We start from the raw sequence: 278443 nt of genomic DNA, 5'->3' as shown, positions 1-278443 counted from the left end.
GATAAGATAATCCTTTAATTGTCCCACCATGGGGAAATTCAGAGCATTACAGTAGCAAGGCAGGAACAAGTACAGATGCATAAAGGCATTACATTGACAGTAGGTAGGTACATATACGGGGGGAAAAAAAAATGTAACCGGACTGTCACAACTTTTGGATCTATCATTTCACTGTTTGGGTCATTCTCCGTTTTGGACAGTGCTTGTTATACAGCCTAACTGCAGCAGGAAGGAAGGACTTTCGATAGCGCTCCTTCTCACATTTAGGATGAAGTTGCCGGTCACTGACAGTACTGCACATCTTTGTCACGGTCTCAGGCATGGGATGGGAATCATTCTGCACCATGTAGCTCACCTTCGCCAGTATCCTCCTGTCGCCTACTTCCTGAACTGGATCAAGGGGGCATCCCAGGACAGAGCTGGCCCTTCTAATCAGTTTGTCCAGCCTATTCCTATCCCTGGTTGATATGCCACTACCCCAGCACGCCACACCAAAGAAGATGACTGATGCCACAACAGAGTTTAAGAAGGATGCAAGGAGTGCCCCTCTAACTCCGAAGGCTCTCAGCCTTCTGAGCAGATAAAGCCTGCTTTGGCTCTTCCTGTACACTGCATCCAAGTGATGGTCCCAGCCAAGCTTATTATTGAGGATCACACCAAGGTACTTATAGGTGTCGACTATCTCAATGTCATTTCCCTGAATGTTCACCACTACTGGTGGATTTTTGCCCTTGCGAAAGTCCACCACCAATTCCTTGGTCTTCCCGGAATTAATCCTAAGGTGGTTCCTCTGACACCACTCCACAAAAGCTTGGTTAGTGTCTCTGTACTCTCTTTCATCACCTCCTGTGATGAGGCCTACTATTGCAGAGTCATCAGAATACTTCTGCAAGTAGCAGCTAGATGAGTTGCACCTAAAATCCGCAGTGTACAGTGTGAAGAGAAAAGGGGCAAGAACTGTACCTTGAGGTGCCCCTGTATTGCAGATCACCGTGTCTGACACACTGTCCCGAACCTTTACAAACTGAGGTCGGTTCGTGAGGTAGTTAAGGATCCAGGTGGAGAGTTGGAGGTCCACACCAACAAGGCCCAGCTTGTCTCTCAGTAGACCTGGCTGTATGGTGTTAAAAGCACTAGGGAAATCGAAGAACATTATTCTCACAGTGTTCCCAGGTTTCTCCAGGTGAGAGAGAGTCCTATCTAGAAGGTGGATAATGGCATCATCCACACCAATGCCCAGCCTGTAGGCAAACTGGAGAGGGTCCATATCCGAGCTCACTAGAGGACGGAGACGTGTGAGAACCAATCTCTCTAATACCTTCATCAGGTGTGATGTCAATGCTACAGGTCTATAGTCATTAAGGTCTTTCGGATAAGGTTTCTTCGGAACCGGTACCACACACGATAATTTCCACAGTTGTGGTACTATACCTATTCTCAGGCTCATATTGAACAGATATGTAATGATCTCACTCAGCTGGTGCCCGCAGATTTTGATTAGTCTTGCACTGATGCCGTCAGGACCTGCAGCCTTCAAAACTTTGATCTTATTTAGTTCTTTTGCAACCTGGGTACTTGTGAAGAACAGACCCTGGCTCAGTTGACAAGTTGCAGCAGGGGGTGAGGTTATTGTAGCAGAGAGGTGTGAATGGTATGCAGGGGCAGGAGCAGCCAGTGTGTGAGTAAATCTGTTAAAGAATAGATTAAGTTCATTAAGCCCCTCTTTATCTAAAACCATCCTGGAGACAGTCTGTCTATGCCCAGATATAGACTTTAGACCCTCCCAGACTTCATGGATCCTTTTCTGTGACAGTTTCAGTTCAATATTTCTCTTATAATTAGCCTTTCCCTGCCTGATTAGATTCTTCAGATCTTTCTGCACCTCTCGCAGCCTGCCTTGTCACCTGATCTGAAGGCCAACTTCTTCTCTTTGAGAAGAGCCTTTATTCCGGGGCTGATCCATGGTTTGTTGTTAGAGAAGCACCTCACTACTTTTGTGGGTACCGTGTTGTCTACACAGAAATTAATGTAGTCCGTTGTACAGTGTGTGAGACCATCCATGTCATCACCATAGGAATCTTGCAGCACTTCCCAAGTGGTTGTTTCAAAGCAGTCTCTCAGAGCATCATCACTCTCCTCAGTCCATATCCTCACTATGCGAGTGACAGCAGGTTCTCTCTGTACAAGTGGCTTGTACACAGGTTGGAGGTGCACAAGGTTGTGATCCGATCTTCCAAGGGGCGGTAGGGCTGACGAGTAGTGTTGAGCATTCCGATACCGCAAGTATCGGGTATCGGCCGATACTTGCTGTATCGGAATTCCGATACCGACTTCCGATATTTTTTCAATATCGGAAGTCGGCATCGGAATCGGAAGTTCAAAGTTGATTGACAGCCGAAATGACGTCATCATGATGCGCGGTGTGTGCGCATCATGATGCGCCGTCATTTCGGGCCTTCCGGGGGTCTCTGCCGGCCTGCCGGGGGGCTGTGTGGACTGCCCGGGGTCTGTACCGGCCTGCCGGGGGGCTGTGCCGGCCTGCCGGTGGTCTGTGCACCCTGTGGGGGTCTGTACCGGCCTGCCGGGGGGCTGTGCCGGCCTGCCGGTGGTCTGTGCACCCTGTGGGGGTCTGTACCGGCCTGCCGGGGGGCTGTGCCGGCCTGCCGGGGGGCTGTGCTGATGTCCGGGGGTCTGTGCAAGCATCGTCCGATAGGACTATAAGTCCCATCTGGCGATGCCTGCTACCATGACAGTGATTGACACATTAGCCAATGATGGGACAGTAGTAGTCCCATCATCCGGCTAATGTGTTAAATGTTAAAAAAAAAAAAAAAAAAAAAAAAACTACATACATACTACATGCATGCTACATACATACTACATGCTACATACATACTACATATATACTACATGCATGCTACTTACATACTACATGCTACATACATACTACATATATACTACATGCATGCTACATACATACTGCATGCTACATACATACTACATACATACCACATATATACTACATACATACTACATGCATGCTACATACATACTACATACATACTACATACATACTACATACATACTACATACATACTACATGCATGCTACATACATAACACATATATACTACATGCATGCTACATACATACTACATGCTACATACATACTACATATATACTACATACATACTACATACATACTACATGCATGCTACATACATACTACATGCTACATACATACCACATACATACTACATACATGCTACATACATACTACATATATACTACATGCATGCTACATACATACTGCATGCTACATGCATGCTACATACATACTACATACATACTACATGCTACATACATACCACATATATACTACATACATACTACATACAATACATTCATACAATACATACATAGACATACAGTACATATAACATAGAGTAACATACTTACCAATACTTGTCACATTGTTCCCCGAAGCCATTGTCTTTTACGGAATAAATATTAACATAACAAACCACAAAAATACTCACCCACGATCCGAAGCAGTCCACGAGTGTGTCCCACGACGATCTTGGGTAGAGAACTGCAGCATCAGCTGATGCTGCCGTTCTCTACGGGCTGCAGGAATCCAATGACAGAAGGTAGGTATCCTTCCGCACTGTATTCCTCCGCCACTTAAAAAAAAAAAAAAGTCCCTAGTCTCACTTTATGCCATTGCTGCGTGGGAAATTCCCACAGCAATGGCATAAAGTGAGACTAGGGACTTCTTTTTTTTTTAAGTGGCGGAGGAATACAGTGCAGAAGGATACCTACCTTCCGTCATTGGATTCCTGCAGCCCGTAGAGAACGGCAGCATCAGCTGATGCTGCAGTTCTCTACCCAAGATCGTCGTGGGACACACTCGTGGACTGCTTCGGATCGTGGGTGAGTATTTTTGTGGTTTGTTATGTTAATATTTATTCCGTAAAAGACAATGGCTTCGGGGAACAATGTGACAAGTATTGGTAAGTATGTTACTCTATGTTATATGTACTGTATGTCTATGTATGTATTGTATGAATGTATTGTATGTAGTATGTATGTATCATAGAATCGTAGAGTTGGAAGGGACCTCCTGGGCCATCTGGTCCAACCCCCTGCTCAAAGCAGGATTCGCTAAATCATCCCAGTCAGATGTCTGTCCAGCCTCTGTTTGAAGACTTCCATTGAAGGAGAACTCACCACTTCTCGTGGCAGCCTGTTCCACTCATTGATCACTCTAACTGTCAAAAAGTTTTTTCTAATATCTAATCTGTGTCTCTTCCCATTCAGTTTCATCCCATTGCTTCTAGTCTTTCCTTGTGCAAATGAGAATAAAGTTGATCCTTCTACAATGTGACAGCCCTTTAGATATTTGTAGACAGCTATTAAGTCTCCTCTCAGTCTTCTCTTTTGCAAACTAAACATTCCCAAATCCTGCAACCTTTCCTCATAAGACAGGGTTTGCAGACCGGTCACCATTCTGGTCGCTCTTTTCTGAACTTGCTCCAGTTTGTTGATGTCTTTTTTAAAATGTGGTGCCCAAAACTGGACACAATATTCCAGATGAGGTCTGACCAAAGAGGAGTAGAGGGAAATAATGACTTCACGTGATCTAGACTGTATGCTTCTGTTAATACATCCTAGAATTGCATTTGCCTTTTTTGCTGCTGCATCACACTGTTGACTCATATTCAGTCTGTGATCTATTAGTATACCCAAGTCTTTTTCACATGTGCTGTCACTTAGCCCTATTCCTCCCATTCTATATATGCTTTTTTCATTTTTATTGCCCAGATGTAGTACTTTGCATTTCTCCCTGTTAAAAACCATTCTGTTAGTTGCTGCCCACTTCTCCAGTTTATTTAAATCTTTTTGAATCCTCTCTCTCTCTTCTCTAGTATTAGCTATCCCTCCTAGCTTTGTGTCATCAGCAAATTTAATCAGTTTACCCTCAATTCCTTCATCTAAATCGTTGATAAAGATGTTGAACAATACAGGGCCCAGGACAGAGCCCTGTGGTACCCCACTTGAGACATTCTTCCAACTGGATGTGCAGCCATTTACGACCAGTCTTTGGGTCCGATCACTAAGCCAGTTATGAATCCACCTAACAGTTGCCTTGTCCATTCCATACTTAGTCATTTTTTCAATAAGGATTGTATGAGAGACTTTGTCAAATGCTTTGCTGAAGTCAAGATATACTATATCTACAGCATTTCCTTGATCCACCCAATCAGTGATACCGTCATAGAAGGAAATTAAGTTAGTCTGACATGACTTATTAGTTAGAAACCCATGCTGACTCTGTTTAATCACTTCATTCTTATCCAGGTATTGACATACATGTTGTTCAAAGATCTTTCCTGGTATAGAAGTCAGACTCACCGGCCTATAGTTGCCTGGGTTCACCTTCTTCCCCTTTTTGAAGATAGGAACAACATTTGCTCTTCTCCAGTCTTCTGGCACTTCTCCTGTTCTCCAAGAATTTTCAAAGATTATGGAGAGGGGTTCAAAAATTTCTTCTGCTATCTCCTTCAGTACTCTGGGGTGTAATTCATCTGGACCTGGAGACTTGAATTCATTTAGGTTAGCTAAGTGTTTCCTCACTATCTTTCTGTTTATAGATATCCTGGATTCTTCTATTCCCTTAATAGGACAGTGAATAACAGTTGATGTTGCATTTCCTTTCTGAGAGAAAACAGATGCAAAATAGGAATTTAAAAGTTCAGCCTTCTCAACATCCTGTCTTACCATTTCATCATTTTCATCCTGTATAAATCCTATAGCATCTTTGACTTTTCTTTTACTTTTGACATATCCCCAAAATCCTTTATTATTGCTTTTGACATCTCTTGCAAGCCTCAGTTCATTTTCAGCTTTAGCTAATCTGATTTGTGCCCTGCAGGTTCTGCAGACAGCATTATATTCTTCTTTAGATATGCCTCCCTCTTTCCATTTTATAAACATTTTTTTCTTTCTTTTTAGCATGTGCTTAAGTTCTGTGTTCATCCATCCTGGTTTCCTTAAATGCTTCCTATTCTTCCCTCTTTTCGGAATTGTTAACAACTGTGCTTTGAGAATTTCATTTTTCAAAATTTCCCATCCTTCCTGGACATTTTTGTCTTTAAGGATATCCAGCCATTGGATCCCTCCAATTCTCTTTCTGAATCCCTTAAAATCTGCCTTTCTGAAATCTAACCTTGACGTCTGAGTCTTCACAGGTCTTCCACCTCTAGTAATCCAAAATTCTAAAATAGCATGGTCGCTACCTCCTAGGGTCCCAGCCACTTTTACCTCCTCAACCATTTCCTCCCTGTTTATAAGGATTAGATCCAAGGTAGCAGTTCCCCTTGTTTTCTCCCTTACCTTTTGGAAGATAAAGTTGTCAGCAAGAGAGGATAAGAATTTCCTTGACCTGTTAGTTTTGCCTGAGAGAGATTCCCAACAAATGTCTGGATAGTTGAAATCTCCCATGACAACTATGTCATATTTTTTGGAGAACTTGGCCATCTGATGCATAAAGAGTTCATCTATATCTTCAGCTTGCACAGGCGGCCTGTAGTAAATGCCTACAATGGTGTCCTTTCCATTGTTCTGTCCTTGTGTTCTTACCCAAACAGTTTCCACAGAACTCCCAGTCTCTGAAGCTTCAATCTCTGTGCAGATATACGCGTTTCTAACATACAATGCGACACCCCCTCCTCGTTTATCAAGTCTGTTTCTTGCAAATAAGTTGTATCCTTCTAGTCTTGTATTCCAATCATGTGTATTGTCCCACCAAGTTTCAGTGATTCCAATTACATCATATTTCTGTTCCTGTGTTAGTAGTTCCAATTCTCCTTGTTTGTTGCCCATGCTTTGTGCATTAGTATAGAAACATTTTAGTTTGTGATTGGTTTCTCTTTCTCCAATATTTTTATTAATTAGATTCTTTCGTCTTTGTTCTTCCTTTCCACTTCTAATAGCAGAGTTCTCAATAGCATTTGTCAGGTGTATGGCTTTTTCTGGTCTTTTGCTTCCCTTCCCATGTTGTTCTAGTTTAAAGCTCTCCTTACAAGTGTAGCAAGGCGACTTCCAAATACACGTTTTCCAGTCTTCGTAAGGTGCACCCCATCTCTAGCAAGTAGTCCATCGTATAAGTAGTTCACTCCGTGATCCAGAAATCCAAATCGTTGCCGACGGCACCATCGACGTAGCCAGTTGTTCACCTGCAGAATCTTATTCCACCTCCTTGTTCCATGGCCATCCACTGGGAGGATGGAAGAGAAGACCACCTGCGCTCCCAGTTCTTTCACTTTCTTGCCTAAGTCTTCAAAGTCTCTGCAGATGATTTCCAGGTCGTTTCTTGCGGTGTCATTTGTCCCCACATGTAGTAGCAGGAATGGGTAGTCATCTGTAGGTCTGAAGAGTCCTGATATCCTGTCAGACACATCTTTAATTTTTGCACCTGGAAGACAGCACATTTCTCTTGTAGTTATATCCGGTCTGCAGATAGCGGCCTCTGTTCCTCTCAGCAGGGAATCCCCCATGACCACCACTCTCCGTTTCTTCTTCACAACATTTTTCTTTCTCCATCCAGGAGGACTCTGAAGGCGTACAAGGTTGCTGTTTGTTGGCAAAGTCTTATCCTGATGTATTTCTTCATCGTTTTCCTGCGTGAGAGCCTGGTACTGGTTTCTGAGCAGTAGGGGTGCTGACTGCCTCCTGATCCTCCTGTTTCTCTGGGTCACATGTCTCCATTCCTCTGTTTCTTCAGGTGCACTTCGAATTTCTTCTCTTTCTGTAACATGAAGAGATAATTCTGCTCTGTCCAAGAACTCTTCACCTTCCTTAATGATCTTCAACGTAGCCAACCTCTCTTCGAGATTTTGCAACTTTTCCTCCAACAGGGACACAAGCTTGCATTTGTGGCATGTGAAGTTTGGCTTTTCCACTGGTAAATCTGTGAACATGTAGCAAGAAATGCAGCTCACCAAATGGCTCCTGGCCTCTTCCATCTTGAGATTTCTTAAACACGATGAAAGATGAGCCAAATTATCGGCGCGCGGTTTTTCCAATTTCCTCTTTTCAGCTGCAACGGCCAAAACCCAGTGATCGTTGAGCTCGCGGAGACTCTTCACTTATCCCAGAAGGCACTGGGAATATGCAAATGATCTCCTCAAGACTCTTCCCCTATATGTAGTATATATGTGGTATGTATGTAGCATGTAGTATGTATGTAGTATGTATGTAGCATGCATGTAGCATGCAGTATGTATGTAGTATGTATGTGGTATGTATGTAGCATGTAGTATGTATGTAGCATGCATGTAGTATGTATGTAGTATGTATGTAGCATGCATTTAGTATATATGTAGTATGTATGTAGCATGTAGTATGTATGTAGCATGCATGTAGTATGTATGTAGTATGTATGTGGTATGTATGTAGCATGTAGTATGTATGTAGCATGCATGTAGTATATGTGTTATGTATGTAGCATGTAGCATGCATGTAGCATGCATGTAGTATGTATGTAGTATGTATGTAGCATGCAGTATGTATGTAGCATGCATGTAGTATATATGTAGTATGTATGTAGCATATATGTAGTATGTATGTAGCATGTAGTATGTATGTAGCATGCAGTATGTATGTAGCATGCATGTAGTATATATGTAGTATGTATGTGGTATGTATGTAGCATGTAGTATGTATGTAGCATGCATGTAGTATGTATGTAGTATGTATGTAGCATGCATGTAGTATATGTAGTATGTATGTAGCATGTAGTATGTATGTAGTATGTATGTAGCATGCATGTAGCATGCAGTATGTATGTAGCATGCATGTAGTATATATGTAGTATGTATGTGGTATGTATGTAGCATGTAGTATGTATGTAGCATGCATGTAGTATGTATGTAGTATGTATGTAGCATGCATGTAGTATATATGTGGTATGTATGTAGCATGTAGTATGTATGTAGTATGTATGTAGCATGCATGTAGCATGCAGTATGTATGTAGCATGCATGTAGTATATATGTAGTATGTATGTGGTATGTATGTAGCATGTAGTATGTATGTAGCATGTATGTAGTATGTATGTAGCATGCATTTAGTATATATGTAGTATGTATGTAGCATGTAGTATGTATGTAGCATGCATGTAGTATATATGTATGTATGTAGCATGTAGTATGTATGTAGCATGCATGTAGTATGTATGTAGTATGTATGTGGTATGTATGTAGCATGTAGTATGTATGTAGCATGCATGTAGTATATATGTGTTATGTATGTAGCATGTAGCATGCATGTAGCATGCATGTAGTATGTATGTAGTATGTATGTAGCATGCAGTATGTATGTAGCATGCATGTAGTATATATGTAGTATGTATGTAGCATATATGTAGTATGTATGTAGCATGTAGTATGTATGTAGCATGTAGTATGTATGTAGCATGCAGTATGTATGTAGCATGCAGTATGTATGTAGCATGCATGTAGTATATATGTAGTATGTATATAGCATATATGTAGTATGTATGTAGCATGTAGTATGTATGTAGCATGCAGTATGTATGTAGCATGCATGTAGTATATATGTAGTATGTATGTAGCATATATGTAGTATGTATGTAGCATGTAGTATATATGTAGTATGCATGTTGCATGCATGTAGTATATATGTAGTATGTATGTTGCATGTAGTATATATGTAGTATGTATGTTGCATGTAGTATATATGTAGTATGCATGTTGCATGTAGTATATAGTATGTATGTTGCATGTAGTATATATGTAGTATGCATGTTGCATGCATGTAGTATATAGTATGTATGTTGCATGTAGTATATATGTAGTATGCATGTTGCATGCATGTAGTATATATGTAGTATGTATGTTGCATGTAGTATATATGTAGTATGCATGTTGCATGCATGTAGTATATATGTAGTATGTATGTTGCATGTAGTATATATGTAGTATGAATGTAGCATGTATGTAGTATGAATGTAGCATGTATGTAGTATGCATGTTGTATGTATGTAGCATGTATGTAGCATGTAATTTTTTTTTTTTTTACATTCAACACATTAGCCGGATGATGGGACTACTACTGTCCCATCATTGGCTAATGTGTCAATCACTGTCATGGTAGCATGCATCGCCCGATGGGACTTGTAGTCCCATCGGACGATGCCTGCACAGACCCCCCGAAGCCTGCACAGACCACCGGCAGGCCGGCACAGCCCCCCGGCAGGCCGGCACAGCCCACCGGAGCCTGCACAGACCACCGGCAGGCCGGCACAGCCCCCCGGCAGGCCGGCACAGCCCACCGGAGCCTGCACAGACCACCGGCAGGCCGGCACAGCCCCCCGGCAGGCCGGCACAGCCCACCGGAGCCTGCACAGACCCCCTGGCAGGCCGGCACAGCCCCCCGAAAGGCCCGTACAGACCCCAGAGAGGCTGTACAAGGCAAAAACAGGGTTTTTCTTATTCCGATACCGGAAGTCCCATAGACTTGAATGGGACTTCCGGTATCGGAATCGGCGATACCGATACTTTTTTTTAAGATCGGCCGATCCATTCCGATCCGATACTTTGAAGTATCGGACGGTATCGCTCAACTCTACTGACGAGGCATATGCCCCTCTCACATTGGCAAAGAACAAGTCCAATGTTTTGTTGTCTCTAGTGAGGCAGGTAACATACTGTGTGCAACCGGGTAGTATGGATGCTGGAGACACATGATTGAAGTCTCCCGAAACCAGAAGGAGTGCTTGGGGGTGAAGGGACTGCATCATGCTCACTGTGGATTGTAGGACCTCAGTGGCGGCATCAGCTTTCGCAGAAGGGGGGACATATGCCGCTATCATGATTACATGCGATAGTTCCCTCGGTAAATAAAAAGGTCTCACGCCCACAGCTAATAGCTCAATGTCCTTACAGCATGTTTGCTCCTTGACCACGATATGCCTAGAGTCACACCATTTATCATTCACAAATATTGCGAACAAAATTGCGGAACTAGTTTGCCATCTGTGTAGAGTTTTATCTGCATCAATTAGATGCCAATGTTTTCTCACTGCTGCATGTATTGCTTTATCCATTGGGCTATGTTTAAAACAAAAATTAAATTTTTTTGTAGGCTTAACTACACTATTTAATTTTTTAGTCCTTTCCTTTAATAAATCCATTTGAGAAAATTTTTTTACTTGTTCATGTGCATCATTTAATATAGTCATAGGATATCCCCTGTCCAAAAAACGTTGTTCCCCTAGCATTCCTCTAACGTCCTGCATGTCCACATACCTGTTGATGGAATTCATGTGAAATAAAGACGCACAGTTTTTCAGCTCTATTGGTGAGTGCTGCATTTTCCTTCTTTTTTGTAATACTTGATTCTTTTTTTCAAGAAATTCCTTATCCATTTTTTATGCAGATGAAGGGCAAGTGCAATGGCTTGGCCCTGCACGTAAAGCTCTCCTTAAAGTCATCTTTCCCTGCCCGCCACCATCCTGACTGACGGGTCACTCTTGTCTGAGTGACTTGACTCCCCTGTCAAAATTTTGTGCAGGCACCATCATTCTCTCCCCCTCTGAGAAGATGACCGGTGTGGGGACTAATGGTTCCTATGCCGGATTTCAGACGTGGAAGGCAGGTAACTTGGACACGCCTGACCTGTCAGTCAGAGAGCTTTGGACGTCAATGGGGAAAGAGGACAGAGAGCTGCAGGTGCAGCGCTTGAAACTGAAGCAAGGATACAAAAATGGATACTGTCATGGGGTTAATGTGAAAGAGAGAAGCCAGAAGACCGCAGGGTTTGATGACTCCAATTCACTTTACCTTCTTTGTAAACTGTGTAAATTTATTTTGGCAGAACAGGGGTTAATTGGCCATGTTGGGTGCTCTGGGAGTCTGGGCTCTCAGGTGAGCACGGTTAGCCACTCCTATACCCTATATAATTTGGGTCCTGACTGACACACATCGTCAGAGCTAGCTTATGCAACATTGCTGGAAGGATAGGAGTTAATGGTTATATGAGAAGGCATTTGGTGGGTTTATCTGTGACTGTTGCTTGGGTTTGTAAGTATGATAATTCCCTTTCCTTCTCCTATATTGGTTTTTCCCCCTCCTCCAGGCCCCACTGCTTTCCTCTGATATATATGAGTGAATATTTGTATGCCTGGTATTTTCAGTTGCCATTGTTTGGTTGGTGTACTGCGGTGCACTGTTACTCCCCTCTTCCCTGGGTGGGGTAAGGGTACAGATGGAAGGCGGAAAGAGGAGCTAAAGCAAGGTATCACGGAGTGACTGACCCAGTGTGACAAGACCCAACGGTTAGTCGGTCACCAAATGACACAACTCAACGCCAATGGAATAGGGGAGAGGAAAGCCACGAGAATAGGGAATCAGGGACAGTCACCTCCTGAGCCTGTCCCTGTTCTAACCTAACAGCCTATGCAGGTTCTTCCCCCTGCTGACGTCAAAATAACTCATCTCTATTTGTCATCTAGATCTGCCCTGGCTAGTGCACTGGCTAGCAAGGAGCACTAGCCTCACCTCTACAGATAACACACAGGGGGAAGTGACAGACACCAAAGGGATAAGATAACAAAAATGCAACACTTAAGGCCCTTTTACATTTAGCGATGCACCAGCGATCCAACCAGCGATCCGACCCGGTCAGGATCGCTGGTGCATCGCTAAATGATCGCTAGTGAGCTTTCATACAGAAAGATCTCACAGCGATGCAGCAGCGACGTAGCGCACGATACTTACCATTCACACACAGCGATCCTGTGTCCTCCCGCCCGCCTCCAGCGTCGCTCGTCGTCACAGCAGGAAGTCTCAGCAGGAAGCGCCCGACGAGAAATGGAGCCGGACATTCTCGCGCGATCAGCGATGGACAGCGGGGGAGCCGGTCGTTGGTAAGTATCACACATAGCGATATCGCTAGCAATATCGCTATAACGTCACAAAACCAGTGACGTTTTAGCGATATTGCTTAGTGTAAAACCCCCTTTAGCTTTCTGCTGCAAAGCACCGAACAGCAGGATAAAGACACCAGATCAATGTATTCAGGTTAAGCACCACTACTCCCAGAGAGATCCTATCCAGCTTGGTCACTGCCAATTGCTCTAACACCAACTATCAGCTGATGCATCAGGTGACCTCTTGAAGGATGGTGGGAGTGGTCACCACCCACCTCAGCTGTCCTAACAGCAATGCAATACACCAGCAGGCCAGCGGGGAAAAACTGACATTAACCCCCGATTGCCTGAAAGGAAAAAAGTTTTAAGTTAAAGAAACCAAATCCAAAAAAGGATCGTGACACAAGGTATGTGGCCTTCTGCATCTTCACTTTCAGAAGTAACCCGGGGAATATGGCAAGCTAGTATGCACCCTAGTGTTGGTGACAGTGAAGGAACCCCTGGTCCAGGATCACCTCGACAACAGAGTTGTGACAGATACAAAAAAGAAGGTATAGATTTAATCTGAATTACAGTTACTTTACAGTCCTCTCTCGGTGGAGGTGAAGAAGTGGCTCAAAAGTGGAGAAACATATTACCAAGTTTCTAGTATTTGCTGATTTTGTCAATCTATTTAAAGTTTGTTGAAATTACTGTGACCATTTAAACAGAGAGTACCATGTGTACTCAGTCTCCACCCAGCCTGACAGCTCCTGCGCTTGTACTGAGCACTGAGAGGTCCAAGAACCAGGGAGGACTCTAAGGGTATGTCTCCACAGTCAGTAAACGCTGCGGATTGGACGCTGTGTAAAGCTGCAGCGTCCAATCTGCAGCGTCCAGATGTTACAGCATAGTGGATGGGATTTTATGAAATCGCATCTCCAATATACGTGCAGGGACACCCGTGGCTTCCCGGCGTAGACGCACATGCGGCATGTATTTCTAGACCGCAGCATGTCTATTTATCTTGCGCAGACACTCAGTCTCCACAAAACAAATATCACAGTCCAATATATAGGATGCGGTGATTCCGCATAGTTCAATGAACACTTGAGGAATCACTGTGTATACTAAAGCTGGCAGCGCTTTTGACGGAGCGGACATGTGCTGCGTCCAAAGCGCTGCCAGTTTGTGCCCATGGAGTCATACCCTAAAAAGCTGGCAATACGACTAGGTCAACAGAGATTGAGTTAAAACGTCCATAAAAAAGAAGGCAGTGTCGGGGAGAGAGTAGAGCTGGAGTGACAGAGGCTTCAGATCTACCATAGGACTTCAGCCTTATTTACATAATTCATTCACTGATTTCTCATTAATGGAGGAGGCGGACTGGCCATGTAAAAGTATTGCTGGACTTGTTTGTGAAAGAGCTATATTATCGGTATAATCTACATCTGGGGTGGGGAATCGTTTTTCTGTCAAGGTCCATTGTGATATTTATAACTTCATTTGTGGACCATACAAAGTTATCAACTTAAATGATCCTACTACATTTGGTCAAAATTTTAATGTAATGGCTGGTACTGATTTTCTTTGGTAAGGTGTGTAATTTTAGATGGTATTGATGATGTTATTACTCTCAACTGCTTTTCTAGCTTTGCATCAGTTAGGCCTGAGGGCAGTCGAGAAATTTTGTATAGCAGTTGAGAACGTCTTTCAGCTGTAAGTTCTGAACACAGTTCATATTTCAGCGCATTTATTCTAAAAGTGGTAAATTCATCACTGATCACGTAACATTTGTAAAACTCAAGTAGTGAAAGGTCTGCAGTATACATCCAGACACTGAGGCTGGGTTCACACGTAACAGAACTCTCGCGGAAATTACCTCGAGAATTCTGGAATTCCATTCCTCGGGAAAATCGCATTTTAAATTCCAGTGATTTTCCCGTGGAAAAACAAGCATTTTGCAAGCGTATTTAGCTTGCAGAATTGCTAGCGTTTTCCAAGCAATCTGGAGCATCGCTTGGAGAACTGATTGACAGGTTGGTCACACTCGTCAAACACAGTGTTTGACGAGTGTGACCAACTTTTTACTATTGAGGCCGCCTATGCGGCATCAATAGTAAAAGATAGAATGTAAAAAATAGTAATAAAAAAAAAATATTGTTATTCTCACCTTCCGACGTCCCGCACAGCCTTCCCGCCTCTCTCCACGCTCCCGGTCCCAGTAATCCTTTGCGAGAATTACCGCGATGACATCTGTTCTCGCAGGATCGCGACGTATCGCGAATGACCACGAGACTTCGCGATCCCGCGAGAACGGACATCATCGCTCGCAAAGGCTTACTGGGAACGCGAGCGTGGAGAGAGGTGGGAAGGCTGCGCGGGACGTCGGAAGGTGAGAATAACAATATTTTTTATTTTAAATTCTATTTTTTACAGGGATATGGTACCCACAGCCCGGAGGACAGTCTCCTCTCCTCCAGACCGTGGGTACCATACGCAAATGTTCTGCTTACTTTTCGCATGATGTGCACAGCCACATGCGGAAAGCAAGCAGAACAATGCATTCCTATGGGTGCGGGATCGCCGCAATTCCGCAAAATTAATGAGCATGCTGCGTTTTTTACCGCAAAGCGATTCCGCCGTGGTAAAAACCACAGCATTAACACAGCATTGTGGAATCCCATAGGAATGCATGGGATGCTTATTTTACGCGTTTTTGCGGCAAAATTGCGCGGTTAAAACCGCCGCGGAAACGCGAAAAAACGCCACGTGTGAACTCAGCCTGAGACTACAGTATATGCATCACCAAGGAGGCAGTGTGACTGCTGTGTATACGTCACATAGTATACACTGAGAATGCTTTGTATATGTTGAGACTACTGTACAGGGGCGGACATTGACAGCTGTGCCCCTGTGCAAGAAATGTCTGGGCTGGGCCCCTCTCCTTCTATGGTATGGTGACAAAGCTACTATATATATATATATATATATATATATATATATATATAGCTCAAAAAAAATAAAGGGAGCTCTAAGATACCACATCCAATGTTTTAGTGTTCCCTTTATTATTCAGTACAAATAGGGTGGGGCCTCCTTTCTACTGAGCTGTGTAGTGAATATATAGTCCCAATTAAGCTAAGTGTCCAGTTGGGACCCAGTGACTCTGCCACTATTCACACTAGGTAGGTTTTAAAGTTAGAGAGTCTAGTTACTGTCCTAAATGGGTACACCTTGTCGCGGTGGGACAGCTTTATACTTTTTTGATCAAAACAGTGTTTACTAAGTACCCTATGTTAATTATTTAATGGACTTTCTTTTTTACTTATTTATTTTCATTAGGGTATATGCACACATTGTTTTTTCCTTTGGTTTTGTTTGCATTTATTGCCAGTGTGAACATGCTTTTACATTATGCATGTCATTCAAGTCTACTTCAGTTCAGTTTTTCTGTTTTTCTCTTGTAACAATATTGCAACCCTCTCTGCCTGTAAGGCCTGTTTCACATTTCAGTTATTTGACGTCAGTCAAAATCCGCCAGGATGTGAAAAAACGGATCCGTTTCCGTTGTGGCACAAACGGATGCCACCAGATCCGTTTTTTGACGGATCCGCTGTAGAAGTGAGTGACTGAAATTTAAAGGAAAAATGAGTCTGGGGAAAAAGGAGAGAAAGAGAGAGAATTTTTCTTCCGCTAGAACTTGGGGTTAAATTTCTGGCAAGGAAATTCTTCTGGCCATGCTCAGTGTGAAAAAGCGGATCCGTTGCTGGATTCCGTCAAAAAGAGTTTGGCAGTGGATCCGCCGCCCATAGGCGACCATAATAATGAATGGCGGATAGCGGCGGATCCGTTGCTATCTGCTATTTTGACGCAGACAAAAAACGTTTCATTGTCCGTCCACTGAAGTCAGCGGACGACAAAATTTTGGCGGATCCGTCAAAAAACGGATCCAACGGATGACCATCCGTCAAAATCCTCCGCTAATGCAAGTCAATGCGAAAAAAACGGATCCGCCAAAAAAATGGCGGATCCGTTTTTATGCAAAACGGCGGATTTTGACTGACGTCAAACAACTGAAGTGTGAAACAGGCCTAAGATGGAAATGAAGCTGAGAGGAGCCATCAGATGTGCTCCCTCCTCGATCCTTCTTACTTCTCAGCGCAGCGAGTGCAATGACGTCACTACATGGTGCCCGCTGTTCTAAGGCATGCAGCGTTTCAGAATGCTTGCTGCAGAGACCAGAACAGCCGGGGAATGAGTAGAGGCAAGTATTTTTTATTTATTTTAAATCAATGAGTAAATTGAGGTGGCCATAACACTGTATAGAGGACAATGGGGAGTTCAGTATAGTGTATGAAGGGCTATGGGAAGTGTGTAAGGGAGGTCCAGGACTGTAGTCATGGCTGAGCACTCCGGTGTATCTGTGCCCTGGCCTCCTCTTACATGAAAACAGCATCCATTAACCAGTGTACCTGTGTCTTCTCTCAGTGCGCCATCAGGGATACCACTGTGGTGATGAAGCCTTTCTGCAGTGGGTTTTGCAAGAATTGAGACACAGTCCGGTTCAAATGCAACAAGTGAAACTTTACATCACATTCTTGTCAGTCACAACCTCAACAGCAGGTTCCATGCAATAGTCATTCTGTTCTCTCCCTGTACTCAGTTCCACGTCCTCCAGTACATTACGGGGTAATAGCGCCTTAGGCCAGAGGCGTATCTAGGTTTTCTGGCACCCGGGGCTAGAATTTGGTTCGGCGCCCCCCCCCCCCCAAGTACATATGCGACTTGCACACTTAGTCATGTACCCACGAGGTGCTCTCCCTAATCCTCTCAATGTTCAGTAAAAAACTGAAAGCAGGAAGAGAAGCTCGTTGTCACAAGACCATAACTATGAAAATCGCATATGAGTGAAGTATCCATGTGATGAGTACTGGAACCTGCAGAGATGAGTCCTGACATTGCAGCTTCTGAATTCTCACACCTAATGCACTGCACAAATTTAGGATGTTCCCTTGCCGATATACAGTCATGTCAGCACAAGCATGTGATTTGTATACTTCTGGCCACATTCTGACTAGACGTGTCCGGACTCGCTCCGTTCATTTTCATTGAGTGAGGCCACACATGTCTAGTCAGCATGTGACCGCATGTATGTAAATTACCGGCATGAGAGAATCCTGACAGCGTTCAGTGAGCACTGTGAGAATTCAGAAGTCTGCAGTCACATAGAATGACTGCAGACTCAGCACAACCCCTTTAATGTTTCTAACAAATAAAAACATGAGAATTAGTCAGTATCACAAATAATATTTACATCCAGGTACCTTATAGATGACGTCGTCTCTGGAGTCGTTCTCCTTCTTTTCTTCTTCTTGTCCAGACCCCATGATTAGTTTTCTCATCCACAGCCGTCTCCGGTCTTCTGCAGCAAATCTCCACGCGATGCCCTTAAAGATAGAAGTGTCATTATAATGCTCCGGAATAAAAATGTCTGCAATATACTGTTGCCTCACACTATTCCCCTCCCTCCTCATACTGTCTCCTCTAACATCCCCTCTGTTCACCATACTGTCTCCTCATATATTTACCCCCTCACTCTCTATACTGTCTGCTCACACATACCCCCGACTCCCCATACTGTGTCTGCACACATCCCATCACCCTCACTCCCCATACTGTGTCCACATACATTTACCCGTTCGCTCCCCATACTGTCTGCACCCATCCCCCTCACTCACCCCCCATACTGTGTCTGCACCCATCCCCCATACTGTTTCCTCATACATACTCTTCATTTTGTGTCCCCAAATCTCCCCACACACATCAAATCCCCCCATCCCGACTCCAAATCCCCCATCCCCATTCCCTCACACACATTAAATAACCGGAAATAACAGATAAAGCCAGCTCACCAGTAAGCAGTAGCACGGAGCTCCGTACAGACCAACGTCGGGAAAAAAGGATGTAGCTCCAGCTGCTTGAAATTCTTCTTTATTGAATGATGTAAAATTGACACATCATAAAACTCTCCATATAGCCACACCAGGACAGGACGAGATAAGGCTACACGTTTCGACCTACATGGTCTTTATCAAAGCCATGACTTCATTCAATAAAGAAGAATTTCAAGCAGTTGGAGCTACATCCTTTTTTTCCTGACATTAAATAACCCCCATCCCCACTCCAAATCCCCCCACACATTAAATAACCCCCCCGGCCCTACTCCCAAATCTGCCCACACATTATGTACCCCCCCACTCCAAATCCCCCCACACATTAACCCATCCCCACTCATTAACCCCCATCCTCACTCCAAATCCCCCCACACATTAAGTATCCCCCATCCCCACTCATTAACCCCCATCCCCACGCATTAACACGCCACACATTAACCCCCATCCCCACTCATTAACCCCCCACACACTAACCCCCATCCCCACTCATTAACCCCCCACACACACATTAACCCCCATCCCCACTCATTAACCCCCCCACTCATTAACCCCCCACACATTAACCCCCATCCCCACTCATTAACCCCCCACACATTAACCCTCATCCCCACTCATTAACCCCCCACACACATTAACCCCATCCTCACTCATTAACCCCCCCACACACATTAACCCCCCCACACACTAACCCCCATCCCCACTCATTAACCCCCCACACACTAACCCCCATCCATTAACCCCCTCAAAGACATTAACCCTCCACACATTAACCCCCATCCCCACTCATTAACCCCCCACACACATTAACCCCCCACACATTAACCCCCATCACTCATTAACCCCCCCACACATTAACCCCCATCCCCACTCATTAACCCCCTTCCCCACATTAACTCCCCAAGTCATTAACCCCCTTCCCCACATTAACACCCCCCATCCCCATCTTCGGTGTCTTCAGCTCCACAGTGGAGCACTTACCACCAGCGCTGAGCGTTCGCTCTGGGCGCCGGGGAGTGATGTCAGCAGCATGATCACATGACTTGTCATACTGCTGACGTCGCTCTGACCCGGCGGTCAGAGCTTCAACTGTACTGGCATCTGTATAGACGCCAGTACAATTGTTCCCTGGGAACCGGCACGTCCACCTTCTCTGCACCAGCTGTCAGCTGTGACAGCTGACACAGAGAACCGCCGACTCTCAGCCTGGGGGGGCGGCAGAACGAAGCCGCCAGGGAGGACACTGGACTGCTGCATTAGGCGGCCCAACTGCGCCCCCTGCCAGCTGCGCCCCGGGCAACTGCCTCGGCTGCCCCCCCTAGATACGCCCCTGCCTTAGGCGGTACCGCAGCGTTCTCCTTGTTCAGACTTCTTGTGCTTGAGGATTCTCTGGCCCGTTTTGCCCTGGTCCTGAGAGCATCGGCCCATGCAACTATCTGCCACATGTTGAACAATCTGCGCCCTGTACTTTCCCAGACCGCTTTCTTTCTCCAGCTATGAACTGCTGCAATCCTGCTGCTTGACACCATACTTCTGTCCTATAGACTCCGAATGGCTAAGCTTCTCTTCTTTAACATTATGTGACTGCTGTGGTGTCCTGGGCCTAGAGCCCATGTGGAGTATTCGGGCGCACGGCCCTTCTGACTACCGAATGGAAAGTTCTTAGCTTACCACACAGCAGCCCCTCCTATTGTTAACCCTTTCCTATCCTTTTCACTAGCTGAAAGCTCTGTACACTATAATGCCTCCATCTAGTGGCCAATCCAATAACTACACTTACCCTATACACTATACATAGCAACATTACAATAGTATAACATTATACATATATACATTCAGCAAGACAAGATAATACACATAACAGTGTAGCAGTAACATTGTATAAGAGTGGTAATACACTAAATTGTGTAGCAGTATCATCATATGTTGCAATTATACATTCACTAATAATATATGGCACCGGGATGAAAGAGAAAGGCAGAGGCATAAACAAACGTAATATATCATATCCCCTACTAGTGGAGTATACTGTATGGTGGACTTATTGTCAATACAGTGTACTGCACTCCACTGTGGGAATGAATTATACTGTATGGAGGACTAAGGAGTGCATTATACTGTATAGAAGACTATGGAGAGTGCTTTATGGAGGACTATAGGGTGTGCATTATAGTATATGGAGTACTATGGGGAGTGCATTATACTATATTGTGGACAATGGGGAGTGCATTATACTGTATGTAGAAATATGGGGCGTACATTATACTGTGTGGAGGGCTATGGGGAGTGCATTATACTATATGTAGGACTATGGTGAGTGCATTATACTATATGGAGAATTATGGGGTGCATTATACAATATGGAAGACAAGGTAGGAGATATAATATTTGGAGGACTATGTGGGAGCCTTTAGAGTCTATGGAGAGCTATGTAGTTATGCTGTATGCAAGCAATTACACAGTCTATAGGTTTCTGTGGGCTCCATAATACTGTGTGGCATGCTCTGTGGAGGTTATTATACTGATAATGGGGGCTATTTTACAATGTGGAATGGTTTGGGGGCCATCACACTATAGGCCCATTATACTGCATTGAAGGCTGTTGGGGGTTACAATTATGGATCATTCTGTATTGCGGTCACTATAGTTTGCTGGGTGTGTGAGTATCATACTGTGTTTTGGGGGCACTTGTTGGCAACATACTTTATGGGTATAATGAGATGAAAATCCAGGGCTTGAGTAGTAGGCAACTTACTTTGTAAAGGTTGCAAAGTTGTGAGATATGGCCTTCTCTGACACCACCAAATATATTTTTTTTGTTGGGTGGGGCTAGTTAGAACTTCAGCTATGGTTCCCCATGATTTCTATATACACCCCTGCTGGGAACTCCACATTCATGTAAAATAAGCTCTGGAGGCAGAGTTATCTTTCAGGCAACATCCTCCCTATAGCCTAGAAGAGGAAATTTACATAAAGTGAAAAAAGGTGATCAATTCACAACAAGGCACCTGATCTGAAGCATACTGTTATCACTTTTTTCTTCTTTCTATAACCTGCATGCCCATATTAATAGTTTAGCTACAGTTGTGTGAAAAATTGTCAGCCCCCTTCATGAATTCCTATTCCTTTGCATGTTTGTCACACTTAAATGTTACAGTTCACTAAACAAATTTAAATATTAGGCAAAGATAACACAAGTAAACGCAAAATGCAGTTTTTAAATGAAGGTTTTTATTATTAAGGGGAAAAGAAATCCAAACCTTCATTGCCCTGTGTGAAAAAGTGATCTTTCCCCCTCAATTTATGTTTTAACTGTGGTTTATTATATCTTTGGGAAGCCAAGTTCAAATTTCCTAGCCACACACAGACCTCATTACTGCCACACCTGTTCTCAATCAAGAAATCACTTAAATACGACCTGCCTGACAAAGTGACATACAACAAAAATCCTCAGAAGCTAGAAATCATGCCAAGATCCAAAGAAATTCTGGAACAAATGAGATACAAAGTAATTGTCACGGCCGCCGCTGATACTCACCTGCCGTGTCCTGTGCGCACCTCCTGGCGCGCACCCGCTCCCCGGCGCGTCCCCGCTGCTGACCTCCGGCCTCCCCGACGTCGCTCCCACGCTCCTCTGGCCGAAGCTCTGACGGCGTCATGTGACGCGGTGGCTCCGCCCCCAACATGGCGGCGCCCATCATCTATTTCTGGCAGGCGTCTCCCCAGGTAAGACGCCTGTGAATCGTTCTCGGACTGCTGTCCTTTTGGCCAGCGCCCTGCACGCTCTCAGGCCCTGCTACACTTCACCTCCTACCCCCGCTCTGTTAGGTTTCCTTGACTGTTCTCTCTCGGTTCGCTCCTCTGGCTGTTCCGTTTCCCTGTCTCCTTCCCGGTGTGCTAGCGCTCCTGTGGACTCCTTGTCCGTGCCCTCTCTTACCCGCTCTCTCTCTCTTGCAGCCTCCAGCCACTACCTGCTTTGAACCCTCCAAGTGTCTGCGTCCTTCTGTCTCCTACCACTGACCTCCCGTGCCGCTGCTCCGCTGACTCTCCACCCTAGTTCCTCTGGTGCTCACCCAGTCGCCCCTTTGGCTCCGGCTGTCACGGTTCCATCCCTTGTGGGCCTGCCCCTAACACTCCCTGTATAGGGGGTGGCTCCACCTGGTCCAGCTCGCCCACAGGGGCTCTGGGGCCGTGACCCAGAGGGTCCACTCCATGTTGCTCTCCTTGTTTTCTGCCACCCGTAACACTCCGTAACAGATTCACAGGCCATGGACCCCGCTGGAGTCACGGCTACGCAGAAGGAGTTACTTTTTTTACGCGAGAACCAAACGCGCATAATGTCCTTCATGAAATCGATGGACGCGCGTCTCTCCGCTCTCCAAACCTCCGATCCCAGTAATGCGGCCCAGCTGGCTGGCTTACAGCAAGAGTTAGCGCAGCAGCGGGACGCACAAAGTCACATCCTCAGCTACATGGCTTCAGTTGATGGCCACTTACTCGCGCTCCAGGCAGCCGCGGCTGCTCCCCCTCCAGTTACTGGTCCTCACCCCCTTCCACGGTTGGCCAAACCCCCCCGTTATAACGGTGACGCAAAACTATGCCGAGGTTTCCTGAACCAGTGTCGCCTCCATTTCGAGTTGCAGCCTCAAGCATACCCCACGGATCGCTCTAGAGTGGCCTTCATAATCTCTCACCTCGAGGGGGACGCTTTGGCATGGGTAAACCCCCTCTGGGAGCGTGATGACCCCCTGGTTACTCATTTGTCAAATTTTTTGGACACTTTTCGTCGTGTATTCGACGAGCCAGGTCGTCTCGCCTCCACCACCGAATCTCTGTTCAGTTTATGTCAGGGGTCCCTTACCGTGGGGCAGTATGCCATCCAATTCCGGACTCTGTCGTCCGATTTGGGTTGGAACAATGAGGCTTTGGTAGGAGCTTTTTGGAGGGGGCTTTCGGGTCTGATAAAGGACGAGTTGGCAGGCCGCGACACTCCCACGGTTCTTGAGGATCTAATCTCGTTGGCAACCCGAATCGATCTGCGGTTCCAGGAACGAGCTCGTGAAAAGACTCGCGCGCCCGCTGCCGTCTCCTCGCAGACCACCCAGTCCTCGGTCTAGAGCTTTTCCCTCCGCGTCTGGACCCGAACCTATGCAAGTAGATCGCTTGAAACTCTCCGAACAACGACGTAAGGAGAGAAGTTCTCACGGCTTATGTTTCTATTGCGGTAGCGGGTCTCATTTGCTCCGTGCCTGCCCGGATCATCCGGAAAACTTCTCCGCCTAGGTCAGGTAAGAGAGGCCTCCCTAGGTGTGCATGATTCCTCTCAACCCCTTTCTCTATCTGTCCTATTGCATGTGGGTGGCAAGCGGGTCTCCTTGGCAGCCTACGTGGACTCTGGCGCCGCTGGGAATTTTATTAGACTTGATGTAGTTTCCAAATTTTCGGTCCCTGTGAAGGCCCTCGAGAATCCCCAAGTCCTTGCATCCGTAGACGGCAATCCCTTGCAAGAGACCGTCAAGTTAGTTACGCACGAGGTCGAGCTTCAAATTGGCGCCTTGCACAAGGAGAGAATCTCGTTTTTTGTTTTAGCCGGTATCTCTCATCCCATTCTCCTCGGTCCCTCCCTGGTTGCGACTCCATGAACCCACTTTGGATTGGCGTAACGGCAATGTTTTTTGCTGGGGGGACTCTTGTCGGTCTCGGTGTCTGCAGCCGGTGCATCCCGTAGGTGTTCCCCGTCTCCTCCCTGGTCCCTCTAGTTTGCCGCCCGCTTATCGGATCTACGCGGATGTCTTCGACAAGAAGGAGGCTGAAGTTCTTCCACCTCACCGACCGTATGACTGCCCTATTGAGCTCATTAATGGTGCCACTCCTCCCCGCCGCAGAATTTTTCCTCTCTCTTTAGCCGAGACGCAGGCTATGTCGGAGTACATCCAAGAGAACCTAGCCAAAGGCTTCATTCGAAAATCGTCCTCGCCGGCTGGTGCAGGCTTCTTTTTTGTGAAGAAGAAAGATGGGACTCTTCGTCCGTGTATTGATTATCGGGGCCTTAACCGCATCACGGTAAAAAACAAGTACCCGCTTCCATTAATTCCTGAACTCTTCGATCGCCTGAGAGGAGCACGAGTCTTCACCAAGCTGGATCTGCGAGGAGCCTACAACCTAGTTCGTATACGATCCGGGGATGAATGGAAGACGGCATTCACCACACGGGACGGGCATTACGAGTACTTGGTGATGCCATTTGGACTCTGCAACGCTCCTGCAGTTTTCCAAGAACTCGTCAATGACGTCTTTCGAGATCTCCTCTATGTCTGTGTAGTGGTCTATCTGGACGACATCTTGATTTTCTCTCCCGACTTGTCTACCCACCGCCGAGATGTCCGTCAGGTTCTACATCGACTCAGGGAGAATTACCTGTTCGCTAAGTTGGAGAAATGCCTCTTTGAGCAGTCCTCTCTACCGTTCCTTGGCTACATCGTTTCGAGCACCGGCTTGGAGATGGATCCTGAAAAGGTCTCTGCCGTTCTCAAATGGCCGCGTCCCCAAGGAGTGAAGGCAATCCAGCGTTTTTTGGGCTTCGCCAATTTTTACAGGCAATTCATTCTGCATTTTTCCTCCCTAGTCAAGCCTATCTCTGCTCTCACTCGCAAAGGGTTTAATCCCCACTCCTGGCCGCGGGAGGCTGAAGCCGCTCTTAAAGATTTAAAGCAGGAATTCGCTAAAGCCCCAGTACTCCACCGTCCAGATGCCAGTAGGCCATTTTTTCTGGAGGTTGATGCCTCATCTGTGGGTGCAGGAGCGGTTCTTCTACAAAAAACCTCCTCTGGACACGTGGTCACATATGGGTTCTTCTGCAAGGTTTTCTCCGCCCCAGAACGTAATTACGCTATCGGAGACAGAGAACTACTGGCCATTAAACTCGCCCTTGAAGAGTTGCGCCATCTTCTTGAAGGAGCTGTCCATCCGTTTACCATATTCACGGATCATAAGAATTTGGCTTATGTTCAGACTGCCCAAAGGCTCAACCCGCGTCAAGCTAGATGGTCCTTGTTCTTCGGGCGCTTTGATTTCCAGCTCCATTTCCGGCCAGGGAATAAGAACGTCAAGGCTGACGCCCTGTCTCGGTCCTTTTCGCCTGTGGACAGTGAAGATGACCCAGCACACATCATCAATCCAGCTAAGATTATCACTGTGGCTCCCCTAAACGTACTTTCTCCACCACCCGGTAAGACCTTCGTTCCGAGCAGGGACAAGGCTAGGGTCTTACACTGGGGACACTCATCTAAATTTTCTGGACACGCTGGAATAAGGAAGACTCTCTATCTCGTCTCTCGCCATTATTGGTGGCCATCGCTTCGCCAAGACGTCCTGGACTTCATCGCTTCCTGTCCTTCGTGTGCCAGGAACAAGGTTCCTCGATCCCGACCTTATGGGCTCCTACACCCATTACCCATACCCACGATTCCTTGGACCCACATAGCTATGGACTTCATCACTGATCTGCCAGAGTCCTCGAGGTGTTCGGTTATCTTAGTGGTCGTGGATCGGTTTTCAAAAATGGCTCACTTTGTTCCCTTGTCTGGTCTGCCTTCTGCCCCCGAGTTGGCGAAGATTTTCTTGCTCCACGTCTTCCGTCTCCATGGCTTTCCCCAGCACATTGTCTCGGACAGAGGAGTCCAATTCACCTCTCGATTCTGGCGAGCTCTCTGCGGGTTGATGAAGATAACTCTGGATTTTTCATCGGCCTATCATCCCCAGTCTAACGGACAGGTGGAACGGGTCAATCAAGTCCTGACTTCGTACCTTCGGCATTTTTCTAACGCGCACCAGGATGACTGGGTTTCTCTTCTTCCATGGGCTGAATTCGCGTACAATAATCACCCTGTAATATCCACACGTTATGAAGAATTCAAGGTATTAAACTTTAGATATGTTTTATTCTTCGTCCTCCAGCACACAGCATAACAGTTGCATTCCCATGCTACACAGAAGTGAAAGTGAAACTTCCCTTCTCATCCCTCTTGTCTCCACCCCCCAAGTCCCATAAGTCTGGCTTGCTTAAAGAGACAGATCTAATTATTATACATTACATCATCCCCTTTTTTTTTTTTTTTTTTTTTTCTATAAATAACCCATATTACTGATAAATGCAACAACATGAAAACGTCCAAAGAAATCATATGTCAGTTTTGTCTTATTTGTTCAATTTCAAAATCAGAGAAACAAACAAAAAAAAAACCAAAACAAAACTGTAATTACACTTCTTCAATAAGCCTCGATGGAGCTCTTCTCTCTCGTGTAGGATAACGTCTGGGCTCATTGAGAGGATTCATTATTGATGGACCAGCTACCTCTTGTTGGTCCTCTCCACCATCGGATACCAAATCTTCCACCAAAGAGAGTTCATTGTCATCATTCTGCAGTATGACTTTAAAATATGAAGAATTTCGTGTTATGGAGTGTCCATCTCGTTCAGCTGTGATCATGCTGCCTTTCCTTTTAGTAACATGATATTTTGCAGGACCATATACAGGTGAGGTCTTGTTGGTTGGTCTTTGACGTACCACCACGACATCCCCTCTTTCGATGGCACTTGACTGTGTCCTTTGCCTTCTGTCTGCATAATGTTTCATGGCTTGTTTGTTGGAGAAATCTGTGGATCTCACTGAGGAGTCACTCGGTCGGGGATGGCTGGTCACATCAGGGAGACGTATACGCAGGGTTCTGCTGAACATTAAATGAGCTGGAGCAGCATTAGTAGTGGAGTGTGGCGTATTGCGGTAATTACACATGAATTTGTATAATGACTGTTTCAGTGGGATGTGCTCCAGACTCGCTGCCTTGATACGTTTCCCCAGAGTGCGCATAAAACGTTCCACAATTCCATTGGCTTGCGGCCAGCAAGGTGTGATTTTCCTGTGATTGAATCCCAAGTATTCAGAAAATTGTGTAAACACATGTCCATTGAATGGAGGTCCATTGTCTGTTTTGACCACTCTTGGAATACCATATGCCGAGAAAATGTCGTCCAGCTCTGGTATAACATTATTAGCAGATGTTGAAGAGATAAATGAAATGACAGGGTATCGAGAATATTCATCAATTGTTACGAGAATGTATTGGCCATTTGGCAATGGTCCATATATATCGACTGCCACTTCCTCCCAGACAGCAGTGGGTAACGGAGACATTTGTAATGGCTCTAAGGTTGATGATGGAGTGATTAATTGACAAGTAGAACAGCGTCTAATCTTTTCTTCCACCAAGTGATCCATATTTGGGAACCACACTTTTTCTCTGAGTAACTTCTTTGTGCCAACAATTCCTAAATGACCTTCAGGTGCTATCTGTATGACTAAGTTACGCAAAGTCTTAGGTACAACTAGTTTGGTACCTCGAAGAATGAGGTGTTCTTCAGTGACTGATAATTCCTCACGTAAGTTTGAGAATAGTTTTAACTCTTTCAGATCAATCTCAGAATCAGGAAATTTTTCCTTTTGAATTTCATGCCACCTTCGATTTTGGATGATTTGTATTAGGGCACAGAGTGTCTTGTCTTTTGTTGTTTCATTTATAAATTGATCAAGAGAAAGTGCTTTTGGCACGGCATGATCTGTAACAAAACGTAGGTATTCTTCAATGGAGGAATGCACAGGTATATCATCATTAGTAGGATGTCTTGAAAGATAATCAGCCGGATTGCTGTATTTTCCAGGTTTGTGAACAATTTTATAGTTGTAGTCCTGTAGACGTAGGCCCCATCGTTCAATTCGTGCAGGCATTTTAGCTCTGGGATTTCCAAAAATTGTAAGAAGTGCTTGATGATCTGTGACAATGGTGAAGGGAGCTCCATAGAGAAATAAGTGAAAGTGTTCACATCCCCAGACAACTGCCACGCTTTCTTTTTCAGGTTGAGAATATTTTCTTTCAGTGTTTGTTAAGCTCTTACTTGCATAAGAAATGATGTGAGGATTTTGATTGTTATCCTTGTACTGCGCTAGAATAGCACCCAGTCCCACGGGACTGGCGTCCACAATCAGTTCAGTTCGAAGAGCTGGATCAAAATAAGCCATAGTGGTTGTCGAGCAGAGTTCATTTTTAATTGTTTCAAAAGAGGCCTGACAGTCTTGAGACCATTGAAAAATACAACTTTGTTTTGTAAGTTCCCGTAGTGGATTGCTGATTGTTGAAAAATTCGGAATATATCTAGCACAGTAACTTGCCATTCCAAGGAAAGAACGCACTTCACTGGCATCCTGTGGAATTGAGGCTGTTCTGATAGCTTCCACTTTCTTGGGGTCTGGTTGTACTCCTTTTGCCGAGAAGATGTGACCATAGAATTCTAATGAACCCTTGTCAAACTCGCACTTCTCTTTGTTTAAAGTGAGTCCAGCAGAAAGCAGACATTCGAAGATAGCATATAGAGCACGATTATGCTCAGCTTGAGTTTTACCAAAACCAATATGTCATCACTGTAATTAAAGGCATTTGGGATGTGTTGAATGACACTCCTTATTGCATCCTGAAAAATTTCTGCTGCTGAGCAGACTCCAAAAGTCAATCTTTTGTATCTTCTGACGCCCACATGGGTGGAAAATGTGGTCAAGTATCGGGACTCTGGACTCAGTTCTAATTGATGATATCCCTTATTGAGGTCGAGCTTTGAGAAGACGGTGGCTCCATTTAATAAATGAATAATGTCATCAATCGTAGGTGAGATATGTCTTTCCCTCTGGATAGCGGTGTTGGGCAGGCGCATGTCAACACACAGTCTCACTTGATCAGGAGTCTTTGGCTTTGGAACTACCACAAGTGGAGAGACCCACGGAGTGGGACCAGTAACAGTTTCAATAACGTCCTCATCCATGAGCAATTGGAGTTCCTTTTCTATCTTCTGTCTCAGGTGAAATGGAATATGCCTGTGAGGCTGGGCTGCTGGACGAACATTGTCATCCACATGAAGGTGTACTTGAGAGTCCTTTAGTTTTCCCAAACCACTAAATAGGGAGGGAAAGCTGTTCACCATAGTTTGTACATCCATATCCGCAGGGTCAGTTATGGTATGAATAATCTGGATGAGCACTAGCTCCAAGGCAGTGTGATAGCTGAGAAGACAGCCTCCCGATCCTTGTAATGTGTGGAAAGTGGTTTTCTGCCTGTTTTCTTTATATCTAATTTCAGCATCAAATTGTCCCATTATAGCTAGAGGTGTTTTAGATCCATAAGGAAAGATTTTAGTCTGCACTTGTTGTAAGACTGGCCTTGTTTTCAATTGTTCATATGTAGTGCCATCTATGATATCCACTGAAGCTCCTGTATCTATTGTAAAGGTAATGTCAGTGTTGCAGATTGAGAGTGTAACACAGGGAGACTGTACTGAACCAGTGACAGAGGTAGTGAACACATAGTTCTCAGTCGCAGACATTTCTTCTGTGTCCTGATTTATCACTTTTACATCTGCAGATTTTGTCATAGGCAGCGGAGGCTTGTAGTGCGCTGATTTGCAAACAGCTGCAAAATGATTCCCTTTTCCACATTTACTGCAGGTTTGTCCCATAGCTGGACATTTGTTCTGGTGGTGAGGGAAATCCTGTCCACATCTATAACATTTCTTCTGTTTCTGGGCTTGTTTGTCTGGTAAACTTTTCTGTTTGAGATTATGCACATGTAATTTATCCCCATTCTCCATTACGGTAGCCTGATGATCTGCTATTTCTATAGCACGGGCCATTTTGAGCAAATCATGTAGAGAGATATCCTGCTGCAGAGCCTTACGCCTTAGGTTATTAGACGAGCAGGTGACAATTATTTGAGTTAGGATTTTATCATCTACATCTGTAAAGGCACATCCATGTGCTAACTCTTTCAGCCGTGTGACATAAGTGTCTATGGACTCTTCTGGAAGCTGCTTGGCAATCCTGAATTTATATCTTTCATATCTGATGTTCTGTTTGGGGTTGAAGTAACCAGTGAGAGCTTTAGTGCAGTTGCTGTATGTGTCTGTTTCTGCTGCAGGTAACGTACTGTATATGTCATAGACTCCTGTGCCTGCACAATGCAGGAGCAAAGCTCTCTTTCTTTTCTCCTCCTTTATGTCCATGGCTTCTAGGAAATTCTCAAATCTGTTTAGCCATTTTCTCCAGTTATGGGAGAGATTAATGACATCAGTCATATCAAACTGTGGGAATGTGTGCAAGTAGTCAGCCATGATAGAGTCTCTCAGTGGTGCTGGCGTGTGAAGCGGTAAAATATAGTCTGTACTCACAGCAGTAGGTGATTATATCCCATCCTCGTCGCCAGTTGTAATATCCACACGTTATGAAGAATTCAAGGTATTAAACTTTAGATATGTTTTATTCTTCGTCCTCCAGCACACAGCATAACAGTTGCATTCCCATGCTACACAGAAGTGAAAGTGAAACTTCCCTTCTCATCCCTCTTGTCTCCACCCCCCAAGTCCCATAAGTCTGGCTTGCTTAAAGAGACAGATCTAATTATTATACATTACACACCCCAGTGAGGCCTCTACCAAGTCCCCCTTTTTTGTGGTTTTTGGTCTACATCCCGGCATTCCCCTTCCCGTTTCCCCCACCTCGGGTGTACCGGCAGCGGATGCTGTGTCGATAGATTTCTCCCAGATTTGGAGGGACACCAGGGAGGCCCTTGAGAGAGCCAGTCGCAAAATGAAGAATTACGCCGATAAGAGACGTTTAGATGCTCCTCCGTACTCCCCTGGGGAGAAGGTCTGGCTTTCCTCACGGCATATCAGACTTAAGGTTCCGTCCTATAAGTTGGGCCCACGTTTCATCGGTCCTTTTGAGATTCTAAGGCGCGTCAATGACGTGGCCTACAAATTAAAATTGCCTGCCTCGCTAAGAATTCCCAATGTTTTTCATGTATCCCTCCTCAAGCCTGCGGTATTTAATCACTACCACTCAACCGCTTCGCAAAATTTCCAACCCAGCACTTCTGATAATACCTTTGAGGTTAAAGATATACTCGCCACTAAGACTGTTAGAGGTCGAACGTTGTTTTTGGTCGATTGGAAGGGTTTCGGCCCTGAGGAGAGGTCCTGGGAACCTCGAGAAAACATTAATGCTCCTCGGATCATGAAGCGATTTCTCGACAACCTTAGGAGAGGAGGGAGTAGAGGGAGGGGTACTGTCACGGCCGCCGCTGATACTCACCTGCCGTGTCCTGTGCGCACCTCCCGGCGCGCACCCGCTCCCCGGCGCGTCCCCGCTGCTGACCTCCGGCCTCCCCGACGTCGCTCCCACGCTCCTCTGGCCGGAGCTCTGACGGCGTCATGTGACGCGGTGGCTCCGCCCCAAACATGGCGGCGCCCATCATCTATTTCTGGCAGGCGTCTCCCCAGGTAAGACGCCTGTGAATCGTTCTCGGACTGCTGTCCTTTTGGCCAGCGCCCTGCACGCTCTCAGGCCCTGCTACACTTCACCTCCTACCCCCGCTCTGTTAGGTTTCCTTGACTGTTCTCTCTCGGTTCGCTCCTCTGGCTGTTCCGTTTCCCTGTCTCCTTCCCGGTGTGCTAGCGCTCCTGTGGACTCCTTGTCCGTGCCCTCTCTTACCCGCTCTCTCTCTCTTGCAGCCTCCAGCCACTACCTGCTTCGAACCCTCCAAGTGTCTGCGTCCTTCTGTCTCCTACCACTGACCTCCCGTGCCGCTGCTCCGCTGACTCTCCACCCTAGTTCCTCTGGTGCTCACCCAGTCGCCCCTTTGGCTCCGGCTGTCACGGTTCCATCCCTTGTGGGCCTGCCCCTAACACTCCCTGTATAGGGGGTGGCTCCACCTGGTCCAGCTCGCCCGCAGGGGCTCTGGGGCCGTGACCCAGAGGGTCCACTCCGTGTTGCTCTCCTTGTTTTCTGCCACCCGTAACACTCCGTAACAGTAATTGAGATCTATCTGTCTGGAAAAGGTTCTAAAGCCATTTCTAAAGCTTTGAGACTCCAGCAAACCACTATGAGAGTCCTTATCCACAAATAGTGAAAGCATGGAACAATGGTGAACCTTCCTCGGACTGGCTGTCTGACCAAATTTACCCCAAGAGTGCAGCACTGACTAATCCAAGAGGTCACAAAAGACCCCACAATAACATCTAAAGAACTGCAGGCCTCACTTGCCTCAGTTAAGGTCAGCGTTCATGACTCCATCATAAGAAAGAGACTGGGCAAAAATGGCTTTCATGGCAGAGTTCCAAGACTAAAACTACTGCTGAACAATAAGAACATAAAGGCTTGTCTCAGTTTTGCCAAAAAACATCTTGATGATCCACAAAACTTTTGAAAGAATACTCTGTGGACTGACGAGAAAACTTTTTAGAAGGTGTAAGGCCCTTTTGTATCTGGCGTAGAAGTAACACAGCATTTCAGAAAAGGGACATCATACCCACAGTAAAATGTGGTGGTAGTGTGATGGTGTAGGTCTGTTTTGCTGCTTCAGGACCTGGAAGACTTACTGTGGTAAATGGAACCATGAATTCTGATATCTACCAAACAATCCTTAAGGAGAATGTCTGGCCATCTGTTCGTGACCTCAAGCTGAAGAGCACTTTTGTTATGCTAGACAATGATCCAAAACACAGCAGCAAGTCCACTTCTGAATGGCTTAAAAAAATTAAGACTTTGGAGTGGCCTAGTCAATGTCTTGACCTTAATCCAATTGAGATGCTGTGGTATGATGTTAAAAAGGTGGTTCATGCGCAGAACCTGTCCAATTTGGTTGATTACCACAATGCTGCAAAGATGAGTTGGCCAAAATTCAACCAGAGCATCGTAAAAGACTCATTGCTAGTTATCACAAACGCTTGATTGCAGTTGTTGCTGCTAAGGGTGGCTCAACCAGTTATTAGGTTTAGGGCCAATCGTTTCTTCACACACGGCCCTGTAGGTTTGGATTTCTTTTTTCCTTAATAATAAAGACTTTCATCTAAAAACTGCATTTTGTGATTACTTGGGTTATCTTTGTCTAATATTTTAATTTATTTGGTGATCTGAAACATTTAAGTGTGGCAAACATGCAAAAGAATAAGAAATCAAGAAGGGGGCAGACACTTTTTCACATAACTGTAGGTCATATGTGATGTCAGATTCCATTTAAAGAAGCATAGTACACACATATGAAGCACATCATTTGGGCATGTTGAACGGAGGAACCTGGTCCAAAGTCTGCTCTGGAACACATAGGACACTAACTAAGCCACAAACTACCAGCCATATTTTCCAAGAGCAGTAATTCAAATAGCCACATGAATTCAAAGAATCTTCTATAAAATAATGGTTTAGTTTATACAGTAAGTAATACATTTATCTGCTATACATTGGGAAACATGGAAAATGGCCCCTGTGCAGAAACAGTATATAGGCCCTTCCCTGTAGAATCATTATGTCTATGCCATAAGCTGATTATTGCTTTGGAGGTGGAATTGGGCCCCTGTGAGGCTACACAGGTTGCGCCACTGATATGTCCACCGCTGCTGCTACATATGGGACTTAGAAATGTCTGTAAATTGGGGTAATTAAATGTACTGTAATAAGTTATTCTCCACCAGATGGCACTCTACATAGAAGAAAATGTAGACTAAATTTTCTCTGCGTGAAGAATTCCGTAAAGAACAATAGCACTCGGTATTTACATAATGTTTTTTCACATATATTGTATTGAAAGCCTTGATGGTGAGAAATTCTATCAGTTAATGTGTAAAAGACCACAAACAAATGGAATGTACGATATATCTAAAAGCAATCAGCGCCATGTAGTTAGATTCTGATATAACAAGAAAAATGTTAACTACAGACAGACACGCAGATGGCACATGGATAGCTATACAAATCTATTATTTACACGCTTGCCCTAAATCTGAAATCCCTGTAATCCTACTAACATGAAGAAAGCAAAATATTATTACATTGATCACAAAGTGAATGACATAAAAAAAGGAAAAGTGACATGACTCCTAAAAACATCCAGCAATATCCCCAAAGCAAAAGACCCCACTCCCTTCTGAGCCCCACATTGTGTCCAGACTGTAGATACCCCATATGTAGTCGAAAACTGCTTTTTAGGCACAGTGAAAAGTTCAGAAGGGAAGGAGCGCCATGATTAGTGCTTATTTAGTGCTGATTTAGCGGTTATGGTTTGCTATCATGGGTGTGTCACAGAATTTTTTACCATTGGGCAGTGAAGAAAAATTAAATTTTTACCATAAAAATTTAGTTTTAGCTCCTGATGTTACATTTTCATAAGGGAAAATGGGTAAAATTGGCACCAAATTTTTCCCAAAATTTCTGCTGAACTTGGAAATACCCCATATGTGGCTGTACAGTACTGCTTAGCCACACGGCGAGACTCTAGAGGTAGGGAGCGCTATTTGCCTCCTGGAGCGCAGATTTTCCTAGAATTGTTTCTATATACAGAACCCCTAATTATTAGAAGAGTAGATTACCCCCTCAAGTGACCCCCATTTTGGAAATTATACCCCTCTGGGAATTTATGGGTGTAGTGATAATTTTAACTCATGTGTGTTTTCCAGAAGCAAGCAGCAGTGGATATTACTGAGTGAAAATTTCAAATCTGCTATTGTAGTGCCCAGTAGGTTGTAGTGCCCAGTATTTTATGCGCAGCCCATGCTTCTGGAGACACGCACCCGTAAATTAGACACTAAATGTGGTTTAGGCACACTTTTTTTTTTTTACATTCGTCTTTTTAATCGCATTTTATTACACTTTTTGCTTGTCAGTATTATGAAAATGCATAGTTTTTTGCCCTGTATTTTTTTTATGGTGTTCACTGAAGGTGTTAACTAGTTTGACAGTTTTATAGGTTGGGTCATTCTGGAGGCAACAATACCAAATATGCTTATTCTTTTTTTTTTAAATACTTATTTATGGTTATATATTTTTATTTTGTAATTTTTTCTATATACATAGATTTTCTCAATTTTTTTGTAAATACTTATGTCCCCCCAAAAATTGAGAAAAATATTCAAGGAGTGATACCTTTATTGGCTAACCAGAGAAATTATATTTGTAAGCTTTCAGGGCTCAGAAGGCCCTTCATCAGGCTTGATTACAAGTGAATTACTGAGAAGAGACGGCAACATTTAAATAGGAATTACAACAGGACATGAGGTGATACAGGTCAAGGAAATCAAATTAATGTTTTTGTTACACATGCAAATGACGTGTTCTATTAAAGATCTGAAGACCTTCTTGTGGGGGTGTGAACGGTGTCCATGTAATGAGTCATGAATCCAGGTGTCAAATTCAGTCCTATTGTTACTGAAACATTTATTAATTAGAACTCCCAAATTTTTCTTTCTCTGTCACTATTAAAATGACCTTTCAATATTAGGACTTTTAGATCTGCCAAGCTGTGTCCAGGTCTAGAGAAGTGTATTCCTACAGGTGTGTCCAGCTCATTTTTTATCATATGTCTATGCAGATTCATCCTAGTTTGTAGTTTTTGTTTAGTTTCCCCGATGTATGTCCCTGCATTGCACCTCGTACACTGTATCATGTACAATACATTGGAGGATGTACATGAAAAATAGTCCATGATCTTATAGTCCTGATTTGTGTTGGGTATGGGGACTGTCAGAGACACCGCACTGAACTTGCTCACTGAGCCAGTGCGCGTGCCCTGAGTAAAGCGAACTGTGCTCAAAGCTACCTGTGGAGCGGGCAGCAACTGAATAGATGCGTATTTCAGAGCCGCAGGACCTGAAGCACGTGACTGCTAGAGGCGTGGCCTAAACTCCACAGAGCTAGGAGCTGCAAGACAATTCCTAGCAGAGTAACTGCGAGACAAAGTTACCAAGGGGCATAGACAGTGAGAATAGTCAGGACGTAGCCAATGAGTCACACACAGAGATAGCTGCAAGGTACCAGAGGGGCGAGCAGAGAGTAGTCAGGTCACAGGCAATGAGTCATACACAGATAATAACGCAGTACAAAAACAACAGGCAAACTCACAACGGGAAACAGAATCGGGTCAGAACCATATAAACAAGCTATAGCAACAAACAGGCACACGGGGGTCAGCACACTAGGCCAAAGGCAAAAGTATAACTGGCAGGGATTGAAGCTACCCAGAGGTTTATGAAGCTCTCCCAGAACCAGAAAGAGGCCACAATCATTAACCCCAAGTGTGCAGGTCAAAACCTGCACAGAGCTCCAGACATTAACCCCCGGTGTGCAGCTCAAAAACCTGCACTGGGATCATGACAGGGACTTTATCTGTTTGTGATATGTGGGTGCAGGTCTTGCATTTCTTACTGTTACAGAGGACTGTGCCTGTGATGGTGATGCGAGGGCACTTCTGACAAGGATATTCCTTAGGTTGGGAGGCTGTTTGTAGGAGAGCAATGGCAGTTCTGGGAATATTGCTTTCAGTCTGTGGTCTCTGTGGAATATGGGTTGGAGGTCAGCGCCAATTTTCCTTAAAATGTTCATGTGAGGGTTGTACGTGACCACAAGCAGCACCCTGTTATTATCCTCCTTCTGTTTGTAATCCAGGAGGCTGCTTCTTGGGATCCTTGTAGCTTTGTGGATCTGTTAATCAATTACAAGTGGATGATATCCATGGTGTAGGAATGTTTTCCTAAGTGATAGTAGTTGTAGTTTTCTATCCCAGAAAAGCCACTGCTCCTCCTACAAACAGCCTTCCAACCTAAGGAATATCCTTGTCAGAAGTACCCTCGCATCACCATCACAGGCACAGTCCCCTATAACAGTAAGAAATGCAAGACGTGCACCCACATATCACCAACAGATAAAGTCCACATACCAAACACAAATCAGGACTATAAGATCATGGATTATTTTTCATGTACATCCTACAATGTCGTGTACATGATGCAATGCACAAGGTGCAATGCAGGGACATACATAGGAGAAACTAAACAAAAACTTCAAACAAGGATGAATCTGCATAGACATACGATAAAAAATGAGCTGGACACACCTGTAGGAATACACTTCCCTAGACCTGGACACAGCTTGGCAGATCTAAAAGTCCTAATATTGAAAGGTCATTTTAATAGTGACAGAGAGAGAAAAATTTGGGAGTTCAAATTAATAAATGTTTCAGTAACAATAGGACTGAATTTGACACCTGGATTCATGACTCATTACATGGACACAGTTCACACCTCCACAAGAAGGTCTTCAGATCTTTAATAGAACACCTCATTTGCATGTGTAACAAAAACCTTAATTTGATTTCCTTGGCCTGTATCACCTCATGTCCTGCTGTAATTCCTATTTACCGTATTTTCCGCCTTGTAAGATGTACTTTTTTTCCCAAAAATTTGGCTGGGAATTAGGGGTGCGTCTTACAATGCGGATATACCGGCAACTGCTTACCTGTAAGTAGCTGCAGGCTGGGATGAGGGAGGTGTCCGCTGCCGCCGCGCTGCTGCTGACTGCCGCTGCTGCATGGGATGTCCACTGCTGCTGCCCGGGATGTCCGCGTCCGCTCCCGCCACTGCCTGTGATGCCTGCCGCTGCCAGTGATGTCCGCCACTGTGGGGGGCTCTGCCGACATTTCGTGAAAGGCCAGAGCTCCCCAGCAGTTCTGTGTTTTCCTCCTGTGTGGTGGCCTCCAGTAACATGGCCGCCGGGAGGTGGCGCAAGCGCAGACGAAAATCTCGGGAGATGAGATTTCAGTGCTGAGATCTCATCTCCCGAGATCTCCATGCTGAGAGCTCCATCTGCGCATGCGTCGGCGGCCATTTTACTGGAGTCCACAAGCACAGGCTGAAACTACGGAACTTCCAGGGGGCTCTGGTCTTTCAAGAAATGTCGACAGAGCCCCCTGCAGCGACAGACATCCTGGGCAGCGGCGGCGGGCAGCAGCAGCCGAAATTCAAGGCAGTGGAGGCCTCGGACACCCTGGGCAGCGGCGAAGGGCAGCAGCAGACACCCTGGGCAGCACCCCAGTCACCACCCCTGATAAGTAATAAGAAGATGCATGGATTATAAGAAGCACCACCATTTTATTAAAAAACTTTTTTTTTTTCTTTTTTTCTCCTCAAAATTTGGGGTGCGTCTTATAATGCGAAAAATACGGTAAATGTTGCCGTCTCTTTTCAGTAATTCACTTGTAATCTAGCCTGATAAAGGGGCCTAAGCTTGCAAATATTATTTCTCTGGTTAGCCAATAAAGGTATCACTCCTTGAATACTTTTCTCAATTTTTTGGGGGACATAAGTATTTACATCTATTTTTCTGGCTAACACGGTATCACAATATTTTTTTGTATTGTACAGCTAAATTTTTTTTATAACTTTCACTTTTTGCAGTCTGATCGCTGTCATAAAGCATTGCAGTTCTTTCTAAATTGTCAGCTCTACTGTCACACAAGCCACTTAGACCGTGCTCTGACCAAGGAAAACATTTTTTTTTTCATCGCAAATTTATAAGACATCTGTGTTGTTAAAATGCTCTTCACCCTAGCTGTATTTCTTTACTTTTGCAATTTGCAAAATGTTGTCAATTTTGCAGGATTTAGCTATGCTGGCACCTAGGTGCTCTGCCAATGATTCCTGTGAACTGTTCCAGCCAAATCTATGTTAAAAAAAACCCAAAAGGTGCTCCTTTTCAGAGTCCATCTATATGTCCAGCCACAAGTTCCCCACTTTATATTGGGTATTGCTGCATTTGGAAGAAATTGCATAACAAACTGTGGGTCAGTTTTTCGTTTTGCTCATTGTGAAATACAAATTTGTGGCTAAAGCAACATGTCAGTGGCAAAAAAGGAATTTTTCATTTTCCCGGCCCATTGTTGCTAAGTTCTGTGAAGCCCATATGGGTTCCAAACTCTCACCACGCTCTTAGATGAAATACTTGAGGGTTCCAGTTTCCAAAATGGAGTCACTTGTGAGCTTTTGGTGTTTTTGCCTCTTGATGGCTATGCAATTGCAACATGGCATACACAATCTATTCCAGCCAAGTTTGCACAACAAAAAGGGCGCACTTTCATTCTGTGCCATGCCATATGGCCAAACAGTATTTATGACCACATTTGGGGTGGCGGGTTGTTACATTTAGAAGAAATTCAGAAAATCCATTTTCTCCTATTAGCCTTTGTGAAAGTAAATAATGTGTGGCTACAGTAACATTTTAGTGGAAAAATGTGTTTTTTGATGGTCACTGTTATGAAATTTTGTCAAGCACCTGTCTGCTTGAAATGCTCACTCTGCTCCTTTAAAAGTGTAGTTTCCAAAATGTGGTTACTTGTAGGGGGTCTCTGTTGTTTTCACCCCTCCAAGGACTCTGTAAGTACAACATGGCATTTGTAAACTATTGCAGACCATTCTGTGCTCCAAGAATCAATTAGTTCTTCTTCCCTTCTAATTAAGTCCTGCCATGAGCCCTAACAGCAGTTTCCGGCCACATATGGTGTATAGCCTTGTTTGTAAGAAAAAGTTTAACAGATTGTGGTGCTAATTTACTGATATTACCTCTTGCGAGAATGACAAAGTTTGGGCTAAAGCAACAATTCAGTGAAAAAAATATAACTTTTCATTTTTTAATTCCAATTAGCATTAATTCCTGTGAAACACTTGCTTGCAGTTTTGAATACACTAACGGGTACAGGTTTAAAAATAGTATCACTTTTAAGGTTTTTCAATATACAAAATGACTTCAAATGTGACTGCGTCTTTAAAAAAAAAAATGCAAAAAAACCCCTAAGATTTGTAAATATTCTTGACAAAATGTAAAATTGATTCATAATTTTAACCCAACATTAGTTATGAGCGAACCCATGGATGTTCGGTTTTGGCCGGACTTTTGAAAATGTCCTGTTCGGGGCTCGAACTTGACCCCAAACCCCATATAAGTCAATGGGGACCCAAACTTCAGTTCTGTAAAATGGTCTGAGTAAGGGCTAGGGGGCTGCAAAAGGAAGCTAAATTGGGGTAAGAACAGGACAAACAAATGTGGATAGGAAAATTACTTAAAGGGGTTCTGTCACTATAACAATCATGGTAAAATAGGAATTGAATGAATAACATAAAAACATTTACAGTGCCCTCATAGAAACTGAGGCTTTCTACTTGCAATCCAGTTAAAAATTTCATCCACAGAGCATGGGGCACAGTACCCCCATAGAAGCTGATAACAAATTCCACCCACAGAGCATGGGGCACAGTACTCCCATGTCTGACAGGCATTCCATTCCAGTGTCAGTTGAATTCCTCCCAGAGTACACCTCATTCTTCTTAATGTGCTTCTGATTAGGTGATCACCTGATCCAAATCTTATTTAACAAAGGAAAGTAAAAAACCCTGCTGTGGTGTTCACAATCCTCTTGCAATAGGACAAGCTGGATGGCAAAACAAGCGCTAGTAATATCCCAAAAGTAATAGGAATGAAAACATAACTTTTAACCATGCCAAAGGAGTTGAAAAGAAAAGTCATGAGTGAGGAAAAGAAGGGCTCAGTTCTAGCTATACTAGCAGAGGGATACTGTGAGCGTCACGTTGCCGCCATCCTTAAAATTTCTAAGACGGCAGTCCATTACAACAAGGTCAAACAGCAGACATTGGGGACAACAAAGCTACAGACCGGCAGAAGGCAAAAACGACTCTCTACTGACCGGGGTGACTGTCATCTTATTTGCATGTCACTCAGTAACCGCAGGATGACATCAAGTGACCTACAAAAGGAATGGCAAATGGCAGCTGGGGTGAAGTGCACGGCAAGAACAGTTCGTAACAGGCTCCTAGAGGCAGGGCTCAAGTCATGTAAAGGTAGAAAAAAGTCTTTCATCAATGAGAAGCAAAGGAGAGCCAGGCTGAAGTTTGCCAAAGACCATAAGGATTGGACCATAGAGGACTGGAGTAAGGCTAGTTTCACATTTGCGCTTTTGAGCGCAGCGACGGCCTGCGCACGGCCGCCGCTAAGCCCCGCCCCCTGCCGCGCCTCCGCCGGTAGCTCCGCCTACCGGCGCATGACGCTGCATGCGTACTGCGTCCCCTATCTTTATCACTGGGGGCGCAGGCCATGCGCAGTATGCGTTTGGCGGCGCATGTGTCCTTTTCACGGTGCGCCGAGCGCAACCATACTGCAGCAGGTTGCGTTTGTCGCTGGTCAGCACACCGTGAAAAGGACGCATGCGCCGCCAAATGCATACTGCGCACAGCCTGTGCCCCCAGTGATAAAGATAGGGGACGCAGGACGCATGCAGCGTCATGCGCCGGTAGGCGGAGCTACCGGCGGAGGCGCTGCAGGGGGCGGGGCTTAGCAGCGGCCGTGCGCGGGCTGTTGCTGCGCTCAAAAGCGCTAATGTGAAACTAGCCTTAGCATTATTTGAGGTCTGCAAGCACTGCATTTTTTTGTTATTATGACCATTTCTAATTTTCTGAAAATAAATACAAAATTCAGTGCTTGGAAATTTGGAGACATGTTGTCAGAAGTTTATAGAATAAAAGAGCAATTTACATTTTACTCAAAAATATACCTATAAAGAGAAAAATCAGACAAACTGAAAATTTTGCAGTGGTCTCTTTTGCCAGAGCTGTATGGTTAGATTTCTTTGCCTATGTTGGCTGGATGGGTTGTAACTGAAATCTGGTGAGAATTTCATGTCAATAGCACCTTTAGAAATATATTTACTTAGAAAATTGGTGACATGTTCAATTCTTATATCACCCTCTTTAGATCAGTATATGGGATACACTGTGCATTATATAGATCAGATTGGTATATAGTACGCATGGTACAGTATATGGCTGAGTATATAGGACGCACTGTACAGTATATGGCTGAGTATATAGGACGCACTGTACAGTATATGGCTGAGTATATAGGACGCACTGTACAGTATAGGCTGAGTATATAGGACGCACTGTACAGTATAGGCTGAGTATATAGGACGCGCTGTACAGTATATGGCTGAGTATATAGGACGCGCTGTACAGTATAGGCTGAGTATATAGGACGCGCTGTACAGTATATGGCTGAGTATATAGGACGCGCTGTACAGTATATGGCTGAGTATATAGGACGCGCTGTACAGTATATGGCTGAGTATATAGGACGCGCTGTACAGTATATGGCTGAGTATATAGGACGTGCTGTACAGTATAGGCTGAGTATATAGGACGCGCTGTACAGTATATGGCTGAGTATATAGGACGCGCTGTACAGTATATGGCTGAGTATATAGGACGCGCTGTACAGTATATGGCTGAGTATATAGGACGCGCTGTACAGTATATGGCTGAGTATATAGGACGCGCTGTACAGTATATGGCTGAGTATATAGGACGCGCTGTACAGTATATGGCTGAGTATATAGGACGCGCTGTACAGTATATGGCTGAGTATATAGGACGCGCTGTACAGTATATGGCTGAGTATATAGGACGCGCTGTACAGTATATGGCTGAGTATATAGGACGCGCTGTACAGTATATGGCTGAGTATATAGGACGCGCTGTACAGTATATGGCTGGGTATATAGGACGCTTTGTACAGTATATGGCTGAGTATATAGGACGCGCTGTACAGTATATGGCTGAGTATATAGGACGCGCTGTACAGTATATGGCTGAGTATATAGGACGCGCTGTACAGTATATGGCTGAGTATATAGGACGCGCTGTACAGTATATGGCTGGGTATATAGGACGCTTTGTACAGTATATGGCTGAGTATATAGGACGCGCTGTACAGTATATGGCTGAGTATATAGGACGCGCTGTACAGTATATGGCTGAGTATATAGGACGCGCTGTACAGTATATGGCTGAGTATATAGGACGCGCTGTACAGTATATGGCTGGGTATATAGGACGCTTTGTACAGTATATGGCTGAGTATATAGGACGCGCTGTACAGTATATGGCTGAGTATATAGGACGCGCTGTACAGTATATGGCTGAGTATATAGGACGCGCTGTACAGTATATGGCTGAGTATATAGCACGCGCTGTACAGTATATGGCTGAGTATATAGGACGCGCTGTACAGTATATGGCTGAGTATATAGCACGCGCTGTACAGTATATGGCTGAGTATATAGGACGCGCTGTACAGTATATGGCTGAGTATATAGGACGCGCTGTACAGTATATGGCTGGGTATATAGGACGCTTTGTACAGTATATGGCTGAGTATATAGGACGCGCTGTACAGTATATGGCTGAGTATATAGGACGCGCTGTACAGTATATGGCTGAGTATATAGGACGCGCTGTACAGTATATGGCTGAGTATATAGCACGCGCTGTACAGTATATGGCTGAGTATATAGCACGCGCTGTACAGTATATGGCTGAGTATATAGGACGCGCTGTACAGTATATGGCTGAGTATATAGGACGCGCTGTACAGTATATGGCTGAGTATATAGGACGCGCTGTACAGTATATGGCTGAGTATATAGGACGCGCTGTACAGTATAGGCTGAGTATATAGGACGCGCTGTACAGTATATGGCTGAGTATATAGGACGCGCTGTACAGTATATGGCTGAGTATATAGGACGCGCTGTACAGTATATGGCTGAGTATATAGGACGCGCTGTACAGTATATGGCTGAGTATATAGGACGCGCTGTACAGTATATGGCTGAGTATATAGGACGCGCTGTACAGTATATGGCTGAGTATATAGGACGCGCTGTACAGTATATGGCTGAGTATATAGCACGCGCTGTACAGTATATGGCTGAGTATATAGGACGCGCTGTACAGTATATGGCTGAGTATATAGGACGCGCTGTACAGTATATGGCTGAGTATATAGCACGCGCTGTACAGTATATGGCTGAGTATATAGGACGCGCTGTACAGTATATGGCTGAGTATATAGGACGCGCTGTACAGTATATGGCTGAGTATATAGGACGCGCTGTACAGTATATGGCTGGGTATATAGGACGCGCTGTACAGTATATGGCTGAGTATATAGGACGCGCTGTACAGTATATGGCTGAGTATATAGGACGCGCTGTACAGTATATGGCTGAGTATATAGCACGCGCTGTACAGTATATGGCTGAGTATATAGGACGCGCTGTACAGTATATGGCTGAGTATATAGGACGCGCTGTACAGTATATGGCTGAGTATATAGGACGCGCTGTACAGTATATGGCTGAGTATATAGGACGCGCTGTACAGTATATGGCTGAGTATATAGGACGCGCTGTACAGTATATGGCTGAGTATATAGGACGCGCTGTACAGTATATGGCTGAGTATATAGGACGCACTGTACAGTATATACGGACAGTATACACCATGTATAGTGTACTCGCCAGCGCTACCATTGGGCTCTTCTCCATATGAACGACGCTGCAGTCCCCCTTCCCAGCACTAGGTGGCAGACTGGGCCGCTCCCCCGCTCCCGCAGCCGCCTGTGGATGTCAGGAAGTGTTCCCCTTGCAGTGGGATTTGGGCAGGGGAGGAGGCGTCTCCCGGAGCCGCACACCCTGTTGATTAGTCAGCGCGGGTATGGTGTATTCTAGTCCCCGCAGGAGGGAGCGACAACCAGAGCAGCAACTGGAGCCAAAGTGGCCGGTACAGGAGCGGGCACAACCGCGGGCAGGAGCATGACCCCGAGCGGCTGAGGACGGTGCACTAGATCAGCCCCCTGGAGCCCCTCGTCCTGCTGTGTCCCCCTATACGGGGCCGGGGGAAGAACATGGAGCCGGCTGGCCCCTCGCTGAAGGATGTGAAGTGGAGCTCGGCCTCGTTCCCCTTGGACTTGCTGGTGAGCAGTTACCGGCTGCCGCAGCTCGTCCGGCTGGAGAGCGGTAAGTGTCTGCACCCATGTTATACCCTGCACCCATGTTATACCCTGCACCTACACACACTGCACCCATGTTATACCCTGCACCTACACACACTGCACCCATGTTGTACCCTGCACCTACACACATTGCACCCATGTTATACCCTGCACCCATGTTATACCCTGCACCTACACACACTGCACCCATGTTGTACCCTGCACCTACACACATTGCACCCATGTTATACCCTGCACCCATGTTATACCCTGCACCCATGTTATACCCTGCACCCATGTTATACCCTGCACCTACACACACTGCACCCATGTTATACCCTGCACCTACACACATTGCACCCATGTTGTACCCTGCACCTACACACATTGCACCCATGTTATACCCTGCACCCATGTTATACCCTGCACCCATGTTATACCCTGCACCCATGTTATACCCTGCACCTACACACACTGCACCCATGTTGTACCCTGCACCTACACACATTGCACCCATGTTATACCCTGCACCCATGTTATACCCTGCACCCATGTTATACCCTGCACCCATGTTATACCCTGCACCTACACACACTGCACCCATGTTATACCCTGCACCTACACACACTGCACCCATGTTGTACCCTGCACCTACACACATTGCACCCATGTTATACCCTGCACCCATGTTATACCCTGCACCCGTGTTATACCCTGCACCCGTGTTATACCCTGCACCCGTGTTATACCCTGCACCCGTGTTATACCCTGCACCCGTGTTATACCCTGCACCCGTGTTATACCCTGCACCCGTGTTGTACCCTGCACCCGTGTTGTACCCTGCACCCGTGTTGTACCCTGCACCCGTGTTGTACCCTGCACCCGTGTTGTACCCTGCACCCGTGTTGTACCCTGCACCCGTGTTATACCCTGCACCCGTGTTATACCCTGCACCCGTGTTATACCCTGCACCCGTGTTATACCCTGCACCCGTGTTATACCCTGCACCCGTGTTATACCCTGCACCCGTGTTATACCCTGCACCCGTGTTATACCCTGCACCCGTGTTGTACCCTGCACCCGTGTTGTACCCTGCACCCGTGTTGTACCCTGCACCCGTGTTGTACCCTGCACCCGTGTTGTACCCTGCACCCACACACACTGCACACATATACCCTGCATGTACACACACACTGCATCCATGTTGTACCCTGCATGTACACACACACTACACACATATACCCTGCACACATGGACCCACTGCACACCACACATACCCTGCATATACACATAAGCTGGCGTGTGCCCCCGGTGTGTCTGCCCTGCTGGGTGCCTGCATATCACTGCCTATAGGTCATGGCAGGGGGCGCTGCTGGCACATGCACACTACAGGACACCTGGGCACACTGATCCTGACAGCGGTGCCAGTGTGGGCATAGAGCCTTGCCATGGACTCCAAGCTGCTCACACTTTCCATGGCAGCTGCCATGTTTCTGTAAGGAATGAGACCCGGGTACAGATGTGCAGTGTGCGGGCACCATCATCCAGCTGTGCCGTTGTCTCTCTCCAGACATGGGCGCTGTATACTGCTGCATGATGGTGCCAGTCTGGATGCGCTGTAGGTGCAGGATGTGGCATTGCTGGCTGTGGGTGTCTGGTAAAGTAGCCAGCGGCAGATGACTGGCATCACAGATTGTGGCTGTCGTTTGTCCGGTCATGTATCAGATGTTTGGCGCCAGTCGTTCTGGGTATTATCAAAACTATGATCCGTCCAGTCTGAAGAAAGTGGGTGTGATTGTCCTGCTGTGCCCAGACGCAGTGCACATATTATACCCTATATTCTGTTCATATGAAGGTGAGGCTAAAGCTTAGGGGGTTCACGCACCTACTACACCCCCGGCACTACAGGCAGGAGCAGCCCAGAAGGGCAGGAACATCCCTCCCTGGTGCAGGTACAACAGGGGCATCTGTGAGCTAAAAGGGTAACTTGGCGCTAAAAGCCTGCTGTGTGCCCCCTAAGATGTGCCTATGTAGGCTCTGCATGAGTGACCCCATTCACATTGATAAGGGATTGAATACTGCTGCAAATGTCAGCAAACAAGAAAAGAAATGTTCTTCAGCTCTTCTTCCCATGCAGATCCAGCGCTGTCACCCCTGCGGTCCTCCTGGCCTATGTGTACAAGGGGGGCTACACCTGACCCATGGAGCCAGTCACGGGCCTCGCTGCCCATGTACTAAAGTCCTGCTATAACCACGATGCCAGTGGTGCAGACTGCTGCTCGGCGGGCATGAAGAGACCTGGGGACCCCAGAGGGTCCGTAGGGAAAGAAAAGGGAAGAAGGGTTTTCCTTTTTTTGCAGCGTATTTTTACATTTTTTTTTTTTTTTTCAGAAAGCTGGATAATCAACTTAAAAATCCAAAATGATCCCCAGTCCATAGAATAGGGGATACCTTACTGATCGTTGGTGTTGGGACCCCCAGTGATAATAAGGACAGGGCTCTACAGATCTCTGCATGTTTGACCTCTGCTCCATTCATTGTCAAAGGAACTTCCAGAAATGGCAGGACGCTCTCCTTGGCTTTCTCCAGCAGGTCCCATAGACAATGAATGGAGCGCCGCTTGAGCGTGGTCATCTCCGCGCCATTCTAGACAAAACGCTGGTTTCCTGAGCCCTGTCCTTGGGATCCATGTGGTCTCAATTATCGGGTTCCCCTGTGATCAGTGAGTTGTTCCCTATCCCAAATAACGGGGATCACTTACTAGCATGGTAACTCCTTAAATTTTGCAGTGATCTTACTATGGAGCCACAGGGTGACGGAAGCGGCTGTGTACACCCCACATTGTGTGAATGGAGCGTTATTTTTTCCTTCATATTTTTTAACCCTTAATAACATAACTATTTTTTTTAATACTTTGCCTCTCTGTATTTCATGAAACATACGGTTTGTGTTTTCTCATTGATGTGGTTGTACTGGGCCTTTTTAATGCAGAAGAAATTGTATTTTTTGGACTTTTGTGCTGATCTCAATGAGTTACTGTCTAATAACTTCTTATCGGAATTCCGCTCGATGGTAGTAAATCTTGCGCATACATCCCCCGACATCATCCTATGCTTTACCGAGCAATGACTGGACGCATTACACTCTGCTACTGATCCTCCGGTGACTCCGTACAATTTCTCCCTTTATATCTTTCCCTAACTAGAGCGCAGAGTAGCGGCCACGCTGCATTACTGATAGAGGGCCGCCGCTGCCATCTTTGTGCCATGGTAATGACATTTTTGCTAATTTTCTGTTGGCAAAAGAAAATAAATGTCAGAGTCTGAATAGTAAATACAATAACGATCTGGTAATTTTTAGGAATTTTATCATAGTGTTCAAAATCATTCATCTTTATTTATTTGGGGGGGTGGGAGGGGGGTAGTTTGACAAACTGAAATAAAGCTTTTGGGATTTTGTTTGTTTTTACTATTTTGGGTCACAAAACATTTGTCAATTTTTTTTTATTTTTTTTTTAATCTAGGTAATTTTTAATTTTAGCGATTCAAGAACCCCGAAAGCATAGGTTCTCCTGATATTTGGGCCTTAAACTAGATGGAGGCCCGATGCTATTGTATCCGGAGGGCAGTAATGTCACGATGGGGCAGGCTTTGCAGCATTGAGAATCTCATCCCCCCCCCCCCCGTGTGCTCACCAACCTATACACTCTCTCGCACTCTCCCCATGTGCTGACTTCTGTCTGTCTGTCTGTGCTCTCTTCTTTGACCTGTCTACCCAATGTGCTATCCCCCTTGTCTGCTGTCTCTCTCCTTCCTGTGCTGTGTTCTCCCCTCATGTGCTGTCCCATTTGAACTGTCTCTCTCACCCCTGTGTCTGACCGTGTACAGAACATACCACAGCTCCTGGGCAGGGGAGGAAGCAAAAGGCAATACTGACGTTACAGCAGGAGATCACAGAGGATACAATTTAGGAGGTAAAATATTATTTAAAAACAGTGAAATATTATACCTCACAAAATGAATCCTCTGTGATCCCCTGCTGTAATGTCAGTATTGTCTTTTGCTTCCTCCCCTGCCCAGGAGATGTGGTATGCTCCGTACACGGTCAGACACAGACAATTTTTAAAATGATCTTTCATTCGTGGGAAAAACTCCTTAATGTGACCGGCTTCCTCTGCCTGTAGACCCATCGCGCATCTGCTGCCGAGATCAGCAGAATGATTCACTGCGCCTGTGCGGAATTCGCGCAGGCACAGTGCGACAGTGTTCCGCTGGTGGTACCGAGCAAAAGGCTGAGTGTGGTGCGTACGGCGTATAGAGTGTGTGTGTGGTGTGACGGTGTTCGCAATAGGTTGGGACCAGCAGCAGTTTCCATATTGAGACACCAATCATTTGGGTGTCCAAATATGGCGGTCGGTGAACTTCCTCCACTTGGAATTCTAGGATACGGTTACATCTGGACAGAACAGGAAATTAAAACATAAGGCAATTACCATATATATTCGTGTATAAGCCGACCCCCTTAATTTTGCCACAAGACACTGGGAAAACTTATTGACTCACGTATAAGGCTAGGGTGGAAAATGCAGCAGCTACTGGTAAATTTCAAGAATAAAAATAGATACCAATAAAAGTAAAATTAATTGAGACATCAGTAGGTTAAATGTTTCTGAATAGCCATATTGAATCAGGAGCCCCATATAATGCTCCATACAGTTCATTATGGCCCCATAAGATGCTCCATACAAAATATGCCCCATATAATGCTGCACAAAGGTTAATAATGGCCCCATAAGATGCTCCATTGAATAATATGCCCTGGCCCCATAAGATGCTCCATTGAATATGCTTCCATATGCTGCCCCATAAGATGCTCCATTGAATATGCTTCCATATGCTGCCTCCATAAGATGCTCCATTGAATATGCCCCCATATGCTGCACCCATAAGATGCTCCATTGAATATGCCCCCATATGCTGCACCCATAAGATGCTCCATTGAATATGCCCCCATATGCTGCACCCATAAGATTCTCCATTGAATATGCCCCCATAAGATGCTCCATTGAATATGCCCCCATATACTGCCCCCATAAGATGCTCCATTGAATATGCCTCCATATGCTGCCCCATAAGATGCTCCATTGAATATGCCTCCATATGCTGCCCCCATAAGATGCTCTATTGAATATGCCTCCATATGCTGCCCCCATAAGATGCTCTATTGACTATGCCTCCATATGCTGCCCCCATAAGATGCTCCTTTGAATATGCACCCATATGCTGCCCGCATAAGATGCTCCATTGAATATGCCCCCATATGCTGCCCCCATAAGATGCTCCATTGTATATGCCTCCATATGCTGCCCCCATAAGATGCTCCATTGAATATGCCCCCATATGCTTCCCCTATAAGATGCTCCATTGAATATGCCTCCATATGCTGCCCCCATAAGATGCTCCATTGAATATGCCCCCTTAAGATGCTCCATTGTATATGCCTCCATATGCTGCCCCCATAAGATGCTTCATTGAATATGCCCCCATATGCTGCCCCCATAAGATGCCCCATAGATTATGCCCCCATATATTGCTGCTGCCGCTACCATTCTAAAAAAAAAAAAAAAAAGACATACTCATGTCTTGTCCCTGGGGGCAAGGTGCCGGTGTGCTGAGCAGGCGGACACCGGCGCGCTATGGGGGACAGTTGTCGCCGCTGGCTTAGGACCCGGCACCTGAGATATTCACCTGTCCTCTGCTGCCTGAACGTCACTGCCAGAGGGAACTCAGCGGGCAGACAGCGGCGAGCAGCGTTTGAACCGGGACAGGTGAATATAGCATATACTTATCTCTCCCTGGCGCGGTCTCTGCAGCCCTCCTCTTCTCCCACGTCTCCCTTCCTTAAGTGGTCACGTGGTACCGCTCAAAGTCATAAATATATGCATATTCATGACTTTAATGAGTGGTACCATGTGACCGCTGTAGGAATGAAGGGAGACTGTGGGACAAGCAGGGGGGCTGCAGAGACGCGCCGGGGGGGAGGGAGTCAGTATGATATGACACCCCCGCTCCACTTCCCCCACCTATCCCCTGGCTATATGACTCGCGTATAAGAAGAGAGGGGGACTTTCAGCCCAAAAAATGGGCTGAAAATCTCGGCTTGTACGCGAGTATATACGGTATATAGATATATTCATTATTAAATGAAGTGTTTTCTTTGTTTTGTGTTTTTTTTTCTTTATATAGAACATAGTGTACTTACAGGAGACAAAGCCAACATTTTTGTAACCTTAGAAAAAAAATATTAGCGTATGGAATCTGGTGGAAACATGAGGAATACGCAGCTATGCAGGGCAGGAGCTGCGGACAGTGATGATCATGGTCCTCTTACCTATATTTATACCTTATCTGTCAAAAAACTTTGAGGTTGCCCCTCATTGCTTTAAATCATTATACCTGTATTGTGGAATTTGTTATATATTTTTCTTTTTTAACATGGTTTTATAAAGTATTTGATAAAAGTAATGTTTTGTATGGCTATGGTCCAGGGATGGGGATTTTACCTATGATTCAAATGATGACGATCAGCAGTAGAGCAAACTTCTTCTATAATGCAGCACTGCGCTGCTGAACATCAGCGAAACATGGAGCGGCGGCAACTGAAGGACACCAATATGCTCTGATAACACCTCATCCGAGCGTGTTCGCTCATCACTAATTACCTGCTATATGCATTGTTGTTATTAGTAGGGAAACCCAAAAATCTGCTGTTTCATAAAGCAGGTGCTGCACAGTGGCCATGTCTGCTTCGGTTCCGGTGGCTAGAGACAACTACTACAAGAACTCCGTATCAGCAACGTCCTGCGAATGGAGTGGCCCATCACACTTGTGTTCAACTGGTTAATAAAGATGCATATGGGCGATCTAGAAGGACCCTGCATAATGATGGGTTGCAAAGAGTGGCACTCAGTATTAAACTTCATAAGCAATTTATCGTTCTTCCGGGTAAAAGTATCCTGTTATCTATACATTGTGTGAATGGTAATGGCAGTCCGCCTATTGGGAGCCCCCACACAACTCTCCATGTAAGAGGGCTCGCTCGTGTTTTGTAATTCCCATAGAGACAGCACAAATACCTGACCGTTGCTCTTACAATCTCTTCATCACCATGGTTGGTGGGGGACACCTCATTGTAGGTATCTTAGGGGGTTCCAGTGTTGCTCCAGACAGCCAAAGGTTTATCACCTAAACTTCCTTCGCCAATAATCCTTTATGATAAAAACAGCTAAATCGTTCCCTGGAAATGTATGAATTAGACATATTTTGAAGGTGCCATAAATATGTATTTGATGATTCCGGGAGCCGTGGGTGATAATCTTCTGGCAGGAGAGGCTGTGTGCATCACTTTCTGCATTGAGCATTTTATAGTACAGGGCAACCCTGTAATAACAGGACATGATGAGCTATTCTTTGCAGCAGTTCTTGGTTCTAGCTCAGGGCTTCCCAAATTCTAAGGCACTTTTTTTTTTTTTTACTTAAAGGGGGTGTCCAGATTTTAAATGAAAGTCTGCAGTCATGTTATGTGACTGCAGACTTGTGAATCCTTCCATGTGACCTTAAGGTCATGAAATTCAGTCTTCTGGCCACATTTCGGCTAGACATGTGCGGCCTTGCTCCATTCACATGTAAAATTGTCTTCACATTGTGAAATATAAGTTGGTCATGAGACATGCCTAACCTAATAATGGGCAAAGGCTGGTATGTTGTCTGCCAGTTTCTGAGATAACTGGGAATATTAGCATTTACCCTTTCCGTTACATGCTGAGTTTTCCTTTGTGAATCGCCTATATACACTGCTCAAAAAAATAAAGGGAACATATAAACAGAATATAACTCCAAGTAAATCAAACTTCTGAGAAATCAAACTGTCCACATAGGAAGCAACACTGATTGACAATCAATTTCACATGCTGCTGTGCAAATGGAATAGACAACAGTTGGAAATTAATGGCAATTATCAAGACACCCTCAATAAATGAGTGGTTCTGCAGGTGGGGACCACAGACCACATCTCAGCACCAATGCTTTTTTGAATGTTGGTTGTGCTTTCACACTCATGGTAGCATGAGACGGACTCTATAACCCACATAAGTGGCTCAGGTAGTGCAGCTCATCCAGGATGGCACATCAATGCGAGCTGTGGCAAGGAGGTTTGCTGTTTCTGTCAGCGTAGTGTCCAGAGGCGCTGCCAGTACACCAGGAGACGTGGAGGGGGTCGTAGGAGGGCAACAACCCAGCAGTAGGAACGCTACCTCCGCCTTTGTGCAAGGAGAAGCACTGGCAGAGCCCTGTAAAATGACTTCCAGCAGGCCACAAATGTACATGTGTCTGCACAAACGGTTAGAAACAGACTCCATGAAGATGGTCTGAGTGCCCGACGTCCACAGATGAGGGTTGTGCTCACAGCCCAACACCGTGCAGGACGCTTGGCATTTGCCACCGAACATCAGGATTGGCAAATTCACCACTGGAGCCTTGTGTGTTATGATTGAGTCACCGTAGGAGGCAGACACAAAAATAGAAGCTACGTCCAGAAAACCAGAGAAGTTGGCAACTATCAGATTGCAGACCCCTGAACCTATCAACACAACTAGCAGTAGCCGTGGGGGGTTCCTACGATGCCCTAGACCCCTCGATCACAGCCGGAGCGCTAAATAGCCTAAAGACAGAAAAGGAAATCTAAACTGCCCCAGAGCAGACCCCAAAGTAAAAGGCAGCCCCCAACATATAATGGCGGTGAAGCAAGATGAAAAAACTCACAGATAGAAAGATAGGCTGAGCAAACGATGGGGCCCAAGCTAACTAAACAGAACAGGAAAGGAAGGTTGCTGTCTGCAATCTGCCAAAACCCTATCAAAGACATAAGCCAACAAGCTGATATGGAAAAAGACCCTGAAGCAGCTAGGCTTCAAAAACTAAATCAGCACTCAGGTATTTTCAGAAGACAGAGCTAAAAGAATTCAGCACACCCCAGCAGGGAATGGCAGAAATCCAGAAAAACAAAGCAAAACAAAGTCAAAGCACAAATGCAAAAAGCCGAGCAGAAAACTTAGCTTTAGAAGAGCAGGAATTCAGACTGGTCTCAAAGGATCCCACAGAGAAATCACCCGCAGGGTAGAAGGGCGTCGGCAGCCTTATATCCAGTCAGTAACTCCACTCAGCCAGTCATCATAATCAAGCTCAGGTGTTTGATAATCAGGCTCACTACCTTTCTTTACCAGAAGAGGGAGTTCCTCGGGCCTCAGTAGTGAAGGGGAAAATGAACTCACAACACTTGTGCTCTTCACAAATGAAAGCAGGTTCAAACTGAGCACATGTGACAGAGTCTAGAGATGCTGTGGAGAGCCATCTGCTGCCTGCAACATCCTTCAGCATGACCAGTTTGGCAGTGGGTCAGTAATGGTGTGGGGTGGCATTTCTTTGGAGGGCCGCACAGCCCTCCATGTGCTCGCCAGAGGTAGCCTGACTGCCATTAGGTACCGAGATGAGATCCTCAGACCCCTTGTGAGACCATATGCTGGTGCGGTTGTCCCTGGGTTCCTGTTAATGCAGGACAATGCCAGACCTCATGTGGCTGGAGTGTCAGCAGTTCCTGCAAGATGAAGGCATTGAAGCTATGGGCTGGCCCGCCTGTTCCCCAGACCTGAATCCAGTTGAGCACATCTGGGACATCATGTCTCGCTCCATCCACCAACGTCACGTTGCACCACAGACTATCCAGGAGTTGGTGGTTGCTTTAGTCCAGGTCTGGGAGGAGATCCCTCAGGAAACCATCCACCGCCTCATCAGGAGCATGCCCAGGCATTGTACAGTAGGGAGGTCATACAGGCACGTGGATGGCACACAATACTGAGAATCTTTTCCTTGTCATGAAGCATTTCCACTGAAGTTGGATCAGGGTGTAATTTGATTTTCCACTTTGATTTTGAGTATCATTCCAAATCCTGACCTCCATGGGATATTCATTTTGATTTACATTAATTATGTTTTATTGTTCTGAACACATTCTACTATGCAATGAATAAAAATTTGCAACTGGAATATTTCATTCAGAGATATCTAGGATGTGGTATTTTAGTGTTCCCTTTATTTTTTTGAGCAGTGTATATCTTTAATGCAATGAAAACACCTGCACAATGAAGTGACCTAGAAGAATCTCTGCAGTGAAGTTATTATTCAATGTCCAGCGCCAATGCTGCCTCCTGCTTGACTGATGGCTCCTTTGGCTGACGTCACACTGTTTAGAGGCTGTTAGTCAAGCAGGAGGCGGTGCTGAGTGGTGAATAGAGCTGGAGTGACAGGCTTCTTCAGCCTCATTTGCAAATAAATTCAAACGCTGTTTTCTCAGTAACGGACTTGCCTATGAAATGGCTACAATATAAATAATTTGGGGGTTGAAATCCATCTGACCTGCTGATTGATTCCCTTTAAACCACTTGACATTTTTCTGTGTCTAGCCACTGTATTTTGCGCCTTCCATTTCAGATATAAGAAGTATGTAAACTTTGAAAAGCGTTAACAAAATAAAATACTGCAAAACAATTTTGTGTGTACCTTGACTTACCTTTCCACTTACCAGCAGCCATGACAGAAGGGTCTTATAGGCGGTAAGTATACTGGAATGGGGTAGTGTGCGTATAGGGAAGGCGCCTTACAAACAAAACACAAATGTCATGTGATTCCGAGGTTACAACATCCTCTGAATTTGGCTTTGCTGCCTCTTTTGGCGGTGGAACTTTTCTTTTTGGGTACATCAGGCCATTTTATGATTGGACTGGTTTTATTTCTTTTCTATAAAGACCTGCCATGGTTAATAATTCAGTTTATTATGCAGAATAAATGGCTTTACACCGCATGTACGAAGGAAAATAGATACTGAGTGTAACTTTTGCCTACTGACATCTATTGATTTCTCTGCATATGGAAAAAGCCGTGCCAGGAAATGCACATTATGACATGTTGGTTTCCTGTCCTCTTATGATCACTTTGAAGGATCAATGTAGGGTCCCAATCTCCTCCTTGTGTACTGTTATATGATCAGTCCTTGTAATGCATTATATGATTAGTATTAATATAATGCGCCCATTTAAAATGATGGATATTGATCAATGTGATCGTAGAAGCGCATTTTCTCAAATTGTAATTTATTTATTTTGCACTGTGGCACTGGCTAATTAAAAATATGTATAGTTAGGTCCATATATATTTGGACGGAGACAACATTTTTCTAATTTTGGTTCTAGACATTACCACAATGAATTTTAAACAAAACAATTCAGATGCAGTTGAAGTTCAGACTTTCAGCTTTCATTTGAGGGTATCCACATTAAAATTGGATGAAGGGTTTAGGAGTTTCAGCTCCTTAACATGTGCCACCCTGTTTTTAAAGGGACCAAAAGTAATTGGACAGATTAAATAATTGCAAATAAAATGTTCATTTCTAGTACTTGGTTGAAAACCCTTTGTTGGCAATGACTGCCTGAAGTCTTGAACTCATGGACATCACCAGACGCTGTGTTTCCTCCTTTTTGATGCTCTGCCAGGCCTTCACTGCGGTGGTTTTCAGTTGCTGTTTGTTTGTGGGCCTTTCTGTCTGAAGTTTAGTCTTTAACAAGTGAAATGCATGCTCAATTGGGTTGAGATCAGGTGACTGACTTGGCCATTCAAGAATATTCCTCTTCTTTGCTTTAATAAACTTCTGGGTTGCTTTGGGTCATTGTCCATCTGTAGTATGAAACGACGACCAATCAGTTTGGCTGCATTTGGCTGGATCTGAGCACACAGTATGGCTCTGAATACCTCAGAGTTCATTCGGCTGCTTCTGTCCTGTGTCACATCATCAATAAACACTAGTGACCCAGTGCCAGCCATGCATGCCCAAGCCATCACACTGCCTCCGCCGTGTTTTACAGATGATGTGGTATGCTTTGGATCATGAGCTGTACCACGCCTTCGCCATACTTTTCTCTTTCCATCATTCTGGTAGAGGTTGATCTTGGTTTCATCTGTCCAAAGAATGTTCTTCCAGAACGGTGCTGGCTTTTTTAGATGTTTTTTTTTAGCAAAGTCCAGTCTAGCCTTTTTATTCTTGATGCTTATGAGTGGCTTGCACCGTGCAGTGAACCCTCTGTATTTACTTTCATGCAGTCTTCTCTTTATGGTTGATTTGGATATTGATACGCCTACCTCCTGGAGAGTGTTGTTCACTTGGTTGGCTGTTGTGAAGGGGTTTCTCTTCACCATGGAGACTATTCTGCGATCATCCACCACTGTTGTCTTCCGTGGGCGCCCAGGTCTTTTTGCATTGATGAGTTCACCAGTGCTTTTTCTTTCTTTCTCAGGATGTACCAAACTGTAGATTTTGCCACTCCTAATGTAGCAATTTCTCGGATGGGTATTTTCTGTTTTTGCAGCTTAAGGATGGCTTGTTTCACCTGCAAGGAGAGCTCCTTTGACCGCTTGTTTCCTTCACAGCAAAACCTTCCAAATGCAAGCACCACACCTCAAATCAGCTCCAGGCCTTTTATCTGCTTAATTGAGAATGACATAACGAAGGGATTGCACACACCTGTCAATGAAATAGCCTTGGAGTCAATTGTCCAATTACTTTTGGTCCCTTTAAAAACAGGGTGGCATATGTTAAGGAGCTGAAACTCCTAAACCCTTCATCCAATTTTAATGTGGATACCCTCAAATGAAAGCTGAAAGTCTGAACTTCAACTGCATCTTATTTGTTTTGTTTAAAATTCATTGTGGTAATGTCTAGAACCAAAATTAGAAAAATGTTGTCTCTGTCCAAATACATATGGACCTAACTGTACATGTTTTAGTATTGCTGTGTATTGTCCTTATGCTGCTGCTTCCGTCTGTTCCGTGTGTGTCCTGGAGACATCATGGCAGCTAATCTCCAACTCACTAGCTCAGAGAGAACTCAAAATTACTGCTTTTCAGTAAATATCTTCGTGATGAAAACAGCAATGCAATCACAGTAAAGTTTTCTAGTTAATCGGGTCATTAAAGAGTTAATACTTCCCAATCTGCTTTTTCTGCCGGTTTAATTTCCTAGCTCTCACCCCCACAGTCTATTTAATGGCAGTTTTACGCATCAAGTAATTAGGTGATAGGGTGCGCTGCGTTGAGCAATTTGGCAAAAAAACATTGAAACTTGTGTAAATGATGTGGAGAATGTGACCTTGACTGTTGGAACCAGCGAGTGACTATTGTTTCATTGTCCTAAAGTCAGAACGTGCCGGTCACGGCGGTAGAGGATCGATACGTAACCTAACTAACCACTGTACATACAGCATTGTGCTGCAGCTCATGGGTGTCTGGTTACACGGGCTCACCGCTTATTGGGGGGATATCGCAGTGTTGTGAAAAACTATTTGCCTCTGAACAATTTTTGCTTTCTATCTTGCCACTCTGTCAACTTAAACGTTTTACAAAATACAAATATTTTTAATTTGAGCTTCACCACAAAATGCAGCTTTTATTTAGTTTCATAGCTTTTAATGTTGAAGGTAAACTTAAGTCCATTGAGTTCAACCCATAGCCTACCACGGGGCAGACATTAATAATTATAAATAAAAATTCCTTCCTGACTCCATATACTGCAATCAGACTAGTTCCCAGGATCAGCGTCCCATCTCAGAAAGTAGTGCAGATAACTTGTAATATTATATTTAAAAAAAAAAAAAAGCCATCCAGGTCCTCCTTTTGAATTTTAGTAATAATTCAACCATTACCACCTCACGTGGCAGAGAGTTCCATAGTCTCACTGCTCTTACAGTAAAGAATTGCCATCTGCGATAAATGATTAAACCTTCTTTCCATTAGACCAATGATGTCAAACTCAAATATACAGAGGGCCAAAGTTAAAAGCTTGGACAAAGTCGTGGGACAACCTTGATATTTATTAAAAAAACAAAAAAAAAAAAAAAAAAGGTCTACAATTGAGGAAGTGAAGAAGTTTTTTCTTATCAAATATGACTATGAACTTTTTTCATATGGAAAAACATTCGCACTAAGTACATTTTAAGTAATAGATTTTAGAATAAAATATTGGAATAATGTTATGTAAGAGCAGTAGAAAGCATATGGCCTACCGTAACTTAAATATGTAATAACTAAAGATAAAAACAAACCTTGAATAATGCAGTTAAGTATGAAACCAACAAAAGTGCCCCTAAGCACAGTATGATGCCCCCACAGTGAATTCCTCCACAGTAGCTTCCACTCACATGGTATGATGACCCGACTTTAGTTCCCTAAATCAGTACACCCTGCAAATTATAGTGACCCCCATCACCGTATGATTCCAGAAATGTAATCCCCACACAGCCCTTCATGGCTCCACGTACTGCTCCGTACAGTGTGATGGCCCCGCTCAGCGCTCCGTATAGTGTGATGGCCCCGCTCAGCGCTCCGTATAGTGTGATGGCCCCGCTCAGCGCTCCGTACAGTGTGATGGCCCCGCTCAGCGCTCCGTACAGTGTGATGGCCCCGCTCAGCGCTCCGTACAGTGTGATGGCCCCGCTCAGCGCTCCGTACAGTGTGATGGCCCCGCTCAGCGCTCCGTACAGTGTGATGGCCCCGCTCAGCGCTCCGTACAGTGTGATGGCCCCGCTCAGCGCTCCGTACAGTGTGATGGCCCCGCTCAGCGCTCCGTACAGTGTGATGGCCCCGCTCAGCGCTCCGTACAGTGTGATGGCCCCGCTCAGCGCTCCGCACAGTGTGATGGCCCCGCTCAGCGCTCCGTACAGTGTGATGGCCCCGCTCAGCGCTCCGTACAGTGTGATGGCCCCGCTCAGCGCTCCGTACAGTGTGATGGCCCCGCTCAGCGCTCCGTACAGTGTGATGGCCCCGCTCAGCGCTCCGTACAGTGTGATGGCCCCGCTCAGCGCTCCGTACAGTGTGATGGCCCCGCTCAGCGCTCCGTACAGTGTGATGGCCCCGCTCAGCGCTCCGTACAGTGTGATGGCCCCGCTCAGCGCTCCGTACAGTGTGATGGCCCCGCTCAGCGCTCCGTACAGTGTGATGGCCCCGCTCAGCGCTCCGTACAGTGTGATGGCCCCGCTCAGCGCTCCGTACAGTGTGATGGCCCCGCTCAGCGCTCCGTACAGTGTGATGGCCCCGCTCAGCGCTCCGTACAGTGTGATGGCCCCGCTCAGCGCTCCGTACAGTGTGATGGCCCCGCTCAGCGCTCCGTACAGTGTGATGGCCCCGCTCAGCGCTCCGTACAGTGTGATGGCCCCGCTCAGCGCTCCGTACAGTGTGACGACATTTGCATAGGACTCCATGCAGTATAATTGGGCCCACAGTAAAAAAAAAAAAACTTGCCTCTCCTCATGTCCCTGCTGCCCTGGTCTCGGCAGGGAGCACCCTGTAATTCTTCACTGCTCGGCACAGCTGCCGCATTGTAATGACGTCACCTTGCCCGCAGCGCTGAGACGTCAGATGCAGAGGAAGAATGACAGTGGAGGGAGCGTCGGCTGACACTCCTTCCTCTATTATTGCTTTCAACTGCATCCAGGATGCTGATAGAGGTGAAAGTGCGATGAGGGTCTTCCCATGGAGGGGGACAGGAGGCCCGACCGGCTTCGTAGGCCAAATTTACTCTCCCTACGGGCCAGATTTTGATATACTGTATGTACTCTAGATGTAGAGGATGCCCCCATGTCCCTGTTTTTGGCTTAATTATAAAAAGATCATTAGAAAGATCTCTGTACTGTCTCTTCATATATTTGTACATTGTAATATCGCCCCCCCAAAGCCGCCTTCATTTTTCCAAACTGAATAACCCCAAGTTTGATAATCTGTCTTGGTATTGTAGTCCACCCATTCCCTTAATAACCTTGGTCGCTCTTCTCTGTACCCGCTCTACTTCAGCTATGTACTTGTACACCAGAGACCAAAATTGTACACAGTATCTACTTGTGTAGAGGCAAAACTATTTTCTCGTCCTGAGCATCTATGCCTCGTAATGCATCCCATTATTTTATTAGCCTTGGCCGCAGCTGCCTGGCATTGGTCTCTAAAATCGAATTTGCCATCAACCCATACACCAGTCTTTTTCCGTGACAGTTTTACCCACTATTTTACAATGTGGACATCTCATTTAGGGGAGATAAGATGTATTTACAATCGCTGTTACCCATGTGAAAAAGTATTGTAATTGCCCTAAATCTAATAACTGATTGTGCCACCCTTGGCAGCAATAACTACTATCACGCAATGGTGATAAATTAAAATATTCTGATTTAATCTTCTTTTAGAATTGATGTGTTTTAGCATGAATTGACCATGTAGTAGGAGTCAAGTTAGGACGATCTCCATTACTCTAAAACCTTTATTTTTGTTTCTTTTGAGCTACTCAGAGGTGATCGTTTGTGTGCTCCAGACCATTGTCTGCTGCCTATCTCAACCTCGCTTGTGCTCTGGGATGTGAGCTGACAGGCAGGCACTTTGCTTCAGTATTTTCTCATAAAGGGCAATAGTAGTTTACATTTTGCATCTCTCCCACGGATCCCATTCTGGAGTCTCAGATGGAGCAGTTGCAAAACGCTTATCGGGTATGAAATAGGTTGGTGAGACTATTTAAAGCGAACCTGTCACCAGGTTTGGCTGCTATAAGATGTGGCCACCGTCTTTCAAGGCTGATATACAGCATTCTATAATGCTGTAGATAAGCCCCTGATCCAACCTGCAAGAAAAGAAAAATAACTTATTATAGCCACCTGCGTGGCGGTCCGGTGCGAAGGGTGTCGCAGGTCCGGCGCCTCCCATCTTCTTGCGAAGCCGCCCTCCTGCTTGCTTCATCGCTCCCCGGCATTGCGCTCCTGCGCAGGCGTACTTATCTGCCCTGTTGAGGGCAGAGCAAAGTCTTCAATGCGCAGGCGCTGGGCCTACCTGACCTTTTCCAGCGCCTGCGCACTGCAGTACTTTGCTCTGCCATCAATAGGGCAGATAAGTACGTGAGCGGCGCTCATAGCCATTCAGCGGCGACAACCACAGCAGACTCCCGAGTTGTCATGCCAACACATGGCCCCCTGCGATCATGTGCTTGGGGTGTAGATGAGGGGAACTAAGACACACATCCGGTTTGCGCAAGTTAAATGGCGCTGTCAGAGATTGACAGTGGCAGTTAACTAGTTAACAGCCGCGGATGAATCGCGATTCCACCCTCGGCTGTTGGGGCACATGAAGGCTGATCAGATCAGCCGTCATGTGCCGGGAAAAGTGTGGGCTCATCGCCAGAACCCGCTTCAAAGAAGGGGAGGCGACCTATGATGGATATAAACATCATCAGGTTGTTAATGGGTGAAACGCCTATATATATTTGCTTGAGAACGGCTCCAGAAAAACAAAAATTACAATGGTGAGCCTAAGTGTCACATCTGAAATGGGACAATAATTATGCTTTGGCTTTATAGCGCTCTCATATTCCACAGCGCTTTACAGACTTCATCATCGCTGTTCTCATTGGCACTCACAATCTTAGGTCCCCTATCCGTATATCTCTGGAGTGTGGGAGGAAACATTGGGAGAACATACAAACTCCTTGTAGATAGTTTTTCCACTTTTTTGTTCTCTTTACTTTGAGTGCTGCCTGTCTACTATATAGATCGGTGTCCAAGGGCTGATAGTAGGTTTGTTTTTTGTATATATATATATATATATATATATATATATATATATATATATATATATATATATATATATATATATATATATATTATTATGCGAAAATTCACCAGCAAGTGTTAACAGATGCACACTGTTGTGACTGTGTTGTGAAAAGCAAAGAATACTGCAGCCTTTGTATGCGCTATTATGCAAATCTTTAATATGTGAAACTTAAACTGCATTACTGCTATATAAAATATACTCATAATTATGAATGGTGAAGGTACTTTGCACACAAATTGATCAATTCGTGTGTGCCCATGAGCAACAACAACAGGAGAGAGAAAAATTAGGTCCCCTGAGCCGTTCCTCCCGCTCCATCCCCAGCCCTCCATGTCCTCTTCCTGTGATCTGCTGGCCGGTATCCAGAAATAGGGAATTCTTCCTATTGGTTCCTTTTGACCACAGTGATAAAAAGCAAAACAAATAGTAAATCAAATCCCTCTTAGTTAGATAAAAATATAAAAATTATAAAATGAAACCTTTTTTTCTTTTTTCTATTCTTTGCAGTTAGGGTTAGTGGTTGGGTTTAGGGTTGGTCAGGGTTGAAGTTAGAATTGTTTTTTTTTTTTTTTCAAAAGTAGAAAACAAATGACGATATGACGGCTGGTGTTTTTTTGGGTGTCTGACAGCCGCAAAACATGCAGGACAGGGACTTGAGCATGTCAGTCAAGCACCCGTGATTTTTGGTACATACTCAAGCACACGATGCCAACTCTTGAAGAGAGCACTTGCGCTCATCACTAATGACCACGTATTTAATATAACAACCTAATGTTAACAAATTGTGTCGTACCTGTGGGTTCAAAATGCTCACTATACACCTGGATAAAATCCTTGAGTGATGTGATTTCCAAAATGGTGTCACTTGTGGGGGGTTTTCCACTGTTTACGCACATCAGAGGCTCTCCAAGCGACATGGCGTCCGCTCTTGATTCCAGCCAATGTTGAGTTCAAAAAGTCAAATGGTGCTTCTTCCGTTACGAGCTCTGCCGTGCTCCCAATCAGTAGATTTCCCTCACATATGGGGTATCGGCGTACTCAGGAGAAATTGCACAGCAATTTTGTGGTCCATTTTCTCTTGTTAGCCTTGTGAAAAACAATGTTTGGGTCTAAAGTAAATTTTTGTGAAAAAAGTTAATGTCCATCTTTTTTCTTCCACATTGCTTCAGTTCCTGGGAAGCAACTGAAGGGTTAATATAATTTTTGAATGTGGTTTTGAGGACTTTGAGGGGTGCAGTTTTCCGAATAGTGTCACTTTTGGGTACTTTCTGTTATATAGGCCCCTCAAAGTCACTTCAAATGTGAGGTGGTCCCTAAAAAGAAAATGGTTTCGTAAATTTTGTTGGAAAAATGATAAATCGCTGGTCAACTGTAACCCTTATAACTTTGTAGCAAAAAAAAAAGTTTACAAAATTGTGCTGATGTAAAGTAGACATGTGGGAAATGTCATTTATTAACTATTTTGTGTGACAGAGCCCTCTGGTTTAAGGGCATAGAAGTTAAAAGTTTGAAAATTGTGAAAAATTTTTTCAAAATTTTTGCAAAATTTCCATTTTTCCGTAAATAAACTCAAGTCATATCGAAGAAATTTTGCCACAATCACGAAGTACAATATGTCATGAAAAACAGTCTCCGAATCAGTGAGATCCGTTGAAGCGTTCCAGAGTTATAAACACATAAAGGGACAGTGGTCCGAAATGTAACACTTGCCCCGGTCATTAAGGTCAAATTTGGCTTGGTCACTAAAGATTAAATGTGACAAAATGAGAAGAATTTAGAAGGGGACAAAAACATTCTCGCATGCCTGCACATTCACTTTTCCTGGTCAATGTCAGAAGTGACATCAGACTTACTGCAAGGCCTTTAAGCTTGGGGAGAGTCGGAGTATGTCTCTTCCTTGCCTCAGGGCTTGATGTTTCCAGTATTTAGTAGTTTTGCACAAAATATCGCTAGGGCTTGGTATTTCTATCAGGGCTGTGGCGTTGTAGCCCATTTTGGTGCAGTCGGTGTCATGGAAATTGAGGAGTCGGAGGTTTGGCTTACCGACTCCACAGCCCTGACTTCTGTCTCCATTGCAGGCTTGGGACGCTCCTCTCGAATTTGTTGATCAGATACCCTATATACAGCTTGAGGAGAAGGGGTGTAAATTAAAGGCTCACAATGAATTAAAGAGAAGACTTCTAGGTTACTTCTCCATTAATTTTCTAAAATCTCGGTCTTTAAGCACAGCAACATTTGCCCTCAAACTATTGATTGAGGTTTCCTGCCCCACTCCCCAGTGATGAAATGCGCTAGGATTTATTTTATTGGGCTCACTTTAAGAACGTGGGCGCTGAGCCTCTGGTGCGTGGTGTTTGGCAGATTACTGTTTTGTTTCCTTGGAAACCCACATTTTAACTCTAAAAAAATTGGCGTTGGAGGACGTACAAAGTATACGACATAATCACTTTTCCAGTAATGCAGATATAATACCGTAATTTAAAGCAAAAAGGAACAATAGCTGCAAACTGCACGTAAAAGGGACCTTTACCCATAATGTCACTCTGCGTCCAAAAATTGCTTGTTGCAGATGTTTTGTTTTTTTTCTGGGCAATTATATTCCATGACTATTTTTTCTGCAGTACCATTTATGGGCATCTCCGCTTGATATCACTTAGAGGTAATTGGATACAAATCTGAGCCCCTGTTCACACAGCGCTGCTTTGTTTTGCACACAGGGTGACGCTCAGCTGATGGCATTCTAAAGCTATGTGCACACGCTGCGGTTTTTGCTGCAGTTCTGCTGCGGTTTTGGCCGCAATAGCATGTTATCCTATGGATTTACAATCTGCTGTGCACATGCTGCGGATTTTTAACTGCGGAAAAACTGCGGTTTTGAATCCGCAGAAAGAAATGACATGTCAATTCTTTTCTGCGGATTCTGCTGCGGTTTACCATCCCCTCCATTGTAGGGATGATAAACCGCAGGCCATTTTACCTGCGGTTCCGCAGATAAAAAATCCGCAGACCAATCCGCAGTGTGTGCACATAGCCTAACAGTATCGGATGCGAAAAGTTAGTGAAAATGTAGAATGTCGCATGTAATAACTTGATGCTACACAATGCGACAGTGGTAAGGAAACCGCACTAATTACAGCGGCGCTAAAACATTTTGCCTGTAGAAAAAATTTTAAAAAATTGTTTGCCAATGCTAACCCCTGAACATGTATACTGGATAAACAGGAGATTAAAAATAAGGTTTTTTTATACATTTAATTTTGTTTCTACGAAATAAGTGAAAAGTCACTTAAAATAGGATTTATAGACAGTTGTTTTTTTTTTTGTTTTTTTTAAGAGGTTCTAATAAAAATAAACTGCAGATGTGATAAAAAGCAATATAGGCATTAAAAAAAGACAAAATTGCAGAAAATGAGACCCTTATGATGATTTTCGGTTTATTTATCCATTTATTAATTTGTTTTAGACAATCTGTCACCAGCTTTCACAATACCAATTACATTAAATAGGTCTTAGTCCTGATGAGGCTGTTGTACTGACTTTGCCTCTTGTCAGAATGGCAGTTTTTTTCTTCTTGAAAGTTTCCTTGTTTGATATAATTAAACAGCTGTTTTGATAGAAATTTTCAAAGGAAGGCTACCAGCCTCATCAGGTCTAAAGGTCCATTTACATTGTAAGATGATCATGAACGACCGGTCCTAAAAATGCTCATTTCATGATAATCGTGCAGTCTAATTAAGCAGGCTGCCGACGACCTGATGAACGAGCCAAACGCTCCTTTGTCCATGGTGACATAATCATTGATGCAAGGTGTCACACGTTATTCCGTTCTAATAAATTCAGTTCTTCCTTTCTCGCTTGTTGTTTCTTCCAGCAGGTATCTTGTGTGGCCTTGTAGACACTTACATTGCAGGCTCCTCTGTCCAGGACAGATGGCAGTACCTCCACTGTGCCATCACTCAGAATGGTGCCACGTTTAGATCAGGGAGTAGTCTGTGCCTAGAGAACATTACCGCGTCACGTTTTGAAGGTCACGGGCAAAGTCACAGTATTGATTCTAATCCTGAAGACGCTCGGAGGAATCGGAGACTTAATTGATGAACTCGTCTGAGAAATAGGCGAGCTCTTTCTGCGGCGTTGGCTAAATCTAGGGAAGGGTAGCCATTAGTAGGAATGGATACTCCTTGTTGATGCCAGCCGTACAAAATACCACATTACCAACTCTGTTTGTTTGTTTTTTCAAAAGATAAATCTTGTTATCCATTAAAATTGAAAGGTTTTTCTGTATTGAAGCAAATGTCTGTTCCTTTATACACTGGGTGGGCTCAGACTCGACCATTCAAGTCTATGGGTGTGTAGAAAACAATGGCTCCCATGCAGAACATCTATATAACATCCCTGTTTAGCATTGAAAACTGTAAATGGTCTTGGAAATTAATAAAGAGAATGTCAGCCGGTTTTTGCTATATAATCTGAGATCACGATAATGTATGGGAATAGATCCTGATTCTAGCAAAGTGTCACTAACTAGACTGTTTTGCTGTTTCAATACAATCAGTGTCTTATCTGCAGGAGATTATCATTAGAGGGCGAGCTGCCTCATGCCACCTAGTCCAACCAAGCCCCTACCACTGATTACCAGCTCTCACAATATATAGGCAGCTTTCTGTGGGGTGGACGGGGATACACACAGCTCAACATTCAGAGCTCTGCTAGACCCGCAGCAGAGAAAACTATCATTCTATCACAGCTAAGAGATACATCGGAGTCTTGGTCCCCTACATTATGCTGCTGTCAGATTATGTAGCAGAAAACTGCTGTCAAATTCCCTTTAACTGCTGCTGTAAAAAAAAAGGATTGCACACAGATGAGAAATGGGGGGGGGGGGCATTTCTTAGGTTTCTGGATCAAATTGTCAGTTTTTTATTATAACTTCATATAAACCTGGCTTTAGGGCTCATTTAGATGTCAAATTTTCTTGCACTTGTGCTATCCTTGTTTTTCATGGATAGAACTCATACCTATGATGGTCTACGGGGTTGATCACATGTACAATTTTCTTTTCTGGGACCAAGTGCCCTGCACAAAAGTCACAGAGCCTTGTCTGATATTTATCGAAGTCTCGAGTCACACTATCCAATGAAAGTCTGCTGCTCCATGAAAAAAGCAGACGGCACTCGGATGCCATCAGTGTGCTGTACAATTTGCACAAACTGTTTGAAAAGAAAAGCTGCAGGAACTTTAAAAAATGTGTGTGGTGTTCTCTGATCAGAGACGCTGATGACACTCTGATCAGAGACGCTGATGACACTCTGATCAGAGACGCTGATGACACTCTGATCAGAGACGCTGATGAAACTCTGATCAGAGACGCTGATGAAACTCTGATCAGAGTTTCATCAGCGTCTCTGATCAGAGTTTCATCAGCGTCTCTGATCAGAGACCAATCACAAAACAAATTTAAATATTAGACAAAGATATCACAAAATGCAGTTTATAAATGAAGGTCTTTATTATTAAGGGAAAAAATAAATCCAAATTTGCACTGTAAATTGCCATTATTAACATAAGGAACTGTTTTTGGTCTTTCAAATCTTATTCACTCCTGATGTATAAAAACACATACCCTACAGATGAAAATTCGTCCATCTTTTTTTTTTTTCTGGACGAAAATGGAACTGCTCCTTAAAGAAATACTGTCCTAATAAAAGTTTAGTGCTTGTGTTAGAGGGTCTGTTTAGAGCCAGGATTTACATTTGTTAACCTGCATCCAATGATTTTTGTGTTCAGACTCCCCTTTTCTTTCCCTTATTACTAGATACTATAATGCAGCACCTTTTTGTTTTTTCCTTCGCTCTTAGAGACTCTCTTCAATGCAATAGTTGCTGGTTGAAAAGTTATAAAAAAAAAAAAAAAAGTCAAAATAAATTATACTCGCCTTACCTGTCTCCTCACTTCTTTTCCGACACTTCCCGGGTCCCTAGCCTGCCTTCGTGCTTCCCGTCAGACAGGCATGTGAGCGCTGCAGCCAATGACAGCCCACAGTGGTATCCACTAGTCCCAGCTGTGGGCAGAAGTAACTGCATTGACAAGTGTTGTAAGTGTTCCTGCTGACCGGCATATTCTCTCCCAGTGTGTTACATTTATTAACTCCATTAGGAATCCCAGTTAATGAGCGCACGTATCCTCCTGAGCCCTTATGGCATGGTGTTATGTACAGTGTCTGTTAATAACTAATCTCTTCCTGAAAGGTGATGTATAACCAATAACCGCATTAATAACACTATACATCGAATGTGACCTTTTCTATGTGTAATGCCGATCGATCCACCATGGCATTTGACATTTCGTCCCTTTCTTCTGTCCTACATGCCCTTATTGGCTTACCGACATTGTCCATGTCATCGTTAGTTGGGCTGCAGTGCAAAAAAAGGGCTTCAATGGGGCCAATAACAGGGAAACCACTAAAAGAAATAGCACTCTACTTTTTTACTTAGCTATTTTTTTTTTTCAGGGACTGTTCCAAAAATTCAACAATTTATCTTTTTTTTTTTTTTTTTTTATTTCATTTGTATGTGAACAGGGTTTTGGGGAAAACTCCCATGTATGGGTTGCAGATAGTCGTTGGATGTATGTTCATTCTTTCAGCCATTCTAAGACCTTCAGCCAATCCTAATTTCTTTCTTTCTTAGGGGATAACATTGAAGGCCTGCGGGAGAACGACCATCTCTTGGTTCACTCGTGTCGGCAGTGGACAACAATCACAGCCCACAGTTTAGAAGAAGGCCATTATGTCATCGGCCCGAAGATTGAGATTCCTGTGCACTATGGAGGTAATGCCCGCATGCTCCGGCACTGCTCTTACAGCCAGATATCATTGCGTCTTCTAGGCAGTAAATGCCAATTTCTCAAATTTCACCTCCAGTGAAGCCGTTTTACTTGTTTTCCAATATAAGACTTTCTGGTGTTGTATGTTGCATTTTGTATTGACTTCAATAATGGCCACATCAGCCCCATCACTATTTTATCACGTTCCAATTTTTTGGGGGGGCATAGAAGTGAACTGAAGTATCTGCTATTTTGCTATTCCGATGTCAAGATTTAAGGAGAGGTTAATGTCCGTTTGTAGCAGTTTATGAAACCTTGACACTAGATATTATAGAAATGTACCCCTTCTATATGTGGTGCCAAATATTTATTCTTATTTAAGGATAGGAGAAATTGTTTTTTATATAATATTTATTCCTATTCACTTCCTGCGATTTTTCAGCTTATAGGCATTTTACAAGTATTTTTATATTGACGATTTATCTTTAGAATAGGTCATCAGTATAATATGATAGGAGTCTGACACCTTCTCCGCAGTGATCAGCTAATATTACCAGGCTGGGTGCAAACCGTGTACGAAGCCGACACCGCAGCGCTGCCAGATACAGCAGATCAGCTCGCTCTTTATAGGACCACCACTGATGTTACATGGATGACGCAAGCTAAGCTGATGGTTTTCCATGTTTTATGCAAATGAAAACACCATAGTAAAGATCACACCATTTCTGCCAAGCCCTAACATAGTGAAAAATCTGAATAACGCTTCACAGTTGTGCTGTCATTTACATAAGCGCTGCAACATTTTCAGAAGCTTAAACTGAACCTGACATCGGATATGTGCTTCACAATCTGTACGATCTCAGCAAGGCATGTTTGACTCTGAAACACTGCGGCGTAGGCAGAGAAGTGTTAGTCCAGGGCAGCGGGCAGGGATATGCTGCCGGGGACCTGTCTGCCCAGTTAGTCACCGACACGGCTCGGGTCCCAGCTTGTTTTTCTCAGAGATACCGCAGTGTTTGAGTCAGGGATAGCTGGCAGTGCCGGATGCATACTGCCCACAGATTGGACAGAAGGTATCGGCAAGCAGGTTTACTTATCTGGTAAGACCAAATTGGATAGAAATGCTGTGGATTTTACCGGCAGAACTAAACAGATAAAATCCACGGAATATTACATCAGGCAAATACTTTACATTTGATGTTGAAAAATCCACCATTGTGGACCTGCCGTAACAATTCAGACAGTGGTCACTGTGATCCTGCGAGTGGTGATGTTGCACATGACGTGAGAATTGGTCTGGAGTTAATTCCCACTATATGTCCATTAGGTCCCATTTAGACAAGCCAACCGTGGCAAATAAATGAGTCGATTGGCTGTATACAAGCTAATCGGCAGACATTTAGGCTATGTGCCCACGTATGCAGAAAATTTCTGCATGAAAACCGGACTCCTTCCCAGAAAACGCGCGGTTTTTTTTTGCGCAAAAAACGTGTGTTTTTGATGCATTTTTTTACGTGCGTCCACAGACACATAGAAAATAGCTAAAAACATGGTCTTTTCCGCAAAATTAATGAGCATGCCGTGTTTTTTACGGTAAAGCGTTGTTTTTCACGGAAAAAAAACGTATCAATATTCACAAAAAGTGCAAAATGCATTAAAATGAATGGGATGCTTCTTTTGAGCGATTATTAAGTGTTTTTGCTGGTAAAAACGCGAAAAAAACGCTTACGTGGGCACACAGCCTCAATCACCTGGTTAGATAGGCAGACCAGAAATCTATGCTCCAGAATAATCGTTCATACAGTCCTTATGTGCTCTTACAATACTGTCATTATCGGTAGCATATCTCCTGTGTATACAGGGCGAAGTGCTGCCGAGAGCAATGATTGTTATGCAGGCAGGAGCGATCCAATCACCCGATGAGCGAACGCTTGGCTCGTTTGCTGTGTGACTGCTGACCTGTTCGCGTGAACCGGTAATCGACAGGCGAGGGTTCTATCGAGCGCTCAATCCCGAATACGTGCATCTAAAGTAGCCTTTACCTTACATGTGACAGATCTTGCTAAATTAAAAACAATATAATTTTTAATGTTTTTTTTAATGGAAGCATAATACATAACTGATCTCATTGTGTAACAGTCACATTTCACTGTGATTTTGTCAGCAGTCGATAATGGCTGTTGTTTTTCTCTTTGCAGTGTTTTATGTAATGTACAGTAATGACATTTCATTGCATGGACATTTGCTGCCTCCAGCAGTGGGACATGATATTGAGGCTTCTCTCCTCTGTGCCATGCTTCATTATTATCGCTATGCGAGTTCCCTGCTCTGAAAACCTAAGGAGGGAAAACAAATGAAACCATTGTGACAGCACGGTCTATATATAACTGAGCCACGAAAGCAGTGTGTATGTATGTATATATGTGTGTATGTATGTGTGTGTGTATATATATATATATATGTGTGTGTGTGTATATATATATATATATATATATATATATATATATATATATATATATATATATATATATATATATATATATATATATAATGTATGTGTGTGTATATATGTATATATACAGTGGGGAAAAAAAGTATTTAGTCAGTCAGCAATAGTGCAAGTTCCACCACTTAAAAAGATGAGAGGCGTCTGTAATTTACATCATAGGTAGACCTCAACTATGGGAGACAAACTGAGAAAAAAAAATCCAGAAAATCACTTTGTCTGTTTTTTTTTTTCATTTATTTGCATATTATGGTGGAAAATAAGTATTTGGTCAGAAACAAAATTTCATCTCAATACTTTGTGATATATCCTTTGTTGGCAATGACAGAGGTCAAACGTTTTCTGTAAGTCTTCACAAGGTTGCCACACACTGTTGTTGGTATGTTGGCCCATTCCTCCATGCAGATTTCCTCTAGAGCAGTGATGTTTTTGGCTTTTCGCTTGGCAACACGGACTTTCAACTCCCTCCAAAGGTTTTCTATAGGGTTGAGATCTGGAGACTGGCTAGGCCACTCCAGGACCTTGAAATGCTTCTTACGAAGCCACTCCTTCGTTGCCCTGGCGGTGTGCTTTGGATCATTGTCATGTTGAAAGACCCAGCCACGTTTCATCTTCAATGCCCTTGCTGATGGAAGGAGGTTTGCACTCAAAATCTCACGATATATGGCCCCATTCATTCTTTCATGTACCCGGATCAGTCGTCCTGGCCCCTTTGCAGAGAAACAACCCCAAAGCATGATGTTTCCACCACCATGCTTTACAGTAGGTATGGTGTTTGATGGATGCAACTCAGTATTCTTTTTCCTCCAAACACGACAAGTTGTGTTTCTACCAAACAGTTCCAGTTTGGTTTCATCAGACCATAGGACATTCTCCCAAAACTCCTCTGGATCATCCAAATGCTCTCTAGCAAACTTCAGACGGGCCCGGACATGTACAGGCTTAAGCAGTGGGAAACGTCTGGCACTGCAGGATCTGAGTCCATGGTGGCGTAGTGTGTTACTTATGGTAGGCCTTGTTACATTGGTCCCAGCTCTCTGCAGTTCATTCACTAGGTCCCCCTGCGTGGTTCTGGGATTTTGGCTCACCGTTCTTGTGATCATCCTGACCCCACGGGGTGGGATTTTGCGTGGAGCACCAGATCGAGGGAGATTATCAGTGGTCTTGTATTTCTTCCATTTTCTAATTATTGCTCCCACAGTTGATTTCTTCACTCCAAGCTGGTTGGCTATTGCAGATTCAGTCTTCCCAGCCTAGTGCAGGGCTACAATTTTGTTTCTGGTGTCCTTTGACAGCTCTTTGGTCTTCACCATAGTGGAGTTTGGAGTCAGACTGTTTGAGGGTGTGCACAGGTGTCTTTTTATACTGATAACAAGTTTAAACAGGTGCCATTACTACAGGTAATGAGTGGAGGAAAGAGGAGACTCTTAAAGAAGAAGTTACAGGTCTGTGAGAGCCAGAAATCTTGATTGCTTGTTTCTGACCATATACTTATTTTCCACCATAATATGCAAATAAAATAAAAAAAAACAGACAATGTGATTTTCTGGATTTTTTTTTCTCAGTTTGTCTCCCATAGTTGAGGTCTACCTATGATGTAAATTACAGACGCCTCTCATCTTTTTAAGTGGTGGAACTTGCACTATTGCTGACTGACTAAATACTTTTTTTCCCCACTGTATGTATGTATATACATACATACATACATACATACATACATACATACATACATACATACATACACACACGCACACACACAACTATATTTACTTATGTATATGGCTCATAATGCTCATGAAGAAGGCTTTGTTCACGGCGGCCTTAAGGCTTCTGTGTCTGGCAGACAAGTCTTAAATGGATCAAGATAGAAAGACTGAGTTATTGGGATCTTTTTTTTCTTTAAATTTTTTAGAATAATGTAGAAGAGCCTTACTTTTGTCAGGGGTTCCAATACGTTCTTATTAATAATTTTTAGAGCATTATTGATTCCATGCTGCTGTACATGAGAAGGCTTTATACATAAAATTCAAATATAAATTACAGTGAGCTGTAGTAATGACAGACTCGTACAGAGAGGAGATTAGTCTTCCGGATAATGGGGAAGGAGACCGTAAGTTGGGTTAATTGCCCAAAGTCTTCAGTTCTCCTGCTGCTGTGTGCCCATGATAACTTCCGCAACGTGGACTGTGTGCTACCGTCAATGGTGCAGAAAAGCTGACCTTTTTGGCTACAGCGACCGATCAGACCATCTTTCATTTCTCCAAAGCAGTTGGATATGTAGTAGATCATCCAAATGAGCGTGGTCATAGTAATTATTTTCTCCCTTCTGACAAATGGTGTTACATTTAGGTGACTCCTCTTTTACTTTTAATACTTTAACCAGGTTTTTGCTTCGTCAACGCAGAGCAGCAAGATATAGGCAAAGAGAAACTGGATCCAGCGATATATCACTTAGTTTGTTGGGTGCAGTTGTTCTGACAGTCATTTTTTAGATTTAGCAATGCAGGGAACCTGAGAAAGCTCTGTATGTATATTGTCTATAGACAATGAGCTGCTTATCACAGGAGGGGTCTGAGCCAGGCCAGCATGCACGTGCTGATGTAGTCCAGGCAATGATAATCTCCAGTTGATAAAACCTTCAGTGTAAGTAAAATGCACCACAGCCTGACGTGATACATAGCTGAAATCTGTGTTTTAACCTCTATTTCATGCTCAGATTACATAGCTAAATCCTGCTGATAGATTCCCTTTAATGGTGTATTTCCTTAATCAAAAATTAACCACAATCCATTGGCTGGGAGAGAACTTCTTGCCGGAGGTTTGACTATTGAGACCCCCAGCAATCTCAGAAACAGACATCCCAGGTAATTCATTGTTTGTGGGACTGCCATAGGAAGCAGAGTAAAGTACAATGCTCAGCAGACCCATAGGCAATGAATGAAGTGTAGGTCGAGTGTGCACATTTTCACCTGATTCAAGACTGGTGTCTCAAAGTCCAGTTCTGTATATTGCTGAGGTTTTCCACAGATGGACCCCAGCGGCTAGTGACTTACCTTTTACCCTATGGATAGAGGATAGCTTTCAATTCTGGAATACCCCTGTAAGCCACTCACTTTTCTATTGAAGCAAACTTCCAGTGCTGAGCAAAGCGTTGAAATGGTGTAGAGACCTGAAAGACAGATTTTTTGGTGGCAAATGGCACTACAATTCTGCCACCTTTAGTGTAATAGATCTTGCTTCCCATCTTTATAACTCTGACCTGCCTAACAGAGCGGGCCTGCTTATTCAGCTGCTTTTAGCAACACATTTAAGTTGGAAATTGAAGTTTTGGAATTTCAGATTTTAGTGATTAAATAATTGTATAATGTGTCTGATTAGTGGGCTTCTGTCTCACACAGCGATCATGCCACGAATGACCGTCAGCAGCTCCTTGCCGCTGTGGTCTTCCCACACTTTCTTCACTGCTGTCTTCCAGGAAAACAGCTGCTTCACCTGCAAAACCACACGGCCGATCATAATGGTTCTGCAATGTTTCAGGTGAGACAACTGTTTCCCTGCACAATAACTATCGGTGGAAATACAGCTGCGGCACAGGGCTGGTAGAGCGTGGCCTCGGCCTTACTAGGTTGTGTAGTTAGTGATATTGCTTACAGGTTATCATCATCCGTGTGAAGCTTTCACATTTTTCCTAAAATAATAATCTGTCAAGGACCCAAACTTCACGGTGATGACTCTTGGCGATAACTTACAAGTCTCCTTAATCATTATGTCATGGTTAGTTATTAACTTTGCGTCTCGTCATCAGTATGGTTAGACATTCCTTCTGGCAGTCAGATTGTGGGTCACAACTAAGCTTTTGGGGATTATTCTAGCTAAGGATTGCCTGTAATTCTTGTTGATGCCAATCGACTGACAATTATACAGTCTAAATCAGTCTAAATCAGTGAAATTAGTGATTAACCAATAAATCATAGAATCGTAGAGTTGGAAGGGACCTCCTGGGCCATCTGGTCCAACCCCCTGCTCAAAGCAGGATTCTCTAAATCATCCCAGTCAGATGTCTATAGAAAGATTAAGGTTTGCCACTTTCTGTTTTCGTACTGCTGCCCTCTTTTGTTGTCCAGTCTTGGATGTTTCTTTTCTTAACCCCCCCTAGTATTATTATATATGGTACTGTTATAAGGTATGTGCCTTATCGGTCACATTGGAAGCTTTTCTGCCTCATTCGAAAACATCTAGTCTGATCATGGATTTTTCCAGGATTCATCTAAAATGTTCTTCTCTTGAAAAAAAAAATGGAAAAGTTCTCCGGGCCTAAATGAAAAATTTTGGTTTCACGGTTGGCCATCTGTTCCAGTGGAAGATAACGTGGTCGATTCATCAGGGCTGGTGTTTCTTACCCCTGTCTTGAAGAAAAGTCCATTAGAATAAGATTTACTAAGTTCATTAAAAGGCACATGGCTCTTGTTAATTTTTGTGCATCTTTGTATGCGGTGTGCTATGATATGAAGTGTGTGTCTTCTATGAGCGGGCAACGAATTTACACCAATAACTGCGGTGAATTATAGTGACACTGTCAGGCTATTGCTGGCTCGCCTCCTTCACAAAGCCCCACTCACTTTTAGGCCGCCTTCACATTTCTGTGTTTGCAGAACGTGTGGTATCCATTTTTTTTTTTTTTTTTTTCACGAAAACCACACACACCCGTTATAACCTATACTTGCTGTGCACGTGTCCTTGTTTTTATACGGACCACGTGTCCATGCGAAACACATGGAGCTTGTGTCAGGTTTTTCTCTGCCAGTACGGAAGACAAGGGCAGCCAATACAAGTGAAAGGATCCATCAAAAATGCGCACCGCACACGGATTGTATCAGTGTGCCATCCTTGTGCTGTGTGCTGAACATGTTTAACAGCGAAAGTACAGGAGAAGCGGGGTCATTTATTTTACTTTAGCCATACTGGAAAAAAGCTGATGGCGCGCAGGCCGTGCACTGATGGCGCACTGATCCAAAACACTGACGACAAAGGTACTGTTTTTACCGGTACCAGTTTTATACGGACTTGTGAAAGGGGCAAAAATTTGTTGCATATTTTAGTAAATGTGAAAAATGTAACTTAAGATAAGAAAATTGTCAAAAAAAAATTGTAAATCTGCACAAATGCCCGAATTTTAATCCGGTCATTGTCTTTAGGACTGCTGGAGAAAGCCAAATACATCGCTCAACTATCTCCACCCCATTCGAAAAATTCTCCCCGATTTTATTTTGTTGACGTAGCGACAGCAGTGATGTCGCGACCACTGCAGCCAATCACTGGGCCCAGTGGTTCTGTGAGGTAGACCGCTGACCCATGTATCAAGTTTAGACAATCTTGCATATACCTATCAGGGTCAAGCCTTTGGAATTAAATTGTTAGATCAAATTAGTATGCAGGAAGATACTTTTCAGCATGAACTTGAATACAGCTGACCAGAGACGTATATCTTTTATTATAGTTTGGGGGGTTTAAGGCCACAGTATGATGTGACAAGTGCAAACCAAATGGATAACTTAGAGATGAGTAATTTCTGTGACTGCCTCCTGCAGTGTACCGCCCTGCGCTCCGTAAGCGCTCTGTACATTCTGTGACATGACTGTGCTGTGTGGAAAGGCTGGAACAGCTGTGACATGATCTGTGGGCAGATCTGAGTGGGTTGTTTAAAACTTGTTAAAACTAGTTTGATTAGTTGATGCATTTTATAATAGGTGTTCATTACTAGCCTGCATCCTGTTATTAGAGGGGACGGTAATACAGACGTTCGAGCGTTGATCTATCTTTCTACGGTGTTTGCTGTGCAAGTTGTTTCCAACCAAGAGGAACTTTTTATATGGAATTCCCATGATTAGAGGATCAGCCATTGTCTGCAAATTGTCACTTCCTAGGATTAGTTAAGTGAAATAATGAAGAGCCTATATCCATTAAGTGTACCTCCTGCTCCACAAAACAAGAATATTGATATCTTGAAATGGCCAATTAAATATTAATGAGTCACCTCTCCTGACCTGTTTAAAAAGGGGAAAGTGTAGTAATTCATTCAGGAAGAATAGCACAGAATAGGCGAAATGCAAAGTTTTATGAAAAGATTCTGCAAAATGATTTCTTTGGGAATGCAAGTAGTTGCCAAAACTGATCTGAAGAACTGATAGTTCCTCTTTAAATATAATGCTTGTAACTCTTAAGGGGGTTACCCATCAGTCTGATGGTGTATTCGTAGGATAAGCCATCAATATGAGATTGGCTGCTGACTGAATGTTTTCATATAAACTTTTGGAACATATATATCCCTGTATTGTAGGCAATTAAAGGGTTTGCCCCTTGATTAAGAGCATCTTGCTCGAAACGCGTAGACCAGACATCTGGACACCTATTGCCACAATTTTATTTTATTCCTCGCAGTTGGATGAACACCCTTTCCTCTTACATTTATGGGGTTGTTCTGTGAAAACAAGCTATCACCTACTTACCTGCAGGGTAGGTGAAAACTAGCTGACTGATGGGTGTCTGCCCTCGGGGACATGCATCGATCAGCAGATCGAATTAATTTTATAGGGAACGTTTATCCCAGTTACAAAATGGCTGGTCGGATGCCTGACAACCACTTACTGTATATACGCCGACCCGAGTATAAGCCGACCCCCCAACCCCCCCCCCCCCCCCCCCCAATTTTGCCACAAAAAAACTGGGAAAACATATTGACTCAAGTATAAGCCGAGGGTGGAAAATGCAGCAGCTACTGGTAAATTTCAAAAATAAAAATAGATACCAATAAAAGTAAAATTAATTGAGACATCAGTAGGTTAAATATTTTTGAACATCCATATTGAATCAGGAGCCCCATATAATGCTCCATACAGTTCATGATGGCCCCATAAGATGTTCCATACAAAATACGCCCCATATGCTGCTCCATAAAGGTTATGGCCCCATAAGATGCACCATAGATTATGCCCCATATGCTGCCCCATAAGATGCTCCATGGATTATGCCCCATAAGATGCTCCATGGATTATGCCCCATATGATGCTCCATAGATTATAACCCATAAGATGCTCCATAGATCATGCCCCCATATGCTGCCCCATAAGATGCTCCATAGAATAGGCCCCATATGATGCTCCATAGATTATGCCCCCATATGCTGCCCCATAAGATGCTCCATAGATTATGCCTCATATGCTGCTGCTGCAAACAGGGCTGTGGAGTCGGAGTCAGTGCTCATTTTGGTGGAGTCGGTATAAAATGGACCGACTCTGACTCCTAAAATATTTAATAAATTGGGTACAGTAGTTCAATGCAGAATGTGCTGAATATTTTTTCATAGGAATTTGGGAAAGTTATGAAATGTCCTATAAATGGCTGTTCTATTCCTGATCTAAGGCTACATTCACACATAGCGTTTTTGCTGGGTTTTTTGAGGATACATTTTTCAGCTGCAAAAGCAGATCAGCTTTTTAAAAAACTGCATCACCTGAAAGGTTTTTGAGCTCATACATAATGTTATCAATAGCAAAAGCAGATTGGAAAAACGCCACACAAACTGACATGCTCATTCTTTGTGAGGATCCGTTTTTGAGCCCAAAAACGTATCCTCACAAAACGATGTGTCTGAATGTCATATCTTGAAGCCCACTGACTTTGCTGGGATGCCCAGAGTCACTGCATTTTACTGCAAAAACGCTGTGTGTGAATCAAGGCCGTAGCCAGCGAGGGGCAGGAGGAGCAGCTGCCCCCGCCTAGAAGCAGGGGCACGCACCTATCAAAATTCACTTGTATGCTGCAGTGCTCCCGTCCTGCGCTGGCTGCAGACTACAGGGGGCAATCTCCCCTCCTCTGTCCTGTCTTCTGCCCTCTTCACCAGAGAGAGGAGGGGGAGGGGTGCCGACCCTGCACAGGATCTGATTCCTGGGCCCCGAGCTGGAGAAAGTGAAAGTACTACTGCTCATCTCTGTCACAGGAAGGTAACTAATGCTAATATTGTAGGTGATTATTATGTGCTCTCTGTAAAAGGAAGATCTTTAAAAAGACTCTCAAAAGACGCTTCATGTTTCTTAAAATGGATGCCTGCACACATCACAAAGTGAACTATTTTGCCATCAATGTTCGATATGCTTGTGACAACAAAGAAATTGAAGAGACGTGCTGGGAAAGGGGCAACTGTCGATCAAGCCACTAGGTGGGGCAGCACTTAATGATTGAGCGATTGCTTGAACTAAAGCCGTTTCTTATAGATATGGTGAACCCTCAGGTAACCCTAAATGAAGGTCAATGGACACAGGTGGCTGAATTGAAGGAATTGCTTCATCACCCATTTACAGTGACTAAAAAGTTACAAGCTGAGGATTTAACTCCTGGCATTTTCATAAGGGAGTGGAAGAACTTGCTATTTTGCCTGTCCCAAAGAGGAGGTTTAATTGCAGATGGCATTTCTGCTTCAATGAAACGGAGAGAGACACAGCTATTGGAAAATAAAATTTTTCTGGCAGCTGTTTATGTGGACCTAAGTCATCGTATACTGCTTGATGATAAACAGCTTACTAATGGAAAAGAAGCTCTGACTGAGGTAGCAGTTAGGATAAGTGGCCTACAGGAGGACTGCCAGGCGCAAGAGGACTTGGGTCCTGACAGTGCTACTGCTGCCATGTCTTCATCCTCATCAGATGAGGAGTTTGACTTTGACAAGTATTTGGATGACATGGAGCAGGCAAAGCGTTGCCGCTAGGAAAAAGTTTTCACTACGTCTCATATAGCAAGCAGATTGACCATATTTCAGCAAAATGTTTCACTTGCTCTCAAAGAAATAGAAAAATTCAACCGTTCATCCAAACTGACATGTGGCAATTCCTTTATACCCGGAAATTGTTAGATGTTGCCCATGTGGTTACGGCTTTGCCTCCCATCCAAGTTAGTGTAGAGAGGTTGTTCTCTAGCCTTAAAATTATTAGGTCAGATTTGAGGTCATCTATGAAGGAGGATCTGATGGAGGCAATTCTATTTCTTAGAACAAATTCATAGACTGCACAAATGATATTTAGTATGTTTTTGTTGAAAACTATTTTTTGCCACTTACATAGTTTATTACATAGTGATATATACACAAATATATATGTGTGTAATTGATATTACTTAGTGTATTACATATTTACAGTTTTAGTTTTTGTGTTCTAAAGCTGTATTCCAATAAATATATATTATGTTCTATCTAAATATCTTGATTATTGTATCATAAAAATGATTAAATGTCTGATGTTCACATTGTACTACAATAAATTCTTCACTTAAATATAAGCAATATACGTGGGAGTCGTGGAGTCGGTGTAAGGGAAATTGAGGAGTCGGAGTCGCAGGTTTGGCTTACCGACTCCACAGCCCTGGCTGCAAATATAAATAAAAAAAAGACATTCTCACCTCTTGTCGCTGGGGGCCAGGTGCCGGTGTCCTGAGCAGGCAGGGACACCGGTGCACTATGGGGGACAGGTGTCGGTGTCATCGCTGGCTCAGGACCCCGGCACTGGCGATATTCACCTATCCCCGTTCCACTGCCGCGCGCCGCTCTGTCATCTGGGTCCTCTGTCTGTGACTGTTCAGGCAGAGGGTGTGCACTAACTAAGTCATCGCGCCCTCTGATGAGAACGTCACAGCCAGAGGACACAGAGAACAGAGCGGCGCGCAGCGGTGGACCGGGGACAGGTGAATATCGCATTTACTCACCCCCTCCTGGCGCGGTCTCTGCAACCCCGCTTCTCCCACTGTCTCCGGCAGCTATTCCTTCCTTCAGCGGTCACGTGGTACCGCTCATTAAAGTGACTTTAATGAGCGGTACCACGTGACCGCTGAAGGAGGGAAGCGCCTGAGACCGTGGGAGAAGCTGGGGGGCTGCAGAGACGCGCCGGGGGGTAAGTATGATCTGACACCTCCCACGACCCCCCTGGCGTATATGACTCGCGTATAAGCCGAGAGGAGGGGGGGGGACTTTCGGCCCCCAAAACATGGGCTGAAAATGTCAGCTTATTCTCGAGTATGTACGATAATTTCTTCTCTATGCCTTGCACATGGAGTAAGCAACATAGCAAATCAGAAAAACTATACTACGTTTCTAATTGGGGATCTCTGCATCTATTTTATTATTATTATTATTATTATTGTTATTACTGTTATTACTGTTATGATTATTCCTACTGCATATTGGGATAGGATTTTGGAATTGGGAATACCCCTTTAAAGTTTAAGTTTTGATTACCAAAAGCTAGCGTAAGAAGCCATCTTCTTGGCACTATTTTGATTTCCTGATTATAAACATTTCCACTGAAATAACATATTAAGGGAATAAGAATTGGACGGTTTTGATACGCAGAAGGCAGCTACGGATATATAAATGCCAGTTTCACTTGACATGAGTAGTCACAATCCATTAGCCATATGGACTGATAATTAGCCCTCTAAAGTAACTGGGGGTAAACTGCTGTACTGCTGTAATGTAACCGTGACGCAGATGTCCCGTGCAGCACCGGCCCCTCTTATTGAGATACTGCTCGTGTGTTCTAATTACGGCCCTTCTTCCCATTTCCTGCTCTTAGATCCCACTGAGCAGCAATAAAGGAACCACCAGTACGGGTAACAATGCTCCCATTGTTTCTCTCTGGGGGCCCAAAGAAGCAAGCAAGCCGAGCAGGGCATGGACACAGCAACCTCCACTGGCCGCATGGCACTGAGCACATCTCATTAGTTATTTATAGGTCTACAAATGAGAACTTAGTTTATATTTGTTGCTTTATTTTGAAAATGATTGTTGATTATTTGATTTACTATGTTTTACTTCTGTAAAATGGATTTGTACCAACTTCACATAATTAATCTGTTCTTAATCCTGTCTTTATTGTAGTTTGCATGTACAACTGTACAAATTAAGGATGCTTTTAGGCTTCTTGACTAATCTACGATCATTTAGAACCTGCTTTTAAAAAGAAATATATAGAGATATTAACACAAAATTGAGGGCAGATTCACTGGTGTGCATTGTTCCAGACCTTGCTGCGAGACTTGGCACATTTTGGCTTACATGTAACCCTTCTGTGTTACATTATATCTCTTATGCGCATTAGTCAGTTTGTTTCTCATTTGCCAAGAGAGTAGACTTATATATAGATAGATAGATACATCTGCACGACTTTCCTGCGTTATTGCTGTTTTGAACTGCTTGGACCATTGCATTTTAATGGATTTATGAATAAAAAGAAAAAAATTTTTAACAGCATCCTGGATTGCTCACGTTATTGCTGGACTTGCTTTGTCGTTGTTCACATTTGTATGGATGGACTCCAACATCCAGATCCGGGCACAACGGAGTTAACCAGGTCAGCTGAGGTTCCAGGTGGTTCACAGGAGTGAGCTGGTCTACATTGTTGGATTTATAGATAGATACATATACAGGGTGGTCCAAAAGTAGGTGGACTGAAAATAACATTTAGGCTATGTGCCCACGTAGCGTTTTAAACCGGACACTCAAAACCCGACTCCTTCCCAGAAACCGCGTGTTTTTTCCGCACATTTTTTCCTCGCAATTTTACAGCGATTATGTTTGCGTTTTTGCCGCGATTTTCGCGTGCGAAATTCAAGCACTTTCCAAGCAATTTGAAGCATCGCTTGGAAAGTGATTGACAGCTTGGTCACACTCGTCAAACAGTGTTTGACAAGTGTGACCAGCTTTTTACTATTGAGGCTGCCTATGTTAAAAATGATAAAAAAAATAAAAAATCGGGGTATATTTACCTTCCGACGTCCCGCGCAGCCTCAGCGGCGCTACAGGGGTATGGTACCCAGGGCCTGGAGGACAGTCTCCTCTCCTCCACACCATGGGTACCATCCGCACATGATACGCTTAACTTTGCGCATGGTGGGCATAGCCACATGTGGGAAGTAAGCGGTTCTCATGCATTCCTATGGGTGCGGAATCACGGCAATTCTTTGCGATTCCGCAAAAAGAATGAGCATGCTGCGTTTTTTTCCGCGATGCGATTCCACAGCGGAAAAAAGCACAGCATTAGCACAGCATGCTGCGAATGCCATAGGAATGCATGGGGTGCGTTCTGTACGAGTTTTTTAAACGTTTTCGCCCCGAAAATCGCAGCAAAAACGCTTAAAAATCGCATCTTGGGCACACAGCCTCATTTTGATTTATATATAAAATTATATTTACTAACACAAGCATAACATTGACAATTTAAATTTTATTCTGAACAATAATACAAAAGCCCTTAAATTTTTTTAAAAGGCAGGTGCTCAAACTGTTTGCCATCACAATTTGCACAGCTTTGAAGTTTATCTCTTACGCAACGACAAACATTTTTGCACAAGTCTCTTTGGGTATTAATTTCTTGAAATGCATCTCTTATGTAATTTTTCAATTCATTGACACTTTTTGGTTTTCGACTATAAACTTTGTCCTTGAGTACTCCCCAATAGAACAAATCCATTGGGGTCAAGCCTGGTGAACGTGCCGGCCAATCCATTTATTAGGAAATGTTTCATTACCCTATTACACATACTGTCCACCTACTTTTGGACAACCGTATATCTCTCTCGCTCTATGTATGTATATATATATGTGTGTGTGATTGTATTGTATGTATGTGTGTATATACACACTGCGGTGGTCTCTTTTGGTTCTTATTTACAGGCTTAGGTGACAAGGCATCTGTGCGGAATCAGCAGTCAATTGAAAAGATGTGTCCTAGTTTAAAAAAATAAAACCATTTTAAATCTGTAAACATTAAACTTATCCCTATAAAAGGGAATCTATCAGTAGGATCCAACCATTTAAGCGGACTACATGGACATGCAGAATATTGAACATACAAATAATTAAATAAAATGATACCTTGATATCTGCAATCCGATGTCTTATGGACTTGTTCTTAATATGCAAATGAGCTGTTAAAAAGGGGAGGGGCGTTAGTAGTGTGAGACATGTAATGACTGACATCAAATATGTAGGGTTAGCTCGCAGCACTCTTAAATGAACAAAAGAGCAGATCAGGGCATTGTCCGGTATAAAGACGCAAGGTCCAAATTCCAAGGAACCCACTTGGATACAGCATGACCAGAAAGATAATACCCTGCAGGTGATAAAGTTCAAAACTTCTTTCTTCTGCCATATACAGGATGCGAAGTTTCAACCTATCACAGATCTGCAATCTGATGTCTTATTCCAGAGAAATTCATTTCTTCTATATGCAAATGAGCTATTAAGTGGGTGTTATCAATGTGAGACATGTAATGACTGACAGTCTGCTCTCATCTACATTTCTCACACTGGTAACGTGCCCTTCCATTTAGAGTAATCTCTGGAGGCAGATTCTCATGCAGATCGGTGTCCATCCAGACCATTTCTGTGGAATAAGGCATCGGATCCCAGATATCAAGATAACATTTTATTCAGCTTCCTATGACCTATGTGCCCATAAAGATGACTTAGGAGGGTTGATCCTACTGACAGATTCCCTTTAAATGACTGTAGGGGCTAATTCCTTTTTGGATCTCCTACATAACGGTGGCACAAACCACGTCAGACTACTTGGATTTCTATGATGCAAAACCAATTTGGACTTGATACCTGTGAACAAAGACCTAAAGTGTACAATGAGTGATCCTGGCTAAAGCCCCTGATGGTCAGCTTACAAGGGCAATAGGAAGCTGCAGAACAAAGAAAATAGTGCAGTAGCTAAATGTGTTCAATATGAAACTTCAGAAAATGACGACATGGAACCCATGATGTTTAGACACTAATGTAGTTTTCCAATTTGCTCTGACTCTGAATCTTTTCTAAAGATGATATCCGTGTCCAGGAAATCTTTTTTTTTCATTTCTTAGAAAAAAGCATAATTGCAAAAAGTGCTTCTGCAATTCCATAAAAAGCCTTGTGCAGTGCGCCTGCTGAAGTGAGCACGCTCCGCTGTGTGGGCTGTTAGTTCCCGCTGTTCCAGTTACATATGTACTGAATCTTGATGATTTTCCTGGAATAGACGGATGATACTTGACACAAAAATGCTGCTCCTGGCTGAAGAATTAGAGGTGGCTGTGACTACGACCGGTGTGAGTCACACAGCGCCTGCGGCCCATGCTCCGCAGCCTTAGCTTACAGGTCCCTGTCCTTATACTACACGTACGGTAATTTATTATGCTGCCACTATTGGCGGATGTAAGTTAGAATATAAATTCCAAACATATTATAGAGTTTTATTTTTTTTCCACTAATATTTTAATATTATTTTGTACAATGAGACCTTAAAATGCACCTCCCTCTTTTTTTAACTAAAATTTAATTAGAACAGCAATTTTTCAGTCTATTTCATTACACAGCCAATCCAGAATATAGAAATGAATGTATTGGTTTTAATGCTGAAATGCCTCGAATTAATTTGATAAATGCTGAAGCATGGATGTGGACGCTCTAGTTGGCACAGAGGCTGTACAGTCCGGACTCTGCAATACTCAGGTGGGATGTTTCAATTACACAAAAAAAAAAAGGTCCTAGTTTAATCAGCGTTTTTGGATCCAATTTTAATAAGTGATTTTTATTGAATACACTACAGTGGTAAAAACGAACAGCGCAGGCACACCAATGGCAACATGTGCTGTCGGTGATTCCTCATGAACCCACATTTTCATCCATGACTCAAAATCTGCAGTAAACCTTGAATAGATGATCAGAAATATACACTATAATAAGGGGATTTTAGAAAACCAGAGAGATCTGGAGCTATTCATATATACGACTGCTTAAAAAAATGAAGAGCGGCACCGACTACGTTCTGTACGGGTTGGACCCGTAGAGGCATCGTGCACAGAAGAAAAAGCTGTCATCCTCTCCTTCCCTCTCGCCCCCTGCCGACCACTGTGATGCCCTGTTTATTGAATTAAAGGACTTTTCCTGCAGATTGTGATAGATGCTGCTCTTCATTTTTGTGCCACAGTTGTATTTTCCACTTTGTGCGAGCTCCACTGTCCGTTCTAATACACGGCATAAAGCTCAACGTTAGGCGGTTAACTGGACTTTCCTTGTCTTTCCTGGTGTGGACATATGCCTGTTTAGCTTTGTCTTGTTTCATTCTATCCATATATATGACACCCGATGGAGTATGCCACAGTTTCTTTTCCCTGATAGATTTATATGCAAATTGTAGGCTTATGGAGGTACAATAAAGACCTTGTGTGCCTCTGTAGGACAGTAAAGACCCTGTGGCCCTCTGTAGTGCACTAAAGACCCTGTGGCCCTCTGTAGTGCACTAAAGACCCTGTGCCCCTCTGCAGTACAGGAAAGACCCTGTGCCCCTCTGCAGTACAGGAAAGACCCTGTGCCCCTCTGCAGTACAGGAAAGACCCTGTGCCCCTCTGCAGTACAGGAAAGACCCTGTGCCCCTCTGTAGTACAGGAAAGACCCTGTGCCCCTCTGCAGTACAAGAAAGACCCTGTGCCCCTCTGTAGTACAGGAAAGACCCTGTGCCCCTCTGCAGTACAAGAAAGACCCTGTGCCCCTCTGCAGTACAGGAAAGACCCTGTGCCCCTCTGTAGTGCACTAAAGACCCTGTGCCCCTCTGCAGTACAGGAAAGACCCTGTGCCCCTCTGTAGTGCACTAAAGACCCTGTGCCCCTCTGCAGTACAGGAAAGACCCTGTGCCCCTCTGCAGTACAGGAAAGACCCTGTGCCCCTCTGCAGTACAGGAAAGACCCTGTGCCCCTCTGCAGTACAGGAAAGACCCTGTGCCCCTCTGCAGTACAGGAAAGACCCTGTGCCCCTCTGCAGTACAGGAAAGACCCTGTGCCCCTCTGCAGTACAGGAAAGACCCTGTGCCCCTCTGCAGTACAGGAAAGACCCTGTGCCCCTCTGTAGTACAGGAAAGACCCTGTACCCCTCTGTAGTGCACTAAAGACCCTGTGCCCCTCTGCAGTACAGGAAAGACCCTGTGCCCCTCTGCAGTACAGGAAAGACCCTGTGCCCCTCTGCAGTACAGGAAAGACCCTGTGCCCCTCTGTAGTACAGGAAAGACCCTGTGCCCCTCTGTAGTACAGGAAAGACCCTGTGCCCCTCTGTAGTGCACTAAAGACCCTGTGCCCCTCTGCAGTACAGGAAAGACCCTGTGCCCCTCTGCAGTACAGGAAAGACCCTGTGCCCCTCTGCAGTACAGGAAAGACCCTGTGCCCCTCTGCAGTACAGGAAAGACCCTGTGCCCCTCTGTAGTACAGGAAAGACCCTGTGCCCCTCTGTAGTACAGGAAAGACCCTGTGCCCCTCTGTAGTACAGGAAAGACCCTGTGCCCCTCTGTAGTACAGGAAAGACCCTGTGCCCCTCTGTAGTACAGGAAAGACCCTGTGCCCCTCTGTAGTACAGGAAAGACCCTGTGCCCCTCTGTAGTACAGGAAAGACCCTGTGCCCCTCTGTAGTACAGGAAAGACCCTGTGCCCCTCTGTAGTACAGGAAAGACCCTGTGCCCCTCTGTAGTACAGGAAAGACCCTGTGCCCCTCTGTAGTACAGGAAAGACCCTGTGCCCCTCTGTAGTGCACTAAATACCCTGTGCCCCTCTGTAGTGCACTAAATACCCTATACCCCTCTGTAGTACAGGAAAGACCCTCTGCCTCTCTGTAGTGCACTAAAGATCCTGTGCCTCTCTGTAGTGCACTAAAGACCCTGTGCCCCTCTGTAGTGCACTAAAGACCCTGTGCCCCTCTGCAGTACAGGAAAGACCCTGTGCCCCTCTGCAGTACAGGAAAGACCCTGTGCCCCTCTGCAGTACAGGAAAGACCCTGTGCCCCTCTGCAGTACAGGAAAGACCCTGTGCCCCTCTGCAGTACAGGAAAGACCCTGTGCCCCTCTGTAGTACAGGAAAGACCCTGTGCCCCTCTGTAGTGCACTAAAGACCCTGTGCCCCTCTGCAGTACAGGAAAGACCCTGTGCCCCTCTGCAGTACAGGAAAGACCCTGTGCCCCTCTGCAGTACAGGAAAGACCCTGTGCCCCTCTGCAGTACAGGAAAGACCCTGTGCCCCTCTGTAGTACAGGAAAGACCCTGTGCCCCTCTGTAGTACAGGAAAGACCCTGTGCCCCTCTGTAGTACAGGAAAGACCCTGTGCCCCTCTGTAGTGCATTAAATACCCTGTGCCCCTCTGTAGTGCACTAAATACCCTATACCCCTCTGTAGTACAGGAAAGACCCTCTGCCTCTCTGTAGTGCACTAAAGATCCTGTGCCTCTCTGTAGTGCACTAAAGACCCTGTGCCCCTCTGCAGTACAGGAAAGACCCTGTGCCCCTCTGCAGTACAGGAAAGACCCTGTGCCCCTCTGCAGTACAGGAAAGACCCTGTGCCCCTCTGCAGTACAGGAAAGACCCTGTGCCCCTCTGCAGTACAGGAAAGACCCTGTGCCCCTCTGTAGTACAGGAAAGACCCTGTGCCCCTCTGTAGTGCACTAAAGACCCTGTGCCCCTCTGCAGTACAGGAAAGACCCTGTGCCCCTCTGCAGTACAGGAAAGACCCTGTGCCCCTCTGTAGTACAGGAAAGACCCTGTGCCCCTCTGTAGTACAGGAAAGACCCTGTGCCCCTCTGTAGTACAGGAAAGACCCTGTGCCCCTCTGTAGTACAGGAAAGACCCTGTGCCCCTCTGTAGTACAGGAAAGACCCTGTGCCCCTCTGTAGTACAGGAAAGACCCTGTGCCCCTCTGTAGTACAGGAAAGACCCTGTGCCCCTCTGTAGTACAGGAAAGACCCTGTGCCCCTCTGTAGTACAGGAAAGACCCTGTGCCCCTCTGTAGTACAGGAAAGACCCTGTGCCCCTCTGTAGTACAGGAAAGACCCTGTGCCCCTCTGTAGTGCACTAAATACCCTATACCCCTCTGTAGTACAGGAAAGACCCTCTGCCTCTCTGTAGTGCACTAAAGATCCTGTGCCTCTCTGTAGTGCACTAAATACCCTGTGCCCCTCTGTAGTGCACTAAAGACCCTGTGCCCCTCTGTAGTGCACTAAAGACCCTGTGCCCCTCTGCAGTACAGGAAAGACCCTGTGCCCCTCTGCAGTACAGGAAAGACCCTGTGCCCCTCTGCAGTACAGGAAAGACCCTGTGCCCCTCTGCAGTACAGGAAAGACCCTGTGCCCCTCTGTAGTACAGGAAAGACCCTGTGCCCCTCTGTAGTACAGGAAAGACCCTGTGCCCCTCTGTAGTGCACTAAAGACCCTGTGCCCCTCTGCAGTACAGGAAAGACCCTGTGCCCCTCTGCAGTACAGGAAAGACCCTGTGCCCCTCTGCAGTACAGGAAAGACCCTGTGCCCCTCTGTAGTACAGGAAAGACCCTGTGCCCCTCTGTAGTACAGGAAAGACCCTGTGCCCCTCTGTAGTACAGGAAAGACCCTGTGCCCCTCTGTAGTACAGGAAAGACCCTGTGCCCCTCTGTAGTACAGGAAAGACCCTGTGCCCCTCTGTAGTACAGGAAAGACCCTGTGCCCCTCTGTAGTACAGGAAAGACCCTGTGCCCCTCTGTAGTACAGGAAAGACCCTGTGCCCCTCTGTAGTACAGGAAAGACCCTGTGCCCCTCTGTAGTACAGGAAAGACCCTGTGCCCCTCTGTAGTACAGGAAAGACCCTGTGCCCCTCTGTAGTACAGGAAAGACCCTGTGCCCCTCTGTAGTACAGGAAAGACCCTGTGCCCCTCTGTAGTACAGGAAAGACCCTGTGCCCCTCTGTAGTACAGGAAAGACCCTGTGCCCCTCTGTAGTACAGGAAAGACCCTGTGCCCCTCTGTAGTACAGGAAAGACCCTGTGCCCCTCTGTAGTACAGGAAAGACCCTGTGCCCCTCTGTAGTACAGGAAAGACCCTGTGCCCCTCTGTAGTACAGGAAAGACCCTGTGCCCCTCTGTAGTGCACTAAATACCCTGTGCCCCTCTGTAGTGCACTAAATACCCTGTGCCCCTCTGTAGTGCACTAAATACCCTATACCCCTCTGTAGTACAGGAAAGACCCTCTGCCTCTCTGTAGTGCACTAAAGATCCTGTGCCTCTCTGTAGTGCACTAAAGATCCTGTGCCCCTCTGTAGTGCAGTAAAGACGCTGTGCCCCTCTATAGTGCAGTAAAGACGCTGTGCCCCTCTATAGTGCAGTAAAGACGCTGTGCCCCTCTGTAGTGCAGTAAAGACGCTGTGCCCCTCTGTAGTGCAGTAAAGACGCTGTGCCCCTCTGTAGTGCAGTAAAGACGCTGTGCCCCTCTGTAGTGCAGTAAAGACGCTGTGCCCCTCTGTAGTGCAGTAAAGACGCTGTGCCCCTCTGTAGTGCAGTAAAGACGCTGTGCCCCTCTGTAGTGCAGTAAAGACGCTGTGCCCCTCTGTAGTGCAGTAAAGACGCTGTGCCCCTCTGTAGTGCAGTAAAGACGCTGTGCCCCTCTGTAGTGCAGTAAAGACGCTGTGCCCCTCTGTAGTGCAGTAAAGACGCTGTGCCCCTCTGTAGTGCAGTAAAGACGCTGTGCCCCTCTGTAGTGCAGTAAAGACGCTGTGCCCCTCTATAGTGCAGTAAAGACGCTGTGCCCCTCTATATTTGCTTTGTCTCAGCTTTGCACATAATGGAGCTGTAATGCCACCAGGATGGGAGATTTTACCTTAAAGGGGCTCTGGTTTATATTCTGCTGTGTGATCCTCACTGTTCACACGGGGAGTATGCAGAATCATCCATTCTATGTCCAGAAAAAAAAAAAATCTATCCGTATGTTATCCTGCTCCCGTGTTGTTACCTCCGTTTTGTACATACGTATGTCGTCTGTTATTTACATGAATTTTTTTAATAGGGAGCTATTTATCCTTATTTTATTATCTTTACAATTGTGACTTATCCATGAAAAACTTGCGTCATATGGACGGTAATCCAAATGTGAGCCGTTACTTTTACGCACCCCTTGACTAATAATGGGCAAGTCTGATCCACATGAAGAATCCCTATGGTGCCTGTCGAAATGTTTGTTTTTTTCACATTGAGACAGTTCTTGAACTCCCGCATTGATCAGTCTGTATGCTATCCGTTTAGAATACAGCGAGCACAGGGGCATTTATGTGTGTCTGAACGAGTCCTTACAGAAGTTCTCAATCAGACCGGCACCCAGAACCCCCCGACATCAGCAGAGGTGGGGTGTGAGCAGTGTCTGGAGGGGAACAGCACCTATAATAGGAGCTGCAGCCATAGACACGGTTAGAGGGAAATAAGAGAAGAATTTCTTTACGATGGGTTCCGGAGTAGACGTTTCCATACTCCATACAAAGGAGAGATGCAAAACAGGTATTATAAAATGGGAACCAGAACCAAAGCAAACAATAAATGTTTATATGCTATCTTCACACCGCACGCTGCCGCGTAATGATGATAGTACAACATTTGTGTAGCTGCTTATTACTTTATAATGGCTTCATCTGAATCATTGTTATTTAGATGTCTGAATGCATCCTAGTAAGACGGTGGCCTGAAATGCTCCCGAATATGGGAGAGCGCTCAGTGAAGGGAGATCAGAGCGATTGTTACTGCGCACGGGGCGATACAGGCGGTCATCATCTGAGCCATGGTACATAGCAGTTTTGTCGCTAGCTTCATTTTAAGGGATTATTTTTGTTTTTAAGCGTTTTTTGGGGGGTTATTGGAATACGGATGGTTAAATAAGCCTTCACTGAATTGAATGTTATCCCGTATCCGTAAGGTAGGAAAAAACGTATTGGTCCCTGGAGGTCTGACCACGAAAACCAGCATTGATTTCGTGAACAGGCCTTGGAGAACACAGTTTTGCGTGGAGTGGATGTGAGCTGGCTTGTACTCTGCACAATTCATTGTCTATTGAAATAACCGAGCGCAGTACTCTTTCTCCAGCAGTCTCATAGACAATAACGACGAACCCGATACTCTTAGTGTAAATGCACCTATACTTTCCTTGCCTGTATGTATCAGAGGACATTATTGCTGGTCCCCTGTATACTGTATGTTAGATTCCTGGGAGGTCCGGTCAAATTCTGTAGGATTCGCCTTAAAGGATCTGTAAGGCTTTTAAAAAAAGGTTTTTCTTTCCTTCCAGAAACAGATACCGTGCTTGGTTCTAGTAGGGGACTGCCACTTGCCCTTTTGACAGACTTTGCATAAATCACCAATACAGGGGAAAATTTTACTCTGAAATATATTCTATCAAAGAAGTCAGTGGGATCTGTACTTTTCTTTTTTTTTTTTTTTCTGTTGATGAACCTGTATAAATGGTTTTGTTTGTTTTTTTGTTTTTGTTTTTTTTTGCAAACTGAGCTGTAGTGTTGTGTGTTTTGTTTTTTGTTTTTTAATTGCTTTTATTGCATTTTTGGTAGAGGTGTTGTGGTCGAAAAACAGCAATTCTGGCATTTCAATCTACAGTATTGGAGTATATAGTGTAATTGATGGTTTCATGTAGAACCCATAGTTCTACTGGGCTTCATAGGAAGACTAAGATAACAGCCATGGGAGACCGTCACCTGCACCTCAGTCTCTCGCTGGTTACCATGATAACCCATCGGATCCTTGCTTTAGGCAAGAGCTGGTGCACTCCAGCAAGTAATCACAATTAAATACCACTCTCATGGATTGACAGTGGCATTTAAATGGTAAACCTCATCGATCGCAGCAAGCTCTGGTCACTGCCGTTACAGGCAGATCCCTGCACACGATCTGTGATGAAAATGTATGTTGCGCATAGATAAAGGAACAGACAAATGAAATTCATGTGCTAAACAGATCCATTGCACTAGAAATGGAAGCAATGGGACCCTATTCATTTTTATGGGTTATGTTTTGTCTGTTTTCAGAACAAAAGAAAAAATGTCTGCATATCCAGAGTTACTGCTCTTTATTTCCGCTTCTAGAAGTGAGTGGGACAAGGTTGTCACATTTATTGCTACCTGCTGGGAAGTGTGCGCGATCAACAGGTATGGTGCACTTGTCTTATCCTGATGCAGGTGCCGATACCTAACCACTCACACGTCCCCCCTCCCCCCACCTCGGTTACCGGTAAATATGACGTCTCCCCTCCCAATACAGGACGTCGTGGGACTAATAAGGCCTTTCTTTGATCCTGACCTGATAATCGTCTTCAGCGTTTGTCTGATCTGTGCATTCCCTTCCTATGTACCTGTCTGATTAATCAGAATAAACAACAATATTACTGCTAACTACATAAAATTGTTTGTTTCCTCCTCTCCTGCCATCTGGTAATTGTTTTGTCTGAAGGATGTCAAATTAAAAAAAGATAATAATTGCATCTTATTAGCATATCGTTCTAAGCCATATTACAGCTTCCGTCTTTGTGATTACCTAGCGACTATGTTAGTATGAGGAATCCTCACTGACATCACAGAACTGATGGGGATTTTGCAGTAATAGGAATTGTCTTATCCATTTTTTATTTCCCTGTTATTTGTAATCAGTGACTTGTGGCTAATATGATGGCTATAACTCAATAGGCTGATCAAGTTTTTTGTTTTTCCCCTATGGGGCCCCATGCGCAATAGATAACTGTCCTCTGAACTATGGTTCTGCTGATCGCTCGCCTGAAAGCCTTGTCTCCAACTCCGCCATACACAGGAGCGCTCAATTTGCCGACAGCTCCTGCATTATCTTGAGAGAGCTGCTTTTAGCCTCCTGTGGCAGCGGCTTATCTCTGTGAGAACAAAAGCATCGGCAACGCTCTAAAATCCGACATTTAGAGATTATCACCCCCCCAAAATATGTCGGGGAAGGAGGAGGTACTCTGGAGGCCTCCATATACTTTAGACTGTCAGCCAGGCATGCCATTTTCAATGAGTTCTGCCAACATTAATGGTTGTATGGGGGCCTTAAATGTGAAATCCCTCCTTACGTTAAAGAAGCCCTCCAATGAAGATTTTTTAATAAATCTGTGTATAACTGCATTTAGTATAGTCTGTATGTGTTTATATACTCCCCTACTGCTGGCTTCTCTGGGATCCAGCGCCGTTCTGCTCTTTTCTTAGTGATGTCGCGGCTCTTCAGACTTCCTGGGTCACCCTGTGCTCTGCGTGACCCGGAAGTGACTTTTCCAAAGTATGGCTATGGAGACTTGCATTGTAAGAGAGACTTCCTGCTCGTGCATAGTGTGCTGGAGAGTCTGAAGGCCGGTGACATCACTGAGAAGAGGAGCATCACCAGGGCTGTGGAGTTGGAGTCGGTGTCATGGAAGTTGAGGGGTCGGAGGTTTGGCTTACCGACTCCTCAGCCCTGGTATGAGGGAGTCGGAGTTGGTGTCATGTAAAATTGAGGAGTCCGAGGTTTGGCTTACTGACTCCACAGCCCTGGGCACCACGGCACTGGAGATAGCAGCGATAGGGAAGTACATGAACATACTCACACTACTCTACATGCACATATACAGTGTTGGGTAAAAGAAAAAAAAACATCAAGGCAAGGCTTCTTTATAAAGCCACGCACCACCTCTCCATGGGCTGTCTGTATTGCTTCTTGCCACCACTGAAGAGATTGCAATGCCACGTACAACCCATTGACACCACAGTAGAGAACACCATGCTGCAAGTGAATGAATGGAGTAATAGTAATAAAGTTTATGCCACCTCAACATGCAAGTTGCATAAAATTTTAATCATTTTGACCCCATTCGTTAATGCAAATGGCGTCGCTGTCAGTCACCCTATAGCTATATTTTTATGGCTACGACAATTCTGGAAGATAGCGGAGTAGCAGACCATAGCACCTCATGTACAATATCCCCCGCATAGTCCTTGTCTATAAATGCCACATTTGTGATTCACAGTTAATTTCTTTGCCCTTTCCGTCCTCCTACGTGTCTAGCTTCTGTATGGGGATACTAAATCTGCAGATTACTCAGCACAGGTATTTACAGAATGGGAGAAAATGAATGATAGCTGCTGTAACCGACCGGTTGTGTTGCTGTGTCTTATTTCCATTGGAAGTTTGTTGTTATTGTTGCGTCCTATATTACAGACTTGTCAGAGAAGTAATGGCATTCACAGCAACCTGAATCTGTATCAAATCAGTCACAAGAGAGAACAGACCTTGTTTATCTGTTCATTCCAGTCATGTGCAAGATATTTAGTTGGCGGCCTATCAACATCCAGCCAATTGGGAAATCTTTTATGCTCCCATTATTGTTATGTAATCTTGGCGCAAATAGGCCTAAATGAACCTAATGGCAGAAATTGCTGTTCTTTGTAGCGTAAATTAGTTTCTTTAAAGCTGTCAGTCATGGGACTGAGATTTTCTTAACATTTCATGGTTTTCATGGACTAATTTTTCATTGGCCATTTTCCATGCATCTGATTACTGTGGCCTTGTATTGCGGCGATAACCCATTAATGCTTTGTCTCTCTTATCATGGTAGACCACCTCCCCCCACCCCAAAGCGCAGATGTAAGGCCGGGGTCACACTTGCAAGTGTGATGCGAGAAACTCGCGCATCAATACCCAGCACTGCCGCCGGCACTCGGACCGGAGTGTGCGGCTGCATGTATTTCTATGGAGCAACACACTCCGGTCCCGAGTGCTGGTAGCAGTGCTGGGTATTGATGCGAAAGACTCGCGCGAGTTTCTCGCAAGTCTGACCCCAGCCTAAGGGGCGTCTTGTGGTAACACAGGTCCTAGCTTAATTTTATACGGGTATTGGGTTTATGTTACCTTTTGGTTTTTAAGAGTTAATTGCGTCATATGAGGCAAGGTCAAAGGGTCATGCAGTAAGCTGTGGAGTCCAGTTTTTGCTGGTGGTTTTTGATTGGCTGCTTTGAAAAAGTCCGGAAAGAGAAAAGGTATAAAAATCTAAGGTGCTGTCCGTTACCTCATCATCCTGTCAGAAGAACGAAGATCCCACCCTCCATCCCCCTTTTTAATGTTTATCACCTTTATCGTGTTTTATTTGAGGGAAAATCTCCCAGTATTCTGGGTGGATTGCTTTAATATTATGATTAATTTATTGTTCTACTGGTTATTAATTTATTACATGTTTTAATGGACTTTTCAGTTACCCTAAATAAACACCACAGCCATTATTCTTCCACACTTTGGTGTCTTGTATTTTTACTATTTTATTTGAGTTTTGTGTTACCGTGATCCACACAGGGCTAATAAGGTATTTTGGTGCATTCATGCTTGAAAACCGCATATTTTAGATCTTTCTTTATTTTTTTTTTTACCTAGGAAACTCCATTGTCTTTTGTAATCTGGAAGTAGAGTAAACCAACTATATCTTTTTAAACCATGTGCACACAATGAGTCTTTTGGTGAGGTTTTTTTACCTCAGTATCTGTAAGCCAAAACTAGGAGTGGGTGATAAATCCAGAAGTGGTGACGTGTTTCTATTCTACTTTTCCTCTGGTTGTCCCACTCCTGGTTTTGGATTACAAATACGGAGGTAAAATACTGAACAAATTTCCAACATGTGCACATGGCCATAGATATTAATATCCACACCGTTCCCAATTAGTGGTTCTTACATGTGACCTGTATGTGATTATTGTTATGCTGTAATGTCTATTGTCTGTACAAATCCCCTCTGAAATGTAAAGTGCTGCGGAATATGTCGGCGCTATAAAAATAAAATTTATTATTATTATTATTATCATGCATTCCGTAAAACACAAGTCACCAATTGGAAAACATTTTTGTGTTAAGGCCCCGTCACACTAAGCAATATCGCTGTAACGTCACTGGTTTTGTGACGTTATAGCGATATTGCTAGCGATATCGCTATGTCTGATACTTATCTCCGACCGCTCCCCCCGCTGATTATTGCTGATCGCACGAGAACGGCTTGGGCCGTTTCTCGTCGTCCACTTCCTGCTGGGCTTCCTGTGGTGCCGACGAGCGACGCGTGGGCGGGAGGACGTCAGGATCGCCTCGTCTGACAGGTAAGTAGCGACCCCCGACCTCTGCTATGTCGCTGGTGAGATCTGCCTGTGTGGCAGCTCATTAGCGACCACTTAGTGATGCACCAGCGATCCATATCGTTGTCGGGATCGCTGGTGCATCGCTAAGTGTGACAGTACCTTTAGGATAAAATAAAGTGTTAAGGGGAAAAATCCCAAATGTGCACCAACTTGTTTCCACTGTACAACCCCCTGTACAGTCATGGCCAAAAGTTTTGAGAATGACACAAATATTAATTTTTACAAAGTCTACTGCTTCATTTTTTCTAATGGCAATTTGCATACACTCCAGAATGTTATAAAGAGTGATCAGCTTAACAGCAATTACTTGCAAAGTCAATATTTGCCTAGAAAATGAACTTTATCCCCCAAAACACATTTCAACATCATTGCAGCCCTGCCTTAAAAGGACCAGCTAACATCGTTTCAGTGATTGCTCCATTAACACCGGTGTGGGTGTTGATGAGGACAGGGCTGGAGATCAATCTGTCATGATTAAGTAAGAATGACACCACTGGACACTTTAAAAGGAGGCTGGTGCTTGGCATCATTGTTTCTCTTCTGTTAACCATGGTTATCTCTAAAGAAATACGTGCAGTCATCATTGCACTGCACAAAAATGGCCTAACAGGGAAGAGTATCACAGCTAGAAAGATTGCACCTCAGTCAACAATCTATCGCATCATCAAGAACTTCAAGGAGAGAGGTTCCCTTGTTGGCAAAAAGGCTCCAGGGCGCCCAAGAAAGACCAGCAAGCACCAGGACCGTCTCTTAAAAGTGTTTCAGCTGCGTGATTGGGCTACCAGCAGTGCAGATCTTGCTCAGGAATGGCAGCAGGCAGGTGTGAGTGCATCTGCACGCACTGTGAGGCGGAGACTCTTGGAGCAAGGCCTGGTCTCAAGGAGGGCAGCAAAGAAGCCACTTATCTCCAGAAAAAACATCATGGACAGACTGATATTCTGCAAGAGGTACAGGGAGTGGACTGCTGAGGACTGGGGTAAAGTCATTTTCTCTGATGAATCCCCTTTTCGATTGTTTGGGACATCTGGAAAATGGCTTATTCGGAGAAGACCAGGTGAGCGCTACCACCAGTCTTGTCTCATGCCAACTGTCAAGCATCCTGAAACCATTCATATGTGGGGTTGCTTCTCAGCCAAGGGAATGGGCTTTCTCTCAGTCTTGCCTAAAAACACAGCCATGAATAAAGAATGGTACCAGAATGTCCTCCAAGAGCAACTTCTACCAACCGTCCAAGAGCAGTTTGGCGATCAACAATGCCTTTTTCAACATGATGGAGCACCTTGCCATAAAGCAAAGGTGATAACTAAATGGCTCAGGGAACAAACATAGAGATTTTGGGACCATGGCCTGGAAACTCCCTAGATCTTAATCCCATTGAGAACTTGTGGTCAATCATCAAGAGTCGGGTGGACAAACAAAAACCTTCAAAATCAGACAAAATAAAAGCATTGATTTTGCAAGAATGGACTGCTATCAGTCAGGATTTGATCCAGAAGTTGATTGAGAGCATGCCAGGGAGAATTGCTGAGGTCCTGAAGAAGGGTCAACACTGCAAATATTGACTTGCTGCATTAACTCATTCTAACTGTCAATATAACCTTTTGTTACTCATAATATGATTGCAATTACATTTCTGTATGTGATAAAAACATCTTACAAACACACATAAAAACCAGAGGGCAGCAGATCATGTGAAAATATAATATTTGTGTCATTCTCAAAACTTTTGGCCATGACTGTATGACCTGTCCACAGGATAGGTACCTTGTTGATCAGTGGGGGTCTGAGTGTAGGGACCCACACTGTTCAGCACAACGGGGAACTTTTAATTTTAAGGCTTAAACTTGACCACTTCTCCATTTATTCCATGTGGGGCTGCTGCTTCCTGGTGGTGGCTCTATTCTTCCAAAAAGTGACACCACATCTTACCAAACATTGCTTGCGGAGTTGCAGCTTGATACTGCACACTTTATTGGAGCTACACATGACAGCCTTAAATATTTCCAAACCAAGTTTTAGAACGTCCTTAGAACATTCAAACATTCCAGGAGACTCTGTATATTATGGTGAACTTCAGATTCTCCGTCCTACCCTCTCCACAAAGCTGGTCTTCCTGGCTACAGTGCCACGCCGGTCCATAAGTAGTGTCTGGTATTATAGTTTAGCTCCATTTAATTAATCTGGGCTGAGATGAATCACTAAGTACAGTTTATGGTCAAGAATGGTGCTGTTTTTTAAAGAAAAAAAACTTGGATCCTTGTTACTAATCGTATTTCTCTGGCCTCAGAAAGCAAACAAGAAGACAAACATTTTTTCTGGACCTAGTCTTATTCTGATGTGAATACTCCAGTAGTTAAGGCATTCAAAGACATAGAAATCAGTTGGTAACTCCACATGATCGTACTTTTCTGTACATTGTAATTTGATTGTTGTATTTTAAAGGGAACCTGTCACCTCATTTTTCGCATATAAGCTGCAGCCACCGCCATTAGGGGCTTATCTACATCATTCTGTAATGCTGCAGATAAGCCCCCGATTTAACCTGAAAGATGAGAAAAACAAGTCAGATTATACTCACGCGGGGGCGGTCCGGTCCAATGGGTGTCGTGGGTCCAGCACCTCCCATCTTCCAGCAATGACGTCCTCTTCCTTGCTTCTGTCGCGTCTCCTGCACAGGCATAATTCTCTGCCCTGTTGAGGGCAAAGCAAAATACTGCAGTGCGCAGGCTCCAGGAAAGGTCAGAGTGGTCCGGCGCCTTCACACTGCAGTACTTTACACTGCCCTCAGCAGGGCAAATCAGTACGCCTGAGCAGGAGCCACGCCAGGAGACAAGGAAGAGGACGTCATCGCATGAAGATGGGAGGCACCGGACCGCCCCCCTGGGTGAGTATAATCTAACTTGTTTTTCTTCTCTTTCAGGTTACATCGGGGGCTTATCTACAGCATTACAGAATGCTATAGATAAACCCCTAATGGCGGTGGCCGCAGCTTATATGCGAAAAATGAGGTGACAGATTCCCTTTAAAATAGCAAAAGTTACATGATATCATCTTGTCCTTCATTCTCTTTTAATGTTCATGTTACTTTGAACCTGACATCATGGAAGGATCTCAATACGGTGGCCTCTCGTCACCCATATCTTGTTTTTTGCCGTTTGTCAGATATGTATGGCAGACTTGACACACAGATTACTTTACATAAAGGTTTTTTTTGTTCTTGACTTTCTTTTCCAATAGTTCAGTGTATACTAAAATATGCTTATGTCCTTACCCATTCTCTGACAGAAGAAACATGTTCTTTACAGTGCTCATTATAAAAGAAGTAAGCTGACGGATAGACACATACTTAAGCGCAGCTGGCTTAAAGGGAACCTAACACTTGTGAAAATGCTATTATCTGACAGCCTGCTCTGCACACTCCAACTGCAGAGCTGGCTGTCAATCAAAGTGCTGGGGAGCGACTAAAGCACGCTCACTGTGTAATGATCATGACTAACACCTCCCTGCACTGCTCTAATGACTGGAAGTGAGCAGTTGCAGGGAGAATAGAAAATTGTTTTCTCCCTGTAGCTGCTCCACTAATCCAGCTACATAGGTATATTTACCTGCAGATTGTCCTGATATCTGCAGGTATATAGTTTCTGGACGTGTCCGGTTTCCTTTAGCGCTATTAACAATGAGGTTGCTTTTCCACAACCACCCCAAGACAGTCTCTGCCATATTTCATCAAAGTCTGAAGCTGAACTGACAATATACCGTAGGCCCATAGTAATACATTTGGTTTATGAAGGCTACATAAGTTATCGTCTCTGCACAAAAACAAAGTAGATAGAAAGTTTAGCAACCGAGGCCTTATGTCATGAGAGCTGGGATTACTATGGATGAGGGACCTTGATCCCTACACATTTGTATTAGGAGGGACCTTTGCTCAGCAGCTTTATTTGCATCAGCAAAGGAAATTGAAAATCCTTTTAATAGCCAAATGAATAACTTTTGAACATTTTGTCTTTGATAATGTAGTAAAGTACATTTCCTTTTCATCTTAAGGATGTTTGGTCTTTTCAAGCACTTTTCCCTGCCATAGAAATGTAAAACGGGGGCACATCTGTCCAAAACGCTCAGCTGTCTCTTGTTTCCGCCTCTTCTCTTCAGAGAGATGATGAGTGCCATTATGTTTAGAGCTCCCAAGCCCTTGATTTCATGCAGTCCCTGGTTTGTGATTGGTGTGGGCTGTAAAGTTTTGTTGTTTTCTTCTCCTGCTTAAGGATTTAAATGAATTGATGCCCCAGAAAGTCCTGTGTGCACGGGGGATTTATTAGTGTATGTGTACCAAAATGGACATTAGAGGGGGAAATCGCTGTCATTATGCACGGTTAGCGCCCATGCTCTTGATCAAGTTTGTCATATTCCTTTTGATTTCATGAAATATGTAATGTATATTGTGAGCTGTCCGTCTGCTGTAAGATTGTTATATGAAAAAAATTAGATTGCTAAAAAAGATACATGTAATACAAAATGTGATTTTAACAATAAGGTCTTTTCAGGCAACACATTCCCTTTAACACTGTTTCAATACTGTGTCTTTGTGTTTGTATCCTCCATAGTGTAAGTGTGAATAGCTTAGCAGGGTTTTACTAAGCAGAAATAAAAGACCGTATGGCACCAATCCCAGGTGTACGGCGTAAGGCCGGATCTTTCATGTCTGTCTCGAGACTTTGAATGCAATTGAATTAAAGCTATAGAAAGTAATAGGACGACCTCAGATACAACACGTCTAATGGCATAGGTATGTCGTAAAACAGACAATAGCTGGTAACTCCCAGTATATGGTGCTTCCCCTGATCTAATAATTTGGAAACTTTCAATTGTAAATGATGTTTAGTAACAGTTGTGTCCATCCTCTCTCAGCCTGAAAAAGTGACTGGCGGAGACAGGAGGAGAACATTGCCATAGCTAATTTTCAAGTCGTCAAGTATGTCCGCATACAAGTCCCCATCTGGCTGTTACAGATTACCCAAGGTCTCACAAGTCGGATGTGTTGTGCTCTGTTAGCGAGTAGTAGATATTAGCGGTATGTTCTTGTGAATAAGTGACGCACCATCCATCCGCCGCGCACTGTTAATATAAGTATAGAATTTCTGTATACAGTACGCCTCTATTGAGGAAGAATCCTGTAAATTGTTGACAATGTTTAATGAATATGTTGAAATAGGTTACGATATTTACTTACAGGAAAGAGAATATTCTGTTGTATTCAGTGAGCTTTCTATTTCTTGAAACTGAATAATGTGGTTAAGCACATGGATCAGTTATGCAGTGTAACATCTGCAAAGATCTTCTATGTTTTTCATATGTTTGATGTGTTCCCCCAACACTGTAAAGTTTGTGTTTTTTATTGCTTGCTGCCCTTCCATGTGTACCCTTAGTAGATAGGTTGTGCTGGGCTCAGTGTTCCTTAGGAAATGCCATAGGATTGGAATCGTAAGGAATGGAAATATGTTCAGTGGGGAAAATAAGTATTTGATACACTCCCAATGAGCATGTTTTCCCACCTACGTACAATGAATGGAGAGGTCTGTAATTTTTATCGTAGGTGCACGTCAACTGTGAGAGACAGAACCTAAAAATAAAAACCAGAAAATCGCATTGTATGACTTATAAATAATTCAGTTGCATTTTATTGTATGAAATACAGTAAGTATTTGATCACCTACCAACCAGCAAGAATTCTGTCTCACAGACCTGTTAGTTTTTCTTTAAGAAGCCTTCCTACTCTGCACTCATTACCTGTGTTATCTGCACCTGTTTGACCTCGTTACCTGTATAAGACGTCTTTCCACAAACTCAATCGCACTCCAACCTCTCCAAGATGGCCAAGACCAAAGCGCTGTCTAAGGACACCAGGGACAAAATTGTAGACCTGCAGAAGGCTGGGATAAGCTACAAGACAATAGGCAAGCAGCTTGGTGAGAAGGCAACTGTTGGCACAATTATTAAAAAATGAAAGAAATGTAAGATGAATGTCAATCTTCCTTGGTCTGGGGCTCCATGCAAGATCTCATCTCATGGTGTATGGATGATTCTGAGAAAGGTCAGGAATCAGCCCAGAACTACATTGGAGAACCTGGTCAAGGAACTGAACAGAGCTGGGACCACAGTCTCAAACATTACCGTTAGTAACACACTACATCGTTGTGGATTAAAATCCTGGAGGGCACACAAGGTCCCCCTGCTCACGCCTGCACACCTCCAGGGCCACTTGAAGTTCAACAGTGACCACTTGGATGATCCAGAGGAGGCATGGGAGAAGGTAATGTGGTCAGTTGAGACCAAAATAAAACTTTTCGGTATGAATTCCACTATTCATGTTTGGAGGATGAGTTCAACCCCAAGAACACCGCCCCAACCGTGAAGCATGGTGGGGCAAACATCATATTTTGGGGGGTGCTTTTCTACAGAGTGGACAGTACGACTGCACCGTATTGAAGGGAGGATGGATGGGGTCATGTGTCGCGAGATTTTGGACAACAACCTCATTCCTTCAGTAAGAATATTGAAGATGGGTCATGGCTGGATCTTCCAGCATGACAATGACCTGAAACACACAGCCAGGACAGCTGCTCCGTCAGAAGCAATTCAAGGTCTAGGATTGGCATAGCCAATTTCCACACCTGAACCCAATAGAAAATCTTTGGAGGGAGAAGAAACTCAATGTTGCCCAGTCACAGCCCTAAGGCTGTGTGCACACGCTGCGGATTCTGCTGCGGATCCGCAGCAGTTTTTGCTGCGGTGTACAGTAGCATAATATCCTATGGAAAAAAAAACGCTGTGCAGACGCTGCAGAATTTTCCGCGCGGATTTGCTGCGGTTTCAAAACCGCAGAAAGAATTGACATGTCAATTCTTTCTGCGGATTCCGCTGCGGTTTGCCATCTCCTCCATTGTGGAGATGAAAAACCGCAGGGCAAAACCGCAGGCTAATCCCCAGGTAAAACCGCAGTTCTTTTGACCTGCAGATTTACCTGCGGATTTTACAAAATCCGCGCGGCCAAATCCGCAGAGCATTCCGCAGCGTGTGCACGTACCCTAAAACCTGAAAGATCTGGAGAAGATCTGTATGGAGGATTGGGCCAAAATTCCTGCTGCAGTGTGTGCAAACTCAGTCAAGAACTACAGGAAACGTCTGACCTCTGTAATTGCAAATAAAGGTTTCTTTACCAAATATTAAACTTAGTTTTTCTATTGTATCAAATACTTATTTCATACAATAAAATGCTTATTAATTATGTAAAATTCCTGCAATGTGATTTTCTGGTTATTTATATTTTAAGATTCGGTTTCTCACAGTTGTCTACCTACGATAAATTATTACAGACCACTCCATTCTTAGTAGGTGGGAAAACTTGCAAAGTCTGCAGTGTATCAAATACTTATTTCCCAACTGTAAAGGCAGGTGTTATTGTTTTCCTTCATTTGGTACATCTTCTGATTTTAGTTAAAATAAAAACAAAACTGCTGTGGCTTTTTTTTTTTCTCTCCAAAATATCACTGTGTGAAACCTTCCTAATTTACTGTGGTTTCAGGAGAACTTGCAACAGAATGTGTCTGCCTCTGGCTCTTCCCCCTTCTCCATAGAACTTCATGAGCACCAACTCTCCTCTCCAGATTCTACCTGAGATTTAAAAATTTGTTTAAAATAAATGAGTTCAGGAGGAGAAGGAAGCAAATTTCTCTGATATATTAGAGAATTTTTAACGTTTACTATTTATTATAAAAATCTTAAAACTACTCTTATTATGCTTAATAATTTTACTGTATTAAACCCATCGTATCTAATTTTTAGGTACTAGAAAAACCTGGCGGGATTGTCCTTGTATATAGAGTCCAATGTGACCATACAGAACTGCAGCATAAAACATGGGATACGGACAGCGAAGCAGTCTGGCCTTGTGATAAAAGAGGAGGTGGACTACCTTTGTGTTCTCTAGCTCAGACGACGTCACAGTTGTGCACCCATAGTATAGAACTAAAAGCATACAATCCTTTTTCTTTTGATTTGCATTTGCCATAAATCTGTAGGCTGAAATCCTAAGGAGGCCCGGCTTTCATCACTAGGGAAAGCTGTGTGCAGATATATTATGGCCCCTCTCTATTACCGTATATCTAGAAGGTAAAGGCCCATTTGGGCAATCGTAGCTTTCATAGGAAAATTAAAATTTGTAAATCCTTGACAAATGAGCAAAACACGCATACTAGTGGTGTGATGGACTTTTAACCATGCTTAACAATCCTCGTTCTCGGCAGCACACCATCCTGTCTAAATACAAGATGTGCTGCCGATGACGGCGATTTTCTATTCCTCTAATGATCGTTCTGTGCACACAGAATTCCGCTTGCCTGTGTAAACATGCGATTAAACAACCGCTGATTGACTCTCGCACTTGCCTTAGGTAAATGGGCCCTAAACTAATGACTTGAGCCGCTGAGCTGAATATTCACTTTAATATTTTCATGGTTATTTGGTAAGTATATAGGTATACATGTTTCTGGCTCTTTGCAAGTGTCTAAAAGTTTTGTTTGCAGTGGAGAAAGCAAAAAATAAGTTACCGTAATTGAGTTAAAGAATGATGTAAGGAAGGGTTTGTTGGGAGACTTGCATATTGATTAAGGAGCATTGTGTTGACCTGAAATCATATCCGTTCTGTTCTTACTCTTTATATCAACTCCTCAGCAACACTGACTTTTCTCCCTATAGAGAAATGTCTTCTCTTGGCTACGCTCCAGTATGCTTGTTCATATTCTTCCTCTTCACTTTTAACTCTATCTAGCAGGGCTGTGGAGTCGGTAAGCCAAACCTGCGACTCTGACTCCTCAATTTCCCTTCCACCGACTCAACGACTCTGACTCCAACATATATTGCTTATATTTAAGTGAAAAATTGTAGTACAATGTGAACATCAGACATTAAATCATTTTTATGATACAATAATCAAGACAAATATATATTTATTGGAATACAACTTTAGAACACAAAACTGTAATAAATTGTAAATATGTAATACACAATGTAATAAAAATATATATATATATATATATATATATCTATGTAATAAACTGTGTAAGTGGCAAAAAACAGTTTTCAACAAAAACATACTAAATAACACTTGTGCAGTCTATGAATTTGTTCTAAGAAATAGAATTGCCTTCATCAGATCCTCCTTCTTACTAAAATCTGACCTAATCTCTCTACACTAAGGCTGGTTTCACATTAGCGCTTTTGTGCGCAGCGCATTGTGCGCACCCGTGCGCACTGCGCACCTATGTTTAACATGACGTGCGCATGGTCTTGCGCACACTTGCGTTTTCGTGCGCATGCGTTTTTTGTTTTTCGCGCCAGGCGCGCCAGACGCAACATGTTGCATTTTTTGGTGCGCCCTGTCTCGGCAAAAAAACGCATGCGCACCCTTGCGCACGGAATGCGCAAAAAACCACATTGAAGTCTATGGGAACGCATGCGTGCACATGGTCTTGCGCACGCTTGCGTTTTTTTGCGCATGCGTTTGAGTTAAACAAGTCTAGAATGTTCTCTAGACAATGGAAAAAATGTCACACCTAAAAACGCATGTGCATAAAAAACGCAAACGCATGTAAAACGCAAGCAACGCTGCGTTTTTTTGACGCATTAGCGTGCGCATGACACTAAAAAAAGCGCGTTTGTTTTGCGTTTTTCTTTGCGTTTTTTATGCACCCGATGCGCTGCGCAAAAAAACGCTAATGTGAAACTAGCCTAACTTGGATTGGAGGCAAAGCCGTAACCACATGGGAACATCTCTAGCAATTTCCAAGTATAAAGGAATTGCCTCATGCACAGTCAGTTTTGATGAACGGTTGAATTTTTCTTTTTCTTTGAGATCAAGTGAAACATTTTGCTGAAATATGGTCAATCTGCTTGCTATAGGAGACGGAGTGAAATCTTTTTCCTTGCGGTAACCCTCTGCCTGCTCCATATCCAAATACTTGTCAAAGTCAAACTCCTCCTCTGATGAGGATAAAGATATGGCAGCAGTAGCACTGTCAGGACCCAAGTCCTCTTGCGCCTGGCAGTCCTCCCGTAGGCCACTCATCCTAACTGCTACCTCAGTCAGAGCTTCTTTTCCTTTAGTAAGCTGTTGATCATCAAGCAATATACGATGACTTGGGTCCACAAAAACAGCTGCCAGAAAAATTTTATTTTCCAATAGCTGTGTCTCTCTCCGTTTCATTGAAACAGAAATGCCATCTGCAATTTAAATCTCCTCTTTGGGACAGGCAAAATAGCAAGTTCTTCCACTCCCTTATGAAAATGCCAGGAGTTAAATCCTCAGCTTGTAATTTTTTAGTCACGGTAAATAGTTGATTAAGCAATTCCTCCAATTCAGCCACCTGAGTCCATTGACCTTCATTTAGGGTTACCTGAGAGTTCGCCATATCTATAAGAAACGGTTTTAGCCAGGATCAAAACTAGGGGGGGGCAGAACCTCATACTGTTCCGCAGAATCTCATACTGCACACCTCAGCTGCTGCAGAACCTTATACTGCACACCCCTACACTTGAAAATAAAGCCTGCACCTTAAGATGTGGTGAATGCAGTCTATTTATTCCAACTATCAATTGATGTTGATGTGTTACTGGAGGTGAGCAATGCCTGTCCTGGGCGTCCTTTTGGGCAGCTATGAGGTGTACCTGACTGGTACTAAAAAAAAAAAGAGTGTTAGTCTGTGTGCTACCCGGCTTTCATTCTTTTTGGTACAGATAAGATATGGATAGACAGATATGGATAGATGAGATTTCTAATCTGCTTTTGCTATTGAAAACATTATCTATGAGCTCAAAAACCTTTCAGGTGATGCTGATCTGCTTTTGCAGCTGAAAAACGTATCCTCAAAAAGCGCACGAAAAACGATGTGTGTGAATGTAGCCTTAGATCAGGCATAGAACAGCCATTTATAGGACATTTCATAACTTACCCAAATTCCTATGAAAAAATATTCAGCACATTCTGCATTGAACTACTGTACCCAATTTATTATATATTTTAGGAGTCGGACCATTTTATACAGACTCCGACTCCACCAAAATGAGCTCCGACTCCACAGCCCTGCAATCTAGACTAGGGAGCATTTGCGTTGTGCGATGCACAGCATTAATCCACTGGCAGTTTGTTTGCAGTACACAGGTTGCTATTATTATTGGCAGCACACATCTTCTTTACGCAGAATGATGTGCTGCCGTGAACAATCGATTTTTGGGGCAAACCAAAAGGTACTGAATTTTTCGGACTATTAGACGCACATTTTTCACAAAAAGTTTTGGAGCAAAATGGGGGAGCTTCTTCTAGTCGGAATATACTTACAAAATACTGTGGCTGCGGTCCCGGTACAGATCTCTACACAGAGTTCTGAATCTGAGCATGCGTCTCCCCCAGTGGCCATTTTCCCGGAGGCCACTGCATCGCAGCAGATTGAGATCTCGGCATTCGCCGCCCCTGCGGACCTCCATTTTCCAGGACGTCCCCCTGACAGCACCATGGAGGACGTCCTCCTTGGTGCTGTCAGGATGGACTCCTGGAAACATCATTACCGGTAGGTCTAATACCTGTTTTTGACACATTATTTTTTGCCCCCTATTTTCCTTCTGAAAATTTGGGTACGTCTTATGGTCCGGTGCGTCTTTATAGTCCGAAAAATATGGTCATTTCTCCCGATGACCAACCATTTTGCTCATTCGACGGGTGATCAGCAGCCTGTTTAGACTGCACAATCATCATGAAATGAGGCTTCATATGAACACTCGTTCTACAGTGCAAATACAACTTCTTTCTCTCTAAGTCACAGAATTAACATTAAGGCCCCATGCACCTTAGACCAGCGTTCCTCAACTTCAGTTTAAGGCCCATCAGCCAACAGATCATGTTTTCTGGATTTATAGGGGCTAAATCCCTCCGGTATAGCGGTTTAATTAGTTGAATTTGTTTTGGGGCCAACTCTGTCGATAAACAATGTGCGATATAGACCCTCAGATATATAGTTTGCTGGCTTGGTGTCAACATTTTTGTTCTGCTGCTGGATATAATGAAATCCTTCTGCTGCAGAAAAAAAAAGTGTGTAGGCAGGAGCATCGTCCCGCTCCTTTCCTGGGTATACATTCTATGACCTTGACTCCGCTCCATGATAAACAGGCAGATTACATGTGTAGGATGTTGGAATCTAGTTTTCCACTTGAATAAATTCAGTTATACAAACAGGAATTCCTCTGGAATGTGCGATTTCCAGCATTTACATCAATGAGCTGTTTGCATTGGGAATGTCATATTTCGGAGTGTGCACTTTCTCATCCTCGCTGCATTTGTCGGTGTGTATGCCGGTTTATACTGACGGCTATTGTTCTTGCTTCATGACTTCTGTAATGCGTGTTGCAAATTAATTCTGTAGTAAAGCTGTGTAGCTTTTATTATTTTCTACTGAGGAATTTTTGTAAAAATTTTTTTGTATGTTAATATAGTGACCTTTACCACCAAAAGTAACTAGTTAGTAGTGATGAGCACAAGTGCTCATTTCTCCAGTTTGCCTAGGGTGCTTGGGTATGCACAGAGTATCACGGGTACTCGAGTGACATGTTCGAGTCCCCGCAGCCACATGTTTTGCAGCGGTTAGCCACAAAACATGCGGGGTTTGCCAGATGAACACGGGTAGTCATTCCATGTTTTGTGACTGTCAAACAGCCTCGAAACATTCGGCCACAGGGACTCTAACATGTCACTCATGCACATTGAAGACACATGGTGCATACTGGAATAACGAGCTCATCATTGCTAGTTAGTAGTTAGTCTATACGTTTTCATCTCTGGTAAAGTTGATGGTTTGTTATCAACTTTCATTTGCTAGGTACTTTGTTAAGAACCAATGTAGGCACCCACAGTATCTCCTAGATTGTCCAGCTTTTCTCTACTACAACATAAAATATATAGATGAAAACATTAGGGCCCATCCCTTAATCATTGACTCAGGTTTTTCATTCAATCCCACTGCCACAGACTTATAATATTCACCAGGGCTGTGGAGTCAGTAAGCCAAACCTCCGACTCCTCCATTTCCGTGACACAGACTCCGACTCCACCGAATTGGTTTCCGACTCCACGACTCTGACTCCACAACCCTGCCAGGGCTGTGGAGTCGGTCAGCCAAACCTCCGACTCCTCAATTTCCATGACTCCGATTCCACCAAAATGGGCTCTCACACAGACTCCACGACTCCAGAGCCCTGATATCCGCCCCCTCGCCATGCAGTCCGCCTTTACGAACATTGGTGAAAGAATGGGTCATCCTAAAGTGCTCACTGATGCCAGGGTGGACCTGTAATAGGAAACCCCTCCTAAATATTCCACCATCAACTTTGAGTTGTGATATTGAAAACTGGAAGACTTTAGGAACCATCACAATTCAGCCATAAAGTGAGCAGACCACATAGCTACGGAGCAGCTCACCAGCTACTAGAATGCAGAAAAGTCGCCAAAGCTCTACATTAACATCCGCACAAAAACTCTGCTGTGACCTTCATAAGGGTTTCCATGAGCAAGCAGCTGCATTCAAACCTTACATCACTAAGCACAATGCTAGGTGTTGAATGGAGGGGTGTAAAAACCCCGACCAATGGACCCTGGAGCAGTGGAAATGTTTTCTGTGGAGAGACGATCACGCTTCTCTATCTAGTGTCTGATGGAATTGTCTGGATACAGTGAATACTAGCAGACGATTACCTGCTTGAGTGCATTGTGCCAAATGTACATTTTGTTAGAGCAGGTGTAGGGAAGGTGACCTGACGGATGGACTAGTCAGAGTGAAGAAGGAAAGGTTTGCACAGTGTAGGTAGGTGTTAGTTATTACAGTGGGGAAACAGCTAGGAAAGTGTAGTGGACGTGCAGTACCTTGGGTTGACCATTAGATGGCAGGGAGGAGTGTGAACTAAGGACTTAACATCAGCTTAGGGCTTTAGAAACCGTTGGTCATGGGGGCGGGGTTACAGTGACAGGGGACCGGGAGAGCTATAAATACTGAGGGAGGGTTCCAGAAGGTTCCAGTCCCCAGGGGGAGCTCCAGTGACAGGAGGACTGCAACAGTCTGTGCGCTGTGAGGTGAATCCAGACCAGGGGGACTGAGGAGAGAGAACGTCAGGGGGGTGGTCCTGACAGGAAGAACCGCAGAAGGGACGAGGCACTGGGTGTGCGACACCGTATTTGACACGATGACTGATTAGTGGAAGCGCTGTTGGTTTACAGGCCTAAGGCAGCCACAGTGACGGACCTGTCAGGAGCGTCGACGAGTGAGGAGGGGACGGTGTGTGCAGACACGTCCCCAGCTTAAAGTACGGTGTGAGAAGCGGCTCTGGAAACGGAGGGCCGACAAGGGAAAGGGTATCGCTTGGAAGTGCGGTATACTGTGAAGGCTGTCAAGTGGACGGCCAGAGAATCTGCACCCAGAATCTGCCTCCATCGTGTCTCTGTTTCGTCTCTGCGTGGTAAAAAGAGGGACCACCACCCCCAGCTCGGCCCACTGACCCTACATTTGGCGTAGTCGGCAGGATCGCCACCGCTAATACCCCATCTTCTGCGGCAGGCCTGCCTCAAGTAAAGGAAAAGGACTTGGACTATGCTGCATGGATTATAAACACCTGTGGATTACAAATGACTTACCTGTGGAATATGAATTGGGAGCGCTGTGTCGGATCTGTGTGGCCAGCAGAGGATCCGGGGCGGTACCAGGTACTGTGCAGTATGGCGGTATTGCTTCAGCGCAGAGGAGAGGTCCGGGTGTTCGCAGTTGTTCAGAATGGGCTGGGACCCCCTCCAACGTACCCCAAAAAGCAGTATGTGCCTGGAGATCGACGCTTCCATATATTGGACCCTGACAGGTGGGTGGAGAGGCCTGCCGACACCCCACGTCACAGAGGGAGTGGCACAGAAGAAAAACTTGGCTGCGGCTGTCTGACGCCATTCGAGTGCTGCCAAACCAACGGTATGAGATGCGGCGGGTATCGGGGCATTGGCCGCCTAGAGTGGCAATGGCGGCAGGAGATGGAGCTGCACCAGAAGTCATCTGTAGAACCACGGGCAGGCAGCGGGATGCTGAGCCGGGGAGCGGAGCCTGAGCGGAGTCAGCGAGAGCGGCTGCCACCAATACCAGCAGAGGACTTCTCCGCGGAGCCCCCAAGTCTGAAGGAAAGGCCCGCAGGACAGTGGAGCGAGGAACGGAGGCTGCGGGGAAAGCCGCGTGATGGTGAGACGGAGGCCGCAACGCCGGGGAAGGTGAGAGTACCCCCAGCCCCACCAGTGCCTCCGCAAGCGGCCCCCACCATTCTGTCACAGCACGCGGCCCCCTGCGCACCAGAAGGCCTAGTTACATCGGGCCCTGTGGTGTATGCAGAACTGAGTGAGGCCCCCGCTCATGTCCCCGAACTACCCCGCCCGGAGTCACCAGTGCAGAGCTCACCCAAAGAAGAAGCTGCTGCGCTTCCCCTGCTAATAGCAGCTGCATCGTTGAAATCGGCCGTTACTCCGGCTCCGTTGGAAGTAGTGGATGCGGCCTGTCCTGAGGCCGCGGTTATGCCGCTGCTGGAGTCGGCTGCGGCCGACTTAGCGGGCCCTGTGCCCCATTTGTCACCTGACCCCAGCGGCTGCTGGGCCACAGAAATCTTCGGCCGTTTCTGTCTTGCAGTCTTTTTCAGCGGAGTCCCGCCCACCGGACTCCAGGGCCCGTGCTGTTCCCTCCGTGTGGGTAGCGGAGGTGATCAGGAAGAAGAAGGCCCGGGAGCAGAAAGTGTGGAACCTGCTCCACACTCAAGGAGAGGCCGGCATGGAAAAGAAGAGGACTTGAATGGACACCCTCAGTATCCCCGGGGGCTCCACGGCTGTGGGGTCCCTCACTACTAGCCACTGCGTAGTGAAGTAGACTGTCGAGAGTTCGGTGCACTGTAGTGCAGGTTCTGAAGAACAGTTCTAGTTTAAAAAAAAAAAAAAAATGTTTGATGTGCTGAGTTTATTTTTAGTACGTTCCTCTTACAGGATGTTATTTGCCGATTTGAAACTTGACAGAACGGGGATACGGAGAAGTGGAGGAGTGTTCAGGTCCAAGGAAGGGGGGAGAAAAAAGACATGCAATGTTATGTTGTTATATGTTGGTTTTAAAATGAGCAAAAGAAAATGAAAAAAAAAAATATAAAAATGGGTACTTGTGCTATTATAAAGTTGTTTAATGTATAATATGCCAAAGTAAAATGCAACAGGTCCGGGTAAGGGAAGGTCTGCGGGACCAAAGGAAAGTGTGAGATCCGGTAGGGATCTAAGAGTTGACGAGGTCTGGGAGACCGGGACGCCGACCATGACATGTAATTGAAAGAAAGGAAAATGAGTTGGAAGACGTGAGAGAGACAGCCGTCCTAGGTCAGGTCCCCAACACCACGGACACCCCTGAAGGAGGAAGGCGGGCGCTGGTAATGATCTGGAAGGTAAGAGACCTCGATTATGGCGTACCGAATAGTGGAAGGTGACAGTACCGGAGAGTAGGGGAAGGTACATGCCATAGAGAGAATATGGGTGTACCTAGCCCAATTTGAAAGACGTTGTCATGTGGCGTGCGTGCTGGTGAGTAGCAGTAGGCTGCTCAGAGCATAGTGCTCCCAGTATGGTTCGGCCCCCGCAGATAGTGGGTTTGGCTCAACAGCTGGTCCGACAACAGAATGTAGGTGTAGCTTCAGAACGACGAAGGCAGGGATGACGATTGTCGAGGACGACAATGGACAAAGGAAGGGGGAGTGTAGGGAAGGTGACCGGACGGACGGACTAGTCAGAGTGAAGAAGGAAAGGTTTCCACAGTGTAGGTAGGTGTCTTTTTTTACAGTGGGGAAACAGCTAGGAAAGTGTAATGGACGTGCAGTACCTTGGGTTGACCATTAGATGGCAGGGAGGAGTGTGAGCAAAGGACTTGACAACAGCTTAGGGCTTTAGAAACCGTTGGTCATGGGGGGCGTGGTTACAGTGATAGGGAACCGGGAGAGCTATAAATACTGAGGGAGGGTTCCAGAAGGTTCCAGTCCCCAGGGGGAGCTCCAGTGACAGGAGGACTGCGACAGTCTGTGCGCTGTGAGGTGAATCCAGACCAGGGGGACTGAGGAGAGAGAACATCAGGGGGGTGGTCCTGACAGGAAGAACCGCAGAAGGGACGAGGCACTGGGTGTGCGACACCGTATTTGACACGACGACTGATTAGTGGAAGAGCTGTTGGTTTACAGGCCTAAGGCGGCCACAGTGACGGACCTGTCAGGAGCGTCGACGAGTGAGGAGGGGACGGTGTGTGCAGACACGTCCCCAGCTTAAAGTACGGTGTGAGAAGCGGCTCTGGAAACGGAGGGCCGACAAGGGAAAGTGTATCGCTTTTAAGTGCGGTATAGGCTACTTTCATACATCAGTTTTTTGCCGTCAGGCAGGATCCGGCTATTTTTAGAAAAAACGGATCCGGCATAAATTTTGGAGAACTGTAGAAATGGATCCGTTTTTCTGCTGGATCCGTCTAGCAGGTTATATCTGTTTCCTGGGGGGGCTGGCCAATTGGATCTGAGCATGCGCAGACTTAAAAAAATGGATCCGGTGGCTGGATCCGTCTTTTTCTGGATCCGGCGCCCATAGACTTTCATTGTAGCAAAAAGCCGGAAGCGTCGGATCCGGCACTTCCGGCTTTTTCGCCGGAGACAAAAAACGTTACAGTAGCCGTTTTTTCCAGACGCTGGAATGAGACAAGTAGCCGGATCCGGCAAAAAACGGATGAAACGCAATGCCATCCGGCACTAATGCAAGTCAATGGGGAAAAACTGGATCCGGCATTGCATTTTGCCGAATCCGGTTTTACAAAAAAAAGCCGGATCGTGCCTGACGGCAAAAAACTGATGTGTGAAAGAGGCCATACTGTGAAGGCTGTCAAGTGGACGGCCAGAGAATAAACTTGGACCTGTTGCACCCAGAATCTGCCTCCATCGTGTCTCTGTTTCGTCTCTGCGTGGTAAGAAGAGGGACCACCCCGCCCCAGCTCGGCCCACTGACCCTACGCAGGGATAATGCTATGAGGTTGTTTTTCATTGGTTGTCCTCTGCCCCTTATTTCCAGTGAAGGGAAATCTTAATGTTTCAGCATCCTAAGATATTTAGGATAATTGTATGCTTCCAACTGTGTAGGACCAGTTTGGGTAAAGCCCTTTTCTGTTCTGGCCTGACTGTGCCCAGTGCACAAAGCAATGTCCATGGAGGCATTGTTGGATGAGTTTGGTGTTGGACAACTCAACTGGCCCACATAGATCCCGGGCCTCAAATTAGTTAAACACCTTTGAACTAGTATGGTGACTGTGAACCAGTGTCTGATGTCACAAATGATCTTCTGGACCATATGATCAGGCAAAAATGCCTAATGACCTACCAAAATCTTGTAGGAAGCCTTTCCAGAAGAGTGAAAGCTGTTATTCTGCAATCAGTGACCATTTTCCATTTAAAACTTTTTACTATGCATTTAGAGTGGGAAGTTATTGATATAATTTGTAGATGTCCACTCCAGATACTTTAGTTCATGTAGTATAAACTAGGAGAGGTGCAGAGGCCGAGAGATGTGAGACGGCTATGTTAAATGATTCTGTGCACTTACAATACCATTGTTCACGTAGGGCAGCACATGTCCTGTTTACACAGGATGAAGTGCTGCTGAGAACAATGATTTTCAAGCTGCTTAATTATTTTGCTTGTCCATCAGATGATTTAGGGCCTGTTTAGAGTCATTGTAGCAAATTGTTTCCAATCATTGGCTTGTGTTATTGCTCCCCTAGAGTTGGAATAAAGGCCCAGGCGCTGTCACTTGGGGTCCGTTTACACCAGCCGACCTCTGGCGCTATCCGACAGTCTGTGTTTGTTGATCAGTGGTCGTTATCTGGAAGAGAAGTCATGTGAACAGATCTCATCTTCTTGCCTATAAGTGTCCTGTCCATCACATGGGACCAACCGCCATATTCTCCTGCAAAAGGTTCTATTTGTGTTTTTGGGCAGTGCTAGCAAATGCCCTGCTTCTAGGGTTCGTTAGAAAGTGTTTCTCATTCATGGAGAAACTATAAAAAATCTTGTGTCTAAAATGTTAACTTCTCTGGGTAACACAACTACTAATTCCGTATACCCAGAGCATTTGTCTCCTTTTTTGGCAAACCGAAGAATCTGGTGGAGGAATGCAATGTAGCGTAAGCCTACTCACGAGTGAAATATATGGGATTTAATCCCACACACTAGGACATGTACAGCTAAGAAGCTCTGAATGGAAAGCTTGCTTTTAAGGACCTAGAATTTTGGATTAGTAAATCAATGGTTTTCTTTATCGCATGGGTATACGCTTGTTAAATCAACGCGGATAATGGATTTATTTCATTTTCTGCTTTTGTAACGTTGTGGGGGGAGAAAATCCCTACATCCTATGTACAGTACATACAATGTGTCATGCTGGGTTTTATGCTGACTTTGTACTTGAATGGAGCTTGGTTTTCATTTTTTTTCACTTTTTATTATTACATACCGTATATGAATTAAAATATATCTCAGAGAAGAGAAATCAAATATAGTATTTGCTCCATCCCCCTCATCTGATGGAGTCTAGTTAGAGCTGCGATTATGCCCTTTGCTTTTCTCCAGGTACCTTGTACCGGCTCGGAATGGATTCTGGCGCCCTCTATGGAGAACAGATTTATCACCCCATCCCGAGGGAGCTCACGGACTAACTTCCGCCATACTTTTTTTGATTACTCGGGCAAACTTATTTTATCTTTATTCTTTCACTAGATCTTTGCTGGCTATCTATTCTTCAGTAACGTTGGGGCTATATGGCTTCGTGTGACTTGACAGAAAATCTTTTCAACTTGTCAGCTCAACTATTTTATAGATTTTGCTGTAGAAAAAAAATCAATTTGCAAACAAGTTACATTTTAGTCACAGTTACATGTGACTTGCATTAAAGTCTACTGCAAGTGAATTGCTTGCGGCATGCAACAGGTGACAGAAAATCCAACACCTTTGTAAACCACTTGCGACTGTGTTAGTCATGATAGGTCGCGGATTGTAATTCAATATTGTGATCACTGTGCATCTAACACAACCCTTGCCTAAAATATACACTAAAGAAAACCTGTCATCAGTATTTTGCTAAGTAAACTACAGACAGTGTCAGGTTGGCGCCGTTATACTGATTAAAATTATACCTGGGAATTAATACTTTTAAAAAAAAGAACCTGTCAGCAGCATTTTACTACGTAATGTACAGACAGGGCCGTATTGGTGCTGTCATACTGATTAAAAATCCTTTAATAGTTCTCTTGTCAAATGTTTCTTGTGGTCTCTCAAGGATAAACGTTAGCTACATACTGCAAGTTGAAGAGATCAGAGTGCAGCCTGTGCTGTCAGAGCAGTTTTGGGGGGGGTGTTTAATTCCAGAGTTTTACTTCGGAACGAGAGAAGATGATATGATTAAGTGACACCTAATCCTCCTTGACAGTGCAACATTTCATTATGGAAAGAGTCAATGTGACGTCTAGATGTCGGTGTGTGTGTAATGTATGAATAATTATGAACAGATGGAAATAATTTGTCTTCAGGTTCTGCCTTTTTCGATATAATAAAAGCGCAGCTTTGGGTATTTTACGCTCCCTTCTGTGTTGTTGACGATGCCATTCCTTCTGTTCTGAAAAACCGTGCCAATGGTACAGTCGTTCCGTCTTTGGCATGAAATTCCCCTACCCTCCCGCTGAACTTTACAGATGAACACCTGGTATTGAATAACATAAGCTGTAAAAGATCTCTTAAAGCAATTGTTGTGTTCCTTCTGTGTATAACCTATTGGCAGGTCTCAGAGGTGAGTGGGCGTAGAAGTGTAGGCGTTCACAAACGGATCAGTTGTCAGCAAAGAGTAAGAACTATGGAGTGTTCTGTATGAGAACGAACGTATGTGTGTCTATGTAAAGTTTCGGTTTAAGGAAAAGGCCAGCTCACCCAGATATGAAGAATCAGTGCAGGGAAATTTGCCACGCCAGAAGAAAATAAAGTTAAAAAGGAAGGGAATTCCGGCATCAAAATCATCACACAAAAAAAGTTGCAATTCCAAAGCAGACTACGGCTTGTAAATGCATTTCAGGTATGTCATTGATTGTGACTAACGACGCCTGTCTAAAATGCGTTTGCTAGCCATAGGCAGTTGCGACTTTTTACATCAATTTTTGCAATAGAGTTGAAAAGGAAGGGAATTCCAAAATCCGAATCTTCCCAAAAAAACAACAAAAAAACACTATGTAAAGTTTTTACTCACAACCCTGCTTATATGGGTCATTTTATATGTTTTCATATGGAAGATCTGCGCTTCCGGTTATATTCATGTGTATACAGTGTTTATGCAGCTACATGTTATAAGCCAGAACGTGGACATGATATTCAGTAGTTGTAGAGCTATTTGTGGTCCGGATCGTCTGGCCTCATAAGCGACAATGTTGGGTATTAGGACCTTCAGAACAAGAGCATTTCTGTTAGGGCTGGAGCTAAGTGATGGTTGTGATCACTTGCACAGATGTTGGATTGTTTGGTAATGTGCAGTCTTCAGTAACTCTGCAGTGTTAACTTGAGAGCGCTGACAGTCATCCCCCAGCCAAGATCACCGGCCAGGTCAGATCTGCAATGTAGGAAATGTCTGGCTAGCTAGAATTTGCTATATTACTTAAGGATTTGAAATCCGGGCCAGCCAGTTCTCTGTGCCAATAATATTTCATCTCCTGAGTACAAATCTCCCACGCATGGAGCGAAATGGAACAGAGAAGCAGTTTATCCGGAGACACCTCCATAGTGGGCGGACGCTGGGTCCCACTAGTGTAAACCCTGTCACTGTAGTGGCCTTCATGCTGGCTTTGGTTTTTAATAAAACCATTCTGCATGTTTAATACTGGGGCTCCTGGATTAGCAGGCTGGCTCTTACAGTGTACTGTACCCCTGTATATGGCATATCAACATTGATGAAAGATGGGCACATAATGTATGATCAAACTGGTGGTCCCTCTTTATTTACGTGCTGTAGTAATGAATGGTCAGCACAAAGCGTCAGTCAGGTCATGGCATGTACTCCGGCCTGCTAGGAGCGCACTGGTTATTTTTTCCGTTTTGTGGTGGCACCGGAGGTCCTGGCATAAATGAGGTCTGAGTTTCCTGGCTCCTGCAGTAAAGTACACATTATAAACATGACTTGCGTGTGTATGGAATATTTTTCAGATCCTTAGAATGTCGTCTGCTAACTCCTTTTTTTTTTTTTTTTTTTTTTTTATAAAATTTTAATACAAACTTTGCTTCATTGACTCAATTTGGTATTATGTGCCTGTTGTTCACCTGTTTTTTTGTCTTTAGTTTTAACTTATCTACATTGAGTTTGCGCAACAACTATCAAATTCACCATGGTGAGATAACACTCCAGAGAGCAGGTGATTATCCTGTCTGACTGATTCTTCACTAGTTTTGCTGGTGCCCTTATTACTAGTAGCATTCGGCAGTAGATGCACCCATTCAGCTTGCACAGGTAGTTCAGTTCCTCCTGGAATGTTACATCTATAAGTGTTGTGGCAAGGTTCCCTGTGGCTCATAGCATACTCTCAAGAGCATGCAGCTGATAACGTGGGTCGTTACATGAGAACAGCCAGACTAGATTTTAGGAGAGCATAATCTTTGCAGCAATGTCGGTCACTGCCTTCTCCATTGAGCAAGGAGGAATATTACCAGAGCCCCAAAAATGTCCTCCAGTTGGAAACTGGTATGCCTTGCATGTTTCAGAACAACCAGACTCCATGAGGGCTTGACATCCTGTAGTGGGACATTTGCTCACAGCCCAACACCATGCAGTTTGATTGGCATTTTCCATAGAGCACCAGAATTGGCAGGTCTGCCACTGGAGCCTGTTCTCTTTACCGATGAGATCAAGTCCACATGTGCAAAGATATGAAAGTATCTGGAGATGCCATGGTGAACATTATGCTACCTGCAATATCTTCCAGCATGACTGGTTTGATGGTGTGTCTGTGATGGTCCAGGAAGGCATATCCTTGGAGTGTCGCACACACCTCAGTGATAGCTAACAGTACCCTGACTGCTGTTGGGTACCAAGATGAGAACCAGAGAGCCTTTGTTAGACCATAATCTAGTGCAGTGGGTCCTGGGTTCCTACTGATGCCGGACAATGCCCATCCTCATGTGGCCTGAGTGTGTAGGTAGTTCCTGGATGATGATCACTTTGATGCCATTAACTGGCCCTCATATTCCAAAGACATGTTTCCATTTGAGAACCTCTGGGACATTGTGTATCAGGGCATCTGTCACCACAAAATAGCCCCACAGACTGTCCTGAATCACTGATTTTTCATCCAGTATAATAAAGAAAACTTGGCATTCAACTTCTAGAATATTTTTTGGTTTTTTTTAATGCAGCCAGAAAATAATAGACGTTTCGGCCTCACTGGCCTTCATCAGTAAAAGACTGCAGTATAGTAGTTAATCGCATTCAATGTGATACTAGAAGTGACACCTGAGTCACTTTAAGTGACTGGTCATGCACTAGGCGCTGGGCATGGAGCCTGAATCAAATAGTACATGGGTGTGTGGGGGTGCCGTGCAGACATCAGCGACCCAGAATCCACTGTTTTGGGTTTTTCATCCAGGTTTGGGAGGAGACCCTTTATGACATTATGTGAAATATAGCGTGGCACTACTGCAGGGTGCACAAGTAGGTTACCCAAACCAAAGAGCAATAATGACAATAACTTGGCACTCAACTTATAGCGTTCATGAAAATGGAAAAGAATTATATTTGTGCAGTCTGCAAAACGTTTCGGCCTACATGGCCTTCATCAGTCTGACGGCTTTAAATAATTTGGTAAAGAGATAATGAGGTAAGTAATGTGCCGTGCCGTGCTGTGCTGTGCTGCAGGATGCAGTAAACTAGGCAGAGCCTTCTGCTTGCTAGGCCATAGTCTTCATTGTGGAAAATGCAGATCATACCGACCCACAATTGCACAGCCCTATAGAATAATATAGGTGCAGATACTACCTGTGAAAATCAGATGTCGCTCGTCCAGTATAATCAGTCGCGTGCATGAGACCCAAGAGTGAGAAGCAGTATCCTGCTTAGTGCAGCCGGAACCATAGACCTTGAATAGTCTGTGCTCCAGGTAAACGGCAAAAACGTCTATTAGAATAATTCAGAAAAATAATCATACTGCACAGATTTGCACTATATTTTACAGTGAAAATTGGAGGTAAAATATTGAGCAGGGTACATTAAAGGGGGTATTCCCATCTCCAAGATCTTATCCTAATATACAGTAGGTGTAATAGTAACAACATTAGCAAATACCACCAATTAGAAATGTAGTATAGTTTTTCTGATTCGTTATGTCTTTATGTGCAGGCATTGCAGGACCTTAGGTATCCATGGTTACGGTCTTTAACAGCTAACTGTTACTATATCAGTGGTCGTAACCAGGGATACCTAAGGTCCTGCAATGCCTGCACATGAGGAAAGGAACACAGAATCAGAAAAACTATGCAACGTTTCTAATTGGAGGCATTTGCTAAGATTATTATTCCATCTGCTACATATTGATAAAGGATCTTGGAAATGGGAATACCCCTTAAATTCCAGTAGGTTGACATAAGCTGAGCCACACCAGTCTATTCATTGTGTCGTCACGGCTGTTCCGGAGATGGCAGCTCAGCTCTTATTCTTTACACTAGACACGGAGTTGAATTACCAGAGTGTGACAACCACGCTGTGAATTGAGCTGTATAGGAGCTGAAAACAGCAGATCGGTGGGGGTGTCAGACTGATAACTTATCTTGAGGCTAGGGTCACACGTGTATATTCTCTCATCCAAGAGAATGTGGCTGATCGTGCTAATCACATTGATTACAGTGTGATCCGATTCTGTTTGAGAAGATGGAGAAAAATATTTCTCCACCTTCGTTCTGCCAGTCCATGGAAATCAGACTGCATTCAGATGTCATGCGAGTGCAGTCTGATGATTTCTACAGAGTCATTGACTTGCATGGCCCAGTGCGATCCGAATGTCAGATCAAACCCGGGCATGCTGCGATTTTTCTGTCCGAGGAAAAAACCTGAGATGTGCACGGCCTCATAGAATTACATTGGGTCCGAGTATGATCTGATGTTTTGTCAGATCACACTCAGACCGACATTGCGGTCGTTTGCACTCAGGATAGATCATCAGTACACTGTGTTCCAAATTATTATGCAAAAAATATTTCCTCATATTTTCTCTAAATTACCTATATGAATTGCAGTCATTGTTATTTTCCAGTCATCTACTATTCTAGTATAATTGCAATGTTTTTGAACAAACTGCCTATGAAAACAGTATATTTTTAAAAATAGGAAACACTCAAAATGCATTTTCCAAATTATTATGCACAGCAGAGTTTTCAACCTTTTTATTTTGAACAAAAAAATGGTCAATTGTGAAATTATAAGCATTATCAGCTTATTACAAGATGAAATCAAAGAGTTTTCAAGTCAAAACTTTATTCTAGGTGATGTTACATTTGCACATAGGAGCCCTTGTTCGAAACAAGCTTCTGAACTCTCTCGTCCATTGAATTTGTCAGTTTTTGGATGGTTTGTGCTTCAATTGTTTTGCATGTGGACAGAATACCCTCCCAGAGCTGTTGCTTAGATGTGACCTGCCTCCCGCCATCATAGACACTCCTTTTGATGATGCTCCAGAGGTTCTCAATGGGGTTGAGGTCAGGGGAAGATGGTGGCCACACCATAAGTTTGCCCTCCCGTAGCAGCCAGAGATGCAGATGTGTTATTTGCAGCATGAGACGGCGCATTATCATGCATGAAAATGATCTTGCTGCGGAAAGCACGGTTCTTCCTCTTGAACCATGGCAGGAAGTGCTGTTTTAGAAACTCCACATAGATTATGGAGTTCATCTTTACCCCTTCAGGGATCCTAAAGGGGCCAACAATCTCTCTCCCCATGATTCCAGCCCAAAACATTACTCCACCTCCTCGTTGGCGCCTTAGCCGTGTTTTCATGGGGTGTCCATCAACCAGCCATCCTCCACTCGATCCATCTGGACCATCGAGCGTTGCACGGCACTCATCGGTGAACAAATCAGTTTGGAAGTCAGTCTTCATGTATCGTTTGGCCCACTGGAGCCGTTTCTGCTTGTGTGCAGTGGATAGAGGTGGTCGACAGGATGGCTTACGCACAGCTGCAAACCTCTGAAGGACCCTGCATCTTGTTGTTCGGGGGGACATTGGAGGCACCAGCAGCTTCAAAAACTTGTCTGCTGCTATGACAAGGCATTTTTGCAGCTGCTCTTTTAACCTGACGCAATTGCCTGTTGGAAAGAGTCCTCAATTTTTCCTTTTCAGCACGCACACGTGTGGGCTGGGAATCAGCTACATACTTCTTGATTGTGCGATGATCACGATGAAGTGTCTTGGCAATGTTGATTGTAGTCATGCCTTGACCTAAATACTCCACAATTTGTTGCTTCTCAACAGCCGACACATCCTTTTTCTTTCCCATTTTGGCAAAAAATGTAGGCTGCTTAATAATGTGGAACAGCCTTCTTAAATAGTCTTGCCTTTATTTGGACACACCTGCCAAACTAATTTGCATAGGTATCTGCAATTACTTTCAGTGATATAAAGAGCCCTGACACACATCACCATCAATGAGTTTAAATGGCAAACAAAAACATTCTAACCTTATCACTCCGAAACTCTTTTTGCATAATAATGTGGAACGCAGTTTATAGTAAGCCTAGAAAGCTTTTTTAACTTTGTTTCCATTCAGTGAACAGAAATGTGTTCCTAGTTCTCGGACATCTCATACACCTGCTGCTTATTGTAAAAACATAAAGAAGCATGGATAAGACATGTACTTTGTGCAGCATTTTTCTTACCATAGCTGTTTTTTGCTGCTGAAAAATGTGCTTCAAATGCTGACAGCTTTCCAGACCGGCCTCTCTTTTGTGTCCAGGGTGTTTTATGGGTCATCCACCTTGTTAACATGTTGGTTATTAGTAATTTTAGAACCGGGGAATATGAACTGCCGTATCGGTCCAGCTGCCGTTTAACAATATTGCTTCTTCCCACGCAGCCATCAGAACAGATGCAGGCTGCCCGCAGCAAAGCCCGGTAGTGACCAATATGTGACGCACCTGCCATGATGTTAGCCAGTGTTTGCCAGTGATGCCAGCACTTAGCAGGTCATATGGGGTGTCCAGTCAGTATTTATTGGTAACCCATCAGTAGGAATGAAAACAAAGGCCATCTACACCCTCGTATCACCGGATTTTACATTTTAGGGAAGAACGTCTCTGGAACATGAACTGTTGCCGCAGAATAAAAGGTGTAAAGACCTACCTTGTATTCTTTTTTATCTGTTGCCACAGTGGACAAGCACCATGACATTTGAAGTTAGTAGGATGATGACTTACATCTGTTATTCTATGGCTGTCTGTATTTATTTTTTCTATGGTGTTCTAGAATTCATTATTTGCATTATTTCTGATTACATTCTTTATACGTATCGTCATGTTATAATTATTTCCACGTTCAGGCTTGGCAATACGAAGGTCAGAGGAAACCTGTCCTGGGGTTTGTCCCACGTGAAATTTCCTGTTGTGGGCAATAAACGTGAAATCAAGTAGCAGAGCGGAGACCTGGCAGTGCGCTCGGTTCCCTTGATTGCTTAGCTGGTTATTTCTCGGCTTTCACTGTCGGGATGTAGAAGAAAGCTAGCGTAGTGAAATGTTGGCAGTGCCACCGTGCTGCTCTGCGCCTGCAACTAAAATGCCTCCTCCCATGGGAATTGTTTTGAACTCATTTTACTTCCAAATAGCAACAATTCTCCACAGTGTGTTACACTAATTATTGCAACACATTCCGGATGTAGAGGAAATCTCATTTTGGGCCCAAGGACAATTTTTCTTAACTCCTTCTACATTCACCTGGACTTGTTCTGCTGGCAGAATAGATTGTGCAATCAACTTGTATTAGCTTTTTCGTCAATTTAGTGAACTGTATTTTTTGTTTCTTATGATATTGAAAAAAAAGTTCCTATTGATAGGTTTTATTCAAGTACATGCTTAAAAAATGAATGAATTTCCAGTGGGTGAGAACAGATCCAGCCCTACAGCTAGCTGTACACCCAAGCCTAGGTTCACATCAGTATTAGGAATTCTATTTTCTATTTTTTTTTTCCACTATAGAAACAGAAAAAAACATAAATTCAAGAAGCAAATTCATCGGTCACAGTGATAGGTCTTTTCACTATATTGGGGTCTGTTGGACTTCCATTTGGTTTCCTGTAAAAAATATCACCGCATGCTGCACTTTTGGAAGAAATGACTAAACCTATGATGGAGGCAACGAATTAATGCTCAAATATGGAAGCGAACAAAGCGTTAAATAGCTGTCGATTGAAAGCTCATTTGTCCCGACGGCTGTTTCTCCTGACTTTCACCATACACACGTCAACTGTTTGTGGTCCAGCACTCACAACCATTCTTTTCCTCAATATTTGCTGTGGAGGGTAAGTCAGGACTCCACCACATACATTATATGGAGAGCTGATTCCGCTGTAGGCTGGACCTACCGTATATTGATTTAGTGTTTAGGACCATATTTAATGTCAAGAGCACAGAGTTTTAAGGCCCCTAATTTTCCCATACACATTAGCCTAATGTTGGCTAAACCAGGTGATATGAATGGGTTTGGATGTCTGTCTGATGTTTGGGGGCCCCGGATAATTTATTATCGTAGGAGTTAAGGATCCAGCATGCCCTATTTTGGATTGCTGATCCTTTTGTTCACTTAGTGATTAAACACCTTCTTCTCCACGGTATTCACGGTGGAAAATGAAATGCTAGGTGAAATGCCGAGAGACAAAGAAAACCCTATATTAAGAGTCACCAATCTAACCCAAGAAGAGGTGCAAAACCGGCTAAATAAGATTAAAATGGATAAATCTCTGGGTCCGGATGGCATACACCCACGAGTACTAAGAGAACTAAGTAATAGACAAACCATTATTTCTTATATTTAGAGACTCTATAGCGACGGGGTCTGTTCCACAGGACTGGCGCATAGCAAATGTGGTACCAATATTCAAAAAGGGCTCTAAAAGTGAACTTGGAAATTATAGGCCAGTAAGTCTAACCTCTATTGTTGGTAAAATATTTGAAGGGTTTCTGAGGGATGTTATTCTGGATTATCTCAATGAGAATAACGGTTTAACGCCATATCAGCATGGGTTTATGAGGAATCTCTCCTGTCAAACCAATCTAATCAGTTTTTATGAAGAGGTAAGTTATAGACTAGACCAAGGTGAGTCATTGGATGTGGTATATCTTTATTTTTCCAAAGCGTTTGATACCGTGCCGCACAAGAGGTTGGTACACAAAATGAGAGTGCTGGATCTGGGGGAAAATGTGTGTAAATGGGTAACTGGCTTAGTGATAGAAAGCAGAGAGTGGTTATAAATGGTATATTCTCTAACTGGGTCGCTGTGACTAGTGGGGTACCGCAGGGGTCGGTGTTGGGACCTATTCGCTTCAACATATTTATTAACGATCTGGTAGAAGGTTTGCACAGTAAAATATCGATATTTGCAGATGATACAAAACTATGTAAAGCAGTCAATACAAGAGAAGATAGTATTCTGCTACAGATGGATCTGGATAAGTTGGGAACTTGGGCCGAAAGGTGGCAGATGCAGTATAACAATGATAAATGTAAGGTTATACACATGGGAAGAAGGAATCAATATCACCATTACACACTGAACGGTAAACCACTGGGTAAATCTGACATGGAGAAGGACTTGGGGATCCTAGTTAATGATAAACTTACCTGGAGCATCCAGTGCCAGGCAGCGGCTGCCAAGGCCTACAGGATCATGGGGTGCATTAAGAGGTCTGGATACACATGATGAAAGCATTATACTGCCTCTGTACAAATCTCTGGTTAGACCGCACATGGAGTACTGTGTACAGTTTTGGGTACTGGTGCTCAGGAAGGATAAAATGGAACTAGAGCGGGTACAAAGGAGGGCAACAAAATTAATAAAGGGGATGGGGGAACTACAATACCCAGAGAGATTAGCAAAATTAGGATTATTTAGTCTAGAAAAAAGACGACTGAGGGGCGATCTAATAACCATGTATAAGTATATAAGGGGACAATACAAATATCTCTCCGAGGATCTGTTTATACCAAGGAAGGTGACGGTCACAAGGGGGCATTCTCTGCGTCTGGAGGAGAAAAGATTTTTCCACCTACATAGAAGAGGATTCTTTACAGTTAGGGCAGTGAGAATCTGGAATTCCCTGCCTGAGGAGGTGGTGATGGCGAACTCAGTCGAAGGGTTCAAGATAGGCCTGGATGTCTTCCTGGAGCGTAACAATATTGTATCTTACAGTTGTTAGGTTCTTTAGAAGGACGTAGATCTGGGGATTTATTCTGACAGAATTTTATAGGCTGAACTGGATGGACTAATGTCTTTTTTCGGCCTTACTAACTATGTTACATGTCTGGCGGTAGCGCTTCTAGAGAGAACAGGAGCTCTCGGCAGAATAATGTGTATGGAAGAGCCGGCCAAGTAATCGGTCGCATCATTGATCGTCTGACAGCCATCTAATTTGTACGGCAGGCAAGGTTCAAGTTGTCCTACCCGACAGTTTCATGACCATCTAATGTGCATGCAGACCTTCTCTGATAGATAATGGTGGGGTATATGGGGCCTGCAGTTTGACTTTTAACACCCTTATGTTAACACTAGTGATAAGCCAAGCAGTGCTGTGGAGTCGGGGTCATGGAAATTGTGGAGTCGGAGGTTTGGCTTAGCGACTCCACAGCCCTAAAGCCAAGGTGTCTGGCAGCGGCTTTTTCCCAAATGCAAAACACAGGAACCTTTTTGACTTTATGATTTAATGCCCTCACCAATAGTCCTGCTGGGAGTAATTTCATTGTGCCCAAAAAGCATAGCCTGATCCAACTAGCAGCCCATGGTACGTCTTAACTCATACTTGTAGATTCATGCCATTACGAGGACATCCATAGGGCTGATCCTTTTTTTCTGTGATATCCTGTATATTCCACTATTGCAACAGCGTATGTTTTTTTATGAAACACAGGAGCATTTGTGGGTTGGGCACGAGTCGAGTCTAGTTAGGCACTGCCATGGTCATCCTCTCCATTCTTGGTGATTGTCAGGTTTCTCTTGCCATACACACAGTGGAGTACTGACCATCAACCAGAGCGTTGCTCGGAGGCTCTTCAGTGTGTTTTTCCTTAAAACGCCAAAGTGTTTCAGAGAAAACTATATCCGGCTGCAATCATGCTGCCAACCTCCGATTCACGCTGCCTATGATTTGGGTTCCCTTTAATAGAAAACATGTTATGCTGAGAATTTGAGCAAACAAGTGGTGCAGCTGGCTGTGCCATGGATTATCGTGTTTTCAGTATTGGGCTGTAGATGCGTATATACAGTATCTGGGACAGCTTTTTTCTAGATGCTGCAATTCAGAACATTTCATCATGAAGCCATCTGTTTAATGTGCTGTAGATCCGTCAGAGGTCACTAATCTGTTATTTCCTATCAGCAGCTATTAGGATTGTGAAGCGTTGTATTTGTGTGATAACAGTGCTGTTATATATACACTGCATGATTTTCTGTTTGTGATGTTATGATGAGAAATGTTCCGTTTCACAACGCTATACCGTCAGTTCGGCCGTCATTCTGCACAACACGGTGGGACTTGTGGAGCGTTTTCACCATGACGGATGTCCTACCTAAATCTCTTACGACACTTTGTATTTATCATTTATTTTCAGGACAGTTTAAATTGCTGGAGCAAGACCGGGATATTAAGGAACCAGTGCAGTATTTTAACAGTGTGGAGGAGGTGGCTAAAGCTTTTCCTGAGCGGGTCTACGTCATGGAGGAAATAACGTTCAACGTCAAGGTAGCCACGACAAATATTTATCACTGCTGTAATGAAGTGGAGACGACGCTTTATGTCTTGTAATAGTATCTTGTTCTCTACTTGCTTTGGTTTGATAGATCTGTGGTGTGACTCACAGCGTGACGGAAAAGAGTTGTTTTTTGTGTTTTATTCTTGAATGGAAAAAAAACATCCGATAATACCAACCTAAAGATCAATCATTCTCCATAACCTAGAGCTTGGGTGGGCAATTTATTTTTGCCAATTGGCCACATGAGAGATTGTGACTCCGGAGACCGAACCTAGACCCAACTTAGAGGGCTTTTTCACTTTCCATTAAGCTTCTACCTAGCTGCAGTTTATTATAAAACAGACTTTGCTGTACTCGCCTTCCTTGGATCCACAGACAAGTCGCCACCGCTGTTCCTGGCATTGGCTGCAATGTTGTCAGCAGTGCAGCAGGCAGTCAGTTCGCTGAGGGTTCTGAAGGGGCATTCGGTCTACACTAACTGAGCTCACTGATTGGCTGCTGCATGATCACGGTGATTTCAGCACCGGGGCCAATGCCAGACATCGGGTGCGGTGGTGGAGACTTCCCGGTGAATCCAAAGGAGTATAGTCTGGTGGTTTTATAATAAACTCCAACTAGTAGTAACTTAATTAAATCACAACAATCACTTTAATTCTGCTCATTATTATTATAGATTTTATCACTTAATATTGAGCAGAGTTAAGTAAGTTGACTCGCTGCCACTGCTAATACACATTACGATAGTGCTGATTAAAAGCTGTATTAGCAGATAATGAAAGCCAAATTTGTGGCTTGTTTATAAATCATATCCTCCTGCTAAATAGCCCTTGTGCCCATGATCAACAGCTTCCCCCCCACAAAATATAATGAACACCACAGCTATATATATATATATATATATATATATATATATATATATATATATATATATATATATATAATATGATGGCCCTCACAGTCTGCCCCCACACAGTATGATGAACCCCACAGCTTCCAATATATATATATAATATGATGGTCCTTCGCAGTCTCCCCCCACACAGTATGAAGAACCCCACAGCTTCCAATATATATATTTATAATATGGTGGTCCTTCGCAGTCTCCCCCCACACAGTATGATGAACCCCACAGCTTCCGATATATATAGTATGATGCTCCCTCGCAGTCTCCCCCCACACAGTATGATGAATCCCACAACTTCCGATATAAAGAGATATATATATATATATTTACTTATTTTACTAGCTGAAGAGCCCGGCGTTGCCTGGGCATAGTAACCAACTGTGGTTAGTTATAACAAATTATAATGATTATATTGCACATAATAACCGTGCATCTAATCCTATCCTGTGTGATACTGACTGCTGAGCTGCGTATCTAATCCTATCCTGTGTGATACTGTCTGCTGAGCCGTATATCTATTCCTATCCTGTGTGATACTGACTGCTGAGCTGTGTACCTAATCATATCCTGTGTGATACTGGGCTCCCCATGCAGTCTGTGTCAGAGGGTGGTCTGTGATGGCACAGTAATAAATTGTGCTATTTCCAGCTTTACAGAAGGACGATAACACCATAGAAATGATAAGAATAATAGGCCTCAGTTACCACAACTGTCTGCAAAGAAAACTGTTGCTGATAGCAACCAATCACAGCTCATTTTTCATCTTTTAAACAGCTCTGGGACAGCGTGTCGAGTTTTGAGTGGCGACTTTTGTGTTTCGACTTTTATGTGGCGAGGTTGGTGTATGTGTGGTGAAATGTGTGCTGAGGGTGGTATATGTGTTGAAGCACGTGGTAATGTGTGGCGCATTTTGTGTGTGTTCATATACCTGTGTGTGGTGAGTATCCCATGTCAGGGCTATACTCTTTGGGGCCATCGCTCTCATTCTTTTAGTCCCCCTTGTTCACATCTGGCAGCTGTCAATTTGCCTCCAACACTTTTCCTTTCACTTTTTCCCCATTATGTAGATAGGGGCAAAATTGTTTGGTGAATTGGATCGCGCGAGGTTAAAATTTCGCCTCGCAACATAGCTTATGACGCTCTCGGGGTCCAGACGTGTGACTATGCCAAATTTTGTGGCTGTAGCTACGACTGTGCAGATTCCAATACATACATACACTTTTTCCCCATTATGTAGATAGGGGCAAAATTGTTTGGTGAATTGGATCAAGCGAGGTTAAAATTTCGCCTCACAACATAGCTTATGACGCTCTCAGGGTCCAGATGTGTGACTGTGCAAAATTTTGTGGCTGTAGCTACGACTGTGCAGATTCCAATACATACATACACTTTTTCCCCATTATGTAGATAGGGGCAAAATTGTTTGGTGAATTGGATCAAGCGAGGTTAAAATTTCGCCTCACAACATAGCTTATGACGCTCTCAGGGTCCAGATGTGTGACTGTGCCAAATTTTGTGGCTGTAGCTGCGACCGTTCGGATGCCAATCCCGGACATACATACAGTACATGCATACATGCATACATACACAGCCACATTGAGCTTTATATATTAGATGATGGTCCTTCGCAGTCTCCCCCCACACAGTATGATGAACCCCACAGCTTCCGATATATAGTATGATGTTTCCCCGCAGTCTCCCCACACACAGTATGGTGGCCCTACAGCTTCCGATATATAGTATGATTGCCCCTCGCAGTCTCCCCCCACACAGTATGATGTACCCCACAGCTTCCGATATATAGTATGATGGCCCCCCGCAGTCTCCCCAAACAGTATGGTGGCCCTACAGGGTCTCCCAAGTACTGAAGAAACTTGGGAGACACACTCAAAACGCATCAAAAAGATGGCTGTACTTTCACTTTTTTTGTGAACAAACAATTTTAATCTTTGCTTCATGTACCTTGGTAAATAAAATGCACTTTTTTGGACTTCATTTGTGAGCTGGATTTTTATGCTTTCTTCATTGTTTGCTGCACCCTGCCCAGGTACGATCCATGCTCCAGAAGTGTGGGACTGCAGGTGGTGAGCTGGATTTTCTGCTGTGATCTCCCAAGTACTGCCTTACAGTAAAAAAATAAAAATATACTCCGGTCAGTACAGTGTGTATACTGAGGTGCTCTACGGCAGGCGCGATCTAGTAATGTTAACGTACCTGATGTCCCGAGATAGTTTCACATGCTGAATTGTGGCTCTCTCCTCCACTATTATATTTTCTGTTACCTTCATCCTGAGGATGCGAATACTAGTGAAATTGAGATGGCGGTGAGGGGGGGTGCTGTGTGGTGCAGTACACCGCTGGTTTTAGCCCCTTTTGTTGGACAGCAAAAGGGCAAGATGAAGCCTTTGGGCAGTGTGTCTGAGCAGGGTCCCTTCCTCAGGATGCTGGCGGCAGAAATATGGCGACGACACGGCCCAATGTCTACAGCTAGCTGAGCCTATTGCATCACTGGTTTCCCATGTTTCCGAAACCGTGGGCCACCAGAGGCGGCGCGTGCACAGATTGAGATCTCTGCTGCCCTCGGCTTTAGGTAAATGGCCGCTGGAAGGCCGCACATGCGCAGATTGAGATCTCGGCGGACATTTTCCTGAAGCCGAGGGACGCCGAGATCTCAATCTGCACAAGCGCGCCCTCAGGAAGGTGGCCGTCGAGAAACCGGTGATGCGCTCGGCTCTGCTTGCCATGGACACCGGGCCGTGGCGTCGCCACGTTTCTGCCATCAACATGTTGAGGAACGGACCCTGCTCCATTCTTTTCTTCACCGCCGGCACCGGGCCCACAGCATCGCACCCCAGGACTGCAGCATTGCCCCAATTCTGCCGCCGCCAGTATCCTGAGGAAGGGACCCTGCTCCATACTCTGCCTTACTGCCGACACCGGACCCGCAGCATCGCACCCCGGGACTGCAGCATTGCCCCACTTTTGCCGCCGCCAGCATTCTGAAGAAGGGACCATGCCTCCTGAGACCCCGCTCTACCACCTCCGGCCCTCAGATAAGATACCTTAAATTCAACAATAGGACAGACACCCATCTTATAAAAATCTTTTTTCTGCTATTTTCCACCCCAAAATTTGGGGGGTGTCTTATGGTCCGGTGGGTCTTATAGTCTGAAAAATATGGTAAATCATGCATAGTGTTTTCTTTTAATCTAAAATCTGTGTGACGGAAGCAGGGCTGTGGAGTCGGAGTCGGTGCTCATTTTGGTGGAGTTGGAGTCGGTATAAAATGGACCGACTCCTAAAATATATAATAAATTGGGTACAGTAGTTCAATGCAGAATGTGCTGAATATTTTTTCATAGGAATTTGGGAAAGTCATGAAATGTCCTATAAATGGCTGTTCTATTCCTGATCTAAGGCTACATTCACACACAGCGTTTTTCAGTTGCAAAAGCAGATCAGCTTTTTAAAAAACTGCATCACCTGAAAGGTTTTTGCGCTCATAGATAATGTTTTCAATAGCAAAAGCAGATTAGAAATCTGCTCTTTCTATCCATATATCCATATCTGTCTATATCATATCTGTACCAAAAAGAATGAAAGCTGGATAGCACACAGACTAACACTCCTTTTATTTAGCCCCATTCAGGTACACCTCATAGCTGCCCAAAAGGACGCCCAGGACAGGCATTGCTCGTCTTCAGCAACACATAAACAACAATTGAAAGTTGCAATAAATAGACTACATTCACCACCACATCTTCTTAAGGTGCAGGCTTTATTTTCAAGTGTAGGGGTGTGCAGTATGAGGTTCTTCAGCAGCTGAGGTGTGCAGTATGAAATAATGCAGAACAGTATGAGGTTCTGCCCCCCTGGTTTGATCCTGGCTACGCCCATAGTGTGAATGTAGCCTGAGGATCTAGGCTTTATCTTAGCCGAGATAAGTCATAGTGTGTGTGTCTGTGTGTGTGTGTATATATATATATATATATATATATATATATATATATATATATATATATATACAGTGCCTACAAGTAGTATTCAACCCCCTGCAGATTTAGCAGGTTTACACATTCGGAATTAACTTGGCATTGTGACATTTGGACTGTAGATCAGCCTGGAAGTGTGAAATGCACTGCAGCAAAAAAGAATGTTATTTCTTTGTTTAATTTTTTTTTAAATTGTGAAAAGTTTATTCAGAGGGTCATTTATTATTCAACCCCTCAAACCACCAGAATTCTGTTTGGTTCCCCTAAAGTATTAAGAAGTATTTCAGGCACAAAGAACAATGAGCTTCACATGTTTGGATTAATTATCTCTTTTTCCAGCCTTTTCTGACTATTTAAGACCCTACCCAAACTTGTGAACAGCACTCATACATGGTCAACATGGGAAAGACAAAGGAGCATTCCAAGGCCATCAGAGACAAGATCGTGGAGGGTCACAAGGCTGGCAAGGGGTACAAAACCCTTTCCAAGGAGTTGGGCCTACCTGTCTCCACTGTTGGGAGCATCATCCGGAAGTGGAAGGCTTATGGAACTACTGTTAGCCTTCCACGGCCTGGACAGCCTTTGAAAGTTTCCTCCCGTGCCGAGGCCAGGCTTGTCCGAAGAGTCAAGGCTAACCCAAGGACAACAAGGAAGGAGCTCCGGGAAGATCTCATGGCAGTGGGGACATTGGTTTCAGTCAATACCATAAGTAACGTACTCCACCGCAATGGTCTCCGTTCCAGACGAGCCCGTAAGGTACCTTTACTTTCAAAGCGTCATGTCAAGGCTCGTCTACAGTTTGCTCATGATCACTTGGAGGACTCTGAGACAGGCTGGTTCAAGGTTCTCTGGTCTGATGAGACCAAGATCGAGATCTTTGATGCCAACCACACACGTGAAGTTTGGAGACTGGATGGCACTGCATACGACCCCAAGAATACCATCCCTACAGTCAAGCATGGTGGTGGCAGCATCATGCTGTGGGGCTGTTTCTCAGCCAAGGGGCCTGGCCATCTGGTCCGCATCCATGGGAAGATGGATAGCACGGCCTACCTGGAGATTTTGGTCAAGAACCTCCGCTCCTCCATCAAGTATCTTAAGATGGGTCGTCAGTTCATCTTCCAACAAGACAACGGCCCAAAGCACACAGCCAAGAAAACCAAGGCCTGGTTCAAGAGGGAAAAAATCAAGGAGTTGGAGTGGCCTAGTCAGTCTCCTGACCTTAACCCAATTGAAAACTTGTGGAAGGAGCTCAAGATTAAAGTCCACATGAGACACCCAAAGAACCTAGATAACTTGGAGAAGATCTGCATGGAGGAGTGGGCCAAGATAACTCCAGAGACCTGTGCCGGCCTGATCAGGTCTTATAAAAGACGATTATTAGCTGTAATTGCAAACAAGGGTTATTCCACAAAATATTAAACCTAGGGGTTGAATAATAATTGACCCACACTTTTATGTTTAAAATGTATTAAAATTTAACTGAGCAACATAACTTTTTGGTTTGTAAGATTTATGCATCTGTTAATAAATCCTGCTCTTGTGTGAAGTTTGAAGGCTCTAACTTATTTGCATCTTATCAAACCTGCTAAATCTGCAGGGGGTTGAATACTACTTGTAGGCACTGTGTATGTATATATATATATATATATATATATATATATATATATATATATATATATATATATATATATATATATATATATATACACACAGTACAGACCAAAAGTTTGCACACACCTTCTCAAAGCGTTTTCTTTATTTTCATGACTATGAAAATTGTAGATTCACTCTGAAGGCATCAAAACTATGAATTCACACATGTGGAATTATATAATTAACAAAAAAGTGTGAAACAACTGAAAATACTGTGTGTCTTATATTTTAGGTTCTTCAAAGTAGCCACCTTTTGCTTTGATTTCTGCTTTACACACTCTTGGCATTCTCTTGATGAGCTTCAAGAGGTAGTCACCGGAAATGGTTTTCACTTCACAGGTGTGCCCTGTCAGGTTTAATAAGTGAGATTTCATGAGGTTGATTAAATGAGGTTGGGACCATCAGTTGTGTTGTGCAGAAGTCTGGTGGATACACAGGTGATAGTCCTACTGAATAGACTGTTAGAATTTGTATTATGGCAAAAAAAAGCAGCTGAGTAAAGAAAAACGAGTGGCCATCATTACTTTAAAGAAATGAAGGTCAGTCAGTCCGAAAAATTGGGAAAACTTTGAAAGTGTCCCCAAGTGCAGTGGCAAAAAAGATCAAGCGCTACAAAGAAACTGGCTCACATGAGGACCAGCCCAGGAAAAGCAGACCAAGAGTCACCTCTGCTGTGGAGGATAAGTTCATCCGAGTCACCAGCCTCAGAAATCGCAGGTTAACAGCAGCTCCGATTAGAGACCAGGTCAATGCCACACAGAGTTCTAGCAGCAGACACATCTCTACAACAACTGTTAAGAGGAGACTTTGTGCAGCAGGCCTTCATGGTAAAATAGCTGCTAGGAAACCACTGCTAAGGACAGGCAACAAGCAGAAGAGACTTGTTTGGGCTAAAGAACACAAGGAATGGACATTAGACCAGTGGAAATCTGTGCTTTGGTCTGATGAGTCCAAATTTGAGATCTTTAGCTCCAACCACCATGTCTTTGTTCGACGCAGAAAAGGTGAACGGATGGACTCTACATGCCTGGTTCCCACCATGAAGCATGGAGGAGGAGGTGAGATGGTGTGGGGGTGCTTTGCTGGTGACACTGTTGGGGATTTATTCAAAATTGAAGGCATACTGAACCAGCATGGCTACCACAGCATCTTGCAGCGGCATGCTATTCCATCCGGTTTGTGTTTAGTTAGATCATCATTTATTTTTCAACAGGACAATGACCTCAAACACACCTCTAGGCTGTGTAAGAGCTATTTGACCAAGAAGGAGAGTGATGGGATGCTACGCCAGACGACCTGGCCTCCACAGTCACCAGACCTGAACCCAATCGAGATGGTTTGGGGTGAGCTGGACCGCAGAGTGAAGGCAAAAGGGCCAACAAGTGCTAAGCATCTCTGGGAACTCCTTCAAGACTGTTGGAAGACCATTTCCAGTGACTACCTCTGGAAGCTCATCAAGAGAATGCCAAGAGTGTGCAAAGCAGTAATTAAAGCAAAAGGTGGCTACTTTGAAGAACCTAGAATATGACATTTTCAGTTGTTTCACACTTTTTTGTTAATTATATAATTCCACATGTGTTAATTCATTGTTTTGATGCCTTCAGAGTGAATCTACAATTTTCATAGTCATGAAAATAAAGAAAACTCTTTGAATGAGAAGGTGTGTCCAAACTTTGGTCTGTACCATATGTATGTAGTCGATATTATACAGTGTATTACATATTTACAATTTATTACAGGTTTTTGTGTTCTAAAGTTGTATTCCAATAAATAGATATTCTGTTCTATCTAAATATCTTGATTATTGGATCATAGAAATGATTAAATGTCTGATGTTCACATTGTACTACAATAAATTTTTCACTTAAATATAAGCAATATATGTGGGAGTTGGAGTCGCAGGTTTGGCTTACCGACTCCACAGCCCTGGACGGAAGTCTAAAACATTCAAGAAATATTTGTTTCCCTGATTCACATAGGAACTAGACTAGATATAATGCATGTTCATTATTTTCTGTTATAGTATATTGGGCTATTTTTGTACAGAGAATATTTTTTCTGAGAATGTTTGTGTCCTGTGCCTCACTCTTGTCTGAGTGCTTGTTTTGTTGCTAGAGCGAGCTATTTTTTGTTGTGCACACCACTTGTAAACCAGGAAGCAAACCACCTCGAATAACAGCCTTAGACCTGCATGATGGCCATTACATGTCACTCACCAGGTGAGATAATTGTAGTGATCCTTCCAGTTATGCAAGTCGAAAAAAAAGAATAGTCATATTGAAAGAATAACAAAGCACAATGCCATTCAAATAAGTTCTCTAAATAATAAAGGTTGATAGCCACCAGTTTTGCATCTGACGTCAAGGCAGTCCGGTGGCTGCCTGTAAGATCTTCAGTGAACATTCTTACAAGTAGAGACCAAATCATCCCTCCCCTCTCCGACATGAGTGCAGAACAGGCAGCACATGATACACTCCCTATAGACACAGTAAACAAAGCGCCATAGACAAACATAGACGTAGTGATGAGTTGTGATAAATCATAATGTATAGGTTTGTTGTGATCCCAGTCCTTGCCTTTGGGAGTATATGAATTCTGAGAAATATATACAGTCTAACCCCATGGAAATACCCAACTAATATGGCATATGTCTTTTTATCAGGTCTAAAACTATATTGTTATTGACTACAACAATTCCAATAAAATCTATTTAGAAGTGCAATGACTTCCAAATGCACTGAAATGCTTTTTTCATAAGGGAATCTGTCAGTAGGATCAATTCTCCTAAACCATCTATATGGGTCATGTAGGAAGCTGAACAAAATGATACCATGATATCTGCGAGCCGATGTCTTATTCTAGAAAAATACATATTTTTTATTTTAACGTTATGTCCAAAAATGTTGGCACCTTTGAAATTGTTCTAGAAAGTGAACTATTTTTCACTGAAAATTAATGTAATTACACAGGTTTTGTTATACGCATGCTAATTTCCTTTGTGCAATAAAAGAAAAAAATAAAGGAAAAAAGCTAAATTGGACATAGTTTCACACAAAACCCCCAAAATGGTCTGGACAAAATCGTTGACACATTCCGAAATTGTAGGTAAACAACTTTGATTCACGCACATGAAGCTCGTTCAAACTCGCCTGTAGCAAGTAACAGGTGTGGCCAAGATGAAAATCACACCTGAAACTAGACAAAAAGGGAGAAGTTAGAATCTTTGCATTATATGTCTGTGTGTACCACACTGAGCATTGAGAACCGAAAGAGAAGGGAACTGTCTGAAGACTTGAGTCCCAAAATTGTTGAAAAATATCAGCAATCTCAAGGCTACAAGTCCATCTCTAGAGGTTTTGATGTTCCTTTGTCCACGTTGCGCAACATATCGTAATCAAGATGTTTACAACCCATGGCACTGTAGCCAATCTCCCTGGATGTGGATGGCATAGAAAAATTGATGAAAGATTACAACACAGGATAGTTCGGATGGTAAATAAGGAGCCCCAATCAAGTTCCAAAGAAATTCAAGCTGTGCTACAGACTCTGGGTGCATTGGTGTCAGCGCAAACTATCCATCGACATTTGAATGAAATAAAACACTATGGCAGGAGACTCAGCTGACACAGAGGCATAAAAAAGCTAGACTGCAGTTTGCCAAAATGTAATTGATTAAGCCAAAATCCTTCTGGGAAAGTGTCTTGTTGACAGATGAGACCAAGTCTGAGCTTTTCTCCTTCGCCTCATTGGGGGACACAGATACTGTGGGTGTAGGCTTCTGCCACTAGGAGGCTGATACTAAGTGGGGAAAAAAAGCTTATCTCCTCCTACGCCGTATTCACCCTCACCCCTATTGCGGGCGGAAATCAGTTTTTTGCTTAGTGTCCCTGGAGGCACCCGTCTGTTTTTTTGCTTCAGACTTTTTTTCTTTTTTCCATGAAGATTAGACAGGGGCAACGGATCCTATTGAAAGGGTCTGATTTCCCCAAACCAACAACGGGCGAGCACGTGCGAGTGTCCCTCCACGTATCCTCTCGCGTAACGTGGGACACAATGCCGGACTTAGCCCTGACCACCCCTAGGTATTGAAATCATGGGCTGTACAGAGGCACAAGACTAGTCGTGAGGCCCCCACTGCTCCACCAAAGCTTAGACTGCGGTGCTGCAAGGCGGCGGACGGTCCCTCTCCTCACCCCCTGAAGGGGTTAGATGGAGCTAGGATGCCTGCACCGTCCTATTTTGTCAAGGCCCCCTCACATACCTGAGCTGGGAAACTGAAGAGGATTGCCAGTGAGGAGAGGGCCTGGGAGGGCTCCTGCGACAAAGATACAGGGCTGGAGCCCATAGCTGTCAGATGCCACTGGCCTTTCCTGGCTGAGTGCAGCTGCAGAAGCGCAGTGCGATGAAGCCCGCGCCAGTAAGTAGCGCCATTTTTTTTGCGGCGCCAGGAAGTCGCGCCCCCCGTTCCCTCTCCACCCCGTCGCGGGCAGGGGAGAAAATCGAGGCCGCTGCTTTAGCCAGAGCTAGGCCGCAACCGGAAGTTCCGCCTCCGGGCCGCGCTTCACTTACGGCGGCCCGCCCCCCAGGCTGGGCAGCGGTGAACAAATTTAGCCCCCGGCTTCGCAGCGCGGCTAGGCCGCAGATCCGGAGGTACTGCCCCTGGAGCGGTTTATATGCTGGCGGTCCGCCCCACAGCTGGTGGTGCGCAATTTCGGTGGTCGAGGCGCCCAGGAACGTGGGGGGCACAGGACTGGGGCAACCTCTGCCCGAGATGCCACGCTACAGAGAAACGAGGTGCTACCTCCTCCCACCGATCCGCAGCAGCGGACAGATACAGCATGTCCGAAAAGGCAAAGACGCACATGTTTTTTTACGCTGCATGATTCTCTTGTCGGGCTGCGTTTCCGCGGACGCAGAGCAAGCGGTTATGCGAAGCCTGCGAGTCCGAACACGCCCAGGAGCCCTCTCCTACGACCGCGACCAATGTGCCAAGCCCCCCGGAGTGGGCCCTATCACTGTCACAGTCCATGGTGTCGCTTACGAGGGCAATCGAGTCCCTTCAGGCCCCAGATAGGGGCAGGGACAGTGGCTCGCCAGCCTTAGGCTATGGGCCCACGTAGCGTTTTAAAACGCACACTAAAAACCGGACTCCTTCCCAGAAATCGCGCGTTTTTTTCCGCGCAATTTCACAGCGATTTTACTGCGATTCTGTTTGCGATTTTGCCGAGATTTTCTCAAGCACTTTCCAAGCGATTTGAAGCATCGCTTGGAAAGTGATTGACAGGTTGGTCACACTCATCAAACATAGTGTTTGACAAGTGTGAGCAGCTTTTTACTATTGAGGCCGCCTATGCGGCATCAATAGTAAAAGATAAAATGTTAAAAATGATAAAAAAAATAAAAAATCGGGGTATATTTACCTTCCGACGTCCCGCGCTGCCATCCCGGGCCACAGCGTTCCCAGTAATGCCTTGCGAGACCTGTGATGACGTTGGTCTCGCATTACTATAGCGATCTCGCTAGACTACGTCATCACAGGACCTTGCCGCAAGACATTACTGGGAACGCTTAGGCCGGGAATGCAGCGCGGGACGTCAGAAGGTAAATATACCCCGATTTTTTTATTTTTTATTCTTTTTTTACAGGGGTATGGTACCCAGGGCCTGGAGGACAGTCTCCTCTCCTCCACACCGTGGGTACCAACCGCACATGAGACGCTTAACTTCCCGCATGGTGGGCATAGCCACATGCGGGAAGTAAGCGATTCTCATGCATTCCTATGGGTGCGGAATCGCGGCAATTCTTTGCGATTCCGCACAAAAGAATGAGCATGCTGCGATTTTTTTCCGCGATGCGTTTCCGCCGCGGAGAAAAGCGCAGCATTAGCACAGCATGTGCGGAATGCCATAGGAATGCATGGGGGGCATTTTGTACACGATTTTTAAACGTTTTCACGTCGAAAATCGCGGCAAAAACGTTTAAAAATCGCTACGTGGGCACACAGCCTTAGAGGGTACCTCCACCTCACTAGAGCCTTTGACCTGCAGGGGCCGCTCTTACTCCAGGCAGACCCAGGGGAAGGGAATCCATACGGTGTCGCCCAGTCCATCCGGTGCCTTGGCATCCGTAAGCTCTGCTTCTCGCTCCCAGTCACCAGTGGGTGATAGTGAGCAGACCTCAGATTTCGACACAGATGAGCCCCTTGACCTGGATGCTCCAGGGTCACGTGAGACAGTGGACAGTCTCATAGAAGCCGTCAATCAGACCTTGGGGATTGAGGATGATTCCACCGCGGCTTCAGGCCATAAGGTGGCGTTTAAGCGAGTGAAGCGGCCTCACAGATTTTTTTCCTCTCACCCTGAGTTTGAGGACATAGTGCAGCGACTCAGGGAACGACCAGACAGGCGTTTCTCGGGTCAAAATGAACTCGAAGTAAGGTATCCATTTGCCCCGGACATCCGTAAGAAATGGACGGAATCTCTGATGGTGGATCCACCGGTGTCTCGTCTAGCCACTAAAACCCTGTTATCCGTTCCTAGTGTTTCCTCTATTAAGGGTCCCACGGATCGCCTTCTAGAGAGCTTAGCTTGCTCAGTATATGAAGCGTCAGGATCACCGCTCTCTCCCTCGTTCACAGCAACTTGGATAGCTAAGGCCATGATCTCGTGGTTAGAATCATTAAACAAGGTAGCGCAGGAGCGAGAGCTACCTACCGAGATATCGGAGATCGCGAGTCAGATGGCGATGGCCGGAGACTATGTAATCAATGCGTCTTTGGATGTGGCCAATTGCTCGCCACTTGCTGCCGCTAACGCAATTTCTATCAGAAGATCTCTATGGTTAAGGACATGGCGGGCCGATTCTGCTTCCAAGAAGTCCTTGACTTCCCTGCCTTATCAGTGCGGCCATCTATTTGGGGAGAAGTTGGATAAACTTATCTCTGACTCCACAGGAGGAAAGAGCGGTTTTCTCCCTCAACAAAAAGTCAAACCGCCTTTTCGCCACCCTTTTTCAGGCACGTTTTCGGACTTCCAACCCCAGGTGGACCACAGCGGCCAATTCCGCCACTTCAGGCCGCCCTAACCAGGATAGGGAGCGGCAGGTCTCATATAGAACCAACCCATAGGGGAGAATGCAAACGCAGCAGCCCAGATCGAGGGGATCCAGATCCCAAAGATCGTCAACTAAATGACTCGAGGCGTTTGCCAGACGACACCAGCAAGGTGGGCGGCCGTCTACTCTGGTTTCGCCACGTCTGGTTCAGTGTCGCACGCGACGCATGGATAAAGGAGTTGGTGGCCTCAGGTTGCAAAATAGAATGTCAGATGCCCTCCAAGATGTTTTTTTCTTTCTCGTCTTCCCAGGATGGATACCCAGGCAAGGGCTCTGTTAAGAGCAATCGAATCGCTCCAGCACAACGGAGTCATTGTTCCCGTGCCAGAACACGAAAGAGCTCAGGGCTTCTATTCCAATCTGTTTGCGGTTCACAGAAAGGACAGACCTGTTTTGGACCTGAAGCTTCTGAACAAATTCATCAGGATCAGACATTTCCGGATGGAGTCTCTCCGTTCAGTCATATCGGCCATGGAGCAGGGAGAATACTTGGCCTCGATCGACATCCAGGACGCATATCTGCATATTCCCATTTTTCTTCCTCATCAGAGGTTTCTGCGCTTCACCATCAACGGTTGACATTTTCAGTTCATAGCGCTACCCTTTGGGCTAGCCACGGCTCCCAGAGTGTTCACAAAGGTTAAGGCAGTTGTCATGGCCATACTGCATTCTCGAGGCATAGTCATCTTGCCTTACTTGGACGACCTCTTGGTCAAGGGCCCTTCAATACGGGCATGCGAGGAAAATGTCAACATCACGCTGGATACTCTTGCCCGCTTAGGGTGGTTGGTCAGCGCGAAGAAGTCATCTCTTGTGCCAGCTCAGAGGATTCCCTTCTTAGGAATGATCTCCGACACTTGCCGAAGGTTGGTAATTCTCCCTCAGGAAAAAGCGCTAGATCTTCGGCAGGGAGTCCGGACAGTTCGCCAACCAGTCCCTCATTCCATCCGGTTCGGGATGAGGATTCTAGGAAAAATGGTGGCGGCAATGGAAGCGATACCTTTCGCCCAGTTCCGTCTACGCCCCCTGCAGCACGCCCTCTTGTCAGCCTGGGACAAGAATCCTTTCACGCTCGATCGGCGGTGCCGGCTGTCCTCTCAAGTCAGGCAGTCGCACGAATGGTGGATAACCAGTTCCTCTCTGACCCAGGGGAAACCCTTTCCCCCAGACCATTTTGGTGATGACAACCGACGCCAGTCTCCTCGGCTGGGGAGCGGTGTTTTGCCACCACACGACCCAGGGGCGATGTGTTATTATTGAGTCACCGTAGGAGGCAAAAACAGAAATGCTAGCTAAGTCCAGAAAACCAGAGAAGTTGGCAGCTATCGGATTGTAGACCCCTGAACCTATCAACAAAACTAGCAGTAGCCGTGGGGGGTTCCTACGATGCCCTAGATCCCTCGATCACAGCCGGAGAAATAGCTAGGCCTAAAGAAAGAAAGGGGAAAACTAAACTGCCCCAGAGCAGACCCCAAAGCAATAGGCAGCCCCCAACATATAATGACGGTGAAGCAAGATGAAAACACTAACACAGGCAGAAAGATAGACTGAGCAAAGACGGGGCCCAATCTAGCTAGATAGAAAAGGACAGGAAGGCTGCTGTCTGCAATCCGTGAAAAACCCTATGAAAATAAGAGCCAACAGACTGACAGTGAAAAAGGCCCTGAAGACGCTAGGCTTCAAAAAAGCTGTGTCAGTACTCAGGAATATTCTAAAGACAGAGCTACAGGCAAAAGGAGATTCAGCTCACCCCGGCAGAATCCAGAAAAGCAAGGAAAACAAAAACAAAACACTAATGCAAACAGGCAAAGCAGAAAAACTTAGCTTAGAGGAGCAGGATTCAGACTGGTGTCCTAGAAGTCCACAGAGAAATCACCCGCAGGGCAGAAGGGCGTCGGCAGCCTTTAATCCAGTCCGTGACTCCACTCAGCCAGTCATCCTCATCAGGTTCAGGTGCCTGATAATCAGGCTCATTACCTTCCTTCACCAGAATAGGGAGTTCACCAGACCTCAGTGACGAAGGGGAAAATGAACTCACAACAGTACCTCCCCCTTGAGGAGGGGTCACCGAACCGTCAACCACGCCACCAGGGCGATCAGGGTGAGCCCGATGAAAGGCACGCACCAATCTTTTGGCATGAATATCAGAGGCAGAGACCCAGGAATTATCCTCCTGACCATAACCCTTCCACTTAACCAAATACTGGAGTCTCCGTCTAGCCAGACGGGAATCCAGTATTTTCTCTACCTCATATTCCATGTTACCTTCAACCAATACAGGGTCCGGAGGTGCCACCCCAGGAACAACTGGTTCAACAAACCTCTTCAACAAGGACTTATGGAACACATTATGGATTTTAAATGTGACAGGAAGAGCCAAACGGAAAGAGACCGGATTAATAATCTCCAAAATCTTGTAAGGTCCAATAAATTTAGGCTTAAACTTAGGAGAAGCCACCTTCATAGCAATATTTTTTGATGATAACCACACCATATCACCAATCTTAAACTGGGGACCAATGGTCCTATGTCGATTGGAAAACCGCTGGGCCTTTTCCTGGGAGAGAGATAACTTATCCACCACTTGGTCCCAGATCTGGTGCATTCTCTCCAACACAGTGTCAACACCTGGGCAGGCAGAAGGCTCCACCTGCCCTGAAGAAAATCGAGGATGAAACCCAAAGTTACAAAAAAAAGGTGACATCAAAGTGGCAGAACTAGCTCTCTTATTTAAAGCAAATTCGGCCAAGGGCAAAAATGAAACCCAATCATCCTGATCAGCGGAAATAAAACATCTCAAATACGACTCCAAGGTCTGGTTTGTTCTCTCTGTCTGCCCATTGGTCTGAGGGTGAAAAGCAGAGAAGGACAACTGAATTCCCAGCTTGGAACAGAAAGTCCTCCAAAATCTAGACACAAACTGAACTCCTCTGTCAGATACAATGTTCTCAGGAATCCCGTGTAAGCGAACCACCTGTTGCAAAAACAGGGGCACCAACTCAGAGGAAGATGGCAACTTAGGGAGTGGTACAAGATGAACCATCTTAGAGAACCTATCACAAATCACCGAAATAACAGTCATTCTTTGAGAGACCGGCATATCAGAGATGAAATCCATTGAAATATGGGTCCATGGCCTCCTGCGGACAGGCAAAGGCATCAACAACCCACTAGAACGAGAACAAGATTTAGACCGGGAGCAAGTCCCACAGGACTGCACAAAATTCCTGACATCATGAGACAAGGTGGGCCACCAAAAAGAGCGACTCACCAGATCTCTAGTACCAAAAATACCTGGATGACCAGCCAATGCAGAGCAATGAACTTCAGACATCACTCTCTTCTTCCACTGGTCAGGAACATACAACTTTCCACTGGTTTGTCCTCCTGGAACTCTTGCAGAGCAAGTCTCAAATTGGGCGAGATGGCAGAAAGAACTACCCCATCGCCTAAGATGGTAGCAGGCTTGGTCACCACAGGAGAATCAGCAAAGAAACTCCTAGAGAGGGCGTCTGCCTTGACATTCTTAGTTCCAAGAAGAAAAGAGACCACAAAATCAAAACGTATAAAAAACAAGGCCCACCTAGCTTGTCTAGGGTTCAAGCGTTTAGCCGACTCTAGGTAAATCAAATTCTTGTGGTCAGTGAGGACCACAACTTGATGTTTAGCTCCCTCCAACCAATGGCTCCACTCCTCAAATGCCCATTTCATGGCCAACAGTTCCCGATTCCCCACATCATAGTTACGTTCAGATGGAGAGAACTTTCGGGAAAAGAAAGCACAGGGATTCATTTTAGATGTTACAGGATCCTTTCGGGACAAAACAGCTCCTGCACCAATCTCAGAAGCGTCCACCTCTACCTGGAACGGGAGTGAGACATCAGGTTGCCGCAAAACCGGGGCAGAAGTGAATCTTCGCTTCAGCTCCTGAAAGGAAGAAACAGCCTCCGGAGACCAATTCAACACATCAGCACCCTTCTTAGTCAGATCAGTCAATGGCTTGGCAATACTAGAAAATTTTGCTGTAAATTTCCGATAAAAATTAGCAAAACCCAAAAACTTCTGGAGGGCCTTCAAAGAAGTGGGCTGAACCCAATCATACATGGCCTGTACCTTGGCCGGGTCCATTTCAATAGTTGACGGATACAAAATAAATCCCAAAAATGAAATCCTCTGTACACCAAAAAGGCATTTAGATCCTTTGACATACAGGGAATTCTCCCTCAAGATCCGGAACACAGTCCGAATATGTTCCACATGAGAATCCCAATCCTTGGAGAAGATCAAAATATCATCCAGATAGATAATCAAAAATTTATCGACAAAGGCTCGGAAAATATCGTTCATGAAGCACTGGAAGACAGAAGGGGCATTAGTGAGCCCAAAAGGCATCACCAGGTACTCAAAATGTCCCTCCGGAGTATTAAACGCCGTCTTCCATTCATCCCCCTGCTTAATGCGGATAAGATTATACGCCCCCTGAGGTCAAGCTTGGTAAACCAGCAAGCACCTCTAACTCTAGAGAATAGATCCGAAATCGGGTAACGGATACTGATATTTAATAATAATTTTATTGAGAGCACGATAATCAATACAAGGCCTTAAAGAACCATCCTTTTTGGCCACAAAAAAAAACCCGGCACCTAAGGGTGAAGAGGATGGTCTAATATGACCCTTCTCCAACGCCTCCTTAATATAGGACCGCATAGCCTCGTGCTCGGGTACAGATAATTTGAAGAACCGACCCTTGGGAAATTTACATCCCGGGCTTAGTTCAATTGCACAGTCATAACTCCTATGAGGAGGCAAGGACGCAGACTCATTCTCACTAAATACATCATAAAAGTCTGCCAAATAGTCAGGAACATCATGCGACTGAGGAGAGGTGGAAAAAACCGGAGCCTCACTAAAGGTACACCGACAACCCCAACTCACCACAGACACAGATTTCCAATCCAAAACTGGATTATGAATTTGCAACCAGGGAAACCCCAGAACAACGGCATCATGCAGACCATGCAACACCAAAAATCTGCAATTTTCTTGATGGTCTGGGGCGACCCGCATGACCACCTGGGTCCAAAACTGAGATTTATTTTTAGCCAAAGGAGTAGCATCAATCCCCCTCAAAGGGATAGGCGTCTGCAGAGGTGTCATCGGAAATCCACAACGTTTAGCAAAATCCAAGTCCATTAGGTTTAGCGCTGCTCCCGAATCCACAAAAGCCTTGGCGGAAAATTGGACACGGAGCAGATCAGAGTAATTGCCAGAAGAAACTTAGGTTGAACACCACCAACAGAAAACGTGTGTGCAAAGCGTTTCTCTCGTTTAGGACAAACAGAAATAATATGCGAGGCATCTCCACAGAAAAAAAACAGCTTATTACGCCTTCTGAACTCCTGACGTTGCGCCTTAGGCAAAACTCTCTCACATTGCATAGGTTCAGACGTCTGTTCAACCGGTGGCAACACCTCTCGTGCAATCCTGCTTTCACGTAAACGCCGATCTACCTGAATGGCTAATGACATAGAATCGTCCAGACCAGAGGGAACAGGAAATCCCACCATAGTATCTTTTACGGCTTCTGACAAACCCTTCGGAAAGAGAGCAGCCAAGGCATTATCATTCCAGGTAGTAAGGACCGCCCACTTTCGGAACTTTTGACAGTACAACTCTGCAGAATCTCGACCCTGGTTCAATGCCAACAGGGTCTTTTCAGCCTGATCAATAGCATTAGGTTCGTCATACAACAACCCCAAAGCTTGAAAGAATGCGTTCACATTAGTCAGAATAGGATCATCTGGTTTCAAAGAAAACGCCCAATCCTGGGGATCGCCACGCAGCAAAGAGATGACAATTTTAACCTGCTGCGCGGAGCTCCCTTACGAGTTAGGCTTCAAGGCAAAAAATAATTTACAATTATTTTTGAAACTCAAAAATTTAGATCGATCCCCAAAAAATACATCAGGTGTAGGGATCTTTGGTTCAACAGCATGCGAATGAGCAAGGTAGGCGGAAATTCCCCACACTTCCGCAGCGAGCTGCTCCACACGATCAGACAATTGCTTTATCTCCATTGAGAGAAAAAAAAAAAATTCCCCCTACGGCCTCAGAGATATAGAGGAAAAAAAATATACACTTTTTTTTTTTTTTTTTTTTTTTTTTTTTTACAATTCTTTCCTGCAATTGAGTACTCTAGGATCTGCGGTATTGCGGGTGATTCTGTTATGATTGAGTCACCGATCTGCGGTATGGCGGGTGATTCTGTTATGATTGAGTCACCGTAGGAGGCAAAAACAGAAATGCTAGCTAAGTCCAGAAAACCAGAGAAGTTGGCAGCTGTCGGATTGCAGACCCCTGAACCTATCAACACAACTAGCAGTAGCCGTGGGGGGTTCCTACGATGCCCTAGACCCCTCGATCATAGCCGGAGAAATAGCTAGGCCTAATGAAAGGGGAAAACTAAACTGCCCCAGAGCAGACCCCAAAGCAATAGGCAGCCCCCAACATATAATGACGGTGAAGCAAGATGAAAACACTAACACAGGCAGAAAGATAGACTGAGCAAAGACGGGGCCCAATCTAGCTAGATAGACAAGGACAGGAAGGCTGCTGTCTGCAATCCGTGAAAAACCCTATGAAAATAAGAGTCAACAGACTGACAGTGAAAAAGGCCCTGAAGACGCTAGGCTTCAAAAAAGCTATGTCAGTACTCAGGAATATTCTGAAGACAGAGCTACAGGCAAAAGGAGATTCAGCTCACCCCAGCAGGGAGTGGCAGAATCCAGAAAAGCAAGGAAAAGAAAAACAAAACACTAATGCAAACAGGCAAAGCAGAAAAACTTAGCTTAGAGGAGCAGGAATCAGACTGGTGTCCTAGAAGTCCACAGAGAAATCACCCGCAGGGCAGAAGGGCGTCGGCAGCCTTTTATCCAGTCCGTGACTCCACTCAGCCAGTCATCCTCATCAGGTTCAGGTGCCTGATAATCAGGCTCATTACCTTCCTTCACCAGAATAGGGAGTTCACCAGACCTCAGTGACGAAGGGGAAAATGAACTCACAACAGCGATGGTCCCCGCAGGAGGCCCACCTCCCGATCAACTTATTGGAGATACGGGCAATTTGGCTGGCTCTGCAACAGTTTCATCACTTTCTAGCAGGCCACCCTGTCCGAATTCAATCGGACAACGCAACGGCGGTGGCTTACATAAATCATCAAGGGGGCACCCGCAGCAGAGCAACCATGCGCGAGGTGGGGCACGTTCTTCAGTGGGCCGAAGCAAACCACTCGGTGATCTCGGCAGTCCACATCCCGGGCGTGGAAAATTGAGCGGCAGACTTTCTCAGCCGGCAGGGCCTTGCGTCCGGAGAGTGGTCTCTACATCCCGAAGTCTTCCAGCATATTTGCCTACTGTGGGGAACTCCGGATGTGGACCTGATGGCTTCCAGAGTGAATGCCAAGGTGCCCACATATGTCTCTCGGGCCAGGGACCCGCAGGCAATCGCTGTGGACGAGTTGGTTCTGCCATGGAACCAGTTTCGCCTCCCATATCCATTTCCCCTGCTGCCACTACTTCCGAGAGTCATCAAAAAGATCAAGACAGAAAGGGTGCCAGTGATTCTGCTGGCTCCGTCGAGCGTGGTACGCAGATCTAATGCAGCTGCTCGCCGACGTTCCTTGGCGACTGCCAGAGTGCCCAGATCTACTTTCTCAAGGGCCAATTTGCCACCCGAACTCAGCAGCCCTGTGTTTGACAGCATGGTCATTGAATCTTGGATTCTAACCCAGGCAGGGTTTGGGAGCAAGGTGGTCACTACAATGGTTAGCGCCCAGAAGCCGGCCTCAGCACGAATTTACCACCACACCTGGAAGGTGTTCTTCGCTTGGTGTCGAGGCCGCTGTGTTTCTTCACTGAGATTCTCGCTTTATCCGTCCTGTTCCAGTGCAGAATTTCTACCAATTTGCAGGTTAAGACTTTCGTCCAGGGAGTCTCCCACTTGGTACCTCCCTATAAGGCACCTATGGATGCCTGGGACCTTAACCTGGTCCTAAGTGTTCTGCAGGAAGCTCCATTTGAACCGCTTCAGGATATTTCTTTGAGGTACCTTTCCTGGAAAGTGGCGTTCCTAGTGGCCATCACTTCTATCAGGCGGGTTTCAGAGCTGGCGGCACTATCCTGCCGAGCTCCGTTCTTCACTTTCCATAAGGATAAGGTGGTGCTCTGACCAGCCCCTCCTTTTCTACCGAAAGTCGTGTCCTAATTTCATATTAATGAGGACGTTGTCTTGCCTTCATTTTGTCCAGCACCGGTGCACCGTGTGGAAAAGGCTCTTCACACGTTAGACCTGGTAAGAGCCCTTCGGAGGTACATGTCGCGGACGGCTCCCTTTCGTCAGACGGACATGCTGTTCTTGCTCCCGGAAGGGCGCAGGAAGGGACTTGCTGCCTCAAAATCGACCATAGCCAGATGGATTCGTTTGACTATTCAGGAGTCCTACTGCATTAGAGGCACGCCGATTCCAGCAGGGATCAGAGCGCACTCTACTCGGGCAGTGGGCGCTTCGGCAGCAGGCTTCGGCGGAAGAGGTTACCTGGTCCAGCCTGCACACATTTGCCAAACATTATAATATCCATACTCAGGCCTTGGCGGATGCGAGCTTGGGTAGAAGGATTCTCCAAGCAGCGGTGGCGCACCTTTAAACAAGATGTGCATGCAGCTTGGATCGGTGAGTCAATCTCCCACCCAGGCACTGCTTTTGGACGTCCAACAGTATCTGTGTCACCCAATGAGGCGAAGGAGAAACATGGATTTTTGTGATAACTCACCGTAAAATCCTTTTCTCCGAGACGCTCTTTGGGGGACACAGCACCCACCCTGTTAGCCAAGTTGGCTCTTGTTTTGTTTAATTTAAATACGCATTTATTTATGTGATATAAGGGTGGTCCTTTTTCTGGACACGTTGTACTTATATTAAGGCTGATTTTTTTGTCCTCCTACTGCTTTGGCACCAAACTGATTTCCGCCCGCAATAGGGGCGAGGGTGTATACGGCGGAGGAGGAGCTATCCTCTTTTTTTTCACTTAGTGTCAGCCTCCTAGCGGCAGAAGCATACACCCACAGTATCAGTGTCCCCAAAAATTCATGTTTATGTAAAGCACATCATTCTACTGTTTGCTGATAACAGAATGAGGCCTACAAAGAAAAGAACAGTTACTACAGTAACATAGTGTTGTCAAGTGTGACCCAACTTTTTACTATTGATGCTGCCTATGCAGCATCAATAGTAAAAGATAGAATGTTAAAAATAATTTTAAAAAAAATGTTATTCTCGCCCTCCGACGGCCCCCAATCTGCTCTGCGGCGCTCCCGGCATCTTCCGGTCCCAGTAATGTAATGACGTCACGCTCGCAAGAGCTCGACGTCATCGCGGTCATTCGCGCAAAGCATTACTGGGACGGGAAGATGGTGGGAAGGACTCCGGTGGCCGTCAGAAGGTGAGAATAACAATATTTTTTATTTTTATTGTATTTTTTACGGGATTATGGTACCCAGGGCCTGGAAAACAGTCTCCTCTCCTCCAGACCCTGGGTACCATCCGCACATGAAACGGTCACTTCACGCATGGTGGGCATAGCCACATGCGAAAAATGAGCGTTTCAATGCAATCCTATGGGTGCGGAATCCCATGGGATGCATGGTTTTTTTTTCGTTTTCGCGGCAATTCCGCAAAAAAAAGCTACGTGTGAACACTGCCTGAAGCTGATCTTTGTCTCCTTAGAAACACATTTGCCGCAGATGTCATAGCTCTGCTGCATTGCAACCCTGTCTGCCTATGAGATGGAAGCTGAAGTAAACTGCAGATGTGTTAGTTATAACCACAAACAGCTCTGCAGTGATATCAGGATTGCAGAGAGCAGCCATTACACAGCACACTGCTAACTCCCCTTTTCATTTATAATACTCTCTGGGGGCAGATTCTCATGTATATAGCTATCCGGCTCATAATCCTGAATAGCTCATTTACATATAAGAAAAACGTGGATTTTTCTGGAATAAGATATCAGATCACATGTATCAATGTATATAGACGTCTTAGGAGGTTTGATCCTACTGACAAGATTCCCTTTAAGGAGTTGAGGGTTTTGAAAATGAAAGCTCAGTCCTGGCAGACTATATAATTATATATATTTAAAGTACTGAGCAAAAGGTGTAGTCATGTATGGAAAATGAAAAAAATGCTTCAAAGTAATAATGCTTTTAAAAAAATAGTTTGCATTTTGTTAATTGATATAAAATAAAGTGAATGAGCTAAAGAGAAATCTAAACTGAATCAATATTTGGTGTGATCATCCCTCTTTGTCATGAAAACTGCATCAATTCTTCCAGGTAAATTCTCCCAGGTACGCTTGGAAGGAACTCTGCAGGGAAGTTTTGTTCAGTAAAGTTGCATTTTTTTTTTTTTTTTTTTTTTTTTTTTATTGGATTGAAATAAACTATCGAAACTTCCAATTTTTTAGATCATTCTTACTTTGCAGCATTTTTTTCTACACCTTCATACACTTTTGCACAGGTTTGTGTGAGTAGTATATACAGTATATACAATGTTTAAAAACACAATACAAATTATGCAATATGCATTTTCTTGTGGAAGTTGAATCCTATGGAACCAGCTCCGATAGGTGTTTCTATCCTCTGGTGGGAGGTAGTTTGGATACTTTCTCATGGAGTACAGCCAGTAACGCTCCATACTTGGGTTTCCTTAATAAGAGAATCCCCCCTCTCATAAAAACTTCATACTTTCAGTAACATTCAGTGTCCTGAAACGTTTCTTCTTTGATCAGTGTGTAGTTTCCTGGCGTTTGTTGGGCACATGCCAACTGGCACGGCAGACATATTTGTTGGGTTCCATTTTTGTAGGCTGATTCTATAACAGTCAGTTTCTGCAGTGACCCCTTTATTTTGGGAGGGCTCAGATTAATAAAGAGTGCTAGCTATTGAATGGCTCAGCCTTACTAATTGCTGTGAAGAGAGAAATGTGTTTTCCAACAAATCCATCCTCGATTGTGATGTGTGATTTTTCCCTGCAGTTGTAATACCATGCTCTAGTCCCCGTCCTTAGTGCCATGGTCTTATCCTGGTGATGAGCAGAAAGATGTTGATTAGCTGAGGCCATGTTTTTGGGATTTCCTTAGTATTGCATCGTTGATTTCATCACCTGCTCGGGTGATGATTCCAATATATTGTGCAAATGCTAAGGGAATCCTGAAAACATGGCCTGTTAGTGGCCCCTGAGGACCGGAGTTGTGCACCCCTGGCCTAGATCGATGCCTGGTAAGGACACAGCCGGCTGTATAAACTAGGTGACTCTATATATGAGCTTGGGAGATGCTTCTCTGGTGCTATACACAGAGTTCAGTGACGGTGATGAAAGCTGATGGAGTGAGAAGCTGTAATTAAAAATAAGCAATTGCAGAATGGTGTATGACGTCTAAATCTAGTGATGTAAGCCTATTCCCCCCGCACTGTCCACATAATCAAAAGCTTCATGCATAATTTGTGCTGTGTAAGCCACCCGTACTGCCATGATATGCGGTATTATATAGCAATGCTGCAGCAGTTCTGGTGAGGCTTGGATAGGCAGGTAATGCTATGGCTACTATCCCAGACAAATGTTAAACTTTAGTAGCCAGAGTTAAGCTATGTGCCCACGTATGCAGAAATTTCCTGAGAAAAATCGAACTCCTTTCCAAGTAATCCACAATTTTTTTTCACGGTTTTTATCACGTTTTTTGCGCCTTTTTTGCGTATTTTTCGCATTTTTTCCGACGCATCCTAATACAATGAAATTTGCAGATTTTCTGCAAAATTAATGAACGTGCTGCGTTTTTTTCCACCATGCGTTCTTTTTTTGCGGAAAAAAACGCATCATGGGCACAAAAATTGCAGATTTCATTCTAATAGGATGCTTAATGTATGCGTTTTTTAAGCGTTTTTGCAGGGGAAAAACGCGAAAAATCCTGAACATGTGAACACAGCCTGTTACTGTTGTGTACAATGTTGCTGTTTTTAGCATGCCCATCCTTTTATTCCTCTCAGTGGTCCCTGTAGAAATAGACATGTACTATCAGCAGAGCCAGCATAGGTATAGTGGAGTGAGGAGAAATCACAGTAGTATACACGAATGGTCGGTGAATGTTTTTACTGCTTTACGCAGATCTCCACTCTCCTCGATCTCCGTCGGTTTGATTCTAAACTTTGTGGCTGGTGCTTTGACATCTAATCTGAAGAAATAGTTGTATCCTAAATGTTGCAGGGTCATTATCATTAGGACCAATCATCATAAAAACATCTACAATGACTGAGACTCTGCACATAAATAACTCATTAGATGTCCAGATGACTGTAAGTTAGTCTGCCCATGCGCCATCAGTACCTGTCAGCCAAATATACATGTTATCATCAGAAAATAACTTAGTTTCAATCAGATTTTTGGCACAATTTTTATTAAAGAAGCTCTCTCATGAAAGTTTTTAACCTCTTAATATATTGCAGTCATCATATTATACAGCACTGTTGTGGAGACTGGGGGGGCAGTGGGTGCTCTCATCCACTGGTGCAAGACAGTGTGGACTAGGGCTCATCCTTCTGAACACCCGCTCTGCTTTCCCGTGGCCATAATACTACTCAGACAACACGGCGAGGGTAAAAATGTGGTAATGATTTATTGAACCACCAACAAACACATATAGAACAGTCCCAGCAAAATACCCAAGATGGTGCAAAATTATAATCTCACCCTTCCTCTGTCTCGCCGAGATTAGCAGCTGGGGCTTCCAGGGCCAACTACCCCCACCAGTGGCACAAGCTTAGGAAGCTGACAGTCCATTGAGGTATGTGGTCGGATGACCAGAAGGTCACAACCTGGCTTCTCCATGCAGCCAGGTGACCTGTGGGTCCAAACCGTGGCTTCCCCAAGCGTATCCATGGGTTCGTTGATGGTCAATGGAGCCGATCTGTATTCTTTCAGCTGGGGCCGTGGTCCCCAAAGCTGACATCCTATAGAATGTCAAATCTGTGTCCCTCTTGATGGAGCCATGCTGCCCTGGTAGATTGTTCCTTTATGGAGTCATGGTGTCCTGACTGTTGTTCTGTCAAGTCATTTGAGTCTTTTTGCAGAATGATAGAAATCCCTCTTTATATCCACATTTGCGTTTCAGGTCATCATCCTCAGGTGAGGGGGGAGGTTGGATGAGTTAACTCTAAAGGTACTGTCACACTTAGCGATGCACCAGCGATCCCGACCAGTGATATGACGTGGTCAGGATCGCTGGTGCATCACTAAGTGGTCGCTAGTGATACTTACCTTCGACCGCTCCCCCACTGGTTATCGCTGATCGCGCGAGAACGTCCTGGACCGTTTCTCGTCGTCAGCTTCCTGCTGTGGAGACGAGCGACGCGTGGACGCGGGCGGGAGGACGTCAGGATCGCCTCGTCTGACAGGTAAGTAGCGACCCCCGACCCCTGCTATGTCGTTGGTGAGATCTGCCTGTGTGGCAGCTCACTAGCGACCACTTAGCGATGCACCAGCGATCCTGACCGGGTCATATCGCTGGTCGGGATCGCTGGTGCATCGCTAAGTGTGACAGTACATTTATTCCCTAGAAAATTCTGCACCACATTACAAAATGCATTCTAAGCTCTTTCTTCTGTCTCATTCATTGATGTGATAAAATTTGGGTCTCTCATAAGTGTTCTTATTTGAGGTCCATCAAATATTCCAGCCTTTTTCTTCTCTTCACTAAGACCAGGAAAACAGTACCTGCACACGACTGTTGTGTATGTTGAAAACTGTTTGTTTATTTTCTTATCATAACAAATGGGAGTTATGCATGTTCAAAGAAAGCAAAGATATTCTCACATTTATTGGGAGATTAAATGAAAACTAAATTTACCTTAGTGAACCGTATAAACCGGCACTTTTCATACACTACTTATATTTTTCATGGAATTCATGAAAATGGGCTATATACCTATAGCGCAAAAACGTGATGTGATAGAGAAATTCTAAGATCAGATTTGAATTCAGCACCCTCAAATTAGTCTAAAACTGTTCTTAAGTCCATGCTAGAAAATTTTTTTTTTTTTTTTTTTGTAGACCAGTGTTATAAATACTGTGTGATTTAATATGATGACTACAATATATTAAGAGGATAAAAAAAACTTTTGGAGAGTTTCTTTAAAAAAAAAAAAAAAAATGGTAATCTTGCAATTTTCACAATGAGTACAGGGACAATTTTAGGGTCCCCTCACACAGCGATCTTGCTAGCGAGATCGCTGATTTTGTGACACATCAGCGATCTCGCCAGCGAGATCGCTCTGTGTGATGGAGATCAGCGACCGCCCCCCCTACCGGTTATCGCTGATCATGCTCGAGCGGCATGGGCCGTTTTTCTATCGCTGGTCTCCCGCTGCCCAGTGCGCATCGCCGCATGTGGCAGCTAGAGACCAGCGATCAGCGACGCTGGTTTCTAATGTAAACAGCGAGTATCCAGGAGTCGCGCGGCTCCTAGATACCCGATGTTTACCTTGGAAACCAGCATGTACGCCGGTTTCCAAGGTAAACAGCAGGTATCCAGGAGCCGCGGCTCCTGGATACCCGACCTTTACATTAGAAACCAACGTCCAGCGTCGTTGGTCCTGATCGCTGGGGCTGTCTTAACGATGTCCCTGCGATCCCATCCATGTCGGATCGTTGGTGGGATCGCTGGGACATCGTTATGTTTGATGGGGCTTTAGACTTATGCTTCCTATCTTTTTAGGAATACTTTTCAGCAAGGATCCTTATCAGCAGAGGCATGGCCTCTATACACAGCTGACTCTGCTCCCCCTCCTTTCACAATGACCTCTGCACATGCTCAACTAATGCTTTAATATAAAAGATAGGGTGTTATGAGCTCATTTTCTCGTTCACCTTTGATGTCTGATGAAATCCCTCTGCTGGTGAAAGGAGGTGGTGAAACTGATTTGGATGGGAGAAACCTGTCACCTGAACAGGTGGATTGCGATTGGACATCCGGAATCTGAGTGGATATAAGGCAGCCGATGCCCTGTAGGGTTGCTGGTGATTTCTCTGCTCTGAGCTCTGGCCTCCCGTTCAGTTCCTGTCTTCTAAAGCTAAGTTTTTGCTCTGTTATTGTTCCATGAGATTTTGTCTGATTTGCTTAGTTTTGTGTTCAACCAGCCCCGGCTGGGGCTTTGCTGAATTTCCATTTTTGTCCCTGATCGGTTAATTCTCTTTTGCTCTGTCTTCAGAATATATCGGAGTGCTGATATAGGGATTTTGAAGTCTAGTGACTTCAGGGCTGTTTTTCCTATCAAACGTGTTGGGACATTTTTGGTAGGGTTTTTGCGGATTGCATCCAGCATCTTTTCTGTCCTTTCCTTTCTAGTTAGTTGGGCCCCATCGTTTGCTCTGCCTGTCTTTCTGTCTGTGTTTGTGTTTTCATCTGTTTTCACCGTCAATACATGTTGGGGGCTGTCTATTGCTTTGGGGTCTGCTCTGGGGCAGTTTAGATTTCCCCTTTCTCTCTTTAGGCTTATTTATTTCTCCGGCTGTGACGAGGCGTCTAGGACCACCGTAGGAACGCTCTACGGCTACTGTTAGTTGTTGTGAATAGGATCAGGAGTCTGCAATCCGCTAGCTACCAACCTCTCCGGCTTTCTGGACTTAGCTTGTATTTTTGTTTTTTCCTCCTCCGGTGACTCATTTATAACAATAGGGCCAGTCTGTTAATGTGCATGTGTTTCCTAAAACAGGAAGTTGATGAGAAAAAAAAACAGTAGTCAGTGTGGAATTTTCAAGATTTCTAATGTAAACGAAGGTAGTTTTCTGATGGCTTCCTTTTAAAAGGAACCTTACTTGATTCAAACTGCCCAATTCAGGATCAGCAAGAACTAGAGCCCCACTGCATGAATGCAGCCTGATTTTTTTTTTTCTTTGTTTATTTTTTATTTATTTTTTTTTAGAGAAAATGTAGTTAGTAGTGATGAATGAATGTGCTCGGATAACGTGTTATCCGTGCATGCTCGGGTGGTATCTGAGTAACAAGCAGGCAATCCCTTCATGTGTTGCGGCTCACAGCAGCGAATTATGCAGCCCGCGGGGACTCGAGCATATTATTCGAGCACGCCCAAGATACTCGGATAACGCCTGAGCATGTTCGGATAACACCTTATGCCAGGACATTCGCTCATCAGTAGTGTTGAGCATTCCGATACCGCAAGTATCGGGTATCGGCCGATACTTGCTGTATCGGAATTCCGATACCGACTTCCGATATTTTTTCAATATCGGAATTCGGCATCGGAATCGGAAGTTCAGTTGATTGACAGACTGACGTCATCATGATGCGCGGTGTGTGCGCATCATGATGCGCCGTCATTTCGGGCCTTCCGGGGGTCTCTGCCGGCCTGCCGGGGGGCTGTGTGGACTGCCCGGGGTCTGTACCGGCCTGCCGGGGGGCTGTGCCGGCCTGCCGGTGGTCTGTGCACCCTGTGGGGGTCTGTGCCGGCCTGCCGGGGGGCTGTGCAGGCTCCGGGGGGCTGTGCCGGCCTGCCGGGGGGCTGTGCCGGCCTGCCGGTGGTCTGTGCAGGCTCCGGGGGGCTGTGCCGGCCTGCCGGGGGGCTGTGCCGGCCTGCCGGTGGTCTGTGCAGGCTTCGGGGGTCTGTGCAGGCATCGTCCGATGGGACTACAAGTCCCATCGGGCGATGCCTGCTACCATGACAGTGATTGACACATTAGCCAATGATGGGACAGTAGTAGTCCCATCATCCGGCTAATGTGTTAAATGTTTAAAAAAAAAAAAAAAAAAATACTACATACATACTACATGCATGCTACATACATACTACATGCTACATACATACTACATACATGCTACATACATACTACATACATACTACATGCATGCTACATACATACTACATGCTACATACATACTACATATATACTACATACATACTACATACATGCTACATACATACTGCATGCTACATACATACCACATACATACTACATATATACTACATGCATGCTACATACATACTACATGCATGCTACATACATACTACATGCATGCTACATACATACTACATGCATGCTACATACATACTACATGCTACATACATACCACATACATACTACATACATACTACATATATACTACATGCATGCTACATACATACTACATGCATGCTACATACATACTACATGCATGCTACATACATACTACATGCTACATACATACATACTACATATATACTACATGCATGCTACATACATACTACATGCTACATACATACCACATATATACTACATGCATGCTACATACATACTACATATATACTACATGCATGCTACATACTACATGCATGCTACATACATACTACATGCTACATACATACATACATACTACATATATACTACATGCATGCTACATGCATACTACATGCTACATACATACCACATACATACATGCTACATACATACTACATATATACTACATGCATGCTACATACATACTACATATATACTACATGCATGCTACATACATACTGCATGCTACATGCATGCTACATGCATGCTACATACATACTACATACATACTACATACATACCACATATATACTACATACATACAATACATTCATACAATACATACATAGACATACAGTACATATAACATAGAGTAACATACTTACCAATACTTGTCACATTGTTCCCCGAAGCCATTGTCGTCTACGGAATAAATATTAACATAACAAACCACAAAAATACTCACCCACGATCCGAAGCAGTCCACGAGTGTGTCCCACGACGATCTTGGGTAGAGAACTGCAGCATCAGATGATGCTGCAGGAATCCAATGACGGAAGGTAGGTATCCTTCCGCACTGTATTCCTCCGCCACTTAAAAAAAAAAAAAGTCCCTAGTCTCACTTTATGCCATTGCTGCGTGGGAAATTCCCACACAGCAATGGCATAAAGTGAGACTAGGGACTTTTTTTTTTTTTTAAGTGGCGGAGGAATACAGTGCGGAAGGATACCTACCTTCCGTCATTGGATTCCTGCAGCCCGTAGAGAACGGCAGCATCATCTGATGCTGCAGTTCTCTACCCAAGATCGTCGTGGGACACACTCGTGGACTGCTTCGGATCGTGGGTGAGTATTTTTGTGGTTTATGTTAATATTTATTCCGTAGACGACAATGGCTTCGGGGAACAATGTGACAAGTATTGGTAAGTATGTTACTCTATGTTATATGTACTGTATGTCTATGTATGTATTGTATGAATGTATTGTATGTATGTAGTATATATGTGGTATGTATGTAGTATGTATGTAGTATGTATGTAGCATGCATGTAGCATGCAGTATGTATGTAGCATGCATGTAGTATATATGTAGTATGTATGTAGCATGCATGTAGTATATATGTAGTATGTATGTAGCATGTAGCATGCATGTAGTATGTATGTGGTATGTATGTAGCATGTAGTATGTATGTAGCATGCATGTAGTATGTATGTGGTATGTATGTAGCATGTAGTATGTATGTAGCATGCATGTAGTATATATGTGGTATGTATGTAGCATGTAGTATGTATGTAGCATGCATGTAGTATATATGTGGTATGTATGTAGCATGTAGTATGTATGTAGCATGTAGTATGTATGTAGCATGCATGTAGTATATATGTAGTATGTATGTAGCATGCAGTATGTATGTAGCATGCATGTAGTATATATGTAGTATGTATGTAGCATGTAGTATGTATGTAGCATGCATGTAGTATGTATGTAGTATGTAGCATGTAGTATGTATGTAGCATGCATGTAGTATATATGTAGTATGTATGTAGTATATATGTAGTATGTATGTTGCATGTAGTATTTATGTAGTATGAATGTAGCATGTATGTAGTATGTAGTATGAATGTAGCATGTATGTAGTATGCATGTTGTATGTATGTAGCATGTAATTTTTTTTTTTTTTTTTTTTTACATTTAACACATTAGTCGGATGATGGGACTACTACTGTCCCATCATTGGCTAATGTGTCAATCACTGTCATGGTAGCAGGCATCGCCCGATGGGACTTGTAGTCCCATCGGACGATGCCTGCACAGACCCCCGAAGCCTGCACAGACCACCGGCAGGCCGGCACAGACCACCGGAGCCTGCACAGACCCCCTGGCAGGCCGGCACAGCCCCCCGAAAGGCCCGTACAGACCCCAGAGAGGCTGTACAAGGGCAGGAAAGGGTTTTTCTTATTCCGATACCGGAAGTCCCATAGACTTGAATGGGACTTCCGGTATCGGAATCGGCGATACCGATACTTTTTTTAAAGATCGGCCGATACCATCCGATACGATACTTTGAAGTATCGGACGGTATCGCTCAACTCTACTCATCAGTAGTAGTTAGCAGATTTGGTGGAGGATCACGCATGGAGACAACTGTCCCCTGGCTGGATCTTCTAGCTAAATTTTCGCTGGAACACTGAAGCATTACAGAGAGAAATATACCTGACATCAATTATGTAGCCTGACTGATTCATGCTGCCCGGGGTTTGGGTAGCATGAATCCAGTAGTAGGTTGTCTTTAATAGCAGACGCGCGTTTCCAGTTCTGTACGGTGCCTTGTCAAGACATTCTTTATTATCACAGACCATTCCAATGAAAAGTAACATCTCTAATACACATTGACTAACACAGGTCCCACCATTCGCAAAGTTACAGCTCACCTCCTCTCCCTTCCTTTATGATAAACTGTGCCCAGGTTAAAACAACTTCAGAGGGTTTCTTCTACACAAATAGGGTCCGAGTTAATCTATTGCTTCTCATGAGCCCAAAACGAAGTTGGAGTCTTAAATTAAGCCTAATAATCAGCGTTAATCTGTGTTAAAGTTTTCTTTAATTTAAGAATAGTATAAAAAAAAATAATATAAATCCATTGAACACAAATTTGGGCAATAGTTAATTTTCTAATGACACATTTCCATTAATGGGTTGAGGTGCAGTGTCCCTATGATGTAACACACTTTTCTTACGTGATCTTACAGGATAAACCTGGCTTCTTATAAAAAAAAATAACATGATTAGAAATAAATCCATGCTGCTTTAGTGTCCTAAAAGAAATCCATTGTAGTAAATCTTTGTATTTTCCTCTTCTTGAGTGCAGCGAGAGGTCTCGAATCAGTGGTGTATAGAATAAAGTGCGATTGTTTCCTCATCTGGTGGCCAGGAAATTATCAGAGGGTTTTTGATAACAGAAAGTGTAAATAGCTTCCTCTTCGGAAGCAGCAGAAGTAGTATCCAGCCCAGGGGAGTGCATGCATGGTGCCATTCTCCATGTCACAGATTTCGTGGCACCGACGTCACTATGCCATGCTTGGCTTATTTTTATTTATTTTACTCATTTCTATAGCGCTGTTAATTCCACAGCGCTTTACAGACATTATCGGAACTGTCCCTGATGGGGCTCACAATCTATATTTCCATCAGTATGTCTTTGGAGTGTGGGAGGAAACCCACACAAACACGGGAGAACATACAAACTCCTTGCAGGTGTCCTCAGTTGGATTTCAACCCAAGACCCCAGGACTGCAAGGCTGCAGTGCTAACCTCTGAGCCACCGCGCTGCCCTATTGCAGCCATTACAGTCCTGGGGTGGGGGGGTATCGTTACTTCGATAGTGTGACACTCATGAGATTCCTCAACTTGTTGCAATCGCTTGGTACGTGACCCAGCTTTCCACACTGCTTTCCCATACCTCAACTTTTTGCAACCACTTGGTCTGCTTTTCAACTAACCCCTGCAATACCCCCAATGTTAATTATGACCTTGTTTTACTCTGCCTTGATCACATGCATCTGGCTCACTCTTGGTTATCTGACCAAGATGAGCACAGACTACTTCCTCCTGTGTTACACCTGAATGCACTTTCTAGCACTTATATTGCATAGCATAAGTCTGCCAAGACTTAAGTCTGCCCAGTGCCTCATATAAGTGTATCATAGAAGTATGGAGCTATGAAAGAATTAATCCAAAATTGAACCCGAAGGGGACTGAAGGTAACTGGATAGTCACTGTAAAAAAAAAAAAAAAAATTCTGTTTGTTTTCAATCTCACCCCTATAATCCTTCACTTTCTACTAACACCCCTAATCCCTACACCAAGTAAGGAACTGGTTATCTCTCCCTCGATCCTCCCCTTCCATCTCACCTCCTTAGAAGTTTTCCTTGACTTTCAGTCCTCTGTATCTAAACACAGACCGCTCCCTCATGCCCTCTCCGGCTCCCACCTGCTATTACTTTCTCTGCTCCTCTTCACTGCCCGTGATATTTCTCCAAATCCTGGTCCTCCTCACCACATCCCCACAGTCATTTCTGCCTCCCATCCACAATCTATCACAAATTTCCATAACCTCTCTAACCTTATAACCATTTGCCCAGCCCCAGTAACAGGAGCTCTATGGAACGCTCGCTCTGTCTGCAACAAACTTTCCTACATCCATGATCTTTTCATTACTAACAAACTTTCCTTCCTCGCTATCACCGAAACCTAGCTCACCCCCTCTGACAGCCTCTCCTGCTGCACTTTCATATGGTGGATTCCACCTTTCCACACCCACCTCCCCAGCAGCAAGCATGGCGGAGGACTTAGTTTCCTCCTGTCAGATAACTGCTCCTTCACCCACATCCCACTGCCACCCTCTGTTAACTTCCCTTCCTTTTAAGCGCACTCTGTGCGCATCTACTCCTCACTAACTTCTAACTGGCTGTCACTTACCGCCCCCCAGGGCCAGCAACCATCTCACCGGCAGGGTCCTCTCTCCTCCTGTACCAGTTGTGACTTGTATTGATTAAGATTATTGTACTTGTTTTTATGTATACCCCTTTTAACATATTGAGCACCATGGTATATTTGGTGCTATAATAATTAATAAGTACCTGTGTATTAGCCTACAAGCCAGCGGTTCGTTTTCTTTCATACTATTTCTCATTTCTTGTCATAAAACTTTCTTTAAATGTTTTAATTTCCTTATATTGTTTTGTTAGCACCCTGATACTGGTCTATTATTTTTATTTATTCCACCTAATGTTAAATATCGTTGTGAAGTGCCAAACATGTTCTGTATAGGGAATAACGTCACCATAAAAGGATGTTAATCAATAGTACAAAATGTATTAGAATAATACTTACAGTATATTTAATAATAGAGCATTACAATAATTGTGAGGGCTGATACATAATATGAGACAACATAACAGAAACAACTGGGACTACAAAATACGAAGCTGCTTTTGGCGAAACGTACGTCGAGGCTGCTGAGTGACTCCAGTAGGGGCACCTACCTTCACCTGCTAGCACCGTGACTTCAGGTATATATTTTTCCCTTTTCTGAAGGGGTTTTTTTGCATTATAGCATAGGTTACCACTTATTAAATGAGAGTAGACTAATTGTTTCACATAAAATTTTTGTGGTAACCATATTACCATTTAACCTGACTATCCATCTGATATGCTGTATTTTTCTGGCATTGTAAAAAAAAATTTTGGGATAGCATTGGTGTCAGGGGGATTTGATCTGGTTGTTTTATTATATGGAATTGTGTATTAGCAAACCAGTCATATTGAACCCCAGTAGGTTCATGCTCCTATTTTGTAGTCCCAGTTGTTTGTTGTCTCATATTATGTATCAGCCCTCACAATTATTGTAATGATCTATTATTAAATATACTGTAAGTATTTTTCTAATAAATTTTGTACTATTAACATCCTTTTATTGTGACCTTATTTCTATGTAGTTAATTTACTCTTTAGATTAAGTGTTCACATCTTGGTTGCTTGATTAACACTCCTGTAGTGTCTTTGAAGCTATAGCTTCAGATTTAGAGGATTAACTTTGTTGGTGTATTATGTTCTGTATAGGACCTGCGTTTTCTGGAGCCTCCGTAGACGACCCGTCAAGAGATTAGGGACAGGCACGTGGGATGTGCCAAAGAATTTCTGTTCCATGCTAATTTCTTTTACATGTCCCAGTGCCCCACACTTGTTCTTCAGCCATGAATATGATAGGTCTTTGTTTGATTTGCCACTGATACTTTCACTTAAAGGGGTTGTCTGGAACGTAAACATTGATGACTTATCTTTAGGATAGGTTATCAATGTAAGATCGGAGGTGGTGTGAAACACGACACATCCGCCGATCAACTGTTCCCTGTAGCAGCTGGAACTGCTCAGTTACGGTGCTGCACAGCTCCGCCAACTGTATAGTGACCACGGCCGGGTACTGCACATCCACCCCTTATTGACTGGAATAGGGAGCATTTGCAGTACCCATCCGTGGCCACTATACAGTTGACGGAGTTGTGTTGCATAACTGAGCAGTTTCGGCTGACGCAGAGAACAGCTGAATGGTGAGGGTGCCTGGTGCTGCACTCCCACCGATCAGACATTGATGACCTATCCTTAGGAGAAGTCCTCAGTTAATGTTCTGAGCAAACTTTTAAATAAAGATGTGACTGGCATTAAAAATACAAACTTTTGAGAAGGCAGCTTTTCCACTTGCATAATAAAGCCTCAGAAGAAAATTTTGCTGACCTTTTCAATGAGTTTTACGGAAAGTGTTCCATCCCTGCCAACTTAGGTTAGATTCAAGTAACTTTGGTAAACCCGCCCTCCTGAAGTCAAGCGCTGCTTCTCCACTTCTCCAGTTTTTAACAGGCTATAGTGGTAACTTCAGCAAATGTGACCGCTGCAGCCAATCACTCTGCTCATAGTGTAATTTCTGCTCTGCAGTGTACTGGTAGATCAGAACTTCCAAATAGCATTTTTATTGTCATTTTCCCTCGTAATGGAGACTTAAGGCTTTGTTCACACTAACCTTGTTGCTTCCATTTATAGCACTCCATTTTCAGCGATGAGATGGCGCTTACCTGCAGGTCAGACTTGCCGGTCAGGAATAAGTGGTGGTGGAGCGGGTCAGTCTGCAGTATTGTTCCACCCACTAAATTACACTTAATAAGACACCAGAGTAAATCCTTTTCTCCGTTTGCAGTGTGGTACTGAGTGATGACTAGAATATTTCTTTTCATGTATCAAAGGTATTATTAACCTGTTCTTTCCAAATCCTGAGGTTGCCTCCTGTTTCTTACTTTGCTCTATTTCTATTTTTTTAGGTTTAAATATATAATTGGGTGAATACATTTTTCTTATCAATTTACTGAAAAACTGAAGTTAAGTGCAGTAATTTCCAGGGCTGTGGAGTCTGAGTCGGAGCTCATTTTGGTGGAGTCTGTATAAAATGGAGCGACTCAGACTCCTAAAATATATAATAAATTGGGTACAGTAGTTCAATGCAGAATGTGCTGAATATTTTTTCATAGGAATTTGGGAAAGTTATGAAATGTCCTATAAATGGCTGATACATTTTTCAGCTGCAAAAGCAGATCAGCTTTTTAAAAAACCGCATCACCTGAAAGGTTTTTGAGCTCATAGATAATGTTTTCAATAGCAAAAGCAGATTAGAAATCTGCTCTATCTATCCATTTATCCATATCTGTCTATCCATATCTTATCTGTACCAAAAAGAATGAAAGCCGGGTAGCACACAGACTAAAGCCCCCGTTACACACTGCGATATCGCTAGCAATATCGCTGTAAAGTCACCGATTTTGTGACGTAGCAGCGATATTGCTAGCGATATCGCTGCATGTGATACTTGCCTCCGACCCGCTCCCCCGCTGATTATCGCTGATCGCGCGAGAAGCTCCTGGATCATTCCTCGTCGGTCACTTCCTGTGGCGCCTCCTGTGGCGCCGACGAGCAACGCGGGAGGACGCAGGATCGCCGCGTCTGACAGGTAAGTAGCGATCCCCGTCCCCAGCGATGTCGCTGGTGAGATCTGCCTATGTGGCAGCTCACTAGCGACCACCTAGCGATGCACCAGCGATCCTGACCGCGTCATATCGCTGGTGAGTCGCTAGGTGTAACGGTACCCTTACACTCCTTTTTTTTTTTTTTTTTTTAAGCATCAGTCAGGTACAACTCATAGCTGCCCAAAATGATGCCCAGTAACACTTCAACATCAATTGATAGTTGGCATAAATAGACTGCATTCATCACCACATCTTATTAAGGTACACTCTTTATTTTCAAGTGTAGGGGTGTGCAGTATGAGGTTCTGCAGCAGCTGAGTTGTGCACTATGAGGTTCTGCCCCCCCCAGGTTTGATCCTGGCTATGCCCATGGTGTGAATGTAGCCTGAGGATCTAGGCTTTGTCTTAGCTGAGATAAGTCATATATATATGTATATATGTACAGGCCAAAAGTTTGGACACACCTTCTCATTCAAAGGGTTTTCTTTATTTTCATGACTATGAAAATTGTAGATTCACTCTGAAGGCATCAAAACTATGAATTAACACATGTTGAATTATATAATTAACAAAAAAGTGTGAAACAACTGAAAATACTGTGTCTTATATTCTAGGTTCTTCAAAGTAGCCACCTTTTGCTTTGATTACTGCTTTGCACACTCTTGGCAATCCCACTTATTAAACCTGACCGGGCACACCTGTGAAGTGAAAACCATTTCCGGTGACTACCTCTTGAAGCTCATCAAGAGAATGCCAAGAGTGTGTAAAGCAGAAATCAAAGCAAAAGGTGGCTACTTTGAAGAACCTAGAATATAAGACATATTTTCAGTTGTTTCACACTTTTTTGTTAATTATATAATTCCACATGTGTTAATTTATAGTTTTGATGCCTTCAGAGTGAATCTACAATTTTCATAGTCATGAAACTAAAGAAAACTCTTTGAATTAGAAGGTGTGTCCAAACTTTTGGTTTGTACTGTGTATATGTAGTCAATATTACATAATGTATTACATATTTACAATTTATTACAGTTTTTTGTGTTCTAAAGTTGTATTCCAATAAATATATATTCTGTTCTATCTAAATATCTTGATTATTGTATCATAAAAATGATTAAATGTCTGATGTTCACATTGTACCACAATACATTTTTCACTTAAATATAAGCAATATATGTGGGAGTGGGATTCGGAGTCAGTGTAAGGGAAATTGAGGAGTCTGAGTCGCAGGTTTGGCTTACCGACTCCACAGCCCTCGTAATTTCCAGTCCATTATACTTTATTGGGCTCATCATTGCCCACATTGCCTTGTGCATGCTTGTCAGGAGAAACTCCTTGCTCATATCTGTGCAAACTGGATGTCTTACGACCTGTTTTTTGCATTTCTTTAAGTTTATTTTTCCCCTGTAATACATGAGACATTTCTAATTTAACAGCTGTTATAAAACTTTTCTACACTCGCCATTTTCTGCAATCTGTCCATAATCAGAACCTCCTAGTCCAGTCCCGTCTCCAAGACTCTTCTCTGAATCCATTCTCTGAATTGGAGAAGTTGCAATTTTTTTGCGCAACTCGAGATTGTGCAAAATGCTGCAACTTTTGGTGTTTTCACGCCAGTTTTGCCCACCTCTGCTTAGATGGGCATGAAAGGGAAGCGTGACTCCTCAGCTTGTCTTATTCGTGACCTTACACCAGCAGTCAGTGACTGGAGTAGGAAATGTGGAGAGGCTCATGCCACCCGTCAGACGCAACCAGTTCATGAAGAGTCTCCGTGAATCTGGCGCCCCTGACTTTAGCACGGCCCCGCGTCAAGAACGGCGTGAACAATGTCTGTGTTCTTGTGGTGAGTGTAATTCATACTGATCACAAAAAATTAGTATGGAGAGGATGTTTATTACAAAAAAACACATTAAAACTTATTTTTGCTTTACATATGCACTTGACAGTAATAATGACTATTCAGTAATAATCATCTGTTCCTGCAAATATGCTTTTCCGTCTGTTAATTTCTCATCTGCCTCCCACAGCCACAAAGATAGACGAACACCAAGTCACTTTGTAGTCTTTAATTTCAGAAGGAAAGCATTGAGATTTCTGCGTTCACCTGGCTGCACCAGGGTGTAACCATATGTCCTGTTAGTGGTAGATTGGCACATCCTAAGAACAGTTACATCATGATGTTATTCAATTAAATATGGAAGTGCAAAGGAAATCATGTAATCGTATTATCAGATGATTCCGTAAGTTGGAATGTCATCGCATAATGTTGATAAATTAAAGCACAACATGTTCACTTGACCTCGGTTCTATTCTTCATATACATAGTAATATTTTCAGTACATTTCTGTTCTGTTACTTGTCCAGTTTTATGGAGTATAAGTCGAGCCACACTATTTTCTTACCCTAAGTGCCCTTTCACATTGCATTCAGACACCAGTTCTTGGGTCCCGTCAGGGCTTGCGTCTGAACCCCCTTGTAAAACGGGATTTGGGCTGTGCGCCAACAGGGCCTTATACCGTTATAGTGCTGGCAGAGTATAAGTGTGCTCGGCCGTATGATTTGATTAAGCTACTGTGATATGGTTAGACAGATAACGTTCATTACAGTTTCCATCTGTGCAGGCATTCGGCCATATTTACGAAGGAGTTTAGACCAGTGCTCTGCCAAAAAAAAAAGGGTGCAAATGATAATGTGTGAAACTTTTGCACTAAAAATTCTTTTTTTTTGACATTTGCTAAATTTGACAAGTCCGTCATGTCTCCAGGAGATGCAGATTTAAGGCCCGTTTAGACAGTGGTTAATCCGTAAACAAGCTTTCTAATGAATGCTTGCTCTCGATTATCGGCGGTACTTGCTGTCCCCGGTGCTGATCTCTGCTGGCTCAGTAGTGGTCACAATTCGCTCTGTTGATGTGAAGCAGCTAAATCGCCGACAGGAGCAGTCAGTGACTGCTCGAAGCCAGCACCAGGCAGATCAGGCCTGTTAGTTTTTAGGACCATAGTAAAAAAATAAGACTAAAAAATGGATGACCCCCTTTATTGATCACACTGTGCACATAGAATGCAGAACACCCGAAAATGGTAGGTGTGCGTCAATTATCTCCATTGCGTGCACTGGTGTGAGATATGCTAGTCTTAGTAATGTAGTCCATTTAGTCACAGCAGTGTTAGACGGCAGACATGTCAGAAGCAAAGAGGTTTCTACATGGTAACATTCTAGCACGTATGAGGAGGTATTGATAAATTGTTGGCCTTGAATATTTCTAGCAAACAAAAATAAATCCTGTTGCCATGGAAACTGGTATTAATTTTGACAAGTGCACATGCTACGTTTTAGCAGAAAAGGTTACCGTGTGTCATTTTTAAATGGTGACTAAGGAAAAACAACCACATTGGGTGAAGGTTGGAACGTCAGCAAAACAAAAAGTCTTGCGCTGCCCTGCAAAAAGTCAATTAAATCAGCGTTGAAATTTTCCTTCAACCGCCATATTCTCCTAATCTGGTCCCATCAGATTATCGATTTCCAAAAAGTTACCACAAATGAGGTGGTAATTGATGCTGTGGAGTCGTGGTTTGCAGAACATAGCAGTTGTAGTTTTTTCCTAGGCTGGGACAGCTATGTATCCATCCCCCCTTGTATACCGTAAATATCATTCTAAAATGATGTGTTTAACTGCTCCATTATCATTCTTCCTTCTTACTGATGGGGACCAGAGGATCCTCAGCAGGGACCCCTTTTTTATTCCATTCATTTAATTCAGTATTTGCCTCTGGTAAAACTTCCTCAATTCTAGACATGTGTATAGAGTTTGTGTATTTAATGTTAAAGGGAATCTGTCAGCAGGCGTTTGCAACCTCATCTGAGAGCAGCCTGATGTAGGCAAAGAGACCCTGATTGCAGAGATGTATTGCTTAGTTTACTGGGTGCAGCGTTTCTGATACAGATTTCTTGGATGTAGCAGAGCTGAGAAAGCTAACCGCACCCACATCAGACTCCCTATGAACATAGTCTATGGATAGTGAGCTGCTGATCACAGCAGGGGCAGTCAGACTAGAAGGCATGTGCTGCAGTAGTCCGGGCAATGATAATCACCAGGTGATAAAACCTTCATTGTAAGTATGGTAAGCCACAGCACAGAGCCTGACGAGTGACACATCTTTCAATTCAAGTGTTTTTAACCCCTACCTCATGCTGTAGTATGTGTTGAATTTCCTTTTCATGGACTTTTTTTCCCATTACACTCTATGTACACTATATAATAAATATATATATATATATATATATATATATATATATATATATATATATATATATATATATATATATATATATATTTTGTCTTACACTTTGATGCCATGGACATCTAGGTCTATTGGCAGGGCACTGTCACACACTGCAATAGTTGCCCACTTGCCTTCACATTAACAATCTAGGGCATGAGAGATCTTCCCATCTTCTACTATTAGTAGTCATGGGATGTCCTCATTGTGTAACACTTCTACCAGCCGTGATCTGGGGATGGAGCAGAGAAGTAGATCTGCCTGGGCTGTTCTCAGAAAATCTGTAATTATAGTTATTACAAGAATAAGTTGAGCTTATCTTGGGATAAACAGCGGCGGGATTATTTTATCTGAGGAACTATGGTTATTTTCTTTTGCGAAAAGACGGCTTAGGGATGACCCAGTTACTGTGTAGAAGTCCTTGAAAGGCCAATACAGATGGCTATGTAATTTTTTTTTTCACAATGTATTCCTATAGAAAGCAACTTCCCCAATAAACACACAATCTTAAGGCATATTCACTTGTTAATTCCAACCATTGGGAATATTCTGCATTGCCAATACAAAGCTCCCACCCGCTGCATTGGCTTACATTGAGGTGCCCATACTTACGCAATGCCCAATATGAGTTATGGAAAGGTCCAAGCATTCCTACAGACCCCAGTATAGAGAACCCCTTCCAAGCGGTGCCTCCTCCCCACCTAAGATGATGCAATTTATACCACCAAACAAGGGTCACAAGGCCCCCATCCCCCCCAGAGGTGCCATGTCACAGAGGCATTTATAGCATGAGCTGTGAGGATGTAGAATTCCTTATATTCTTCAGGTGACACACTGCATATACTTTAACATATTTGATTGGATCAGTTACTTTGGTCTATTTTGTGTACATGACAATCTGTCAGTAGGTTTTTGCTATGTAATCCGAAGGCAGCATCATTTCAGTGATGTGTCGATTCCCTTATTTTATTTCTGTTGCTCCCGGCGTATGGCGTTTTTTTTATCTTTTAAAATCCGCCTTTCGGTGCCAGAGATATTGGCCTTTTTAATAATTGCTAGATTGTATGGTCTTTACATACAATTTTAATTATGCAGAACAGTCTAAGGGCCCCGTCACACATAGCGACGCACCAGCGATCCCGACAACGATATTACTTTGTCAGGATCGCTGGTGTGTCGCTACGTGATCGCTGGTGAGCTGTCAAACAGGCATCTTCACCAGCGATCAGCACCAGCGACAGGAGGGTAACAAGCGATGCACGTCGCTTAGTTACCCACTGTGTACCTTAGTTACCCACTGTGTACCTTAGTTACCCACTGTGTACCTTAGTTACCCACTGTGTACCTTAGTTACCCACTGTGTACCTTAGTTACCCACTGTGTACCTTAGTTACCCACTGTGTACCTTAGTTACCCACTGTGTACCTTAGTTACCCACTGTGTACCTTAGTTACCCACTGTGTACCTTAGTTACTAGCGCGCAGGGAGCTGGTAACCAAGGTACACATCGGGTTTCTATGCAGCGCGCGGCACTTAGAAACCCGACGTTTACCTTATTTACCAGCGCGCTGCTGGTCTCCTGCCCGTCACACACAGCGATGTGTGCTGGCCAGCGGGAGACCAGTGATAAAAAAAAAAAATGTCCTGGCCATTCCAGGACGATCAGCGATAACCGGCAGGGGGGCCGGTCGCTGGTCAGTGTCACACACAGCGATCTCGCTGGTGCGTCACAAAACTTGTGACTCAGCAGCGATCTCGCTAGCGAGATCGCTATGTGTGATGGGGGCTTAAGGAGACACTCCCAGAGAATCTGTGAGCCATGCCCCCTTGTGAAGACTATAAGAATTTGCACCAAATAAAAAAAGCTTTATTTCTGTAGTCAAATGGTGAATATAAAAGGGAAAAAAAACAGAATACTCGGGAGCAGCAGGAATAGAATAAGATCAAAGACTGGCCACTTAAAGGGGTTTACCCACGAACAAAATGAATTTTAATCAATAGATCTTGAAATAATAAGTTCCACAACTGGATGTGTTTAAATCAAATGTTCCTGTGCTGAGATAATCTTATATTTGTGCCCCTGCTGTGTACTGTGTAATGACTGTGTCTGACCGTGCAGGAACATGGTCTGATCATATCACAGCTCCTGGGCCGGGGGGAGGAAGGAAAAGAGTATACAGACAAGACAGCACGGGATCACAGATCATTCTTCCTTTGAGGTAAAACATTGTTTAAAAACAGGCAGAGAAATGTTTTACTTCACAAAAAAGAATCAGCTGCTGTAATGTAATGGTATGATCAGACCACATTCCTGCACAGTCAGACATACTCAGGACATAGGAGGGCCATATTTATAAACTACACTTCCAAAATTTCCCCTTCTGTAACAATTATTTTTATATATTGGACATGTTGGGGTTTTTTTTCTTTTACGGGGACCAGTTTACTTTTTTGCCTATTATTTTTTATTTATGCAATGTGCCTGGAGCTAATATAACAGCCCCACTTACAAGGAAAATAAGATGAAAATAAAATATATTTAAATGCTCCCCACCCCCCCAAAAGGTCAAAAGACCATTGTGGGGCATTTAAATATTTAAAATATTTTTATGCTATTACCCTCTGGCTGAAGAAGTTGTATTGACCCCAGTTACAGGGGAAATATCGGTTTCTCCTAGAAGCTTTCTCCCTCACTATTTAGTACTGTATATACAGTGATCAAGGAAGCACAGATAGTAATAAATGATCTGTGCCTTCTCTATGGGGAAGCCTGCTGTCTGACAACCAAATCCCCACTTCTAAAGCTGCACGGTCGCATGTGGATGCACTCCCATGCAGTAACATTTTAGAATACCACTGCAAGGCAGGCACCTGACCACCCAGACACTTAAAGTCCATCTGGTCCATATGCAGTGAATATACTACAAATAGTGATGAGCGAGCGTACTCGGATAGTGTTCACAGCCCACTAGTGTCCTAATCAAGTATGTTTGGGGTGCTTGAGTTGCCATGGCTGCAGGTCTCTCAGCTGTTCGACAGTCACAACACATGCTGGGATTGCCTAAGAAACAGGCAGCCCCTGCATGTGTTGTGGGAGTGAACAGCCGCGAGAAATGCAGCTGCGGCGACTCAAGCATATTTTTCGAGCACCCTGTAAACACTCAGGACACAAGCATGCTCGGATAACACCTTATCCGAGCACAATCACTCATCACTACCTACAATACCAATAGTCATGATGTTGTGAGTATTGGTGGGATGTACAGGGTGTCTTGTGGTTGATCTATACGCTGGTGTATTTTAGGGGCGTGCATGAAGTGACCAATATTCATGACCGAGAGAGGATTTGTTTAATGACAGATTAGAATATTAATCGTTATAGTTGGCTTTGTACCAGATATGCTCTGGTTTCCGAGACTTGAAAACTCAGTATTCACTGTGCACAGATGTGTTATCTGACTTTATTCCCCGTGGATGATACAGATTGTGTAACTATATAATTTGCTGTACTTATAGGTTGCTTCAGGAGAGTGCAATGAAGATACCGAAGTGTATAACATCACGCTGTGTACTGGAGATGAACTCACGCTAATGGGCCAGGCTGAGATTCTTTATGCAAAAACATCCAAGGAGAAGTCACGTCTTAATACCATATTTAAGAAAATTGGAAAATTGAACTCGATCAGCAAATTGGGGAAAGGCAAAATGCCTTGTTTAATATGCATGAATCACAGAACTAATGAAAGCATCAGCCTTCCGTTTCAGTGTAAAGGGAGGTTTAGCACACGCAGTCCTCTTGAGATTCAGATGCAAGACGGGGAGCACACCATCCGTAACATTGTGGAGAAGACGCGACTGCCTGTGAATGTGACTGTGCCGAGCCCTCCGCCCCGGAACCCATACGACCTCCACTTTATACGAGAGGGACATCGCTACAAGTTTGTCAATATACATACTAAGACTGTCGTGGTTTGTTGCGTGCTGCGCGCTGGTAAAATCATTCCCATGCACTTTCCATTACATTTATCTGTCCCAACATTTCGCCTACCTGAAAACGTAGCAAAAGGTGAAATGTGGCAGGAGTCCGTAGTACAACATTGGTACAATGTATGCCAAGAGCAGTTTGATATAGAGGAGTACTCACGTGCAGTGAGGGATGTGAAAGCTGATTGGAATGAAGAATGCAAGAGCCCCAAAAAGAGTTATTGCTCCGGGCATAGTCACATACCAAACTCCCTCAGTTACGCCCGTGATGAGCTGACCCAGTCCTTTCATAGGCTTTCAGTCTGTGTTTATGGAAATAACCTTCATGGAAACAGTGAGGTGAACCTCCATGGTTGTCGAGACCTTTGTGGGGACTGGGCCGTGTTCCCTCAAGATGCTTCTCAGTATCATGACTCTGGTGACAGTGGTAGTGACTACCTTTTCCCCGAAGGTGGCGAGGAATTGGTGAGTTTACCGGCCAAGGCAGACCTTCCCTACGAGGAGCTTTGGTTAGAACTGGGGAATGGGAAACGTGTGGGACATCCCTTAACCCGTTCACAAAGCGAGAAGAACAAATGTGATCCTTTCCGGGGTTCGTTGCATTCTAAGTGTGGCACATCCTCTCTTTCATCTCCTGGATGTCTTCTGACAAGCAAATGTTCAGATTTATCTTTACCTCCACCTCCAGTGCCTCCCAAATCAGAAGCTGTGAGTAGATATCTACATTTCACATCTCATCATTATGTCAAAATGTTACATCTAGGTGTATAATTAATCTATTGAGCTACTTTGCCATGGTAGTCACATATACCTAGCCTCCGGTATATTCCGGTATGTTCACAAATGTCTTAGCTACGCCTAAATAAATGTGAAATCCGATCTCAAGCATGTTATTGGACTTTCTGCAATCTCATTCTTAAGTATTGGAAAACTGGACTTGCAGAAATATCAAGGATTTGCCCTATTCAATGAGAATGGTGTTATTTCTTGTACAAATTTGCTGCAAATCTGTGACCGAAATCCGAGGGTTATTTGTGGATTTTACTTTGTGTGAACACATCCTTCCGATAACTTCTAATGAAGTCCTGTTATCGGGTGCAACCACTGAATTTTTGACATTTCATTTATTTTAGAGGTCCCAGGTATGCGGGACACTCCTAAAAAGTGTACATGGTCACGTCAGCAGGGAAAGGACCACACTGAAAAAGTTCACCTGTTGGATTAAAATCTGACACATACAGTGAGTACGGAGAGTATTCAGACCCCTTTCAGTTTTTCACTCTTTGTTTCATTGCAGCCATTTGGTAAATTCATAAATGTTCATTTTTTTTTCTCATTAATGTACACTCTGCACCCCATCTTGACTGGAAAAAACTGAAATGTTGAAATTTTTGCAAATTTATTAAAGAAAAACTGAAATATCACTTGTTCATAAGTATTCTGACCCTTTGCTCAGATACTCATATTTAAGTCACGTGCTGTCCATTTCCTTGTGATCCTCCTTGAGATGGTTCTACTCCATCATTGGAGTCCAGCTGTGTTTAATTAAACTGATAGGACTTGATTTGTAAAGGCACACACCTGTCTATATAAGACCTCACAGCTCACAGTGTATGTCAGACTAAATGAGAATCATGAGGTTAAAGGAACTGGCCAAGGAGCTCAGAGACAGAATGGTGGCAAGGCACAGAGATCTGGCCAAGGTTGCAAACGAATTTCTGCAGTACTCAAGGTTCATAAGAGCACAGTGGCCTCCATAATCCTTAAATGGAAGAAGTTTGGGACCACCAGAAGTCTTCCTAGACCAGGCCATCCAGACAAACTGAGCAATTGCTTTAGAAGAGCCAAATGGGTGCAATGAAACAAAAAGTGAAAAATTGAAAGGGGTCTGAATACTTTCCGTTCCCACTGTGTGTCCATGAATGAAATCCAATGCTGTACCCTCAAATTTCTGCCATAACTCTGTGAATTAACCCGCTTGCCATTCAGCGAGATAATCTGCATCGTTTCACACTGCTTTCCCGCTGTGCATCTTAAATCCAAGCAGAAAGTTTGTAATAATTGTATATAATGCACTCGAATTCAATTTGTGAACATACCTGGAAAGGAATTAGTTAGATATGTACTTTTTAAAAAATAAACCTTGACATCATATTTGTATAGCTGTTCGCATCCTGCAGTTTATTAATCTTTTTTCATTCTTTCTTAGTGTCACTCTATTTTCAGTTATTATGTGCGTCTCAGATGCCTAGAATTGGCCAGATTACCCTGTAAATGCCAGGTGGCAGCTAGCAATTACTGGCTATCGCCAATCTTGTTCACTGTGGAGCCATTTAGAAATGCAGAGGCACCTTGATAGTTTATGATTAGAGGCTCTTTGGAAACCTTATATATCCTTCCTTAGAAGCGTCTAGGGTTACTTATACGCAATGTATGGAACATGCTACACAATAAATGTCGTAGGAAGTGTGCAGAGGTAGGACACAAGCCTCATTACGCCCTACAAGGGCACCATACAAACTGAGCCGTGCCCTGTTCATGACGCCCAAGACCGTACATCCAGTTCCCATAAACCATGACCATTGTGTAACATCTCCTAACATAGTTATTAGAGGATAGTACAACTATAGTGAACCATTCGTGAAAGAAGTGTGGAAAGCTTGGCATTTCTAATCCGTGCTATGCACATCCCCAGTCTGTGTGCATCCCATCCGGCTCCTCACATAGCTCCTGGTATCATCCCACATCCTGCATGTCTGACCTCAGTAAGTGTGCAGACAGTGGGACCTAATCCGCACAGAACACCTTAATGAGGACCATAGACCGGTTTCGTATCCCTACATGACATATGTGGATAAGGCATTTTTCTCCTTTGCCTCATTGGGGGACACAGAGACTGTGGGTGTATGCTTCTGCCGCTAGGATGCTGACACTAAGTGGGAAAAAAAGGTTAGCTCCTCCGCAGTATACACCCTCGCCCCTATTGCGGGCGGAAATCAGTTTTTTGCTTAGTGTCTATGGAGGCACACGTCTGGTTTTTCTCCAGACCTTTTCTTCGTCTTTTTCCCATGAAGATGTGACAGGGGCAATGGATCCTATTGAAAGGGTCCGATTTCCCCAAACCAACAACGGGCGAGCATGTGAGAGTGTCGCCTCCACGTATCCTCTCCCGCGACGTGGGACACAATGCCGGACTTAGCCCTGACCACTCCTAGGTATTGAAACCATGGGCTGTACAGAGGCACAAGACTAGTCCGTGCGGCCCCCACTGCTCCACCAATGCTCAGACTGCGGTGCTGCAAGGTGGCGGACGGTCCCTCTCTTCACCCCCTGAAGGGGTTAGATGGAGCTAGGGTGCCTGCACTGTCCTATCTGTTTTTTTGTCAAAGACCCCCTCACATACCTGCGCTGCAGGCGGAAGAGGATCATCGGAGAGAGGGTCTGGGAGGGCTCCTGGAAGTCTTCGGGCTGGAGCCCACAGCGCTAGCAATGCAGAGGATATGTCAGGCGGCAACCTGGAACGCCTCACCGGTCAGTAGCGCCATACCGCCCCCCCCCCCCCCCCCGGTCGGGTAGGGGGGAAAATTGAGGCCGCGGCTTTGGACGGAGCTAGGCCGCGGCCGGAAGTCCCGCCCCCAGGTCCTCGCGTCACTTCCGTCCGCCCTGCACTGGGTGACGATAGAAATTGAGGCCCCGGCTTCGGAGCGCGGCTAGGCCGCAAAGCGGAAGTACCGCCCCTAGGTCTGTTTTCACAGGCTGGCGCGCACCGCAGATGTCGGCGCGCGATTTGAAGGAAGATCCACGTCGGGGGGGCGCAGGACTGGGGTAAGTGCCCGAGAGGCCACGCTACAGGGAAAATCGAGGTGCTACCTCCTCCCCATAGACCCAGCAGTGGACAGATACAGCATGTCCGAGAAGGAAAAGACGCGCACGTTCTTTTACGCTGCATGCATCTCTTGTCGGGCTGCGTTTACGCGGGCGCAGAGCAAGCGTTTATGCGAAGTCTGCGATTCCGAACGCGCCCAGGAGCCCTCCCCTGCGACCGCGACCAATGTGTCAAATCCCCCGGAGTGGGCCCGATCACTGTCACAATCCATGGCGTCGCTTACGAGAGCAATAGTCCCTTCAAGTAAGGGCAGGGACTGTGGCTTGCTGTCTTTAGAAGGAACCTCCACCTCACTAGAGCCTCCGGCCTGCAGGGGCCGCTCTCACTCCAGGCAGACCCGGAGGAAATGAATCCACACGGTGTCGCCCAGTCCATCCGGTGCTTTGGCATCCGTAAGCTCTGCTTCTCGCTCCCTGTCACCAGTGGTTAATAGCGAGCAGACCTCTGATTGCGACTCAGATGAGCCCCTTGACCTGGATACTCCAGGGTCACGTGAAACAGTGGACAGCCTCATAGAAGCCGTCAATCAGACCCTGGGGATTGAGGGTGATCCCGCAGCGGGTACGGGGCGTAAGGTGGCATTTAAGCAAGTGAAGCGCCCGCACAGAATTTTTTCCTCTCACCCTGAGTTTGAGGACATAGTGCAGCGGAATAGAGAACGTCCAGACCGGCGTTTCTCGGGTCAAAAGGCACTCGAAACAAGGTATCCGTTTGCTCCGGACCTCCGTAAAAAATGGATGGAATCCCCGATAGTGGATCTGCCGGTTTCACGCCTGGCCACTAAGACCCTGTTATCTGTCTCTAGTGTTTCCTCGATTAAGGATCCCACGGCCCGCCTTATTGAGAGCTTAGCTCGGTCAGTTTATGAGGCGTCAGGGTCTGCACTCGCTCCCACGTTCGCAGCAACTTGGGTAGCTAAGGCCATGATATCATGGTCAGAAACATTAAACAAGATCGCGCAGGAACAGAATCTACCTGCAGAGATTTCGGAGGTCAGATGGCGATGGCCGGAGACTATGTAATCAATGCGTCTTTGGATGCGGCCAATTGTTCAGCATTTGCTGCCGCTAATGCAATCTCTATCAGAAGAGCCCTGTGGTTGAGGACATGGCGAGCCGATTCTACTTCTAAGAAGTCCTTGACTTCCCTGCCTTATCACTGCGGCCGCCTATTTGGGGAAAAGTTGGACCAACTTATCTCCGACTCCACAGGAGGAAAGAGCGGGTTTCTCCCTCAACAAAAGGTCAAACCGCTTTTTCTTCACCCTTTTCAGGCACGTTTTCAGGCCTTTCGCAACCCCGGGTGGACTACAGGGCTCAATTCCGCCGCCTCAGGCTGCCCCAACCAGGATAGGGAGCGGCAGGTCTCATATAGAGCCAACCCATTGGGGAGAATGCGTGCTCAACAGGCCAGATCCCAAAGATCATCAGCAAAATGACTTGAGGCCTTTACCAGACGACACCAGCAGGGTGGGCGGCCACCTACTCTGGTTTCACCACGTCTGGGCCAACGTCGCTCACGACTCATGGGTAGAAGAATTGGTGTACTCAGGTTACAAAATCGAATTTGTCAGATGCCCTCCAAGACTGTTTTTTCTTTCCCGGCTTCCCAGGGTAGATGCCCAGGCAAGGGCTCTATTGGGAGCCATCAAATCGCTCCAGCACAAAGGAGTCATTATTACAGTGCCGGAACACGAAAGAGCTCAGGGATTCTATTCCAACCTCTTCGCGGTTCCCAAAAAGGATGGGTCGGTCAGGCCTGTGTTGGACCTGAAGCTTCTGAACAGATTCGTTAGGATCAGACATTTTCGGATGGAGTCTCTCCTTTCAGTCATATCGGCCATGGAGCAGGGAGAACACTTGGCCTCAATAGACATCCAAGATGCATATCTGAATATTCCCATTTTTCCTCCTCATCAGAGGTTCCTACGCTTCGCCATCAACGATCAACATTTTCAGTTCATAGCGCTAGCCACGGCTCCCAGAGTGTTCACAAAGGTTATGGCAGTTGTCATGGCCATACTGCATTCTCGAGGCATAGTCGTCTTGCCTTATCTGGACGACCTCTTGGTCAAAGTTCCTTCAATACGGGCATGCGAGGAAAATGTCAGCATCACGCTGGATACTCTTGCCCGCTTAGGGTGGTTGGTCAATGCAAAGAAGTCATCCCTTGTGCCAGCTCAGAAGATCTCCTTCTTGGGAATGATCTTCGACACTTGCCGAGGGTTGGTGATTCTCCCTCAGGTAAAGGTACTGGCTCTCCGGCAGGGAGTTTCGGGCACTTCGCCAACCAGTCTCTCATACCATCCGATCTGGGATGAGGACTCTAGGAAAAATGGTGGCAGCAATGGAAGCGATACATTTCGCCAGTTCCATCTTCGCCCCCTGCAGCACGCCCTCCTGTCAGCGTGGGACAAGAACCCTTTCACGCTCGATCGGCAGTGTCGTCTGTCCTCTCAGGTCAGACAGTCTCTCGGATGGTGGATAACCAGTTCCTCTCTGACCCAGGGGAAACCATTTCCCCCAGACCTTTGGCTGGTGGTGACAACCGACGCCAGTCTCCTCGGCTAGGGAGAGGTGTTTCACCACCACACAACCCAGGGACGCCTCCCGATCAATTTATTGGAGATACGAGTAATTCGGCTGGCACTCCAAAAGTTTCATCACCTCCTAGCAGGCCGCCCTGTCCAAATTCAATCGGACAACGCCACGGCAGTGGCTTACATAAATCACCTAGGAGGCACTCGCAGCAGAGCAACCATGCGCGAGGTAGGGCATGTTCTTCAGTGGGCCGAAGCAAACCACTCGATTTCAGCAGTTCACATCCCGGGTGTGGAAAACTTGGCAGCAGAGTTTCTCAGCCGGGAGGGTCTTGCGTCCGGAGAGTGGTCTCTACATCCCCAAGTCTTCCAGCAGATTTGTCAGCGGTGGGGAACGCCGGATGTGGACCTGATGGCTTCCAGAGTGAACGCCAAGGTGCCCACATATGTCGCTCGGACCAGGGACCCGCAGGCAATCGCGGTGGATGCGTTGGTTCTGCCATGGAACCAGTTTCGCCTCCCGTATCTCTTTCCCCCGCTGCCACTACTTCCGAGAGTCGTCAAGAAGATCAAGACGGAATGTGTGCCGGCAATCCTGCTGGCCACAGATTGGCCCCGTCGAGCGTGGTACACCGATCTAATGCTGCTACTCGCCGACGTCCCTTGGCGTCTACCAGAGCGCCCGGATCTACTTTCTCAAGGGCCGATTTGCCACCCGAACTCAGGGGCCCTGTGTTTGACGGCGTGGCCATTGAATCTTGGATTCTAACCCAGGCAGTGTTCGGGAGCAAGGTGGTCGCTACAATGATTAGCGCCCGGAAGCCTGCATCAGCACGAGTTTACCACCACATCTGGAAGGTGTTCTTCGCTTGGTGTCGAGGCCGTGGTGTTTCTCCGCTGAGATTCTCGATCCCCAACATCTTGGCTTTTCTCCAGTCGGGTCTAGACTCTGGCTTGGCTCCAAGTTCCCTCAGGAGACAAATATCGGCCTTATCCGTTTTGTTCCAGCTCAGAATTGCTACCAATTTGCAGGTGAAGACTTTTATCCAGGGAGTCTCCCATTTGGTACTTCCCTATAGGGCGCCTATGGACGCCTGGGACCTTAACCTGGTACTAAGTGTTCTGCAGGAATCTCCATTTGAACCACTGCAGGATGTGTCTTTGAGGTACCTTTCCTGGAAAGTGGTGTTTCTGGTGGCCATCACTTCTATCAGGCGGGTCTCGGAGCTGGCGGCCCTATCCTGCCGAGCTCCGTTCCTCACTTTCCATAAGGATAAGGTGGTGCTCAGACCAGCCCCTCCTTTTCTCCCGAAGGTCGTGTCCTCATTTCACATTAACGAGGATGTTGTCTTGCCTTCTTTTTGTCCAGCACCGGTGCACCGTGTGGAAAAGGCTCTTCACACGTTAGACCTGGTAAGAGCCCTCCGGAGGTACGTGTCGAGGATGGCGCCCTTTTGTCAGACGGACACGCTGTTCATGCTCCCCAAAGGGTGCAGGAAGGGACTCGCTGCCTCAAAATCGACCACAGCCAGATGGATTCGTTTGACTATTCAGGAGTCCTACCGCATTAGAGGCACGCCGACTCCAGCAGGGATCGGAGCGCACTCTACTCGGGCTGTGGGTGCCTCTTGGGCGCTTCGGCATCAAGCTTCGATGGAACAGGTTTGCAAGGCAGCAACCTGGTCCAGCCTGCACACATTTGCCAAACTTTACAATATCCATACTGAGGCCTCAGCGGATGCGAGCCTGGGTAGAAGGATTCTCCAAGCAGCGGTGGCGCACCTTTAAACAAGAGGTGCATGTAGCTTGGATCGGTGAGTCAATCTCCCACCCAGGGACTGCTTTTGGACGTCCCACGGTCTCTGTGTCCCCCAATGAGGCGAAGGAGAAACATGGATTTTTGTGAGAACTCACCGTAAAATCCTTTTCTCCGAGACGCTCATTGGGGGACACAGCACCCACCCTATTAGCCAGTTGGCTCTTGTTTTGTTTAAATTAATATATGTTTACTTATTTGATATAGGTGTGGTGTTTTTCGTTGGACATGTTGTACCTGTATTAAGGCTGATTTTGTTGTCCTCCTACTGCTTTGGCACCAAACTGATTTCCGCCCGCAATAGGGGCGAGGGTGTATACTGCGGAGGAGGAGCTAACCTCTTTTTTTCACTTAGTGTCAGCCTCCTAGCGGCAGAAGCATACACCCACAGTCTCTGTGACCCCCAATGAGCGTCTCGGAGAAAAAGGACTTTACGGTGAGTTCTCACAAAAATCCATATTTTATCAAACGTTTCTCCATTCAGAGTTGGAGTGGAAATAGTGACATTAAAATGTGAATTCATCACCCGATCCAAATATCAGTGGGATTAATAATGAGAGAAAAGTACAATGTATGGTAATCCTCCAGCTGCTTCGGTCTTCACAACCAAATAAATCCATCCAGATGTGCCGTACCGGTCCGTCCATAGCAGAAAATGGAAGCCTGGCAGAGCAGCATAATTCCACAGCTGAAGGCCATGGTGGGGTGAGAGATGCCTCTGGCACATGTGTGGAGGGGGGTGGATGCTGCTATAGATTTAGCATGTATTCCAAGAAGAACTCGCCCATTGGGGTAGAAGTAATTCCCAAGGAAGTTTACCATTGTGTATGTCATTGTGATACCTACAATGCTATATACAGAAGGCTTTCCCACGTCTACACAGCCCACAGTCTGGCTTTGTTTTTGAAAGAAAGCGGCCATGTTTTTTTTTAATCTTCTACAACCCCTTGAGTATTGCTTTACTGAATAATAATTGTAATGCATTTACATGGTTACCATAGGTTTAAAATTTAAAAAAAAAAATCTACATTTCCTTATGTAGTCTGGCTGTGGCATATGTGGAATGCTTTCCTTAATTGACCCATAAAACGTAATGAGAATAAAGTGATTACTGGATGTCTGTGGCATTGAAATCTTTGGGTGGGACTGCCAACTTGCCTGATACAGACATCTGTAGCTGTGGTACAGGGTGTGTTTGTGAATATGGATGAGTTACATGGAGATCTGGATAATTATATATGCAAGAAGCCTTTCCCATTGTCCTCCCACTCCATGTGTTCACTGCCATAAGTGCCAGGCTCCATTAGTAAGAAGTGCCAGCGTTACAAGAGGCATCTGTGACCTTATTATTCAATCTAGTTTTCTACTGTATATATTCTATACATAATGGTCACATCCTGGGGGGAAAATGGGAAGTGGGTCCTCAATGGGGCTCACAATGTGATGTGAATGGTGAAAGTCTCTATATCAGCTCTATATAATGAAGTGTCCCAGTCATGTCACACACTGTTATTATGTAGAAAATGGTCAGTGTAGATCAACCAAATCCTCACCCACTCTGCTACGTGGGACTGCCAGAAGCGCCATGTCAGCACTAATGCGAGTCCGTGGGGGGTCACTTCCGGTGCCTTATTCCATCTGCCGATCGGTGCGAGGAGAATAATTGTATATAGAGAAGAGGAGCTGCAGATTGGTGCGTAATAATGCAGGCTTTACACGACAGGTGTCATTTTCAGAGCTTGTGCCGGATGGAGTGTTTTCAGGAGACGCGACTGTTCTCATGTCAGCAGAGACGAGTTTGGGTGGAAACATAAGCTTCAAATTACAGGTAGCACACAGGGATTTCTAATATCGTGTTCTCAAGTAACTTCCCACACACGTCAAGAATCCAAGAGGAATAATTGGTAACAGCTATAACCAAAACACGCACGCCCACGCCAGTGTGCACATACGTATCCGTCTGGGAATATCGGGGAAGTGATGCAGTTTCTCATCGGTTACTCACATAGCAGTGAATGCCATAGAGAAACATCTAGAATGTGTGCAATATGCTGTAATATGACCGTTTATGGTAGTGTAGTCCCCGACATGGAAGCCTGAGATCCCTACATGTTCCCCAAAAAATGTGGAAACATAATTTCCAAGTATCCAAGGGACGTTTCTGCTGAAACGCTGCAGATGAGAAGCACATTTTGCCCTTTGTACTGTACAGACCTTTTTGAAAAAAAAAATGATCTAAATGGACATGATGTGAAGACCGTAGCGCAGGGCAATTTATGCTGTGGGTTTTTCCCTAAGAGGGCAGATAAGATTTCATGAAATCTCATCCACAATGCTAGCACTGTAATATGCATCAGATTTTTCATCTGGAAAATTGTGTATTCACCCTGAGAGAACATACCCCAACATTATGCGAAGGTTTCTGCTTCCTACACAAAGGCAAAGTCCACTGTGGTTTGTGATTCTGTATAGTTTTACCAAAACGTGATTGGATCCCAGGAGTGGGAGGACCTGGAGTCCCTTTTAGGGCCTGTGCACACACTGCAGATTTGTAACAAAAGCTGAAGGGTTTCCTGATGTCATCAAAGAATGCGAATCCTGAACTCTCATGAACACACGGCTTATTTTTGACTTGCAGATTTCGTCCTTAATAATGATCGTGGAAATATCTGCAACAAAAACTTGTGTAAAAATAAAAAATCGGTAAAAACGCTCCTATTTTACGCTGTGTTTCCTACCAAGAGATGCAGAAATTTCACATATTCAGTATTTGTTCAGTATTTTACATCAGTATTTGTAGTCCAAAACCAGGAGTGGGTGATAAATCCAGAAGTGGTGACGTGTTTCTATTAGACTTTTCCTCTGATCGGCCCACTCCAGATTTTGACTTACAAATACTGACACTGTGAACATGGCCTTTAGAAGTAATTTTTTTTTTTTTTTTTTTTAAGTTTCAGGTAAAATATATATAGTGCGTATGGAACAAGGACTATAAAGATGGTCTAATAAAGAACCCTATATGTGGACGTATTCTGCCCTGTGCGGAATGTGCCATGGCAGGCGGTAGAGCCATAAGTCAGCCACTGTATTCCTGAGAAAGCGAACCGAGTGGCCTTCCGATCCCATAGTTTTCCCATAGATGTCAGCTATAGTGCAGCACTAGAAATGTCTCTGGCACTTTCCTGCATTGCTTGACCCTGTGCTACAGAAAATAATTTACATATAAGCATCTGATGATTTTTGGCTCCTATGGTGCAAGAACAGTAGTGTCTGATGGTGTATACAGAGGAGCCATCAATTGGTGATCACTTGACCAACAAGCAAAACGCTCATTTTGAGGGCGATTGAGCTATTCATGCCACCATAGAAATTATCATTATCAGCAGCACACTGTCCCGTGTAGATTTGGGACATGCAGTTGGCATATGCCAGTCTGACGTTCCTACATTATTGTTAGCAAATATATTTAGTGCACAGAGCTGCTGAACATGTTGGCGCTATATTCAGTGAATCGGAGATGATGATAAACTATTAGAATAACATTTCATATATGGATCTTGAGATAGGTAAAATCAGACATTAAAAAAATCATAAGAAATGTTGAATTCTCTTTATTAATAACAGGCATGTCCAGGTGCTCTACATTCAGTGGTTTGTGAAAGTATTCAACCCCTTGGCTTTTTACCCATCTTGTTGCATTAAAACCTGTTTAAATTTTTTTGTAATGTGATTTGTGTGTGATGCATCAGCACTAGTCTGAAATGGGGAAGTAAAAAATATATAGGCATCCATTAAATTTATGGGATCAAATAAATAAAAATTGGCATGTGCATATGAATTCACCCCTTTTGCGATGAAGCCCCTACAAATAACTGGTGCAAGCAATTGCTTTCATAAGCCACATGCTTGGTGAAAGTAAGTCCTCTTGTGTGCAATGTAAGTGTCACTTGGTCTGTCAGTATATACACACCTGTTCTGAAATCCCACAGAGGCTGCAATGCCATTTAAGCAAGTGGCACCACTGACCAAACACCATGAAGGACAGCGAGATCTCCAAACAAGTCAGGACAAAGTAGTTGCTGACAAGTACAAGTTGGAGTTAGGTTATATAGAAAATATATATATATATATCTCAATCTCCGATGATCCCCTAAGCTCCATCAAATCCATTATCATTAAATGGAAATAACATGGCATCACAACAAACCTGCCAAGAGAGGGCTGCCCACACCAAAACTCTTAGCCCGGCAAAGAGGGCATTATCAGAGAGGCAGTACAAAGACCCAAGGTAGCCCTGAAGGAACTGCCTGCTGAGTTCCGAAGCAGAAACTGGAGTATCTGTACATACGACCACAATAAGCCTTACACGCTATAGAGGTGGCCTTTATGGAAGAATGGACAGAATAAAAGGATTTACTTACACACAAAAGTTGTAAGGCTCATTTTTAGTTTGCCAAAAGAAACATGGAAGACTCCCCAAATGTATGGAGGAAGGTGCTGTGGTCAATTAAGACAAAAATGGAACTATGTCTAGCGCCAAACTAAAACAGCTCATCACCCCAAGAGCACCATCCCCACAGTGAAACATGGTGGTGACATCATGTTGTGGGGATGATGTTTTTTGCCAGCAAGGACAGTGAAAATGACCTAAGTCGAGGGGAAGATGGTGCAAAATATAGGGATATTCTTGAGTCAAAACCTGTTTGTCAGTGATTTGCAACTGGCACGGAGGTTCACCTTCCAACAAGATAATGATCCAAAGCATACGGCTAAAGCGACATTCAAGTGGTGTAATGGTAAACTTGTAAATATTTTGGCGTGGCCTAGTCAAAACCCAGACCTTAAGCAGGAAACCATCTAACTTGAAGGAGCTGAAGCAGTTTTTCCTTCAGGAATGGGCAAAAATCGATGTGTAAAGCTCCTAGAGACTTATCCAAAGTGACTTGCAGCTGTAATTACTGCATAAAGGAGGCTCTACAAAGTACTGACTTTAGGGGGGTGAATAGTTATGTACACAGATGTTCTCAATTATTTTGCCCTATTTGTTGTTTGCTTCACAATAAAAACAAAACCAAATGTTCACAGTTGTAGGCATGTTCTTTACAAGAATTGATGCAAATCCTCAAAAAAAAAAAAAAAGTGAAATTACAGATTGTGAGGTAGCAAACCTCAAAAATGTCAAGGGAGGTGAATACTTTCGTAAGCCACTGTACTTCTGATACTTGCATTCCAGCAGAAGTAGGGCAAGAAATGTTGTAAATCAGCCTGACAGTTTCACCATTAGGTGCTTGTAATGCAGAGAAACCTGTCTGTACCACATTACTAGTTAAAGGACAGTTTGGAGCTGATCCAGAAACTTCATTTCTCTAGAGCTTAGCTGAGACTTCAGTGAAGTGACCTGCAGTAGACTCAGCTCTAACTGGGGTCACGCCCTGTAATTAGGAAGCAAATGCTGGAGAACAACATCAAAGCAGCAAGTCATTGACAACTTTATATGTGCTGAGAAGTACAGTGTGAACCAGATTACTAAGGTCAGTTGTCAAAATTCTCACACAAAAAAGTTAATGGCAATGCCATGTGCTACCCACCATGAGAGTAAGATTAGGAGCGGCACACAGTGGGACAATGTAGGAGTAACTACTGCAGTAGATGAGATCAGCAGTAAAAAAAATACCGTATACACTACATTGAAAGTCCTCAGCTTGTCCTATTATCTTCTGCTGTATGTGAACGGAGCATGTACTATACTCACTACCCACTCTAATGATGGCATGGTCCATCTGGCCTGTATGATGCACACTAATATGTTATGACACTAAAACCACCTGCCTAATATTGCCAGAATGTGTGACCGTCCCTCTACTACCACCAAAATGGGTCCAATGTTTTGAGGCACCAGAACCAGCAAGGTGTACTGTATCATGCACAAGGACATCAACAGCAGATCCTTAATGTCCCACTACATTTTGGATAGCTGTCTACCCAACAATTGACGGCTGTCATTTCACAATTTCCCAAGATTTGTGTGTTTTGAATATATACTACCCGATCTGTCTCCTTTATTACAGTTTGTGGTCCCCATATGCATCAGATATTCAGAAGGTATTAATGGGTCCTGGCGACTTTACTATAAAGGGTATGGGAGCTTTGAGGTGGGCCTCCATGGATAGGACTTTTTCCCTAGAAATCTACAAATGCAACAACGAGACTGAGATCTGGAGGTCAAGTCATCATTTGAAACTTGGTCATGTTCTTTAAACCGTTGCGGCACAATTTTTGCAGCATTTCGGTCATGCATTATCTGGCTGAAAGTGGGCACTGCTGTTGGGGAATACCGTGACCATGGAGCGGGTACATGGTCTATAATAATTTTCATTGTTGGTTCATGTCAGATTAACATTACAGAAATGTCCAGTCCAAGCTTTTTATTAAACCTTTTTCCCATAGTGCATTCTTCCCCAGGTAAGTGACGCACACTCGCCTAGCTCTCCAACTAAGGTAGAAGATGTTTCGTCAGATCAGGCCTCCTAATAACGTACTCTGATCTGTGTATACTGGCATGTCAAGCTTAGATGAGTAATAAACTCTCTCCTCCATTTTAGGTAAAGGAAGAATGCAGACTCTTGAATGCTCCACCTGTGCCTCCTCGCAGTTCCAAACCATCGTCTCCCACCCCATCTGTTCCTCCGCCAACAGGAAAAATGGCACGGCAGCAAACGCGCTCTCCCAGTCCTACGCTTTCCTACTACTCCTCAGGGCTGCACAGCATGTAAGTACTACCTGTCTGTAATGCTGAGAGCGGCATCATAGTGCAAAACTCAGCAAATCCAGAAGGCTGGAGGTGACTTCTAGCTGTTCTCCCATCACTTGGCTTGCATTAGATGTAACTTTAGTCCAGCAACTTGATAAGGACAAAAGAGCATTATTTGGCTGCAGGCAAATATTTAATTCCACTTATTAGGTCACCAGAATAGAAAAAAAAATTCCCATAGCAAAATGAAAATGATACATAGAAGTTATTTGAGGAACCAGAGCAGATTTTTACATTAAGGGTTCTTATTGAACGCAGACCTCAAAAAATATTGGGAACATTTACAATTATTTGTCAAATTCTTTTAGAGTAAGCACACCTCCAAAGTAAGTATACTGAAAATCCTAAATGTCGTTACTGCAAGATTGAAAGAAAGTTCAAAACCTTCGTAGTTATCATACGTGGTCAGGAACCAGTCGAAACAACAATAATAGTTCCCCCACCGAAAATAAGGACTATTCAAATAATAGTGGAGTACTCCCAGCAACATGCCAAATTAAAGAAAAAGTGGAGTAACCATAAACCACAAAACAAAAGATGTATGAAAAGATAAAAGAACAAGCCTTTATCATCTCACGTTTAAAAGAATATCAAACATTTATAAATAGATGAGGAGAAAATGGAAAAGATCATCCAATTGCAAGGCAAGAAATCACCCTTACATATGAAGTGACAGTAGGCAAAAAAGCCGCATGCAAACATTAATGCACTCAAGTCACCTATGTGTGCTGTATAGCTACCCCAGAACTACGTCTCCATTCAATACACAAGTGCTACATGGTGCCAATAAGGATAGCAAAAGAATGCGGCGCAAGAAAAATCTCAATCAAAAACCCGGGATCCCACCCGGTGTCCATAATGTCCAAGTCACTTACCCATAATGGGATTACAGAGAAGGGGAGATGCCTCGCTCGACCCCCGACGCGCGTTTCGCCTCGGCTTTCTCAACGGGAAGTGCCTGTGTGGTGTCATCCACCCATATATAAATGCGATGTTCCCGGTGTCTGTAATCAAAGCGGCGCATGCCCAGTGGGAGCCAATCGGTACTATCGCGATGACCCGCCGCCACCAATGAGCCGCACGCATGTGTGGCAAAAACACCACTAGGACGTCATCAACATGCACGCTTCTCACAGAATGATGGCCGGAGAATCGCGCACCGAAATCGGACACACCGCGCATGCGCACGAGATCAGCGCAATCTTCGAGAAGACTTGATGCGGGCAGCCATAGTGAAGGAGTCTAACAGGATCCTAGTACCACCCGCGCATGTGTACAAAATCAGCGCCATTTTCAAGAAGACTCAGTACGGGCAGCCATAGTGGGGGAGTCTAATGAAAACATAGTGCCACCTTCAATCATAATAAAATACGCACTATGAGGAGGGGAAAAGAATAGTCAAAAGAGAGTCTATGTCTGTAATCTTGATCAAACAGGCCCAAAATGTAGTGGCCAGATCAATATGTCCCCTACCCCATGAATAAAGTGCCGCGCATAATTTCAGCGCCATTATGAAGGGGACTATTTTTAAAGAGACTAACTGCAAACAACTATTGTAATGGTGTCTACCGAGCATGATACATAATCATAGATAGAATGTTATAAGGGGAGTAGATCATAAAAATGTCTGTTTGATCTTAATCAGAAAAATATAATACACCCCAAAATATAGTGGCCGGGACAATATATCCCCAAACCCCATACACTATGCTCTAGCATTCCAATTCAACACCAATAAAGAGGGAGTTCATCACAAACCACCATAAGTAGTATTAATGAACACAAAATGTCATTCTAAATACTAAAAACTCCTCTATTAGATGGAGGCCAAAAAAAGTAAGGCGCATATGCACCAAAATATACCTCGTAGTAAGACAGTATAAAAAGTACAAGATCATGGTATAGATAATATATATTGGCTGTCTTAGACCACAATGAATTCAGTAATGCACGACAAAATACATCATTTACAATGAATATATATACCATATTATTACAGCTAACAGTAGATCAGTAAGTGGGTACATCATAATACATTAGCCTCAAAAAAACCCACAGTATATAGGGCACAGCCACCCGCCCACTCAAAATAACAGTTCTTCAATGAATCAGAAGTGAATGGAAGAATCCACAGAAGAACTGCCAGTGTCTGCCTCAATTCAAGAATTTTAAGAGTTTTTAATTTTTTTTATCCAAGAAATATTGTTTCTTGCGGAGTTTGACATGCTAAGCATGCCGAGATGAGGAGACTTAAAGCTCCTCTGGCTTTAAGTCTCCTCATCTTAGCATGCTTAGCATGTCAAACTCTGCAAGGAGAAACTATACTTCTTGGATATCAGTCAGACGCCTCTCACACAGCCAAACCAGATCTCACACTTTGCACTGATGAGGGGCAGTAACCCGAAACACAGTGTCTGCAAATTGAGATTCTGGTTTGGCTTTTATCCTAAGACATGTGACAAGGCTTGTTAAAGGGTCGACATTGACTTTTAGGATTGCTACTTCCATTAGGTGGCACTAGAGTTCTAGTCATCTCCCTCTCTGAAGAGACGATTTGCATAATTTTTTTTTAGAGTGGACAATTAAGTGGTTCTTAGAAATGTCACTTAAAGGGGTTATGTAGCTCCTGTCACTTCCTCATCAGGAGGTGAGTTGTGAGTTTTGCTGGCGACATTGAATCAATAGTCACTTGACAGGTTTGGCGCTTCTTTGATAGAACAGGTGTGATACCTGCAGATAGCCGGCAAAAGCAGCTGTCCGCTTTACTTTTGCAGCAACTTTCACCTCTGAAAAGTGGAAGTGAGAGACGACTGACAACACCTCTCTGAGACTGCTAAATGACCACCCCTCTGGAAACAATTCTGGGCTCATTAATAGTCTTCTATTTATTAACATACTACAGCTTGAAACAGACACCCTTTACTGTGATTTTTTTTTTTTTTTTTTCCTTTTAAGATAATTTTTCTTATTTTAGGGAAAATGCGCTCCCTGCATGTGAAAAAAATAAATGCAGAATGAATGTGTAAGAAATCAAACATTCTTGTGCTCCATAACTATCATGTGAGAAACTATAGATAATAATGTGCATAAATACTCAATTCTGTTGACATAAAATTAATGAAAAGCTTATTTCTACTCCAACATCAAGTTTTCTCATATCCACAGGCTAGGTAATCACCATGTGATCACTAGGGGTCTGACCACTGTGACTGCCACTGAAATGGCTTGTCTGAGTGCAGCAGTGGGCTAGTGGTCATTGTCTGAGATTGCTAGAAAAGCTGCATGCTGTGCGCTGCTGCCATCACATGCAGTCCCATAGACAATATATAGACTGGGGACTGCTTCATTCTGACGGGACAATTTAAAACATCATTTTTGGGATGTCTTGATTCGACTGCCAGCACCCCATCACCACCACCACCACCACCACCACCAAGAACAGTTGTCGCCGATCATGAGAATAGGTGACAACTTTTACTGTTAACCATCTAAAGTAGATTGGTCACCAGATTTACAAGCAGTACAATTGTTAAATAGAAGTTGTACCTGATGAAGATGCTGTACTTACTCTGAAAATCCATGCCCACCTAGCTTGATAAGCATCTCTTCACGTTCCCGCCTTCTGCTGAGATCTCACACTGCTCGGTACAAGCTGCAGCTGTCAGACAGGCTGAGTTGAGACCGAGTCTCACTCTATAGCTGGGCTCATCTTAATATCAAGATTATACAGCCAACAGGATGTGGAGTTTCAAAGGAAGTGCATCAGCCTCGTTACATGTAAGGGATCTATTTAATAATTATACTGCTTGTACTTTGAAATCTAGTGATCGTTTTGCTGTGACACAACCTAGTGTGCTGAACTCCTTGACCCAGGATGCCATGAAGTATAATGAGGAATATAACTTTTTCCATTTCACACAGACCTCAGTATTTGCTCATGTGCTGGAGTAACTGGTGACCAATCTTCACCAGAAAAAATATCAGTCTGTTTCATCATGCCAGAATCCTCCAAAATACGGTAATCACTTTCCCATAAGTAGTCATTTCTATCGAAATTTATTTTGAAACACCTGATTATGTTAGAGGTTTACACTGCGTGAATAAAAGCACAGTGGGCATGAGATTTCTATGAAACCCATCCACCTTTTTTTTTTTTTTTTTTTTTTTTTTCTTTTTTTTTTTATGCTCAAAAATACACCATAAAAATTCACCTAAACCTGATCATGGGAACTTAAAGGGTTTTTTCGGGACAATTTTTTACTTTTTCCTGCCAGCGATTCAGCTGCTCCATGTCAACAGAGCAGCTCCTCTTTTTCTGGACTGTTCGGTGGACTGTTCGGTTGACACCCGGCTTCCTACAGTTAGGCAGCTGGGAGACTGCTGTCGGTCAGCATGACGTCTGCAGTCACGCGGCATTGACTGCAGAAGAGAAGCAGCTGCTCTGTTAATGAGACGTCAGCGGAAACCATTGCTTGCAGGAGCGGTCTTCCTTTAAGGGGGTTTCCAGTACTGGAATAGCGATGACCTATTCTTAAGATGGTTCACGAATATCAGATTGATGGGGGTCTGACACTTGTGGCTGCTTTTTTGTAAAAACAGCACCTCTCCTGTCCACATTTTGTGTGTGGGGTTTTCTGTTAAGCCCCATACATGCCAATAAGGCTGAAGTGCAGTAGCAGACACTATGAATGGTCCTGTCATCTTGCACGAACCCTTTTACTCTTAATTCCTATGAGTTGCATATTGTACAGATATATTACACCTATGGCCAGGTGTAGTAATTGTGTGATCTTGCCCCTATAGCCATCTGTAGCTGAGCCACATTTGCCATATAGATGAGATACCTGTTGTATCCCGTAGCTCAAGTTCCTTCTGTGTCCTACTGACCATATTGTTGCGGTATACATCATACATGGACTTGACCTCGGCAGTTCCACTGACATTTGGTTAGGTCGGGTGCCAATGTCATGGCTTTGGTTGGCAGCCTTTGGCAATACGAGTGAGCAGAAAAGGTTAATGATAACAGAGAGTCTTTCATTCATCAGACATATTTACTTAGAGACAGATTATTTTGGATAGTTAATGATGCTTTAAGCCCTAATGAATTATAAATTATTTTATCTTAGAGTAAATAAAATATACGCCGGCCACCAGTATTGTCTCATGAAGACAAAGCAGTGTGGTCAGCAGATGGTAGTGGGACGTTCATCTGTCTCCCAGGTATTTGGGGTTACCGACATTACTCAGAAGAGCCGTAGACTTCCTTCTGTTGAGTTATTACCGTACTCCGGGTTCCTTATTACATTAATGCTGCAGCGGAATACAACACAGAGGACCATGAAATGGGAGCTGTAGAATACGCTATTTTGGAAATGTGCTACGCTCAAACAAGGTTTTTTTTAATCAGATTATTTCTATCATCATACTTCGTTTCCATATTTCATTACATAGAAATGTGAGCATAAAATGCATGCGAGCTATGAAAACGTCATGTTGGCAAATGCAGTCATGAAACCACCATAATCTCCAGCCTAAAGTATCCACCACCTTCTAACCCCGTTATCTTAAAAAACAATATGTAAGACACATGGTAATAACCTACAACTTAGTATATTAAATTTGGCATAGAATAATACAGCAGGAACTCATTTAGTTATTTTCTGTATCGTAGACCGCAGAACAACCAGGTTTAAGCAAGTTTCTGAGTGGTGGGGCAATAAAAGTAAAGGCTAAACAAGGACTAAGCGTGCGTCTTACTGCAACGATCCGTCATTTAGCAGGAATGTATGATGGACAGAGCCCTATCCCTTCTTTCTACGCCATGCACACTAACATACTAAGCCATACTGGACCCATGCGCACTAACATACTAAGCCATACTGGACCCATGCGCACTAACATACTAAGCCATACTGGACCCATGCGCAGTAACATACTAAGCCATACTGGACCCATGCACACTAACATACTATGCCATACTGGACCCATGCGCAGTAACATACTATGCCAAACTGGACCCATGCGCACTAACATACTATGTTATACTGGATCCATGCGCACTAACATACTAAGCCATACTGGACCCATGCGCAGTAACATACTATGCCAAACTGGACCCGTGCGCACTAACATACTAAGCCATACTGGACCCATGCGCACTAACATACTAAGCCATACTGGACCCATGCGCACTAACATACTAAGCCATACTGGACCCATGCGCACTAACATACTATGTTATACTGGATCCATGCGCACTAACATACTAAGCCATACTGGACCCATGCGCACTAACATACTAAGCCATACTGGACCCATGTGCACTAACATACTAAACCATACTGGACCCATGTGCACTAACATACTATGTTATACTGGACCCATGCGCACTAACATACTAAGCCATACTGGACCCATGCGCACTAACATACTAAGCCATACTGGACCCATGTGCACTAACATACTAAGCCATACTGGACCCATGCGCACTAACATACTAAGCCATACTGGACCCATGTGCACTATCATACTATGCCATACTGGACCTATGCGCACTAACATACTAAGCCATACTGGACCCATGCGCACTAACATACTAAGCCATACTGGACCCATGCGCACTATCATACTATGCCATACTGGACCTATGCGCACTAACATACTAAGCCATACTGGACCCATGCGCACTAACATACTAAGCCATACTGGACCCATGCGCACTAACATACTATGCCATACTGGACCTATGCGCACTAACATACTATGCCATACTGGACCCATGCGCACTAACATACTAAGCCATACTGGACCCATGTGCACTAACATACTAAGCCATACTGGACCCATGCGCACTAACATACTAAGCCATACTGGAATACCACACTTGGGAACATGGATCAATAAAAATGACCCACTTATTTGAGGAAATTTTAAAGGGGTTCTCCTGTTTTCATTTTTTTTTTGCAGTCCGTAGGCTCACAGACTTGTAAAGTAAACTGAGCTTTTAGTTTCCCTCCTCAGGTCCAGTGATGTTTCCGCCATTACTGTGATCTTTGTTGATCAGTTGCAGCAGTGACCTAATGTGTACAGTGTTTCTATCCACTTTGTGTCTAGAACTGCAGGAAATGTTGAGCCCAGCCATTGGCTGCAGTGTTTACATTGCATCGCTAGAGCCAGGGATCAAAAGCTCAGGCTAACCACTGAGCCACCATCATGCCTCCATTATATCATATGGGTTTGTTGTAGAGATACACATTGCCGTACATGACAGAGGTCTGGTAGAATTTGCGCAAATCTCCTGTATGTACAATAAGGAGTTGACTACTTTGTTCTTTCTTCCAGTGGAGTTTCAGAAAATGAAGTTGCTAGCTCGTCGGACAATGCCCAGGTTTCATGTTATCCCTGTAACTGGATCAAGAATGAGTCAAGTGATGCTGAGAGCAAGTTGCCTTGTGGATTAGCAGCTCCTGAAGTCCTTCCCTCTCGACTATCGTGGCCAAACCGTTACTGTGGTGGGGCTGAAGGCATGAACACAAACGACCTGCTTGTGGACCAGTGCCGCAGTTATTACAGCTATCCTCGACAAAAGACCCCAGCCACACCAAAGAGAAACTTTCCTGCTCCGTTTGACTTCAATGGGGTTGACCCTTTAATTGGGGGCACACCAAGCGAAGTTACTGACATTGCTGCCGGCTGTCCAAAGTCTGCCAGCTACTCATTGGACGCCTCATCTGAGAAAATTGTCCCGGACAACAGCACAAAACAAAGTATGTCATGTCCTGCATTACCCCCGAGAGCACCTAAGACAAGTGAGGTAACCGCAGTCCTTGAACCCCTCTCTCTTTCCATGAAAATTGATGGAGCAGAAGAAGGCTCACAGACTTGCTCCCCAGATATCACAGAAGAGCATTATTTGTCTAAAAAGGGCATGCAGGACATTTTCTCCATTTCATACCCGTTTTCTTCTCCTCTACACATGCAGCTAGCGCCAAGGTCGTGCGGAGACGGCTCGCCTTGGCAGCCTCCATCTGACCTCTCAGGACTGTCCATTGAAGAGGTATCGAAATCCCTTCGATTCATCGGGTTATCGGAAGATGTTGTCTCCTTTTTCGTCTCTGAAAAAATTGACGGCAATTTACTCGTCCAGCTTACAGAGGAGATACTTTCCGAGGACTTTAAGTTAAGCAAACTGCAGGTTAAAAAACTAATGCAATTTATTAATGGTTGGAGGCCTAAGATGTAAGCCTGAAGGTCATATGGAAGGTACGGAACAAATGTATGGGCACCCGCGGCGTATGGGCTGATATTTGAACAATCTGAAAATTGTTACTTTGCACTAAGAGAATAATGGTGGCTGTATATAGTCCTACTAAAGAAGAAATTACTATGCAGTGAAAGGTACGAGCTGTAGTTGTATCACTTAGTACTGTATGCATTACGAGAACACTCACAGTGTGCCTTGTGCATCACTGGCCACTGAGCGGCTGCTACACAAATGTTCACAGACGTTAAAGGGAATTTTACTTTATAAGCTTCATGTTGAAAAATATAATATATTACTTACTAGCCAAAGCAACGTAGTTATGTTATCTCCAGACTAGAATTCATTAAAACCATTGACCTTTCGTCTCCCTTCCCCGATATAATATGAAGGAGCACTTAACTGTATGCAGCACACATGCAGATCTATTCCACGCCGCGTGCGGGATTTCCATACGCTACATTAAAGGTCACATTTCATTCATGTTCCAGCTTTCGCGTACATGATGTGCTATGTGATTATATATTACCTGTTTGGATCAATAAAACATAAGATTTCTGCATAGTAACTCCTCCACAGCGGACGCAGATGAAACCGATCTCCGAGAAACATCTGGTGTGTTCTGTGCAGAAGTATTATAAAGAATATTATTCTTGCCTTTGTTACCAATGTTTTATGGTTGTTTTGGTTTTTTTTATTCCAGTGAATTCAGTCAAGATACAGATAACAGTGGTACTTGGTATTAGTGTTTTATGCAAAAAATAAAATAAAAATGTATCTCAAGGTGTGCTAGATCTAGTCGTGGGCTCTGACCCTTGTCCATAGACAGACTCCCACCCCATTCCCACTATCCGATGTTTTGCACTTTGTTGCCTAAGAGTGGCCTGGCTTATGATTGACCATTGGCCTACGAGACTATTTTACTCCAGCTTCCGAAGGATGAACCTCAAACGGTCAAGTATAGTTTTTAGGATGAAGATTATTTTAAGTCATATTTTGTTTTTTTGTTTTTTTTTTTATAAAAAGCAAGTCCCAGAACAAAACCACTTGAGATATAGAGAGCTCATAGTGTGGTGAAGCTATGGACATTTATAGACTATGTATGTTTTATGTATATAAATATGTATAATATATAAAGTTATTTTCACTCTTCGTGTGAGACTTTACTTTCTTCGATTTTGTATTTTTGCTCTTTATTCCCTATTAGGAAAATCACCTATGCATGGATAGCTGTTAATTATATAAAATTACAGTTCTGGCGTTAAACTTACCTCAATCAAGAGCCCAGCCAGTTATAGAAAATTGAATGTGCCACTACTTGCCAGCTCAGCACCGTATGCTTCTGCCGTGGCACGTGTGGAGAAGATCATAGCACAGACCTGACCCCAGCTCCTCGTCTGCGATCTCACAGCAGATATATGGCACTAGCCTATAGTGCTGAGCTAGTAAGCAGTGACGCATAGCAATAACTTACAGTACGAGCCGCTACCTCCTAGCTCAGCACTATAGCGGATTGCAAAAGAAGCACTCAGCCGGCCAAACTTTAAATGTGTAGTTATTGATGCCAGGGTGAATGGCACATTGGCAGATCACTATGTGACGTCACAGCGGCCGCCAGGGATTTGTGTGGCATAGTATGCTTGGAGAAAATGGGGGCACCACAGAAACCATATAGCTGCACCTCTATGGGTGGGGCATCGGCTGGCTGGGCTGGACTGCTTAGCATGAAGTACATGCCATTATGACTAGTCCAACTGATTAGCATATGTAGGAACAAAAGATTAAAGGGAATCTGTCACCACTTTTTTCACATATTGTGTAAAAATATCATTCAATTCAGTGTCAACTATGCATTATAACAGTACTTTTCATACCCCTCAACTCCCCACCTTTGATCAATGAATACCGTTTATAGAGAATATATCGTGGCACAGCTGTGTTGGTGCTCAAATAGGTTCCCAAACTGACATGCAATGCAAATTTAAGTTTGGCACTCCACTCGTAGGCATCCGTTGAAGAAAAGAAAATTTTATTGCAGCCAAACAAGGTGTAAATGTTTCGGTTTCGGTCACGATCGACCTTCCTCGGTACACTGCAGTATACAAATGAATGGAATAAGAAGATCTATATACAAATATGCTAATTAATACATTAAGTGACATTTAACAAAATGTGAAACACAAGAAAACCAGAAAATAAATTATCAAATAGATCATTTTACCCCCCCCCCAAAAAAAAAAATGGGGGAGGGGGTGGTCGTTTTATACCATAATAAAAGTGAACAAGAGACTCATAGGTGCAAGAAGAGGAGGAGGAAACCTACCTGACTGCCAATGAAATTAATTGAAGGCTTGTAGACTGTGACCTAGAGCAGTATGAATGATATTCTAAGTACTTGCATATACACTGCAATCTTGAATGTGCCCTGTGATGTATTAGGAACTACCTTAAAGGACTGTGAGCCCTTATGTGGAGTATGGTGGATAAATATAGCCACAATAGGACAGGTATCTCTAGAATGAAATAATGCAATTGTTACAATCATGAGATTGATTGGGTGCTACGCCAGATGACCTGGCCTTCACAGTCATCAGACCTGAATCCAATCGAGTTGGTTTGGGGTGAGCTGGACCCGCAGAGTGAAGGCAAAAGGGCCAACAAGTGCTAAGCATCTCTGGGAACTCCTTCAAGACTGTTGGAAGACCATTTCTGGTGACTACCACTTGAAGCTCATCAAGAGTGCAAAGCAGTAATCAAAGCAAAAGGTGGCTACTTTGAAGAGCCTAGAATATAAGACACAGTATTTTCAGTTGTTTCACTCTTTTTTGTTAATTATATAATTCCACATGTGTTAATTCATAGTTTTGATGCCTTCAGAGTGAATCTGCAATTTTCATAGTCATGAAAATAAAGAAAACTCTTTGAATGAGGTGTGTCCAAACTTTTGGTCTGTACTGTATACGTAAGTAAAATACTTAAAAGTGGGCTGGGAACCTATTTGAGCACCAACACAGCTGTGCCACAACATATTCTCTACGGTTTTTCACCCTTACATGTGCACGCTGTCCACAATGTCTAATCACACTTTTTCATATAACCCGGACGAAACCAGTAATCTGTCTGTTACATCTTTCTAGTGATTTTCTGAAAGCTCCCCCAAGAGAAACAAGAGGGAGGGATCTCGAACGTGAATTGCGACACCAAATCAGCTATGAGCTCCACTACGCCACCTTTTTCGAATATCTTTGTGTGCAGAGGACAAGGGGACTTAGGGTCCCTCTTCGTCTGACGCTCTTTAGTGATTCTCCCGAGTATTGCCAGAGATTTGAGCAAATCTTGAACAAATGTTCATTTGATTTCATGACGTTAACGGTTGAACATCTACAGGGAGTTATTGCCTCGACGAAAGAGACTATTAAAAACATTGAGACCCAGTTGTCCCCTGCGGGTACCGCAGAAGAACTTGATGTACTTAAAACAAGGATTAAGACTGTCACTGACCAACATAGACGGGACACCGAGAGTAGAAAAAGACTTAAATTTTACAGAGACACTGATGATTATGAGAATAACCGACTGTATCATTGGCTTGAGAGATCCAATCTTCGTTCTATTAACGCAAGATTTAATTATCGTTCTAATGATCTTTCCACTTCAGGTTCAGAAATCGACAGAGAAACATATGGTGGAACAGGTCTTTTTTTTTTTAGGCATAATGAGACGACAAAAAAGAGGACCTGCCAAAGGCGGCGACAGAAGAGATGCAGACCTGTCGAAAGTTACACGATCCCAGGTACCTGTCCATTGGTTATAAACATCTTTTCGGACTCTCAGCCCTGCTGAAGTTAATTTGTTACAAAAAGGTCTCTCTTTTTTCCCATTTCCACCCAATCTTGTATCCCTAGACTTCCAGGCTTTACAAACTCTATGCAACGATAAAGCAATATCCGTAAAGCAGCCGATAAATGCGGAGCCATTGTGGTTATGAACAGAGTAGATTATGTTCAAGAGTCGATGCGACAACTCAATGACACTAGCATGTACACCGAGTTGCAGACAGATCCCACTAGGGAGATTAGAGAGCTAATTCACCAGACACTTATAGGCTACATGAATCGGGGGGTCATTGATGCCAAAACACAGGAGTTTCTCACCAAGACTAACCCTATTACTCCAGTATTCTACATACTACCTAAGGTGGATGAACGGCTTGATTGTCTCCCAGGTTGCCCCATTGTGACGTCGACTGAATCTTTACTATCGCCGTTATCTATCGATCTTAGAGAAAATGCTCACTCCATTGATACATAAATTACCGTCTTTTCTTTTGGAAACGGGAGATTTTTTTACAGAACATTCATAGTCTTGGCCTATACCCAAGGAATCCATTCTAGTGTCATTTGACTTGAAAAACGAATTATATACATCCACTCCTCATTCACAAGGCATTAACTGTGTCCACCATCTATTAGTGGCCTCTAATACTCATCCTAATATCATTGAACTTGTTTTAGATTTTCTCTATTGCTGACCACAAACTTCTTCATGTTTGAAGAAAACTTTTATCTCCAGACCAAAGGGACCGCGATGGGCTTGAACGTGGCACCGCCATATGCAAATAGTTGTATATATCCACGTTCGAGGATGACATCGTCAATCCTGATCCCCTCTTCCAATCCCATTGTATCATCTGGAAGCGATACATAGGTGACATTTTTTGTATTTGGACTGGCACACCCCAATCCCTTGACTGCTTTTTCCAAAAACTCAAATCATCATGGCCTGGTTTGTCCTTCACCATCACTAGTGATATAAGTTAAGTTAACTTCCTGGACACGCTGATCCTCAAGGATGAATAGGGTATATTGAGCAGTGATCTTTATACCAAACCCACAGACAGAAACAGCCTACTTCACTTCGATAGCCTCCACCCTATATCCATAAAGAAATCAATCCCTAGGTCTCGGTTTAAAAGGTTGCAGAGGATTGTAACAAATCCATCAAATTATATCTCTAGAAGGGATCAAATGTACCTGAAATTTAGGGAAAGGGACTATCTACCTAACATTTTGACCGATGCTATGACACCCTCTACTAGTACACAACGTTCAGTTGATAAATGTGTACCCTTCATACATACATATCATCCATATGTACATATACTACATCGCGCAATAAGAAGACACTGAGGTCTGCTCCGAATGGCATATCCGAGTATTCCAGAATTCGGGCAACCCTTTTTACCCTGTTACAAGCGTCCCCCCAGTATTCGGGATTCCTTGATTAAAGCTGACATTGTTTCCAAAGGACGCACCACCACACAATGATTTCCCCATGACTCCAATACAGGAACATTTCCCTGTTTGCACTGCAACCAGATTATGGGCAACACCTTCTTCCATCCCCACTCGTGTAAGAGGTATAGCATCAAAGATTATTCCTCTTGTGACCGCTTTTATGTGGTTTACCTTATCAAGTGCCATTGTGGCCTTTTATATATCGTCGAGACGACACAGCCAATTAAAGACTGCATCTCGAAGCATAAGTCGACCATCAGATGTAAAAACTTACTGTTACCACTACCACACCATTTTATTTCCAAGGGACATAATATTTCACAGCGCAAGTTTCAAGTCATTGAACACATCACAATATTGAGACGTGGGGGCGATCGCATACGAACCCTAAAAAAAGAGAAGCGTTCTGGATCTATGAGCTGCAGACCCCATCACCAAGGAGCCTTAATAGGGACTATGATCTGATGTCTTTTATTTAAAGTTATTCTTTCTTTTATTTCCCTGTTCCCCTTAATAATCCCTTGATCAAGCAATTACTATGATGGTTCTGATTCATTCATATTTGCATTATTGTCCACCAGCTATATTTTAATGTATTATAGGACTACAAAAGTTATAGCTGTTTATCATTGTTCTGTGTTCTTCATTTCCTTGACCTTATTGGTTACTTCTACATCCAATAGGTCATCTGAAATGGTATCTATTTTAGCCTTATTCATTCTATATGCTATTAGTCCTATACATTGTGGTTACATTATGATATATCAAAATGTATTTCATCACCTTGCGAGTCATTTATTGTACTATGTTGCCTCCTTATACAGAGCCAATTGTATTGACTCCGTCTAGCAATTCACTTCCTGATCCCTTGGACTCTCCTCCACCCTTCCCCCTACCGGACTGGACCAGCCACATTGCTGCGCTCACACGTCATGCCTGTTATGCACACACTACCAGCATCCACTACAATCTATACGTGGAACGCACACAGCGCTTCCCGGTGGAACGCACGCATCATATCCGGTAACGCACAGCCAGGATAGTGACGTGCGCACTTTGGCACACTTAAAAGATGAATAACGAGGCATTTTCCCCTCTCCAACCAGCGGCGGACACCGCGTTGGACGCAGGCACGGTGCCACCACCCACCAACGTTAACAGCTAGTGCTCTTTACTTTACCTCACTCTGGCATGAAAAGGTGGGGAGTCCAGGGGTATCAAAAGTACTGTTATAATGCATAGGGGACACTGAATTGAATGATATTTTTACATGATATGTGGAAAAAGTGGTGACAGATTCCCTTTAAAATGCAGATTTTACGCTTATGCTAGCAACTTTCTGTTATCATTGGGTTTGCTTGAAACTAGTGTTTAATGACGAATGCAGTGCTGTAAATAGTTAATAGGGGTATATCCTGGTGTCGGGTTCTCTTTAACCCCTTAACGTCCATTGACATGCATAGCCCGTCATGGCAGGATGTAAGTTCCCGCACCATGACAGGCTATGCACGTCATGCATTTAAACTGTCACTGCGAGTAAACACGCAGTGACAGTTCAGTGCCGACAGCTGACAGGCACGGGAAGAGATGCAGGGACCCATGCCGTCAGTCGCCGCACACACAACGCTGCGATCGGTCAGTCAATCTGACCGATCACAGCATGACCACGCAGGAGATACTGAATTATCAGCTTCTCCTGCCTGGTAAGTGCAGGAGCTCAGCGCTGTTAATGGCAGCTTCCAGCACTTACTGTGCCGCCCCTGGCTGTTAGCCCCCTGACTGCCTGCACCCGATCGCAGCGTTCAGGGGGGCGGAAAGAGGGTCGAGGGCTCCCTCTGCCTTCTGATCGGTGTCCCCGCGATGTAAATGCAGGGCCCGATCTGTGCCATGATGACCCGGGGTTGTCATGACAACCTCCGGGTCATCCAGCTACAGAAAGCCTCTGAGATCATGCTCACAGCATGGTCTCAGAAGCTTTCTACATAGCTCAAGCATTGAAATGTATTATACCTGCAATGAAGGTGAAAGTCCCATAAAGGGACAAAGTAAAAGAAAAAACTTTTTTCTTAAAAATATTTAAAAAAAAAAAATTAAAAAATACACATTTGGTATCGCCTTGTCCGTAAAAATCCCATCTATAAAAGTAAAGATGTATATCTTTGTACCGTGTTAGCCAGTAGATAGAAAAATATTAATATTTTTCCATCTATAAAAGTGTCACCCTAATTAACCCCTTTAGTGAACGCCGTAAAAAAAACACAAAAAAGTAGCAAATTATACTTTTTCCAAGCGGTATCATATTATACTGTTTGGTAAAAGTGGAATAAAACGTGATAACAAAAACAATGGTAATAAAAATAGTATCACTGAATGCGTCATCTTGTCCCGCAAAAAACAAACCACCATAAAGCTCCATCAGTGGAAAAATAAAAAAGTTACAGCTCTCAGAATAAAGCGATGCAAAAATAATTATTTTTTCTATAAAAGTTTTTGTGTAAAAACGCCAAAACTTAAAAAAATATAAATGAGGTATCACTGTAATAAAGTTGCCTTACCAATTTTACCATACGCGGAACGGAGAAAAAAAAATTTCCTGAATTGCTGGTTTTTGTTCATTCTGCCTCCACAAAAATTGGAATACAAAGCGATCAAAAAACGTTATGTGCCCAAAAACGACGTTTCGTCCCGCAAAAATAAAACCCACACATGACTGTTGGCCGAAATATGGAAAAATTATAGCTCTCAAAATACGGCGATGCAAAAACTTCTTACAAAAAATTCTTACAATAAAAGCATCTTTTAGTGTGTGACAGCTAAACATAAAAAAAGGATAGAAATCTGGTATCGCTGTAATCGCACCGACCCGAAGAATAGTCACCTAATCACTAATACCGCACAAGGAATGGCGCAAAAAATAAAACCAATTCTTCACCTTTTGTGGATTTGTTCACTCTGCCTCCCAAAGGTCGCATATGGGTAACGGTGTACTCAGGACAAATTCTACAACAATTTTGGGGTCCATTTTCTCCTGTTACTCTTGTGAAAATAAAAAATTTGGGGGCAAAAAGATTATTTTTATGGAAAAAAATGATTTTATTGTCACGGCTCTACGTTATAAATTTCTGTGAAGCCCTTGGGGGTTCAAAGTGCTCACCACACATCTAGATAAGCTCCTTGGGGGGTCTAGTTTCCAAAATGGTGTCACTTGTGGAGGGTTTCTACTGTTTAGGCCAGTGGTTCCCAAACTCCATTCCTTGCCGACCCCAACAGGTCATGTTTTCAGGATTTCAATAGTGTTGCACATGTGAGAGAATTCCTGATGCCTTGATGATACTTCCATCACCTGTGAAATACTAAGGAAATCCCGAAAACATTACCTGTTGGGGTCCGCGAGGACTGGAGTTTGGGAACCACTGGTTTAGACCATTCCATCAAAGTCTGCATTCCAAAACGGCGCTCATTCCCTTCCAAGCTCTGCCACGCACCCAAACAGTGGTTCCACCCCACATATGGGGTATCAGGGTACTCAGGACAAATTGCACAACAACTTTTGGGGTTCTATTTCTCCTGTTACCCTTGTGAAAATAAAAATTTAAATGCTGTAAAGCACTTGTGGGTTCAAAGTGCTCACCACACACCTAGATAAGCTCCTTGGGGGGTCTAGTTTCCAAAATAGTGTCACTTGTGGGGGTTCTACTTTTTAGGCACATCAGGGGCTCTCCAAACGTGACATGGCATCCGATCTCAATTCCTGCCAAAAAAGTCAAATGGCGCTCCTTCCCTTCTGAGCTCTGCCATGTGCCCAAACAGTGGTTCACCCCCACATAGCAGCGTACTTAGGACAAATTTCACAATAACTTTTGGGGTTCTGTTACCCTTGGGAAAATAAAAATTTGGGGTGAAAAGATCATTTTTTTTGTAAAAAATGTTTTTAATTTTACGGCTCTACGTTATAAACTTCTGTGAAGCCCTTGGGGGGTTCAGAGTGCTCACCACACATTTAGATAAGTTCCTTGGGGGGGTCTAGTTTCCAAAATGGGGTCACTTATGGGGGGTTTCCAATGTCTAAGCACATCAGAGGCTTGCCAAACGTGACATGGCATCCGCTCTCGATTCCAGCCAATTTGACGTTCAAAACCTCAAATGATTCTCCTTCCCTTCTGAGCACTGCAGTGCGCCTAAAGATTGGTCTTCCTCCACACATAGGGTATCGGTGTACTCAGGAGAAATTGTACAACAAATATTGCCGTTCATTTTCTCGTGATACACTTGACAAAATTTTAAAAAATTGTGTCCGAAGTAAAATTTTTGGGAAAAAAAGTTAAATGTTCATTTTTTCCTTCCACATTGTTTCAATTCTTGTGAAGTATCTAAAGGGTTAATAAACTTCTTGAATGTGGTTTTGGATACCTTGAGGGGTGCAGTTTTTGAATGGTGTCACTTTTGGGTATTTTCTGTTATATTGACCCCCCCCAAACTCAGTTCAAATGTGAGATGGTCCCTAAAAAGAATGGTTTGTAAATTTTGTTGGAAAAATCGATGGTCAACTTTTAACCCTTATAACTTCCTAACAAATAAAAATTATGTTTCCAAAATTGTCCTGATGTAAAGTTGACATGGGGGAAATGTTATTTATTAAATATTTTGTGTGACCTCACTCTGATTTAAGGGTACAAAAATTAAAAGTTTGGAAATTGCTAAATTTTCAACATTTTTGACAAATTTCCATTATTTTCATATATAAATGCAAGTCATATCGAAGAAATTTTACCACTATCATGAAGTACAATATGTCACGAAAAAACATTCTCAGAATCAGCGGGATTCGTTGAAGCATTCCAGAGTTATAACCACATAAAGTGACAGTGGTCCGATTTCAAAATTAAGGCCTGGTCCTTAACCTACAAAGTGGCTTGGTCTTTAAGAGGTTAAGGAATGTATGTATATAAATAATGTGTACACACATGCACCCTCCTTAACATTGAAATTCCAGCACAAAGAAAGAAGACATACAGAAATACACACGTACATGGCTTGGCATGCTATCAGTGAGGCTATTAAAGGGGTTGCACAGCACTAGCAACCCCTTCTCTATAATTTTTGGGCTTCATAGGAAAGTCTATCACACAATTGCATTCAAGTGATCGCAGGCTCCTAAGGTGACCAATTAAGAATGGAGAAAGTATTTTCTAAAATCATAACCAAACACAATATATATATATATATATATATATATATATATATATATATATATATATATATATATATATATATATATATAGGCTTGTCAAACACATCTCCAGTCTCTTCGAATCTTTTTTTAATTCTTCGTACTTGACGCTGAGACACATTAAAGGTGCCCGCCACCTCTGCAGTGGATCTGGTCTTCAGCCTCTTGATAATCCAGGCTTTGGTCGCAGGGTGGATTTTTTGCATGTCAGAGCTCAAGTTGCAGCTCAAGTGAAGGTCTGGGGTGCTGGGTTTCTTTTTATACACACCCCCTAATTAACCGATCATTTACTGAGCACAGGTGAGGATGTAAACTAGGATTAGGTGCATTATGTGACCAGGCAACAAAACTTTTGTCTTGCCAAAATCTGACGATTCTGTGTCCATTAAATGATCAATATTTCTGCATTGATGCCAATTTATTTTCTTAACCTAAACCACATTTCAGAGGGTTTCAACTTTCAAAAGAATAATTCATACAACCAATGGATGAATTGAACGTCAGGTTATAAGCTTTTATTTACATAACATGGATAAGCGACATAACGTCTGTCAGGGTGTATGTGTATATATATATATATACATACACACACCCCCCTTTCCAACCTTTGATGTATAATTTCATCATATGTGGTGTCCCTGACATTAATGCAGGTTTCTGGTGCTGAGCCCGCATCTTTCCACGCACATGATGGCTGATTTAATTAGCTGTCGTGTGCCTTTAAAAGCTGTGGGTGCATCGGAGCTCTGTCTGCAGCTGTTAACCAGTGAAATCCCACTGCCATTCTCGGGTTGTCGTGACTGGCAGGGGTCTGTCATGATACTCCTAGGAGTTCGTGATTTTTGCTATACATAGTAGTGCTATAGCACAGGCTATATAGGTTCGAATCACCCCCCTTTTGCCTCATTGAACACAAAACAATGAAAAAAAAAAACACATTTTGTATTGCTGACATCAGAAATGTCCAATCTATCGAAATATATTAATAATAAATTAAAATAAATTAATCAAATTGGTAAATGGTATAATGAGGAAAAAAAATCAAAATGCCAAAATTACGTTTTTATTTGCCTCCACAACATTGCAATGAGAGGTGATCAGAACATCGTATCTGCCCCAAAATGGTGCCAATAAAAATGTCAGCCTAGGGCACAAAAAATAAGACCTCACCCAGCTCCAGATCTGAAAAATAAGGCTACAGGTCTTGGAAAATGGTGACAAACACAAACATTTTCATACAAATTTCCAAATTTTTTTTCTGATAAAAAATATGTTTGGTGTCTGCATTCTCATACCGACCTGGGGAATCATATGATCTGGTGAGTTTTACCATATAGCGAACATAGTAAATAAAAAAAAATTTCAGTACGCTGTGGTAAAATCATTGATGCCATTCAAAAGTACAACTCGTCAAACAAACAATAAGCCTTCATACAGCTATATTGACAGAAATATATAAAAAAAAAGTTATAGCTCTTGGAAGAAGGGGAGGAAAATCAAAATGGGCATGGGGTGAAAGGGTTATGGTAATTGAAGAAAAATGCAAAAATGATCCCTCTTAATAATGATCAGGCACCAGACCTTTCCATGCAGAACACTGACGATGTCGCTGTCAGAGGTAACATGCTGCTGTGACTGAGACAAATGATGTACCACATATTTCATAATGCCCCCCACTTCATCACCACTATACACTTGCTGGAGGTAAAGGCCAATTGTGGCCTACATTTGGTAGTACTACTGCTCGAACGGCTGATGACAGTAGTAATGGTGGTGATACTACTGCTTGTTGCTCTCACATTCTTAGCCGTGGTATGGATTTTCCTTTTTTATTTTTACTATCCTGTCCATTGGTCTTTATCATTTACCATATGTTTTATACAACATTATAGTTAACTTTTGACAATATTTTGAATCATAATATTTCAACCCTTGCCAAAATGGACGTTATAAGAAATCCTAGGTAGATAGCACATTTTGCTTTCTGTACGTGTATCAGGCCAGTATAGGTGTGGTGTTTTCTGATGTCAAATTGGACTAGTAAGTAAGTGTGCAAAAACACGTTCAATTAAACAGCAACATTTTTTTCCTTTGTTTCAACCAAATTCAATTCCTTTCCCAAAAATTAGAAAATAAGAAATGCTGGGTAGATATACAGGTGCTTCTTACAAAATTAGAATATCATCAAAAAGTTAATTTATTTCAATTCTTCAATGCAAAAAGTGAAACTCATATTATATAGACTCATTACAGACAGAGTGATCTATTTCAAGTGTTTATTTCTCTTAATGTTGATGATAATGGCTTACAGCCAATGAAAACCCAAAAGTCATTATCTCAGTAAATTAGAAAAATTAACAAAAAACACTTGCAAAGGCTTCCTAAGTGTTTAAAAAAAGGGCCCTTATTGTTTCAGTAGGCTCCACAAACATGGGGCTTGCTGCCTTGACAGATTCCAGAAGGCAGTCATTGACACACTCCATAAGGAAAGTAAATTTTGCATTTCATTTGGAAATCAAGGTCCTAGAGTCTGGAAGAAGAATGGAGATGGAAATGTCATTCTCCAGCAGGACTTGGCACCTGTCCACACTGCCAAAAGTACCAATACCTGGTTTAAAAACAACAATATCACTGTGCTTGATTGGCCAGAAAACTCAACTGACCTTAACCCCATAGAGAATCTATGGGGTATTGTCAAGAGGAAGATGAGAGACACCAGACCCAACAATGCAGACGAGCTGAAGGCTGCTGTCAAAGCAACCTGGGCTTCCATAACACCTCAGCAGTGTCACAGGGTGATCGTCTCCATGCCACACCGCATTGATGTAGTAATTGATGCAAACGTAGCCCCGACCAAGTATTGAGTGCATTTACTGAACATACATTTCGGATTTTAAAATCATTTTTTCAAGCTGGTGTTATAAAGTATTCTAATTTACTGAGATAATGACTTTTGGCTTTTCATTGACTGTAAGCCATAATCATCAACATTAACAGAAATAAACACTTGAAGTCATCACTCTGTTTGTAATGACTATATAATATGAGTTTAACTTTTTTTATTGAAGAAATGAAATAAATTAAAATTTTGATGATATTCTAATTTTGAGAAGCACCTGTATTTGACCAAGAATACAGAACCAGCAACATGGCTCTGTATGACTGTTGCAGATACAGGTAATATGTGGAGGGCTTAGGGTACTGGCGTTTTGTTTTTATTATTAGTGTGGACACATAGATAACAATCACCACTATGGTGGTCGATGTGTATACAATGCCTTAGTTGTGAAATGGATTGCTACTGCCTAGGCACTGTAATTGGTCAGATCATTTCTGTGCCTACATTTTTATACTATACTAGCTGAAGAGCCCGGCACTGCCCGGGCATAGTAACTAACTACGGTTAGTTATAACAAATTATAATGATTATATCTTTATATAAAGCTGAGTGTAGAGCCCCGCCCACTCCACATAGCCACATTCACTATAGCCCACATCATCCCGTCAGCCAGAGCCACCGGGCTACTACCCATAATATCTCACATCAGCCAGAGCCACTGGACTACTACCCCTTATATCCCACATCATCCCATCAGCCAGAGCCACCGGACAACTACCACTAATATCCCACATCCTGTCAGCCAGAGCTACTGGACTAATACTCATAATATCCCACATCGTCCCATCAGCCAGAGCCACCGGACAACTACCTCTAATATCCTACATCATCCTGTCAGCCAGAGCAACCAGGCTAATACTCATAATATCCCACATCGTCCCATCAGCCAGAGACACCGGACTACTACCACTAATATCCCACATCATCCCCTCAGCCTGGAGTCAGAACCAGAGCGCTGAGTGGAACGGTCCTAACTTCCACAGTGGGGATCTCTTTAAGAGAGGCCTGGCATCAGAACCAGAGTCCTGAGTGGATTTGCCCTGACTTCAATACCAATGATCCCTTTAATAGAAGCCTGGGGTGAGAATCAGAGCTGTTGTGAGTTCATTTTCCCCTTCACCTTTGATATCTGATGAACTCCCTCTGCTGGTGAAGAGAGGTAGTGAAATTGATTGGGATGGGAAGAACCTGTTATCTGAACAGGCGGAGTGTGATTGGACATCTGGAATTTCTGAGTGGATATAAGGCAGCCGACGCCCTGCAGGGCTGCTGGTGATCCTTTCTGCTCTGAGCTCTGGCATCCAGTTTTAGTTCCTGTCTACTAAAAGCTAAGTTTTGCCCTGCTATTATTCCATGAGATTTTGTCTGGTTTCCTTAGTGTTTGTATTCAGCCAGTCCTGGTTGGGACTGACTGAATTCCATTTTTGTCTCTGATCAGTTGATCTCTTTGCTCTGTTTTCAGAATATACCTGAGTGCTGATATAGTGATTTTGAAGTCTAGCGACTTCAGGGCCTTTTTTCCTATCAGACGGTTGGGACATTTTTGTAGGGTTTTTTGCGGATTGCAGCCAGCATTTTTTCTGTCCTGTCCTATCTATTTAGTTGGACCCCATCGTTTGCTCAGCCTGTCTTTCTGTCTGTGTTTTCATCTTTTTTTCACCGACAATACATGTTGGGGCTGTCTATTGCTTTGGGGTCTGCTCTGGGGCAGTTTAGATTTCCCCTTTCCTTCTTTAGGCTTATGTAGTTCTCCGGCTGTGACGAGGGATCTAGGGCACCGTAGGAACTCCCCACGGCTACTGTTAGTTGTGGTGAATAGGATCAGGGGTCTGCAATCTGATAGCTACCAACCTCTCTGGTTTTCTGGACTTAGCTTGTATTTTTGTTTTCTCCTCCGGTGACTCATAACACAGAGCGCTGAGGGATTTACCCTAACTTCCATACCGGAGATCCCTTTAAGAGAGGCCTGGGGTCAGTACCAAAGCGCAGAGTGGATTTTCCCTCACTTCCGTACCGAGGATCCCTTTAAGACGGGACTTGGGTCAGAACCAGAGCACTGAATGGATTTGCCTTGACTTGCATACCAATGATCCCTTTAATAGAACCATTGGGTCAGAATCCGAGCGCCGAGGGATTTCCCCTAACTTCCATGCAGGAGATCCCTTTAAGAGAGCCTGGGGTCAGTACCAGAGCATTTGAAGGCAATTGCCCTAACTTCCATACTGGCTATCCCTTTAAGAGAGGCCTGGGGTCAAAACCAAAGTGCTGGATGGATTTGCTCTGACTTCCATACAATGATCCCTTTAAGAGGGAATATGTGCCTATAGGATGGAGGATGTGTGATGGTATATGGGCACAGGAGGGGGGGATTCATTTCTTTCATGTGCTCTCTGCTCCTTTCAGGGGGGCAGACAATGGCTGGGAGCTTATCTTCCCGGGGATGCTGGATTTCTCCCACCATGTCAGTGTCTGCTGAGGTGTTGTCAAGTGGGAAAACATGCTCATAGCAACCAATCACAGCTCAGCTTCTTTTAACCAGCTCTAGTAAAGTGAGAGATGCTTAGTGATTGTTTGCAAGGAAAACTGTTGCTCATAGCAACCAATCACAGCTCAGCTTCTTTTGAACTGCTCTGGTGAAATGAAAGATGCTTCGTGATTGGTTGGTGATACACACACACATTCATTTTTATATATAGAGATGGTGATAGTTTTGATCTTTCTGTGCTTGTATGACTGCTGAGATATAATGTCATTATGGATATAGATTTATTATATAGCGGTTTGCTAAAATATTATATTATGTGTCCATATGAAGTCACACTGTTCATTATATCTTGAATTTTGCAATTGGTGGCATATTGGAATTGCATGTGTCATGGTCAATTGACATACTACTTATGAACACGCACATGTTTATTTGCGTATGCTGCTCTAACTGACCTCCTGTTTTTGTGTTTTATCGTTTGAGGCATCCTATTTTATGTACTTTTGTTTTAATATTATTGAAATAAAGCAATACATTTTAACATTTGATAACTTCATAACACTTCTTGATCTAAACGTACTACATTTACTGCAGGGATCGGTATGCTTAAGTATCCAAATATGTAGAAAAAATTGTTTGTGACACGCAGATTTTGAGAGGGAGACAGTTTTCTGGGTTTTAACTCCTTTCTGGCATCAGACGTACTATCCCGTCCATGGGACCCGGGCCCCTATGTCCATGGACGGGATAGTACGTCTAGCGCGATCAGCTGCGCTCACGGGGGGAGCGCAGCTGATCGCGGCCGGGTGTCAGCTGATTATCACAGCTGACACCCGGCAATATGTGTCAGGGGCGGTCACAGACCGCCCCCGACACGTTAACCCCTTGCACACCGCAATCAAACACGATCGCGGTGTACCAGGGGTTAAAGGGAAGCATCGGCAGGGAGGGGGCTCCCTTCGTGCTTCCCTGATCCCCCCACAACAGCGCAATGTGCAGCGCTGCTGGGGGCTCCTTCCCTGCAGGTCCCCGGATCCAAGATGGTGACGGGGACCTTCGGGGGCCTGCAGGAAGCTGGCTTCCTCAGTGCCTGCAAAGCGCAGACATGAGGGATGAGGTCACTTGTGGGGAGTTTCAACAGTTTAGGCACCTCAGAGGCTCTCCAAACGCAACATGACACCCGCAAACCATTCCATCAAAGTCTGCATTCCAAAACGTCACTACTTCCCTTCCGAGCCCCGACGTGTGCCCATAAAGTAGTTTCCTCCCACATATGGGGTATCAGCAGACTCAGGACAAATTGGACAACAACTTTTGGGGTCCAATTTCTCCTGTTACCCTTGGGAAAATTAAAAAATTGGGGACTAAAAGATCATGTTTGTGGAAAAAATATGATTTTTTTAATTTCACGCCCGGGCGTTATAAGCTTCTATGAAGCACTGGGGGGTTCAAAGTCATCACCACACATCAAGATAAGTTCCTTAGGGGATCTAGTTTCCAAAATGGGGGTCACTTGTGGGGGGGGTTTCCACTGTTTAGGTACATCAGGAGCTCTCCAAAGGAAACATGACACCAGTATACCATTCCATCAAAGTCTGCATTCCAAAACATCACTACTTCCCTTCCAAGCCCCGACGTGTGCCCATACAGTAGTTTTCTCCCACAAATGGGCTATCAGGGTACTCAGGACAAATTGGACAACAACTTTTGGGGTCCAATTTCTCCTGTTACCCTTGGGAAAATAAAAAAATTGGGGACTAAAAGATCATGTTTGTGGAAAAAATATGATTTTTTTATTTTCATGCCTGGGCGTTATAAGCTGCTATGAAGCACTGGGGGGTTCAAAGTGCTCACCACACATCTAGAGAAGTTCCTTAGGGGGTCTAGTTTCCAAAATGATGCCATTTGTGGGGGGTTTCCACTGTTTAGGCACATCAGGGGCTTTCCAAACGCGGCATGGCGTCCAATCCCAATTCCAGCCAAAAAAGTAAAATGGCGCTGCTTCCCTTCCGAGCTCTGCCATGCGCCCAAATAGTGGTTTACCCCCACATATGGGGTATCAGCGTACTCAGGACAAATTGCACAATAACTTTTGGGGTCCTGTTAATCTTGGAAAAATAAACGATGAGGGTGAAAAGATCATTTTTGTGGAAAAAATGTGATTTTTTAATTGTATGGCTGTACGTTATAAACTTCTGTGAAGCCCTTGGGGGTTCAAAGTTCTCACCACACATCTAGATAAGTTCCTTGGGGGGTCTAGTTTCCAAAATGGTGTCATTTGTGGGGGGTTTCCACTATTTAGGTACATCAGGGGCTCTCCAAACGTGACATGGCATCCGATCTGAATTCCAGCCAATTTTGCATTGAAAAAGTCAAACGGCGCTCCTTCCCTTCTGAGCTCTGCCAATGCGCCGAAACAGTGGTTCCCCCCCACATATCAGGTATCAGCGTACTCAGGACAAATTGCACAATAACTTTTGCTGTCTAATTTCTCCTGTTACCCTTGGTAAAATAAAAAAATTGGACCTGAAGTAATTTTTTTTGCGAAAAGAGTCAAATATTCATTTTTTTTTTAAACATTCAAAAAATTCCTGTGAAGCACCTGAAGGGTCAATAAACTTCCTGAATGTGGTTTTGAGCACCTTGAGCGATGCAGTTTTTAGAATGGTGTCACTTTTGGGGATTTTCTATAATATAGACCCCTCAAAGTGACTTCAAATGTGATGTGGTCCGTAAAAATAAAATGGTGTTGAAAAATGAGAAATCGCTGGTTAACTTTTAACCCTTATAACTTCCTAACAAAAAAAATTTTGGTACCAAAATTGTGCTGATGTAAAGTAAACATGTGGGAAATGTTACTTATTAAGTTTTTTGTGTGCTATATCTCTGATTTAAGGGCATAAAAATTCAAAGTTGGAAAATTGCAAAATTTTCACCAAATTTCCGTTTTTTTCACAAATAAACGCAAGTTATTTGAATGAAATTTTACCACTAACATGAAGCACAATATGTCACAAGAAAACAATGTCAGAATCACCAGGATCCATGGAAGCGTTTCAGAGTTCTTACCTCATAAAGGGACAGTGGTCAGAATTGTAAAAATTAGCCCGGTCATGAACGTGCAAACCACCCTTGGGGGTAAAGGGGTTAAAGAAAACATTTTTCTGAATTTAAAAAAAATAAACAATTATTACCTCCTTTCACAAATACAACTGCACAAGAAATCAAAGACTACTGTGATGTCTTGATTCTGCTTTCTAATGCAGTAACCCCTTCACGACCTATGATGTATAGGTACGTCATAAGTAGTTTCCCAGAATTTGATGCAGGATCCAGTGCTGAGCCCACATCTTTTCCCGACCCATGACAGCTGATTCGATCATCTGTCATGTGCCCCTAACAGCTGCGGGTGGAATCATGATCCCACTGCAGATTTAAACGTTAAATACCTCTGTCAATCTCTCACAGCAGCATAAGGCTGCGTTCACACGTCGCGTTTTTTTCGCGTTTTCACAGCGGTTCTTAGCGCGCATTTTTGCCGCGAAAGCACAAAAAAACTGCATCCCACGCATTCCTATGGGATTCCGCAATGCTGTGCTATTGCTGCGGATTTTCCCGCTGCGGAATCACATGGCGGAAAAATACGCAGCATGCTCATTAATTTTGCGGAATTGCGGGGATTCCTCCCACATAGGAATGCATTGTTCTGCTTACTTTTTCATGTGGCTGTGCCCACCATGCGAAAAGTAAGCAGAACATTTGCGGATGGTATCCAGGGGGTGGAGGAGAGGAGACTGTCCTCCAGGCTCTGGGTACCATATCCCTGTAAAAAATAGAATAAAAAATAGGGCTATATTCACCTTTCGGCGTCCCGCGCAGCCTTCCCGGGCCTCATCGATGCTCCCGATCCCAGTAATGCCTTGCAAGACCTTTGTTTAAGTCGCGGTCTCGCGATACTGTAGCGGTTCCTATTCCTTGGGAGACCGCGACGTCATCAAAGGTCTCGTAAGGCATTACTGGGAACGGGAGCATCGGCGAGGCCCGGGAAGGCTGCGCGGGACGCCGGAAGGTGAATATAACCCGATTTATTTTATTATTTTTAACATTAGATCTTTTTACTACTGATGCTGCATAGGCAGCCTCAATAGTAAAAAGTTGGTTACACTCGTCAAACACTATGTTTGACGAGTGTGACCAACCTGTCAATCAGTTCTCCAAGCGATGCTATACATCGCTTGGAAAGCGCTAGCATTCTGCAAGCTAATTGCACTTGCAAATCGCTAGTTTTTCCACGGGAAAATCGCGGGAATTTAAAATGCGATTTTCCCGCAGAATGGAATTCCGGAATTCCCGCGGAAGTTATCGCGGGAATTCCGCAACGTGTGCACATAGCCTTACACTCACGCTTACAGGAAGTGTGTCACAAATCTCGCCCATGGATCAATAAATGGCCTAACGAAAAAAAGAATCAAAACACCAGAATTACGTTTTTTGGCCGTCACAACAATGTAATAAAACGTAATAACAGGCGATCAAAACCTCGTATCTACCTCAAAATGGTATTCATAAAAACATCAGCTAACTTCTACACGTTAGATGTCTGCTAACTCTTAATGACCTGCAGAATCATAATGGCAGGTTTTAGCACTTAGGCTAACTTTACACTGGGCATTTTTGCTGTCTTTTTCTGCAGCAAAACCTAAGTGCTTGGCAGGAAAGAAGCTATGGCAAAAACGCAGGTTTTGGTGCATTTTTTTACGGGGTTATTGTCATTCAATTCAATGGGTGAAAAACGGTGAAAGAAGAAACATGCTCTATGTCCAAAAAAACATGCAAAGCACAAAATGCTGATGACAAAAAAAACAATGTGTGTGCATGAGATTTCTGAACTCTCATAGACTTTGCTGGTACTGTAAAAAGCAGCTGAAAATTAGCATAAATAAACACCCAGTGTGAACTTAGTGTGGAATTGCACTTCTTTTGCAATTTCATCGCACTTGGAATTTTTTTTCCCGTTTTTTAGTACACTTTATGGTAAAATCAATTGTGAAGGGGTTAAGAATGATGAGAAGAAAATGTGACATTTTAATTCATATGCAGCAGATGCCAGCTACGCCATATCGGCAAGTTCACATGACCGGATTTTCACTCAGAGGGTGAAAAAAATGACAGCACTAGGACTAATATTATTAAATTAGGTTAGTTTTTTTTCATGGACTGAATCTGTATATATAATCACAGTATATATAAAATCACAATAAACACTAGTTTCTTCACACTAGTTTCTACTGATGTATAAAAACAGACGCCATAAGGGAGACAACTGAGATGAAAAATATCTTTTTTTTATGGCTTAAAATCAGACAAATTTTTATACGCCTGTGTGAACGTACCCTTTCTCTGATCAATCACACTGAGTCCGGCTTTGCTTCTGGCACATCCCCTATCTCAATCTCTCTCTATCAAGTGAATCTTTGTGTCATTCACAGACTACTATTCATCTCTTTCACGTCTGCAGTTATACAACACATTACTATCTGGAGTATTTGTTCAATGATCCATGGCTTTCTCTTCCTGTCTCTACTGTTGAGCTGTGAGCTCCGTCATCCTCTCCCTATCCTAAAATCATCCTAATATGGCTCCTGCACTCTCTGCATAGGCTTTTATACAGTCTAGGATAGTGCCGTATGATGTGATAGCTGCAAGGCTTTATGGTGAATCTCAAGCATTCGCAACTGAGGTAAGCCTTATGTGACCGATGCAATATTCTGAAATATATAAATAATCAGTGGGTATTTTTGGGCAATTCTTGTGAATCGTATAGCAAATGGTTAGAAATCACTAAATTTGTCTTGAATTCAAATAGCATTGAATTAATTCAATAATCTTGAGGGAGGGGATACTAAAGCACTTAAATGAAAAATTGCATGGCCCTTAAGGATTAATATGAGTATTTGGGGGTAAATATTAAGTTCTCTAGGATTGATTATTACAGTAGTTGATTTCTCTGTGAAGTACACATCACAGATTGCCTCACACCGAGGTATTCCAAGGTCGGCCATCTTGAACATTATAACCAATGTGATGATTCCTGTCTTTTCTGTGAATGAAACATGTTGACTCTGGTCTGATTTAGCTTCTTCTGAAGAGATGGCAATTCATACAAAGCTTCCTAGTAACTACAGCTTGTATCCTCAGATATAGGAGGTAATTATAGGACATTTGCAGCTTATGCAGCCACATTTTTACATAAGGAATATAGTCTGGTTCAAGAACATAAAGTGAGGCCTGCAGCAGATGAGGGAAATGTGGGGAGAATTCTGCCCCTGCACTGTGGTCACAGTACTATAGTGAGGAGTTGAACCCTGTGGCTCCCCCAGTCAGTCGAAATCATGGGACCCTTCCAGAAAATTATTTCCTAATACATTGTTAAATTTACAGCAACAATTTTAATACACCAATTAAATCTTATTAAACAGAATAAAATGTAAAGTTGCTCAAACATCATGATAACCCAGAAAATGTAATTAACTAATGTCGACATTGGATGTCTGATCCAGGGAACTTGCAGCCACTTACCCCTTCTCCTCGCCCAGTTCTGGCCAGCTACACAGTTGCCACACCCGATAGCCTAGATGATATGAATGAATTCTCAAATGTACCCGACAACAGCCAAGGCATCATATCACTGCAGTCTGCTGTAATGTTCACATCGGAGCTCCGTTGCTCCAACTGGCCCCCTATGTTAACCGGCCGGGCCGCCATGCTGATTATATGTTTCTTTCAATGTCATATCAGTAATAATTTTCATCCGTTGCATGATGCTCCAAAATAATACCAGACTTGAGCATCTCACCTAGTCAAATCAGATCTCATACTTTGCACTGATGTGGGGTAATAGCCCGAAGCACAGTGTCTGCAAACAGAGATTCTGGTTTGGCTTTTATACGAAGTCATATAGCAAGGCTCGTTAAAGGGTCGATATTGACTGTTGGGATTGCTACTTCCAATAGGTGATACTAGAGTTCTAGTCCTCTCTAAGGGTATGTTCCCACGGTCAGTAAACACTGCGGTTGGATGCTGCGTTCATCCGCGGTGTCAAACCCGCAGCATCCAGATGTTACAGCATAGTGGATGGGATTTCAAAGGATTTCAGAGACGCCTCTGGCTTCCCTGCGTAAACGGACATGCGACATGTCTTTCCAGACCGCAGCATGTCTATTTATGTTGTGAAAATACTTAGTCTCCGCAGCATAAATTACCTATAGGATTTAATTAGATGCGGTAAAACTGTATTATCTTCTCAGTCATATGCGTATTAAGTGCGGGAACGCAGCTTACTATGCATGTGTACTAATTTAAATAAAAGTGTACCTTGTGCCACAGCCAGAAGTTCACATCCACTGCAGTTCTCGCGATGAGCTGAGGTGACCATGAAAACTGCCATGCACGTGACCGCCGGGGATGGGGTTGCCAAGTTCTCACAATCAGCTGACCGCGAGAACTGCAGTGCACGTGACCGCCGGAGACCATGTTCTCTCCGGTGATTATCTTCAAGCTCTGCCTTGTCTGGATGTCAGTCTGAGTGGTGGTGGCAAAGTCCAGATGTAGCAGAGCTGGACTCATCGTGGGACAGTATGTATATCTTCTCAGCGGACAGGTATGCTTTTTTATTTTAATTCTCTTACAGGAGATCGAGGGCTTTGGTGGAATTAGGCGATGCAGTAAGTATGGTTTAATTAAGATCTATTAAAGGAGTCTGTGTCATTATTTCAATTAAAGGACTTTATTCTGGCTGTGTCTTTATTTACCATGTAACTGTAGGATTTGTAATGGATAGGTTTCTTAAAGACGCCTCTCCATTACTAAGCCTTGGGTTTGATGTCACCGGATAATACAAAAGGTGACATCAACCCCACAAATATGAACCCCACTTGCCACCGCTACAGGGCAAATGGGAAGAGCCAGGTAAAGTGCCACAATTGGCGCATCATTGGATGCGCCAATTGTGGGGCAGCTGCAGGCTGCTATTTTTAGGCTGGTGAGGGCCAAAATCCATGGGCCTTGCCATCCTAAGAATGCCAGTCCGCAGCTGTCTGCTTTTTTTGGGATGGTTAACAAAAATAGTGGGACCGCACGCCATGTTTTTTGGAGGGGATCCCACTGTTTTTGCTAACCATCCAAGGTAAGCAGATTGCTGAGGCATGGTATTATCAGGCTGGTAAGGTCCATCGATACTGGGTCCTTACAGCCTGAAATAACAGTCCCAGTAGTCTGCTTTACTCTGGCAGGTTAACAAATATAGGGGAACCCCACACCATATTTTTTATTTATTATTATTTATTTACAGTGGGTACGGAAAGTATCCAGACCCCTTTAAATTTTTCATTCTTTGTTTCATTGTAGCCATTTGGTAAATTCAAAAAAGTTAATTTTTTTCTCATTAATGTACACTCTGCACCCTATCTTGACTTAAAAAATCAGAAATGTAGATTTTTTGCAAATTAAAAAAGAAAAACTGAAATATCACATGGTCAAAATTATTCAGACCCTTTACTCAGACACTCATATTTGTCATATGCTGTCCATTTCCTTGTGATCCTCTTTGAGATTGTTCTACTCCTTCATTGGAGTCCAGCTGTGTTTAATTAAACTGATAGGACTTGATTTGTAAAGGCACACACCTGTCTATATAAGACCTCACAGATCACAGTACATGTCAGACCAAATGACAATCATGAGGTCAAAGGAACTGGCCAAGGAGCTCAGAGACAGAATTGTGGCAAGGCATACATCTGGCCAAGGTTACAAAAGTATTTCTGCAGTACTCAAGGTTCCTAACAGCACAGTGGCCTCCATAATCCTTAAATGGAAGAAGTTTGGGACGGCCAAAAGTCTTTCTAGACCTGTCTGTCCAGGCAAATTGAGCAATAGTGGGAGAAGAGCCTTGGTGAGAGAGGTAAAGAAGAACCCCATGATCACTGTGGCTGAGCTCCAGAGATGCAGTAGGTAGATTGGAGAAAGTTCCACAAAGTCAACTGTCACTGAAGCCCTCCACCAGTCCGGCCTTTATGGCAGAGTGGCCCAACAGAAGCCTCTCCTCAGTGCCAGACATATGAAAGCCCGCATAGAGTTTGCTAAAAAACACATGACGGACTCCCAAACTACGAGAAATAAGATTCTCTAGTCTGATGAGACAAAGATAGGACTTTTTGGTGATAATTCTAAGCGGTACGTGTGGAGAAAACCAGGCACTGCTCATCACCGTCCCAATACAATCCCAACAGTGAAACATGGTGGTAGTAGCATCATGCTACGGGGCTGTTTATCACCTGCAGGGACAGGATGACTGGTTGCAATTAAGGAAACATGCATGCAGCCAAGTACAGAGCTATCCTCGATGAAAACCTCTTCCAGAGTGCTCTGGACCTCAGACTTGGCCGAAGGTTCATCTTCCAACAAGAAAATGACCTTAAGCACACAGCTAAAATAACAAAGGAGTGGATTCAGAAGAATGTGACCATTCTTGACTGGCCCAACCAGAGCCCTGACCTAAACCCAATTAGGCATCTCTGCAGAGAACTGAAAATGGCTGTCCACCAACATTCACCATCCAACATGACGGAACTGGAGAGGATCTGCAAGGAAGAATGGCAGAGGATCCCCAAATCCAGGAGTGAAAAACTTGTATCATTCCCAAGAAGACTCATGGCTGTACTAGCTCAAAATGGTGCTTCTACTCAATACTGAGCAAAGGGTCTGAGTACTTAAGACCGTGTGATGTTTCAGTTTTTCTTTTTTAATAAATTTTCAAAAATATCTACATTTCTGTTTTTTTCAGTCAAGATAGGGTGCAGAGTGTACATTAATGAGGGGAAAAAATGAACCTTTTTGAATTTACCAAATGGCTGCAATGAAACAGAGTGAAAAATTTAAAGGGGTCTGAATACTTTCCGTACTCACTGTAAATGGTGAGTAAATTTACTATAATCATAAATTACAGGTTAAATCTATCTATTGCTGGGTAATAAACAGGAAACAATGCAACAGATTTATTAACCCTTTCCTGACCAGGACATTTTTTACATTCATTTTTCTTTCTATTTCTTCCAAGAGGCATTTTTATTTACTTCTGTGTCGACATAGTTGCATGTAGTCTTGCTTTTCTCCAGAACAAGTTGTAGTTTTGAATGACACTATTCACTTTACTATGCAATGTACTTAAAACTGGAAAAAAAAAATATTTAAAGGATTTTGTTCTGTTTTACAGTGCTGATTGTGCCAAAAAAATTAATTGGTAGCCTGGGTCTTCAGGTATGACCATTCCAATTCTAAGATGTTATATACCGTTTATATATACAGTGCTTTGCGAAAGTATTCCGCTCCCTGGAACTTTTCAACCTTTTCCCACATATCATGCTTCAAACATAAAGATACCAAATGTAAATTTTTGGTGAAGAGTCAACAAGTGGGACACAATTGTGAAGTTGAACGAAATTTATTGGTTACTTTAAATTTTTGTTGAAATTCAAAAACTGAAAAGTGGGGCATGCAATGTCGCTTGAGGTATGTCTCTATCAGTTTTGTATATCGAGAGACTGAAATTCTTGCCCATTCTTCCTTGGCAAACAGCTCGAGCTCAGTGAGGTTTGATGGAGATCGTTTGTGAACAGCAGTTTTCAGCTTTTTTCACAGATTCTCGATTGGATTCAGTTCTGGACTTTGACTTGGCCATTCTAACACCTGGACACGTTTATTTGTGATCCATTCCATTGTAGATTTTGCTTTATGTTGGGGAATGGTGCTGTATTTGGCTCCATCCATCTTCCCATCGATTTTAACCATCTTCCCTGTCCCTGCTGAAGAAAAGCGGGCCAAACCATGATGCTGCCACCACCATGTTTGACAGTGGGGATGGTGTGTTCAGGGTGATGAGCTATGTTGACTTTACGCCAAACATATCGTTTGGCATTGTTGCCAAAAAGTTCGATTTTGGTTTTATCTGACCAGAGCACCTTCTTCCACATGTTTGGTGTGTCTCCCAGGTAGTTTGTTGCAAACTTTAAATGACACTTTTTATGGATATCTTTGAGAAATTTCTTTCTTCTTGCCACTCTTTCATAAAGGCCAGATTTGTGCAGTGTTCGACTGATTGTTGTCCTATGGACAGACTGTCCCTCCTCAGCTGTAGACCTCTGCAGTTCATCCAGAGTGATCATGGGCCTCTTGGCTGCATCTCTGATCAGTCTGCTCCTTGTTTGAGATGAAAATTTAGAGGGACGGCCGGGTTTTGGTAGATTTGCAGTGGTATGATACTCCTTCCATTTTAGTATGATCGTTTGCACAGTGCTCCTTGGGAAGTTTAATGTTTTGGAAATCATTTTTTATCCAAATCCGGCGTTAAACGTCTCCACAACAGTATCACGGACCTGCCTGTTGTGTTCCTTGGTCTTCATGATGCTCTCTGTGCTTCAAACAGAACCCTGAGACTATCACAGAGCAGGTGCATTTATACGGAGACTTGATTACACACAGGTGGATTATATTTATCATCATTAGTCATTTAGGATAACATTGGATCATTCAGAGATCCACAATGAACTTCTTGAGTGAGTTTGCTGCACTGAAAGTAAAGGGGCTGAATAATATTGCACACCCCACTTTTCAGTTTTTGGCTTTCCACAAAAAATTAAAATAGCCAATAAATTTCATTCAACTTCACAATTGTGTCCCACTTGTTGATTCTTCACCAAAAATTTACATTTGGTATCTTTATGTTTGAAGTATGATATGTGGGAAAAGGTTGAAAGTTCCAGGGGGCCGAATACTTTCGCAAGGCACTGTATATATATGTACACACTATATGTACACATAAGATATATGTATTATTGTTTAAAAAAGTCAACTATTTCTAGGACTCGCACTTTTTTTAAAATTTTTCCATCAATAGAGCATTATATAAGATCTTGTTTTTTTGCAGATCGAGTTTTATAGTTCATTCAACTTTTTGATCACTTTTTATTCTATTTATTATTGAAGCATTGGTGACCAAAAAATCAATTCTGGTGTTTTTATTTTTTTTTCTTTAGAGCATTTACTATATTAGCTAAATAATTTTACAATTTGAAAGATAGGAGCTTTACAGATACAGCAATACCAATGCACTGCATGACTTTTGTACAAAATTGATGGCTACAGGTCTTTCAGCAAGCCCTCAGGTCTCATGATTACCCTTTATCACTGATGTCAAAGGGAGATGTGATCTAGTAATTGCAATCTTTCTCCCCAAAAAAAACATGCCACTTTCAGCAATTGACAGCAGCATGTAAGTAGCATTGTTAATAGCTCTGATTTCTACTTTACCTCCCCAATCACTGGAAGTGGGTTGCAGTTGTTACAATAAAATGTAATTCTGTCCTCTATCCCTTGCTTTAGTAAGCTGGCTAAACATGATTTTAGCATTATTTACCTGTATATTACTAATATTTCTGCAGGTTAGTAGCTTTTCTAGACAGGTTCACTTTGTTTTGTTTTTTTCCATGGAATCTTTTATCTTGTATAAACAAAAAGAAGCATTTATCAGAAGTGGCTACAACAATAAATGAAATGAATAAATGATTTGATTGCTAACCAAGCATTTCAAAGTTATATGCTTTTGAGACTACTTCGGTCTCTTGACCAGGCATGCTGCCAATGTTCATTATGGCAGATCATCAACACCTGTGGCAGCACCAATACTTAGGTACAGACATGTTTCACACTGTATCCACAATCATTTTCTTCAACTTTCAGAATCAAATTGTGACATTTGCTCTTCCTATATTATGGAATTTGTTATTCCTTGTATAATGCCATTAAAGCGAATTTGTCAGATGGATCTATCCTTTTAGGCCGTTTATATTGGCATATACAGTGGGTACGTAAAGAATTCAGACCCCTTTAAATTTTTCACTCTTTGTTTCATTGCAGCCATCTGGTAAATTTAGTGTGACACATTCATTCCTGCATTGAGTGTGTCAAAGGTTGTCATAAGTTTATACTTCCAGACTCTCCTGTCTCTCTGAGATTTGAAGTTACCTTTCAGTACAAGTAATTTCATGTCCATGGTGCTATTGTCAAGGTGAAAATATATTTTCTTATATAACTTTTATATTTTTATACTGTGAAACAATAAGTTTTTCCTAATTGCTTGCTAATGCAAATGTAACTGTATTAAAGATGGCTGCCAGTGTTCACTTTCACTTAAATTCAGTGTCTAAAGAGTTAAGTTAAGTTTCATTTCTCCTAAAAAAGATAACTCAGGAATGTGAAGAAGTAACCATCGGGAGACGTTTTGACGAATCAGAGAGAGACTGGACACTAGATGTATACTGCATAAACCCCGCCTAATGCACGCCTTCCCCTAACACTCAATATAGTATTGTGTATTTGTAAATAAAAGCCAGTTGTTGTACTGCTCCTGACAGGTGTGGATGCAGGACATTAGCTAAGACTGAATCAGCTGCGTGTCTGAGTCATTCTTAATCGGTACCAGATGTTTTGCGCTCGCACAATGATTTGGAATGACTGGTGAATGAGGATTCATTGTCGTTTACGACCCCGACAATTTGGCGCCCAACGTGGGGCGTGGACAGTGATCCGAGGCTCCTCTGGACCCATGCCTGGATGTCTGTGGATGATACCTGTAGTGGCTGACCTCGAGGACTGATCACCCTCCAAAACACGGTAAGTGAGATCATATACACTGTATGTGTCACACTTGCTAGTGTCTCAGCCGTTATTGGTTTGTCTGTGGTCTCCTTGGGTCTGAGGGGTGACCGGTCGAGTGGTGAGACTGAGTGCGATCCTGTGCCACGCTCTGAACCAGCAACTGAGAGACGTCGCATTCTGCGCGTCCTCGTGTACACCACACCTCCTCCACCGGTCATTGTACTCCATTCAACCACCCTACCCGTGACTATTGTCTAGTAGTGAAGTGGAGTGATAAATTGAGCTAGTTGCAGACTGTGGGGCAACCTAGAGGAAGGGATAGGAGACGCAGCCTCTGTGATATTGTACCAGCTAGGTAATTAAGACGTCCCGAGAAGGGACCACCTGTATTTCTGTGGAGGGCTCTCACTAGGAGACCGCCTCCCGACTGTTGGAATATCGTGGCAGGATAATCTGTTAATCACTGCTGTTCAAGGTTAGGGAAAGGAAATATTGAGCGCGAGGCTCTTTTCCTAGTACGTCGAACGTGAGGCTCCGTACTGTGGAACATCAGTGTTGATATCGCTACCAGTGGTTTTTCTGCAGAGAACCATAGTATTCTGTAAGAGTCATGCTGCGTATCTTAAAGCAGAAGAAGCCTGTGCCCCACAAGTTAGATGAGGATGCTGTGGAGGTCAAGGCAATAGTAGCGTCACGGGAAGGCAAGAAGGCAGTCAAGAATGTTGAGAGATTGTATAAGCATGTAGGATTGCCCTCGTCAGGGAGATTACAGCCGGCTATGTGGCATAATCTCATAGAGAACAAACGAGGCATGTTGAAAGATAAAGGATTGTTAGAACAAGCACAAGCTCATCTGCAAGTTGCGCGAGGCTTGAAGAATGAAGGATGGAAAGAGATTGATGGGGAAGGAGGATCAGACAATGCGGAACCTGTGTTTGGTTATAAAATGCCTTTGAACTGTGATCTTATAGATTGTAAAATGGCCGCCGTGCCACTGATGATGAAAATGCAGTCCCAACCACCGCCCTATAATGGCGACAAGACGAGCTCTCCAGAAGCGTGGGTGTGTCCTGTTTGTGGCGTGCAGAATCCAACCTGGGTGGAAACCTGCCGTGTGTGTGGGGCAGGCCGTCCTTGGGGTTCCGCCCAGACCATGGACGGAAGTGGGGCATGCCACGCCTCCACCGGCAGCCATCTTGGTGCACCCGGAATTCCTCCCCAGCCACTATGTCCGCTGGTAACACTTTCCGACGAGTACTACCAGGGACCACCACTTCCTGAGAAACCTCCGGCACCGACCGATGCTGTTCCCACCTCTAATGTTCCTGTTTCTGTTCCGGCCTCTGGGCCTAGTCTCCCGGTGCAACCCACTGTGATATTTGTAAATACACCTGGTCAAGGTCCCTTCACTCTTGATGCCCTGACCGGCAGTACGGCTTTCCGGTCCGTAATGCGTATGAGGCGCCAAGCTATCGGAGATGATGAGGGATCAGAAGATTCTGACAATCAGGTTGCTACAATTCCCCCTGCCCCGCCACTGCTATTAGGTCCGTTCGAATCCCCCCGGCCCGGAAGGAGCCCACTACCTACCCCTCTCAACAAATCCTCTAGGTTGCCCCATGACCCTGAAATCTGGTTCCCCTGTCATTCACGCTATTACATCACACCTCAGGGCTCCCAGGTTCTTTTCTCAGTGGGGTATGGGGACATAGTTACCCACCAGGTAGGAGCCATAGTGAACCCAGCTAACTCTACCCTGTCGCATAGAGGTGGTTTGGACCAACAGATAGCTAAAAAGGGAGGCCCAGCCATAACCCAAGAGTGTCAGGCCTACCTTACCAATTATGGCCCCTTGCATCCAGGAGACGCTATGTCCACCCAGGGAGGGAATTTGCCCTGTGATATAGTGTTACACACTGCAGGCCCTATATATGATTACAGGACACCCGAGCATTGCCGTACAATATTGCAGACCGCCTTACAGACAGTGCTTATCTTTGCAGGACGGCTAGGGAGAGATACACTTCCTCGTAGAACTTTGGCTATACCATTGATATCTTCAGGACTCTTTGGATACCCACTGGGCCCCTGTATGAAGGAACACGTTGAAGTCATCAAGAATTGTCTCCAATCAACCCCAGATCTCGATTTACAAGAAGTTAGGATCGTCTGTTACCATGAATCCGGATTAGAGGGCATCATGCCCTTGGTAGCTGAATACATGATACCACTGATGCACACAGGTATAAAGCCCCTGGATGAGGTAATACCCACAGCACCCCCAACTGCCCCGAAGGATGAGGCAGTGACACATGACGAAGAAGAAGAAGGGTTGAAGCTGAAATACAAACCCTTCACTCCGGTACAAATTGATGCTATTGTTAACAAGTTACCTGACCCGGACAAATTTCCCATGCAGTATGTAAGGAAACTGGAACAGACTAGGAGCATCTACGGGGCTACATGGTCTGATCTATCAGGCATCACCTCAATCAAAGCCTCCGAATATTTTCTCCCCACCATCATGAAGGAATTGAACCCCACTAAAGCAGGACCTCTCAACAAGTTCAAGTCTGGAAAGGAGTTTATCGCTCAACTCACAAAGTGGGCCCAGGATCGTCTCTGTGACGAAGCAGGATCAATACAGGATATACAACAAGAATCTGGTGAAGCTGTGGAGAAATACGCTGCCAGACTAACTATGCAGTTTGAAGACTTGGGTTATTCAACTCATGTGAAGACGCAGGCAGCCTTGTTGGTCTGTGCTTTTATTGATGGTCTGGAAGATCCACTGAAGGATAAGGTCATGAAGCTTCGTCCCGAATTACCTGATGGTCCCCTAAAACAGGCCCTCACTGTTGTGAAGAGTTATCAGAAAATGCTTCAAAGGGAAGAAAAAGAAGCAGAAAAGGAAGCAGAGAAGGAAGCACAGAAGGACAAAGGCAAGAAGAAACCAGCCATGTATATGGCAGAAGCCTCAGAAGTACCTGTTATGGTGTATCAGGCTCAGGATCGGTATGGATCACCACGCTTGAGGCCGAGAGGGTCCCAGGGCCAAAACTACAGGGACAGACCAGTTCGTGATGACCAAGGGAGACCTCTGTGTTGGGAGTGTGCCAGCCCTGGTCATATGAGAAGAAGTTGTCCTCGCAGGGGGCACCCTCAGAGACCTCTTCCTCCTCCACACTCATGAAGTTCAGGCCAACCGGTGCCCACTTTTCCCGCCACCTGTACTTCCTCGTCTTGTGGTACAGTGACCCTGGAAGTGGACAATCAACCTCTCGAGTTCTTAGTGGACACTGGGGCGGCCACCTCTGTTATCTCTTCATCTCAGCTGCCTCCTACAATCTCCCTGTCTTCAGATTTCCTCACATGTATTGGAGTTGAAGGTCAACAAACCTCATCACCACTCACTGTTCCCGTCCCAGCTGGCCCATTCTCTGGTGTCTTTGCCAAATTTCTGGTGTCTGAAACCTGCCCCGTCAACCTTCTAGGAGCTGACCTCCTTCAAAGGCTTCACGCTACCATCATCTTCGGTGATCAAGGGATGGAATTGCAATTACAAGATCCTGCCTCACAACAAGGCACTGAAGATCGTTGTGTCCTTAAGGCTTTCCCTCTGATGATGATGACTCTGCAAACGACACCTTCCCTGGATTTGCCCAATCTACCTACCACTCTGTGGTCAACTGGACCTGAGGATGTGGGTCTGCTCAAAGTGCCTCCAGTAAAAGTCCACCTCAAACCTGGGCACCCATACCCCAGACTACCTCAGTATCCGCTTAAGGCTGCCCAAGAGCGGAGCCTTGGAGTTCAGATTACCTCCCTCTTACATTCTGGAGTGCTAATCAGATGTGTTTCACCCTGTAACACACCCCTGTTTCCAGTGAAGAAGAAGACAGCTCCTGGAGACCCTCCGAAGTACAGACTTGTACAGGACCTCAGAGCAGTCAATTCAGCCACCATCTTGGAAACTCCTGTGGTACCCAACCCAAACACCTTGCTTTCTCAAGTGCCTACTTCAGCAACACTCTTCACCGTTATTGACCTGGCTAATGCTTTCTTCAGTGTCCCGCTTCATGAAGACTCACAGTTTTTATTTGCCTTCACGTTTCAAGGATCTCAGCTGACCTGGACCAGGACACCACAGGGTGCCCAGAACTCCCCTAACCAGTTCACTCATGCTATGAAGATGACACTGGATCCGTGGGTGTTACAGAATCTTCATGTCACGCTTCTCCAGTATGTTGATGACCTACTCCTCTGTGGAACTGAAGAGAATCTGTTTGCTGCTTCTGAGTCCTTGCTCCTTTTTCTTCATTCTGCCAACTGCAAAGTCTCAAAGGCCAAGGTCCAGTGGTGCAAAGAGAAAGTCGTCTTCCTCGGACACTGCATCTCTCAAGGCTCGAGACACCTCACCGAGGATAGAAAACATGCAATCGAGGATATCCCTTATCCAAAGACATACTCTGCTATGCAGTCTTTCTTAGGGCTCATTACCTACTGCAGACAGTGGATTCCGGATGCTTCAAGACTCATGCAACCTTTGTATGATTGCCTCAAGACTGGAGGACCGGACTGGGATCATGCTGAAAATCCGTATATCTATGCTCAGCAAAAGGACTGTTTCCTGGCTCTCAAGGAAGCTGTTGTCAGCGCCCCTGCTCTGGGTCTCCCTGACTACACTCAGCCGTTTCATCTCTTTGTTTCAGAATCTGAAGGACATGCCTCTGGTGTGCTGGCACAGAAACATGCTGATCGTTTCCGTCCTCTGGCCTACTACTCAGCCAGGCTAGACCCTGTTGCCAGAACTGCTCCTTCCTGTCTCAAGGCTGTGCATGCAGCCCATGTTCTTCTGGATAAGTCTGCTGACATAGCACTTGGTCATGACTTGGTCATTCAAGCTGGACATGATCTCTCTGCTGTCCTCCAACAAACATCTCCTAAGCATCTAACGAGCCAAAGACATCTCAGACTTCAGTGCTCTCTACTTCTGCCCTCCAACATCACCTTCCAGAAATGTACTACCATCAACCCAGCCACTTTGCTTCCACATTCTAGGGGGGAGTTCCCTGACGGGTATAAGGACTTACCAGACGGGAGGTCACCTGATGACCCGTATGACTGTATAAAAGCACTGGAACAAAAAGCCTCTGCACCACAAAATGTGGTAACTCAAGAACTTCTCAACCCTGATTTGCAACTATGGACTGATGGATCTCGATTTGCAGACTCTTATGGCAAGTTCCACACTGGATATGCGGTCACCACTGAAACAGAAGTCCTTCTGGCGGAAGCCTTGCCACCTCACCTTTCGGCTCAAGAAGCCGAACTTGTGGCCCTACAACAAGCATGTTATCTAGCAGAAGGGAAGACGGCCAATGTCTACACTGACTCAAGATACGGCTATGGAATCTGTCACGATTTTGGATTCCTGTGGAAGTCCCGAGGGTTCATTACGGCTACAGGAACCCCTGTTAAACATGCACTAAGGATTAAAGCCCTGATGAAGGCATTGGAGCTACCTGTACAAATTGCGGTGATCAAGGTCAAAGCTCACGGGAAAGTCAATTCGAAGGAGACTAGAGGAAACCATTTAGCAGATCAAGCTGCCAAAGCTGCTGCCATAAAGAATGTCTCAGCAAAGTGGGAAGAAGAAGAAACAGCACCAGAAAAACCCTGTTGGGAAGGCACTGATACACCTGTGATGCCTGTGCTTACCAGAGCACAAACAAGAGAACAGGCAACCAAAGAAGCTACCCAAGCCGAAGAAGAACGAGACTTTGAGAAGTCCGAAGCCCGAAGAAAGAAGAGGGAGTTGATAGAAGACATGGAAATGGAATACCCTGCCACCGGATCTGTCTGAAAGCCAGCCCGACCACCTGAAGAGAGATTGTGGGAAGAACAAAAGTTGACCTCTAAAGAAGAAAAGAAGCAGTGGGAAGCTGCAGGAGCCATTCATGGGAATCGTAGTTCTGCCGGACAATACCAATTTCCTAGACTCTATAAGGTGGATGGGAAACCCTGTCTACCCAAAAGAATGTATCCAGCCGTTGCAGCATGGGCTCATGGATCAACTCATCGAGGAAAGAACCAAGCTCTGGCCTGTATCAAGAAGCTCTACTGGGCCCCAGGAATCTCTACCACTGTCACAGCCTACTCAAGAGCCTGCCCAGTCTGTGCCATCTGTAACCCAACAGCCACCGCCAAGGTTCCACTTCAGCATCTTGCCAAACCAGACTACCCTTGGCAGAGAATCCAGGTTGATCATATTCAGATGCCCAAGTCAGGAAAGTATGAGTACGTCCTAGTGGCTGTGGATATGTTCTCAGGATGGCCCGAAGCCTACTCAGTGACCAACATGACTGCCAAAACTACAGCTAAGAAGCTCATCACTGAAATTTCGTGCAGATTTGGAATTCCCGAAGTTGTTGAATCAGATCAAGGCCCAGCCTTCACTGCCAATGTCTACGAGGAATTGTGGCACATGTTAGGGACAGATTTGGGTCTGCACACCCCCTATCACCCCTCCAGTTCAGCCAAAGTTGAGAGAATGAACTCCACAATTAAGACCCAGTTGCTTAAAATGAGCCAGGACTACCCACTCCCATGGCCAGATTTGCTCCCCGTGGTCCTATACCATATCAGACACACCCCACAGGGAAAACACGGCCTGACTCCCTTTGAGATTCTTTTTGGTGCTCCACCTAAAATAGGAGACATTAGGCCACAAGAGTTGTCTGAGACAAATGATAAAGTTGTACAATTTGTGATTGCATTGTCTAAGGAACTGTCTAACACCCACTCTACAGTTTCTGCTTCTCTTCCAGAATCCACAGGTGACGTGGTCCATGACTTTGTGCCAGGAGACCTGGTGTATGTGAAAAAGTTTGTGCGCAGAGATGGTCTCCAGCCGAGATTTGAAGGACCCTACACGGTGATCCTGGTCACCCCCACTGCAGTAAAACTTGAAAGAAAGAGCACCTGGATTCACGCTTCACACTGTAAAAGAGACCGAACCAGTGTTTAGTCACAGTAGTGACTGAAGGGAAATGTTGCTGTTGTTTTTGACCTTGGGACTGGGGGCCATCCTCGCCCCTACCTCTTCGGCCCCTATTGTAAATAAGAATTCTGGTCCCTTTATTCTCTGGGTAAACCTGACAGCCCCGGTGAATATCTGGTGATTTGATTTCTGTGATGTAGTCAAGTGCCTTGAGACTGAACGGGTGGTAGAGGGGATCATCCAGTTCTATATGTGTGTTACCAGACAAGACAACAATAATTGTCATTATTGGACAGATGCTGCCTGGAGTACGGGGAATGATTGGGGATATAAACCTAGCGAAGCCATGTTCCCCAAGGATGGGACGGGGTAGGAGTCTTCGTGAGAGAATGCATCTAACAGCCCTTCTGCAACCATTTAGGGGCTGTAAATGGGGTAGAAGCTGTCACCCCCTTCTCCTAAATCTTGAAAGCCCTCAATCTGCTGATCTGCAGACGTTCGTACTAGGAAGGCATTATAATTATGTATTTAGTGCTGGACCTTATGCGTATTTAGGCCATATACGGCTTCAGGATATTAGCTTCAGACCAACCAAGGCCCCCGTTACCAGTACACCTAAAATAGGCCCAGGTGAGCGTTTGCAAAATGTAGTTAATGAAGTGATCCCCATTCCAGGTCTCAGTTGGCAAGAGGTTTTCTCCATAGAAACACAAACAGACCCAAGGAAAAATTTGTGGTTAGAATGGGTGAGGTACAATGTAAAAGTCCAGAATATCTCTGTAGGATGTATTGCTTGTGCTGCTGCGAATACACACCTATACACACATGCATTGCTTTTCCCTGATGACAACACCACTGCCTGTGTCATGAATTTGTTGAAAGGTTTGAAGCCCACTGATTGCCTAGATTACGTCCCACTAATTCATAAGGAACCCAAACTAAAGGTCCCAGGAGAAGTAACTGTATTAGCTGACAATTACACCTGCTATAATTCCCACGACACCACAGGTACACCAGTAGGGATCTTCGAGACAGGTTTCTGCAAAGAGAATAGTTCTCTAGATACTGACTTGTTAATCAAACATACACAATATATGTATGACATTTATTGGTTATGTGGAGATGGTAAGCTCCGTCCTAGGTTGCCAAATGCCTGGACAGGCCAATGCACCCTTGTTAAACTAGCTATGCAGTTCAAGATTCTACCCTGGGATCCAAAGATACCTGATGAACCTACCAGGAAAAGGAGAAGCCTCGATCAGCTCCATATGAGTTATGAAGAAGATCCACTAGTATATATTGATGCTATTGGAGTGCCAAGGGGGGTGCCTGACCAATTTAAAGCCCAGAACCAGATCTATGCTGGCTTTGCTTCTATAATCCCACAGGTGCAGATTAATAAAAATGTTGAATGGATCAATTACATATATTACAGTGAACAAAGGTTTGTCAATTTCAGCCAAGATGCCTTCCAAGGTATAGTTGAAGAATTGGGCCCTAACACTAGAATGACACTCCAAAATCGACTAGCCCTTGATATGATATTAGCTGAGAAAGGAGGAGTTTGTGGGATGGTGGGAGAGGAGTGTTGTACCTATATCCCTCAGAACTCTGGAGTGAATGGAAAAACCATGATAGCCCTTAAAAAGATAACTGGGTTAGCAGCAGAATTGAAAACTAATGCTGGAGTAGACACATCTTTCTTTTCCGGCTGGTTGGGTGGACTCAAGGGATTCCTTCAACAAGCTTGTATAGTACTGATTGCCCTCCTTGTAATTGGATCAATAACTCTTTGTTGTGTTATTCCCTTGTATAAAAAGGTTATTGCCAAAGCAACTCCGACTGGCACCTTCCTCAATCAAGAAGTAGACCCACCAGAGTACGATGGTACTGATCTAGGGGAGATCCCTAAGTATATTCCCCTCAAGAGAGTAGACAAAACCCCCCATTCTCAGATGATGTTAAGAGACTTAGTTTAGGGACAGCGGGAGAACTCCATGTGAGGTTAGTGAAGGGTTCAGCTGCCTGGAGGCCTCTCGCTAGGGGAGAGCTTCTGAGGTGTCTGGATGAAGAAATCCACCTCCCCTTTTCCCATCACATGGACAGTCTCGAAGGATCTTTCATTAAGGGAAAAACTTAGTGTTTAGGGGGGATTGTCAAGGTGAAAATATATTTTCTTATATAACTTTTATATTTTTATACTGTGAAACAATAAGTTTTTCCTAATTGCTTGCTAATGCAAATGTAACTGTATTAAACATGGCTGCCAGTGTTCACTTTCACTTAAATTCAGTGTCTAAAGAGTTAAGTTAAGTTTCATTTCTCCTAAAAAAGATAACTCAGGAATGTGAAGAAGTAACCATCGGGAGACGTTTTGACGAATCAGAGAGAGACTGGATACTAGATGTATACTGCATAAACCCCGCCTAATGCACGCCTTCCCCTAACACTCAATCTAGTATTGTGTATTTGTAAATAAAAGCCAGTTGTTGTACTGCTCCTGACAGGTGTGGATGCAGGACATTAGCTAAGACTGAATCAGCTGCGTGTCTGAGTCATTCTTAATCGGTACCAGATGTTTTGCGCTCGCACAATGATTTGGAATGACTGGTGAATGAGGATTCATTGTCATTTACGACCCCGACACTATGATCAGGCATACAAAAATGTTTGGTCACAGGTAGATCCATTCTTTTTTCTCTCATTGTGTGGCGGTGAGAATTCATCCTTGTTCTAAGCTTTTGCCTTGTCTCCGCTACATAAAATTCCCAGTTGTATGCCTGATCACAGCAGCATGCACCTGAAATTACTTGTATTGAAAGGTAACTTCAAATCTCAGTGAGACAGAAGAATCTGGGAGTATAAACTTATGACAACTTTTGACCCACTCAATGCAGGGATGAATGTGTCGCATAGATTTATGTATTTTTACATCAGTTAAGGAATTTGCTCTTCAGACCTTGTGGGGGCATCACAACACAGAACCAGACCCCATCAGAGGACAATAAAACTTTCACTCCTTATCTATGAACTGTTCCAATATTTATTGACACAACTGTTTATCACTCTCCCATAATGACAGGTTTGTGCTGTGTTGTGTATAAATATGTGATTCTTCAGATTTTGTATAAGTCTATATACCTGATGAAGAGGCCTGAGTAGTCTCAAAAGCTTGCAATTTGTTACCATCTTTTCAGTTAGCCATTAAAAGGTATCAACCACTGAGGACTCTCAATTCCAAATATTTTTCTAATCTACTGGCTAACACAGTACAAAGATATATATCATTCTCGTATCAACTGGGTTTAGGCCAGGGCTCTGGCTGGGACAGACAAGAATGGTCACAGAGTTGTTCTGAAGTCACTCCTTTGTTATTTTAGCTGTGCTTAGGGTCATTGTCTTGTTGGAAGGTCAAGTCTGAGGTCCAGAGCACTCTGGAAGAGGTTTTCATCCAGGATATCTCTGTATTTGGCTGCATTCAAGATTCCTTCAATTGCAACTAGTCATCCTGTTCCTGCAGCTGAAAAACACCCCCATAGCATGATGCTGCCACCACCATATTTCACTGTTGGGATTGTATTGGGCAGGTGATCAGCAGTGCCTGGTTTTCTCCACACATACCGCTTAAAGGTATCACCAAAAAGTTCAGTCTTCGTCTCGTCAGACCCGAGAATCTTATTTCTCATAGTCTGGGAGTTTTTCCATGTGTTTTTCAGCAAACTCTATGCTTGCTTTCATATGTCTGTCACTGAGGAGAGGCTTCCGTCGGGCCACTCTGCCTTAAAGGCCTGACTGGTGGAGCTGTGCAGTGATAGTTGACTTTGTGTAACTTTCTCCCATCTCCCTACTGCATATGTGGAGCTCTGCCACAGTGATCTCGGGGTTCTTCTTTACCTCTTACCAAGGCTCTTCTCCCACGATTGCTCAGTTTGGCTTAATTGCCAGGTCTCGGAAGACTTCTGGTCTCAAGGAGGCTCACAAGGAAATGGACAGCATGTGACTTAAATATGAGTGTCTGAGCAAAGGGTCTGAATACTTATGACCATGTGATATTTCAGTTTTTCTATTTCAATAAATTTGCAAAAAATTCTACATTTCTGTTTTTTTTCAGTCAAGATGGGGTGCAGAGTGTACATTAATGAGAAAAAAAATCAACTTTTTTGAATTTATCAAATGGCTGCAATGAAACAAAGAGTGAAAAATTTAAAGGGGTCTGAATACTTTCAGTACCAACTGTAAGTCATTGGAAGCTGAATAAAATGATACCTTGATATCTGCAATAAGTTTTGTCTTATTCCAGAGAAATCCACCTTTTTCTTATATGTAAATGAGCTGGTCAGATCTATGGGCCGGACAGTGATATACATGAGAATCTGCCTCCATAGATTATTGCATATGAAAGGGGGAGATACCAGCGTGAGACATGTAACTAACACAGAATATTACAACTTAACTTTGTCTCCTTAAAAACACGTGTGCCATTCGATTTTTACTACATATCTCAAAGGAAACCCGACATTTCACCAGCCAAGTATAGTAAATTTGCAGCCCAAACCGTCAGGATAGATAAAATAGATAGATGTCCTGTAAATATTTAATTTCACAAGTCTTTCATGTGGCACTATATGGTGTATTTGTAGGCTTATTTAACCCATTAAATAAATAATTAAAAAAATGTAATTGGTGCCCCCCCTACTTTTGATAACGAGCCAAGGTAAAGCAGATAGCTGGGGGCTTATATTATCAGGCTGGGAAGGACCATGGTTATTTGCCCCTCCCAGCTTAAAAATACAAGCCTTCAGCAGCCCCAGAATTGGTGCATTACATTAAATGTGCCAATTCTGGCTCTTTGAATCTCTCTTCCCTGGTGTGGTGGCAATCAGGGTAACGGTTTATGGGGTTGATGTCAGCTTTGTAATGTCCGCTGGCATCAACCCCTTGGGTTAGTAATGGACAGCATACAGCCTAATAAGTGACATATCGCTAAATTCAGTGTTTCAACCCCTACATCATGCTGTCCTTAGATTACATATTAAAAACCTAGTGACAGATTCGTTTTAATAGTATTTTAAACACTTTCTTTATTCAAACTGTAGACAGAATAGTGATTTTATGGCAGACAAGAAAACCATATTCTTCCAAAATACTTTTGTAGCTTTTTTGCGTTGAAAACCTTCAGGGAAGCATAATGGCTTTTGCTGTGACAGTTATTTTTTATCACCTGCAAGACGTCCAGCTATAGATGGCAAATGTTCCAAAAGTGAAGACTGTGTGTTCTGAGGCTGTGTGCCACCTACACAGCCAACCGTCTCTGGCTGCAATGTGTGCACAGCATCTTCAAATGTTTGATTTGAAACCTTTATTTGTGCAAAGAAAGCATTATAATAAAGAACAAAGGCTTCCAAAGAGAAAACTGCTTACAGGCATTGTGACATAACAGAGCAACTATTGTCCTAAGGTAAAAATAAGTAAAAATTAGTAACAGCAATCTACAGACATGAAAAATGGTTCAGGCGGTCTACTTCAAGCGGCTACAGCTATACAGTCTACTGTATATCTTCACAATTTTAGTAAAGGTGAAGTGTATATGTGTGCAACTAAGACAATTTATCCACAGTGGATTTGGAAAGCACATACTGTATCTTTGCCACCATGAAACCTGGTACAAGAGAGTATCCTATTGAGTCATAAGTTACCTTATAGTAAAAATAAAAAGCCGCAGATGCCATAAGATGGATGTGTGACAGTGCTGTGTTCATCTTTTAATGGCAATGTATCGTCAGAAAATTAACTATTGTTTAAATCAGATTTTCATGTTAAATGTAGTTTTTTTTTTCCCAATGTTGTAAACCACTATGTTTATTAAACAAGAAATACATAATCTTGTAATTTTTACACTGACGACTAAATCTCAATAGTCTTATACTTCCTGTATTGTACAAAAGACTTTTCAGCAAAAAAAAACCCTGCTGTGGTGTTCACCATCCTCTTGCAATAGGACAAGCTGGATGGCAAAACACGTGCTAGTAATATCCCAAAAGTAATAGGAATGAAAAAATAACTTTTAACCATGCCAAAGAAGTTGAAAAGAAAAGTCTTGAGTGAGGAAAAGAAGGGCTCAATTCTGGCTTTACTAGCAAAGGGATACTGTGAGCATCATGTTGCGTCCATCCTTAAAAATTCTAAGCAGTCCATTACAACAAGGTCAAGCAGCAGACATTGGGGACAACAAAGCTACAGACTGGCAGAGGGCAAAAACGACTCTTCACTAACCGGGATGACCATCATCTTATTCGAATGTCAGTCAGCAACCGCAGGATGACATCAAGTGACCTACAAAAGCAATGGCAGCTGGGGTGACATGCACGGCCAGAACAGTTTGTAACAGGCTTCTAGAGGCAGGGCTCAAGTCATGTAAAGCTAGAAAAAAGCCTTTCATCAATGAGAACCAAAGATGTGTCAAAGATGATAAGGACCATAGAGGACTGGGAGTAAGGAAATCTCTGAGTCTAATTTTCAGCTTTGCCAAATACCTGGTCGTCTAATGGTTAGATGGAGACCTGAAGAGGCATACAAGCCACCACAGTGTCTTGCACCCACTATGAAATTTGGTGGAGGATCGGTGATGATCTGGGGATGCTTCAGCAAGGCTGGAATTGGACAGGTTAATCTTTGCGAAGGACGTATGAATGAAGCCGCATACAAGGTTATCCTGGAAAAACAGTTGATTCCTTCTAGTCAGGCAATGTTCCCCAACTCTGAGGACTGTTTTTTCCAGCAGGACAATGCTTCATGCCACACAGCTAGGTCAGTCAATGTGTAGATGAAGGACCACCACATCAAATCCCTAGCATGGCCAGCCCAATCTCCAGACCTGAACCCCACTGAAAACCTCTGGAATGTAATCAAGAGGAGGATGGATAGTCACATGCCATCAAACAAAGAAGAACTGCTTAAATTTTTGTACCAGGAGTGGCATAAGGTCGCCCAAACGCAGTGTTAAAGACTGATGGAAAGCATACCAAGAAGCATGAAAGCTGTGATTAAAAATCATGGTTTTTCGACAAAATATTGATTTCTGAACTCTTCCTGAGTGAAAACATTAGTATTGTTGTTTCTTAATGATTATGAACTTGTTTTCTTAGCATTATTTGAGGTCTGCAAGCACTGCATTTTTTTCTTATTTTGACCATTTCTTATTTTCTGAAAATAAATGCAAAATTTAGTGCTTGGAAATTTGGAGACATGTCAGTAGTTTATAGAATAAAAGAGCTTTTTACATATTACTCAAAAATATACCTACAAAGAGAAAAATCAGAGAAGCTGAAAATTTTGCAGTGGTCTCTTAATTTTTGCCAGAGCTGTATATGAAATGTGGTATCATTGTCACTTTAAATTTATGCCGAGGGCTTGGCTCATGTAGAGGGCACAAGGCCACTGAGCCTACTGATTAGCGGCAGTAGTCACATGCTGTAGTCGTGATGTCACCATTGGAACTGTGTCAGCTGTAAGAATGTTGTACTGTACTGTAGGATTCCTACTACCGAAGACAACAATCTTGTTATGTGAAAGATGTCATTCATTTATATTGTGAGGGGATGACACACTCAGCTGCTTCCCAAGGTAGATACAGGAACATTTTTTGTGGTGAATCACCTGCAGGGCCGCATTTATAGTTTATGCTGCCCTAGGCACTTTTAGTGCTCCCTCCCCCATTGGTGAGTATGACTAAAGCACCACCCCAGCTCCACCTACACATCTCAAACCTTCCAAAGTCCCACCACCCGCTCTTGGAAAAACTTATCTTCTGCACCACATCCTCACCAATCTGATATTAACAGTTCCCAGCAGACACCAGATCACATATATAGCCAGCAGCTTTTGTTTTGGCCAAAAGAATTTTAAGCCACCACTATGACAAGGTGGACTCTTTTGGCCAGGCCCTACTCTACTCTAACCTATTAAACATTTCTTAAAATATAAAATGCTATTTTTAGGTATATTTTTATTTATTTTTCCTTAAGGGAATGAGTCACATATATTTTTTAGAATGACCATTAATACCATATACAAGAGACAAATACCATCACACCATGACCAGATGACATATTACCACCTCATAGTGATGGAATAATACCTCCATACCATGACCAGATCATATTGCCATCACATAGTGACCAGATAATACCACATACAGGGAGAAATACCGCCACACCATAACCAGATAACATACTACCACTACATAGTGACCAAATACTACAATACTGATCATTAATAAAAAAAAAACAACACTAATGCCATTATAAACAGGAACTCTGTATATAGTGTCAGTGTACAGGTAATACAGTGATCACTGGTGACATTATACACAGGAGCTCTGTATATAGTGTTAGTGTACAGGTAATACAGTGATCACAGGTGACATTGTACATAGGAACTCTGTATATAGTGTCAGTGTACAGGTAATACAGTGATCACCAGTGACATTACACATAGGAGCTCTGTATATAGTGTCAGAGTACACTGCATCCTCAACGTCCCCCACTATGTGTTTCCTGCTTCCCCGATTCAAAATATTTACATGCCCCTTCCTCCCGAATTCATTGTCATGTCTTCTCTCTCTCCCATCCCCACCCTCTATTCATTATCAACTGCTCTCCCCCACATTCAATACATTATTTACTCCCACCACACTCAAAATTCATCATTATTTGCTCTCCCCCAGGTCCTCATTTGCTTTCCCTGTCCCCCACCTTCAATTCAATTGCAGTCCCCTCACTTCATCATTTGCTGTCCTCCTCCCCCCTCTCTTCATCATTCGCAGTCCCCCTTCCTCCCTCACTTCATCATTCGCAGTCAGCCTTCCCCCTCACTTCATCATTTACAGTCCCCCTTCCCCCTCACTTCATCATTTGCAGTCCCCCTTCCCCCCTCACTTCATCATTTGCATTCCCCTTTCCCCCTCACTTCATCATTTGCAGTCCAACTTCCCCCTCACTTCATCATTTGCAGTCCCCCTTCCCCCTCACTTCATTATGTGCAGTCCCCCTTCCCCTCCCTCACATCATCATTTGCAGCCCCCTCCATCATTTGAAGCCTCCACTTCTTCATTTGAAAATTACAGCCCCCCTCCATAATCATTTGCAGCTCCCCTTCATCATCATTTAAAGCCCCCCTCCATCATTTGCAGATCTGCCCTTTCATCATGTGCAGGTCTCCCCCCTTTCATCATGTGCAGGTCTCCCCCCTTTCATCATGTGCAGGTCCTCCCCTTTCATCATGTGCAGGTCCCCCCCTTTCATCATGTGCAGAACCCCCCTTTTATCATATGCAGATCCCCCCTTTCATCATGTGCAGAACCCCCCCTTTCTTCATGTGCAGATCCCCCCTTTTATCATATGCAGAACCCCCCTTTCATCATGTGCAGATTCCCCCTTTCATCCTATGGAGATCCCCCCCTTTCATCATGTGCAGGACTCTTTTTCATCATGTGCAGAACCCCCTTTCATCATGTGCAGACCCCCCTTAGTCATGTGCAGAACCCCCCTTTCATCATGTGCATACCCGCCTTTCAGCATGTGCAGACCCCCCTTCATCATGTGCAGACCCCCCCTTCATCATGTGCAGACCCCCCTTTCATCATCTGCAGATTCCCCCTTTCATCATATGCAGGTCGCCCCTTTCATCATGTGCAGGACCTTTTTTCATCATGTGCAGACCCCCCTTTCATCATGTGCAGACCCCCCTTCATCATAAGCAGAACCCCCCCTTTCATCATGTGCAGACCCCTCCCTTTCATGTGCAGATACCCCCTTCATCATGTGCAGACCCCCCTTCATCATGTGCAGACCCCCCTTCATCATGTGCAGAAACCCCTTAAGCATGGGCAGAACACCCCTTTCATCATGTGCAGACCCCACCCTTCAGCATGTGCAGAACCCCCTTCATCATGTGAAAAACCCCCCTTTCATCATGTGCAGACCCCACCCTTCAGCATGTGCAGAACCCCCTTCATCATGTGAAAAACCCCCCTTCATGTGCAGACCCCCCTTCATCATATGCAGGCCCCTCCCTTTCATGTGCAGACCCCCTTTTGTCATGTGCAGAACCCCCCTTTCATCATAAGCAGGCAGAACTCCACCGGCGCTGGGCTAATTTTCATCCTCCCCGGGCCCCCCCATGCATGGCTGGGCTCACGCTGCTCACCTGTCCAAAGCTCGCGGTCCCACTCCCTGTGCGTGCATGTTGTTTACCAATTACTAGGCACCGGTATTCTTCCTGTGTGAGCGGTTACGTGGTACCGCTCATTAAGGTCATGAATATGGACGCCACACCTATGCGTCCATATGCATGACCTTAATGAGCGGTACCACGTGACCGCTCACACAAGAAGAATACTGGCACCAGAGACCATCGGAGCTGCAGGCACCGCTGGAGGAGGTGAGTATAATGTCATCAAGGGGGAGGGGACAGGGGAGGGGGGGAGGAGGGTGGTGACCCTGGCCAACAAAAGAAAATAACTAAACTTTACGCAGGTGCCGCCCCCCCCCACAGAGTCAGCCCTAGGAACGTGCCCTCGAGTGCCTAGTGGGAAATACGGCCCTGACCTGATGGTTTATTATTGACAGCATAGTCCATAGCAGGATTCAGCAAAATAGACGGAGCCTTTCTGGCATAATGGTAAAACAAAAAACATACAATACCATACGATAAAATCCGCTTGTCTGAGGGATTCACCTGCTAAGACCACCAGGAGTATTCAGTTCCACCTGGAGCTGCCATTTAAGACTTGCTCTCTCCAAAACCATAACACACTGACTCTCCAGTCAAGCTATTTAAGCCAGAACATGTGATGATCACATGATCGTGACATCATTCCAGGTCCTGTCAGAACACCTGCCTTGGCTCTGCAGGTGGAGATATAGAGGGCACCCTCCCTCCCAATGGATACCCACATAAAACCAGCCCATATCTGCAACTTTAATTTAACCCTCTCAATACGTAGTGTGCTGGAGGAAAGTATCCTGGTTTCACATCATTGACGCCATTATGCACAGTGACACATATCTCCTTTCATACACTGTGCCAGTGACCCTGTCACAATATGTACAGTTGAAACCAGAAGTTTACATACACTATATAATGTATGCATGTTTTTCTCAATATATGACATGAAATCAAAATAAACCTTTCCCGTTTTAGGTCAATTAGGATTACCGTAATTATTAGTGTTTGATAAATGCCAGGATAATGAGAGGGAGAGAATGTTTTAAGGCATTTTTATTACTTACTGCAAAGTCAAAAGTTTACACACATTACGTTAGTATTTGGTACCATTGCCCTAAAGCTGAATGACTTGGGTCAAACATTTGGGATATCCTTCCACAAGCTTCTCACAATCGTTAGTCAGAATTTGAGCAAATTCCTCCTGACAAAACTGGTGTAACTGATCCAGGTTTGTAGGTCGCCTTGCTCGCACCTGCCTTTTCAGCTTTACCCTTAAATTTTCAGTAGGACTGAGATCAGGGCTTTGTGATGGCAACTCCAAAACATTGATTTTGTTATCCTTAAGCCATTTTGCTACCATTTTGGCAGTATGCTTTGGGTCATTGACCATCTGAAAGATCCATTTCCGACCAAGCTTTAACTTGCTGGCTGATGTCTTGCTTCAGTATTGCCACATAATCTTCTTTTCTCAAGATGTCATCTATTTTATGACGTGCACTAGTTCCTCCTGCAGCAAAAAAACAACCCCACAACATGATTCTGCTACCCCCCCTGTTTCACAGTTGGGATGGTGTTCTTCAGCTTCCAAGCTTCTCTCTTTTTTCTCCAAACGTAACGATGGTCATTATGCCCAAAAATTTAGTTCAATTTTAGTTTCATCAGACCACGGGACATGTCTCCAAAAATTAAGGTCTTTGTTCCTGTGTGCATTTGCAAACATTAATCTGTCTTTTTTATGTTTCTTTTGGAGTAACGGCTTCCTCCTGGCAGAGTGGCTGTTCAGCCCATGTTGATATAGTAGTCTTTTCACTGTGGCTATTGACAAACTCTTACCAGCTTCCACCATCATCTTCACAAGGTGTTTTGCTTTTGTCCTTGGGTTGATATGCACATGTTGGACCAAAGTACGATCATCTCTGGGACACAGAACCCGTCTCCTTCCTGAACGGTATGATGGGTGGACATTCCCATTTTTTTTTTACTTGCATATAATTGTTTATACAGATGAACGAAGCACCTTCAGGTATCTTGAAATTGTACCCAAGGATGAGCCAGACTTGTTCAAATACACAATTTTCTTCCTGATATCTTGGATGATTTCTTGAGTCTTTCCATTGATGCTACACAAAGAAGCAGTGTGTTTCAGGTGTGCATTAAAATACATACACATTTGTGGCTCTAATTAACTCAGATGTTTAAAAAAATGAACAGAAGCTTCCAAACACATGACATCATCATATGGGCAGTCCATAATTGTTTAAAAGCATAGCAATCTTAGTGAATGTAAACTTTTGACTTTGTAGTAAGTAATAAAAATTCCTTAAAACATTCTCTCTCTCTTTATTCTGGCATCTGTCAAATATTAATAATTATGGTAATCCTAATTGACTTAAAACAGGAAAGGTTTATTCTGATTTCATGTCAGATATTGAGAAAAACATGCATATGTTTTTCTTGTATAGTGTGTTACAGCCTGATGAACTTGAACTGCCCAGTAAACGTTTGCTTGTTACAATGAACTGGTTGCCTCCTGATTTATGTGTAGCACCTCCTGAGGATGGAGGCCTTGAGGCAGCAGGGGACTGTGGCCTAAAGCAGAGTGTGATGCAACCAACACTTGACAGCACATTGGGACTGGGTCACGATTTTCCTATATAGTGTCAGGGCGTTATGGAGCAGCAGCTCATCCATGGCTACTGACCGCAATCACTTTGCACACAGTGGTGAAAAGTCATCATTGGAGCTGCGAGAATTTGATAAGCTTGATTTTGTAACTTTTAGATAGATCAAGCTTTTATACTAAAAAAAGTTAAAACTGGAAAATCCATGAAATTAAGTGAAGCATCTGTAGGAATCAGTTCTCCTGCAGTGTGTAATCAATGTGGATTTAAGAGCAATTCCGTCTATAAACAAAAAAAGTGATATAATTTTTTGAATGAGTTCACCCCTATTGCTGACTATTCTCATTATTTCTTTCTTAGGTGTTGGTTTCTTAGAAAGGTGTGTGACAATCAGAATGGATGCCTGTAGAGAACTATGCAGATGTACAAACTATGAGGAGAATGTGAAATAGAGGTAACAGCCTTAAGATGGGATTTCAACTTTTACTTGCACAGATCACAGAAACATTCCTCAAAGATTATCTGGTTAGATCTGCAGATGTAATGGTAAAACATAAATATAAGATCTCATGAAGGAAATGACATCCTATAACCCCTAAGGACAATAAATAATTAATTATAACATTTGACATATACAAATTGCCTCTTCAGACAGAGAAGCTCCCGGAAGAAGCTAGAGGGCGAAACGCGCGTCGGGGCGCGGGGATCTTTGCACAGGATTGCCTACATCTGCATAATTTGGTCTAAGGTAACTATTAGTTGGATAGCTTTTCTACTATGTTATTTAACGTGTCACAGGTTTACTTGAGCTTATGTCGTATTGGCGCTTTATGATAGCGGGTTAGATCATCTCTTCCTGACTATGTTGTTATGATGGCTTTATATGGTACCGGCATTGTGTCTCATTTCTGTAATTACATAAGGTTTTTTACCCTGAATTTTTTATACATAGAGTGAGACATAGGATTGTACATTATATGCCTCAGTGGCGCCTAATAACGGGAAGGTTAGATTGCTTCCTTTTTAGGATTGTTATAATATCGTTTTTTTGTCTTATTCCATAAATTATGCAGGGATATTAGGTATCCCTTTTTTTTCATACATGTTGGTGTGTTTTCTTACACAATATATATAAATCATTTATAGAAGGATTATTTGTCCGTACCTATGGTCTGTGCATTTTTCCCCGTTGGGGTATGTTATGAGCAATAGTATTATGTAGTCTGCAATTTTTATAAAAAATTGGAATATTTTGATATTCAATAAAATTGTATTTTTTTTATATATGTTTAGCTGGTTCGCTTCTCTTGGGGATAATTAGTGAATTCTTTTTACCCCTATGTGTATCATTGTGTTTGAAGTGCCAAAATTAGTCTTAAGGACATTCTAGTGTCTTAAAATATAAGGTAGTACACGTCTTAATTATGTAGTAGGGGTTGGGGTAGCCCCATCATAGAATATTATGTAGCCCCCTCACAGAATATCATGTAGCCCCCCTCATGGAATATAATGTAGTCTCCCTCATAAAATAGTTGCCCCCTCTCATAGAATATAATGCAGCCCACCTCATAGAATATAATGCAGCACCCCACAAATATAATGCAACCCCCTCATGAGGTATAATGCAGTCCCCACCACAGAATGTAATGTAGCACCCTCATATAGTATAATGCTGTCCCACCATAGAGTATACTGTAGCCCTCTCATAGGGCATAATGCTGCCCCCTCATATAGTATGATGTAGCCCCCAGAATATAATGTAGTCCCCCTGAGAAAATAATGCAGCCCCACCACAGAATATAATGCAGCACCCCCATAGAGTATACTGTAGCCCCCTCATATAGTATGATATAGTCCCCCCAGAATATAATGTAGTCCCCTGAGAAAATAATGCAGCACCACCACAGAATATAATGAAGTTCCCCCATAGAGTATACTGTAGCCCCTTCATATAGTATAATGTAGCCCCCCAGAATATAATGTAGTTCCCTGAGAGAATAATGTAGCCCCCTCAAAGTATAATGCAGTCCCTCTCTACCTCCATCATTGCTCTCCCCCTCCACCCCATCATTGTCCTCATCACCACCTCCATCATTGCCTTCTCCCTCACAACCCCCAACATTGCCCATTCCACCACCTCAATCATTGCCTCCTCCCTCACCACCACTATTGTCCTTTCCACCACTACCATCATTGTCCTTTACACCACAACATCATTGCTTTCTCCCCCACCAACCCCATCATTGCCCATATTAACACCTCCATCATTGGCTCCCCCCACCATCATTGTCCTTTCCACCACAACCATCATTGCCTTCTCCCCACCACCCCATCATTGCCCATTTCACCACTTCCAACACTGCCTCCTTCCCCACCACCCCATCATTGCCAATCTCCAATATACACACACACAGCACCACACCACTCTGTCACTCACACACACACACAAACCACTGCACCACATACATACACACAGCAGCGCACTACTCTCTCACTCACACACAGCACCGCACCACTCTCTCACACTCACACACAAAGCACCGCACCACATACACACATGCACGCAGGTAGACAGACACACAGCACCACTCACCTCTCCACATGTTCCTCGCAGCACATCCCGGCAGCCTCTTCCTCATCGGCAGCTTTATGTATGAAACAGCGCGCTGAATGATGACATCATCCAGCTGCGCTGTGTTAGACAGGAAGTGCCGGAAAGGAAGCCGCATCGGATCCCTGCAGCACCACTCCGCCCAGGGTAAGCCGTCCTACAGGGGACCACCTCCGGCTTTACATGCAGGCAGCATTAGCCTCAGTCTGTGGCTAACACTGCCTGCTATTAAAGGGAAATGATATTCACTCCTCTCCACACCCATGGGGGCGTGGGAAAGCATGAATATTGATTTCTCTTTAGCAGCGGGAACAGGCTCCTTTCTCCAGCTGCTGCTAAGCTGACTCAGGGGTCCCATAGCTGCCCGGTGAGTCGCTATTAGCGACATGCCACTGGCTGGGGGCCCCTGGAGCAGCGGGGGCCCTAGGCAGCTGCTGATCAGTATGCCAGCAGGTGTCAGTGCCTGGGCCCACCGAGCTTGTTAACCCCTTAACCCCCGGCACTTTTTTCGGTTTTGCGTTTTCGTTTTTCGCTCCCCTCCTTCCCAGAGCCATAACTTTTTTATTTTTCTGTCATTATAGCCATGTGAGGGCTCATTATTTGCAGGACGAGTTGTACTTTTGAATGACACTATTGGTTTTACCATGTAGTGTACTAGAAAACGGGAAAAAAATTCCAAGTGCGGTGAAATTGCAAAATAAAGTGTTTTTTGTTTGGCTTTTTTGCTAGGTTCACTAAGTGCTAAAACTGACCTGCCATTATGATTTTCCAGGTCATTATGAGTTCATAGACACCAAACATGTGTAGGTTCTTTTTACTCTAAGTGGTGAAAAAAAATTCCAAACTTTGCTAAAAAAATTGCGCCATATTCAGAGACCCGTAGCATCTCCATTTTTCATGATCTCGGGTTGGGTGAGGGCTTTTTTTTGCGTGCCGAGCTGATGTTTTTAATGATACCATTTTGGTGCTGATATGATCTGATCTTTTGATCACCCGTTATTGCATTTGAGGCACACGTTGCGTTTTTTAAGCGTTTTTGCCACTTTTTTTCGCCGCGGAAACGCTTAAAAAACGCTATTAAAACGCATCCCATGCAATCCTATGGGATTCGGCAGTTGCTGTGCCCATGTTGCGGATTTTACCGCTGCGGAATCGCATAGTGGTAAAATCCGCAGCATGTTCATTATTCCTGCGAAATCGCAGCAATTCCGCCACCATAGGATTGCATTGAAACGCTCACTTTACGCATGTGGCTATGCCCACCATGCATAAAGTGAGCGCTTTATGAGCGGATGGTACCCAGGGTCTGGAGGAGAGGAGACTCTCCTCCAAGCCCTGGGTATCATATACCTGTAAAAAATAGATAGAATAAAATATAGTGATATACTCACCTTCTGATGGACCCCGGAGTCCTTCCCGCCCTGAGCCACGCTGCAAGCATCTTCCGTTCCCAGGGATGCATTGCGCAAATCACCTGAGATGACGTCGCGGTCTCGTGAGCGTGATGTCAACTGGGGTGATTCTCACAATGCATCCCTGAGAAGGGAGCTTGCCGGCAGCATTACTGATGAGATCGGGGGCCGTCGGAAGGTGAGAATAACCATATTTTTTATTTTTTTTTAAATTATTTTTTACATTCTATTATTTAATATTGATGCCGCATAGGCAGCCTCAATAGTAAAAAGGTGGTCACACTTGTCAAGCACTATGCTTTACAAGTGTGACCAACCTGTCAATCAAATCACCTTTCCAAGCGATGCTTCAAATTGCTTGGAAAGCGCAGAAGAATATTTAGAATTGAGAGTCTTCAGTGGTTGATACCATCTTTTCAGTTAGCCATTAAAAGGTAACACATTGCAAGCTTTCTAGACTACTCAGGTCTCTTCATCAGGCTAGACTAATACATCTGAAGAATCACATATTTATACACAAACAGCACAGAAATAATGCAATATATAAGACAAGTGATGTGAAGCAGAATTTTCATTATGGGAGAGGGTTAAACAAATATTGACATCCCTGTATCAGAAGCCAATCGACCGTCCAACATACCTTAAATGGGACAGTTTTAGGCCCGGATTGGCAATATAACCAACCGGGCATTTTCCCGCTGGGCCGCTGTCACGTGGGCCGCGGGTGGCCGCTTGCCAGCTGCTGCGGCCACTGTTGCTCCTGCCGCTGGCCCTCTGCGGGCATGGCGGTGATAGTTTCAAGTTCCTCCCGCACTGCAGGGAGCTAAGCCACCAAGCCCTCCCCACGCACCCCATCCTCGCCTTAGCATGAGACCCCCTCCCCCCCGCAGCCACTCACAGCGTCGCACTCGCTTGCCTGCTCTCTCTGTTCGCAGGACCTGTGATGAGGTCACAGGAGGGGAGGAGTCAGGGGGTCACATGATCAGGAGCCTTTGTCCAGACCCCCGATCATGTCACCCCTGACTCCGCCCCTCCTGTGACCTCATCACAGGTCCTGTGCGCTCAGCCTTGCCCTACCGTCTGCAAGACTCTGCTTTGCTGTTGTCATGGTGCTGGTTGAGGTAAGTATGTGTGGGGTCAGGATTTACAGTGTGGATGTAGCAGAGCTGTGTGTGTATGAGGTGTACGGAGCGGAGCCGTGTGTGTACGAGGTGTAAGGAGCGGAGCCGAGTGTGTACGAGGTGTACGGAGCGGAGCCGTGTGTGTACGAGGTGTACGGAGTGGAGCCGCGTGTGTGCGAGGTGTACGGAGAGGAGCCGTGTGTGTACGAGGTGTACGGAGAGGAGCCGCGTGTGTACGAGGTGTACGGAGAGGAGCCGTGTGTATGAGGTGTACGGAGCGGAGCCGTGTGTACGAGGTGTACGGAGCGGAGCCGTGTGTACGAGGTGTACGGAGAGGAGCCGTGTGTACGAGGTGTACGGAGCGGAGCCGTGTGTACGAGGTGTACGGAGCGGAGCCGTGCGTGTACGAGGTGTACGGAGAGGAGACGTGTGTGTACGAGGTGTATGGAGAGGAGCCGCGTGTGTACCAGGTGTACGGAGCGGAGCCACGCGTGTACGGAGCTGAGCCGTGTGTACGAGGTGTACGGAGAGGAGCCGCGCGTGTACGAGGTGTACGGAGAGGAGCCGTGTGTGTATGGAGTGGAGCCATATGTGTACGGGATGTACGGAGCGGAGCCAAGTGTGTACAAAGCATATAAAGAGGGCTTTTCCCACGGACACAGGAGTACACGGCGGAGCCCCAAGGAGCATTTTAAAACACACACATGACGTTCCACCGGAAGTGATGTGCTGGAAGCTGACCGGAAATGAGATAATTTCTTGAGGAGATTGTGACGGAACCAGGAATGCTTCAGATCCATCACCGTGTCCTCCTCCGACAGCGCAGACAGCAGGATCGCCTTGGAATCGGGGATGCCGGCCATGTGAGCGGATCATGATAGGTCCTGCATCGGGAGGCTCAGGTGGGCACTACAATGGGAGCCGGGCTGCTATAGTATCTTTGTAGAATCTTTCTTTATTTCTTTCCCTCATTTTCTTTCTCTCTCTGTTCTTTCATTCTCTCTCTAATCTTTCTTTTTTCTCTCTCTAATCTTTCTTTTTTCTCTCTCTGTTCTTTCTTCCCCTCTTTCTTTCTTTTTCTTTCCTCTCTTTCTCTCTGTTCTTTCTTTCTTTTCTTTACTTCTTTCTTTCTCTCTCTGTTCTTTCTCTGTCTCTCTCTGTTCTTTCTTTCTTTCCCCTCTTTCTTTCTCTCTCTGTTCTTTCTTTGTCTCTCACTGTTCTTTCTTTCCCCTTTCTCGCTCTCTCTGTTTTCTTTTTTCTCTCTCTCTGTTTTCTCTCTTCCTTAGTGCCAGTCAGTGTGCCCATAATGCCAGCCACTGTGCCCTCAGTACCAGTCAGTGTGATCAGTGCTAAATGGGTGCGATTAGGTGTGGACATGGGTGTGACTAGTTGTGAAATGGGTGTGGCCTTTGTCCATCTTTCCCTTCTTCAAAAGTTGGGAGGTATGATAGGGGCGGCTATGACCAGGGGGTCTGGTTGCCCAATAGAGAGCAGTTCTGCCAGGAATTCTGTAATCATGCATACAAAAGGGGACAGAGATTTGGGAGGAGTACTGTATCTAAAAGCAATAAATAGGACTGAGCTGAAATACTGGACACAGCTGTGACTACATGTTATATAGTCGTGTTAATCTCCTCTCACTTCTTGTAAACTACAAGTGTACAAACATATTATATAGTCACCATGTGACTAGTGGGCCTGTGTAACTTCAAATGCCAGGGCTGAATTTTAGTCCCAGTCCGGCCCTGGACAGTTTCCATCCAAAACACATAAAAAACTCTATTATCTACAGCCAAGCCATCAGATACAACCGTATATGTTCCAACCCCATGGATAGAGACAGACACCTTGGTCGCCTCAGAAAGACCTTTTTGAATCAGGACTACCATCCAAGAACAATTGAAAACCAAATTACAAGGGCCACCAGAATATCACGGAATCACCTGCTACATTACAAAGCTAAAGAAGAAAATAACCGGGTGCCTCTAGTGGTCACCTACAATCCAAATCTGGAGGTGCTAAGGGGAGCTGCACGGAAATTACAATCTTTACTGCAAAAAGATGCCCGATTACAATCCATATTTCCAGACCCCCCCACTGCTGTGTTTTAGGCAGCCCCCAAATCTAAGAAGCATCATTGTCAGAAGCTCCCTGTCCTCTCCAACAGCTGCAGGAACCTTTCCTTGCAACCAGAAAAAATGTAAAACCTTTCCATTTATAATGACCACGGACATGATAAAGATCACCAACTCACATCAGGACTACAAGATCCCAGGTACTTTCACCTGCATTACATCTAATGTGGTGTACTTAATTATTTGTACTAAATGTCCAACTGGGGGTCTGTATGTGGGGGAGACAGGGCAAAAACTGAGAACAAGGATGAATTCTCATCGTCACACAATAAGAGAAAAAAGAATGGATCTACCTGTGGCAAAACATTTTTGTATCCCTGGTCATAACATGATGGACATTAAATTACTTGTAGTAAAAGGTAACTTCAAGTCTCAGAGAGAGAAGAATCTCTGAGTACAAATTTATGAAAACTTTCGACACATTCAATGCAGGAATGAATGTGTCGCATGGATTTATGTCTTTTTACATCAATTAACCCCTTTACCCCCAAGGGTGGTTTGCACGTTCATGACCGGGCCAATTTTTACAATTCTGACCACTGTCCCTTTATGAGGTAATAACTCTGAAACGCTTCCATGGATCCCAGTGATTCTGACATTGTTTTCTCGTGACATATTGTACTTCATGTTATTGGTAAAATCTCATTCATATAACTTACGTTTATTTGTGAAAAAAATGGAAATTTGGAGAAAATTTTGAAAATGTCGCAATTTTCCAACTTTGAATTTTTATGCCCTTAAATCACAGAGATACGGCACACAAAAAACTTAATAAGTAACATTTCCCACATGTTTACTTTACATCAGCACAATTTTGGAACCAAAATTTTTTTTTGTTGGGAAGTTATAAGGGTTAAAAGTTGACCAGCGATTTCTCATTTTTACAACACCATTTTATTTTTACGGACCACATCACATTTGAAGCCACTTTGAGGGGTCTATATGATAGAAAATACCCAAAAGTGATACCATTCTAAAAACTTCACCCCTCAAGGTGCTCAAAACCACATTCAAGAAGTTTATTAACCCTTCAGGTGCTTCACAGGAATTTTTTTGAATATTTAAAAAAAATAAAAAAATTTAACTTTTTTTCACAAAAAAAATATTTCAGGTTCTATTTTTTTTATCTTACCAAGGGTAAAAGGAGAAATTGGACTGGAAAAGTTATTCTGCAATTTGTCCTGAGTACGCTGATACCTGATATGTGGGGGAACCACTGTTTCGGCGCATGGCAGAGCTCAGAAGGGAAGGAGCGCCGTTTGACTTTTTCAATGCAAAATTGGCTGGAATTCTGATTGGACGCCATGTCACGTTTGGAGAGCCCCTGATGTACCTAAACAGTGGAAACCCCCCACAAGTGACCCCATTTTGGAAACTAGACCCAACCAAGGAACTTATCTAGACATGTGGTGAGAACTTTGAACCCACAAGGGCTTCACAGAAGTTTATAACGTACAGCGGTACAATTAAAAAATCATATTTTTTCCACAAAAATGATCTTTTCACCCCCAATTTTTATTTTCCCAAGGGTAACAGGACCCTAAAAGTTATTGTGCAATTTGTCCTGAGTACGCTGATACCCCATATGTGGGTGTAAATGACTATTTGGGCGCATGGCAGAGCTCGGAAGGGAAGCAGCGCCATTTGACTTTTTTGGCTGGAATTGAGATCGGACACCATGTCGCGTTTGGAAAGCCCCTGATGTACCAAAACAGTGGAAACCCCCCACAAAAGACACCATTTTGGAAACTAGACCCCCCCAAGGAACTTATCTAGATGTTTGATGAGAACTTTGAACCCCCAAGGGCTTCACAGAAGTTTATAACGTACAGCCATACAATTATAAAATCATATTTTTTCCACAAAAATGATGTTTTCACCCTTCATTCTTACTTTCCCAAGGGTAAAAGGACCCTAAAAGTTATTGTGCAATTTGTCCTGAGTTCGCTGATACCCCATATGTGGGTGTAAACGACTATTTGGGCGCATGGCAGAGCTCGGAAGGGAAGCAGCGCCATTTGACTTTTTTGGCTGGAATTGAGATCGGACACCATGTCGCATTTGGAAAGCCCCTGATGTACCAAAACAGTGGAAACACCCCACAAATGACACCATTTTGGAAACTAGACCCCCCTAGGAACTTATCTAGATGTTTGGTGAGAACTTTGAACTCCCAAGGGCTTCACAGACGTTTATAACGTACAGCCGAACAATTATAAAATCATATTTTTTCCACAAAAATGATCTTTTCACCCTCAATTCTTACTTTCCCAAGGGTAACAGGACCCTGAAAGTTATTGTGCAATTTGTCTTGAGTACGCTGATACCCCATATGTGGGGGTAAACCACTATTTGGGCGCATGGCAGAGCTCGGAAGGGAAGCAGCGCCATTTGACTTTTTTGGCTGGAATTGAGATTGAACACCATGTCGCGTTTGGAAAGCCCCTGATGTACCTAAACAGTGGAATCCCCCCACAAGTGACCCCATTTTGGAAACTAGACCCCTAAGGAACTTATCTAGATGTGTGGTGAGCACTTTGAACCCCCAAGGGCTTCACAGAAGTTTATGATGCCCGGGCGTGAAAATCAAAAAATCTTATTTTTTCCACAAACATGATCATTTAGTCCCCAATTTTTTTATTTTACCAAGGGTGACAGGAGAAAATGGACCTCAAAAGTTGTTGTCCAATTTGTCCTGAGTACCCTGATACCCCATGTGTGGGAGAAAACTACTGTATGGGCCCACGTCGGGGCTCGGAAGGGAAGTAGTGACGTTTTGGAATGCAGACTTTGATGGAATGGTCTGCGGGTGTCATGTTGCCTTTGGAGAGCCCCTAATGTACCTAAACAGTGGAAACTCCCCACAAATGACACCATTTTGGAAACTAGACCCCCTAAGGAACTTATCTAGGTGTGTGGTGAGCACTTTGAACTCCCCCAGTGCTTCACAGAAGTTTATAACGCCCGGGAGTGAAAATAAAAAAATCGTATTTTTTCCACAAACATGATCACTTAGTCTCCATTTTTTTTATTTTCCCAAGGGTACCAGGAGAAAATGGACCCCAAAAGTTGTTGTCCAATTTGTCCTGAGTACCCTGATACCCCATGTGTGGGAGAAAACTACTGTATGGGCCAACGTCGGGGCTCGGAATGGAAGTAGTGACGTTTTGGAATGCAGACCTTGATGGAATGCTCTGTGGGTGTCATGTTGCCTTTGGAGAGCCCCTGATGTACCTAAACAGTGGAAACCCCCCACAAATGACACCATTTTGGAAACTAGACCCCCTAAGGAACTTATCTAGATGTGCGGTGAGCACTTTGAACCCCCAAGGGCTTCACAGAAGTTTATAACGCCCGGGCGTGAAAATAAATTTTTTTTTTTCCCACAAAAAGTATTAAGTTACGTACCGGTAACGGTATTTTTCGGAAGCCCATGACAGCACCACGAGAGAGGGGATCCGCCCTTCAGGAACAGGAAACCTACAGATACAAAAGGGCGGCACCTCTCCCACGCATCAGTTGGATTACAGAGCTTGAGAGGCTACCATGGTTAGTACATAGCATATAATATATACAACCTATCTATCCTATTTACCAAAACATTTTTTTTTTTTCACCATCTCCCACATAAGGTAATTTCGTGAACAATCTTCTAAAGGAGTGCACCCCTATATTTGAACAAGGGAGGGAAATAAGGGTGCTGTCATGGGCTTCCGAAAAATACCGTTACCGGTACGTAACTTAATACTTTATTCGGACTCCCAAGAAGCACCACGTGAGAATTTCAGAGATGTAAAACTAATTTAGGGAGGGACTACAGCCTGCAGCACCCTTAGCCCAAAGGTGAGATCTGAGGAGGCACCCAAGTCTAACCGATAGTGGTTAAAAAAGATGGAAGGAGATGACCAGGTGGCCACCTTACATATCTGGTCAATTGACACTCCCGATCTCTCTACCCAAGATGATGCCATGGCACGAGTGGAATGAGCCCTCAAATTCTGTGGAGCCGGACCGCCACCTGCTGTGTAGGCAAGAGAGATAGCCTCCCTAATCCACCTTGCTAACGTGCGCTTTGATACTCTACAACCTTTCCTGGGACCTTGGAAGGATAGGAATAATGCATTCTCCTTTTTCCAAGGATCCGTGGCTGATAAATATTTAAGTAAGCATCTCCTAACATCTAATGTCTGAAGTTTTTGTTCCTTAGGATTGGTCGGATTAGGGAGGAAGGAAGGCAGAACTATCTCTTGTGTCCTGTGAAAGTGTGATGCTACTTTGGGAAGGTATGCTGGGTCCGGCCTTAGGATTACTCTATCCTGTAAGAACTCTGTGTAAGGGGGCAATCTGGAAAGTGCCTTTATGTCGCTTACTCTACGTGCGGATGTTATCGCTACCAGAAAAGCTGCCTTAAGAGATATAATCTTTAATGAGGCCGAATAGAGAGGTTCAAATGGTCTTTCTGTCATGGCCGTAAGGACTAAATTTAAGTCCCAAGGTACACATCTGTCTTTGTGTATGGGTCTCGATCTAGCCGCTGCTTTGATGAACCTCGCTACCCAATAGTTATTGGCAATATCACATGCAAACAGGGCCCCTAAGGCTGAAACCTGTACTTTTAATGTACTTGTGGGGAGACCCAATTCGAGACCCCTCTGGAGAAATTCCAGAATTTGTTTCGTGGGAATTCCGTCCCTGACATCAAACTGAAAGGTGGACAGGAATCGCCTCCAGGTTCTAGCATAGATGTTTGTGGTAGTTTGTTTTCTGCTTTTTAGGAGGGTATCAATTAAATTTTTGGAGAACCCTCTATCCTTTAATAGTGTCCTCTCAAACACCACGCCATCAAATGGAGTCCCGCTACCTGTGGGTGGCTGACTGGCCCCTGGTAGAGGAGATCCGGAAGGTTCGGCAGTACCCAGGGATCGCATACAGACATGGTCCTCAACCATGCGAGCCAGGTCCTCCTGGGCCAAAAGAGGGCAATCAATATGAACCTTGCCCGATCTTCCCTGATCTTCCTTACTACCAGAGGTAGGAGATTTAATGGCGGAAAGGCATATGCTAGAGAGAAGTCCCATCTTATCAGGAGGGCATCCACTGCCAGTGGATTTTCCCTGGGATTCAGAGAGCAGAATGATTTTTCTTTCCTGTTTTCTCTGGTGGCAAAGAGGTCTACCTCCGGCTGACCCCATTTGCAGACAATCTGGTGGTAAATATCCATGTTTAAAGCCCATTCTCCTTGCTTTAGGGCCCTGCGGCTTAGAAAGTCTGCCTTCACGTTGTCTTTTCCCTGATGTGGAGCGCAGTTAAAGATCAAAAATTTTTCTCGGCTATCTGAAGGAGACGTTCCGTTATCCGCATCAGGGCGTCGGAGCGAGTTCCACCTTGGTGGTTGACATAGGCTACTGCTACCTGGTTGTCCGAGAGTATCCTCACATGATGGCCCTGTAGGTACATAATGAGTTTTTTGACTGCCAACTCAATCGCCAATAGTTCCCTCTGGTTAGATGAGGTCTCAGCATCGGAGTCCCAATGTCCCTGTACCACTATGTCCCCCATATGGGCCCCCCAACCAAAAGGACTAGCGTCTGTGGTTATAATGCGGGTTATCTGCGTCACCCAGGGCACCCCCCGAGGCTAAGTTTCTGTCATCGAGCCACCACCTAAGAGATGTAATAGACGAGGGGCTAAGCAATACTTGACCCTGCAAGGAGCCTTCTAAGGCCCTGCTATTAACCAGGACATCTTTCTGAAGGGCCCTAGTGTGGAATTGTGCCCACTTGACTACTGGTATACATGAGGTTAGAGAGCCTAACAGAGACATGGCCTGCCTGAGGGTCATGGAGGGATTATCAATTGCCCGAAGAACCTGCTGCTGTATCTGTTGATTTATCTAATGGTAACAGACACTGCTGAGTTTCTGAATTTAATAGCAAGCCTAGAAACTTCTGAACCCTTAAGGGCTGAAATCGGGATTTCTCGTAATTTATTATTTATTATTTATTATTATTATTATATGAGTCTATGAAGGACACACAGTGCATCACCCAGCTTTGCACATAGACTTGCCTCTGCACCTAGCATTCACATGGTATGTCCATCCACCCAGCTCTCCTGCTCTCCTGCTGTCTGTCTATGAAGGACACACAGTGCATCACCCAGCTCTGCACATAGACTTGCCTCTGCACCTAGCATTCACATGGTATGCCTTTCAGCTAACCCCAGCTTACCCCAGTGTTATTTATGACCTTGTTTACTCTGGCTTGATCATATACATCTGGTCCACTCTTAATTGTCTGACCAAAATGAGCAGAGACCACTCCTCTCTGCTTCACACCTGACTGCACTTAGTTGTACATATATTGCAGAGCACAAGTCTGCATAGACTTCAGTCTGCATTGTGATTGCTATAAGTGTGTGCTAGAAGTGTGAAGATTAATTTAAGAATTAAAACCAGAATTGAACCAGAAGGGAACTGAAGGTAACTGGACACAGTCACTGTAAACAATGTTTCTGTTTGTTTTCACTTTCACCCCAATAATCCTTCACTTTCTGCTAATTCCCCTAATCCCTACTCCTAGTAAGGAACTGTTCATCTCTTCTTCAATCCTCCCCATCCACCTCACCTCCGCCTCAAAACTGTTCCTTAACATACAATCCTCTGTCTCCAAACACAGACAGCCCCCTCTTGCCCTCTCCTGCTCCCACCTGCTAACACTTTCTCTGCTCCTTCTCACTGCTGGCGATATCTCCCCAAATCCTGGTCCTCCTCACCAAATTCCCACAGTCATTTCTACCTCCCATCCACACTCTATCACAACCTTCCGTAACCTCTCCAACCTTATACCCATTCACCCAGCCCCCGCTTCCCCAGTCCCACTAACAGGAGCTCTGTGGAACGCTCGCTCTGTCTGCAACAAGCTTTCCTACATCCATGATCTTTTTGTTACTACCAAACTCTCCTTCCTCGCCATCACCGAAACCTGGCTCACCCCTTCTGACACAGCCTCTCCTGCTGCACTTTCGTATGGCGGCTTCCACCTTTCTCACACCCCCCGCCCCAGCAGCAAACATGGTGGAGGAGTTGGTTTTCTCCTGTCAGATACCTGCTCCTTCACCCCAATCCCACTGCCACCCTCTGTTACCCTCCCTTCCTTTGAGGTGCACTCTGTGCGCATCTACTCCCCCTCCAACCTCCAACTGGCTGTCATCTACCGCCCCCCAGGGCCAGCCACCACCTTCTTTGACCACTTCACCACCTGGTTACTTCATTTCCTTTCCGCGGACATCCCTACTATCATCATGGGCGACTTCAACATCCCCATCGACACTTCCCTCTCAGCTGCCACTAAACTTCTATCTCTCACTTCCTCCTTCGGCCTCACTCAATGGTCTTCTACAGCCACCCACAAAGATGGCCACACACTGGACCTCATCTTCACCCGCCTCTGCTCCCTATCTAACCTCTCTAACTCACCTCTTCCTCTCTCTGACCACAACCTGCTCACATTCTCTTCCCTCTTCACTCCATGTCTACAATCCCCACCCCACAAACTTTCACACCCTCGCAGGAATCTTAAACACCTTGACCTACACTCATTCTCTGAATCCCTCCTCCCTCTTACAGATATAAGTTCCTTACACAATGCGGATGACGCTGCCGCTCTATATAACACCACAATAGCTGTAGCTTTGGAATCCGCTGCCCCACTTACACATACCAAAACTCGCAAAATCAACAGACAGCCCTGGCACACCAGCCTGACCAAAGAGCTGAGGCAAGCTTCCAGGGCTGCTGAGCGCAGATGGAAAAGATCCCACTCCAACAAGCACTTCATCGCATTCAAACAGTCCCTCACTACTTTCAAGACCACACTCGCCACAGCTAAACAAACCTACTTCTCATCTCTCATATCCTCCCTGTCTCACAACCCTAAACAGTTATTCAACACCTTCAATTCTCTCCTCCGCCCCCCAGCACCTCCTCCCTCCCCACTCATCTCAGCTGAAGACTTTGCCTCATTTTTCAAGCAGAAAATTGATAACATCAGGGACAGTTTTGGTCAACAACCCCCAGAGCCCTTCCTCCCGACTTCCCAGCCCTCCACCTTCAAAACCAACTTCTCCACCATTACAGAAGATCGACTCTCCACTCTACTCTCAAGATCACATCTCACCACCTGTGCACTCGACCCGATCCCATCCCACTTCATCCCAAACCTCACCACAGTCTTCATCCCAACCCTAACCCATCTCTTCAACCTGTCACTAACAACTGGTGTTTTCCCCTCAAGCTTTAAACATGCCTCCATCACACCTATCCTCAAAAAGCCCTCTCTTGACCCATCCTCTGTATCTAGCTATCGCCCTATATCACTTCTCCCATACGCCTCCATGCTACTGGAACAACACGTCTACCTTGAACTGTCCTCCCATCTCTCTTCTTGCTCCCTCTTCGACCGCTTACAATCTGGCTTCCGGTCACACCACTCCACTGAAACTGCCCTTACTAAGGTCACCAATGACCTCTTAACTGCCAAGAGCAAGCGACACTACTCTGTCCTCCTCCTCCTGGACCTGTCGGCTGCCTTTGACACAGTGGACCATTCCCTATTATTACAGACCCTCTCATCCCTCGGCATCACAGACTTGGCCCTCTCCTGGATCTCATCATACCTAACAGACCGGACATTCAGCGTCTCCCACTCACACACCACCTCCTCACCTCGCCCCCTATCTGTCGGAGTCCCACAAGGTTCAGTCCTTGGGCCCCTGCTGTTCTCTATTTACACCTTTGGCCTGGGACAGCTCATAGAATCTCATGGCTTTCAGTATCATCTTTATGCTGATGACACACAGATCTACATCTCTGGACCAGATATCACCTCCCTACTAAACAGAATCCCTCAATGTCTGTCCACTATTTCATCCTTCTTCTCCACTAGATATCTGAAACTCAACATGGACAAAACAGAATTCATCATCTTTCCCCCATCTCACGTGACCCCCCCTACGAACCTATCAATTACAGTAAATGACTGCCCACTCTCCCCAGTCCCACAAGCTCGCTGCCTCGGAGTAATCCTTGACGCTGATCTCTCCTTCAAACCACATATCCAAACCCTTTCCACTTCCTGCCGACTTCAACTCAAAAATATTTCACGCATCCGTTCATTCCTCACCCAAGAATCTGCAAAAACCCTAGTCCATGCCCTCATCATCTCTCGCCTTGACTACTGCAACCTCATGCTCTGTGGCCTCCCCTCAAACACTCTCGCACCCCTCCAATCTATTCTAAACTCTGCTGCCCGACTAATCCACCTGTCCCCCCGCTATTCCCCAGCTTCTCCCCTCTGTCAATCCCTTCACTGGCTCCCAATTGCCCAGAGACTCCATTACAAAACCCTAAACATGACATACAAAGCAATCCACAACCTGTCTCCTCCATACATCTGTGACCTCGTCTCCCGGTACTTTCCTGCACGCAACCTCCGATCCTCACAAGATCTCCTTCTTTACTCCCCTCTTATCTCCTCTTCCCACAATCGCATACAAGATTTCTCTCGCGCATCACCCCTACTCTGGAACTCTCTACCACAACATATCAGACTCTCACCTACCATCGAAACCTTCAAAAAGAGCCTGAAGACCCACCTCTTCCGACAAGCCTACAACCTGCAGTAACCACCGATCGACCAAACCGCTGCACGACCAGCTCTACCCTCGCCTACTGTATTATCACCCATCCCTTGAAGATTGTGAGCCCTCGCGGGCAGGGTCCTCTCTCCTCCTGTACCAGTTATGACTTGTATTGTTTAAGATTATTGTACTTGTTTTTATGTATACCCCTCCTCACATGTAAAGCGCCATGGAATAAATGGCGCTATAACAATAAATAATAATAATAATAATAATTATCCATCTGAGGTTCTCTAATCTGGACTTAGCTCTCTCTATCTGGGATAGACAATGGCCCACCGAATTTCCCACAATCAAAAAATCATCTAAGTATGGGACAATTAAGATGTCAACTTCCCGTAAATGAGCCATAACTTCGGCCACTATTTTTGTAAATACCCGGGGCGCTGCTGAGAGACCAAAGGGAAGGGCTCTATACTGATAATGACGGACTATATCGTCTATTGAAACCGCCACTCTCAGGAACTGCTGGAAACCTGCGTGGATAGGTACATGATAGTACGTGTCTTTCAAGTCTACGACTGCCATAAAACACCCTTCAAACAGCATTTTTATTGTTGAATTGATGGATTCCATCTTAAAGGTGCGATTAACCACAAACTCATTATTGAAACGTAAATTAATAATCGTTCTAAATGTTTTATCCGGTTTTTGGATTAGGAATAAGGGAGAGTAGAACCCTCTACCTCTCTCAGATTCCGGAACCTCTATCAGGACGTTTTTCTGGCACAGGCTCAAGACCTCTGCTTCTAAAGCAGCTTGTTCAAGGGGTGAAGATCTTAAGGGAGTTGGTTTAAAGGTATCTCGTGGGACCTGAGTGAACTCCAACCTAAGCCCGATGGATATTACATAGCGCACCCAGTCACTATTGGTGATCTGTAACCTTGCTGGGAGGAAGGATGACAGTCTACCCCCCACAGGAATTGCTAGTCATTGATTCTGTCTCTTTCGTTCTCTCGACAAGCGCCTGAACATGAAGCCCGTACCTCTTCTTCTTCTATCCTCCAATCTGGGACGGTCTCTATTAGGTGAAGGATTGATTGCGCCTTCTCCCCTGACCGAATCTCCTAAATGGACGTCGGTAGGACGCAGACCAAAGATTTGGGAATTTTTTCTTATCGTCCCCGGCCTTCTCAAGCAGTTCGTCCAGGACTGCACCAAACAAATATTCCTCCTCACACGAGATAGTACAGAGTTTCGCCCTGGATTGAATATCTCCCGGCCAGCACTTTAGCCACAGGGCTCTACGAGCCGCATTAGAGAGTCCTGCTGCCCTGGCGGCCATTCTTACTGCATCAGCCGAGGCATCCGCTAGGAAGGCTGCGCCCTCCTGGATTATTGGTAGGGCCCCAAGAATTGTCTGTCTAGACGTTCCCTGTTTTAACTGAAACTCTAACTGGTCCAACCAGACCATCATGGACCTGGCCGTGCATGTTGATGCTACTGCTGGTCTTAAGGAACCGGCTGCCATTTCCCAGATATTTTTAAGGAAGTTATCTGCCTTCCTGTCTAGAGGATCTTTAAGGGACCCCATGTCCTCAAAGGGTAGTGAGGACCTTTTTGGTGCCTTCGCAATGGCTGCTTCTAATTTGGGGGCCTTGTCCCAAGTATTCACTGTCGGATCGTCAAAGGGATATCTACGCTTGAGGGCTGGTGGTAGCGACCCTCTTTTATCTGATTTTTTCCACTCTCTGCGGATCAGATCCTGAATTTTTTCATTCAATGGGAAGACTCTTCGCTTCCTCTGCTCCAGTCCCCCGAACATGACATCCTGCATGGATAACTGGGGCTTAGGCTCCTCCACTTCCATTGTCCCTCTGACTGCTTTTACTAGCTTGTCTACTCGGTCAAGCGGCAGACAAAACCGACCAGAGTCCTCTTCTTCTGAGGAGGAGGACGAGGGAGATGAAACATGGGAGTCCTTACTTCTCCTCCATTCTGCCGAGGAATTGGTCTCTACCGGGTCCCCACCCCTTAAACTTTCTGGTTGGGACAGGGATCTTAGGGTTTCCTTCATCTCTGCCCTGACTATGTCCCTTAAACTCGCAGCTACCACGGGCGACTCTTCCGCCACTGTCTGCTGGATACAGGGGGGACACAACCTTTTGGGGCATGAGTCTGGTAACGGGCATGCACAGAGTGCGCATTCCCTGTGTTTGGTTTTACTTGCTGCTTTCTTCCCCTTGAATAAAACACAGAAGGAGGCCCCGTCACTGAGTGAACATTCACGAAGATCACTTACCAGTGCCACAATTAATTACCGGAGAATGAGGGGGATTTTTCTCAGTCGATGCTCCTGTCCGCCTAGAGGAGCCTTTATGACTGGATTGGTCACTTCGTCCTGCATGCTCCTTACTGTCACGGGACTCTTTCTTCTTCTGTTTGACCTGCCGAAGGTCATCCAGGGGCGGCAGTGATGATTGTCGCTGCTGCCGCCGTTGCTGCTGCTTTTGCTGCTCCTGTTGCTGCTCCTGATCGCAATCCATTACTGCTTGCAAAATATACCCCCCCATTACTGCCTATATACCCCTCCTCCGGACAGCAGATTTTCATCCTGCTGCGCCCTCCCCCCTAATAGGGCCCCCCTCCCCAGCTGGCGCTGCCCCCGGCAGGAGAAGCGGCGCATATCGGCATCTCTCCGATGGGTGCCGCCATCTTGGGTCCTCGCGCCTGTGCAGTGGCGCCGCCGACCCGGAAGCGCCCCCAGCTCCGCCCCCTGACGTCACCGCGACTCTGACGTGACCGGAAGTCACGCGGGACGCCCGGGCGCTCCAGTGTGCAGCGCTCCCCGGCCTCAGCACCCCGCAGCCGCGCCTGCCCCCCTGCCGCGACTGCGGCTTTTTTTACGGAGACTGACCTCCTCCGGACGCCGCTCCCTGCTGCATACGCCACCGCCGTGCAACCCATCCTGGGCCACCATGGCGTCCTCCAGGAGCTCCGCACCAGGCCGAGGTATGAGACCCCCTCGCTACCTGCACCGGCCGGCCGGCCTGGGATCCGGCCTTCTGTAGGATCCCGTCCCCTCAGGAACAGGAAACCAACTGATGCGTGGGAGAGGTGCCGCCCTTTTGTATCTGTAGGCTTTCTGTTCCTGAAGGGCGGATCCCCTCTCTCGTGGTGCTGTCATGGGAGTCCGAAAAAATGATATTTTTGCCCCCAATTTTTTATTTTCCTAAGGGCAACAGGAGAAATAGGACCCCAAAAGTTGTTTTGCAATTTGTCCTGAGTGGGCTGATACCCCATATGTGGGGGTAAAACACTGTTTGGGCGCATGGCAGAGCTTGGAAGGGAAGGAGCACCATTTGACTTTTTCAACGCAGAATTGGCTGGAATTGAGATCAGACGCCATGATGCGTTTGGAGAGCACCTGATGTGCCCAAACAGTGGAACCCCCCCAATTCTAACTCCAACCCTAACCCCAACACACCCCTAACCCTAGCTCAGCCCTAGCTCTAACCCTAGCCCTAACCCTAACCCTAGCCCTAACCCTAGCCCTAGCCCTAATGGGAAAATGGAAATAAATACATTTTTTTAATTTTATTATTTTTCCCCTAACTAAGGGGGTGATAACTGGGGGTTTGATTTACTATTTATGGCGGTTTTTATTTTTGGCAGCTGTCACACGCTAAAAGACGCTTTTTATTGTAAAAATAGTTTTTGCATCACCACACATTGAGAGCTATAATTTTTTCATATTTTGACCCACCGAGTCATGTGAGGTCTTATTTTTTGCGGGACGAGTTGATGTTTTTATTGGTATCATTTTCGGGCACGTGACATTTTTTGATCGCTTTTTATTCCGATATTTGGGACGCAGAATGAACAAAAACCAGCGTTTCATGAATTTCTTTTGGGGGGTGCGTTTACACCGTTCCGCGTGCGGTAAAATTGATAAAGCGGTTTTATTCTTCGGGTCAGTACGGTTACAGCGATACCTCATTTAGGTCTTTTTTATGTTTTGGCGCTTTTATGCAATAAAAACAATTTTATATAAAAAATAATTATTTTTGCATTGCTTTATTCTGCAAGCTGTAACTTTTTTATTTTTTCTCTGATGATGCTGTGTCATAGCTTGTTTTTTGTGGGACAAGATGACGTTTTCAGTGGTATCATGGATATTTATATGCGTCTTTTTGATCGCGCGTTATTGCACTTTTTGTTCGGCGGTATGATAATAAATCATTATTTTTTGCATCGTTTTTTATTTTTATTTTTTAAGGGTCTCGCTAAAGGGGTTAACTAATGGGACAGTTTTATAGGGCAGGTCGTTACGGACGCGGCGATACCAAATATGTGTACTTTTATTGTTTGTTTGTTTTTTATTTCCAAAAAATGAATTTACTAGGGAATATTTTTTTTTTTTAATTTATTTAGCGATTTTTTTTTTAAATTATTATTATTTTTTTTTAAACCTGTTATTTTTATTTAGGTTTCAAAAGATTTTAAACAATAAACAGTGGATATCAATATACATGTAACAATTCACATATTTAAAATTATTTTTACACTTTTTTTTTTTCCTTTTTTTTAACTTTATTAGGTTGTCCCAGGGGGGACGTCACTGTCCTGTGACAGATCGCTGATCTGTCACATCACAGGTCACTGTGACAGATCAGCAATCTGTCACAGGCAGTGTGCAGGTTTCCTCCTTGCCTGCGCTTTGCAGGCACTGAGGAAGTCAGCTCCCTGCGGGCCCCCGAAGGTCCCCGTCGCAATCTTGGATCCGGGGACCTGCAGTGAAAGAGCCCCCCCGCAGCAGCGCTGCATATTGCGCTGCTGTGGGGGGCTCAGGGAAGCATGGAGGGAGCCCCCTCCCTGCCGATGCTTCCCTTTAACCCCCGGTACACCGCGATCGTGTTTGATCGCAGTGTGCAAGGGTTTAACGTGTCAGGGGCGGTCCGTGACCGCCCCTGACACATAGTGCCGGGTGTCAGCTGTGAGAATCAGCTGACACCCGGCCGCGATCAGCGGCGCTCACCACGTGGGTGCCGCTGATCGTGCTAGACGTACTATCCCATCCATGGGCATAGGGGCCCGGGTCCCATGGACGGGATAGTACATCTGATGTCAGAAAGGGGTTAAGGAATTTGCTCTTCAGACCTTCTGGGGTTATCACAATGCAGAACTAGACCCCATCAGAGGGCAATAAATCCTTCAGGCTCCTTATCTATGAACTGCTCCAATATTTATGCTTCTCTGTCTCCCATAATGACAATTCTGCCGCACATCACTTGTCTTATTTATTGCGTTATTTCTGTGCTGTCTTGTGTATAAATATGTGATGAAGAGACCTGAGTAGTCTCGAAAGCTTGCAATGTGTTATCATCTTTTCAGTTAGCCATTAAAAGGTATCAACCACTGAGGACTCTCAATTCTCTATATTCTTCTATCTACTGGCTCACACGGTACAAAGATATACATCTTTCCTGTTGGAAAGCGCAAGCATTCTGCAAGCTAAAAGCGCTTGCAAAACGCTTGTGTTTTGCGGGAAAACGCATGCGAATTCCACATGCGTTTTACCCGCGGCAGGGAATTAAGTAAATGCTGCCGACATTTTCGCAGCATTTCTGCAACGTGGGCACGTAGCCTTAATGTAATGTTAAAAACACATGTGACATGCACAAATGTGAACAAGTCGGTGGGACAATGTTCACACCACCCACTGACTGAAACACAAACAAAGCACAGAATGAAAAATGTGCAAAAATACCTTGCAGTAAGACATATAATAGTAGTCAGCAAGTGCTGATAAAAAGATGACAACAAATACAGGGTATTCTGTGCTTTGTTTGTGTTTTAATGTAATGTTGCTGCAACCAAAAAAATAATTCTGGAGTTTTTACTTTTTTTCTCACTACGTCGTTCAGCGATTAGGTTAATCCTTTTTTTTATTGATAGATTGGGTGATTCTGAACTCGGTGATACCGAATATGTGTATGTTTGATTTTATTTTTGTTTTATTTTGAATGTGGCGACAGTGGGGTGATTTGAACTTTTATATATTTTTATATTTTTTATATTTTTAAACACTTTTTTTTTTAACTTTTGGCATGCTTCAATAGTCTCCATGGGAGGCTAGAAGCTGCCATAGCTTGATTGGCTCTGCTATATAGAGGTAATGGTAAGATCACCTCTGTGTACTAGAATTGCTGACTTGCTATGAGCGCCGACCACTGGGTGGCGCTCACAGAAATCCGGAACTGACAATCATAGTAGAGGTCTCCAGGAGACCTCAGGTTATCATGCCGACACACTGGTGACCCGCGACACATGACGCGAGTCACAAAAGTTCGTATTTCTAGTGCAATTGCCGGAAGCGCCATTTAAATGCTGCTGTCAGCGTTTGACAGCGGCATTTAGCTGGTTAATAGCCAGGAGTGGATTGCGATTTCACCTGCGGCTATTGCAGGCACATGTCAGCTGCCATGTCAACACAGCTGACATGTCCCGGGAATGATGTGGGCTCACCGCCGGAACCCACATCAAAGGGAGTCCGACATCGGATATGCCTGATGTTGGAAAGGGGTTAAAGGGTTGATATTAACTTTTACAATTTTAAAATTTTGTTTAAATGCAGATTGCACATTTTCTGTTAGTACAATAAACCTCATTTGAATCCAGAAATATAACTGAGTCCATCAGTTATTAGATATATGAAACTGAAATAGCTGTTGCAAAAACCAAAACTGTTATAAAGAAAAAAGGTTAACATTAATAGGGGTGCCCAAACTTTAACATATGACTGTGTATATATATATATGAGAACAAAAAGGGAATCCAGCAAGAACTCAGCAAACCAGGGTTGGAGTAAAATGATGCTTTTCTTTATTTCTTCAACAAGGTTAAAAAGACGACCCACAAGGATCAGGAACCAGAATGCATGGCAGAAATAAACGCAAATGGGACTACGCGTTTCGGTGACCTAATCCGCCTTCTTCACGGTCTGGTTTGGACCATTATATATAATGATTTGACTGCTCAATTTTGTGACAAAATACATTCTGGCAGAACCACTTTGCTGCAGTTTTAGGCCATTGCTAGATGTTTATCATATGTGGTTTTCGGCAGGGTTTGGACATGTTGCTGCATGTTGAAATCAATGCCATTGTGCTTTCATGTCAGTGTATCATCTGATATGTATAAACTGAAATTACACTGCGTTATTCATTTCATTCTAAGTGTTACGTCTGTGTATTTGAGGCTTGGACAGAACATGTGTACAAATGCTGTTTTCTAAAAAGTTGCATATGGAAGGTGGAGCGTTTCATAGCTGTGTGACGTTATTCGAGCTGCACGTTACTGTAAATCCATTCACATCCCACTAACAAGAACCTTGATGAAATAAATCTATGATGCATGAAGAGCTCTTACCAAGAGAATAAAGTAGTGTTGTCATATGACATTTTTCTTCTTTTTGGTTTGAGTGTTCTTGAAAGTGTTCTGTTCATCTATGAGAGCAGACTACCCAATAACACATAAACTATTTCTGCTGCATACGTTTATAGTTTTTTGATGCTCGCTTAGAATAAACGCAATGACCTTAACATCTATCTTGTACAGGGGTCCTCAAACTATGGCCCGCGGGACACATATGGCCCGCCGAGGACTTTTATCCGGCCCCTGGGCCCGGCCGACATTGAACTTCACTGCAGTTCAATGCCAGCGGATCCTGTATTCGAGACACCGAGGAAAGGTTTTGCACAGCCCTCCATATGCAGCGAGGACACACAGATGATGTGATTGTCATAACACTGCCTGCGCAGCCTGATGACGTCACGCCACCTGTGCCTGTGCCGGAAGAAGACGGAGACAAGCGGGCACCTCTTCAGAGCAGTGGGGGACATAGATGAGTACTGTTTTTTTTCTTTTTTTAACACCGGGTCCTATTGGGGACATTTACCTGCTTATTGGGGACTATGCTGCCTATTGGGGACATTTACCTGCCTATTGGGGACCTGTGCTGCCTATTGGGGACATTTACCTGCTTATTGGGGACTATGCTGCTTATTGGGGACATTTACATACCTATTGGGGACATTTACCTGCCTATTGGGTACCTGTGCTGCTTATTGGGGACATTTACCTGCCTATTGGGGACATTTACCTGCCTATTGGGGACATTTACCTGCCTATTGGGGACCTGTGCTGCCTATTGGGGACATTTACCTGCTTATTGGGGACTATGCTGCCTATTGGGGACATTTACCTGCCTACTGGGGACTATGCTGCCAATTGGGGACATTTACCTGCCTATTGTGGACTCTTGCACCATACCAGTCTGAGCCTGAGGTAAATGTTCCACCAATATGGGCACTGGTGAGGCTGCATTCAGGAGTGGACTGGGACTGATATTCAGCCCTGGCCTTTGAAATCACACAGGCCCCCATGTTGTCCCCCTCAAGAACCAGATGGGATATATTACTAATATCACCCTGCATGGAGGAAAGGAAGATTTACTACAAGACCAATATTTCTAATGATACCTGTGGCCTGCTGGGCTAAGTGATTGAGTCAGCGACTTGGTGCTACGTCACAACTTTTAACAGTATGGGTGTCTTGATAACACAGATTCTGTTAACAATGTAGCAGACAAGGCAGCCCACGACCAGACAGGCCCTTCTGGCATTAGCCAGAATTGCCAGATGGCCAGTCCGGCCCTGGCTGCATTGATGGGCACTGATCAGGCTGCATTGATGGGCACAAATCAGACTGCATTGATGGGCAGTGGGCACAGACCAGACTGCATTGATGGGCAGTGCAGTCTGTATGTCTCTGTGTGGACAATTTTATTGCTGGTATGTTGTTTTTGTAGCGCTGTATATATATTGGTATTTTATTAATTGCAATTTTTAATCCGTAGGAAACAATGATATCAAGAAAGATAAAAAATTGACTCGAAGTGTAGGATATTCAAAGAACCCATTAAAAAATTGGTATGTTTGTTGATTTAACTTTACTTCTTCATTTTAAATATTGTTTTTGTTCCTGTTTTGTTATATTACCGTATTTTTCGCTTTGTAAGACACACTTTTGTTCCCCCAAATTTGGGGGGGAAATGGGGGTGTGTCTTACAAAGCGGATATACCTTATCTGTGCTGCCGCTGCGGGTGTCTGGTGCTTGCCGCCGCGCACTGTCCCGGGTGCTGCCACCACGCTCTGTCCCCCTGTGCTTGCCGCCACTGCCACGCTCTGTCCCATGCTGTGTGAGGGGCTCTGCCGTTCCATCCATGCTTGCCTGTGCGGTGGATTACTTCTGGGAAAATGGCCGCCGTGCATGCACAGATGGAGATCTCGGCACTGAAATCTCGGGAGATGAGACGCTGATGGCACACAGACCGTACACTGATGGCACACAGGCCGCACACTGATGGCACACTGATCCAGAATACTGATGACACCTCTTGTGTTTTTTCCAGTACCGGTTTTATACGGACGTGTTAAGGGGGTCTTACTCATTTAAAAAAAAACAAGAATGAGGTTCTCAAGTTTCTCCTATCAATCAGAGAAAAACGGGTGCTGTATAATTTTTTCTTGGATCTATAGACTTGCATTGGCAAGTTTTATCCTTGACAAAGCCGAACATGTCCCCCTATTTTGGTGCTAACTAGTAATGAGCGAGTATACTCGTTGCTCGGGTGTCCTCCGAGTATTTTGGCGTGCTCGGAGATTTATTTTTTGCCTGTCTTATCTGTATGATTTGCGACTTGCAGACAGGCTCAATACATGTGTGGAATGTCTGTTTGTTAGGGAATTCCCACACGTATTCAGCCTGTCTGCAAGTCGCAAATCATGCAGATAAGACTAGGAAAACTAAATCTCCGAGCACGGTAAAAATACTCGGACGACACCCGAGCATGCAACGAATATACTAGGTCATCACTAGTGCTGATCACTCGCTCTGTAAAAACACTTGTAAATGTGAGCAGCCCTATAAAAACTATAATAAGTTTTATCCATGAAAACACAGGTAAAACTCATGCATGAAAAATCAATGACTGAAAGAGCCATAAAGAAGAAACTAAATGTGACACCATCCTGTGCTGGGAAAGCAAGTTACAAACAAGTGTTTCATTGTGCTTGGCTTTTATCCTAAGTCATGTAACTAGGCTCGTTAAAGGGTCAACATTGACTTTTAGGATTGCTACCTCCAATAGGTGGCACTAGAGTTCTAGTCCTCTTCCTCTCTGAAGAGACAATTTGCATAATTAGCATTGTGCTAAATTGTAATGAATGAAAGAAAATGCATTTCTGTAGGTAAAAATGACTTGTTAACAAAAATGACCTTGGGAAATTGATTGGGACAGATGTGGAGGCCAGATAATGTCCCAGCTGAATAAAGCAGACTTTATGAATAACTAGATGTAGCAAGGGTCTAAGAAGTAAGGTTTCTCCTTGCGGAGAGTGACATGCCAGCTGTGGCTTGTCAAGGTAAGGAGGCTTAGTCGCCGTGCAATGCTCCTCTGGGAAAATAATATGCAAATTGCCTCTTCAGAAAGAAAGAGGACTTTTACTCTACAGCGCCACCTATTGGTAGTAGCGATCCTACAAGTCACAATCAACCCTTTAACGAGTCTTGTAGTATGACTTAGGATACAAGCCAAATCAGAATCTCAATTTGCAGACACGGTGTTTCGAGCTGTTGGCTCTCGTCAGTGCAAAGTATGAGATCTGATTTGGCTAGGTGAGAGGCTCTGGTATAGGGTCTAAGAAGTAAGGTTTCTCCTTGCGGAGAGTGACATGTGGATCAGATCTCATACTTTGCACTGACGAGAGCCAACAGCTCGAAACACCGTGTCTGCAAATTGAGATTCTGATTTGGCTTGTATCCTAAGTCATACTACAAGACTCGTTAAAGGGTTGATTGTGACTTGTAGGATCGCTACTACCAATAGGTGGCGCTGTAGAGTAAAAGTCCTCTTTCTTTCAGAAGAGGCAATTTGCA

General features: G+C 44.2%; 1 protein-coding gene across 1 annotated transcript; it reads left to right on the top strand.

The window, feature by feature from the left end:
• Window positions 1–45259: 45259 nt before the first annotated feature.
• Window positions 45260–202203, top strand: GAREM1 (GRB2 associated regulator of MAPK1 subtype 1). The gene is made up of 6 exons (XM_073583731.1): window positions 45260–45674; window positions 70086–70226; window positions 130724–130854; window positions 177272–178447; window positions 192583–192749; window positions 200133–202203. Exons 1-6 carry the CDS (start codon window positions 45563–45565, stop codon window positions 201031–201033), a joined length of 2628 nt encoding a protein of 875 aa, XP_073439832.1. The 5' UTR covers window positions 45260–45562; the 3' UTR covers window positions 201034–202203.
• Window positions 202204–278443: the final 76240 nt, after the last annotated feature.

Source organism: Dendrobates tinctorius, unplaced genomic scaffold (assembly GCF_039654945.1).
Source record: "Dendrobates tinctorius isolate UK_male_01 unplaced genomic scaffold, ASM3965494v1 ptg000081l, whole genome shotgun sequence".
NCBI classification, from domain to species: domain Eukaryota; kingdom Metazoa; phylum Chordata; class Amphibia; order Anura; family Dendrobatidae; genus Dendrobates; species Dendrobates tinctorius.
The sequence above is the reverse complement of the archived record's forward strand: the minus strand, read 5'-3'. Positions and strand labels throughout refer to the sequence as shown.

What these genes read in the sequence shown, in the direction of transcription:
- GAREM1 (XM_073583731.1), top strand. Translation starts at nt 45,563, where the DNA reads ATGGAGCCGGCTGGCCCCTCGCTGAAGGATGTGAAGTGGAGCTCGGCC. An exon ending in AAATAACGTTCAACGTCAAG is followed by an intron (nt 130,855 to 177,271) that starts GTAGCCACGACA and finishes CTGTACTTATAG; the next exon opens with GTTGCTTCAGGAGAGTGCAA. An exon ending in TGCCTCCCAAATCAGAAGCT is followed by an intron (nt 178,448 to 192,582) that starts GTGAGTAGATAT and finishes CCTCCATTTTAG; the next exon opens with GTAAAGGAAGAATGCAGACT.